Raw genomic sequence first — 288,358 nt, forward strand, 5'->3', positions numbered from 1 at the left:
CTTCTCACTTGAGAAAAGGGAACGGCTGCTAAACCAGTTTAAGACCCGAGGGCTGAACTGACATGCCCTCTGGGCCAGAGCTTCGAAAGTTTGAAGAACGACCAGAATAACACATTTGAAGCCATCCATAACTGGAGGAGGAGGGGGAGGCTCTGTTCATTTAGGGATGACTTCTTCACTGCCTGCCAGCATCCCTCCTCCTTTGAAGTAGCTTTGCAACTTCTCTGCCTCTGGGCATAAGGGTAGCTAGTAAACTCTTGTCAATAAGTCTTCATTGGAGCCAAGGGTCAGTCCTAGAGCACATGTCGTAACATTACAACATGCTTCTGAAGCCTTTCCCTCCAGTTTGGACTAACCAGAGACAGGGGATGTGGGTCAGGGAGGAGAGGAAACCCACATGGAATTTGCGAGAAAGAACTTTTTTGAAGAGAGGACTAAGGTTTTCCATTCCTCATTTTAGAAAACAACCACTGGATAGCTTTCCAAAACATACAAAAAGAGGACATAAGTGCATACAGACCTTCCCATAAGTGTGTCACAGGTACAATCTGTGTGCGTGTGCTTGGACATTGCAAAGAGCCATTGGTCCCGAATCCTGGCACTATGTGGAGCCATCCCAAAAGTACATGTACGGTGTGACATTTACCTGCCAATTTCCTACAGATACATGCTCAAGTACATGATATACAGCACCTATTTACATACTGAGGGAATATAAAGGTTGCACTTTTAAAAACAGGTTTTCGTTGTTGTGCAAGAAGTGGACGTAGAATCATAGAAATGTAGAGTTGGAAAAGACCAACCCCGCTCTGCCATGCAGGAAATCACAATCAAAGCACACCTGGCAGATGGCCACCCAGCCTCTGTTTAAAGACCTCCAAGGAGGGAGAGCCCCCACCACTCTTGGAGGAAGGGTGTCTTCCACTGTCGAAACACTTGCACACTGGCTTCTTAGAACTTCCTGTAACATCCAAAGCCAACTATAATTTCTTACTAGGTGGCATCAAACACATGATAATAAGATGAGGACAAGACCTTGCAGGAGTCTGCAGGAAATGGGCAATCAACCATATATCTACTGGGTTTTGTATGCCACAGGTTTGTGCAAAGAGTTGTGCAATGCCTCCTCTACCTCTGTACAACAAATGCAGCTTCATAGTCTGCAAAACAAACTCCAGCAGACCAAAATAAAAAGTACAGTTTTAGAACTAGGGACAGGGTAGAGAATTTGTTCTTTCTACCATTTTAGCACTTCATCTTTCCTGGCATGTGTTAATCCAGTCACCAAGGATCAAGTTCCCAATTAGCTGTCGGCAGGCACAATGGACATGGTGGATTTAGCGCTCAAATGATCTCCAAATGCTATTAGTACATTGACCTGTACCACAACCAATATGTCCAGTAGAACATGATAAATTTTTGTTTGCAGATTATATGGCAAATTAAGAAGATAGCTCAGTTTTTAGGGAGTTTGAACCTGAACTGAACCCAGAACAGCTGTATCAAACTACACTTTGCAGATTCAACAGCAGCAGGAAATGACATATTTTTTTTCAGTGCTGCCAGTGCATAGTCTTAAATCTTTTTCTTTCTTTTTTTAGAGTTCCACAATCTGTTGGCTTTGGCACAGGCAGAATGCCTTCTGTTCTCTGCTCTTCTGCCCTCCCACTTCATCTACCTTACAGTCTTCATAAATTTGTCCAAAGGTAACAGGAAAAAATGCAACTGTATTAGCAGTCATGGTCAAGATTATATTCTATAGGTCAACAACCATGATGATAACCTCTACTTTCTGAATAGTCAGATAGCGTAGTCCTGTAGGAATGAGTCATTTGTAAAATTTTGTCTGCGCTTAAAAAACAGTCACATCAAAAGAAAAATATTCTAGTCTAGTTTTCTTCCTAGCAGGCCAGAGTTTTGTGTGGGTTCAAAACTGAAAATAGCTGTATTAGCCATAACCATATCAATCCATAAAAACAAAACATAATACACTACAGTTCTGTGTTCAGTTTTGTAGTGTATTGTGTTTTGTTCTTATGGCTCAATATAGATAAGATATAAAATAATTTTATGGATTAATATAGATACTTTTGGGTTATACACTGCTCTCCATCAAGACAGATGGTGGTGGGGGGGATAGAAATGGGAGCATGAAAAAAAAAGTTGCTAGATGTTTAAAGCAAAGAGCTCTCCGGTTAAATTCATTCCCAAAACGGAGGGCAGTGTAGTAGATGTTCATGTAATACATAGCAAACCTAGCAAAGTGGCATATTCCTGGCTCCCTACCAAGGTGCCATGTGTATTTTTTTAAAGGACATATTCAAACATACACATACACTTACTGCCTGAGACATCCCAATGACAGGAAAGCTATACTCTGATGATTGCGACTATACAGTTTGCTTCTTGAGTGAACACTGAAATATGCTGACATCAAGTGAAATGTGGAGTTTATTCAATTGCGTGATTCCTTGAGAAAATACTTCCATGCAGAGCTAAGGCAGTGTCCCAACGCCCTGGAGTTGACGGTGCTGGGCTTCATCTGTACTGCAGAAATAATCCAGTTTGACACCACTTGAACTGCTGTGGCTCAGTACTATGGAGTTCTGAGAATGGTAGTTTGTTGTGGCACCAGAGCAGAGCAGGGGTTCCCTCGGGAGATGCAAAATGGAATTTCAGAGGGTGTGACAGAAAGTGGTTTGTGTACTTGAGTGACAAGTCACCAGTAATCACTCAGCCAGCTCCCAGCGTGCCCTGAGAAGTGGTAGTAACCGTGCAAAGAATGCTGTTACCTTCCTACCAAAGTAGAACCTGTTTATCTAGTTGCACTTTTACATGCTTTCGCACTGCTAGATTGGCAGAAGCTGGGACTAGTGATGGGAGCTTACCCCACTGTGCAGTGCTTGGGCCTCAACCTGCCGACCTGCCAATCTTGCAGTCATCAGTCAGTGTCTTAACTGCTGAGCCACCATGTCCCACAACTGTCCTGTTTAGATTGGCAATTTATGTACTGAGTTAAAAGCTTTTTTTTTAAAAAAAAAAAAAAAGTTTAATTTGTTCACTTACAAAATTGTATGTGGTTCAATTTGTGGTTTAAAAATTAGAAATTAGACTTTTTAATCTTCAAATGTGGTTTTATTTTTGTAGGGGATGCAAACATTAATCAAACATTTCCTATGAGTATGGGGCATAGAAAGGGTTTGGAAGCATTAGAGAGACATCAGAGAACATGGTTTTTGCCTCTTCTCTATAAAAATATTTCAGAATTCAGCTTCTTGGATGGCTCCTCCACCCAGAGTGGATTTTCATACACACACAATATGGGAGCCAGGAATATGACAGGATGTACATTAATAATAGCTTAGTATACTTACATCCCATTTCAGGCTTTACAAGGCTGCAATACCATTAATGCATTTGTGTGGGGGTGGTTCACCTAGTGTTGCATTATTCTGCAAGCACAGGCCAGCATCCTGTCAGTGATATACACAGGTGTAAATCCGACTTACAACTGCATATGTTTTTCAAAAGTTATCATAGATAGTGTAATTCAGACAACCACACTGCCTCCATGAGCCCATAGTTCCCCATTTGGTGCAAAGAGGCAATGGGTGGCAGCAAGGCAGTGGCTGGCTGTGCCTCACCAGTTGGCCAGAGGACAAGAAAGGTCCTCTTGGCATCAGGGAAGATGGCATCATCTTCCCAAGATTGTCTGCTGAGACACAGCCAGGCTCTGTGGGGCCACCCCTTGACCTTACAGGAGATTGTTGGGCTGGTGAGCAGGGAGAAATGTCAGGTATTGAGAGGGGGACATAGGCTGGGTGACATATTGCACTCCATCAGCATGATGCAGGATATCAGTCATGGGTTATGTCCATACTAGAAGTAGAACCAATATTAAGAAATCAAAATGCAAGGAAAATTAAATCTCCATCTCAGCAGAGTTCTGCACCAGGGTGTCACCCAGTGCAGGAGGTGGGACTTTTGGGGGTGGTGCTTTGGGGCGGAGCCAAAAGAGACCCTTCCCCCTTGCCCAGCATGACTTTATTTTAAAGTAAAGCCATGCGGGTCAGGAACTGGGGATGCTAGGCCCCTTCCCTCCCTGCCTTGTGAGGTTTGATTTCCAAGTCTCACAGGGCAGGATCTGGGGATGCCAGGCTCTTTACCTTCCTGCCCTGAGAGGCTTGACTTCCAAGCTTCGCAGGGTAGGGACTGAAGATGCCAGGTCCTCTACCTTCCTGCATTGTGAGGCTTGGGAATTAAGACTTGCATGTCAGGGACCAGGAACACTGTGTGCGGTTCACACCCGCTGTGGTCCACACACCCCGCACCCCCTAGTGACGCTACTGCTCCATCTAACACACACATATACACATGACTGCACATAATTACACATCTGGTGAAATGAGCACCACAAAAACTTACGCCGAATAAAATATGTTGGTCCTTAAGGTGTCAAGGTATTTCAGGACCCTTTACTGTTTTTGTGCTTAGAATTCAGCTCTTGGGGCTGCAGCACTGTCTGAAGCTCCATCAATAGTGAAGCAGTCAGGATAGAGCCCAGAAAGATCTACTCTAGATAAATGGCCTACCAACTAATTCCAAGATCAGGCTGAAGATGCAATACAGGATAGGCCAGTCGATTAACTCCCATCTCCAGACTATATTTCTGTGTACAGTTGTTCCAAAATTAGAAACTTACCATGACAAATCATGCCAGTTAAATGACTATGGGAAGCTGTCAGGCACCACTGAGGTTGAATCAGGGAATCCAACAGCTCATAGGGTCCTTGCCCTCTCCTCACTAATGGAAGCTTTGCTATTTCAGAGCACCCTTCTGAGCAGAAAAGGAAAAGAAATTACAGCCTGTACATTCATTTTATTTATGTATTTATTTCCAGGATTTATGTTCATATAGAATTAAGTAACTTGGACAGCTGTAGAGTGTGTGTGTGTGCGTGCGTGCGTGCGTGCGTGTGCACACACATGCCTTCAAGTCACCACTTATAGCAAACTACTGAATTTTATAGGGTTTTCTAAGGCAAGGAATATTCAGAGGTGGTTTTCATTGGCAGTTTCCCATCCAAGTACTAGCCAGTGCTGGCCCTGCTTTGCTTCCAAGATCAGATGGAATCTGGTGTCTTCATGGGGTTTATTCCAGATGGATAGTTCTGTTAGCCTTCTACAAAACTCTTCCAGTTTTGGCTCCTCATTTGCAACAAATAAGCATCTGCCACAGAAAGTGATAAACAGTTGCCTTCTTTCCTTCCTCCTATGCCCCACAGCCTGACCTATTTTAGAAAGCATGCCATCTTCCTGTGCCTGTTTGGATTCTCACCAGGCTACTTTCAAATCTGATCACTTATTTGAGCCATATATTTGTCCTTGAACCCCCATACCCAGGCCCTGACCATAGTTCACCAATGAACCATTTCTGAAGACATTCTTCAGCCAGCATTAAACAATCTATATTGCAGCAGTCTGCAATCTGCAATGGATGATAATAGGAGCAACCTGTTAAACTGGCACTACAGCAGATATATTCAAGAGGGATCCACTTTGTACATATTAACAGAGCACACCTGTTAGCAAAACATATTCTGTGCATTGTTTTATGGCTCCCATACATTATCCCAAAGCCTAGAAGAGCTACTCTTTGGGGACCATAACTTCCAACAAATATGGGCACTGGATATGCTATCTCAAGGATTCCTGAACTTTAAGTTTTTTTAAAAAAACTTTTCCAACACACAAAAATGTCTGAAAATGGCCAGTCAAATACCAATTCAGGTATATTTATTTTTGGGTTCTCTGCGTCAGCTTGTAGTGTTCATGCAAAGCACTAAACTACATAAAAGAGAAGGACTGAGAAATATTTGGATGGACATCAGGGAATCTAGCAGCTCATAAGGACCATATTAGTGTCACTTCACATCATCTTAGCCACTACATCTGCAAGAGGGAATAGGCCACTTAAAATAGGCTTTTATTTCTCAACAGTGATCAGAATTAACAGCAGTAAAAGCTTACTGGGTGGAACAGGGAATACCTCAGGTCACATCCAGCCTATGAGGTAGAGATTCCCCCTTCCTGAAGCAGAGGATGCCTTCAAGAAAAAGACAGCCAACATGGTACAGTGGTTTGAATGTTGGACTGTGCCTGGAGACCAGAGCTGGAATCCCCATTCAGCCTTGAAAGTCCACTGGATGATCAAGTCACACACTCTCAGCCCCCAGAAAACCCCATGATTGGTTCACCTTGGGGTTGCCATTAATCAGCATAATGACCCTCAAGCAGAGGATTGCCCTTTGTAATACAGGACACATGCCTTCTGTAAAAGCAGAATTGATTTGGACAAAGAATGCAAGCCAATGGAGCCCTGGTGGCGCAGTGGGGAAATGCCTGTACTGCAGCCATTCACTCAAAACCACAAGGTTGCGAGTTCAAGACCAGCAAAAGGGCCCAAGCTCGACTCAGGCTTGCATCCTTCCGAGGTCGCTAAAATGAGTACCCAGACTGTTGGGGACAAATTAGCTTACTTGCTAATTAGCTTACTTGCTGTTCACCGCTATGATCTTTGGAATAGCGGTATATAAATAAAACAAATTATTATTATTATTAAATCCATCCCAGTCAAATCGTTCCCATCACCAGCACAGTATAAAACTGAACCACTACAGGAAAAAAAGTGTCCTGTTACAAGTTTCCTGTTCATATATAGCATCAAAGCAATTACTTATGCTGCCAAATGTCTTCCCAACTATGTAGTCCTATTTGCTCGCTTTCCCCCTAGAAATCTGATATATGAGACATTGACAGCATACTGTGCCCCTTATTACCACAACCCCAATATTTTTTCTGGTACTATCATTACTCCTTGTTTCTCCTTTCTGACAGTCTCCAGCCCAATGTATTTGCCATTTCATCCCCTTGTGAGAATTAGAAAAGACTATGTTCAAATAAAATTCTTTTGCTAACCATTAAAAAATTATAGATTTGCCTAATCAAGTGTTGCAATATTTTGTTCATATCTCTCACTGAAATCATTGGAGTTTATATATGCTTATGGGCATCCCATAAATCTTTAATGGAAAATTATTAAAGAAAGGCAGTCTTTATATGTCCCAGCTGCAGGTCATTGGAGGTTTTAAAGATTAAAAACATTACATTAAATTGAGCCTAGAAACAAACTGGAGTAATATGTTCACAGTGGCAGTCAGTACTATATGATGTTCAGGACACTGTGTTCTGCATGAGGTGAAATTTCTCAACACTTCTCAAAAGCAGGCCCATATTCAACACATTCTAGTAATCTAGTGCTGAAATTATTAACACTTATATAACTGTAATCAAGTTGTCTTTCTTCCAAAAGGGAGTTGACAGCATACTGGCTGCAGATGATGAAAGATACTACAAACTATAGACAATAATTATGCCCCTACTACCAGCACTAGATTGGTAGCAGTTTTCCTCTAGACAAGTGATTTCCAAAGTGGGTGGTACATCCCCCCTGGGGCTGGTGAAAGGTTCCAGGGGGTGGTGAGGGAAAAGTGGGGCAGTAGGGAGATGATGAAGGAAAAAGGGGGGTGGCGGGGGGCCTTTCGTCAAAGTATTGGTGTGCAAGAAAAACAAGAGGAACCAGCAGCATTTATGACCATGGTGGGAATGAGGATTGCATGAAACTTCTTTTCAGGGTCCTTAAAAAACCACCGCACAGCCTTGCTGATCATTTTGTTTGGTGCCATCCTCTGCTTGTTGCCTGCCCGTGTGAATTCACTCCCTTACTGATGTCTATCACTAGCAGAGGTGATTGGGGAACTCTCATGAGGCTTAGGCACAAGGCATTGCTTCTGTGGTTCAGAGTAGCATCTTTTTCGGACAGACTGGAGCAAAGCGTTGGAGCACATGGAATTGGGGGAAGAAATGGCAAGGTTGGAATTGCACTGCTGCTCCTGCTTTCTTTCATCAGACAGGCTGAGAGAAGAGGCAAATGCTCTGAGAGCATTTCTAAAGAGCAGGGAATAATAATAATAATAATAATAATAATAATAATAATAATAATATCATCATCTCTGGAGAGAAGCTTCTCCCTTGTACCTGGTCACCCCAAGAGCAGCAACTGACCAGCTGGCTGAGCAGAAACCAAGAAGCCTCTTGTCCACACTGATCTTTGCTGCAAAGCTGACATGGGTGAGGCCTCTTGGTAGCTGCTTAGCCAGCTGCTCAGTTGCTGCTCTCAGGGTGACCAGGTACAAGGGAGAAGCTTCTGTCCAGAGAGGAGGGACTCTTAATCCTTCATCAGGGCAGAGAAAGGTGCAGCCGGTGTGTATGTAGGGGGTTTACAGAGGGCACATGCTCTGCACTGGATACTGGTGTGGAACGGGAAAAGGAGAGATTTTAACTATGGGAGCCACTCCAAGATGAAGTACTTTTTCCAATAATTGAGCACAGATACTCCTTCCCCAGAGATGATGATATCATCATCATCATCATCATCATCATCATCATCATCATCATCATCATCATCCCCTGCTCTTTAGAAATGCTCTCAGAGCAGATGACATGTCCTCCCTACACAGCTTCAAGTGTCCACTCCCCCCCGCCGCTGCCAAAATTCTTTCCTTTGTTGCCTCTTCTCTCAGCCTGTCTGATGAAAGAAAGCAGAAGCAACCGTGCAATTCCAACCTGCCAGCCAAGTCCCGGCAAAGCTCACAAAGCTTAAGCAGTCCTAAATTTGAAAGCTCCTTTTTGTTGCCACTTCTTCCCCCAACTCCATGTGCTCCAATGCTTTGCTCCAGTCTGTCCGAAAATGATGCTACTCTGAACCACAGAAGCAATGCCTTGTGCCTAAGCCTCATGAGAGTTCCCCAATCACCACTGCTAGTGATAGACATCAGTAAGGGAGTGAACTCACATGGGCAGGCAACAAGCAGAGGATAGCACCAAACAAAATGATCAGCAAGGCTGTGTGGTGGTTTTTTAAGGACCCTGAAAAGAAGTTTCATGCAATCCAAGATGACAGGGTGCAAAGGGAGCAGCGACTGAGCAGCCAGTCAAACAGTAACCAAAAAGACTTTCACCTGTGTCAACCTTTGCTGCAAGACCAGCACAAGCAAGCTGCTCAATTGCTGCTCTCAAGGGAGTTTTTCAGACAAGGGGAATTGGAAGTATAATCCAATGGCAATCTGAACGCAATCATGGGGTTTAATGTTATTGCGTGATAACCCACTATACGCAAATTCGGGCAATGGGAAGTCAGTCCGAACGCAATCATGTGGTCACATTATTGCATGATAGACTGTCACACGCAAATTCGGGCAATGGCATGCTATTTTTGGGCAATGGGAAGCCAGTTTGAACGCAATGCGTATTTACATAATTGCGCAAAACCTGCGACTTTAAGTGAATGCATTCTGGCCCCACTTTCTTTTCATTCGAATTTAAGAGAAATCCTTCCCATTTGATAAACTCCCTAGTGACTGGGTGCAAGAGGAGCAGTGACTGAGATTGACTGTTTTGAATTTGCAGTAGAACAGTAGAGCTAATATAAAAAAAATATGCCAAGCCCGCTATGGCTGTCACCCAAGAGGAAGGGGGTGGTAGCCTGAAAAAGTCTGAGGACCACTGCTCTAGACATAGAGAGTACACACCACTCAGACTGTGTTGCCAGCTGAAGTCTTTAAAAATGGGTGTGCTTCTTTGCATCTCCAAGGAGGAGTAAACCGCCACAAAGAAGAAAGCCAGACTTATCTGTTCCTTCATTTATGTATGTGAAGTGCCTTTAGAGCAATCTCCACCCACTCCCAAAAGTGACATGAATCTCAGCATGAAGGTATTTGTATTTTTGCTGCATTTGTGCAGTTCTGGTATACCCAAAAAACAGTGATAAATGAAGTGAAAAGAGAGAGAGAGTTCACACACATGGACTGATCGTGCCATTAGGAGCCAGTCTGAAAGTAAAGAAACATCATTGTTACTCTTGATCTTTTGTCTTGATGTAAAAGCCCTGGTATCAATAGCAGTGAAGAGCCTGGGGAAAACTTTCCTCATCTCACTTCTTGGTCCTGAGGCTGGCTCTACACTGCAGAATTAATGCAGTTTGACACTGCTTCAACTGCCATGGTTCAGTGTTATGGAATTCTGAGATTTGTAATTTTCTGAGATATTTAGCCTTCTCTATCAGAATGTTCTGGTGCCACAACAAACTATAAATCCCAGGATTCCATAAGACAGTGCCAAGTGGTGTCAAACTGCATTAATTTTGCAGTGTGGCAGCAGCCTGAGGCTCAGGATACTAGGTAAGAACATTCCTGTCTCTCTGCAGCAAGAGGAGATCAGCAATAGGAAACTTGTGACACCATCCTCACACAACTAAGGAGATTATCACACAGCCTTTCCTCCCAGCCTCGGCACAGGCTGAAACTATAAAAAAAACTTTTTAAAAACAGACATTATTGCACTCCTCCATGCCCCATCTGGAGGCATCCCGTACCAAACTTGACATCCCGTACCCAATCTGGACTTCTCCAGCAAGAAGGAAACGTAGTGCAATAATCTCCTTGGCTGAGTGCTGCCTAGTGACTTAACTACAGTATAAACCTACAGTAGCTTTATAGTAGTATGCCTTAAACAGCACCTAATCATTAAGAAGGAGTGTAATTCCATATGGAACAAGCTTGAGTATCCATTGACCCAACAGTACGTTTCAATCACACAGAAAAGATGGCACACCTCATTTTGGGTTTGTTTGATTTTAATATGGTGAGTCTGTCTATAATTATTACAAGGGATGAGTGCCTGTTTCCAGTCCATTTTAGCAACAAGCCTGGAATCCATGCTTAAGTCGGTGTCATTGGAGACTGGATCACAGCTCTAGTAAATATTCACAATCCAGCAACTATTTATGCACAAGTAGCTCATTACAGCTCTTGAATAGATGGTTTCAGGTTGCACCCTCCAATAAATGCTTCATTTTGTAAAGTGTCATCCACCTTGATGAGTACTAAATCAATAGAAATAAGTGAAGCAAACTAAATCAACTATTCTGATTGTATTTCCGGCACATGAAGTAGGTTGCCAATCCAATAATTAAAAATGCAAGAGGCTATAATATTGGAGAGGCTTTAAACAGATATGCCAGGAGATTTTTGTTTTGTTTTGGGGTGGGTTTTTCATGCATATGGGTCTGCAGAAGAGCAATAGTCACAACATGAAGTCTCACTGCTCCACCTTGTGAAACAATATTGTGGTTACAGGCAGAGTTTTCTGGTTGCATTTAGGCATTCTTATTTATAGAGGCAGGGAACCAACTGAACAGAATAAAGACATTTCATGATTTTATCCCTACGTTTCATAAGGTTACTCAGTGGAAATTTCCTCAGAATGTTTGAAAGCATTCACTTCTGTTTTTTGCCTTCTTTCAGAAATCATAATTTGACCAGGGTAAACTGAAGAGAAATATTTAAAAGCTCTCAGAAATGGGGATTTCTTTGAACAGAGCCTTTTCCCTGTGGAAAAATATAAAAACCTTCACTTTACAGTTTCTTGCCAAAAATATTTTGAATGCTGAAATGGCACTGCACAGAAATGGGAATGCCTCCAGAGAGAAACAGAGGGCGACTGGATTTATGCTTTTCAAATGTTTTCTGAAATTAATACATCAGGGATTATGCATTACTTGCCCCTTCTCATATCTGAGACTTGGATCTCTTCCCTTCCCCCCCCCTTGTGGTGGTTACTTGTTGTGCTTTTACATAAGGAAATGTAGTCTTAAAACAATTTTACTCTTAGATTCTTGAAAACAAAATTCAGAGGGAGTCCTATTCCTGAATACAGGCAGGAGGCTTCTCTCTCCTGCACCCTTGTCTTGCCCTTCCAAATTTGTTGCTATTCCTTCCAAAATAGAATCTCTTTTCTGTCCAGGTCTGAGTCTTTAAGAGAGCCAGATCTGAATTCCAGCCAAGAAGGTAGCTATGAAATCATGTTTCGTGCCAGGGCTCAGATCTGGAATATGTGACGAATAGATTTCTTGACACTGAAGGCTTTAATCAAAGAAACTGATACCGTATATATAGGCTATTGTTCTAAAAATTCAGCTGCCATCGTTAGCTGCAGTGCATGCTAGGGAATCTGGGTGTAGGGAGACCATGAATGTGCCACAATCCAAGGGTGGAGTGTGTGTGTGTGTGTGTGGTGTGGATAGATATAGAGAGGGATGCACCATATTGGCTGTTTATAATTCAAATAACATTCTCCAAAATGTCATTTATTATTGGAGGGGCATAAGAAAAAGAAAAAGGTATTTTCTAATAAGTCTATAATTTATTTTTAGAAAATATATTTTTCTTTTTCTTATTTAAATACTGTCAGCATTTTTGTGTGTGGCTGCTACTGTTGTATCTCTCCCTACCCCCCATGCCCCATAATGGTACTAGAGCATTATGGAAGATCCAACCTGGTGGCCAGGCTGCCAACACTATTACTTCTTCTACCCTTGAAGGAAGCAGCAGCAGGAGCAAAAACAAACCTTATGTAGAAAGGAAATAAGCTGGCTAATACCACGGCTAATGGAGACCCCTAAAATACCCCAAATATGGTTGGAGAATGTCTGGAGCAATCCAGTGAAACTCTCCAACCAATTGGCATCTTCCTTAATAGAGTGGAGAATTTAGGGAAGCCATTTGTACACTTCTGTAGCTGGAATAGAGATACATGTTGTTGTTGTTGTGTCTTATAGTAATTTTAGACTTATGGCGGCCCTAATGTGAACCTATCACAGGGTTTTCTTGTTGAATTTATTCAGAGGGACCCTTATTATCTTCTGAGTCTGAGAGAGTGTGGCTTGCCTAAGGTGATCTGGTATGTTTCCAAGATTGAGTGAGGATTTGAACCCTGGTCTCCCGGAGTCCTAGTCCAACACTCAAACCACTGAACCATTCTGGCTCTATAGATATACCCATTCTTCACAAGAACAACTGTTCATTTGATTCCTTGACTTTTAACTATATAAAGATTCCTCTTGTTATTCTGGAAGGGGGGGACATACAATTCCATATCTCAGAGCTTGTGGAAGATGTCTGCTTTTCTTCTTTCCATCTCTCTGATATCAGTTTTCTCGAGAGGTAGTGGTAGGGACTGATCTGTAGACCTCATGCTGTGGAGGAGGAGGTAGGGAGAATGAGATGCAAAGGGGAAAGGGAAGCTGTTACTTAACCTGAAGGCACCTTTTAATGCTACAATCCTGTCAAGCTTCGTATCCTATTAATGTGTATGTGTGTGCGCGCATGTATGCACATCTACACACACACATTGCACTGTGCATTTCTGCTGGGAGGGATGAGTACCTTAGAAAATTATTCCTAGAGGCATCATCAGATTATTGTTGGAAGGGAGGGTATGGAATTCTACATTTTAGCAAGAACCCCTTTCATCCAGTTCACTTTTGGATGTAAAATTGGTAAGCCAAAGAATAAACTGTCAACAGGGGTATATTTTGCAAATGTTTCCCATTATACGGTAAGAAAAGCAGGTAGAACTAGAAGAGATTAAAGGGCAGGACTATCCTAAGACTTTCTGCTGCCTGTGGCAAAGAGTAAACCCCATCAAAGTGCACAGTAACCATAGGCGAGACAAATTATTGAGTTACTTGAGACAGGCAATATCACCAATACTACTTCATGGAACTGCAAATAAAATTAAAATAAATTAAAGAATTAACTGTTTGTTGTCCCTTCCTGACACTCATAATCTGCTGCCTATGGAGTGTGCATTTCACTGCTAAATGTTATGTTAGGGTTGTTCTGGTTACCTCCCACCCTTGCTACTGTATCTTAGTTTGGACACAAAGTGAAGATCTTTTTATTCACTCTGCCTTTTTAATAAATAAATAAATAAATAATAAACAATCAGATTTTAATTGAAGGGCTTATCTCATTCTGCTTTTATTTAGGGATGTACACATCTTTCAATCTCAATTTTGTGGAGTTTCTCCCAAATCCCACCTGCATTTTTGTCCTGTACTTTTTTTGTGAGACTGCATTTTCTTCCTATGCTGCAATTCGGAGAATTTATTTTAGGAATGTTCCTAATTAGCATTTTTTTGGTCAAAATTTGCCTCTTTTTGGTCACATTTGCAACTTTACTCAATGGGCTAAAGCCTTTTTCTACCCCTCTGGGTGTTTATACCACAGTTTTAAAAAACCCATTGATAAAAAAGGTCCTTTATAGTTATTTTCTCATACACTCCTCGGGCTTGTCTTTCCCCCTGTTTGTTAGCTAAAAGGTTTTTTTAGAAGAATCAGTACTGGGAGGATGGATAAGGAGGGTGGGAGACATTCAGTACTGGACTGAAGCACTTTGTTTACAGTAGACGATACAGTAAAGCTTGGCCTGGGAAAGAATGAGATTTAACCCTAGTCGCTCCTACTACAGCTATATGTGCTTGCCTACAGCAGGCAAGGGATTCTGGAGCACTTGCCTCCAGAATCCCTTATTGAACATGCATGGCCAGCAAAACAGAGAGAAAAGGGGAAAGGAGATGAACCTTTGTCACCAGCTCCTCCCTGCATGTTAAAGCAACATAGATTTATGAGTTTGACCATCGAAATAGAAACCAGAAGGGGGAGCCTGGTGAAATTGCAGATCCAGGGATTCCACAGGAAGCAGCCATAGCAATTAAAGTGGAATAATGGCGGTATAACAGCGTAGTGTGATACTGTCCACTGTTGATGCTGGGAGGCAGAGTCAAGCTCATTTCCTAATTCCACACAATGCTATAACAGTGTAGGGTAATACTGTAGTGTGTGGGCTTGCATTGTACTGATTCAGTACTCCCTGACTCCACATCTGCCTCCATTTTTGCAGCCATTATGGTGGAAGGCCCACATCAAACTTGAGTATTAGCCAAAGGTTCTCACTTGCAAACAACTTCACTGGCCACCACTTTATTTGCCATTGTCATTGATTACAGATGTGCTGTGTGATAGAGCTGAAAGCAGGGAGTATTTTTAATGTGAGGGAGGCTCAACATTGCCAGGCAGTTTGTGATTAATCTTTTCAGCTTGCAGGTACTTGCAGGGGGAAGGCGAAATACTTTTCCCATCCAGTATCATTCAAACTTCCTTAAAGCAGAAGACTCTTACAAGCACAATGTATACTTAGAAATGCCCTCCATGTATCCAGTGTACCTTATTGCTAAGTAAGGGTGCATAGGCTAGATTGCAGGCCGCCTTTATTATTCACCAGAGGGTTCAAAGACAGTCACTCTCTCAATACAGGTATATCTCAGTTAACAAAGTAGATGTGTTCCTGGCCATCACATTTTTAACAGCGTCTTTGGTACCAGAAGCAGCAATGATAGGGCAGGAATAGGGATAGGTTCCTGCACCACAAAAAGGAAGAGCAGTTCAACATTTTTCAGCATTTTTTTCATTTGAAAATAACAACATACACATGTGAAATTAAACTCTCAAACATAGGCCTTATGCAATAGTAAACAAAAACATTTTTTAATCTTATTGAGACCACTTGAACACTTCTTCCAAAATGCATCCAGGAATGACTTTTGCCTTCACCAGCTCCACTATATTTTTATTATTTCTGATTTGCTGGCAAAACATACAGGTCTATGCTTTTTAAAAAGATGAGTGGGGTACCTTGAGGTAGGCTGGTCTTCCATTTTCTTTGTGTTTACACATGCTCAGTGAGAGATTCTGGAGGCTGAAGCTTTTTACTTTACCTCTTGTAGGCAGGTACACAGTTGAACACAGCTACAGTAAGACTGACTAGAGCAAAAGCTTTATTGCAGAGACAGTGCTGTAACCTGCCACCATTTGTCCAGTCCTTCTTCATCTGCCCCTTGCTCCTGCTGCTGCTAAAAAACTTTCCCACTAAACAAAGGACCAGGAGGAAAAGGAGGGCTGGACAAGTATAACAATGCTTTGTAGAAAGGAGATTCTGTTAGAGGCTTTAGTTCTTGATCATACAGTACATTCTGATTAAGGAGGAGGTTGTTGAGGAGGTCCATCTACATAGTTGTTGAGGAGGGTCATCTATACATAGCTTGGGTTGTTATATCGTTTTAAGTGTTTTAAACGATTTTATCTTTTAAGTTATTTTTATTCTTTAATAAGCAATCTATTTTAGTATTGTAATAATTTAATTCTGTTTTAATGTATCACTTTTCTATTTTTTAATTGTATTGTTCTTTTAAAGTTGTGAACTGCTCTGGGTCCCAGTTCTGGAAAAGGGTGGGATATAAATCATCATACATACATACATACATAGGAGATTTGATGCAATGTTGCCAGGTCATTTCAGGATGGCTCATCCCCTCAGTCTAGACTCATGAGATTCAGGCCCCCCTGCTCCACCTGTTGTGGGGTCAATGGCTAAAAGTTATACATCATTTAGCCAATCCTATAATACTTCTGTATGGGTAAATCAGTTGCACTTAAGGTTCATGGGAACCAGCATGGCATAGTGATTTGAGTGTTGGACAACAGCTCTGAAGACCAGAGTTCGAATCCCAGCTTGGCCATGTAAACCACTTAGTTACCCTGGACAATTCACACTCTCTGAGCCTCAGAGGATGGCCATGGCAAAGCCCCTCTGAAGAAACTAGCCAAGAAAACCCCATGATAGGGTCACATTAGAGTCACCATAAGTCAGAAATGACTTGAAAGCACACAGCAACAAAGACTTATGTAGGGTTGTGCTGTAAGACATTTTTTTCTCTTGCAAGATGGTGGTGTAGGCAATATAAGAATCTACTGGATATTCTTTGGATTGATCACTTACGAATATATGTAAGAATTTGAGAAAGTTTTCTTTTGGGCTGCAGGATTAAGCAAGTCGCTAGGTGGCAGGAGTGTAATATAAATTAAACCATGTTGCAACCCTCAAAGTCTTGTTTTAATCTTTTCCCAGTTTCCATTAGATGGCAGCAATGCAAACCACTTCAGATCTGCCAATAATGGCCTTAAAGTCAAAAAGGATTTTATCCCTACTGTCAAACACATAGAAAGAAGCTCTGTTAAGAAACGTTCATTATTGGCTTCTTTCCTGGAAACTACAGAACTTTTGCTTTTGGGTCTCCACCCACCAACCTCAGTAATGTATACAAATACATTTCTTTTTTTATGTTGCCTGCAGTCCATTTTAAAGTAAATGTACTAAAGCTGAAGGAGAAAATCAGTTAAGCAGTTATTTTTAGTAGTATTAATACTCTATAGTGTGAAATATATACTGCTTAAAATTCCATGAGATATTTTATAGATGAAAAAAGAAAAGCTTTCAAGGATTGTGACCTGATTTCTACACTGCTGCATAATATAGTGGCACCATTAGTTGCTTAGCTCTAAAAGTATTATTTAATTGTAAATTTTTCTTACTGTCTTTCAGTCTGGATCTGCTCCAATTTCTGCAGTGGAATTCCAATTTCTGTTCCACGTTTGTTCCTCTGCTTTATTTAATATGTCAGGATAGAGTGGCAAACAAAACACTACACTTTGCTGGTAAATACCTCAAGAAGTCTTGATGACACAACCAGAGATAATGGATTTGTAGTATAGGGATTTGGAAACCGTGACTCTATCAACATTCTCCTTAAAGAATGATCCCTTTGTAATTACAATCAAATTCCCTAAGACTATTGGGTGTTTCCCATAACAAGAAATGTACCAGAGGTCAGTCCCACAAGGAATATCCAGAGTCAAAGTGTTGTTGTGTCTGTATGCATGCTGAACACACATAACAAAACTTAGTGGAAGCCAAATGAGTTGCAATTTTCATTGCTCAGGCATGGAGCAAATATTGTGTCCACCCATAAGCAATGCCCATCTTCTCTCAAGTGCTCACCCCAACTTTATTAAATAGCATTCTCTGAAGATGCCAGCCACAGATGCTGGTGAAAATTCAGGAATAAACTCCTCTAGAACATGGCCACATAGCCTGAAAAACTCACAAAAACTAGTTTCCTCTTGCATCTTTTACTCTTCTAATCTTTCTGACGGAGACAGGGGGAAAAATGTGGTTTTATAAGATTTTGCCTATATTTTTGTCAGAGAAACACACATACGTGTGCACATGTCTGCATACACACACACACACACACACACACACACACACACACACACACAATGTCTTGAATCCTATGCTGAGACAAAGATGAGATATTAAATAAAATGACATGACAAAAATACCTATTTGGCTTTAGAAATTCCCCTGTGGTATTGATCTCTGACCCATTTCAATAACATCTAGTTCACCTTATTGGAGTGATTGCAGTTGTGCATATCACAGCATCCAAGTGTGTAGCCTTCCCATCTGAGCTGGCCTGGAGCTCTTCACAGATTGTAGAGTTTGAATTTTCTTGGATTACATGAGTGGTGTTGTAGTTGTGACCATACAAATCAGATTAATGTGCTCTAAAGTAGAGGATCTAAATCACAGGCAATAATCTATCAATTGCTGTTAGCCAATATAGCAAGGGAAAACCTCCATAAGGGCGTAATATGGCACTGAATACCTGTTGCAGGGGAACAAACTATGGGTTGACTATTGTTCTCATGTTCTTATTGTGGACTTGGCCACCATGGCAAATAGGATAGTGAGCTAGATGGTTCTGGTTCAGCACAGCTCATCTGTTGTTCTTAATATAAGAATTCTCAAATTTCTGGATTTTTTTTTTTGGGGGGGGGACAAATGTATTTTAGAATTTCTTCAGGGGAATAGTTTTCAAATTTAGGTTCTCAACTGTTGGGTTTCAGCTTTCAGAATCCCTGAGCATTGGCTATGTGGGCTGGGGCTTCTGGGAACTGAAGTCCAACTTCTGATTAATCAAACAATTGCAGAGACACATGATGCCTTGTTGTTATTACTGCAGTACAGATTCTGCTGCAGGCTATCATTGAGGAGAATAAATTGTTGAATAACCTGCATTATAAAGTTTCTGAGTAACTTGCCATCTTCCATTGAGGTGTAATTTTAAGGTCATTATTGTCCTGGAATGTCTTGCTACTGATTTCAATTATGAGGTACAGAACTGAAATAAATATACTTGAACAAATGAGTGTGTGGTGTGTGTGATTTTCTTAGACAGCTGAAGAGCAAACAATAGAGCTGAGCAAGTTTCCACTGAAATCAAGAGGACTAAATCAAGACTGACATATCCTGTTGATCTGAATGGATGCTGAGTTCAACTAACAAAGGGCCTGAACAGACAAGCCAAAATAATGATGCTTCGGGTCACTTTGGAGGTATGCTGTTTAAATGACACATACATCTTAAGAGGCCAGAAGCTGCACCAAAACTGCACTCCAGTCCTTAGGACTGGAGCATGGCTTTGGCACAGCTTCAGGCCTCTTAGGACACATGCATCATTTAAATAGCATACCTCCCAAATGACCCGAAACAACTTTATTTTGGCCTGTCTGTTCAGGCCCTTTGTTAGTTGAATTCAGCTCCCACTCAGACCAACAGGATATGTCAGTCTTGTTAATAGGCTAGAATCCTGGTGTTTTGCTCGTGTGCAAGTTCCCTTAAGGAGACAATGGGAATTTTTGTCCAATATAAGATGTTTGTATTCAGTTCAAAGTTGCAGAAGCAGAGGTAAACATGTGCTGCCATTGATCATGAAGATGTACTTAGCGATGTAGGTGCACATTTGGTTACATGTATGCAAATTCAGTTGCAAAACATTACCATTCTGCACAAAATTTGATGCCTAACTCTACATGGGGAGCTTTATGTTACCCAAATTTGATGCAGGAACTTGGCCATTTTATTTCAACCTTACTGTACCATATCCCGAAACATTTATTGGCTGAATTTGGCTGTATCAGGTAAACAGAATGCAAACAGTTGCTGTAACTATTGTGATGCAAACCAACAATACCAGAAAAAGCATGATTAGACAACACCTGGAGCGTTTTCTTTCTCGCTCTTTCTTTTTCAGCAAGGTATCATATCCTGGAGTGTAGATGTCTTCCATCCAGTAGTGGATATCATTTGGATTTTCCTATAAGAAAATTAATGTAGTTTACTGACGTTTACTGATAAATGAATTACAACCACCTTGGACTCATCTCAGATGCATAGATGTGCCCAATAACACAAACCAGGCCCTCCACTGCCTTCTACCTCTGCTTATTAGCATGAGTAAAGCAGACTTGTTTTGTACTGAAAGAGACCCAGAGACCATGGCTGCTGTATTAAGGCCAGAGTCATCCTTTATCAGAAATGACAAAAAACTGGTAATTCCCAACATCCCCAGACCCAGAACCATTTCACCCCCTTATGCTCTCCTTTCTTCTGAACCTCTTGCTTATATTTGAGTTTGTACAAGTACTCAACTGAACCAACAATACAACAATAATGTCCCGAATTCATATGTTTAGCTGATAGTCCAGTGGGACTTCCTTCCCCTTTTCTCTGTATTCTTCAAAACTTGCTTCAGTGAATTTCCCATTACAGTAGAGCAGCTTTTAAGGCTACACTAAGAGCCCAAGGAAAGAGGAACCATCACTCTTCCCTCCCAGTTCAATTGACAGAAGCAAATCCACCAGCAAAATAACCCCATTGGATCCTGGCCATTCTTTCTGGTGGAAAATATTCTTCTCTAATGGTAAATTTAGGCTGAGGTTTATGGAACTGTACCTTTAGATAGTGAGCCAGGGTAGAGTTTAGGGAATGCCTGTCATAGTCTTGAACAGTCCAAGATGGATTATTTTTCCTTTCCTGCCAGGTATCATCAGTAAAGACATCATTGTACAGAGGATTACTCTTGATGGTTGTTTTCAAGGTGACAGGTGTAATGTGTTTTCCAAGGGCTCTGTCAATCATTGCTGGATGGAGCTCACTGAGATGCACAACGGGCTGTTCATGTACATTTTTCTTTTCTTTCTGTGGGTTATATGATATAAAGAAAGCTGTCATCTACATTCATCTCAAAAAAGATTTCCTCTCCCACAGCCTTGAAACCCTTCACATTAATGATAAGCCAATTCTTGGAGCATTGAAAAATGCCTCCTGGGGGAAGCAGCATCATTGCTTCATGTAATATGGTCACATTATTGTAAAAAATATGACTGGTTCTTTAACAAGCTTGTCACAGGAAAGCCTTGACTGTGATGCAATGACTGCTCATAGCATTCTGATTAGAATTTGGCTGAAGACAAAGTAACTTGATGCCAAAACAAATGTTTTAAAGCAATAATTTACCTGTATTGGAAAGCCCCAAATCTCTAAACAGGCAGTAATATTTCCTTGTTCATCACCACATTAACTATATAGAATGGGTCACTATTACTTCCATTTTTCACTCATCAAAATAGAAGCTAAATATAGCTGTCTCAGCAGTATTCCGTGTCACATTGACTGAGGACCCTTTCATACTATACAATTATAGCACTATGATTCCACTTTAACTGCTGTGGCTGCATCCTATGGAATTCTGGGGTTTGCAGTTTGATGTGAAGCAATGGTTGCTCATGGAATTCAGATTAGAATTAGAGTTCTGTGACTAACAATTCTAAATACCACCTCCTAAAATGCAAACCCCAGGATTCCATAGGAGGTATCCACAGCAATTAAAGTGGAATCATACTGCTATAATAGTGCAGTGTGAAAGGGCCGTGGGTCAGGTTCCCATTTCTTAATTTCCAGATTCAGCTAACACAGTATGCTGCATTTCACAACAGACAGTAAGTATCCTAGCAATAGCAGCTTCTTTTGTATACTGCTTCGTACCACCTAAGCAGTCTCTAAGCGGTTTACAACTGTAATCTAATTGCCCCCAACAAGCTGAGTACTCATTTTAACGAGCTCAGAAGAATGCAAGCCCAAGTCGAGCCTGAGCCCTTGGCTGGTACTGAACTCGCAACTTTATGGTTTGTGAGTGAATGGCTGCAATACAGGCATTTAACCACTGTGCCACAAGGGCTCCTCTGTGAAGAAGCCCTAAGTAAAGAAGTAACAAATATAGGCTAAGAGAAAACAAGGTGGGTCTTTTGCAAAGCAGAAAAGAATGAAGAAAGATAAACCTGCCAAAAACAGTACAGGGAGAATGAGTGATAAAGCTGTACCTCATGATGGATTCATTTCCCAAACTGTTGTCTGCACCTTGTCTCTCATACAGTGGAGGCTGTTGGCTCTGACTAAATGAGTGAATCCACACTGGGATTTAGTCAAAATGTTAATGGAGCTGTTCAGTGTGCTGAGATGGTTTGGAAGATGGGGTCTTGGATACCTCCTTTAAATTTTTGACTAAAACCAAGAGCAGATTCCTCTTCTTCCCCAACACCAGAGCCACTGACATCCATTGATCCCAACCTGAAGAATTACGGAGCACAGAAAGCATGGAGAGAGAAATGCCAATTGATGTCACTAATGTCAAAGAAACCTAGGTCATTGCTGACACCAGTAGAGCCCGCTGTTACTGCTGTCCATACATTGTTATGAAAGCATGGCTTACTGTGACTCTCTGTACAAATGGGGATGAGTGAAGGCATATCCAGCCCACTCCCCCACCTACCCCGATACAGCTGGGTTCCTTAGAGAGACAGGATTTGCTTTCTGGGACAAACCTGCATGGCCCAGGCACTGGACTTACTCTTGGCACTGGGCTCATTGTCTGATTGCCATCCCAGTGACTAGAGTCCAGGGATAACAGAAGAATCAGCACCTGGGAAAGTCCATTCTAAGACAGGGTTTCTAAACCAGGGATTCTGCAAGAGATCCCTAGGCATTCCATGAGAAAATGTAACTGAAAAAAAAAAGATAAATGTTTTTGAATAGCAGATATGATCATTTTTATGCCGGGGTTTCCGAAGACCTGAAAAAATATTTCAAGATTTCCTCCAGGGTGAAAAGGTCAAGAAAAAACTGTTCTATGTACTAGAATCCTCAGAACCTCCAAGTCAGCACAGCCCTTCTAGTTAGGGGATTCTGGGGGTTGTTGTCCCAAAAAGTAAGTATTTCATGTTCTGCAAATAATCTAGAATTGTTGTTGATGATGATATTATGGTAACCATTTGTCACACCTAGTCAGAGATTAATTCATACTTTCTGGAAGGGGGGACAGGAGGTGTTTGACTTAATTATTTTTTATCATGCAAACAATGTATCAGTGGGTGGTGGCAAGAACGAAGGAAGGAAGGAAGGAAGGAAGGAAGGAAGGAAGGAAGGAAGGAAGAGAATATCTCCTCTTGCCAACTATTCTTGTACTGCAAATGAAGAAAGATTTAGTTTTTCATTAGGATGGTTTTGGTCTTAGTCGTGCTTTATGGTACATCCATTAAACTCAATAAGATGTCTGTTATTATCAATGCCTCATTGATTTCAATGGGACCATTCTGAGTGTGGCAAGAGAACTGTATCATTTGATCCATGTCTAGTCTAAGCATCTAAAGGGCACATTCAGCAGAAAACATATATTTCGCATATTTGCATGTAAACATGTATTCTGTTAAAATGCAGTCGCCCCGTTCGCGGGGCAGACTGCTTTGCTGCTGTAGAAGCGGCAAAACTACAAGCCCCAGAGTGCTCTGGGGCTTGCCCGGCTCCCGATTGGCTATTGGGGCTGGAAGGGGCGGCCCTTCTGGCCCGGGGACGCTCTGGGAGCCGGGCTTGTTGGTGCAGGGCTTCCGGTCCTCCAAGGCTGCCCATTGGTGGGCTCGGCCTTGGGGGCGGGGCCCCGCAAATGACACAGAGGGGAGGGGCCGAACAGTATATATTGCTGCTCGGAGGCCTCTCCGCCTCAGTCGGCGCTTGGCTTCGAGCAGTGCGGAGCCAAGCCTGGAGGGGAGATAGCCTTGAGCTTCTCCCGCCCGCCCACCGCTGTTTCAGGTGGTTTTTTGTCACAACTGTTCGGCAGCATAGGCCAGGATCTGAACGTTGGTGGTACCAGGGGTATGGAGTTCTGGTTTGGGAGTCACAAGGTACCCGGGGGCGATGAGTGAAGGCGTTTGGCCATTGTGGGGGCCAGAACGCAGGTGCGCCTCCCGGTGACTAGGGGCTTTGGGAATTGGTGAACGCAAGACATGGTTTGTGCTCAAGTGATGTTCCTTAGCCCCTAGGTCATCCCATGCACCGGGTGGGTGCCCGGTTTTGGATAATCAAACAACATCGGGTTGTTTGATTGCACAGATCCTGACCTTATGCTTTGTGCCAACCCTACCAATGGTTTAATAAAGTTGTGGCCTTTCTCCCATGTCGGTGTTCTGTGGTTATTTTGACAAGCACATACAAGGCAATTGCCTTCAAGTCGATCTCAGCCCATGGTGACCCTGTGGATGAGGCGTCTCCAAGACTCCCTGTCCTCCACTGTTCTGCTGAGTTCCTGCAAAATCATACCCGTGACCTCCCTAATAGAGTCCATCCATCTAGCATGCAGCCTTCCTCTCTTTCTACTTCTCTCCATATTTCTTAGAATTGTTTTGTGTCTGAAGTATGTCAGCCTCAGTTTTATCATCCTGGATTCCAAACAGATTTCTGGCTTGATCTGCCCTAGGACTAGTGTCAGTTTCATAACCAGATCAACCTCATGGCCACAAACAGTTTTTTGTAGTCATGTTACATATGACAATAGACCCTTCATTCTCTTCTCCCTCCTTTTGCCTGTAGTAGGAAATGAAATCTCAGAGAGAAAATATTTACAAAGATTTTTCAATGCTTAGTTCATGGTTCAAAAGCAGTGTGGGCACACACAGTGAGGTCAGAGAGAGAGGATGCATTTGCTAATGAACAGCACTTCTCGGGGCAAGTCAGATGAAGGAGTAAGTGAGCCATAAATAAGACAAGGCAAATGCACAGACTCCAAAGGCATATAGGCATGCATCTATCTATAATTACCCTCAATGAGTGCTGGAGAGGGAATCGATTTGCAGTGCCCGCCAGCTCCAATTTTAGCTCCTGTCAGTTTCCATATGTCATTCCTGTGACATGACATATCCGTTGGTTATACTGTCTTGCATGTCATATTTGTGGCTAGAATTAGGTCCCTTTTGCTCAACCCCCCCTTTTTTTTTTCTATTACAACTACACCAGCATTTTGAATGGTCTCTTCATGGGGTCTTCATTCCATTTTACTATGAAATTAAAATTCTTCAGTGATGGTAATGATGTTTCAAGCTTGATGGTTGGCTGGGGAAAAGAAAAAACTACGTTACCAGCAATGTTCTTTTTGAATGTGTGTAGAGATGGTAAAAAGGGAGGAGGGGGATTGGATCCTGTCTAAGGGGCTACAGATACAGTCCCGAAGGGGTGGCCTGGAGCCTCCCCTGTTACAGCCAGATTGGGGCCAGGGCAATCCCATGCTGTGGCCCCAATCTGGCCTTTGCAGGGTGCAAAAAGGAGCTGCAAAAGCGGCTTCTTTTTGTGCCCTGCAAAGGGTGTGATAGCCACGTTGCTGCTGCTTGGTGGCGATCCTTTGGCCCTGCATTGTCTGTATGCAGTGCTGGAGGAGTGCCTTGGTGCTGTGGGCCATGCGGTGCGGTGCACGGCATCATGCCGCCCTGGGAGTGGAGCCAGGACATGCGTCGTGGAGGCGCCACAACCCAAGCCAGCCAAAAATCCGAGCCTGCACAGCCCCTAATTTAGCAATGTCTTGGTCCCATTGGAATCAATGGGATTTATATTATGCCATGAATATTTTTCCATTAATGTCGGTGGGTCTAAAGCATGATTAACTTGGGGACTCTCCAGACTGCCCCAAAAGGGTGGGCTGGAGGTGCCTAGTTTTCCTCCAGAGGGATGCCACAGCAGTCAAACTGTGCAGCATCCCTCCGGACCAAAGAGAACCTGGAAAAAAAGGGTTCTTATTGGCATGTGCGGACAACATCATCAGTGCGCCATTGGTGCACTGTGACACGTTCATGACGCAAGCACGGCACGTGGAGGTGCAGATGCGGTGGTCCGCGGAGGTGCGGATGCGGTGCCCTGCTTGCATCATGGACATGTGGCCCGTATGGATGGGATGCTGGCATGATGGTGGCGGCGGCACATGCAGTTGCTGTGCACTCCAGAACCCTAGAATCAGCGCGGCCATGCTGCTTCTCGGCTGTCTGTCTCGGGCCTTAGTTTGGATTCAACCTGGTGTGATTTGAATGTGATCAGTGTATACAGTGTAAGGTAGTGGTGGCAGTGGTGGAGGAAGATGCAAAGCTTATTGAAATTTATTCTGTGTGATGACATGAAAGTATTTTTAGGTAACCTATGTTCTTCCAATAAGGAGTAACCTTAGCTTAATGAGAGAGAACATGCCTTGTATCCAGATGGTCACAGGTTCAATCCCTACCATCTTCATTTAGCAGGGGATGGAATGAAAAATATCAGTAGTGGGTGCAAGAAAAGAACTGTCTTTCACCAGGATTGTAGAGAACTTACTGTTGGGAGTCACAGTAGAGAATTTTGCCCTAACTGGACAAATAGTCTGGATTGGTATAAAGAAATATCAGGCTTGTGATCTTCGTGAGACAACTTGCCTGGCTGTATTTAGAAATGGAATGCTGGACTAGATGGATCAACAAGGCTATTCTTCTCTTAATGAATTTAAAGCTAGGGCCAGTCCAATCACTTTGTGGGTTTATTTGCCCAAAATGTTCATTGTAATCATCACTTAACATGGTTAAGTTGTAGTATCCCATATGTTTAAATCCCTATTTATCTCAATATCACAAAACAACATTTTTGAAGCATATCCATGGACCAGTGCAGCTGTGCACCCAATCTAATATAGCCAAAATTAAAGTGAGTTCACAAGGAATATAATGATCCTCACCCGCAATGGTGATGTGAATTGAACTATAAACTCTACAAGGTTTGGGGACCTACCTACAAAACAAGTTTATGCATACTCTGTGCCACTTTTTCCTTTTTTTAAAAAAAATCAAGTTGGTAGACTGGAAACATAAATGGAAAACTGGTGAAAGGATTTATATTACATTTAGTCTGCACTGGGACTATTAGATAGACAAAGCAAGCAAGTAACTATTTATGGAAGCCAGATGTTAAAACTGGGTGTTCAAGCAAGGAAGGGAGAGAGGAAGTTTGTTTCTATCACAAAATTCTCCACCTGGACTTCTGGCTATTTACCATTAAAGGAAAAGCCTGCAGGCAATTATTTGTTTGAATATGAGGATCAGATATCCTATCTGCCAGTGCAATGTCTGGATCTGCTTTGTGCAGTGCATCTGTATGTTCATCCAGACTGCTCTCACAAACCAAGCCTACACATTCTCCTGGAAGGAAGTGCCTATATGTAATTGAACTGTTCAGTATTTAGGAATACAACCTTATTTGTTTGTACAGTCAGCCTCCCATATCCATGGATTCTTTATCCATTGATTCAACCACCCACAGTTTGATATAAATGCCAAAAAGCAAACCTTGATTTTGCCATTTTATATAATGGACACTATTTTACTGTGCTATTGTATGTAATGGCATTGGAGCATCCACAGATTTTGATATCCTACAGCGATCTACTGTCTTTTCTAGTGAGTCATGTCTTTTCATGATGTGTCTGAAGTACGACAGTCTCAGTTTAGTCATCTTGCTTCTAGGGAGAATTCAGGCTTGATTTGCTCTAACTCATTTATTTGTATTTTTGCAGTCTGGGGTATTCATGTTTGAAGATCTAAGTCCCCAAGAGGATTCTGGCAGTTATTGTTATGCTGCTAAACTTGCTTTGCCATCTCTCTCATGTCCTTGACACTGTTCATTTGTCTGTATATTGATTCAGTAAACTAAAATAATCTTTTAATATTGTACTCATAACAGGAATGATTCACATCTGTGTTTGGTTATTGGTTGTTGCTGTTTTTAGGGATTAGAGGAAATTGGGAAGGACTAGGCTTTCAGTGAAAAAAATTACCAGATTTTATCCCTGACATCTCCAGGCAGAGTTGAAAATGGCTCCTGTCTGAAGTCCCAGAGACTGAATTCTTGTCACTTTAAGCAATGCTGAACCTGGAGGCCAAATGCTTTAAACTTGATCTATGCCTGCTTGATCTATGCCTAAACAAACCACAGACTCCAGGATTTATATGCTAGAACTCAGGCTATTAAAGTGGAATAATAACATGATAACTGTGTACTGTGAATAGGCTCTGGGTTGTTCTGCCCATGTGTATCAAAGTGATAAGGCAGATTTGACAACTGTACCTGGGAGTGGGGAGCTGTGTGTTAAGAGGAAAGCTCTTCCTCCATGAATTAATGAGAAAGAAGGAAAGAGGGAACAGTAATATTGGCAGTTGGGACTGGTCAGTGGGGAGAGGCATTCAGCCTGCAAGAGAAGGTAGTAGATGCTGCCTTAAGTCTATCCTTGCTATATATTCATCCAAGTGATGTACTACTCTGTAAGTGACCACAGTGTTAGTATAGTATGGGTACAGGTTGGAACAAGTTTCTTTTCTTCCTGAATATATATATAATATTGATCCTTGTATTTACAACTTGAAAACCTACCTTTGTATCTAAGTGTAAACAAGCCTCATTCTGAATGTTCAGATAATCCTGTGATGTAATTTTAGGTATTGCTGTCTTGCAGACCTTTCCCATGGTGTTTGATATTATTTACCTTACTTGCTTTGTCTGGACATTAAACATTAGGGGCAGTATCAATTCCACTAATTGAACAGACCTTGAGTGCATTGGGCATGCCGCATCAGCAGACTATCTATCTCTGGATTGGAGCATCCATGGCTTCCTATGATGATTATTTAATAGTGTGTGCTTGCAGATGTGCTGATATGGACCCACACATGTTGCTGCCCAATAATAATATGGGGCTGGAGCATCTGTGTTTTTCCCAATCTGCTGAGATTCAGTTTCACCACCCGTGTATGGGGAAAAACAGGTGGCAACAAAGATACATCCAAGTCAGCATGTCCACAAAGCACACACCACCACTGAATAATATGGGGTGTAGTAAGCCATGAACTTCCCAATTTATAGATAGATAGCCTGCCAATATGGCCATTGTATGAGTTGTCATGGGGAAGTGGTACACGGCTTGAGTCCAAGTTATTTGAAGGACTGTATCTCTCTTTATGAGCCCCTTAGAGCTCTAATATCATCTGGAGAGGCCTTTGATGTGGTTTGATAATGTAGAAGGAGGATATTAAGGAAAGTTTAAAAGGTCCATCGTGTTAATGTTAATCAGATCCTGGCACTGTTGAGTCTTCATGAAGAATGTCTTTCCAGAATGCTTGATGTTGTGGTGGAGGTTAAATCTGATGCCAGGTATTGTTGATGTCATCAACTGCATTATTTCTACAGTGTAGATGCACCCTTAATGCAGTTTGAAACCACTTTAACTGTCATGACTCCATCCTAGGGAATCTTGGGATTTGTAATTCATTGTGGCACTAGAGCTCTGACAGAGAAGGCTCAATGTTTTATAAAACTACAAATCCCATAATTCCATAGCATTGTGCCAAGGCAATTAAAGTGGTGTCAAACTGCATTATTTCTGCAGAGCAGACTAGATCTGTGTTCTCCAGATGACCTTCAATAATCTCTCAATATCCCTCCTGCTAAATCAACCAATGAACCAACAGCTAGACAGAGACCAAAAAGGATAAAGGGATCTAGGTTGCATGAAAAAGACTTATTGAAAAGGAGCTTCTTTGTCACAGGTTTTGGTAACTGAAATATGGCTGCAGTGACAAATCCGTTTCTGCAGGCTGCATGAAAAATGCTGTGGGATAATGACAGATTAAACTACCTCAGGGCTTATATAGTAAACTAGAAGGAGAAAAGGCAAGGGGGGATGGTATTTTTAAAAGGCCTCTGTTCCATTAAAGAACCTGAACATTAAACTTTATCCCTGTTAAGCTAATATCACTGTCAGGCTATCTGACCTCAAGTGTGGTGTAGACCTGAGAAAAATGGTTGCAAATTTAACCTGTGCTATAAAGTCTGTGGACCATCTGCAATGTTAAGAGGAGAACTGCTTACTTCTTAGAAGTTTCATGAATATGAACTAGGTTAATCAAAATTACCCTGGGCCAACTAGTGGCAATATGCTGTTGAACAAGAAGTTGTCAGGATTATATCATTTGCAGCAGGGCTCAGTGGCTCTTAACTGCTGCTCACATATCTATATAACTGAATCAGGATCAAAATGTCTAAGAGTGTGTTTTAGCAAAGAGATCAAAGAAAAGGCTCTCAAGTGGGACAAGGATTTGGCATGTTTTAATAGATTTTTTTGTCTGATATTTGGTAGAATGAGATATAGATAAAGTGAGGAAGTCTACCCAAAAGTAGATAAGCATAATTAATCTAAAAACAACAGTTGGTCTGAGATGCAAGTTACTTCTCATGTTAGCCTCTGAATATTGGAAATAAATGCAAACACTGCTAGGTTGAGGAAAGACCTCTGTAAGCAAAGAAGGAAGGGCACATTAATATGAATGATTTCTCTGTCATGTTCTTGACAGGCTCACATGCACAGGAGTGAGATACCATGGCCTAAGAGGCAACTGTTTGTTAAAATAAAATGAATTCCAGGGCAGAGAATTTAGGTTAGTCTCAAGGGTTAATGACTTCAGGAACCTGGAGGTCACTCACATCTCTTTTGAAATGGAACACCCCTCTCCTATTCTGGCATTAACTAACCCTTCACCTCATTAGCCCTTGCCGTGCTTAAACAAAACATGCTATTCAGCTATGATTGGCTCTGTACAATGCGCACATCCTGTCTGGTTCAGTTCTTGTAATCTATTCCATTTGAGATTTTAAAATGAAAGTAGGATAATTTTCAATACGAAATCCCATGCATATTTATTTTAATTTTACAGAAATTAATCAGACTTACTCCTTAGCAAATATGACTAGCATCAAGGCATAACATTTTTTGTACTCTTTCAGAAATCCTTACATTCACTGAGGAATGTGTTTCTGTTTTATTTTACATTTTAATAGTACATTCTCCCAGAAGTCTCTTTGGACTTTAAAGCACAAGATAAATTTGTTGCTTCTTAATGGATCTCTTGCCATTTAAAACTGTTTGGCTGGGTTGGACAAAGTAGAAAACCTCTGAATTCTTTTTTTTTTTTTTTTTGGGGGGGGGGGGCAGACAGACAGACATCCCCATCCCCCCCCCCCCGAATGAAACCTGCCAAGAAAACCCTGTGATAGCCATACGTCAGAAACAATTTGAAGTCACACAACAACAACAACAACAACAACAACAACAACAACAACAAGCATACCCAGCTTACTGTAACCATCATGAATTGTGAGAGAAATCTTAATTTCTGAATGCTGGGAACAAAGGATCCTGGCACATGGGCTTGAAGTGTTTGTACATTTCAAAGGAGATGAATAAGTGTACAATTCAAGGAAATGATTCTTTAGTTATTTCTCTCCTCCTCAGTTCATTATTATAATCACCTCTTCATTAATTTGATAATGCCCATTAAACTATCTTTCCATCTCAGACAATAACCCCCTAAATAGCAATATTTATAATGACTGCTGATTATTATTTTGAAATGGTAGCACAGGATTAACAGTAGCAACCCATCAGTCTTCAGCTGCATATTTTCATGTCTTTCAATTTGCTTCCTTTGGATTGATTGTAAGTTTGTTGGGCAGACATTCAAATTACAATGCCATACATAAAGGCTGGCAATCCTCTGACCCACCAGGTGTTGTCGGACTGTATATGCCATAACCCATAGCCACCATAGGCAATGGTAAGGAATGCTGGGATGTGCTGTCTCACAACAGTTGGAAGGCTGCATGGCTTCCACCACTGCCATTTACTAATAGGTACCCAAAACATTTTATACATCATGCCAGCTACAAAAATACAGCTATTGAACATGTTAGTCAAAAGTGCACCCTCTTGGAAATTGCTAAAATATAAAGCTTCAGAACTTGGGGGAAAATTCTGTAATAACTATAACAGCAACATATTCTATGGAATTAGTGGTGAGCCAAACTGCTTACCTGTGAATAGACTCTATTATGCCATTGCTGTTCTCCAGGAAAATGTGTTTCTGGAAAATTTGCCAGCCAGGTTTGTAAAAAGATTGAGGTTTTTGCTAAGGACTTTACATCTAGCTGGAGGAATTTATCAGGGTGGTTATTATTTGGCAACGCAGAGAGATCCATGTTTCCCTCCTACATTCTCTGCTGTTCCTGAGAGCAGCTACTCTTTTCTTGTATAATTAATTAAGTGAACGATACTGATACTGCCTTTCTCTTACCTGAAACCATAGCTGATGCTGTTTGATGTCAGACAGGCTCATTTCCTATTGTCTGCATATACTGTAAAAAGGATCAGCTTAGTTGCTTCCTTTAAAGCATTAACTTCTGTTTTCAAAAGCAGGTTTGAAGTGCAGGAAAAGCTATGTGTGTGCCCATTAATTGTGAGTGGGAATCCTGAGGCATTTGAAAGCACAACAACAGACCTCTATACTGGCATTTGGTGTTTCAAAGGAGGCAACTTTGAGGACAATCAAAAGCTGTACATTTCATTAGGAACTACAGAATGAGTTTTTTTGTAGCAGACAGACACAAAAATATTAATATGGTTTACAATAAATATATAGACTATGTGTGTGTGTGTGTGTGTGTGTGTGTATTATATTGCTACAGAAAACTTCTCATTCTGGAGTCTCTAATCTGAAAATAAAGCTGGAAAAGGAAAGGAAAAAGAAAGGAACAAGGAGAATTGGAGTGTATGGAAAATATTGGAAATAGAAGGTAATATAGTAATCAAGTGATAAGGTAAGGGGAGAAGAAGGGTAAAATAGCTAAAAAAACCAAAAGCAAATAACAACCTGACACCTAAGGTGGGAAGTCAGGGGAGGGTAAGAAAGAAAGAGGGAAGGAAGGGAGGAAAGAGAGAAGAAAAAGGTGGAGAAGGAAGGGGGAGCACCTATGGCATTGATGTTTCTTCTCTCTCTCTCTCTCTCTCTCTCTCTCTTTTTCTTTTTTAGATATTTTAGTTTTAGTTATTATAGATATTTTAATTTATTTTACATAACGGTTTAAGTTCAAGGGACATATCTGGGGGTAAAAAGATTATTGAGGAAGAGGGAAAAGAATAGGGACAGAAAAGAGAATGGGGAAAGAGAAGTAGTGGAATAAGAGGACAGAAAGAGGGAGAAAAAAGTCAGAGGGAGAGAAAAGCAGGATATAGAGAGAAGGATAAAGCAAGTGAAAGAGGGTTAAGATAAAATGAGAACGTAAGAGGAAGTAGAAGAGAGGACAGAAGAAGGGAAACAAAAGCGGGAGAAAAGATACTGGTGGGAGGGGAGTCATTCACACTAGTGTTTTTGTAGCGAGGAGATCCAAGGAGATTCGATTATGCTATTCCGAACCGAAGTTCACACTATGTTTGCATGATCTCTTTGTGGCAATTTAACCCTGTTGATGTTCACATTGTATTGATTTAAAATGGAGCCGCCATATCGAATGCATCCAATCCTTGTTTTTTTAAATAAAACTGTCAATAAAATGATATGCATCTGCGTCATTCTACTTCTACTGTCATTGTTGGTAACGTGACTCTATATCAGGACATGGGGAGATCCTGAAGTCCTGGCAATGGGGGGGGGGAGTTTCCAGGAAAAGGATGGAGGGATGGAAAGAAGGGGGCCTAGTCAGGAGAAAGAGAAGGGGGGATGAGATGGCTACAGGAGGATTTTTGGCCAAGAAACCCCCTGCTCCATCCCTCTGGTGCCTGGCTGCAGCTTCCAGGAATTCAGTTGCAGAGAGGAGCCCAGCTAAGAGGCTGTTGCTTCTCCCTAGCCTGTCTCAGCTTCAGAGGATGGCGATGGCAAGCCCCCCTGAACAATGCTTGCCAAAAAACCACTGCAATAGGTTCGCCTTGGGAGGGGAGTCACACTGTCTCAGCTTCAGAAGATGGCAATGGCAAGCCCCTCTGAAGAACCCTTGCCAAGAACCGCCCGGCAGACCCTCCTTGAAGCCATGCAAATGTCAAACTTAAAAAAAAAAACCCACAAGCTGCACCATGTTCCCAAACTTTGTCGACGTCTGGTCATCAGGCATTGGTGCAAGTAAAGGGGACTAATTCACTGGCAGAAGGGGAAAACAGCTGCACGGTGGTTTAAAGGGACCACTTGACAGCTTTGGAAATTTAAATCCTCTGGATTTAAAGAGCCGGTATTTTCACCTACCAACCAAGAGCACAGAGAGGAGAAAAGCAATGGCAGTTTACCACCAAGCCAAGACCGTGGGATGAGATGGATATGTTCTGCCACTCTATCCACCCCTCTGCCCATTACCTATCCTGGGTTCCCCGAATGGAATCAGAAGTGTGTTCTCATTGGCGGCTCCTTAAAAAAAAACCTGGTGCTTTTGACAAGACACAGAAAATGCCTTGGTATAAAAAACACTGGGTTAAGGGGGATTTGTGACCCCCTGAAATTCGGGTCAGGAAAACCTGGCACAAGTATGAATGATCCCCTTTTAAAACAGTTTGCAAACCGGTTTATAATGTGGTGTGAATGGGTCCAAAGAGAAAAATAAAGTAAGTGAAAGAAGGTACAGAGAAAGTGAGAAAGTAAGAAGAAGTAGAAGAGAGTAGAAGGAAGTGCGTAAAGAAAGGCAAATAGGAATAGACGAGAAGGGAATAAAGGGAGAGGGTAGGAAGGAGTAAAATGATAGAATTGCTGCCTGCTTTTTTATCAAATTCTATCATATATTATTTTATATGTATTTTGCTATTATTCTGTAGAATGTATGCCATTGGCAGGTTTATTTTTATCTATTTTATTGATTGTGTGTACAGTGCTGTGCAAATCTACAGTGCTATATAAATAAAGTATAATAATAATAATAATAATAATAATAATAGAAGAGTAAAAGAGATGTAGAAAAAAAGAGGGAAAAATAAAATTTTAAAAGAAAGTTTGAAAAGAATTAAGGTTTAAGATGGGGATATATTAGAAAGGGAAATTAAGAAGGTAGTAATAAAGGAGGGAGAGGGAAAAGAATTATTATAAGGAATCAAAGACAGAAATAAAAAGAATGGATAGTAAAAATTATTAAGAATTAAAAATAGATTAGTAAATGAAACAAGGGTATAAGAGATGAAATAAGGTTGGTTTGAATAAATGTAAAAAGTTTACCACTAATCTGCTAAAGGATACAAGGAAAGAAGAAGATAAAGAACAATTGGAAGAACTGGAAAGCATGTAAGAGACAAGCATAGCAACACTATACAGAAAAGAAGAAATGAACTGGATACGGCTATGTAATAGAGAACATAATGAGCTGATATGTGATATGTAGAAATGTAAATAATGGTGGGAAAAAGTGTTGAATAAAAATAATAATTCTGTAGTCTCTAATGGAATTTACAGCTTTTGATTGTCCTCAAATGCACTTCCATCTTTATTACAGTGAGAAAATTCTGTCTAGCAATATACCTACTGTGTTAATATGGCTCATGGTACATATTGTGTTAACATGCCTCATGAACAACATAGAACTAAAGATAATAGTGCCTTATTTGAAATGAGATGGAGACTTCTGAATTAAAAGTATAGGTAGAAGCTAATATGCTGCACCACCTGATCAAATGCATGGGGTGCTGCTATGAGATTCAAGCTGGAATAGTGCAACTGTGGCATTAATCACACAGTGGAGCTTTTAGCAGATGCCTTTTATTAGTTAGTCACCACTCCTGTTTCACCACTACTTTACAGTAACTTTTTTCCTGAGCACTGCACATTTCTGATCACCTTGCTACACTGTCATAACAGCTATATGCCAAAGCACAAACAGTACTTCCATACAGACTTAGCACTAATAAATAATTGCTTTTCCACTGTAAACAACTATCAGATTTGCAACTGACTTTCTGCACTATTGTAGACTTTCTGTCTATTCATCCCAATACATTAGTGCATTTAGCGGTACTCTGCCATATTTTGAAAGGACTTTTAGTTGTTTTCTCAGGCATGGGCCAGCATGCTATGGTCCAAGGGCCCTTTCACACTACACAATTACAGAGTTATTATTCTACTTCGATTGCCATAGCTACACTGACAAGATCCTGAATCACAAGTTACAGTGTGTAACTTTCTGATTTATGTTGCTGACATGATATACATTATATTAGAGAGTTGTGGTGATGTGCAATGGGGCATCACCCAAGATATTCTGTTGGGCATTGGGGGCTCCCATTGCACAGTGGGACACCATGAAACATGGAGCCATTTTTCTGGATGGATGCAGGGCACTATCATTTTCCATTGCCATCTGTTCTGGATTACCAGTTCCCCACAGCTCTGTTGTGGGGAGCAATGTCCTCTCTTCCTCTGGTATCATTATGCATGGCATCCTGTGTTGCAACATGACTTACTTTTGTGCATCACAACCACTGCACAATAACCATGCTACTCACTCTGATTGTAAAATAGTGACACAGCTACAACCATGCTCCACTCCTGGGAGTAAGGCCATTGCACAATCCCACAGCTCTAGAGTGTGCAATCCTGAGTAGGTTTATTATATTGTAAATTCCCAATAGGATGACACTCCACCAACACAAGAAAACAGAAACACACATATAAGCAGAGGAGTTTATAGAATATAGATATATTTATTAAAGGTGTAAAAATCAAATGATGTACAATATTTTCTCATAAGGAAAATGTTGTCTTGTTCACGTTTCACAAACCTGTAAAACTGTATTTTTATAAAGATCTTTTTAAAAAAACAACCAAGGAATTTAACACACAATTATTTTCTAAAATCTTTTTTTATTATTATTTAAAAAAAACTGAAAATTTAGTTCAATTCGTGGTACACATTAGGTCTCTCCTCTCTGGTAAATCTCCTCTCTGATAAACCAAGAGAATACACATGAGCACAGACAGCTAGACTTGTATCTCTTGCTTAAAATACTTAAACACAAATGACATATTAAAACAGTACTGAGTTCTTTCATAGGATGTTACAAGTTCTAGAACGGTGTTTCTCTACACTACATTAAACAGTGCAACAGAGATTCAGTGTAAATCTTTACAGTGTTTAATTGATTCAATACTTGTGTTCAAGTATATGTTCATGCACATGATTAAAATCCCTACTTTGCCATTTTGTCTATTTTTGTTCATAAAAGTTTCTAAGTTACAGTAGATCATTTCCTACAGTATGTTTCCAAGGGCACAGAGAAACCCTATAAACATGAGGTGTCTCAGCAGCCCCAAGACGAATTCATATGGAGAATATGATGTAGCCTCTCTGTGGAGACGGCTTCCCAGAACATAAGAAAAGCCACAATGGATAAGATCAAAAGTCTATAAAATCATTTGATTCACACAGCAGCTGACCAGTTGCCTATGGGAAGCTCACAAGCCAGACAAGACTGCAACACTTCCTTGTGAACTGAGATCCCCAGAATCTATATACAAAACTGAATGAAGTCTACAGTATTGTATATGTATGGTGACTAGTAGCCACCTTTGCACATTTGTCCAAAAACCTTTAAAACATGTTCAGTGTGGCAGTGATAATAACCACTTTGGGGGGCAGCAAACAGTTTCCTAAGATGAAACTCATTGAGTGAAAAATGTGCTGCTGTGGTTATGAAAATTGATACTGGGAAGCTGTGGCAACATCCAGATATGTTCTATGTCAAATTTTATATTTATCATGCAAGTACATCTCAGGGGTAAGTTTGGAATGTCCAATAAAGTCCTTAGTAAAATAAGAATTGATTTCCTAATACATTCTGTAATATAACCTGTTCAATGTTGTTAGCTTAACTCACCCCAAAACTTGTTGTAAAGATATCTGAAGTCTGACTTTGAGCACCAAATATATGACTTTGAGCACCAAAAAATCACAATAAAATAAAGTGAATTTTATTTTTGGATACAGAAAAATTAGTCACCTAAACAAAAAATAAATTCAGGGTAGCTTGATGGCTTCTTATCAGGAACAATGCAGGGAACATTTATGGGAGATGAAGTAACATTCATTTTAAGTGATCCCATCTAGCACAACTAACCATGAACAGTATGTTGCTACTTCTTTCTCTTTGGGGCTTGGAAGTGGGAAAAGAATTTACTGTACTGAATATAAACATTTAAAATAGTAATTTAAAAAACTTCTGTTAAATGTATCCAAAATAATTCATATAAAAATTAACCATGGAAACTCTGAGCATAAAATGAAATAAAAAGTCTTGGCAGGCAAAAATAAATTAATTTGATTAAATTATATGTAATCTGATAATATTTGGTCTGAAGAAGCGTGCTTGGGTGTGTGTTTATAAATAATGTGACTGTGAAGAGCTGAGAGCTAACCAGAATGCCTGCCAGGCGTCAACTCTTTTGCTGCATTTTTTGCGCATAAAAGTCCCTGCATGTCTCACAGCAACGTTGATACCATCTCATGTCCTGACAGAGGTTCTTCTCCCGTATCACTCGGCAGTATACAGGCCACTGGTCTCCCAGACATTTGAACGTTAAGGCAGCTGCAACATAATACAAAATCAAAGAGACATTAAAGACCACTTAATGGTCTTAAAAAGCATTTAACATGGTCAGATTCATACCATGGATGTCTCCATTGAGGTACAGCACATAAATTAGCCATCAAATGTGCAATGAAAATGAAACCAAACCCAGGAATGAAATGCTGCTTAAGATGTACCAGAGTCTATTGCAGGAAAGCACAATCTGAATGTGCTAGGGAGCAAACAGTACTGAATGCAATAAAATTTACTACTCACTTATAAGGTATAAGATTTCATGTAACTGATTCATAATAGCGTGAGCCTTATGCAAGAATCTATGAAAGGTGTAGACAAAATGCATTCCTGAGAATAAGAATCCTTATGTTCAAGCGGGATTCAGGAAAGGAAGCAGCACTAAGGACTACATTGCAAACATATGATGGCTAATGGAGCACACCAGGGAATTCCAAAAGAACATCAGCATGTGCTTTTTAGACTATAACAAAGCCTTTGACTGCATAGATTATGAAAAGCTATCAAATGCCCTTAAAGACATGGAAGTGCCAACATGTCTGACAGTCCTGATGAGCAATCTTTACTCAGGACCAGAAGCTATTGTCAGAACAAAACACAGAGAAACAGTATGGTTCCTAATGGGCAAAGCGGTCAGACAAGGCTATATCCTTTCACCCTATCTATTCAACTTGTATGCAGAACATATTACAAGAAAAGCAGGCTTGGACACAGAAGAAGAAGGAGTGAAAATAGGAGGAAGGAATATCAACAATCTAAAATATGCAGATGACACCATAGTACTTGCAGAAAACCTCACAGACCTGGAACATCTACTAAGGAAGAGCAAAGAAGAAAGTGCAAAGGCAGGCTCAGTGTTGAACATAAACAAAAATAATGACCACTGAGGACCTTCACAAGTTCAACCTAGACAATGAAGAAATAAAAACAGTAAAAGAATTCCCACACCTGGGATTAAACATTGATAGAAATGGGGACTGCAGTCAGGAAGAAGATGAAGAATGGGGAGGGTGGTTATGAAAGAACTAGAAAATGCAAAGATATACAACTGAGCACAACGGTTAGAATCATACAAGCCATTGTATTTCCTGTTACCATGTATGGATGTGAGAGCTGGACCGTTAAGAAAGATGACAGAAAGAAAATCAATTCATTTGAGATGTGGTGCTGGAGAAGACTAGTGAGGATCCCATGGACAACCAAAAGGGCAAACAAATGAGTCCTAGAGCAGATCAAGCTAGAAAGCTCCCTGGAAGCCAATATCACAAAACTGAGGCTGTCATACTTCAAACACATCATGGGAAGGTTGGAAAAGGCAATAATGCTGGGAAAGGTGGAGGGAAGTAGGAAAAGAGAAAGGCCTTCTTGCTGTAAAATACCCCACTCGTCATTCACATTGACTAATGAATTGATTCAAAATTGACCTTTTTCAGCGGGTTGCTGATCACATCATAGGAAATTGATTCCAGTCCGCCTCATGTTCACACTTGCGCTGAATCAATTTATTGCAAAAGACGCAGAAAAAAAGAAGCATCAAAAAGACGGATGTTAAATGGGTCTAGCATTGGGGGCCCCCTCACCAAACTGCTTCAGTGATTCAGCTCAAGTGCAAACAAGGGTCATTTAAACCAGTTTATAATGCAGTGGGAATGAGGCCTATGAGGCAAACTTTATTTGTATTCCATGTAACTATCAAAGATCTGGGACACTGCTTGCAGATGAGGTTGCATATGGTGTAGGAAGCTGTGCAAGGTTAGATGGTTCTGAAGTATAAGCCTAACATTTCTTACCCACAGCATGAGCTAAAGTGAAAGAAATTCATTGTGGCTCCATAACTCTGGTCATAGGATAGCTAGAAAACATAGCTGTTACATGAGGAATGGCAAGACATGATTGGAATGACAATTTATTGTGTAATGCTTACCTAATCTAGGAGATGTAATAGTGTTCACATTAATTTTTTCATTGCAGGGTTGCAGGTGGCAGGGTCTGTAGGCTGCAGGCTTTTCAGAAGAGAAACATTCATTACCATGCCTTCCTGTGATCTTGTGCATGCACTGGATTACTCGTGACTGCATACCTTTGCCACAGGTGATAGAACACTGCAAAGAATGTAAGAGAGACACAAAAGTAAATCTTTTTATGCCCTTAAAACCAGATTTCTTTCCAATTGGATATTATGAAATTGGGAAATAAACACTCACTAATTGTTGTTGCTGCTTGTGACAGATTCCCTATTTGAGGTTCTAACCCTTTGGCACCTACCACTCACTCTGTCCTATTACCCTTAAAAAACCCTTTCTGGGTCTGGTACTTGGGCCCCAAGCTGACATTTATAACACATAAACTGATTGTTGAGTTCAGTGTGGCAGTGTGTGTCTGGTCCTCCTTATTAATGGTTAAATCAAAATAACAATGTACAATGTACAGATTCCTTTCCCTATAGCGCCCCCCCCCCCCCACACACACCACATTCCAAAAATGGCTTTGCTCAGGCTGGCCAAGCTCCTATCATCACACAGATGCTGTTGTTAATATAGTGTGATCAATGTACAGAGCACTATACAAAAATCAACTAAAAATACCAATCTCTACCAAAGACACATGTCTAATAAAATCAGAAAGTGATATAAGGACAAAGATGAGTGCACTAATCTCAAATCAAATTATAGCATTCCAAATATGACAGATTATACCATACCACCTACACCATTCTTGATATGTCTGTGATTCTATATCCCTCTCCCTCCCTCTTGAATGAAGTTCTAGATTAATAGCTAAAGAAAGAAAAATTCTTAAAGCTTTCACATACTTTTTGAATGGCCCAGGTATAACCCTCAGTCAAAAACTGATCTGAAGGTTTATGTAAAAATGACTTGTGAAGAACTATACACATGTATGTCTTTGGGAGAAAGCCTGCAAACCCTGGAATGGTTTCCAGAGTGTTGCTATTGGCATTCCTCCATTCAGACAAACATTGCTCCCTCCAATAGCAAATTCAGATGGTGAATGCCAATAAGACTTTAGCCAAAAAAGGGGCCACTGTAAAGCAAGAGGGAATTATCAACGGGCTGAGGGAAATCCTAAGGTTTGCAGGAGTATCTAAAGATCTTCAGTAAAAATCCTGAAGCAGCAATAAAACTACAGTACATCCCAAGAAGAACTGATCATACTTGGAAGTCAAAGTATACCATGTAGAACCTCATATACCTAAGTATTTTAAAATGTTGATCCATTGATAAATGGCACGAATTTAGTGATTTTATGGAAAAAAAACATATGATGCTTTTGAACCATTGCATATGATCAGCTATATTACAATATGTTCACAATAATTTGTATATTACTCCAAAAATAATATAATTCTAGTGCTTTTAAGAAAAAAGTACATAATTTGTCATCTATGCTACTGCACTTTTTAGTGTACTTTTTCAATGATCTAAGAATTTATTCTGGTTTGTGATTAGCATTCATCCCATGGAAACCTTGTAAGTCACAGACCAACAGCCACAGTCACTGACAGTCTCAGTCAGGTTTTGTACGCTCAGGGCCACAACTCCTTTGATTGAATCAATCCATCTGTAATTATTATTATCTGTAATGTGCTCCTCTTCTTTTCCTACTGCCTTCCACTTTGTTAAACATTGTTATTTTCTAATGAGTCATGGTGTCTCACGATCTGTCCTAAGTACAATAGCCTCAGTGTTGCCATTCTAGTGAGAGATCAGACTTGATTTGTTGTAGGATCCATTTATTTATCTTTTTGGTAGCCCATGGTATTCAACACCACATTTCAGCATTCTTCATTGTCCAGCTTTTCCAACCATAGATTAAAATTGAAAATAATATGGCCTGAAAAATCCTGGCTTTAGTATCCAATGATGTATTTTTACACTTGAAGCTATTGCCCAATTCCTTCCAAGTCCTAGATTTCTTCTGATTTTTTTGACTACAGTCTCCATTTTGATTAATGACTGAGCTATGGTATAGAAAATGTTTAATTACATTAGTGTCTTCACCATCCACTTTAGAATTATGTAAATCATCTGTGGTCATTTTTTGTTTTCTTATGTGCTTTTGCACATTCTTCCTTAACTGTCATCAGAAATCATTGCTTTGTTCTGCAAGTAAAATAGCTTTATTAGCACTATGTATGGTTTATTTCGTAGCAACAGCTGGATTAAGATTTTTGATTTTTATAAGAATGCCAAGAACCATTCCTACATTTCTAATTATTACTACCTACACAGAAAGAAAAGACGAAGATTGATAACACCCATCCAGCCTTCATCTTCAGAAAGTGCCACTTCAAGGCTCTCCAGCAGTTTTGAGGCATTGGCTCTCATTAACACCAGCTTTCCCTCTCTGCATCAGGAAATGTTGTGGTCTTCACATCAACAAGCTAGAGTTGAAGATTTATGTGACTAGGGCACTCCTGGATACTAATTTTGTGGCTGCAGATTCCCCAGTCACCCCTAAATCTCCCAAGTCTCCCTAAAGTAAAATAATCTTTTTGGTTAATTTTGGGATGATTTTTACCACCTCAAGCAATTCAAAATAGCACCAACTGTCAGGGATGATGGGAGTTGTTGCACTTCACCTCAGGCTGTAACTCACCACCAAGTTAATGAAGCTGAGCTGACCAGTTTTGGCCAGTGGTTATTGCTTTCTTCCAAACCAGCAGAGTTTCTGAGAATAAGCTGAAGACCCTGACAAACCTCTTCAGGCTTTCTCACTCTTCTTCCTCTGATGTCTTCAACACCATCAGGATTTGCTGACTCTTGTTGTTTTCACTCAAGACACCAAACGACTTTGTAGTCTTAAACAAAAGTACTATTTTATTCTACTATACACTATAAACAGTTACAATTCTTGCTCTCAAAATATGCCCAACTATCCTACCACAATTCTACCAATCAACCACAACAATCCACAACAACCAGCATCACATTAACAAAACTGGCAATTATTATAGCTATTGTTAGGTGCCACCCACTGGGTGTGTACATTCACATGATTGGTTGACTTTGTTCACCCCAGACTCAAGTCCAACCCATGAATATGATCTGATTATCTTGTCCATGAAACAAGTCTCAGGTGTTGCCAATATACATTCCAAAATTTGTCCTTGGCTCCCAAGACTTCCAAATTAGATCACCTTTTACACCTGTGTGATTTCTCTGTCTATACATGCTTAGTCATTCTGCTTCTCACATACATATTTTATTTCTATAACTGCATGTCCCATGTTGCATTTCTTGACACCAACTCCCCCCCCCCCACTTTAGTCACCCATCCACTCCCAGAAACCTCCCAAAAAAGCAACCCCACACAGCATGAAAGCATGCCCAGAACTGATGTTACAATTGTAGCACCTGAATGCAACAGTTCAGCCCTCATTGCCTATTCTTTGGTTAGAGCCTCTCCTTACTCTGTCCTCTACTAACATTTTCTAACATTAGAAAGGAGACAATATGTTTAAAAAAAAAAAAAACCTAAAATAACTATCTCTGATGAACTATGTAGAAGATGAAAATGTAGTAATCTCTGTACTTTTGCAGAACGTTCTCTATATGCTCCACTGCACAACAACTGATGTAATGAATCCAGAAATGACTTCCCTCCAGAGGTCCAAGCAAGCAGTATACATGCAGTGTATATACTGTTGTTGTTACAAAATTATACATGAGTCACATTTTGACACATCTGGCAATTCCAAAAAGTGTGAGAATTAATTCATGTCTAAGTTTGAACTTATATGGGGACATGTACGACATTTCAATATATCTGCTTCTCAGGTATTCTTGTGAAACATTCAGTTATGGTAATGTACCTATGTTCAATTCGACTGAAATGTAATCAATAACATTTTTAATGTAAAACAATTTAAGGACTTTGCTCCAAACATGACTTTACAACAAGCAGATGAAACATGAACCAATTTCAGTAAATTATATTTAGGCACAGAGTTAACCACGGGCAAAGCAGAATCAATTGTGCACATAGCATATTTCATTGTGTACTCCCCTTCTGAAGCATTTCACTTCTGAAGGACTTCAGCAAAATGTCTGTACAAAATACACTGATTTTGATTAAACATAAAATATTATAAATAGCCTGAGTCTTTTTCTGAAAAAGAAGGGCCAGCATTTGCTCAAATTTCTGCAAGTGGAATGTAATCCTTTAAAGTAATGTATTTAAAAAATATCCAACACAGTCAAAATACAACAGTTAAGTCCATCCATTCAGATTCCATATCAGGTAGTATCTTGGCTACATATTAGAGAACTTAACCAGAGTCTTGGGTAGGGTGTTGAAAATTTTGATAACTAAAAAAAGAATGCAATCCTAGGGTTGCTGTAAAATTGTTCAAACACCAAGTCATGTAGAGCATTCTGGATGCTACAAAACTGAATCCTGGATAAAGATATTTGAAAGCCATTAAAAAGAATAAGAGGTGGGTTTGTTTGTTTGTTTTTAAAAAAATCTACATAATTCAAGTCAATGAACTGTAGGAATTATATCAAACAAACAAGACTTCAACTTGGCACCCCAACATTTATCCAAGATTCTCTTTCCTCTACTTGCCAGACCCATATATTTTAAAGCCAATATACAGTCCTTAGACCAACAGCTGAGGAAGGTGCTGTAATGCCATAGCCACTTCCAGCTGGCCTCAGTAAGAAGTAAGTTAAGGAAAAAATTGTCACTGGCAAAGAGCAACATTTAAACTGTGTACCCCAGCCAAGACAATAGGCAATCACTGCCAAGTTTGATAAAAATCTGCAGATGGAAGTACCAATCTGTAACAGTGTTAACAATATACACTTGGACAACTTCTTCCAAGATCAAATGATCAGTTTGGTTGCAGTCCGCAAACCACTTGTTCCAGAATTATTACAGAGAGAACATAAGAGCACAAGAAGTGCCTTGCTGGATCTCACCAAAGGCCTTCTGAAACCAAACCAGAACAGAGTGTTAGAAGACTAGAGGTTACAAGTTTGCAAGAAAGGATCTGACTTAGAAAAAATAGAGAAGATCTGACAAGGTAGTATGCCTCCAGGTCCAAACTAGAAAAAATATAAATACAAGAAAAAAGAAAACTGAGGATTTTAAAATAGATTTTGAGATTTTTTTAATTCTTCTGTTTCCTGCTATATTCAAAGCTAAATAGCTACAAGCAGAATTAAGCTCTACTGCTGTAATCCACTATCAAAGCGTGTGAAAATATGGGAAGGAAAGAATTTCTAGGCACTGGAAAGGATCTCCCACACAGGTTATTTTTTAGGCTCTTAGGATACTAAAGTTGTTGCTGAAATCATTTTTTCCTGAGTTTCAACTCTCATAGGGTGTTTCTGGCAAGATTTATTCAGTGGAGGTTTGCCCTTGCTTTCCTCTTAGGCTGAGAAAGTGTGACTTGACCCATGTCACCTGGGGATTTCCATGGCAGAGTGTGGATTCAGACCCTTGTATCCCACAGTTCTAGTCCAACACTGAAACCAAGATCCCAAATAACAAGATACTTAGTTCAGATTTAATTCAGTTTAGCAATTATGAAGACACAATTATGTTACATTACAATTATAATGAATGTTGAATAATACCATTCCTTTTGTGGTATAATTAGTTTTAGTTATCTTCATTGTTACATAGGTTGTGTGGACTCATTCCTTGTGTATTTGGTACCATGGCCCAATGGCAGTATTCATCTGACATTTCTACAATTAACTAATTACTCAAGTATTATTTAAGAAAACGAAAAATGTTTTCTTTAAAAAACATAAAGGTATAACAATACCTAATTAACAGTGACTTGAATGGTAATAGAGGGACAAAGCAGATGGCCGAGAAAGCATGGTCTGATGTCACTTCGGCTGCAAGCAAATTGAGTCCATGGCGATTGCATGGCCCATTCCGAAAGTGGGCCACTGCAGCTGTACCTAAGCCACATGGCCAGGAACCGGATTATCCTTTTATCCTTTTTGCTTCAGTCTAAAGGACTGGAGAACAACCTCAGCACAGCTTCTGGCCATGTTGGAAATGTGTGTTATATAAACGACACAGCCGGAAGCAACTTCTTTTGGCCCATGTGTTTAGGGCCTAAAGTAATTAGGTTTTTAAAGATCTTTTTCTAAGTTCTGTTTCTGCTCAAAATCTTTTCACAGATTAAAAAAGGCTGAACATCATCCTTTCCACAAATAATCAGGGAGAAACATGGGGAATTTCTCTTTCACATCCTCTGTTTCATTTTTTAAAAAAATCCTTCTGAAGAAGTACATCATAGTTAAAATTAAAAACACACCCATGAACCACATTTCCTTATTTTATACTCTGTAGAGGATCATTTCAAGAAGCACTATGAGCTGTCTAGGTTTCAGAAAAATCAGATAAAATGTTAAAAAATTGGAAGCAGCAGAGGTTTTTCTTCCCCTTTCTCCACTGCTTTTTCAGGCATTTCCAACCCATTTTTGATGATGAGATAAAGAAATGTCAAAAAAACTAAACCTATTCCGTTCGTTTCTAGTAATCTGTTACCAAATATGGATGGCAACATTACAATCTGCTCTCAGTGTTAAGGTTAGCATAGAATCATAGAATCATAGAGTTGGAAGAGACCACAAGGGCCATCCAGTCCAACCCCCTGCCATGCAGGAAATCCAAATCAAAGCAGCCCCAACAGGGCCATCTAGCCTCTGTTTGAAGACCTCCAAGGAGGGAGACTCCACTACACTCCGAGGGAGTGTGTTCCACTGTCGAACAGCCCTTACTGTCAGGAAGTTCCACCTAATGTTGAGGTGGAATCTCTTTTCCTGCAGCTTGCATCCAGCATGATTTTTAAATTCTGGAGCCATCATGCACATCATGAAATGATAGTCTGTCACTGGGACAGCAATGACAGCATCTTCCTTCCAGCTCCTGCTACCTTTCCTGAGTCCTTCAGCATTCATATGATCAATATTTACTTTTACTCAATATTTATTATGACATAATTGGAATTAACAAAGGCATATTGGACTTGCTTACCTGCTGCCAGGTACTTCTTTATAGCTGGCTAGTTTCCTTTTTTAATCAAAAATTTTAAATGGGTTACATGGCATTTAAAAAGTTCAAGCTATAGCACTAGTATAATGAGATGTGAAGATATGAGATATTTGCAGTGAAAATATGAGATCTTTGTGGGACCTGTCTATATAATTAATTTAAGCATCTAATAAATAGGTCTCATGTTCACAGCTGGAAAATTAACCTTCTGATCATACAAAAAAGAAGATGGATTGTCTTTCCATTCTAAAAATGTCTATTTCTCAAGCTCACCAACTTCCCCACATTTGGGCCAAATATTGAATAAAAAACTGTACATGTAAAATGGAAGTAGCCTTCTGATCTCTTCTGTGTCTGAAATTCAGGCGGGATACAGACGGGCAAAAAGGGGTGTATTCATGACGTCATGAAGGTAGAGCCTGCTGGTGACATTGGCAACGTGCAAGCGGACAAGGATGCCAACACCAGCTGATCACCAGCTGGCAGGAGACCACCATTGTTCTTGGGCAGAGCGGGGGAAAAAGTTTTAAAGGGGCTTGGGCACTTTAAATGTGCCCATAGGCTTTCTGCCGCCGCTGCTTAGCGCTGCAGCTGCGCAGCTGCGCATCCGCCAGCCGGCAAAAGAACAAAAAAGCCCCGTTTTTGGCCGCCCGTGAGGAAGCTGCCTCTCTCTTTGCAGCGTCCTCCGAGGCGGCGGTTTGGAAACTCCGGGTCTGAAACGGCCCCAGGTGAGGCGTCTTCACTGCCCCCCATGTGGAAGCCCCATCTCCTGAGCCACGCCCCCGGGGTGGGCGGTCTGGAGGCTCCGTATTCAGCAGAATACACCTCCAAGACGTCTTCCCCTGCCCGTCTGTATCCCGCCTTAGTCAACAATCAGAAGGCCTGGCCTGCTACAGGAACACCAATTGGGCTCCATTGCAGTTGCCCATTCAGTAATATTTTAAATTTGCTTTGTAGTTAAATGGAATGTTTTATACTGTTGTTTCAGCTATGTGTATTTTTAAAGTTTTTATCTTTTAAACTGTTGTGAGGTGTAGGATAGGAGTTAGGAGGGCTTTGAACATTGCTTGAAAAGTAATGATCATATATTTTTAAGAATACTTACATATATAGTTTTCAGGCTTTTTGGGATATAAGTATCTCCCCATACGAACCTGCTAGAGCCCTAAGATATTCTGGGGAAGGCTTTATCTCAGTCCTCCCACCATCACAAGCTCACCTGGTGAGGACACGAGAGAGAGCCTTCTTGGTAGCTGCTCCTGCCCTCTGGAATGCCCTTCCACAAGAAGCAAGGCTGGCCTCCTCCCTGCTTGCCTTTTGTTGGCAAGCAAAAATAACTTTATTCAGGCAGGCTTTAGATTTATAATCATGGGGTAAGTTGAGAGTTTGTTACAAAGGGTGAGTATCATGATTTTAGTGGGGTTTTAATGTCCGTAATTTTATGTTGTTTTTAGATTATATTTTAAATTGTTTTATTGTAATATGTTTTTAGAATTTTTATTTGTGAGCCACCTTGGGTCCCTTTCAGGGAGAAAGGAGGGATGGAAATCAAATAAATAAATAAAATTTAGGGGCCTTCTCTTCTACTGAAGATTTTTTGACCTTAAAGTATTAATTTCATTTCAATACATGTATCATCTTCCAGTTTTCTCTTAGCCTTCATAAATTACAATACACTTATTGTACTAATGTTTACTTTCAGTATCATCTAATGAATTAGCTAACCATTTTGGGGGCAAAATCAGCTTTCAGTTAAACAATTCTTCACACTTACATAAACTTCCATTTGCATTTAAAGGTTAAATATTTCTTGTAGCAACCATATGTTTCTTGTATTTGTTTTACACTCTTCTCCTTCATATGTTTATCCAGAAATCCCCTTGGTTTCAATTAGGCTCCAAAACTAAATCTAATGCTTTTTTTTTCAAGCTGTTTCTTATTCTTTCAAAGTCTATTTAGAATTGTAGATTCTCAAAAATTCCCCACAAGCCCAAAGAGTATGCTTTTAGTGCAAATATATCATTCCTATCTATACTTTGTCATTAAAATTGGCTCTGAAAATTCAGGATATATCCTTTTAGCAGCTGGATGCCTCTTTGAACTTGTTCTGCCATCTGTTTCATTGCCACAAGATGTGATACTTTATCTTGCTTTGATCAGCCTCTTCAGAAACCTCCTTATTGCTGTAGTTAAATCAAGGCCTTGTTATAACTCCAGGTATATGGCTACATACAACGTGCTGATATAGATTACACAAAGTTGTGTTTTTAAAGCATCAGTATCCTATGTTCAAAACTGCTGAATAACTGGGCAAATAAAGAACTGCTCAAGTCTAAACATATGTCTTTTATATGCTCATCCTATTAGGATGCTTATTTTTAACTCTATTCCTGCATGGTAAAACATCTTTCTATCTCTATATTTCCTTTTAAAACTTACAATATTCTGTTCTCTTTTTAAAGTGTTGCTGTTGTGTTGTGTGCCTTTCAGTCATTTCCGACTTATGGAGGCCCTTAGGTGAACTTATCACAGGGGTTTCAAGGCTTAAAGGGTTTGGGGTTTTGTTTTGTTTTGTTTGTTTTTTTGGCAATACTTGTTCAGAGGGGGTTTGCCCTTGCTTCCCTCTAAGGCTGAGAAAGTGTGTCTTGTCCAAGGTCACCCAGTGGGTTTCCATGGCTGATCAGGAATTTGAACCCTGGTCTCCAAGTGTCCTAGTCAAACCACCACACCACACTGGATCCACACTTTCTTAAGTACTTTGATTTAAGAAAATTATGCTATTGCAGCACACAAATTTTATTGCACTGGTTTCTCTTCATAGCATGTTCTACAGTATTTCATATCAAGAACATCAATACATGAGGTGTATCTATGGGATATGTTGCTGTGTGCATTGAAGTCCTTTCTGACGCATAGCAACCCTAAGGTGACCTTACCATGGGTTTTCTTTGCAGAATTTATTCAGAGGGGGTTTGCATCCCTTTCCCAGAGGCTGAGAGAATGCGACTTGCCCAGGGTCAGCCAGTGAGTTCCCCGTGGCTGAACAGGGATTCAAACCCTGTTTTCGATAGTCAAATTCTTAAACAACTATAACACACTAGTTATCTATCTATAAGAGGTGCTCATAAATAAGAGTTTCTAAATGCTCAACTGATATTTTAGGTTACTGTAATATTAGAAATTTTGGGAGTGAAGGAAAGTTTCATTGGATAGCAAAATTCTGATTTGGGTGGACAATGCCTTCCAACTCCCCACACACACACATACACACACACACACACACACACACACACAAACATAGCAGTATTCCTGATAATATTCTCTTCTGGTCCTCACAAGGAACTTGTGCACAACTATTGTACAGTATCAGGCAATAGCCTATGTCATGAACTGGCCCTCTGGATTAGGGGTATGGCTCCATCATAGCATCTTTTCTTCTGTTGCTTCACAATATCCAGCATGTGGAGAAATTACATTTTTGACTGGCTATGCTGACTAAGGGGTTCTGGAAATTGTAGTAAATAAATACCAGAATTTTGGCTAGTTCTGACAACAGGAAAAAAAATATGCTTGAATTTTGTAGCCTAATCTGTGGTCTGAGAAACTGGACTTCCTTCTTGTCAGTTCTGCCCCTCCCCAAGTAAATGAATAAAGCTTATCTGTTGTGCCCCAGGAAGAAAGTTCAACTCAGTGTTGTCTAGGCAACATTGGGATGCTTTTCTCTCTTTCCACACTGCATCCCATCCCGGCCACAGAGAACTAGAAAATAACTAAAAGTCCCTGTATTACTGAGCAATCATCAAGTAAATCCCTGTCTTCTTTTGATACACTGCAACGAACCACAGCACACTACCTTATCTCCTTATCTTCCAGAATTGTTCTGAGATACACTAGACAGCACTAAAAGATGGGAAACATTGCCTTCCCAATACCCTGAGAATATATATAGTTGACAGTTCCTGTCTTTATGCACTGTGACTATGGAATATGGAACAGCCATGGAGTATTTTTGAGAGATGGGGGGTATTTTAAAACCGAACTGAAGTCTAGAAACGGTATGTTTCTTAAGTACTACTACACAGAAAAAAAATGACAAAAGAACTGACAGAAAAAAGTTTTGTTCATCAACTGGATAGAAACTTACATGGCTACTTGGAACACAATGTAATGCATAGCCTATAATAAGGGTGGGTAACTGTGGAAGACTAACGGGATGCATGAAGACCTTGGAGGGCCACACCTGCTCTTGCAATATATTCCTCAAACATCCCCTATGGGACATGAGGGCACTTCCTGACCACCTAGAGGACATTTTAAAATAAAACAAATTTATTTTGAAAAAATTCACAAAATGTCATTTTTACACTTGGGAGTTTCTGAAGGGCCCCAAACATGTGTAAATGCCCTCTACACCACCTAGACATCATTTGGGAGCATTTTTGCAAAAGGGAAAAAAAGTGACCCAGGGAGATCATGAGAGGTTACACTTTACCCACCCCTGGCCTAGATGTTGTTTCACTATAACATGTCTTCTGTTACCTTACCCACCCAGTACTTGCTGTGCTTCCATCTGGGTAGGAGCAGCAATAGTCTTGAAAACAGGGCTGACATGCACTTCAGAAAGGGGGGGGGGGAGTACACAAGCTAATTGGTTCTGGAAATTGTATCAACTAGAGATCTTTCCACTTCCCGTTAGCACAAATGACATGCTTCCACTTCCATTTATAGGCTTAGGTGGGAATTTCAACTCTCACTGTTCTGTTTTCTGTCAAAAGCAAAATACCATCTTCCTTCCTTGAGGGGATTGTGTTAGGAAATGTGTTCCTGCTAGATAAATTGAGACTCACAATGCATAGGCATCGTTCTGGTTTTACCTTGTAGAATATTGCATCCCAACTGCAACAGATACTAATTCAGTTTTCCTGAGGTAACATCCCTCAAGCTTTATTGTAGACATTTTAAGATAATATTATCATATGGTGCACAATATAAATGTTTGTGTCTCTAAGCAAAGTACACCACTACAATACATATTTTTTCTACTGAAAAATATAAAAGTTCACTCAATAGGTCTCTGTAAAAAGAGGGAGTAGTTACATCTCCAAGGACAGATGATTACAAAATAAAAAAAAATCTGAGTTTTACCTGCAAAATAGCAAATTTAGGGCAAAGTTTTGAACTATATAGTGTTCAAATTGCCATGAGCAGTATTCACTAATAAGAGACCGTTCTGTCCAACTGAAAACCAGTCTACACTGATTACACAATCATTTCTACTGAAATTACTGCTTTAAGCATTGAAAGGTCCAGGGTTGAAAAACTAGTGTTACATTGTCAATTAAAAAAAAAAAAGAGAATGACAGACTTGTTTGAGAAATGAAAGGCATAATATATTGGTAAGCTACAAGGGTGCTGGTCAGAAGAGCCCAGAACTTGAAACCTAAGTGCTAGAGTCTACTAAATACAAAGGGTGCTCTAAAATATGCGTAAATATTCAGAACCCATTTGTGGGCTGCACATTTGAAAGACATTTCTCCAAACTGGGTGGGAATTTGCACTGCTGAAATGCACCTCTCACATCTTGCCATGATGGCCAGAGCTGCTTCTGTAATTTAACTAATTATCTCACTGCTGACATATTCCCAGCCCCATCTGCAGACTGCTTCCAGGTCACTTACTTCTGCTGTCCCTCCATCCCCTTTTTCCTACAACTGAAGCAAATGATAGTAAGCTTATCTGGAGTGGAGCCATGTAGAGCAACTGCCGCCACTACCATATATAGTATAAAGATGAAACTTTAAAAACACAAACTAAATGTTTGAGAAATAATAAGATACATCTTCTTGAAACACAGAATTTACCCCATTTTGAACCTGAATTCACTCCCCTTGAGCTGTGTCCATTTGGTAAGCTGTACTCAATAAAAATGGTAGCCAGTATGATCAGAAACCATTTCCCAGAAGGCATTGTGGGTACAATGTGTCTGATTTGAAAATATGCTTGCTGTGATAAAACAATGTATTGTCTTTGTTATCTGCATAAGATACTATAAAGAACAAATTACAGAAATTATTTTCTGATTTTGCCTTCTCACTTATGGAAGCCTTCATTTCATTTAGAAATGATTACTAGAAATCACTATACACTATATACTCCACTATAGATATAGTACTGTGTGGTTGTCTCTGCCTCTTATGACACAACACTTGTTGCTTTCCTCAGACATTTTTAGTTAATGCATATGTTGTATCTTTTATTCTGAAATGCTTTCTTTTACACTGAAATCATACATATTTAAGGAAGATAATGAGTTTTATCCAAATCACACTAAGAAATCTTTGGCCAGAACAAGTTATGCTTTTCTAACATGAACAAGAGAGTCAGTGTGGTGTAATGGTCTGAACGTTGGACTAAGGGTCGGAATCTCCGCTCAGCCATGAAAATCTACTTGGTGAGCTTGGACAAGTCACATGCTCTCAGCCTCAGTGGATGTTAAAGGCAAGCTGCCTCTGGACATATGTTGCCAAGAAAACCACCTTAGGGATTTCATAAGTCAGAGACAACTTTAAAGTATACAGTGACAACAACAGCAATAACTAGATGAACAACGCACATTCATCCGATTACACCACCAGGTCACACACAATTCACTCATTCATCTTCTCCAGAAACAGTGACCTAACTCATTGCTAAAACCAGGTTGTGTTACCAGATTAAAAACTATTAAAATGGTGGCAATGTCATAAGTTTCAATTAGATTCAGTGAGATAATGCCAGTTAGATTTGTGGAATTCTGTTCCCAGAATTTAAAAGGGCTAGTTGTTTTTTTATTAGAAACTAAAGAACTAAACCAAGGCTAGTTACCTTGTCAATACAGCAAATTTCAAATTTCTCTTCTGAGGGTTTGTTATGGAGTTCTGAACACAGAAGCCACCATGTTATGGATCTCTGGGTCCCCCTCCACTCCTGCTGAGCTGGATGGGACCCCTTGAAACCACCCTTTTTATCTAAATAAACCTTGCTGATGGCATCACCAGATGAATTAGCTTCTCTGCCCTTAGCAACATATCAGGACTTTGCTGGGGAATTCCACAGATGTTTTCCTTTGCCAGCTTAGGAAAGAACTAGGCAAGCTAAAGGCACGTGAAAAGGAGTGCAAGAGGCAGAGTACTGTAAAAAAAAAAAAAAAACCACCTTATTCTAACTAATGAGTTCTAGAGCAAAAAGCATATTACTAAATTCTCTCAGCCTCAGGGAAAGGCAATGGCAAATCTCCTTTAAACAAATCTTGCCAAGATAACTCCATGATAAATTCACTTTAGGGTCATTGTAAGTCAGACATGAATTTGAGGCACACAACAACAACAACAACAACAATGTGACTTCAGGTTGCCTTTTGCTTTACAGTGACCCCATGAATCTTATATGAAAATCTTAGGGAAGAAATACTCAGAGGTCATTTGCCATTGCTTTCTTTTGCCCATATATTTATATTCAGAAGCTTTCACTGATAATTTGAATAATGAATGTGGAATCATTCCTATCTTTCCTATTTTTTCCTATAATGGCTCTAGCTTGTGTTAGGTAATTATGCTGCAACAGAATAAGAGTTTTCAGATTCAAAATGTAAGAAATGCATCTTCTTATTCTCATGGCATATCTTTAATGGTGTGTGTGTGTGTGTGTGTGTGCTGGCCACAGAATTTCTGTTGAGGATGGCTAAATAGATACAGTTAAAAAACTGATAAATATTTTACTTTATTTTACAATATTTTCCTTTGCAGGAAAGGTCATTTGGTGACCCTCTTTCTCTTTTATTGCACTTGGGAAACAAGGAAGCAATTTAATCCTCAGCAATCCTCTTGTACTGACAGCTTTGTTTTCAAAGTTCTCCACTCTAATGGCTCTCTCTAGACCACACTTCTTGTTCAGTGACTCCCCAGGTGACTGTCAATTGTCAGGATGCATTTAGGCTCATATATTCAATGTTCTCCTTTGACACTAGCCTTAGGGATCTGGCATGCACAGAAAGTATGGTGCTGTGAAGCTGCTGGAATTGTGAAGAGAATATTACACTTTACAATTCTCTCAAAAGCATGGAAATGCAAGTAAGCTGCTTAAAAAGTCCACCAACTGATAAGCAATTTACTGTTGTCTTCTATGTTCTTAGCGCTTCTAAGTGATTTTCCTAAACTACAAAGCCATGCATACTTCCTATTTCTACTGAAATCAGTTGTATCTGATTCTGAAGAAACTTATTAGGATCTGGATGTAAGACTTGTATATACACACAGAAAACCACATATACAGTCCTTAGCACTACAAAGGAGTATAGAAAGGTAAGTATTGCTATATCTATAAAAAGTACCACCTATTAGGCTAGAAAGAATTTCATATTGCCTTAGCTTTCAACAGCTTCTAGCTGGTGAAATTATGTTCTCCCTGCTATTTATTACCTATAGGGTGTGCACAGGTCTTTGGATAAGAATCAGTAATTTCTTGGGAGTTTCTTTAATAGAATCTCATACCTTTAGGCTCATGGTACGAGTAATCTTCTCCTGACCCTTGGTCTCCAGACCCTTCATTTAAAAGTGTGTTGAATATTGTAATAACAATTCTCCAATGAGATAGCCACCTCTGTTGTCTCTTTTGTTTAGGGGAGGGCCACTTCATGGAATAATGCAAACATTAACAGCATTTTATGAAGTGAGGACTTTGTAACTGTTTGTGTAGAATGGTGCTCTCTGATGTGAAGGGGTCTACTTTCTGAAGGGATCTGGCTTCTGTCATCCACTGAAGAAACAAAGTTTCTGTCAATATCTTTCACTGTATTTCTCTGACACTACGATGACTTTATCCACCTTGACTTTGACATTGGCACAGAGACCAGGCTTCAGCCACAGCTGTTCCCTTGACACTAAAACAGAGATTAGACCCTAAGTAAAGAAGGTCTAAATCTCCACATTGCACTAAGAGGAGGAGGAGGAGGAGGAGGAGGAGGAGGAAAGACATGGACAGGGAAGCTGAATCCAGATTGGTCCAACCACACTCTTCAGGCAAACTCCCACTACCACCTCAGCGTTGACTTCATGCCCAACTGCCAAACCAGTACAACAGTGAACAGTATTGACTATGCTTGACATCAGACAGATACATTAGTGATTCAAGATTCCAGCTCAGACATTGTCCTCACCAGTTCTGATTTTTCAGTATCTGCAACATATACTTGAACGGCTTTCTGATGGTGTATGACTTGTTGCTTTCTTTTCAGATGACAAGCTACTGACTTCTTCATTCCACTGGTGTGGTTGCAGCTCTTTCTCAATGGTTAGGTTTAATCAAACCCGTAGAGGACAGCAGTTTGTGTGATTTGACTGAAGATCGTTCAAAATATCAGATACAGGTAAGCCAGAGTGACATAGTGGTTCGAGTACTGGACTATGACTCTGGACACCATGGTTTGATTCCCCACTCAGGCATGAAACCTACTAGGTGACCTTGGGCAAGTCACATGCTCTCAACCTCAGGAAATAGCAAACTTCATCTGAACAAATCTTGCAAAGAAAACCCCATGATAGGTTCACCTTAGAGTTGTCATAAGTAGGAAATGACTTGAAGGCAACAAACAACAACAAACCTGTTCTTACACTATAGTTGCAATTTAAAAGTGGTATAACTACAACTTTTAAGTTGCCCTTTTATGTTTTATGTTTATTTTTACAAATTAGGGGTTGGGATGTACTCATGATTTTAAAAAAAATACTTCCTTTCTACATGCAATATGAATTGTTGCTGTAACAGGAGAGTGTGGACTAAATCATTTATTAGTCCTACATGAAATAAACCAATTGATATGAGTGGGATTTGAATTAGTTGTGATTAACAAGTTTGGGGTTTTTTTTGGAATAGGTCTATTCTAGATGGAAGTAACATTATAGCCTTTTGGCTGAAGAGCAGATATAAGTAAATAAATAAATAAATTAGATTTATCTCTATAGTGTCAAATAATGATCTTTGTGTGTCCCCCATTTACCCACCTATCCATTTTTGAACTGACAATCTTAGCAATTAGTAGAGCATCACCATCACCATCACCACTATAGAAAACATTTACTTCTGAGAAAAAATGAGGGGCTTTGAACTACAACTATAACCAAATACTTTTACAAGCAACATTGCACATTATGGATTTGTCTACTATTATCCCCACATATTTCCCTCCTGCTGTCTGTCACCAATGCAATTGCCATTCTTAATTTCATGCACATAAATCCACATACAAATGGGCTTAAAATTGCTACTATGTGTAAACTGACACGGTAGCATCATTTATAGGAAGTGACAACAGCAGGGACCACACAAGTCCAGAGGGAACGGATGCCTCCAGTTTATTCACTTATTGTTCACCCCTTGATACAGCCTCTTTACTGAATAATCTGTTTCATGTTGATTCCTGTCCTTTCCACTCAGATCAGATTTGTATGTCCCCTTTTAAAAGAAAATCTCAAATTCTTATTATTCTGAATATGATAAAGCATTCAACTTTGAGCTCTTTGCCATTCTTTCTATTCTTAACTTCCTTTTGTTTAAGTAAATCTATTTTCTATCCTGCTTGTATGTAAATTGTACCCCACTGTGTAATGAATGATCAATCAGAGCAACTACCAAATGCTTTCCCACATATTCCTCACTGCAACCATTATGACAGGAGAAAAGCAGGGATGAAAATCAGAGTTTGAAACTATTCAAGACCAGCAAATATAATGTCAGTGTTTTAATGAAACTGACAGGACCATGGAACGTAAGAAACTTGAGATTCTTCTTTTGTAACCTTTTATCCTTTTCCATCTATACAGAAATAACAAACAATGGAAAACATTATCTAGGTTATACTTACCTGGAGCATTTTAATCAAAAGTGACCCTCGTTTTGTTAAAATTATTTATACTATGTTTTACTAATCCCTTAGTACCAATTTAAAATGATGGCTTAGAAGCTCCTTATAAACATGGTAAGCCTCTTGTTTCAGTAAGTACAAAAAAATGACATTTGCATTTCTTAAACTATGCTTTGGCACAAGTTTGAAAATAACTTGGCTTGTCTCAAAGAAACAGCCTCCTATCAATGTCAAGAATAATCCTCAAGAGCAAAAACAATGGACACCAGATTGAGGGAAGTCAGTAATCAGTGAGCAAAGTTTTGCAATTCTCACTTTTTACCTAACTTTAATTATATTACAATATAATCCATGGCATAAGTTTGTTATGTACTAGTTTGGACGTAGAACCACATATCCAGCTAGGAAATCCAAGTGCAGACAAAGCTGAATTTATTTTTCTACAATACATATTATTTTGGTATAAATCTGGGAAAATCTCAACTGTATGAGCCACAATTTTATGAGATATCAGTACAGGTTTACCCAGTGTTTAGTTAATAATTCATCAAACTGCAACTGTGAAAGTGATACACAGTATTAGAAAATGCTTCAGATAACTTTTTATTAATTATTTTTGTTAATTATAAACTTTCATTTAATGCTTTCATTTAATTAAAACAAAACATGAAGAGGTCAAACAGAAAGCAGGGTAGGAATATGGACATTACCACTCCCTTTCTGAACCACTCAGATCTGGATCAGCTGAAATACATGCACTAGAATCAAATGCTCCCATGATTTGGCACAACTAATTCTAACATGATCCGGTCAATAATAAACACATTAAAAAAAATGCTGGGCCTCTTCCTGAGCTAGCACCAGTCATTCAAAAACCAAAGCCCTTTGAACATTGCACAATCCCCCAATCAACTTTAAAACAGCCATATCCAAGAATGGCACCCAATTACACATATACAGCTCACAGCCCACCACCCTCCCAGGAGTACCTGAACACATGATGTAAGGCATGGGACTATTCCTGCTGTTTTTAGAGCTGACATCCTTGCTCTCACACACTAGTATATAGTCCACCTTTTTGCTATCATAAGGAGAGGGCATTCTGGCATTACACACACACTCAACTATCTGACACCTACTTTCTTCTGGACCACACCTGCTCCAACAACTATCACAGTTTTATTCCACTGTTCTGTTTAAACTGCATTGGCCTTGACCTTTAATGGAAACTTCTATTCAGTAACTGACAACATTTTGTAAGTTTAACTTAACTGTCAGTATAAAATATAATTTTTCAAGCATGTTGCACCTTAGACCAGTCGCCCATTCTCCAAACATAGCATTTAGAATAGTCTTCACAGTCTTCTGCTTCTCTGGGCCTTGTAGACAAAACACATTTCTTCCGAGGATTGGTACACCTCACAGTCCGGTGTCGTACACCTTTTCCACATTTTACAGAACACTGTTGAGAGATACTAGAAATGAAACAAGGTATGTACACACTACCTATATTGATGTTTCCTACAGGCAATACTAATTTTTATTATCTTGAAAGCACAATGAAATGGACAAAATACACATATACAGGGTTTACCAAATAATATTCAATGTAGCAACTCTGCCAAACAAAGTTTACAATGCCCGGATCAAAGAAACCTGCATTGTGATGTCTGAAAAACACTTCTGGAAACAGGAAGTCTTATCTAATCAGAGGCTGGTTTACTTAAAGTCAGACCTTTCTGATCTCTCCTATAAATGACACAGTCCATGTAACTGCAAGAGAAATAAAATGGCACATTTATATGGCAGCTTGTCTAGTAGATTTATGGCAGACATATTTCATTCTTATGATGCTTATGCAAAATCCTGTACTTTACCAGTATCTTTTATAGACAAGCCACAAATTGAAACAACTGTCTCTGGGTTTTTGCGTAAGTGGGGGAAGAAGATATAACAAACTAGAATATGAAGCTATGGCTAAAAACTGGTTTCTGAGTCATGAATTATTTTGCTAGTCATTAAGTATAGGTCCCAATTCAGAATTAATGAGAAACCATGACTAACTGCTGCTTTCTACCTTATTTTGCTTCTCATATTAGTGATAAACAAAGTGGCCACATGCTGGTGAATTAAGCACAGGGATATCCTGGTAACTCTCTGAACACAATATTTGTTTCTGTTTATAAGACATATAAATGGAAAAGAAAAACATGTCTTCTTCTGTGATTGTGGGTCTTCCCAAAGAGATACAACCATCACCAACATTACTATCCTTCCAGTGACAGATGAAAACATTTTCAATTTGTCATCTGTGATCATTATAAAGGATACATTTTTATTTTATTTTGTATAAATTGTTTTTTATATACAGTGAGCCCGCGCCATACGCAGGCTCATTATAGGTGGCTTTCAGCATACGCTAAAACTGCCCGGCAGTAAAAACAATGGTGTGTTAGCCCGCAGTGCGCACATACAGCTGTGCGGTGAGCCCAAGCCTCATTCTATCCAATGGGGCTTTACACGGGGGTGGTGGGGGGTCCAGAATGGATCCCCATGTAAAGCAAGAGAGGACTGTACTGTACACTGGAAACCTTGAATCCACTGGAAGAAAAATTCTAAATGAAATATGAAAAGAAATAAATGGCATGCCAAACAATGCATATACTGCACCTCTGACCACACTCCAGCCTCCCACACTGTCATGCAGTCCTGGCCTTCACAGCGCTGTGCTGAAGTGGGTTTGGGGACAACACAGTCTCTCTCCCGGGCTCTGATCAAGGTTCCATTTCTTAGTTGCTGAGTGCAAGCTACTTGTCTATTCTGGGTTCCCTTCCCGCATGTCCTTGAGCATGGTGTCCATTCTGTCATCATCCATCTACATAAAAACCAGGGGGGAAAAAACCTAATCAAGGGCTGGCATCTTGTTGATGCTTTACCATGTGTAAGCTCCTTTTATACATGTGGATGTACTTTTTCAACTGACATGTTATCTCTGCACTTAGTTGAAGGTTATGAAAGCAGTGTTTCATATGGAGTGCCATTGTACATCATAATGCAGTGCATATAGCACATCAAATAGTGTGCATCAATTGCATCGTCATACATTGTGCATTCATGTGCAATGCACATTTGGTTGTTCAATATCACAATTCTGTAACATGGTGGAGCACAGCAACTGATTAATACTTTGATGAGTGTAACGTTACACTATTTCTCTAAAGTTTCTTCCCAATCACAGTTAATTCAATATTAACTCCTCAAAATAATTTCTAGTCTAGTTTGATTTTAAAATAAATTTTAACCCGTTGCAGAGATGGCAGTCTTCTTTACTACCTCCTGAATGTTACCAAAGCAGAGCCTCTATGACCTCAGTCTAGCACTAGAAATTTGACTTGATGATCTAATATTAACAGAATTGATTGGAACTGCTGGTTAGTTTTCACTTGTGACAATTTGCTTCTAAAAGCAAAATTTCCACATACATGAATATAAGACCTCTGACAGTGGCTCGAAACATCTAAAACAATATCTATGACTGCTGTTGATATACATAGCAAAATGTAATGATAACAACACTAAGAAATTACTTATCAGCATTCATATTATTTTTCTATTTTAATGACTATATTATTTTTAAATCAAAGACATCATTATTTTTATTCCATAGCATTAAACAACAAACAAATTATTTATGTCAATTCTATAAATGACAGTAGCAAATAACAGAGAGAACTGATGACCAATTAAAGACTCACAGGCCACAATTACCCACATCCTATATCCTCACATAATCTTCTGGGTTGTGGTGCCTAGTACTTCCTCCCAATGCCAAAGGACAGGACATGCCAGAGACTTCTGTGTTATTTCAAAAGCCTCTGTGGCATCCTGTCATTTCATTTGGTGAGTCCACCAGATCAGAAATTGCCACTTCATATCTGTCTGAATCTCCATTATTTGACTTATATCACCTTGTCTGGCATGGCTGTTCATTGCACTTTCGAATTTGTGGTTCAGGTTTTGTTAAATATTTGCATTTCTTGTTGTCCACAAAGCTGATATTCTTATTCATAATCTTTGTGCAAGACACTGTTGTCTTTCTTTCTCCTGGTAAGACACAAAACAAAGGTTTATCGAAATAAAGGAAACGTCTGATTCTTAGGCAACTGTTTTCATTAAAATAATGGCCAGGAGCCAAAGAACTACTTCATGCATGGTTAGCTCTTCTTCCTTTGAACAGCAGACCCTCTTGTGATATCACAAACTTCCTTTGAAAGTTGCTTCAGTTTCAAGAGTGATTTGCCATGGAACATAGGGGACTGTCTTTAAAGAAACACAAATCCCCTTGGCACAGGGAACTAGCTCTGTAATTCTTTGATTCCAGTCACTGCCTTCAATGTTTTTGAATTGACAGAAGAAAATAAAGATCTAACTGAAAAATTAGACTGCAGCACATAAATTTACCCTCCCCAAAAATATTTAAAAGAAATACGTATTCTAAAATAAGCTCAGAAATGGACTTCACTATTTCTCTCCAAATAGAATTTCAAAACAAGGAATCAATTTAGAATGAAATAAACTCAACATAAACACCGTTACTCTCTCATACTACTTAGTGATGTATAATAAATTCTGCAAAAGTTGTCTTTTGTTTTTTCCCCTAGAAACTGCTAAAAGGTGTGTTTTTTTAAAACAATCATCTCTTTAAGACTAGCTTTGTTAAAACATTTGAAGCACAGTTTGGGATAAAAATGCACGATTTCTAAACTCTTTGGAAAAAGCATCAACCATTACATTAATTACCACAGAGAAAAATGCTAAATTCTCAAGGCAATCAAAACCATTACCTATACAACCATGTAAAAGCAGCTATTCTGGAATAAATGTGTTATACTGTTGTTGACTTAGGAAAAGCAGGCATAATTCTGCAATACCATGCTAAATGGGGCTCTGGAAATATAAGATACAAAATGTTTGGGAAACCTACTGAAAAATGATAATGTGCTAAAATGATCTTAAGCAGCTATATCGCAAAAGATCAGATTAAACACAATTGTATGACAACTAAAGAAGAGCACTGTTTTATATATGCACATGGATCACTGCAAAAGGAAAAGGGAAGACAGTATGTTTATGATTCATTATCTTGTGTGTCCCCAAACAGAAAAGAGATAACACATTATACCTAAATAGACAAATTATAGAAGAACAAGGACAAGTTGAAATGCTTTCCTCTGTTTTGTCAATCTATTTGCAGGGAGTGAGGGCTAGTGGTCAACAGTTGTGGGAGAATTTCAATGTTGGGGGCAAACTTCCACTGGGAACTTTCTGCTCCTCTCAGTAAATGATAACCGCAGATGTCTCTAGACAATGCAGCTTCAGGGCTCTTCTAGGAGAAAATGGCATCCACTGAGAAGAGCTCCAGTGCGGTTGCTACTGTTATAAAGGGAACAGTGACCACATACATATGCATGTGAGGGTACACACAACTGACCTTGCTTAAGTTGGATAAATTCACAATGCTATGGTATCCCAGAACCATGCCTCTAATATATCAGAACCAAAGGACTTAGGTATGGGCTGTATGTAAAATAAAGCACTATATTCATAAAACCCCACACATATTTAAGGGATATTGAATCTCAGCTAAACGTTTTGGTTGAGAGATATTTCTTTATTTATTTTATATGCCACTTTTCTCCCTGAGTGGGACCCAAGGTGGTTTACAGCAGGAAACAAAACAAAATCCACAATGCAGTCTTTAAAAACAATGAAAACAGTCCCAACTGAAACAATATAAAATCATTTAAAACATATAAAAATAAAAAATAAAAACTTCCTAATAACAAAGCCTCCCTGGAGTGGTTATATATTAAAAGCCTGCTGAAACAAAACAAAGTTTTGTTTTGTTTTCTGCTGGTGAAAGCAAAACAGCCCAGCCTAGCCTTTCACAGGAAGGAGTTCCGGAGGGTGTGAGCAGACACTGAGAAGGCTGTCTCTTGTGTCTTCACCAAGCGAACCTGGGATGGTGACAGGACCAAGAGAAAGCCTTCCCCTTTCAGATAGTATGGGCCAGATCTGTATAGCACTTTATAGGTCATGACCAGAACTTTAAATTGTACCTGGAAAGGAACTGGTAGTCAGTGACATTGTTTCAACAAGGGATTCGTATGCTCTCTTTAATCACTTATCTTTCGACAAATCAAATTTCTTCTTTATAAGACCTGTATTGTCACTGCCAGACAATGCATCTGCCTGTATTGCCTAGCAGTGAAAAAATACAAGGTGAATTAACTAACTGAATAAAATGTTTAAGGTAATAAAATGTTTTCTATGACAACGGTATTGGCACTACAGTGACATTAACTACAGCAACAGTAGAAGTGCAGAAGCAACAACAACAAACATTCAAATATTAAAGCAAGAAATAATTTATGTATGCCTCAGATTGTAAAGCACTATTACCTCCTCCACATACAGCATCACAGTCTTCCCAACCTGAGTGTGTCCACATAAAAAGTGGTTCAGATACTTTTGAGCTCTGATTCTCAGGGATGGGGTCCAAGGGAATAGTGTATTCATAGTGTAGCCCATAATTTTGATCTTGAAAAAGGAGGACCTGTAATATATAAAGAAATAAAAGCTAGGGATCACGATGCGTGGACACAAACAAGGAAAAATATGGCAGGAGGGCAGTATAGCTTTGCAACAGAGCACATACTTGACATGCATAACATCTCAGTTTCAATCAGAGTCAAAAGGATTTCTGGGAGCAGATCTAAGGGCCCATTCACATTACAAAAAAAATCGGTTCTGAAACCGATTCAATCACGTGAAGTTCCTACTCACCCCGAATCTCACACAAGCGAATCCGGGGCTTGCACACCCGTTCCGTGTTAAATGGCCCCTAGCGCGGTGTTTTTGAAATCGGCGCAAATACCGTTTCTTTTGGAAAACCCCGGGTCCTGGGAATGAGAACTTGGCCTCGATCACGATCGAGGCAAATTGAGGGAGGGATTTAGGTCAGAGGGTGGGCAAAGGGCAAGGCATTTCCTCCCCTCATCGGAGGGGAGGGGGAGGAGGAAAGAGCCCTGGGAAGAAGGGAGCAAGGGAAGGCATTCTTTAGGAGCCTCTTTTCCCTGCATCCCCTGCCCAAAGCCCTCTGTCACTGGGCATTCCTTCCCTTGCAGGAGCTAAAAATTCAGGTCACGAATGGAGCTCACGTCAGGCAACCCCCCCCCCCCTTTTCAAATTAAAACAATTTTTATTGAATACATTGTGTTTGTATTCCAGAGGCAGATGGAGCTGGGCTTGCACTTTATATCCTTGGATCTCCTTGCCTTCTGCAGAGGGGGAAGCTACAAATGTTGCAAACAATCAATGTTACATTTTAAACAATTTTTTTGGAGCAAATATGCGCATGGTTTGTCTTCTTGAGCAGATACAGCAAGGGAAGCAAAGGGAAAGCTAATGTTGCTTTTAAAAGCATAAAAAAAATGCATGGCAATCCCATCCTTTGCCTGGGACAGGGGCAGATCTGACCCCAAAGCCCACAGGTTTATAAAAAAAGAGAGAGAGAGAGAGGCATCTCTCTCCCTGCTTCAGCCGCTGAAACCCCTGTGCCTGGCTCTTTAAAAAGGGAGGACACTTTCCCCGATGCCCTGCAAACGTCACCATGACGATAGCTTGATTGGCGGCAGCCACCTCGCCAGCAGACACAGAATGCATTCGATTTCTAATTTGCAGGTCAAAATGCATTCGATTTCAAATTTGTAGTGGGCACTTGCTAACGGAGCGATTCGGGGGAGGGGCATCCGGATCAGCCCAGTTCCTTCCAGGTCTTTTAGACCAGTATGAATGGGGCCTAAAATTACTAATGTCCCCAAGAGCCACTCTCAGCAACAGTAAAAAGTATTAGGTCACTTCATCTGTTTACATCAGCACAAGAGAAAAATACTTGTGCTGCTCACCATTTGATCCAAGGTGGAGAGAAGCTATTCCACCTCCAACAAAAAAAATTTAAAAGATGTATTCAGTACCTCATATATAAAAACAAAGGGCTAATACTTCTGTGTATATGTATATTTAACAGAGCTAGTACTACATATAGACAAAAGTTCAATATTTGAGAAGGGCTACTATTATACATCATTCTATATAAACCATACAGTAGTCAGCTTCTTGTTTATTGTAACAACATCTGAAAGGAGAAAGAAATTCATTGATATTTCTTTAATTAATTTTCAGGAAAAGTGAGAAAACCATTTGTATTGTATGGGCACTCCAAAAGCACTTAGCCATTCCATAGTAATGTAGAGCTTTAGTCATGTGGCTACATCCTGGTATAATCATTAAATTGCAAGAATACATCTTAGGTATATTGTAGTTTATTCAACAATTTAAACATCCAATGATCTACAGTTTTAGAAATGTATTTTAAAAATACATTTGAATTATATACTAAATTTCATTTATGACTGAAGTCTTGCTACACTCCAATCTAAACTGTGGGTCAGCACTTGGTATTTCACAGGAAGGTTCCTACTAATTAATTACCTTTTCCAAATTTCATTTTTTTCCAGCTGTTTTGTACTCTGCTACTATGCTGTTATTTGCACAGATGTATCATCTCTCTGCATGGAGTTATATTAATTTACATGTAAGAAAATGAAGGAAGAAGCTTTTGAAAGGGGGTTTCTCCAAAGATGTTCTGTAATTTCACATTAACATGATAGTATTGAGACCTTTTCATTCTTCCAAGCTAGAATTTAAGCTTATCTGGAGTTGTGAAGGAAACATTTCATAAACTACTATATGTGAACATAGATCAAGGTGCTGTTTCATCAGTATATTTATTATACTTCATAGTATAAAATAGTTTCAAATTATTATCCATGTTACCATACCAATAAATGTAAAGGTGATGTGGTTGGACCTTTAGCAGAAATTTTCTCCCACAGACCTCTCCTCACATAATGGACAGTGGTACCAGCAATGTTGAATGTTCCAGAATGTTCTATCTTCCAGTCACTATTAATAGACTGTTTGCTGGCATCTCGAAGAGCTGCAGATAGATAGATAGATAGATAGATAGATAGATAGATAGATAGATAGATGAAAAGAACTGGATCCAATAATAATAATAATAATAATAATAATAATAATAATAATAATAATACAGTTGTCCCTCCATATTCACTAGGATTAGGGGAATAAGACCCCCGTGAATATGGAAAAATCGCAAATAACAAAAACACTGTTTTTACCTGAGAGGACACCTCTCTACGAATCTCTAGGTCCTCCAGTGCAACTCTGTGGTCCATGTCCAACATACACTGACCATAGAATGGCACTGGAGTAGCTACAAATGGTCTTTCAGTGCAACTTTTAGTTAAAGTTGACCACAGAGTTGCACTGGAGGACTTAGACAGTCCTAGAGAAAACATATTAATGAAATCTGCGAATAATCAAATCCGCAAATATCAAAGCCGCAAATATAGAGGGATGACTGTAATTTTTATTTATATTTTCCGCCTCTCCCTGAGGATGGAGGCAGGATTACAGCAATAAAGAGCTGGGAGGAGCTGTATTCGGGTGGCAGATTCAGCAGCAAAAAAAAAACTTCTGATAATATCAGGATGCTGCCTGAATTCAGCTTTAAACAGGATAGAGGTAAATCAATTTAACAACCAATGCGATAAGCCTCCAGGATTCTATTGCACTGAGCCATCCCAGTTAAAGCAGTGTCAAACTGCATTATTTCCATAGTGCAGATGCAGCCAATGTATGAATATACAATATAGACAGTACAAGATACACAATGGATTTATTGCTTGTTTTACATAAAATTTCCTGAGCATACACTCTCCTTTTCTTTAGGTCTCCACTCCATTTACCCTTCAGTTAGAAGCCTGATTCCCAGGTCATTTCCTGTTTTGCAGCTTTTGTTCAACTAGTCTGCTCCCAAGAACAATGCCCCATTTTTTCCTTTGATTTCAGCCGGCCAGACAAAGTTACCCCTGTCCTGAGGACCTTGTTAAGTATTATTCCCAGCAAATTTACAGTTTTACAAACCGTCTGGCAATTCCCAAGTAGTGGGAATGTTTGTGAATTCTGGTGTTAGACAATTCATTGCCAAGACTTTGATATAATACAGATGAGACAAAGTGATTATTAGACAAAACCAGGCTTTTAACAGCCATGATAATCTGTTCAGAACTCTACAAAGTGAAAAGGACAGGTAAAGGAGATCATTATTATGGGACTGGGAACCGTCACTTTCTGGCTGTCAGCTTCCCACAGTCACTTTGATGGTTATGGCTGAAAACAAAACCCTTTCATATTTATTTATTTACATCTGAAGAGTTCGAGATGTCTTATAATAAATCAATTTAAAACAATAAACAATAAAAATAAAATATTAAAACAGATTAAATGTATTATGGAGTTGTAGTGTGTGTGTAATGTGCTGTGCTGTATTTTTCAAATGTTCAATCTTTAATGAAACTATGTTGTAAATGTGGTTTAAGTGTTTTTAACAGTTGTAATAATACTGATATCTAATTCTCTTGGGAATCAATGTTTTAGCTTTTTTTTTTTTTTGTTTTTTAAACTATTGTAAGCTGCCATGGACCCCATTTTGGGGGGAAAACAGGATATAAGTTTAACAATAAATAAATATCAATTAAAAACCAGACAGTTTAAAAACCTGTTTAAACAATTTTCAGTAATGTAACCATAGGGCATGCATACCCTGGATAAAATCGAGTTACACCATAAGGCTTTAATAAAAAGCCAAGTTTTCACTTGGCACCAAAATGATCCCAAAATTGGTGCCAATTGGGCCTCCAGGGGAGGGAATTCCACAACTGGGGTATCACAGTACAGAAGGTCCTCTCCTATAGAGTGGAGACATATGTCCTCACACAGTATTTCCCTTGCTGGTGAGATACAGAGGGCCCTTCCAGAAGATCTCAATACTTTGGCAGGCATATACAGACATATATGCTCCCTCAAGTAGTGAGGTCCCAAGCCCTTTAGGTTTTAAATGTTGTCACCACCACCATGAATTCAGGCCAGAGGCATATTGGCAACCAGTGCAATTCCTTCAGAACTGTTGTTACACGATTTCGGTATGGCACTGCAATGAGCAGTCTATATGTTGCATTTTGTGCCAGCTACAATTTCTGGGTCATCTTCAAGGGCAACCTCATACAGAGTGCATTGCACTAAATTGTGGAATTACCAGTGCATGGATAACTGTGACTAAGTTAGCCCTGCACAGGAAAGGATGTAGCACACTGAGTTATGAAGTCTATCTGGGCATCCAGTGACTAGGATGGATCTAGTACTCCCAGACTATGCACATGCTCCTTCGGGGGAGTGCAACCCAGTACAGGGCAGGTAACCTACCCAATTCCCCAATCCGACAGCCTCTATCTCATTAGGATTCAGCTTCAGTTTATTGGCCCTCATCCTCATCTCGGCACTGCTCCAGGACCGTCACAGCCCCAGCTGACTCAGATGATAAGGAGAAATAGAGCTACGAATCATCCAGATATTGATGGCATCCAACTCTTAGATGAAAGTTGGTTTCTACTAAAATAGCTCTTAAGCTTCTAAGTATCGATCATTTCAGCTCTCTTCAATTACCAATCCTGGGAGCTAACAACCCAAGTTTCCAACCATCAGTCTAAACCTCTAATAAACACATTTTAACACCGTCTGAACAAACTGCAGCATGTGACTGCTTACAAAAATTATTCAGAATATATTTGGCCATCTGCAGTTAAATTGGCTTGATGTATAAGCCTGCAAATATATGATTTACCTTTGCTTCAAATGTGTTTTGCATATACATATATTTCTCAACATTCCTAACTATGTTCTCCTCCCAAATAGACATTACTTTGAGCTTTCAGGCCTGAAATATTTTTTTCCAGATGACTCTCCTCATCTAGGCCTAATCAAACCTCACAAGCATTTAATGAGGTCAGATTAGATATACTACAAGGAACTGATATGATGTGATTTTTCATGTACTTTTCAGGATTTTTCATATTTTTTTCATTTGTCTCGTGATTTTAGAATACCTCAGGCCCTTAATCAGGTATATGAAATCATATAGTCTTAAAGCCATCTTCTGGACAGGGTTGTCCTAAACATTCTTTCTAACTAAAATTCCATGCTTGGCATCCATGATGTGAAAGTGCTTCAACTGCTCAGTCCTTGCCCAAATTTCTTCATAAAGTTGTATGTTAATATGAGTCATTCCTGGCAATCAACTGCTGTCCTATCCATATTTGTACTGTTTTGTTATGTTTCTATGGGAAACAATGGCAACAGCACCATCAGCTGGCAGCAATACAACTACTTTATCCAACAATCACGCATGCTATTAAGGCACAGTACAATGAACAGTGCAAAATGCTCTATAACAACCTTGCAGCATCCAATAATGTTACAGTTCTGACAGCTGTATTTTGCTGTTGCAATATCTCAGCACTTTAAATACTCTGTTTGTTGAATATAAATGCATGGTTCTCCACCCAATGTGCAAGCATACAAAAGCATACTTGATTTGCTGTAACAGTATTTTCTATTGCCTTTAGTTGTCAAAGTGAGACCCAGGCAGAACAATTTCCAGCAATCAAGTTACCAGCTGAGGTTCTGAACTTTAAAGAGTTAAAGCTAGCACATCAGATAATTCTAAGAAAGGTTTCTCTTGGCTATAGCTTAAATATGCAGACACATAAGCAAAACTATGCCTAGTAGTACCCAAAGTGGTAAGTCTGATTTTTCAGGGAACATGCTATGCATACTAAGGATGATCAAAGAAGAAAATGAAAAGGCAGGCTTAATGCTGAACATAAAACAAAAATAATGACCATGAGGACCTTCACAAGTTCAATCTATACAATAAAGAAATAGAAATCGTAAAAGAATTCCCATACCTGGGATCAAACATTGATAGAAATGGGGACTGCAATCAGGAAATCAGAAGAAGATTAAGAATGGGGAGGATGGCTGTGAAAGAACTAGAAAAGATTCTAAAATGCAGAGCTATACAACTGAGCACAAAATTTAGAATCATGCAAGTCATCGTATTCTCTATTACCATGTATGATTGTGAGAGCTGGACAATTAAGAAAGATGATAGGGAGAAAATCAATTCATTTGAGATGTGGTGCTGGATAAGAGTAGTGAGGATCCCATGGACAACTAAAAGGACAAACAAATGAGTCCTAGAGCAGATCAAGCTGGAAAGCTCCCTGGAAGCCAAGATGACAAAACTGAGGTTGTCACACTTCGAACACATCATGAGAAGGAAGGATTCGTTGGAAAGTCAATAAATGCTGGGAAAGTGGAGGAAGTAGGAAGGCGACATGCTAGATGGACAGACTCTATTAAGGAGATCACGAGTTTTATGGAGTTGCAGGAATTAAGCAGAGCAGTGGAGGATGGAGGCTCTTGGAGATGTCTCATCCATAGGGTCACCATGAGTCAAGATCGATTTGAGGACAGTTAACAACAATAACAATGCTATGCCACCTTCGATAACATGCTATGCCACCACTTCTGCATACACCCTAAAAATCAACAAGTCTCTTATTCTGTTTCAACTTGTACAGCCGGCCCTTCTTATACATGGATTTTTTTATACACAGATTCAAGCACCCATGGTTTGAAAATGTTCAAAAAGAGTATAAATTTCAAATATCAAATCTTGATTTTCCATTTTTTATAAGGGACACCAATTTGCTATGTCATTATATCTAATGGGACATGAGCATCTACGGATTTTGTTATCCACGAAGGATCTTGGAACCAAACCCCAGCATATAACAAGAGTCCACTGTATCTTTTCAGCTATATCTAGTTTACTCCTCTTGGACTGGAGGAAAAATAAATAAATTCCTTGCCACTATATGCCAACACTGCAGACTCAAATAGCTGTTCAAGACAGAATTTCACATGATTTACAAAAATATGAACATTTCTTTATATCAGCCATACACACAGAGCTTTGAGTGCTTAACTCTTAAAATTCTGAGTTTCAATCCTGTTCATAGTACTGATTTGGTTTCTCACATGAGTCATGAGGTTTCTCACATTTTTATAGCTTTATTTACCCACAGACAGTCAAAATTAAAACCTATGTCCCCACGACAATATTTGTCATATGAAAGGATGCAAGCATTTTTTAAAAAATAACATTTTTTATTTTTATTTATTAAAATAAATCTCTCCTGCCCTATATACAAAAAGATTTCAGGGCAGTGTACAAGTAAAATCAATGCAAACAATGTAAAGCAAATAAAAATAATTTGAATAGAATAAAAAAATATAAAATACAAGTTTATAAAATGCAAGTTTAAAATGTAAAGTCGAAGGCTTTCATGGCCGGCATCCATAGTTTTTTGTGGGTTTTTCGGGCTATGTGGCCATGTTCTAGCAGAGTTTCTTTCTGGCGTTTCGCCAGCATCTGTGGCTGGCATCTTCAGAGAAGTTTAAAAATATATTTAAAATATTAAAAAATACTTTTAAAATCATGTGCATTAGCATTTTGAGATAAATCAATGTGACCGAAAAACTTTAATAAATATTTGCATCAGTAGTTATTTTAAGAGTGACTTGTTAGTAACATGGTGCTAACACATTCATTTTTACAAGTATTTTTCTACACTTATATTTTAGATATAAGAAGTAAATGTTACTGCAACACAAAAAGTAACAATACTACAGGCTGTAACTATTGGTGTAATACATCTTTAAACAACAGTTTGTGTGTGTGTGTGTCTGTGTTTATACTCTGCATGTATATTGTTTTTGGTTGTTGAGTGATTTTTTCCCCCGACTGTGCTGGAAGTTGGCCTTCCCCAAATATAATTACTGGCTAATAGTAACATAATTTCACAAAAATGACACCGTTATGTTCTCAGTTACCCCAAAGGTAATATGCTACAATATCGGTACCGGAAATGTTTAACTTCCTAGGAGTGTTTTTTTCTTTACCATCTAGATGGCAGGCATATACAACATGGTCCTTTCCACTGAATTTGGCAGGCGGAGAGAATGTTTGTTCTTTTTTGGAGCATTTACAAAAATATGGAAATTTCTGCATGTTCAAAACTGGAAAAAACCCCAATGTTTACAGACATTCAAGTGGAAGGGAAAGCAGAATTGACAAATTTCTTCGAAGCCAAGACAATAATGAGGTAACTAAAGCATGTGGCATTGTGATCATGTGAAGAACTGCATTTTCTAGTGTCTTATTTAAAGCCCCCCCCCTTTTTTTTTTACTATTTATATCTCACTTTATATCCAAGGTTTTCTAGATGTTTGAAAACCAACCAAATTGCAGAGCACAAGCCTCAACTTTACACTCCTGGTCCAAAATCCAATTCAATTCTGGAAAAACAGAAGGATTTTGTGGTGATATTACACTGGATCACCCAGCATGCGCCCTATGAAGAATTGCCCTGTTTTATTTTGTTTTGTAATGCTTGGCTCTATTCAGCCTTTACACCATGGGGCAGGGAGGGGGCTTGTGAAATTACCTCTCTAAAAGGCATAAGAGATGTATCAAACCACTTCCTCCATAGTGCCTTGGCTCCAATGATTGAACAGAACCAGGCATTAAAGAACCAGGTGGTTCTCAACAGAGATGGCTTCTGCCAGGATGCATGTGCCAGATGGCTACCTCCTACTCTGGCAGAAGCTTGCAAGTACAGTGAATGGCTGGAGCGATCTGCTGCCATACACCATCACTGCTGCTACTCATGGACAGAGGTGTTGGAGACTTCTCTGCACAAGTTACCTGACTATCAAATCATTTGCAAAATGATCCATTAAGCAATTTGACAGCATAGGGATCCAGACCCTAGCTATCATACCCATTTGGAATTCAAACTCAGAAGCAAATCTAGGAGTACAGCCAATTAGCCCATCTAGTATACTCTATCCCAATGGTTCCTAAAGATTATTGAATCATTACTCTCAGAAGTGCTAGCCAGCATGACAAGCAATCAAGGCTTCTGGGAGTTGTACTCCAACAACATCTAGGGACCCAGACATTCGCATGACAAACAGGGCTTCTGGAAGTTGCAGTTCAACAACATCTAGGGATCCACATTTAGGTACCACAGTGATTGGAGAGGAAATGTGCTAAGAGCTATCTGATGATACATCTGGCCACTTTCACCTGATCTCTGTTAAATCTGTGTCCTCCTTTAATAATAGATTTAATGCTAAGTTAACAAAGCATAATATGCCTCCCAGTTTTTATACTTTCATTCTGAGCATGTATATATTTCCTTGGAAGTAAGCCCCACCAATTTCAAGGAGACTTACACCCAAGTTAATCATTCAAAGGTTGGGAGACTTTATGACTAAAAAGGACTAACTGCCTTGTATCACCTTTCAGATTTCTGTCTACTACTTTGGCAAGCCTAGATCCTTCTAAATATTTCCACAAGGCATAAGCAAATATCAATTGAGCATGACAAGCCTTCAAACTCATAATTTTGGATATTTTCCAAAATGTGCTTTCAGTTGCTGTCAGTTGTGCCTATTTTGTCAGTGCTCAGAACTAAACTGGGAGCTTAGACTTTGCCTGCCAGTTTTTCCCCTCCAATATTTAGTTGATCCTGTAACAGATTATAAGAGACAGCAAACCCCATAGAGACTCCCTTGTTTCCATGTTTTACAAAACAATTTGAAACCCTCATAAAAAGATCCTATAAGACTACATATAGTTGTATGACTTTTGAATCAATTACTACAACATTTTCAGAATAACTGCTAATAAATTGCAAAGAATGGGCTGAAGCAGGCTGGCCAAAAGGAGCGGCTACAGGCTGCTCTGGCCTGGGACAACAGCAACCTGTTTGCAAAGTGGGCAGCCACCATGGCCCCAAACAGTCTGCTGGCAGGAGCTGATTTAATTCGCTCCTTTTGCTGGGGCTTCAGGTCCCAGTGCCTCTGGGGGAAGATATAATAGATTGTGTAATTGTTAATGGTTTGTTGTCCAGGTATTATTATTTTATTATTATTTGGGTTTAAAATCTTGAGTTAAGTCTTTTTTTTGGGGGGGGGGGGTCTGCAGCAACAAAATATATTTAAAGGGAGTCCCTGCTAAATAAAAGGTTTAAGAATCACTGTACTGAAGGATTGTGTGACATTATTTAATCATTTATCTCCAATATCTCTTCAGTCACTTGTGAGAATACCAAGATTTTGTTTTGCTGTTCATTTTAATCTGTTCTTGATATAATATTTTATTGTTACTAGTATAGTTTCCATTGTTACTTTTAAAAGATAAGCCATTTTGATAATAAAAATCAATACTTGTTTAAAATCAGTAATTGTTTAAAACCTTATTTTTTTTATGCTAAGATCACTGCACTGAGTACAAATGCCCCAGTTAACTCTGAATAGGTTAGTGTTAATTAACATCAGTGCTGAGGAGGGAGTGCCAGACTCTTTCCATGCTTGCTAGTCTGTCTGTCTGTCCGTCCGTCCTTCCTTCCTTGGAGCCCTGGTGGTGCAGAGGTTAAATGTCTGTACTGCAGCCACTCACTCACAAGCCACAAGATTGTGAGTTCAATACCAGCCAGGGGCTCCAGGTCAACTCAACCTGGCATCCTTCTGTAGGTCACTAAAGCGAATACCCAGCTTGTTGGGGGCAATTAGCTTACACTTTGTAAACTGTTTAGTACGTTGGTAAGCAGTATAGAAATATACTTGTTACTTGCTGTCCTTTCCTTCCCCATCTCAGTCTCTTTCCCTCCTGATCAAGAAGGAGAAAAAGAGGAGTTGAAGCGTTAAGTATGTGTGAGGAGGGGAGGGATAGAGAAAGAAAGAGAGAGAGAAGGGCAAAGTCTGTCTGGATGTCAGCTCTACTGTTTGCTCAGTCCACCTTCCTGCTATGGAGTGGCCACATTACAGGCAACACTCAAGCCTAGCCACCCAGAGCCTGTCATGTGGTCTCTCTGCTGGGGGGGGGGGGGTTGGAGGTGGTCTCAGCAGCTTCGAAGCCTTCACAGATCCCCTGTGATGACACTGTGGTCTCCTGGTGGTCCCTGGGCAAAAAGTTAAGAACCACTTCTTTAAGACACTGCAACTGAGAGAGCACTGGTGAGATTTATGCCTCAGACTGCATGTTAGATTTGTCAATGAGCAAAGCCCAATTTTCCTTATACATATCAGATACATGACATCTGGCTTTCTTCTGCTTATTTTTAATATTCAGATTCAGCCAAATCACTTTAGACTATGTGACCCAATTGGATCAATCTGATCCAATCCAGAGTTGGTTCAAATCTGAATTGGTCCTGTTTAGTTCTGAAGTTGAAATTTGGCTGAGAAAGTCAGCAAGGACCAATCTCTCAGATCTGTTGCTTTGAACTCGGTAAGAGAAAGCCAAGTTGAAGCAAATTAAATATGGATTTTAACATCACACGCTATCTTTTTAAAACAGTAGTTGTTGAGGGACCTCAACAATATTGGGGCTACAGTAGGCAAAAAGTTTAGTAAGGAGAGCCTTTGGGAGGGGGGGTTCTTGAGTAATTTTCATGTTATTTGTTCTGATTAATCTAAATCTGTCTTGACTGGAGTTATTTATTATCAACAGGATTTGTATACAACCCATTTTGGTGTTTATAAATCTAGTTATGAGTGTTGTCTAAGCACTGTAGTATTTTTCTAACACCAGGCGTGGAAGCCCAAATGGCAAATGTCAGTTCCTTAACACTTCCTTGCTTTTCAAGCCCACCTAAGTCTAAGCAAATCCGTTTCCCTTCACAGGTATTGCACTAACCTCCCATAAATCCCAGTCACAATGAGCAATGGTCAGGGATTAGGAAATAAAAATGTAAGTACAAGCTACAATTAGTGCTAATATTTATCTAAAGATTATTAGTAACCTAAACAGAAAAATTACAGTGTGGTAGCCAAATGAAATTTATGTCCAGCAATAACACAATATCTGCAAGAATATGTTAAGAAACCAAATGTTTCTAACCAGCATTCTCTCCCACCCCATTTTTTTGGCCACAGTTGTGACAGAAATAGCAGCCATGTAGGTAGTATTTAAATCAGAAGAAAAATTTGCACTGACTTCACAATGTAATCACACATGCTTAACTCCAATTTCTGTTGGAATGATAAAGAGGAAAATCATTATCTATGCTGGACCTCAGCAATTTGAAAAAAAATACACATGACATTTAACAACATCTTAAAGACATTAGGGTGCTGCATGGGTCCCTTGATTTGGTCTGTTGCCTTGTTCAGTGATTCTGGTCTTTACTCAATTTAGGGCCAAAATAGATGGCCATAAAGGGGAAGCTTGACACCACCTCTTTGATCACCAGATCGGGCCATGGCAACCACACGCTGCAGCCCTGATCCAGCATTTTTCCAGCCCAAAAGAAGTGGCAAAATGCCACTCTCCTTTTTGCGGTGGAAAAAAAGCTGCCCTTTCTGCCTCCGCTGTGGCTTTTTGGCACTCCTGCAACATGCAGTGTCTAAACACCATGTGGGCAGCAGGGCAGCATGACACTGGCTTGAGGACGGCATCGGGGCATGTGTCATCCGTACACCATGCCCCCATGCTACCGGGAAGCTGTTGTATTGTGCCGGTCTGTACCGGCCCTTAGTCCACATTGATCCAGAACCCAAATTCAAACTGAGATTTGGGAATCCAGTTCACCAATCCTCTTTCATTGACTTGCATTGAGAAATGAAATATGTAATTTTTAAAAAAAATTCACACATTCACATAATATTTACAGACACCGTCGTTCCTTAAATGGGCATTACCCAGCCCTCAACAGAAAGTCCAGGGATTTTGGGGCTGGGCAGCTGTAAAATGTGATTTTTTAAAAAAGTATTTTAAAAACTGCTTCTGACTGCTTAATCTCAGTCATTCTTTTTCTACTGAATTTGCTCTGGCACTGTTACCCTAGATCTGTTAACCTAGCATCAGTCAACTAAATATGTTAAAGCGTAACTAAGACAGATAATGATAATGAAACTATTATGTACATGACGTGAGGGAGTGGTGATGACATCATGGTTTATTTATTACCAGCAGTCCAACCAGTGAAATCTCCTGCTCTCCCTCTCTCCAGGAATTTGGTGATATGGGCTTCAAGTGGGAACTTTCCTACAATGCCCTGCTCTCCTCCTCTGCCTCTGTGCACACAATACTCTTATGTTCCTGTATTATCAGGCTGAACACAATGACTGGGCTTCTCACACTTATTTTTGACACCTGGATATCTGGATCAGTATGAAATTTTGGCCTATGGCTGAAATGAACTACACCATTCCATTTCATTCTGAAACTCACAGAAAGTTATTCAAATAAACATAATTCTACTTTGTTATTTGGCCAAATCAACTAAACAGTTTTGCTTATGCCCCATTCTAGATTTTGAGAGTGACTAGCCTGATGGATTATGGGACTTTCCTCCAGGTATTTTTGTCTGAGGTTCACAAGGAAATGGAATAATGTATTTGCTTGTATCCCGGTCCAAAGTAATAAAGGTACTTATTGTCCTTAAATTACTCAGCAAAAGGTGAATTTTAACAGAAGAATGCCCACTAATTCCTTCCTGTCAGACATCAGAATTTAAATGGATTGACATAAAGTGAAAGACTAACCAGGCAGATCTCACTTATTCCCCTTAGAAGCATGCAAAGCAATAGAACAGAAATCATGTGCTGGATCCAGACTTAGCCATGCTTAAAGAAGACCACACTGAAATCAATGGAACTGAAGTCGTTATTGAATTAACACTAATTTCAATTGATGCATTCTAAGTTTGGGTCCCATACCATATTTTGAAAAACTCAGTTTATATGAGAAGTCGAAGGCTTTCATGGCCAGCATCCATGGTTTTTTGTGGGTTTTTCGGGCTATGTGGCACCGAACAGCACCGAAAAATCCCACAACTTGGTTCCGATACGTGGATGACACTTTCACCATTTGAAGCCTTGGATAAAAAGAAAAAGAAAAAAGACCTGGTTGTGTTCCTGAAGCATCTGAACAACATCCACTCCAACATCCAATTCACTAAGGAAAAAGAAAAGCAAGGAACACTGCCATTTTTGGATGTCCTAGTCATCCACAAACCAAACCAACATTTGGGTCACACAGTACGTATACAGAAAACCCACACATTCAGACTGATACCTGCACAAGGACTCCAACCATCACCCAGGACAAAAAAGAAGCACAATCAAAACACTGGTAGACCGAGCAAAACGCATCTGCGACCCCACTTCTTGGAAGATGAACTGAAGCATCTGGGCCAATGGTTATTCCAGCTCAGACATCAGAAGGGCTGCCAGGCCCAGGAAAACCCAGAGGAGTGAAAACAAACAGCCACCCAAAGGGAAGGTATTTGTACCATACATCAAAGGAGTCACAGACAGAATAGGCAAAGTGGTGAGGAAGCACAACCTTCAAATGGTTTACAAACCGACGAAGAAAATCCAGCAAATGCTTCACTCAGCCAAGGGCCAGAGAGACCCTCTCACAACCACAGGGGTTTACCGAATACCATACAGCTGCGGACAAGTCTACATAGGGACCACCAAACGCAGTGTGCAAACAAGAATCAAGGGACACGAGAGACACTGCAGACTGGGCCAGCCAAAAAAATCAGCAATAGCAGAACATGCCACAATCCATCCTGGGCATAAAATACTGTTTGAAAACACTGAAATTCTGGACCATGTCAACCACTACCATGTCAGGATGCACAGGGAGGCCATGGAAATCCGCAAACATCTAGATAATTTCAGCCGGAAAGAAGAAACCTTTAAAGTGAACAAAATTTGGCTACCAGTCCTGAGGAATAGCAAAATAAGGACTCAGCAAATGCAAATGGGAAACTATTCAGAGTCAGGGGCTTTCCCAGCAGATAATGATCACCAATTAACAGACACTAATCCTCTTTTGCATTAGCCTCCCAGCCTGAGGCCAGCCATCAGCACAGAACAATACACATGCAAATCACTCCTGCATTCCCAGGCTCACACAGTATACATACACCCAACTTTTTCCAGGCAAAGCATTTTCTTAAGATGCCAGCAACAGATGTAGGCAAAATGTGAGGAAGAAAATCTTCTAGAACATGGCCACATAGCCCGAAAAACCCACAAAAACCCATCAGTTTATATGTTTGAGACTCAAAATAGAACAGATAATCACAAATCAGTGTTAAATCCTCTGGTGTTGGTATGTCTTCGGGTGTCTTTGGGTATAGATTGTGAGGGAAAAGTCACATATAATCCACTCAAGTATTGCAGACACACACACACACACACACACACACACACACACACACCTCCAACCTCTAAAATTTACTTATTTTAGGGTGACGATCATGGCAGGTATCCTGTTAGTTATAATGGTGTATGTTAGATGTACAGCTGTGTAATTGTTTCCTATTCACATTTAGAACTGTGGTACTATAGTCACAACTGTAAATGACCCCCAAACCAACCTTAGAATCCAGCTAGCTGTACTGAGTAGTGCAGTTCTATGGTGAGTGGAGCAATAAAGAATTATGTGACCAGCCCCTTCCCACCAGGAAACCAATGGTGTGAGTATACAAATTCTTCATACCAATATGTACAGGGCTGAACAAGAAGTAAAAGTAGTTTGCATGAGACTGCTGAGTGACACTGAGATGATAAGTGAACTGCAGTTTATTCCAGAATCTGCTTTTGATCTACTGAGAATAAAATAAAGCCTTATTGACTATCCCTCTGTCCATCTAGTTTTTATTTTGTCAACAGCATATTAAAATTATAGCAAGAATACAGCTTACCTAAGTAGCTGTGAGCTGGCTTTTCTTCCACAACTTTGATTCTTCTTGCTCCTGCAGGTATCACCAAAGCTTCTACATAACCTAATTATAAGAAGAAATATTATAGAAATACATGACCAATAAACACAGGACATTTTTAAAATGGAATTACATTAAGATTCATGTACTGTTTCATTAACAAGTAGATTTAATGAAGTCCTGAAATGCTTGACCCTTAGTGGCTAACCATCTTTGGATTGACCTTCTGGTACATAGTTGTACAATGTTCTCCCCTTGGGCACCTGATTGGTACCAATCTTGGTATCATTTCAGAGCCAAGTCAAGGTGGCTTTTTATTAAGGCCTTCAGGCCTCACTAATTTTATCCAGGCTGCAAATGTGCTACAGTTTCAACTATTTTAAATTGTTTTAACTTGATTTTAAATTATCTGTTTTGTAACTGATGAATGGTTTATTATATTTTTAATCTTTTAAAACTATTGTTTTTGTATATTGTTTTAAATTGATTTTATTATAAGCTTCCCTAAGATTTTCAAATATGAATATTTTAATAAAAAACACACAAACTAGAACCACCCAATAGTATCTAACTGAAAGTCACAGCTTCAGTTAGCTGTTCCAAGGAAGGGAAATATTAATTTTTATTGATTTTAAAAATGAATCTGTACTGCCATTCTTCTTTATCTAGTTTAATTATGTTTCTTTGTTACATTAATAGTCTACCTTTTCTTCAATGGGTTCAAGGAAGAGTACATGGTTCTCTTTCTTCTCCTTCTATTCACATACTAACTTCACAAAACAGGTCAGGCCGAGACTTGCCTAACATGGCTCAATGGGTACTGGAACATAAAAACTTTGAAGTCTCCATCCAACACTTTGACCAATGTCCACACAGGGGACCTAGTCATACTATATAATTATAGCACTATATTTTAAATGTCAAGGCAACATCCTAATGAATGCTGGAGTTTTTAGTGTGGGGAGGCACTTAAGCTCTCTGGCTGAGGATTCTCATTAGCCTTCCCTATACTGCAAATCCCAGGATTCCATAGGATGTTGCCATGGCAGTCAAAGTGGAATCATAATGGTATAACTATGTAATATGAAAGGGCTTTGGGTCTCACCAATTAAGTTATTCATTTCCTCAAAGGATTTCCATGCACTTTCTTTCCCATACTTAGACAGGGATCTCTTTTTGCCAGTGCTTGAGAGAAAGGAGAGGAGAATTGCTGAAATAGTACATCTGGGCAGCTGCTTGGGCTGCAGCCTGTGCCAGCTATGCTACCAGCTGAGAATACCCTACTGTCTAGCTACGCATCCTGACAGCCAATATAAGGTGGACTGGCATGTATATGTCTCTGTGGTCTATGCCTGAAAATAAGCCAAACTCTGGATATGAGTGAAAACTGTTAGTATTACAAAGATCTGTGCTCAGTCACCAAGACTGGAGGAGTCACCATATGGAGTGGTGGTTGACTAATAAGCCTAGCCTGAATCAGTGGGCAGCTCCAAGAGTTTTAAATGCTATTTTGTCTAAAACAGTTGTTCTTCCTGGATTCCACTGTAGATATCAAACACAAGCCATTAAGTAAAAACGAAGAACATTTTACATCTCTTCTGTGTGTGTTCCAACAAAATTGTTGAACACTGATCATTTACTTATAATGTCCTTCTGATTTCAACTAAACATTATTTTTGCCACATTATAGTTTAAGAGGCTTATGGTATCTAATTTGAGTAACAAGGGACTTTTTTCCTATGCTAAATATTACATACTTTATTCTAACCAAACAAGTAAAGTATTCTGCACATTTAAATAATGTAATTCTGCAAATTTAAATAAGTGACATCCAAGGGATGCATAAATTGTGTTCTCACTGATCTCATTCATAAATTTCACATGGTTTACTTAAGCTAATACATATATTTTGATTCTCTCGAAGAGTAGGCCACACACATCCAATGTGTCAATGAGAGAACATAATACCCACGTGCATTTGATATTGAGAATGGATCAGGCTAACATTCCAACACCAACAAAAGATTTTAGAGATAAACTTCTTATGTTTACTTTTCTCAAGAGTGGGCAGGGGGCAAGGAAATGGGACGCCGAGGTTTCCTTCCTGACTCATCAGAAATGACTTGGCAAATTCTGAGCAGCCATATCCAAAATAAACAAATACATAGGCATGCATTTTATATGTATAATATACAGTGGTCTACAGATAAATGAACATAACAGAGTAAGACATGCCTTCAAACATTTCTTTAAGCAGAAACCACAGCAGTGACACAGATTCGGTAAAAAAAAAGTGCTTTATCATTAGGACTTTAGATAAGCACTGTGTTGCAAATGTTCATAGAGTTATGCATGCATAATTCCTAAAGAAATGAATGGGATTTATATCTGTGTAACTATGTATATATAATAGCCAAAATATTTTATAGACCTTTTGAGTTAATTCCACTGAGTAATATGTACAGGGAACTGCTCAACAAGCTATTTCTGAAATTTGGTGGTGGTGTTATAAGCACATTGGCTACTGTGCTAAAACAGACCACAAAAGACTGGATATTCAAATATATACAGTCTTTTCTGTGCTGGTAAATGAGTTTGCTAGATCACAGTTAGCTTGTTTAATATAGGATGTACACTGGGAAACACAAATGTAGTGGTTTGCATTTCAGGTATTATAACAAAGAAATATTTCCTTGCATTATTTTATGTAAAGGCTAATACCCACTTTGAAAGACTTTGAGTGGAAACATGGCTGCCCTTTTTAGTTACAGAGTGACAGATAAATAATCTTTGAGAATGGTGAAAGGATGCTATTGGTTGAACACAGAAAACAAGAGCTCAACAAACATCCAATGAATGGAAAGCCCTCTCTAGACCAAAAGAAGGATCTGGAAAAAGACAGTCAATATGATATCTTGGTTGAGATGGAAATGTGAAGCAACCTTTGGTAAAAAGGTTATATCAGGACATAAGATAATTTTGTTTTATATGAAAACAGAGGAATGGTTTATTACAACAAAGCATAGACATATCACTTGCTCTTCTTGCTGAAGTGATGGCAACTCTGTGAGCCATCAAGCATTCATCAATGGAAGCCAAAGGTTTGAATGGCTTTGATGTCATTTAGAACAGAACTAAAGACAGCAACCAAGGTGTGACTAGTGGCTGAGTCGGTGGGTACAGTGAGCATGTCCCTTAAGAAACCTCTTAACAGTAGGGTTGGTAAACATTTTTTTAATAAGGAAGAGACAGTTGGATAAGCCACAATTGCAAATGTGATATGGCAACAAAAGGTGCACCTGCTCATGGCTGAAAGGTGGCTTGAAGTGATAAAGAAACCTGTGCTGTAGTGGGTGGAACAGGTAAGTTACAGATGTGGTTACTGCCATAAGGCAATTCATCTTCCCCTGAATTGTTAATGCTGTATGAAATTGATGGGGCAGTGAGTGAGAAACTCTGCATCCAAATTGTCCAATGGAAGGAATGCTCTGGCACTTATGTAATTGAGAACTGCCCCTATAAACGGGATTCTCCTAGTTGGAATGGGCTTCTTCAGATCACCTGGAGACTCAAGTTGTGCAACAATGTGAGAGTGAACTGGAGATTGTGACACAGTTTGTCCCAGGAGGATGATACCAATAAGCAAATATACAAAAAGAGGGAAGGGAGACTCCTCAAGTTCAGAGGAAGGAGACCTTTACTGCTACACACTTCATGAAGACCCTGGGTGCCATCGAGAGACAAAGGGAAGAACTTTGAACTGGTGTAGTACTTGCCAATGGAAAACCAGATAAATTTGTGATGCTGTGGGCATGTTGCAAGGTGGAAATAAGCATCCTTCTGGTCTACTGAGCCAAACAAGTCCCTGCAGTGCAGGAACTGTAAGATGGATAATAGCATGATCTTAAATCTTGAATTTGTAGAGGTGAAACTCTCCAAAGATCCAAGACTGGATTCAGACTCCCATCCCTCCTCAGAACCATGAAGTACCTAGTGAAATAACCTGTGTCTGTGCAACAGTTTGAAACTTTCTCTACATCATCCTTGATTATTAAGATTGTAAACTGTTCTCATATAATGCAGGAAAGAGGAGCAGGGTAGAAAATGCCAAAGGGAAGATGTGTTGAAAATTCTATAGCATTACCTAAAAGTACAATAGTCAATATCCAGGTGTCATGGATGAAATTCTGCCAGATATTGTAATGGCAGTAAACCTTGGGTGCCTGAACTATTTGTGTGAGGCATATCACTGCCCCTTTCCACCCATCTGTCCAGCCCCTATAAAATACAAAACTAAAAACATAAAATTAAACTACAGTCTTAAACGAAATGAAAAAGCAGTACAATTAAAACAAAACAACACACACTTAAAAGCTTCTCCTATAAAAACTTTATTTTAAAATCTTTGTAAGAATAAAAAAAGTCTTTGCTGGTGAAGGAGGGAATCATTTTAGCCTCCCAACGATGGGAGTTCCAGAACCTCAGGGCAGCTGTAGAGAAGGCCCCGTCATGTGGCTCCTCTAGCTGTGCTTGTGAAGCTGGTGATAGTGAAAGAAGGACCTTTCCTGAAGAGCCCAGGCCTACGTTTGAGAGCCTAAAGGGCCTAACATTTCCTTCAGTGTTTCCTCCCCCCAACAATACACTCAGCCCTCTGCATCCACAGATTCAATATTGAACATATTCCCTCAAAAATGGGACCTGAGCATCCATTGATTCTGGTATCCACAGGAGGCCTTGGAACCAAACCTCAGTGGATACCAAGAGCCCATTGTATTCATTTATTTATTTTTAAAAAATCATTCCATGGATGTAGCAGAAAATATCAAATCCACCTGTTGTAGTTTATAGGCCCAATCCATAAGCATCTTGGGGAAACAAGGAAACCTTTTGATTCTGTAGACCAAAGATCCCATATTGCCCATTTCAACCTTAGAACCAGATGAAACACTTCCACCATTACCTCTATGCCTGCAGAGCTTTCTACAGGCATACAGGACAGTTACCACTGTGGTAGTGCCTCCCTGCCAACAGAGAAGCAAAATGAGTGTCCCAGAAAATACTGAACTGTTATATAAAATGATATTTGACTATGAAATATAATATTTATTTATTGATCAAAGATACATGTTTTGGAACAGTCTGTATATGTTTAGACTTCTTTTTAGTGTGTTTTTAAAAAAGTTTTCACTTCTATTAACTGACAGGTATCAGAATTTCTACAACTGTTCAACTCAGCTAGATTATTTAAATGTCAAATTCATGCTAAATGCAAGTATTTATCAATATATGTTTAATAATTTCTTTTTGGATATAGGATCTTCTTTCTTACCTTTCACTGAGATCCTAATGTTAGCAAATTGCTAATCTAGACAAATATTTATGTTCAAGTATAGTAAATAAACCCAGATATTATATGTCAAAAAGTATACACTGAGGTTTACTACATACTTACTCTCATCTGTTCTTAATTACCCAGATCTCAGCCCTAAGAACTTTGAAAATGGGTAAAAGTACAGTGATTTTCCCTATAATCATTACATTTTATGAATGTTATGCTATAATTTAATCAACATAAGAAATAGAAGATTGTTAAACAATTTAACTGCAGCAAAAATATTCAAATCACAAACAGACTTCGCAAAGACTAATTCAATTAAAAGGTGGTTTACCTGCTCCTCGTGTATGATTAAAATCTCCTTTAACAACTCTACATGATTTCCCATCTCCATTGCAGACACCGCAGTGATCTTCCCATGCCAAAGAACCCAATATGCCATCACATCCAAACTTCTAAGGTAAAAAGGAAACATCACATTCTTCTGAAAGTTCTGCTATTTTAATCCAACTTGCAATGAAACAGAGATTATCATTACAGTAACTTGGCTTCCAGAGAAAATCACCACCAGGTGTTGTTCATGAGAAAGTACAATGAACTGTGGATGTATAGTAGTTATCTCTCCTAATTTTAGTAGAGTGTTATTTTATTTTATTTCATACCCAAGGGAACAGTGGCCTGGGTTGTTGCCATATTACAGAATTAATGCAGTTTGACACTGCTTTGATTGACATGACTCAGTACTATGGAATCCTATAACTATAATAACTGTAATTCTCTCTTTACTGAAAGAAAAGTTACTATTTTCTTATCTTCTTCTCCAGTACATCTATAAACCCATAGTTTAGCATTTCAATATAGACATGATTTCACTGGCAGGCCCCAAGTATTTCAAAATCATTGTCATAGCTATTTCTTCATACATTTCACAGTAGAAATGCTACTAAGTGGAATACTTTTAAGAGACTGTCTGCACCACTTGTTTTTAATATGATATGCCATTTAACATACTAGAAACAGCTGGTGCAGCACACACTTTATCCTTGTCCCTTGGAGAAATCCAGTGATGCACCACTTTTCTTCCTGTCAAGTAAATTGAGTGGAATGACACAGCACAATGTTATAATTAAACCCTTCAGGTGGTGTGCTGCCATATATTATCTAGGATAAATTTATTCAAGAGTAAGTACAGCAATAAATACAACAATAAGCTCTACTGCACAGACGGACTGAAAGAATATTTTAAAATATTCCAAAAATGTATATCTTGAGTGTCAGCAATTACGCTCAAGGTGAAATCTAGAAAGAAACTTTGCAGTTCAGGACTTGTGCAGAAAGTGCTGTAATTCAGGACTTATTCTGCAGAAAATTCATAAATGGCTTTTTGTGTGGAAAACAGAATTTGCTGTGCAGGAAACAAAATTTTCCATGTAGAAAATAGTATTTGTGCACAGAAACACTTGCATATTTTGTGCAGAATAAATGCCAAATTACCCATGTAGAGTCACTAAAAATTGCTCAGGTTTTAAAGCCTTCCTTACAGTGTGAAGAGAATTGCTAACATAATTCCTTCCTTCCTTTGAGAATGAAATTCATGAAAAAGTGCATCCCTAGAAGCAGATACCCAAAGTTTTTTTTTTAAAAAAGGAAAAGGTTAATTACAACATTACAGTTACAAGGTATGGTGGTTCAGTCTTAAGCAAAATTTAAATGAAAGTGCATGTCATGGTTAAGTCACTTCTGCACTATGGCAAAGGCAAGCTAGTAAAACATGGTGTAGATAAAGTTCAGTTCCTTCTTACTATGGTATAAAAGACTGAGAATCTACTTGATCTGTGTTGTTTCTTCTTTCCTGCCCATGCACAGAATCAGTTATTTCTTTTCCAGTTTGTGTACAGCTATCCAAAAAAGAAAACTATGGTTCTACATTTCCTCTAAACAAAAATTTGAAGCTTGTTCCAAATCCTGATTTGGAGGGTTAGTACAAATCATAATTTACCAGTATAACACTAAACTACAATTTGCAGCAATGCTGAAAATTCTGAGGGATCAAACTAAAAAGGACATGTGATTGGCCCTTGTGTGCTTATTTTCTTTCATTAAATAACAACCACAAAGGAGGGCTGTAGTGGGGGTTCCCCTCCTGCTGTGGCTTTTTATTGCCAGTGGTCATGTTCTCCCAAGGCACAAAGCAGCCAAAATGACTCCAATCCAGAGGGGAACTAGTATGGAGGCAAAAGGACAACACCTTGGTCAGAAACTGATTACCACTTTCTCTTGTAGCATGCTGTGCCAACGTAGCTTCTCAGAGAAGAACCTTCCTGTTTCTGGAGAATATTGCTTGGGGAACTGAGCTCTGGTGTGCTTCTATGTTTTCTTCAGTCCTGGCTCCTCACCTGCCCTCTGATCCTGATTACTTTGGATCTAAACTACAGATCTATCCTTTGATCCTGACTGAACCTTCATCTATATTCCTAGTTCTTGACTTCTGTCTCATTTCAGTCTGTTCCCTGTGGCTCCTTCTGGAAAATTCTGTCATATCATAGTTCCATGGTCACCACCTCCATATACAGAGAGAGCTGTGGGAGGGGGGACCCAAACGAACAATCACATGATTAACATTATCTCTAAATTTTGCTATGAGAATCCAAGAGAAGAAAGACATGAGCAAAAGCCTAAGCCTGTATGATATGATATTTCTCATTGGATTCTCATGAGCTTTATTAAATGTTAGGGCACATACTACTGGGATGTTCTCCTCTTTAAATGCAGAGAAATAGTATGATAGCATTTTTGTTTAGCTCCCATTAATTTTTGTATCTGTACAGAGGATAATTTTCTAGTGGTTTGTCACTAAAGTCATATAATGTTTATGGTGAATGTCATAAAATGTTGCTGACCATTTTAAATAACATTTTTAAATGCATGTGTTGAGAAAAATGTATTTCCATATTATGTTGGGGGAGTTCTAGGCTGAGAAACTGACAAGAAAATTCTGAAACACTAAAATTCACAAAACAGTCTCAAAATCTATAAGGCCTGCTCCCAAACAGAAGTCTTTTACTTGTTTGCCTCATACATTTTTGAAACATAGACATAAATTTTGTGTTCCATACTAAAACGACAGCAAAAACTGCCAGTGGCCAACTGTATTGTTAAAACATCTTAAATGGATAGGGAAGAGGAGGGGAGGGGAGAGTTTCTCAATAAAATAAATGTAATCTGAAACGAAATAACCAAACCAATAGAAAATAAATTAAAGGGAAAGAGTCCCAGATTGTAAGACAGAAATAGATTAAAGGGCCTATAAAAGTCAAGGGAAGAGTAAAAACTCCACAGACAAAACCTATTCATTGTGCTCTTGTTTGCCTGAGATCAAAAGACAATCAGGAAGGATGATGACAGGCTTCATCAATGCATGCAAATGTAGTGCAGATTCCCACTCAAGGGAATGTGATAAGATCATTAACTTTGTTCTTTGCTCTAGAATGTCCTAAAAGGGTTTGGGTTTTTTTTGCACAGGTGCAGAGCCGATGTGTGCTTGTTCATGGACCATAAAAGAGCATATAATTGGTATTGGTTTTCCTCCATCCCACCATGAAAGACAGAATAAGTTTAAAGAAGGGCCAAGCATATCTAAAGCAGGAATGAGAATTATGCAGCCCTCAAGATAATGTTGGATGACAGATATCAGAATTCATCCCCTTTGGCTATGCTGGTTAGGGCTGCTGGGACTTCAAGTCCAACAACATCTGGAGGGCCACATAAATCACACCTCTGATCAAAAGATTAGGAGAAGCACTGCACAATAAACAGATATTAAAAGTTGTCTTTGAAAAGGTTGATTTACCTGACATCTCCCATTTGCACATATATCCAGTTCCTGATGGCCACATGAAGTTCCGTCCATAACTTTCTCTGTTACTAGTATTGGCTGATCTTTTCCATTTGGAGAGCAAAACAATGCACAAGGTTTTTCTATACAAATAAGTGAAAAAACATGTCAGCTTGATAAAAGCCTTTTCACAGAAGCAAATTTCTCCCATAAAGAGCTGGTGTGGTGTAGTGGTTTGAGCACTGGACTACGACCCTGGAGACCAGGCTTTGATTTCTAGTTCAGTCATGAAACCCACAGGGTGACCATAGGCAAGTCACACTCTCTCAGCCCTAGACGGAGGCAAAGGCAACCCCTCTCTTAAGAAACTTGCCAAGAAAGCACAACGATAGATTTGTCTTAAGGTTGCAAAAAGTCAGAAATGGCTTGAAGGCACACAACAACAGCAACAACAACAAGCTGTTAAAAATAACATTGGTACTATATTCAAGATATGCATTATGAACACATTCCAGAAGGAATTTTGCAAATATAAGCCTCATTAAAATAAATGAGAGTTATACAAAGCTGCAAAGTGCTTGTCGTTATAGTAGGCTGTGCACAAGGAAAGCTCCCCCTTCAAGTGGGCATTATAATAAAACTTTTTCATGTTCCTGCTGAGAGTCCAGTGTTTGTGTATGTGTCTTCAAGTGGCCTGTCAATTTATGGTGACCTCATGAATTTCATAGGATTTTCCTAGGCAAGGAATACTCAAGAATGATTTTGTCAGTTCCTTCCTTTGAAATGCAGCCTTTGTAGTTGCTGTTGTGTGTTTTCAAGTCATTTGTGATTTATGGTGACCCTAAAACAATGTTAGGAGTGAATGTAGTGTAGTGATTTAAATGTTAGACTATGAACAACTCTAGGGAACAGAATTCGAATCCTCCCTCAGCCATAAAAACCCACTGCATGACCTTGGGCAAATCACACGTTCTATGCCTGTGGGGAAGGCAGCAACAAACCCCCTCTGAATAGATCTTGCCAAGAAAAACCCATGCTAGATTCCCATTAGAGTCACCATACATTGGAAATGATTAAAAGACACACAACAACAAGGTGACCCTATCATGGGATTTTTCTGGCAACATTTGTTCAGCGTTAATATATGCATACATACAATTCATACGTACATATATAGTTAGCATATATAGATGAACACAACACCTAGCGTGGACAATCAAGGGGTTTCAGGGGGTATTTTTGTTAGTTTTCTGAATGCACACTCTCTTGAAATCAGCCAGTGCCTGTACATATAGTGGAAATGAAAATATTTTGAAAAGGGTTGGGCATACTCAGAATGAGGGGGAAGAAACACTATTTAGAAACAAAAGAAGGATAGAACAGAGTGGCCACTGACATCAGCTAGCAGTCCCTTTTCCCAGCCTCTAACTTTGAAAGAGCAGGATGACTTCAGTCAGAGGTGTGCCAGAAGAAGGAACAGTTGAACCTTTACCATCCTCTGTGCTGTAGCCTCAATGAAAAGAGGCAAAAACCAGTCCCATGACACAGTCTTCCAGTCTTTCTCTGACCTGTTTAATGAGTCAGGAACCAGGGTTTTGAGCACATGCAATGGTTCTCAGCTCTCCAATGTAACCCTTAAGAATAAATTTTTAAACTGCTGATCCATCACAGTGACACCACAATTGCTAGAATATGCACTATTCTTACCTTCATCTATCACAGCCTGCCAGTGTTGCACATGTTTCTGATAGGATGGCCTCACACTGAAGACCTGACACTGCCAGTCCCTGAATCCAGGTACTCCAGGAGGACAAGAGGGATTCTCACATATTTTATATTGTATTCTAGAACCATGGCATTCTCCCCCATCATGAACTGGACTAGAGAAGACAAATATAAAAATAGTCACCTATTTGCAGAGGACTCAATTGAACTGACACATTTTATCCATACAATGTTTTATACATTGGTTGTTAGAACAAGAGGTAACTAATGATTGCCCCAGATATCCTGCTTTTAAGGAGAAAACAAAAACATTAAAAGAGATGCTTGCATAAAGTAGCTAGTGCAATAAGAGGAACAGATGGTCATCATCTCAAGATAATAATGCCATGGGAACATCACTGCCCTAAACCAGAGATGGGTAAAATGATATATAATTGTTGAGTCCCCTCTCACCTTTGCTTCTTCTAACACCAAACAAATTATTAATGAGGAAAACCTTAGACCTGAACTATTCTTCCAACATCTGAACATACAGTACAGTAGTGATCTGCACATGAACTATTACTGCACACTGATTGGCCAGTGCTGCATTATAGACTATGGATACCATCCTGATGGTAGATTATGAGGCATAGGCCCCATACAGACAGGCCAAAATAAAGCTGCTTTGGGTTACTTTGGAGGTATGCTGTTTAAATGATGCATGCGTCCTAAGAGTCTGAAAGACATGCCAAAACCACACGCCTTCAGATTTATGCTATCACAAGTCACAAGTTGTTTGTCATTGTGGACCAACACCCATCCCCCAAAACACCTTATAAGCAGTACAACTCCCCAAAATGGCCATTTCCAGGTTGTCAGAGAACTGTGTGTGTGTGTGTATGTTAATGGAAGCGTATCCAGCTATTTTCCTGTAGGCAGATACAGTCAAGGATGTAATCTTGCGGAGCTTGCCAAGGACCTCCAAGGTCCTTGAGAATGGCTGTCACAGCACAGATGGGTAGTGTGAAAAGTCCCCAAGATATGGACATCTAGTTAGGGATATGTTTAAGGGATGGGGATAAGCAAAATAGGGTTGCCCTGTTTCTGGCCTGGTCACAGTTGAAGAGCCAGCAGCAAAAACAATTATCTTTGTCATGAATCCAAACACAGAGTAAGACATTTCATAAGGGTTTTGTTGTACAAATGATTGGAACTTTCGTCATGCTAAAATGTGTAACACAGAGGTTAAGAGACTGAGCTATGAATCTGGTTTGAATCTTGCCTCCACCATTAATTGTCTAAGTGGCCTTTGGCAAATCATATTCTCTATACCTCAGTCCAGCCATCTGCAGTAATAATACTGACATCTTAAAATGTTCTAAAAATTTCAAGTATGGATTAAAAAGTGAAGTACTTTGTATATTCCAATACACTGAAAAATGTTGTAGGGTTCCCATTTCAATGGTCTATATGTGAATGGTAAAGCCATACATGTGGTATGTGTATGGCAGAGCCAGTGGATTTAGCAGGGAGGCACCCCATCCTGTACTGGGAGGAAATGGCAACCACTTCTCTGGAATCATGGGGCCCTCAGGGTTGTAAGACTTAATGATATGTATCTATGCAAACCTGGCTTGAAAATGCTGTATTAGTAAGTACGCTACAGGACAAATGGTATAAGCTTTTGTTGTTTTTACCCAGAGCATCTACGTTGTCGACTGCTGATTCCAGTGTTGCAGGTTCTGCTACAAGTACTCCATGTGCTCCACTCTGCCTCCATGTGTCCAGGGAAAGACGTCTTACTGGTACATTCTCCAGCCTTACACCACTATTGTAAAAGTTGGGTTTTAGGTTAACAGATTTGGGGCAAATTTGAGCAAAATTCATTTGCCCTCTGTATTTTCACAAATAAGCCTCTTCCTTAGAAGTATCATATAGATGATTATTTGAGCTCCAATTCAGCATGTATTCATATACACAGTTCATCTTGAACTCCAAATCAGCATGTACTCATATATACAGTTCACTGCTCAGCACTTAGAGGAGTGAATCCAAAAGAAAGGATACATTTTGGTTTGCTTCTCTTGACAGTCCCAAAGACACTAAACAGACTTAACAATCCACAGTTTCCACAACTATCTCTGCTCCCCTGGTGTTGATGGAAGTACAGATAGAAGTATGGACTATAACAACTGGGCTGGTTGTACATCTTGTTCCTTTCTTACTTCAAATCTCCTATTTTGAAACACCTGCTAATAATTTACAACATTGCTTATCCCTAAATTCTAGACCTTATAAAAGCCAGGGGGGTAGAATGTAGTCTGTACCAGTAGATCTCTGGGTGATGTAAAATAGATTAGCAAAGATGTCTGGCTCCCAACTTTTTAACAATGGCAACAATAAAATTACTCCCCCTACTTACCTTCACCACTAAATTTATAGCGTTGAAATGAAGATAGCTTGGAGAAATCTACATAAACCTCTATGTCGAAAGACTGTGAGTTCAGATCTGGTACCAAGAACAAATTCATGAGCTCTGAATGCATTAGCTCTACATATTTCCTTTGCACCTGACTCTGGCTGGCTGATCCAGAGTCATAGTTAAAAAAACAAGATAGACTCCACAGATCTGAAGGCTGCCCAAAGGGACTCTCCCATTTCAGGACCATCTTGTATTCTTTTGTTGCCTTGTCATGGATACAGCACAAGTATCACAAGAGGGCAATGGATATATTTTTTTTTCTTGTTTGCAGGATATATCCTTTAAATTTTTACTAACCTTTATTAAATATTCAATATTAGTTTTTTTACTGATTGTAATTGTATTTGTATTAGTTGTATTATCTTGTAGTATTTTATTGTTGTGATCCCGCCTCGATCTTTGGAAAGGCGGGAAATATAAATAAACTATTATTATTATTATTATTACATCTTTTATTAATGGCATCAAGCCTTCAAAGGAGAAGTTTTAGAGCAAAAACAATGGGTCCAGAAATGATAGGTTATTGCTGCAGGGAGCACAGCCCTCTTACTGGTGGTAGACAAGTGCTCCTGCATAGAACTGGAACAATGGGAATGTACTGAGTATTTACTATAGGGCCTGAACAGACAGGCCAAAATAAAGCTGCTTCAGGTAACTTTGGAGGTATACTGTTTAAATGATACCTGCATCCTAAGAGGCCAGAAGCCATGCCAAAGCCATGCTCCAGTTCTAAGCAGCTTTGGAGCAGCTTCATGTGTCATTTAAACAGCATATCTCCAAAGTGATCCAAAGCAGCGTTATTTTCGTCTGTCTGTTCAGGCCCATAGTCATTTGAAAATGGATTCTCAACATTTTCCAGACTGTTTGTGAATAAGGAAACGGTGGGGGACAACAATTTTACTGAACATCTCCAAAAAATTAAAGAAAAGAAAAGAAAAATTATCCAGCCTTTTCTTGATCTTTTGCCATTTACATAAGTTGTAGCAGCTGAACCTGTTTCCTCCCAAAATTTGATTATTCTTTGTGCTGCTACTGCAAGTGGCAACAGAAGCAACTGTGCCAGAAGCCCAACCACCTGTTTATATCCTCCACAATATTCCACATCTAGCATTGATACAAGGTATTGTGAGAGAGGCAAAGCAACCCTCACCCATAAAATCATGGTGGGGGGGAATGGAAAACATTCTGCAAAAAGTGTCCTTTTTCTGGGAATAAGGACAAAAGATGTCAGAATTTGGACCCTTTCACACTACAAAACTATAATGTTTGGTTCCACTTTAATTGTCTTGGTTCTATACTATGGAATCCTGCAACTGTTAGTTTAGAGACAGGCATTCAGAATTCTCAGTCAAAGAGCTCTAGTGCCTCACCAAATTACAAACCCCAGGATATAGTTGTGAAGTGTGAAAGTGACCATTTTCTTAGGGGAAAAAAGAATTCTGAAAAATGATGGACCAGTTCTATCTGTCATTATTCAGCACCCAACTCCTTACACATATTTTGAGGCATGAGTGCTGGGAGAAAGTGAGCTGTAAAGTGAATGAATTAATATAAAAGATTGTGGATATATATAGTTTCTAATACAGATATTTCTCTTGTACAAATCTTACAGCAGGTCTATGGGGGCAGAGCAATCTTCTGTCCTATTTTGAGGGAAATGTGGGGCCAAATATGTGTTTAAGCCCAGACATAAAACTTTAATGGACCATGTTTGTTTGTTTGTTTTTTAAAGAACGTGTTGAAGTGAGTTACATATAATGCATATAGGCTCCAACTGTCATTATGTTGCAACATTACACATGGGTCTATTTCTCAAGGTATTAGGTTCACTACTTACATATCTTAAGTAGTGTAAACATCTGAGTTTACAACAGCAACTGTGTTGGCCATACAAGAATGCAAGATACCATATATTGTTGTGTATAAATCGACCTCATATATAAATCAAGGGCACATTTGAGGGCCAAAGTTATGAATTGTGCTTTGGACTTCAGCTCCCAGAAGTTCCAGCCAGCTTGGCCAATAGTCAGGAATTCTGGGAGCTGAAATCCAAAACACCTTCAGGACCAAAGTTTGGAAACCACTGCTCTGCAAAGAAGCTTATGCAGTAATCCCCTATTAAAAATGGTTGCCACTACTCCACACCACCTCAAGAGCCCAAAATAGCAGGAGTGCCACATTGTTCAGGCTTCCTCATACTGCTGCTGAATGCTGCTTGGGCAGGAAAAAAAAGTGAGGAAAGAGGGAGGGAGGGCTGCCTGTCTTTCCCTGGTTTGGGTAAGAGGTGTAATGTGGTGGCAGCACAAGTTCCATACTCTGCCACACCAAGAGAGGTTTCTCGCCTCTGCCTCTTGTCACTGCCTTCGTGCTGGGTCCCTATTTCATCACTAACCCATATATAAATTGACTCAGGTCTTGGAGGCTGATTTTTATCAAAAAGTTTTGATTCATACATAGATACATTAACTAAACTGTAGAGACTCAGACATTTCAATCACCCTACCTTGGAAAGCCACAAAGATAAAACTAGGTACACTACTTACTTCCATTTGGATCTATGTGCTGTCTGCCCTTTTGTTTGCACTGAAAACATATCTGGATTTTCTACTTATCATCCCTTTTACTTTATGACTGCACATAAGCACATGCACAGCTTGGGCAAAATTCACAAATATTTTTTGTTGAAAGATTTTTTTATGCAATTTTTTAAAAGTAAGTTTTAATAAAACTGGCCAATAATTCAGTAAGAATAATATGATGTTTTGAGTATTCCTAATGGGCACTGGAGAATCATTTGTTAACCTAAGTTTTTAAACATATTTGTACTAAAAGATATACAAGCGCAAAATCCATCAGAAAGAGACATTACATGAATTTATAACATTCTCAGAGAAGCTTTGTGATGAGAATGCAATGAACTGATTACTATAATCCAGAAACACAGTATTTTTTTAATTGACAGATACAAAAAAAAACCTATTGATTTTAATAGTTTTGGATTTCATACAATATTATTTACTTCACTTAGTTCCTTTTTCTTTCTGAAAGTAAGAATTTCACCTCTTGGCTGTGCTTTACAAGGGAATGGGAAAATAAAGTACTAGTTTTCATCCTGCACCATGACTATAAATCAAAATTTTATACTGTTATAAAATAGAGTTATATCCCACATGAATAAAGAAAGTGGAATGAAATGTATGCACAGAAAAGGGACAACCATTTTCTTATAATCTAATATGGAGTTCTTAAACTGTTCATTTCATTATAGTCTCCTCTCTCTAAGGGTGAAGCCACACTGCAGAATTAAAGCAGTTTGACACCATGTAATTGCTATGACTCTATCCTACAGAATCCTGGAATTTATAGTTTTACAAGGTATTTTGCCTGGTCTGTCAGAGAGCTCTGATGCCTCCCAAACTACAAATCCCAAGATTCTGCAGAACAGAGTAATGGAAGTTAAAATGATGTCAAACTGCTTTAATTCTGCAGAGTGGATTCAGTCTAAGAACACAATTCTTAAAAAAATATTAACAAATGCTCACAGAGATACAAGAACCCCTGAATCTGTGCATATTAATCATGGATGCAATATTTAAAGAACCTAACTTTGCATTAGGATTACTACATTAAAAAAGCAAACAAACCATGATATATATTGAAGGGTAGAATTAAGATCACAACAAAACCAGAAAAATAAAGAAAACCTGATTCACAATGTCCACGTGTTAAGACTACATTGTGTTAACAGTATACCTTTCCAGTGTCACAATCAGTTCCATCCATTGGTGGATCCAGCTTAGTTTTACATTCCTTCTCCCCTTCCACCTTACACCACAGGCCAGTGCAAATAACATGCTGGAAAGAAACAGATGCTAATAATGAAAAAGCTAATATATAAATATTCTTTATCCGTTTCACAAGGAATTTACTGGTTTTAAAATATGCCACATAGATAGTGATATATAGATAGAGACAGTGATATACATAATTACTACATTGTATATGTTGTTGTATGCCTTTAAGTCATTTCTGACTTATGGTGACCCTAAGAATTGTGAAATTCTTGTCAAAACTTGTTCAGAGGGGGTTTGTCTTTGCCTTCCTCTGAAGCTGAGTGTGATGTAAATCAAAGTCACCCAGTGGGTTTCCATGGCTGACCAGGGAATCAAACATGGTATCCAGAGTCTCAGGTTAACAGTCAAAATACTACAGCATGCTGGCATTGTATACAGAATTCTAAAAATACCTTGCTGAGGCAAAATAAAATATACAACATTTTATGTCCTAAAGTTATATGGCTTCCTGAGGATTCCTGATGCTTTGCCTGATCAACAGGCTTTTTAGATAATACTAATTCCCTGGAACGTATCTACATAAATATGAGGTACAAGTCTTTATTTATTTTGTAGAAATGCCCAGGTCCATGCATCAGCTTCTTTGGGGGCAAAGAAAGAACTTCTAATAATCCATTTACAAACAGTGCTGTACAATTCCCCCCCCCCCCCAAATCTATCTCCTTGAAAGTGAAAAAAGTATGTGTGAAGGGTTTCATTTCATGCATTGTTTCCTCAAATCATGTTTGATTGCATTGTGAATGGGGGGGGGGGGGGACTAGGTATCTGAAATCACCTGAAGGTGACATTTTACATATTTATCTGATTTACAGGCTACCTTTCTCCTTAAACTGGTAGTGAAGGTGGCTTTCAACAAGTTAAAAAGGAACAGATGAAAGCATACAAATATATTAAAATATCATTTAAAAGTTATAAATTTAAACAGTTAAATTAAAAGGAATTTAAAATGCAGCAATAAGGAAAGTACAGTAACAATTTCCCTCATCAGAAATTAATCAATTGCCCAAAATCTGCCAGGACAGAAAGGCCTTTGCCATATGGGCAAAGGACAACAGTCTTAATTAGTGGAGACCCACTAAGTGAATGAGACTTGGGACAATACTTAATTGCAGCTATTAGATTTAGCTCAGATTGTCTAGTCAGTCACAACTACTAATATTCAACTAATTGTATAATCTCATTTAGGAAAACTTATTCAATTCTGGGTCCACTATGAAAAGCAAGAGAATGTTTTATTTAAGTCTTACATTTGAATACAACAAATTTATGGGACTATCTGATAAATTAAAATATTTCTTTGTAGAAGATTTAGAATTATCCATGGATCTCTGTCTTGTCAGAAATATATTCATACATACTATGTGTCCACATGCTATATACCCAATGCAGCTAGGATTATACACAAAGATAAAGGCTAGAGGATGTTCTGGTGCTAACTTTCCTCTTCCCATTTGTTTCAGTGCACTCATCCCTCCACATTTGCAGCTTTGACTTTTTCAGATTTGATTATTCACAGATTTTATTAACATGTTCTCTCTAGGAATATCTAGAGCCTCTCCAGTGAAACGCTATGATTGACTTTAACCAAAAGTTTCACTGAAGGACCTAGGAATTCCTACAGAGAACACTCCACTAGGCATTTGTACCTCCTCCAGCACAGTTCTATGGTCAATGTCTGGCAGATGTTGACCACAGTTTTGCACTGGAGAACCTAGAGATTCCTAGAGAAATGTTCTCTCAGGTAAAAACATAGTGTTTTTGTTATTTGTGGGTTTTCCACATTCACGGGAGTCCTGTGCCCCTAACTCCAGCAAATGTGGAGGGACAAGTGTACTATTAATCTTAACCTTCTGATCTAAAGTTGTGATACTAGATAAAACATTTGATACATTTCCTGATAGTTTTACCCTCAGTCTTGTCCTCACAAATCAGAAATATTTCCCCTGTGACAGAAATTCATTTTTTTTCTCTCTTAAAAATAAGAAAAGAATGGGGCTGAGGCATTAGAGGTGGAGGAAGAAATGTCAAATCTTCATTCAGGAAATATGAAACCATCTTCTTGTCATATAACACCTGACCTTTATAAACTGAAAAATGTAAGACAGGATGGAAACAATCTGTGATAGCTTTAGAATCAACCAGTATTTCCTTAATTCTTTAATCCCTCACTCTTCATGCTCTATTATAGAATACGAAAGGTTTAAATTAGGTTTATTACGCGATAAATTGAGATAAATCATTCTTTTCACCTGCATTTCTTGGCAAAATGAAGCTGTTGGTCCGAAGAGGATTTGACACTGCTCATCTGCAGTGTATGTCATCCCTGGCAGTTTTGAAGGAATAATCACAGAATTGAGGCTCTGGGGATTTGTCTGAAGCAAGCAGTTACTGGCCTTTGACCTGGAAATATACAAAGGTTTAGAAGATAGTGAATGGTAATAAAGATGGTAGTATGATGTAGATTAGTATGTAAATTAGTATGATGTAGAATACAATTTTAAATTAGTTTAAAGGTTGTTCTGACAAACTGAGAATATGAACTTTTGTAATACACAAGTCATTTCAAAATAAGCAGCTTAATTAAGGGGTAGAAAATAAAAATGGGACTAAACAAAGAACATGTAAAGGAAGTCCCCCCTCCCCAATTAAAGATAATTAACATTTGTCCATGTTCACACCTGCATTTAATTTCCATTTTATTGCACACAGTCAGCCCAAGCCAGTTTTGGAAGATGTATGAACAACCCTGAATACTGGATCCATAATTCTGCCAAAGGGTTTGTGCATACAATATTGTGAGGATCTTCCTTAATAGGTAAATTTGATAGCCCAAGCTCTGACATTCTAAAAACAATCTCGTTGTCTTCTCAGTTTCACTGTTTGCATTTTCAGTAGAAGACCAAAGAAAGTATATATTTTGAAATACACAAAGGATGTTTATGTTGGTTAGTTGTTCTGTGTAGCCAGGGAAAGATTTATTATTATTATTATTAAACACTACCAATCAGCATTACCTTGACATTATTAACCCCAAATTTACCAGTTTCCTACACTTATTTCATCCAGATTCTGGTAGGATGTACTTCAAAGAAGAAGAATAAAACCTTTTATTAAAGTCTTTTGCTGTAGATCCCCAGCAGACCTAGACAATCTTTATTTTGTGTCTCTGATCCTTTGAGACTGAGTGCTCTGATTTCATGCAGGGCAGAAGAAAATTTATCCTATTTTTTTTAAAAAAACGTTTCCCCTTACTCCATTTTGTTAAGCTACTAAAAAGGATCCAAAAAGTTACACAGTCATCTAATTTTAAGTGCATATACAAATCATTCCTTATACGCTACTGCATATCTGTTTATGATTTGTAATACATCCAGGAGGTATATATAAAAATATTATTAAAATGTGTTTTCTTTTGAAAATTATTAAACCAAAAGTTTTCTATTTTTGAAATACAAAATATAAATATTAAAAATACAGATGCTGAAAACAGGCATTTGAAATATAATGTACAGTCAACCCTCCTCATTTGCAGCTTTGACTTTTGCAGATTTGATTATTATACTAATGCTTCTCGGGGCCCATTGGCCCAGCGAGAAGGTTTTGCTGGCCTCTCACCTTAAGTCACCTGTTGACTTAAAGTAACTCTATTAATTTCATAGGGTTTTCTTAGGCAAGGAATATTCAAGAGGTGGTTCTGCCAGTTTCTTCCACCAAAATAAAGCCTACAGCACCAATGTTCATTGGCATGCTCTCATCCAAGTACTAACCAGGGCTGCGACCTAGTGCCTTTAGGATTTGTGTGTGATTGTGTGTGTATGGGCATACACACACATATACATACATAGTTGTTGGGTCTTCTAGGGTTCTCATGGTTTCCATGGTTGAGTGAGGAATCAAACCCTTATCTCCATAGTCCAATGCTCAAACCACTGTACCACGCTGTCTCAGATACATATACACACATATATAGTTGTGTGTTAAGTTAACACATGGTGTTCCACTTCACTACCACTTCTTGTTTGCTTAGGGGCAAAAGTTTACCCTATACTGAATCAGATAATTTGCCCATCTAGATCAATATAGTCTACACTGATTTGAAGCAGTTGTCCAGGGCTTCAGACTAGTATCACCCAACTCCATCTGTGTTATGTAATCTACAGTTTGGCCAACAGAATAGGTCTTAACAAACTGAATGTACAACATTTTAAAGTGTTGCATGTATGAGAAAAGGAAATACTGGATTTACCACATGTCCAGAAACGACCAAGAAATTACATTGATCTGGAAGTGAAATTGCTTTTGTTGTTTTGTACTCAAGCCTTCAAATATTATCTTCAGTACATGAAGATTTTAAGGTTATAATAACAACTCACAGAGATCTGCTGAAGTTTACAGATGGCATTAGAATCATTCAAGGTATGGTCTTTTGTACCTTTGTTTCTTCCCTACTTTGTCACTTTATTAAATATTTCTGTCATCCTTCCCTTGTCATAGAGGATGCTAGAGAACTGTGAAAAGAAGATGAAATACAATTCTTATAGCAGGCAACCTAGGAATTTATCATGGATAGTCCCATAATTGAGAGCCCTCTTGGTGTAGTGGTTTTAGTATTCGACTATGGAGACCAGGGTTTTGAATCCCCGCTCAGTCATGGAAACCCTCTGGGTGACAAGTCACATTCGCTTAGCCTCCGAGCAAGGCAAAGGCAAACCCCTTTTGAAAAATCGTGCCAAGAAACTCCAACTTGAATTTACTCAATAATAACAAACTCGCATGACTAAGTCATAGTCAAACATCTGCTTTTCAAAATGTCTCTGAACTATTTAAATCAATTAACTATTTGAAAAATATTACCAGCAATATGGAAATCTGTGAAAATATAGGTTATAGAAGATACAATGGGCCCTTGGTATTTGCTGGGGTTTGGCTCCAGGTCCCCCGAGTGGACTCCAAACTCTGCAGATGCCCAAGTTCCATTATATACAACGGCAGAGTAAGATGGTATCTCTTATATAAAATAGAAAAAAATCTAGGTTTCCTTTTTGGACTTTATATATCCTTCAAATAGTTTCAAGCCATAGATTACTGAATCTATGTGGATAAAGAATCCATGGATATGGAGGGCCAACTGTACCAGCAATATAGAAAGCTGAGAAGATACAGATTTTAAAACTTCTATGTTGCCTTAATGAACATTGGCTGCTAATGTTGCCCCGGTGAGTTGTGGGTAACTTTTAATACAGGTTTTCAAATTGTGACACAGAAGTTGCTACAAAGTGTTGAAAACCAGGCATATTTAACATTTATAGTCTTCAGAGAAAATAACTGAACAGATGAAATGGATGACATTAGGCAATTCCACTTCTTGAATGAATTACCTGAGAAATCTTTCCAGATCTTCCCTGCTGCACCGGGACCATGAAACATCTCCAAGATTCTGCCCTTTGATCCATTCTCCAGACATGATATGGAGACCATCTGCACAAGATGGGTGGTCATTGTCATGATTTATTCCCATGCTAAAAATGTGAAAGTATTAAAAATAGAGCTTATTTCAAGTGGAAAAAAAAAGCAGGGAGACTTTTTAAAGAGTTCACTGAAAGGCAGTATTTTCTTTGTTTTTCATTTTATAGAAATTCTTCCAACTAACAATTAAAATATAGACTTTGGCTTCAAACCGACGTGTCAAAAGGACATCAGCGGGACAGTGTCAACACCGTTCATACAGAGGCTGTGGCAATAGCATGCACCTAGCCCCAATCCGGGCCACCGCCATGGTCTTGAATCAGGCTGTAGGAAGGAGTGGATTCTTCCCACTCCTTTATGTCCTGGTTCTTTGGCGATGGCTCTTTGGTGTTTTCCCCGTTTCCTACCATGTTCGGGTCATGTGTCATCTAAATGCTAAGCTCCAAATGCAACTGGAAACCATGTCATTTGGCCCATCTGTTTCGAGCCTATGACAAACAGGAGTTACATGGTTGGTGATTACAGTTTGTTAATGAAGCTAATAACCTAACTAACCTATTGACTATAGTCCTGCTCACAAAACAGATTTCTTAAATTTCAGCAGTAGGAACAATTCAATGAGATTCAGGATAGCAGACAATATTTTAGAATTTAACATATGGGCTGTAATCCTGCACTGAGAGCTGTAACTACATATCTGTAGCTGCATCTCCCAATGCTATCCTCCAAACCCGCCTTTCAGGCAGTGCAACCCCCACCTCCACTAGTCATTTTCATGTTGCTGGAGAGTGGGAGAATGAGATGTGTCCAACTCTAGGATGTAACACTCATCTGTAAAAATGAATTGCAATGACAGGAATCGAACATACGTCATTGTAATTCATTCACACATTCTCTCCTTTCTTGCCTTAGCTCCTTTTATGTTTGGCTCTCCCCCAACTGACTCTTCACCCCCGCCTCCTTCTCACCTTCTGTGAGAAAACAAGCCGGCTGCTACAGACAACTGTGGATGGGCCAGCAGTAAAAAGCTTCCATTCTGAGGAGAATCTACGGTAAAAGCAGGTTTCTTGGTGGGATTGAAGGGGCAGAGGGCACCTGTGACTATAACCCCACTCCAAGGAAAAAATGCCTGCAACCATAGCTCTTTGGTTCATCCTCACTGTGGCAGAAAAACAGCCTCTTTCCACTGCCAGGAAAATGCTGAAGAGCCACCATGGACCTGAGAAGCCTCAAAGTTTTACCCTTGATTTATCCACGGGTCATACTAAAATCCATAACTTTTGACTCAAAATTTGCCCTCTACTTATATTTGAGATCCACTTATAGTCGAGTATATACAGTAAACAGACTAAAACATATTAGATAATTTAATAAGTTAAAACAGGCTAAAATAATTAAACAATTTTAAAAATATGTGTAGTACATTTTAGAGAAATCAGTTCCACCATAAAAGGTTTAATTAAAAAAAAAAACCTTTTGACTTGGTGCTGTAATGAAGCCAGAGTTGACACTCTTCAAACCTCTGGGAAAGACATTACACAACTAATGTGCCAGAACAGTGAAGACCCTCTCCCACATGCTCCCACAGAGTATTTCCCCCATTAACCTGAAACTGAGGAAGGACCTCCAGCAGACCTCAATCCTCTGACATTTAGGGCTTTGCATATTATCACAAGAAACTTTAATCCAGTCCAGGCCAGAACTATATTGGCAACAAGTGCAATTCCTTAAAGACCAGAGTTACAAGACTTCTATAAAGTATCATCTATCCTGATATTATGTTTTGCCCTAGGTGTAGTGTCCAAGTCTATCTTCAAGGACAGACCCACATACAGCATATTACACCAGTCTAATAAGCAATTTACCAGTGCATGAACTGCTATAGCCCAGTTATCCTTGTCTAGAAAATGGCACAGCTGCCAGACCAGTCAAAGCTAGAACCAAGCCACAGATTTTGCTTCTAACATGATTCTGCTTGTTGTTATTATTTTTGTTTTCATTTTTATTATTATTCCTTACTTGTCTCTTCCCATGGTGTGAGGCGGGGAACAACAATAGACCAACAAACACACAACATCAGCTAAAAACACACATCAATTGAAAAGAACAAACAAGATGCAATTACAATTTTAAAATAATTTGGATAGGCTTGCTGGAAAAGACTGGTCTATAATGCTGTTTTAAATTCAAACAACATATTCAGCTGTCAACACACTTCTGGCAGGTTGTTCCACAGTCTAAGGGTGGCTGAAGAAAAGGTCCTCTGGGTGAAAGTTGCCAACATAGTACTGGCTGACTGGAATAAATGTCACCTCAAGGACCTGAGTGTACAGGATGGATAACACGGAAGGAGGTGATCCCATAAGTAACCTGGACTCAAATTATGTAGGGCTTTGAAGGTAATAACCAATACTTTATACCTTGCCCAGAAACTACTTGGCAACCAGTGGAGTGATTTTAATATTGGTATATGATCACGCCTATATGTCCCAGTAACCAACTTAGCTGCTGTGTTTTGAGCTGAAGTTTATGAACTTGATACAGAGGTAGCCCAATGTACAGCACATTGCAAAAGTCCAGCACTGACTCCAACTCATGGCAACCCTGCAGATGAGACACCTCCAAGTCCCTCTATCTTCCACTGATCTGCTTAGGTCCTGTAAATTCAGACTCATATGGGAGGCGTAATTAAGTCTATCCATTTGGCATGTGGTCTTCCTTTCTTTCTACCGCCATCTACCTTTCTTAGCATTATTGTCTTTTCTAATGAGTTGTGCCTTTTCTTGATGTGGCCAAAGTATGACAGCCTCAATTTGATCACATTGGCTTCAAGGGACAGTTCAGGCTTGATCTGTTCTAGGACCCTGATGGATGACAGATGCTGGTACAGGCTCGATGGCCCCTTTTTCTAGTAAGGTGGAGACTTCATCAAGTAGGTTGTTTGAAGGGGGGGAGATGATGTGAAACACTCCAGTTGGGGGGTATTCCCCAAATTCAATGTCATATCCCCTCTGGATGATATTGGGGACTCAGATGTTGGTGGTTATAGCAGACCAGGCAGAATATAAGTAAGCCAGTCTGTTGCCAAAAGGTGCAAGGGGCTTGAGAAATAGCAGGATCGAGGAACTAAAGACACCTCATCCCCTAGTCCCCACATCTTCTTAATGGAAGATCAGTATTTTGAGGAGGAAGGCTACAGTTTACCTGAAGAAGTCGATGACTGGGAAGTATATTTGGAGCTCCTAGCATGGGAAGGGCTGAAACGCCCTGTCCATATGAATAGCAATAGCAAAGCACATTTCTATACCACTTCATAGTGAACTAAGCACTCTCTAAGTGATTTACAATGTGTAAGCCAAGCCAAGGTCTCTGCAAACCATATTAAGGTCTCTGCAAACCATAACAGAGTTTAGAAGAACCTTGATATGTTGAGGGCATACCGTATTTCCTCACAGTCATCCTCCTCTTTAGTGAAAATTCTAACTTCACATCCATCTCATTAAAGAGGTCAAATGGCATGTCTTCTATAGTAAGTCTAGCTTCAGTCTTCAGATCCAAGGTATGTAGGTCCGTAGCCATGCACGTCTCCTTAGGGCGATGGAACCAACCGTAATCTTCACTGCACAATTGACCACATGGCAGGCAGAATGGATTTGTTGGCCTGCCAGAGAATGTGCTTCATCCTGCAAAGACCTGGCCAAACATTTTTTCCTCATCAGGGAGTTTTTCCAGCAGAGCCAAAAGCCTTTCTCATAAATTTTGCTGGTATGCCCCCATGCAGGCTACATAGTTGGCTATGTGGAGACTTAAAGTGGAGGCAGAATAAAAATGTTTTTGCCATAAGATTGTTTACAATCTTTGTCTGCAGGTGTTGAGGACAAATAATGAACAGACTTCATCTGAGACATCTCAACAACAACTGAATTCAGTCTTGGGTGTTTGAAAAGCCAGTTCAAGTCTGTACAAGAACAAACACCAAGTCCAGCAGTGCTGTTTTATGGTGCTTCACTTGAATGTCAAGTGCATTTGCCATTTGTAGGACTTGTTCAGAGAATGCCTGTACATCATCAGTTGGTGATGACTATTTGTGCTCTATCAGACAATGGGATGGGAGACTGGCCTCCAAGTCCCATTCAGATGAAGTCAATTCAGACTCTACCAAACCTGCTTCTGAACAAGGAGGGGACAAAAAAGATGAAGTGGCTCAGGAAATGGTTTCTCCTTTAGAGACTGGTGGTGAGGTGGAACCAGTGAAGGCTATTCTTGTGAAGTGCTTGAACTCTGTACTTGAAGAATAGGAGTGGCCTGCATCGATACTGATGGCTGTTGGTTTAATGAAACAGGCATGGATTGTACCACAGTGAATCTTGTAATTAACACATGTAGTGATGGTAAGGGACATTGTAGTTACAGGTAGCCAGTACAAGGTAGTGTCCACTGTCATCGTCATACAAAATCTCCACAGGATCATGCCTTTATTGCGGAAACCATTGAGTGAGGTGTCTTGTACAGGAATCATGTTGACAATGGTCATAGGAATTATCCTGGAATCTCTTGTCAGACTTGGAACCATGGCTCAAAGGAGATCTAGCATGGTACTATGGAGTGGGAGATTTGGAACAGGATGTAGCAGAGTAATGATACAGGACATGGCAAGGATAAGAAGGGGGTCCTCAGCATGAAAAGCTGTGGCAACCCTGCACGCCTCTGAGGAAAGTTAGTGATTTCATCCTCTGAAGCAGAGCCCACTTGAAGCTCAACATCCTGCAAGGATACAGCAGAGGAGGGAAGTTTTGTGACTGATGCAGACTGCTGGTCGGTAGGGACCTGCTCGGCCAGAGCTGAAGCTGTTTGATGCACCTTGGGATGAGTGTCCTTCTCCATCAGTGTGATTCTTTTTCTTTTTCCTCTTTTTATCAGCATGACATGAGGCAGAAGACTCTGTCCAGTTCCCTGCATAGGTCATCAACCAAGGGAACCAGATCATTCTCTCTCCCATAACCAGATCTGAAGCCAGATTGGAATGGATCGAGATAATCTGTTTCATCCAGAAACCCCTGGAGCTGGGAGGCCACCACTCGGTCCAGAACCTTGCCAAAGAATGGAATATTGGAGACTGGCTGATAGTTATCCAGAATGATGAGATCCAGGGAGGTCTTTTTCAGTAATGGTCTCACCACAGCCTCTTTTAGGCAGCATGGAAATCTGCCTTGCTGCAGTGAAGCATTCATCACCCCCTTACCCAGTTGGCCAGCCCCCCTCTTGCTGCTTTCAAAAGCCAGGAAGGGCAAGTATCCAGTATGCATGTGGTGGCTCTCACTTCTCCAAGGATCCTGTCCACATCCTATGCTGCACAAATTGAAACTTACCCAACAATTCAGGACAAACAGGCACCAAGATTACATCCATTGGACCTGTATCAACTACAATATCCAAGTCAGAGTGAATCCAAGTGATTTTGTCTGCAAAGTCTCTTGCAAATTCTTCACAGTGTTGAGTGGTCTTTGTTTCCTTCTTGGGAGCCAGAATGGAAAAGACCCCTGAACACTCAAAACAGCTCTGCTAGATGACACAATGGAGACACAATGGTGGAGAAGTATAATTTCTTCACTGCCACCATCATTCCTTTCTTTGTGCTATCTGTTCTTCTTTTTCCAAGTGATTTTAGTGATTGATATTGCCAGTTTGGTTTTTTTTTAAAGTGAAATGTTGTGTTATTCATACTACTCATATAAACTATGTATGTGCCTTCAGGTAACCTGTTAACCTATGGCAACCCTATGAATTTTGTAGGGCTTTCTTTCCTCTCAAATACAGCTTACAGCACCTGGTATTCATTGGTAGTCTCTCATCCAAGTACTAACCAGAGCAGACCCTGCTTAGCTTCTAAGATGAGATGTGATCTGGTGCCTTTAGGTTATTTATGTGGGTTCTGAAATGAATTATTGGGGTTATATGATGTTTTGAAATTATTTGGTGATAAAGGATCTATTTTCCTGATATGTATTTTTATTTTTGTATTGCTGTTCTCATGTTTTGAGTACTTTTACATATATTTATGCAGAAAAGCATTATTCCAATAAAAGGGATGGAAGGGTGGATGGTTGTTGCTGCTGTGTGTAAGCTGAGGAGTAGTGATAAATATAGGGTACTGTGTGTGGGCAGTAGGGGGAGGGCTGTAAGGAAGTAATCCAACTTTAAACAGAGGCTGAATGGCCATCTGTCGGGAATGCTTTGATTGTGAGCTCCTGCATGGCAGGGGGTTGGACTGGATGGCCCTTGCGGTCTCTTCCAACTCTATTATTCTATGATTCTAACTTCCAAATGCTTCTAGTGAAAGTTCTGAAAGGGAGCTGGTAGAGGCAGAAATATGTTTTCTGGACTGAAACGATACCATATGACAGTTGCAAGATGATAATGTTATTTGTTATCCCGCCTCTCCAACAGGATCGAAGCAGCTTACAATCACAATACAATTCATACAATATAAATAAATCCCACGAGTCCCTCCTTCCTTACATATACCAACATAATAATAATACCAACATAATGATAATAAAATATAAGTTAAATCATTAAAACACTTAATTAAAAACTACTTAATTAAAATTAATGATGTAGGAATTATAGCTATTTACTCCCTCATTTCCAGGGAGTAAGTTCTGTCAGACAAATTCACAAAAAGGCAGAGAGAGGAAAGGTGATGAATTACTGATGGGAATTAATTGTCTTAGCATTGTTAGACTGCTGCCCAGCAGATTGTCGTCTTTTAAAACTGAGCGATTCCCCCCCCAGAAACATCCATCCCAAAAACATTGCTTAAGCCAGACCTTAGAGAAGGATATTCTAGAAATAATTGCAGATACAACAAAGAAAAGATTAACAATGGCTCCATACAGACTGGCCAAAATAAAGCTGCTTCGGGTCACTTTGGAGGTATGATGTTTAAATGATGCAAGCGTACTAAGAGTCCGGAAGCTGCACCAAAGCCACAATCCAGTTCTAAGGACTGGAGCGCAGCTTTAGCGCAACTTCTGAACTCTTAGTACACATGTATCAATAAAACAGCACACCTCCAAAGTGACCCGAAGCAGCTTTATTTTGGCCTGTCTGTATGGAGCCAATATAACCAAGATGTTACCATTAGGGGAAACAGTATGCAAAGGGATCTTGTAGCACCTTCAAGACTAACTTAACAGTTAATTTATATGTTCTAGACAAAGTAGAAAAAGTTGTAGCATAAGCTATTGTAGACTTGGTTCTGCATCCACAAAGGAAAAAGTTAGGGCAAAATTTTATACTCACTGATGATGGTAATCACCACCAAAGCAGAAACAAAGGCTAAAATCATATATTTACCCAGCTAAGAATGGACTTGTTGGTCTACTTCTAGACTGTTACATATTGATGTTTCATTCTTCAGTCCCATTTTGTTTATGTTTTCACAGTCATCTGCTATTTTTAAAAAAATAATCCACACAAAATTTTGCTTTTAATTATGCATTAGTATGTATAGTATTTATTAGTATTTATTTATGTATTTACTTTGAATGCATTTATTTATGTACCTATTTTTGAATGCATATTTTTCTGAAATATAGATTTCTAAAATTATCTCAGAAGGTACATTTTAACTCTATATGTTTTGTGAGCCAAAAGTCCAGGAAAGGTTTGAATATTAATCAAAAATGTGAGATAAGTCAGCTTTTATCAAAATTTGCAAATTCATATCAATCATCCATATACTTGCCTCAGAAAGCCACTGAATAAAATTTACTTTGGTGTACACATGTATAAGATTGCCGTACATCCTCACATAGGTATCAAAAGAGAGAAACAGGTTTGGACAGAAATGCAACTATTACCTGTACTAAGTAGTAATTATTTGGGGGCTGGGATGAAACAGGAGGTGAAATGTCAGAACCTCATTTTAAACAGCAATTTAGTTGTTAAATAAAGAAGACTGAAACTGGCCCAGAGTTAAAAACATCTGTTCAAAAGGTCAACGAAAGTGGAAAATGCTATTGAATCCCAGTTGTCTTGTATTTCTTTGTGTCATCTGTCAGAATCAAATGTGTGAATATTTGTGGCTGACTGGAGAGAACTATATAACTAACTGAAGATTTATAGAGGAATTGTACAAATGATGACCCCATAACTACTCGCTGTATAATTCCAAGCAATATAATTGTTTTTGCCTTGTATTTACTCTCCAGCAGTTTACATGTTCTAAACAAAGTTAAATACACCTGAAAAACCAGATGTTGAATATGCATTGGGAATGTGCAGCTAGATCATGAGTTATTCTAAGTTGCAACATTCACATTTTATAAATCAGCTATACCCTACTTCGAATATAGCGACTCAGCCATCAACATTTATTCCTTGGTAATCTCAGAGTCTGGCCGTGGCTTGGGGTTGTCCTTTAAGACTGTGGGAAATTGATCTGTCCAGATTTGCTGCCTGATTATTAGCATTAAAGTTTTAGGAGTCATTCTAATCCTCATCAGTGGATCAAGCTTCCAAGATGCTTCCAGGCTTATTTTAAGATGAAGTCTCAAACAATCTGAGGTCACTATTCCCACATCAATCCTTCTAAACATAAAGATTTTTTCAGGGCTCCTTGTTGAAGAGTTCACATGTAAATGTGATTCAGGTTGTAACTAGCTGATGCAGGGCTTTCTCTCTTGTGCACCTCAATTGCAGGTATCACGGCTCAATCTGGCCAGCAATTGGACACATTTCTTAGGAGCATTAACAAATGGTTAGAAGATTTCAAAACAAACCAATAGTCCACCACGGTTTTACAGTGGGTTGCTGGCAATTAACGCTTCTTGTTTTCTTGATTTCACTGCTTATAATGCTTTATGTACTGTTTTTTATTTTTTTTTAAAATAAAATCTCAGTCTGAAAAGCTGGCTACTGGAATCTTTTCATACTTGATTTTTCCAACTGATAGATGGTAAGTTACAATTAATTTATTATATTAGTGATAGGGACCTACATAAATTTTGCTATGGATTTCAACAAATATCACCAAATTATTTTGCTGTAAATTGTGCAATTCTGCATGTTATAGAAAACATTCAGAGGTAGCTATGTTAACCATTTAACAAATACAAACAAAAATCCATCAGTGATACCTTTATTGGCCAATGAAAATGCACAATATCCAACATAGTCAATGGTAAAAAAAATGCTGGAAACTGCTGTCTGGTGACACAAAACCATAGAATTCAAAGGCACCCCAAGGGCCATCATCCATCTCCCTCCCAGTATAGGAATCAATCACCACAGCACCCCAAGAAACCAATTTCTAACTTCATTTAAAAATTTCCAACAACACAGAATCCAACATCTTCCAGGGTAGTCTCTTCCATTGTTGAATAGCTCTTACCAGCAGGCAGTACTTCCTACTGGTTAGTAGGAAACTCCTTTCTTGCAAATTGAAATTTTGGTTCAGGTCTTATACTCTAGAGTAGCAGAAAACAAGTTCACCTCATCTATGTATTTCCACATTTCCTTCATAACACAAAAGCAGGGACAGAGGGCACTTTCAGGTAAGAATTAATAGACAATATTGATAGCTTATCTCTCTATCCTGGCATAAAACCTGGGTTTACAACTAGAACTAGAAAATATAAAACTAGAACTAGAAAACAGAACTACAGTGTGCCCGTGCCATAAGCAAGTACACTATATGTGGCTTTAAGCTTACGCTGAAGCCGCGCATCAGTAAAACATATGACACGTGCGCCTGTGGTGTGCGCACAATATGACATGTGCCCCATTGTTTTCAATGGGGCGCGAGTATACATGGAATTCCCTTGATGCAGGAAGATCCAGAACGGATCCACCATGTAAGGGAAGGGCCCACTGTACAATTAGAAAATCTGATCCTTCTTTCCCCCCTTTCTAACTAGATGTGTGAGTTCTACTGACAATTAAATATTTCAAGCATTCCTGAGCCAGATAACTGACTTTTTTTCTTTCGCTTTCTATTTACTGTATATACTCGTGTATAAGTCAACTTCAAGTACAAATAAGGGAAAAATTTTAGGGCCAAAATCATGGATTTTAATATGACCTGTGGATAAGCTGAGGATAAAACTTAGAGGCATGTAACAAATGATGTAAAGGACAAAACACAGGAAAACACCACTTCCCTCCCTCCTCCTCCTTCTCTGGACCTCTCCCAACCACCTAGCACCACTTCCCTCTAGTTTCATCCTTTCTAAATTTGATGTTAAAACTTTCTCCCCTGCATCCTTTTTTTCTCTCTCTGGATCTCTTCTGATCACCTAAAACCATTTCCCTCCAGTTCCTTCCTTTCTGTATCTAATGTTAAAATCTTCTCTTCTCTCCCCCCCTCCATCCTCCTTTCCCCCCTCTGGACCTCTCCCTACACCTAACACCACTTCTCTCTAGTTCCTTTCTTTCTGAATACATACACACACAGTTTTATTCTAATAGCCTATAGTACAAATTTCAGTGAGTTTATGGTTCATCTTTTTAGAACAAAAACTAAGTGTTTTATATATAATTGAGTAATTATTTTAAACAGAAATCAGATATTAGACTATTCACTGCTATCACAAATAAACTGAGCAGAATGTGTGAAGAAACAGTTTTTTAAGTATTTGCACATTAATAGTCAATCTCTTATGTGAAACAAACAGAACTTAATTTGAATTTATTCTCAGGATTACTGTATACCAATATCAAGTTTACACAGAGAGAGAGAATGACATTCTTTTGGTTACATCTGACTAGTCTTGGCCCATTCAATTGTTAAAGACATAAATAAAACCAACTGATTCAGTAAGCCTACTCTAGTTAGGACAAACAATAGATCTTAGGCCATACACATAGAAAATTTCATCTACTTACTTGTGTCCCATTTCATGAGCAATAGTAAATGCAAGATTCAGGCCATTGTCCTCTGCAATAATACATTTTCGTTTGTCACTGCACATCCCATTCAGATAAGCTATACCTAAAAAAAAATAACCAAGCACAATTAAACACTATGTTTCCCACATTCTAGGGCTTAGCTTTGGCACTCAAATGGACTAAAAAGACCTGAAATGAGCAGAACAGTCTTTGACTTAGAAGCAAGAGACCAGTCGGGAAATCTATTCATACTAGCCAATGATGCCTGTTGACAGTCTTGCTCCTTCACCTACATACTACCAAACAAACAAACAAACAAACAAACAAACCAAAAACCAAAAACACCCTAATTCCTTACAAGGATAAGGACAGGAACATATTTAGTTGTATTCTACCAGCACCTGAAAAAGTCCTACAGAAGATAACTGAATCTTATTTCAGCCTCTGAATTTAACAATGGTTCATAAATAAACTGGAAGGTTTACATACAAGATCAAAAATAGGAGGTCAACCTTTAAGTGTTTGCCCAGCAAACAGATGCATTATTATTTAGCATGTTATAATGGACAGGATGAAAGAGAACAAAATGAAACTTAATCCAGAGAAGACAAAGGTGCTTTTAGTCAGTTGAAAGACAGATCAAGGAACAGAAATTCAGCCTGTGCTGGATGAGGTAACACTACCCCTAAAGACATATGTCTGCAGCTTTGGTGCATTTCTGGATTCATTCCTGAGCCTGGAAGCTCAGGTCTCAGCAATAGCCAGGAGTAGATTTGCACAGTTCATAGAATCATAGAATTGTAGAATTGGAAGAGACCACAAGGGCCATCCAGTCAAAGCATCCAGCCTCTGTTTAAAGACCTCCAAGGAAGGAGACTCCACTGCACTCTGAGGGAATTTGTTCGAACAGCCCTTACTGTCAGGATGTTCCTCCTAATGTTGAGATTGCATCTCTTTTCCTGTAGCTTGCATCCATTGTTGCGGGTCTTGTTCTCTGGAGCAGCAGAAAACAAGTTTGTTCCCTCCTCAATATGACACTTCTTCAAGTATTTAGACAGGGCTATCATATCACCTCTTAACCTTCTCTTCTCCAGGCTAAACATCCCCATCTCCAACGCTTGTGAGCCAGCTGCACCCATTCCTTCAGACATCAAACCTGGGTATGGTGACACATGCTTAGGAGTTTAGCTCACAGCTAATAAACCTGATTTACCTCTTCTGAGTTACATTCGAATTCAGGATACATTAAGATATTATCATACTCTTTTTGCTGCCAATGCAACCAGCCGGGTGAATCCCGGGTAACTTGCAGCTAGAATCCGAGCTCAGCCAGTTGATTTGCAAAGTTGAGAGTTTCCCAATATTGAATAGAGGCCACCTGAGCTCAGATTCTAGCTGGATGTTACCTGGGATTCACCCAGCTGGCTGCGTCAGCAGCAAAGTGAGTGTGATAATATCTGGATGTATTCCGAATTTGAATGTAACTCAGAAGAGGTAAATCAGGTTTGTTAGTTGTGCACTCAACTCTTTTGTTACATGCTCTGTGCAGGGCTTCCTTTGAAGAGTGTTCAGAACTTTAGCTGCCCAAAAGAGATGCAGCCAGATTGTTAGCTGGGTTTGGCCACACCTCCACTGACTGCCCAGCTATCTCTGGGCAGAATGCAAGGTGCTGAACTCAAAGAGTTAAAAAAGGACAGTCTGTCCCAAAGCATTAGTTTAGCATGATTATATGGATTAAATTGTAGCTAACAAAATACTGTATGGTAAGTCATCTTAGCAGCAGAAATCTCAGGGAATATCGTCTCTTTCATCCCTGCATGAACAGAACCTAAAGAAGTTTAATTTCTAAACGAAATTCAAAGAATTCTAAAAGAATTTTTAAGTATGTTAACTCCAAATTTCCCAAGGAGTCTTTTAGTTCACCATGCATATCCTGCACTGACTGTATTTGGGTTATCCATATTTTCCTATTTCTTATTTGGAGCCAGCATGTTCTTAAAAGGTCATAATGTCCTTTTGGAACACTAGGTGAAGTTCCCACAAGAAAAGAAACAAAGACCCAAAGGCATGTGGAAAATCCAGGTAAGGACCCAAACAAGGCTAAGTGGGTGTAATAATCACGCCTTCTTTCCCTCAAGTCCTCCGTCAACTTCTCTTACAACAAGAGACAAAGGAGACCTCATTGCATCAAGATAGTAAGCCAGTTCTCTATGCCAACCCCCTGCTGTACTTCCAGCCAGCCTCCCTGTCCACTCACTCTGAGGTAGGCTAATTTTCAGGTATAAATATCAGTTCCAAGAACCTAGCCTCTGAGCACACAGTATACATACAGTTGTGCCTGGGTGCATTCCATGTATGATCTGTGTCATCCTCAGACCTCAGTCTGAACCACACCCACTTTTTGCAGTCTATTTTTTGGACAGGTAAATATCACCCTTTTGAACCCCTCAAATTCCACTATCCCATTTCTATATTTCTGTTTTGGTTAGTTCTGAATGCTGTGTATGTTTGAATTACAAATGCGGGTGTGTGATTGCATTTTCCATTCTTATAAATAAAACCCTCTTAATTCACCCAAACCTGGTGCCAATGGTACCAAAGGTTGCCCAGCCCCTTGCAAAGCTAATTTCCCCAATGTTTAAGGTAATATTGACATACTTAGCAGGGAGACACCCCCACACACAAACACACACACATACACCTTTCTTTGGGTAACAAGTAGTATTTGTATTAGGTTATATTTGCCAGTTAGGATATATGGCTGATGATACAAACTCATGTCCGGAAAATACACATGACATCTGCATCCTTTAGAATTGTAATCAGGATGGCTGAGGCCACCATATACATCTCCAAACAGCAGAATTATTTTTCTGAAAGTACATTTGAACTACATTGTAGTGCATATAGTATCTGTGGCATAACAGTAATCTTACGTATATTAACTTTACATATTATAGCACTCCAATTACTTAAGTTGAACTATGTCTGCCTATCCAAATCCAGACATATTTCAGGAAGCAATGTCGCCTGGTTCTGGCATTGTCCTGTTCATACAGTGGAAATCCTAATCCCTGGTTCTGGAGTGAGCAGTACACACAAAATCCATCATGTTCTGCAACAGTTCAGTGGTATAACACCCTTAAAATGATTTTAAGAACATTACCTGTTACTCCAGATCTTTCAAGATCTGGAACTTTTTGGACTTGCACCATGGCAGCTGTCTGTACAGATGTCTCACTGAGATACTCAGCATGTCTGACACTGCCATAGGTCACTCACTCTGAGTTTAGAATAAGGCACCCAGCCATGTGATCACTGCTGGATATTTGTTTTAACCTTAGAAGCAAGCCATCCATGTGGTGGCAGACATGCAGGATGCCTGAGCAAAGAGGCACTGCAGCACGGGAACAGAGCACCAGGTAATGGGGGAGACTGGGGAAAATGTGGGACCAGGACACTCAAAAATGCCCCCCAAAGTATCCTGGCCCATACAGACAGAGCCGGAGATAAATAAAACCTACTTTGGTCAAGTTAATAATTAAAATCAATATTTTGGAGCTTATTTAACATCAACATTGAATAATGAAATTTCTGTATCATTCATATGCTTAATATGATCTTTCCTGGATTGGGAATAACTGGAAGTCTTCATAAAAGAAAATTTTGAAAAGAGCATGACTCAAAAATCTTTTAACAAAAACTATGAAAGTATAGGAATCAATATGTCTGAGTATATTTTATACCAATTATCCTTAACTATCTGTTTTTGTTGTAGAGGAGGCAAGGAGGCATTAATTATCTGTAGACAAGTTGATCTGAACCTTACAACCAGGTAAGTGACAAGATGGGGAAAGAGAAAGGTTTAATAATTGATACTTGAATCTTGATAGAAACTAATACAGCAAAATCCCTTTTAGGATGGCCTCGTTTACTACAAAGTGCTAAAAAGGCAGAATAGAAGGCAATAACAAAAGTTGATGTGGCCAAGGACACAACAGGACTCAACCAAAATGGAAGTCGAGCAGTAGACATGCTCAAAAATGAAAAGAATGTCCAAAGCTGTACTACGCATATTATAGAAACACTGAATGTGAGAATCATGAGTCAAATGAAGCTATTTTGTAGAGACTGCTCTTCAGATGTGATAAGTAAAACCATATGATCACCCACTTGCTCCTTCCTAAATGTGTCTGACCCCTGTATAAATGAGGGGAAGTAAAAGCTGGAGATCATCCAGTAAAATCATGAAGAAAAGTAAAGGAGATGCAAAAAAGATGGTCTTTATTTGCTAAAAAGTCTGTTTGGGCCTACAAATGGTCTTTAGGCCTTCTTCAGGGGGCTATATAAAAATCACCAAAAATTACACATAAATATGTATTATCCATTTACATAAGAACATTAATATATTGTTGTACATTCCTTTACAGCCCATACATATCCACTTCAAATCAAAGTCATAGAAATTTTTGAGCCAGGAAATCCAAAACCACTTAGTGAGAAAATGAAAGCACATGTATAAAAGCCGAAGGTTTTCTTGTAAGTAGATGCTAGAAAAAACAGAGATAACATTCAAAGGCAGGTGGGTAAAAGAGAAAGGGGCTGTGAAAACTCTGAAAGGTTATGTTAAGAATGTGAGGATTTTGTTAGAGTGCGAGATAGTCAACTTCCTTATTTAAGTTCTGAAGGATTTTTAAAATACAGATTTTAAGATTTCCAACTCCAGAAGATGTTTACAATAGTGGGAGATAGTTCACATTCATTCACACCTGAAGGCGATAAACAATTTTCTGCCTCCTTTTTCAGCAGAACATCAATAGAGTTCATTTTCTCTATTGCCCAAAATCTGAAGTCTGCTGTAGAATGATTTTGTTCCAAGAGGGACTTAACAGGAGAGCACTTGTTTTTCTGTTTTTTGTTTTTTTTTATATTACAGAGATGTACCTAAGATACACATTTCTTAGGAGGCCTGGTTAGTTTTCCTACATTTGCACTGCACAATATGAACAAAATAATTGTTGTGTGGTAAAATAGTGCCAAGTATGTCTTTTCTTTGGTTTATCTGCTACATGAATTCTGTTATCTTGGACTGGTGTTCTGTGGGTCTGGTTAAACCCATCAGAGTATTATGTGATGTCTGTTTGTATTCCTTGAATGAACTTTGCACTAGATGTCAAAACATCCCTTTAGCAAATAAGGACTGTTTAGCATCCTGTGACATGTCTCCCTTTTCTTCAGGTAAGTTTTAGTGAGCATACTTTTGTTGACATAGGGGTGAAACAGACTGCCCCAAAAGGGCAGATTGGGGCTGCCTGGCACCACTCACCCCGGCACCTTGAATATTTTTTAAAAAATCTAAAAGGCAAACCTTGATTTTGTCATTTTGTATAAGGGGCACTATTTTACATAATGGGACTTCAACATCCACAGATTTTGCTATCTGCAGGGGAAGGGTGTCCTGGAACCAAATCCCAACAGATACCAAGGGCCTACTGTACTTCTGGTTTCCTTTCAAAAGATTTCTTTGAAACACATACTTCTGGATCTATTTACATTTCCCCCTCCCCTGAGGGCTGATTTGATTGTGAGATAGCATTTCATTGTAGGAGCTGCACGCTGAAAGACTGAGACCATTTCATTATTGGCATGTAGACTCTCAGTATGATTGCCCAGACTCACATTCACACAAACAATTTCTCCCCAGCATTCAGTTTTAATGAACAAATACTTCCCTCTTCCCCACTGCTTCAGAATTTCTGGCAATTTTACCTTTCTAGCTATATGCAATATAGACACCATGATCAAACAAAAATGTATAAATAGCTAAATGTCAAAAGCATACCTATGACCCCATATTTCAAAACTCTGGATAATGAGCTTCTGTTAGTTTTGTACAGAAATTAAACAAGTTTAAGGACAACATTTCTTACCACAGCTATTCCCATGGGACAGACCAATAATCTTCCCTCAATATAACATAACAATAAATGCACAGGGCAAAACACAGATAGAGAAAGTTTCTAGTTCATTGGAGATGGGGGCAGGGAGACACAATAATTTACAGAGCAACATCTGTACTGTCTACAACCACTTCCCCCACGTTCCTGGTAAGACATTTCACTTTAATATTTAGTGCCTGATATTTTTCATTGTTTTAAAAACTGCCGTCATTTAGGTACTATGCTCTCTGCTCTTATAGGGGAATTAAGAAAAATGAAATGGACTGCTACTTATTACTAAACACCAAAGAGTTCAGTAAGAAATCAGAAAGATGGTTCTGTCATTTCAAAATTTCCTGATTTACTGTTTTGGAAGAGGTTACATTTCTGGAATCTAAATGAATGCAAAATATCAAAGAAAATCAATGTAGTGTTACTTTATTTCCTATTAAGCAAAGTTGACCTTGTGCTCGAAAGCCACATCAAACGCTAGCTACTGAATGTAGATCAGCCAACTACCACTTGTGAACTAGTTTCAAGTCTTGTCCTTTGTTATTAATTTCATGTGTTAAGAAACAGAAACTGGCTTCAAGTGAGCAGCTGTTCCTATTTAGCCATCACAGCATTAGGTAAAAGAAAGGTTTTCTTTAAATATACATATATGTTCTCTGCTTCTTCCTGTGGCTTATTAACACAGCTGGAATGGTTCCAAGGTTAAATCCACTAAAAGGGGAGGGGGCAGGGTTGAACAATTGATCTTTTGTAATTATCTTTCCCCAGTCAAGCCCATGGATTTTCTACAAAATCCGCTCTACAAAACTGAAAATTAACACTTTCCCCCTGGAATATCTGCTTGAAACCAGTGGCAGGATTCCACTGACAGTTTTTACAAAAATTGTGAGGGGAGGAGAAAGCTGAAAGTACTCATGGTTTCTGAAGCCAGAATACAGAACAGGACTAAAGATACAACCAGGTATCTACATTTACTCAAAAGTAGCCTTTAATGAGTTCAGTGGAAATTGAACCCAGATGTGTGATACGACTACACCCTTAATATATGAAATTTCACTAAATATATTAACTGAAAGTTGTATCTAAGTACAAGAATAAACCATTTGGTCAGCCTACAAAATTCAGATCCTATTGCTACAAAATACATCTTTTGGTTTTGAGCATTAGTAAAGGCATAGCCCCTATAGTGTAAAAACTGACACATACAGCATTACGTATCCCTGCTAGCTGAGATCTTTTTTGTTAAGATACTGTCCCCTCTAACATTCTGTTTAATGCAAGGATAGGGAAAGTGTGACAGGTGGGCCTACATGGACCTAACATTTTTATTTTTTGGCTGCCCAAGCCCTCTAGGAAGTCCCAAAGCTACATGTCAATTTTTTTAAAAAGTTTTTTTTTCCAAAAAAAGTTCCAAAATATGCCACCAAATTGCCTCAGAATGTGGTTGACCTTATATCAAACCCCACCACATCTACTCAAACCCCTTTTTATAAATCTCACTAAACGTCACACTGGAAATGACATCACTTCTCAACAAGGTCACCACAAATGCAGTGTAGTAGCCCAGCAGGGATCTTAAGAGGCAAAAATTGGCTGCTGCAACTGAAACAGGCATCCACTCCCTAAGTTTAACAACATTTGCTTCTGGTAACTCAGGCAAGCTGCTGTCTACATAACCAGACTCGGTGTGAAAAAATAGATTTAGTTGGCCCAGCAGTCATTATGACTGGAAATAAATTAATCTCAAAAATCAGTGAGTGGGAGAATCCACTCCAGCTTTTAGCTAAGACTTTAAACCATATATGAACCCTATCCCTAAAATAGGTTCACCACATTGGATAGCTCCTTTCAAATCTCAACTAAAGCCAAGAACTGATCTCTGCTCCTGAGAGCTGGAACCCATACAAAAGAGGATGCTTTGTGTTAAAAACCAAAAATCTTGTAATAAATTCACCCTATTGGGTCTGGAAAAATTGAAACAGTAAACAAGACTGAAGAAGATAGTGCTCTGAATGTCAAAGAAAAGCGGAAAGTGTATACTGTAAACAAAAAGCAGACAGGTCTATGAGAATAAAGATTAGGAACATCCTGTAAAACTTGCTGGTGAAAGCACTCTCATTTGGTGAATTGAAGCAAGTTACGTTTGAGTGAGTAATGAAGTATGATGGATGGTGAAGCAGAATATATTTGCAGCATATATTAGGAAGAGACCCCATGTTCAAAATTTTGGGGCAAACAAAACAAAAGAGAGAGGTAGATCTTGTTAATATGAAGAATTTGGGCTAAATTTCAAGGCTGGACTGCTTATCCAAAAACAGAATCCACTTTAAGTGGTGGTGAAGGACAATCACCTCACCCTCACAACCCAAAAACCCTGCTTCAAGGGGCTGCAGAACCTTGCACAGCTAGATTTTAGGCAGACCTGAGGGCTGTGGGGTAGAAGGGAAAGGTCAAAAACTGTGATGATAATGTGAACATCACAGTGGAGCATTCAGAGCACCTGAAAATGGAAAGGATGTTTGTTGGGAAGAAGGAGGAGATAGAAAAGACTCTGTAAGAGCTGGGGGAAAGAATATGGGAGGATATATATATATATATTTTCATGCCAAAAGCAGAAGCTGTCACAACACTCTGAGAACTTGTTCAGAACCAACAGAGAAGTCACTAGAATCAAAAACAGTTTTTCAGATGGCATTAATTTTTGGCTAATTAAATGCACACAGAATGCAGCATTAACTGTCTTGGACTGATTTTTATGAAGTCTGAAAATACATTTTTATTGATTCATAAAAACTATAAACACATGCCATATTTAAAACAAAATTTTCTTTTCTTGGGATCATGAGCTCATAAGTTAATCATAGTAACTATTACTGTTAAATATTATTTGAATTTAACATGTTTATTTCACATTTAATGGAATAATACAAGGCCTTTGACAGTAAACTGTGATATGCTGAACCATCAGACCTCACATCAGTTTAGAATCTTCAATTTTCATACTTTCCCTCTGAATACATTTGAAATACTTTAAATCACTGAAACAGTAAATGTGATACATATTATAATCATATGTTTCTGTTTTCTTTTCCCTTTTTTAGCGAAACAAAGTGTTTCTGAGATGCACATACTTCAGAACATGACATGGGGGAAATTAACTTTGACTTGCAGCTCCATTTCTAAGAAACTAATATTCATTTTCTTTCAGAACACCAAGTGTTTCCCATTAGGAAAAGAGGGGAAGAAGGGCAGGGCAAAAAGCTTTCTACATTGTTATTATTTAAGAGGTATAAAAATAATATATGCTACTTGGAATGTGTTCCATACTACGACGTTGACTGGAGGGGGAAAAAAGATGAGTCATTTGTCACTTACAGCACAATCCTAGCATATCTAGTCTAAAGTTCCATTGAGTTGAATAAGATTTACTCCAAAATATACTGGTATAGACTGCAAATTAAAAACATGTTGATGTAGAGCAGGGGTAGGCAATCTTTTTGAGCCGGGGGCCGGGTTGCTGTCCCTCAGACAACTGGGGGGCCGAAGCCAAAAAATAAATAATTAAATAATTTAAAAAAAAATTAAATATATAAATAAACCAGGACAAATGTAGGACAAAATTTTCAAATGGAAGACACTTTTTTTTAAAAAATGGAGGACACGCGGAAAAAATTTGCTGATTTTTAAAAAAATGTTAATATAAATACATGTTTCTGAGGCTTCTATAGACAATTGCCCCCCAAAGGCCCCGGTGGCAATCGGCGGCAGGACTGGGCTGGGGCCGGTCCCAAGGCCTCGCCGGGCCGCATCCGGCCCGCGGGCCGCAGGTTGCCTACCCCTGATGTAGAGCCATCATAAGAATGAATAGCCAAATTCTCAAAAAGGAACATAGGATAAGTTACAGAGTAAACGTATACACAAAGCATCTCTAGTGATATAATGACATTTTCATTGCAATGTTCGACTGCTATGTCTAAATAAATAAGACCACTGATTTTATGGGATTTATATTAGTGCTGAATTATCATTCACTTATGGATTCAGTAAGTCGACTTTAGTTGGGACTAACAATTTATACCATTGCCTGAAGTTCATGCATCTGAGGGTGCATCCACCTTGTAGAAATAATGCAGCTTGACACAATTTTAATCCTACAGAATCCTGGAATTTGTAGTTTTGTGAGGCACTAGACTCTTTGTCAGAGAAGGCTAAAGAGCTTGTAAAACTACAAATCCCAGGAAGAGAAGTAAAAGATTCTCAATACCTAATTGTTTTTTTCCCCTGAGGCATGGTTATGTGAGAGAACGTCATGTTCTATTTTTCAGGTTCACATGCTTGTTCCCATTTTTTTCCTCATCTATGGCGATGGCAAAAGAAACACACATAACTTGCTGAGCCACATTCATACAGCTCTCAGTGATGGTCCTTCTCTCCCTCAACAGCCACCAATAGAGTTGCTCTGAGGAACCAACTTCCTCACCTTGAGAAAATGGATGAAGAAACAGGCACAACTTGTTCAGCTGCCATCATCCATTTCCCTGGGTGTGGACAGGGGAGGTATCGCCTAGTGGTGGGTTACAGCCAGAGGGACTGGCATCACAACTGGGAAAGAGAAAAGGGGCGGTTTCCTGCTCACCCAGCAGCCACACCTGACCCTAAGTGGGTTCTCCAGAGGCTGCAGCTCCCCTTCGTAGTGACAGCTGATGGGAGGGTGGTGTCTTCAGGGTTCAGCATGGCTGCAGCCATATCAAACCCTTAAGACCTTTCCAGGTGGGGGGAGCAGCCACACTGGAACCTGAATGGGCACTCCAGAGACTGTAGAGTGCCACCTTCATCAACAGTCTGGGTAGAAGGTCAGCCAGGGCAGACGGCAAGACCATGTTAGTCTGAAAATCAGTATGCAAAGGAATCTTGTAGCACCTTTAAGCACCTTTGAGACCAATCTTTCTTCTGAAAGAATGCATGAGCTTTCATAAACTTGAGCCTACCTCCTCAGATGCATAAGGTGGATGGAGAGTCTAGAGACAGACCTATATAAGCCAATTGTGTGTGAGACATTTATCTTACCAAAATGTATGCTTTTATTTCAAGTTATTCTCCCTTGCTCTGCAATATAATTGGTGAATTTTATAAGAAACTTGGAGAAATTCTATCAGACTTTCCAATTAATTCAATTCCTGAAATTTTTGCTTTTTGTTTCAGGGGCTGGTCCTTTCCCTTCTTCTTCTTCTTCCTCTCTGTCAAAAGTGAAGGGGATGGGTGTTTTTTGTTTTGCAGTTGTTTCTATAGGGACTTACCCAGCATAAGCAGAATGTCTCTAGATTTTGAATCCTGAAAGAGGTCTTAGGAGCCTCCTTCAGTGTCTGAACTGATGGCCTGGATTTGTCTTCCAAGCAAGCTTGAAGAGCAACAGAAGGAGTCAGGCTCCTTCTGGGTGTCCCACTGTTGCTCCATGGCTAAAGAAGGGCATGAGCAGATAGTCAGCAAAGCCATATGAAATGGCTTATTCTTCTCTGCCAGGGCGGCAGTCTGGAGGTCTCCTTTCTGCCCAGGAGCTTTAAGATGGGAAGCTCTGTTATGCCTTGCTTACTGTGTAGAGATCTGGTAATCAGAAATTGAGTCAACCATGTGCCCCTTGCCAAGGGAGAGGGCACAATATGCATAAGCATCAGAAAATGGAATCTTAACCCCACATTCAAAACACTTCTTGAATTCCTTGGGGAATGAAAGGATGAACTGATGAACTAAGAAAAGCCAAAACTCTGAGACTACTTCATGATCCTACCATGGCAGCAATGTCACTATATGAAAAGTAACTGTATGTTGGCAGGAAAATGGCTTATGTGTGTGCAGGAAAGAGGATGGGGCTATCATCAAAATGCAACTCGAGAACCTCCTGAAGATGTCCATGAAGGCACAAAATGACCCATATGTATGAATCAGAGACCATGGAGAATACATATTGGTTCTGATTTTTTTCCCCATCACTCAATTTTTCTTCCATCATTTAGAAGGTAATTGGGGAGAAGCAATGACTCTTTTTTGAAAGAGGATTTTGTGTAATTATATTAGGATGCAGTAGTCTGTAAAATTTGGGGGATTTCAAGCATATTCTTTATCCTGCCTGATATCCTGTGGTGTGGGCAGGATTTCTTTCCCTCCTCATTCTCTCCCATGCAGAACATCATTTATGGGAGTCATCCAACTGTCCAGAGGTTTGAGGAAACCAAGACAATAGAAATTGATATGGGAAATTAACTCTTGCCTGTTTTAGTAATTCATGGGAACAGAAAAACAACAACACTCTGCCCTGTGCCTGAAAAGTCATGGCTAGTATTCGAAATTCATGGAAAATAAACCACAACAGCAGATACACTGTTAGGATATTTTAAAAAGAACACCTGATCAGAACATGTACAATGCCCACCAAACCACAAGGCTTTTCACCAATCCAGATGGGACCTGAGTTTGATCACTTCCATGACCAAAAGAACTTCTATTTTTCATGGAAGGAAATGCAGTGGAAAGTCCCCATGGATTTCACCAATTCCTTCTTTAATCCACTATACCACCTCTCTTAGGTCTCCCGAAGACACCTACTATCTCAAATAGAAAGAGATTTTGAGAGAATATAGGTGAGAAGGAAGAAATTGTTTTTTAAAAAAATCTCTCTCTCTCTCTCTCTCTCTCTCTGTCTCCAACATCAACAGAACTCCACTGAGTGCAATTTTGATCCAACCCAATGCCTTTAGTGAATCTGAATCCAGTATCAAACGTTGCATATAATTAATTGGTACCCATCTGAAAGAATGTAAAACAACACAGTATTTAAGAAACAAGTTGTGTAGTTTTTTTAAAAAAAAATCCAGGGCTATCTATATAAATTAGAACATTGCACCTGAGGCTATTGAAACACTAAAAAATGAAGTGTTTAAACACCAGAGCAAAACATCTTACTTCATAAATCTCAGAGCCAGAAAACAAAGGTAAACATTCTGAAGCAGTACCATATGAGTGGCAAATTCAATAAAGTAATTGACAGCAGCATTAAATATCTATTTTATATATATTCTATATATACCCACTTGGAAGGCAGTCCCTTTATGTGGTTTACTCCCAGGTAAATGGGTATATGACTGTGTGCAGCCTCAAAGACCTAACTGTTAACACACACACACTAACTGTTATACATAAATCACTCTCATGTAGAAACAATTATTTTTCATGCATCACAGAAAGCTGGCTTTTAGGCCCTCCTCCATCATGAAAACTCCTGCACTTTCTTTGGGAATCACTTCTGACAAGTGTTTTCTGACATGAAGTACAGCACAATTCTTACATAAGGATTTGTTTTTTAAAAACCTAAAAGGGCACATCTGAATGAGTGTGATTTTGTACACTCAGACATATACATTAATTTGTGAAAGGGGGCACACAAATATAGAAGACAGATAGATGGCGGAAAACTCGACTTCTATGAAACAAGACACTATATAGATAACATCTTCCTATAAAGTGGCAATACATGCAGCAAAGAAAGCTTTCTTTTCTGCACATATTGCGTCTGTGAATTCACATTGAGCTGATATGTTCAGGGTGGTGAAAGGTCTAACTCAGGCACACTAACTCAGGCACGACCTTCAGTAGCTCACTGTGATGCTTTTAATAACCATTTTGGAGATAAAATCTCTTACATAAGCGCCAACTTAAATGCCATCATTAGAGCAGAAGTCAATAATGAAATGGCCACAGACTCTGTGAGTGAGATTACACTGGATCAGTTTGAACTGGTGAGTACTGCTGATATGGACAACCTGCTGGGGCAAGTAAAGAGGACAACTTGCTTTCTTGATCCCAGTCCCTCTTGGTTGGTAATCCAGGGAGGAGATGCAATTAAGCTTCAAATACAAAATATCATAATGGATTTCCCAGGGAGGGGAACTTTCCTTCTTGTTTAAATGAGGCAGAGGTTAGGCCACTGCTGAAAAAGCCCTCCCTGGATCATCTAGACCTTAATAATTACAGACCAGTATAAAATCTTCCTTTTTGGTCAAGGTGATTGAGAAGGCAGTTGCTTTCCAACTACAAGTGGTCTTGAATGACACACACTTCCTCAATCCATGTCAAAGTAGCCTCAGAGCAGGTTATGGGGTTCAGACTGCTATGGTTGCCTTAGTGCAGGGGTTCCCAACCTGGGGGTCGCCAGGTTGGGAATCCCCCCCACCTCCCACCTCCCCTTCTCCCCGCAGGTGCCGGCGCTGGAGCAGGCATCACGCGGGGGGAAGGGGAAGGGGGCGGGGCTCCCTCCTTTCCCTTCTCCCTGCGAGTGCCCACGCTGGTGCAGGCATGCACAAGGAGGCAGGGAATGGAGGTGGGGGTCCCTCCTCCTCTTTCCCTGCCTTCCCCCGGGTGCAGGCACCCACGGGGAGGCAGGGAGTGGGGGTGGGGGTCCCTCCTCCTCTTTCTGTGCCTTCCCACGGCTGCCAGACAGATGGAGAGGAAGGGACGGTGGGGGATGCCTCCTCCTCTTCTCCCCGTGGTTGCCAGGCAACCATGGGGAGAAGGAGATGGGACTACAAGCCCCAGAGGCCTTTGCCGCCGGAAGTCCCACCCCTTCTCCCCTGGTGGCCTCCCTAATTGGTTGGGAGGCTGGGAAGGGACGGGACTTCCAGCCACAAAGGCCTCTGGGGCTTGTAGTCCCGTCTACTTCTTTCATCCCCAATGGGGGTCGCGGCCCAACAAAGGTTGGGAACCGCTGCCTTAGTGGATGATCTTTGCCTAAGCATTGACAGGGGGAGTGTGCCCTTGCTGGTGCTCTTGGACTTCTCAGCAGTGTTCAGTACCCTCAATCATGGTATCCTTCTGAGGGGGTTGAAAATCAGAGGCATTGTGTTGCAGTGGTTCTAATCCTACCTCTCAGGCAGGTTCTAGATGGAGGTGCCTGGGGATAGCTGCTCCTCAAAAAAGGAGCTATTATACAGCATACCATAAGGTGCCATTTTATCCCCAATGATATTCAACATCTACATGAAACAACTGGGAGAGGTCATCCAGAGGCATGGTGTGGGACACCTAGGCTTGCCATATCCCGCCTGGGGGCTGGACTTTCTCGGTTTGGGGTGGGTCTGCATGGTCCCGCCCCGATTTGGCCCCACCCCCGGGATTCCCCCCCAGCGAGGCCCTGGAGGCGGCTCCGCAATCGCGGAGTCCTCCAAGGCCTTGCTGGGGCATGGGAGATGCTGTCTCCGAGGCTCCAGGGAAGGCTTGGAAGCAGCGTCCTCCAAGCCTTCCCTGGGGCTTGGGAGACGCTGTCTCCGAGGCTCCAGGGAAGGCTTGGAAGCGGCGTCCTCCAAGCCTTCCCTGGGGCTTGGGGGACGCTGTCTCCGAGGCTCCAGGGAAGGCTTGGAAGCGACGTCCTCCAAGCCTTCCCTGGGGCTTGGGGGATGCTGTCTCTGAGGCTCCAGGGAAGGCTTGGAAGCGGCGTCCTCCAAGCCTTCCCTTGTACATGGTTTTAAAATGTAGGACCTTTTTTTTTTAATTTCCTGGCAAGGAATTTTTTTAATAAAGTCCTACATTTTAAAACCATGTCCTACATTTTTCCCGGTTTGGAGGTCCTCGGGGATGGCAACCCTAGGGACACCCAAATATACTTCTCCATGCCTTCAAAAACAGGTTCATCTAAAGATAGTGTGTCTCCTCTGAATGAATGCTTAGAAAAGGTAATGGGCTGAATGAAGAAAAACAAACTGAAACTGAATCCAGACAAGACAGAGCATCTTACTATCAAGGGTGCTAATTTGGGGCTGGAGGTGTGCCAACCAGTTCTGGATGGGGTCACACTGCACTGAAAGACCATGTTAGCAGTTTGGGAGTGCTCCTGAATCCATCTCTCCAAATGTCAGGTCAGATACATACGATGGTCTAGAGTGCTTGTTATCAGCTTCGGCTGATATGCCAACACCCTTTCCTAAAATTGGAAGACCTAAAATAGTAGTTTATGTATTGGTAACTTCAAGGCTGGACTTCTGCACTGGGATATCTTTGTACCAAGACTAGAAACTCCAACTGGTTCAGAATATGGCAGCCAGACTTATTACAGGTACATCCAGGAATGCTCACATTACACCAATCTTAAAATAACTCCGCTGGCTGCCAGTTAGTTTCTGGGTAAAGTACAAAGTGTTAGTACTGTAATCACCTGTAAAGCCCTACATGGTTTGGGTCCGTGATGGCATTTAAAGCAGCATTAGAGACACATCTCCTCTGGCAGGCCTGCCCAGTCAATTTTAAATCATGACTTTTCATTTGTATATTTTAAAGAATGTGCACAGATGACTGTATTTTAATGTTTTTACAGTACTGTATTTTAACTTGCTTTTATGTTCTCTCTCTCTCTCTCTCTCTCTCGCTCTTTATTATGTTTGTATTTTAACATGTTATACCTATTGGCCCATGGGGGGGGGGGGCAAAATATGCCATTAGGTCACATGTTGTTAGGCAATCATGACACCAGAAAATGTAGGTTCATTTGATTTTTGCCAAATTCTTATTCAGGCTAGATGGTACCAAAACAAATTGAAAGATGGGGGAGAAATGGATAGGTCAAAAAATTAGGTGGCATAGTGGAGCCAGTATGGCATAGCAGATTGAGTGCTGGACTATGACTCTGGAGTCCAAGATTCGATTCCCTGATCAGCCATGAAATCCACTGGGTGACCTTGGGCAAGTCACATGCTCTCAGCCTCAGGGGATGAGAATGGCAAACCTCTGGACAAAACCTGCCAAGAAAACCCCATGATAGGTCCACTTTAGGGTAACCATAAGTTGTAAATGACTTGAAGGCACACAACACATATATCTTGCAGCTATAAAGTCTGCAGTTAGACTCATTCTCAAGATGAAGACTGCAAACAAAATTAATCACTGGTATGTTTGTACATATCAAATAACGGCTAGGAATGTATACTGGAATAAAGAAACAGTGAAAATCCACTGAATGTTGTTTTTCATTCAGTGTAGGTCCCTGAAATACTTAAATAAAGGCAAACTCAGGGAGCATTTCTTCTACAAGTAGAGCAGTATTTTGTAGGGGCAGGTCCTCATACACAATTTATTGTCTTCTCCCTAAAATTCATTTCTGCAGAATATATTCATACACTTAAAGAACATACAACATGCTTTGCCCTACCATAAATAATGGTAGGCTAAGGGCAGCAGTTTTCTTTTATGATTATTGGTCCTTCTGTTCTGTTACTTGGTTCTGTCATGATGCGATTACTAGTGCTATGAAATATTAACTGTTATGAAATATAAATTGACATGACCGCATAACAGCCCACTTGACAAACACAGCAAGTAGAATGAGTCGCCTTTCATGATGCAACTGTATTCTTCAAGAATATGTATATGAATAACAAAACCACATGAATACCCTAACTGTACAAATCTTTCTCGGATGATTGTTAGAGGAATATGGAGAAATCCCAAAACTGCTGAGATTTTAATTAAGACTGTTTTCTTGGTGTGGTAAACTGCACCTCAAAGATTCTCCTACTTCCTCAAGAAAAACTGTTTTTGTGCAAAGTGAATATATTTTACCTCCCTTTCTGAAGCTAAGCACTCCCATACAGCAAATAGAACAGGGTAAGATGATTGGTTGCAATGACAAAGGGGCTTAACAGACGGCCCCTTTGGAGCAGCCTGCAGCTGTCCCTTTCCTCACCAGATTGGGGCCACAGCAACTACACGCCACGGCCCTGATCTGGCCTTTCCACAGCGCAAAAAGAAGCTGCAAAATGCAGCTCCTTTTGGTGCTGCAGAAAGGGCACCCTAGCCAACGCGTCGTCATCTTTTCAGTGCTCCTTTGGCTCAGCATGTTAAACGCTGCACCAATGGAGTACTGTGATACCCCTGCCATGCAGTTAGGTGCACAATGTGATGCCAGTGTGAGGGTGACCAGCATGCGTATGCCACAACCCCATGCTGCCTCCCGCCAGCGTATAACGCTGGTCTAAAGAGGCTCAAAACAATCCACCCAATTCCATTACTTCTACTACAAAGCAGCAAATACTGCATTTTTATATACTGCATATTTTAAATTAAGGGATACAACCCCCGATTGACCTCAAGGGGCGGGATATAAATAAACTTATTATTATTATTATTATTATTATTATTATTATTATTATTATTAACCCATGCAAGAAGTTGAACCACTTTTCCCCCCAAGGAAATGGAGAAAAATGAGAAAAATATTTCTTTTTTGATTAACCATGTAAGAATGAATGAAGTCAGTACTTGAATTCCTAACTGGTAGCCACCAGTAGAACACCAGCTGTATCAGTTGAGGGAGCCCCAAAAGAACACCCATGCATTCCAATCCAGAATGCAAGTATTATTTCAAAAATAATCTGATCTCACATTTTGCTAACTTGGGAAAACATGGTGCTTGCTCCTTCCTCCCCTCCTCCACCATGGCTATTGAGCCCTTGTTTTCTTACTGGGGCCAGGATGATATATTCCACAGCCCCTGAGGGGGGCTATGCAGTACCCATACAGCTCTGCCCTCCCCCCCCCCCGAGAGTTTGTAAAAAATACTTACTTAGTTTTGATGCTTTCCTAACACCCCTCTGCTGCCCTCTTTTCCGTCACTGCCCCTTGGATGTTTCCACCCCCCGAAGGGGGGTGGTACCACTCACTTTGGGAATCCCAGTTCTAAATGATCCTCCCTGCATGCATCATGTGAAATGCTACTTCAAATCTATCAGCCTCATAAGGCTAGGCAGACAGAGATAAGGTCAAAAGAATTCTATTCAGTTGCATCTACCTTGGTCAAGAAAGACACATCAAGTTCCAGAACTGAACTATTTTATGTATCATCCAGCAGAGCTGGCTCCAGGAGAGCTGTTTCGAGTTGTCAGGGGCCTCTTACATTCTAACCCCCAAGAAGGAAACAAAGGTGGGTTACAAACCGCCATTAGGGACGCCCCGAGGACGTCCCAGTTTGAAAAAAGGGCGTCTCTTCTATATGTCCCTTGCCCTATCATGGACTCAGTCCGTACAAAATGGCGGCGCCGCCATTTTGACGTAACAGACTGGATGAGGGCAAACAAATTGAAGCTTAATCCAGACAAGACAGAGATGTTCCTGGTCAGTTGTAAGGCAGATCAGGAAATTGGGGCTGTGCCTGACCTGGATGGGGTTATATCCTCCTGAAATCTTAGGCTCACAGCTTGGGTGTGCTCTTGGACTCAACTCTGACCCTGGATGCCCAGGTTTCAGCAGTGGCTAGGAGCGCATTTGTACAATTAACTTTTTACTGTTTTAATTGGACTGTTTTAATTATATATATTGAGCCTCCTTGTATCCCAATTTGGAAGAAAGGTGGGATAAAAATAAAATAATATAAAATAAATAAATAAATTTAAAACTTAGTTTTTTAAAAAGGCTGTTATCAAGTATTCTTGTAATTGATTGGGACAGAATGGAAAGCTGTCAGTTTTCCAATTGGGGTCAAATTTGGAGTTCCCAACCCATCATGAAACTTGTGTGGGAAAAGAAACAGCTTAACTAAAGTTTTCTGTTCCCAGCACAATATAAACTGTGCACTTTTTCAGAACTGTGCAAGAATTTAAGAAACTACTCAGCTTTGCAGTAAAAGCATATGCAATCTTTTCACTATGCACAAAAAACTGCACAGTGCCACCCATTTACATTTATTTATATAGACCTTTGTGCATTTTGCACAAAATACAAACTAAATTGTTGTATCTCTATTCAAACAACATGGTGAAGGGTTCAATATCATGGTTGCAGCTTTTCCCAATTTAAATGTTGCATAACCTAAATGTTGTGCAGAAGGAAAACAAACTTGGGCTAATGTTCACTACAGTCACATGTGTGGTACTTTTGATTTTGTTTTTTGATGTAAAAATACAGTAAAAATGTAGAATAAAAACAAAAACGGCACAACAAAAATCTTACACAAAAAGGAGCAATCTTGCACAATAACAAGGATAATCAACCTTGTATGTCTTTTTGTATTTTTTATGGATCAAGAATTAAAGCAGTTCATCAGTTTTGCTTTTAAACTAGTTAAAAATATTCATCAGATATATTAAGATTAACTTTGCAAATCTATTTACAGTGCTACATTTTAAAGGCTTTTAGAGTTAATATAATTTTTCTGGCCACTTACCAACAGTATCACATGGTTCATCTTTATGCACACAGAAATCCTTCCTAAAATTGGGAGGGGAAAAACGACAAACACTTCAGAAAAAAATCTTGCTGTCAAAGCGCTAACAATTGCACATAATTTAATAGTGTAATAGTTTATAAATTTCTTCTGTTTTTTTAATGACAGTGAATTTAAATCCTGTAGCTTGAATCAATGTATGTTCAGCATGTAAAAAAATCACACTTTTGCTTCTAAATCTGCTGTGTATCCAATGTCAGCATTATAATTCTCTCATGTCATCTGAAATTCACTGTTTTGTCTGTTTCCCCATTGAAGCCTCAGAACATGGAACTGAACACCTTCTCCTTTTTTTTTTTAAGTATCACCATCTTCCTTTCTCTCTTTGTCATTTTCTGTATATAAAATTTTACATATATACATAGACCCTGTCTTTGTATGATTAAAAATTAAAACTCAAGGAATGTAGATGTAGATGCAAGAAAATGAAAAATAATCCAAGCAATAAAAAGGACTAAACAAACAGAAAATCCCACAGAGTATCACAAAACACCATAAAATTCTGTACAAATTCTGCAGTTCCTTGCTTAGAGCATCATTCACACTTACAGATTCATATAAATAAGTTAATAATAATAACTTCTCATTTTTGTTTTATAAAGAGAAGGCAATGCTTAATAGGTATAGTCATTCCTTGGATACTGAATGAACAATATATTTAGGTATAATGCCAGATGGACAGACTCAATCACAGAGGCCATGAGCATGTATCTGCAAGACTTAAGTAGAGAAGTGGGGGATAGGGGATCTTGGACATTTCTCATCCACAGGATTGCCATGAGTGAAGATCAACTCAAGGGCAGTTATAAACAATCATATATCGCACACAGTAAAAGAATAAGTTTAAAACATATATTTTGAACCAAGTACACTGATTCTTCTACAAAATATTGGTTTTGGCATAGAAAATGCATGCAGAAAAACTACACATTTTTCTGCACAAAAATCCATGTATTTATCCAAATGCAAGGCTGGTATCATGTTCAGCAGTTACAATATCATAAGCTAGGATCAGTGTTACTGGGCGTATGATGTTGTAACTGCAGTGGATTTATATTTGCATTTTTACAATTGTGTCAGCACTGTCTGCCTGTTCTGATGGCACTCCATGCCCAGAAGCATGTTGCAGACATCATTTCTCCAAAGCCTTGAAAATGTTTTAGTTGGAGGGCTACTAGGCTGTGAAGATAGGTTGTGGGGGGCATCATCAGTCATAACTATGACAATGGAGCACCATGATGTTGATGCCGGATGTTGGCCATATATATTTCTGCTGTTTGTGTAAAAGTTACACAGTCTGCCTCAGCACACAGACTTTTCTACAGAAAACCACATCTAGAATCACAGAATCATGGAGTTGGAAAAGACCACAAGGGCCACCCAGTCCATGGAATATACAGTCACAGCACTGCCAACAGATGGCCATTGAGCTTTGGTTTAAAATACTCCAAAGAAGGAGACTCCACCACACTCTGAGGCATCATCTTCCTGTTAAACAGCTTTTTCTGCATGTATTTGCTGCACAAAACCCAAACTATTTGCATGGGAAGCAGTGTGTTTTTCTACAGAAATCAGTGTACTTTGCACCACACATGTTTTCTGTCCCCAAATATGTTTTCTGAGCTGGGAAACTATGTTTATATTTGCACAAATGATTTTTCTCCAGTCTGAAGTGTGAAGAATCTTGAGGCTGTTCACCTTCTCCTAGGTGAGGTTTAACCAGTGTTATGGCATCATTATTTCATTAAAGATGGCAATATTTACAAATATTCTTCACATTCCTTAGCAATATTGTCCATCCAAGTCTGGAAAAAGCCTGGAGTCTCAGGAACACATACCTATTACTGATATTAATATCAACACATATTTCAAGAATAAGATAACAAATATTCAATATAAAACCACAAAAATGTAGTTTGTAAAAACTTCAAGATTTATATTTATAAAACCCAGTATGTTAGATTACATGCAGATTTTTGTTTTGGCTGAATTTTATCTTGGTTGAGATATACTTCCAAATGTTTAATTATGAGAGTTTGGGGAAATAGAACTGTTATGTTTTGGCAAGAGTGAAATGTACTTGCATCCTGTTTGCATTGAAAGAAATGTAAAACACTCCCTAATTTCCAAGAATAAAGATATATTCCTTTGAGAATAGACTACCCAATAAAAGTTTGTGATACTCTAGATAAACCTATAAATGTTTCATTATTTATTTGTTTGCTCATTTCAACAGAGGTATGTAGGAGGATTGTAGCCTTTGAATCTTAAATATACATTGCATCACTACTGAAATAACTGTTCTTCAAATCCTTTGGTATTATGAGAAAATGTTGGAATCACTTTCAACTTTCTTAAAACCTCGGTAGACCAAGAGTACCAAACATAGTAGAAACCCTAAAAATATATTTAAATGTGTGTGCTAACATGCATTTCAAATTTCATTTCCAAAATCTAATCATTACATTGACAGGATACAAGTGTATGTAACTAAATAGATAACTGCAATTGGAAGATATGATACAAAAAGGAATGAAATGCCTCAAAAGCACGTCAGGCTTAACCATCCCTAGCTCTTCCCCCCTTGCCCTCATTTTTCACTTCATCTATCCAGCCCTAACCATTTCACTCTGTCATCCAAAGCTCACCTCCATCATGAGCAACCTTTTAGTTTCTTGACTCCTAACATTTCTACAAAAGAGGTTCAAGATATTGCTCTTTGAGATAGGTTGACTGATTTTCTTATAAATACATTTTCTAGTACAGAAGGTACACAAGTGCTGTAATGGAGCTCCATCTGATAGAAATCTGAGTAGCCTTGAGCATTCTTCCTCCACCTCCTCTTTCAAAGACAGCATCACTGGTTTTGTTATTTCCTGTCCCTAAATTTACAGCATATGGAGGATGCCAAATTCGGCAATGGATTTTTCTTAACTCCTAAGTGGGCATTTTCTGTCTCATAACTATCTCGAACCACTAGGTATTTATCATCAGCACATATGCCAGTAGTTTGACACTGCTTTAACAGCCCAAGCTCCATTCTATGGAATCCTGGATTTGCCATTTGTTGGGGCATCAGAAATCTCTGACAGAGAAGTCTAAACAGCTCAAAAACTACAAATCCCAGAATTTCCTAGCATTGAGCCATTATGACAGACATAAAGATAGTAATGCTAAACAATAAAATTTCTTAAATAATAAATTAAAAATTATAGTCCTTTTTCAGTAAAATGCTAGACTCCTTTTTATAATCTATTTCATAAAATATTTGGAAATCTGAAGGCTACATGTCTAGGCATGAGAGAGATATTAAACCTTAAATTTAGGATGATTCATAATTGCACATTACAGTTGCTACAGAAGCTATGCAACCCTGTGCATATTGCCTAATGGAAGACACTAGTCTTATATTAAGCATGTCTGGCTTGAAGCACAATAGTCATCATCAACTCTTCTTGTCCTAGATCCCACTTTATTCAGAAATTTGGATAATATAAAACAGAAAAGACACTGTCCAAGATTTTTATTGAAAACAACAAAACATGATTAAATAGAAAACATCTAATCACTTATCTGGGAATAAGCTCCACAAAAACTCAATCAGACCTACTTCTAAAACTGACTTATATAAGACTGCACTGTTAGCCTCACTGATTTAACATTATTTCACATTCACGTTCTTGAAATACTGAGATAAATTCAATGCATATCTTATCTAGAAGAAGCCCACTAAATTGTGTTCAAGGAAATGTGTTAGTTGTGACTAAAGCTACATCTCCACTGCAGAAATAAAACAGTTTGACACTGCTTTAACAGTCCAAGTTCCATTCTGTGGAATCCTGGGATTTGTCATTTTTGGGGCATCAAAGCACTCTGATAGGGAAAGCTAAATAACTCAAAAATTACAAATCTAAGAATTCCATAATATGGAGCCATGGCTAATAAAGCAGGGTCAAATTGCACTATTTTTGAAGTATAGTCACATACCAACACATCCTTTTCATTTCAGTGCTGTTCCTCTAAGTATGACTAATGTTTGCTTTGGTCAGGGATTGTGATCATGGATCCCTTAACCCTAACCAACACAGTCAATGATGAAGCATGCTAGGACTTGAAGTCCAACAACTTCTGGAGAATTGCATGACTCCTGCCCCTGGTTTAGGTTATGGTCTCAGCAATCCTTCTTTCTTTCTCTCATGAATACATAGTCATACACCAAGTTCCATTAATTTTTTTTCAAAATTGAAACTATTGCTAGAGGGGAATTTGGGAGATTTTAATATCTATTTAAATTTTGTAAAGTTTTACCTTAATTTATAGATTATTCTGCTGTTTTGCTTCATTTAATAGTGTATCGAGTATTTCTCTAAAATAATCTCACCTGTGAAATCTGGAGCCTACAATAGGACTACACCTAAGTCTTCTCTACTATATATCTTTCACAAGAGATTTACCAAGTTTAAAGAGGGAATAAGAGACCTTTATTCAAGCAGGAGTGCACTATAATTTTTAAGAGATTTATGACAGATTTCTAAAGCTTAAATGAGGTGACTAATGGCAGAAAAGAATCTGAGGCAAGAATGGGCAACTATGACTCTGTCATTTCCATAAATTATACTTTACTCATAAATTTTTAAACCTATTAAATACAGCACTAGAAGAGGTCCTTGGGGCAATGCAAAACTTAAATATCCAGCTACTCAAGATAAAGCTTACTATTATACAGGAACCTCTTTTAAAAATACAAATAAAATACAGTAGGCAGTTAATGTAAAGAGGGACAACACAGCAAATGACAAAGAAATAACAGCAGAGGGAAATTATATAAGAAACTTTGTACACTTATTTCATTTAGAAAATTTTTATAGAACTCAAGCTAGCTATTCAAACTGTATTTTATACTTTTACTTCTATTAACATTTATTCATAAAGCAAGCAGCAATTACAAGTTAACATAATAAGAAATATTAACAAGCCAAAAATTAGAGTAACTTATTACAGCATTTTAAATCAATCTGAAATTATCTCTAGGCTACTGTATGGGTCCACCTGTGTAAGTCGCTGCAGGATGGGCTTTCTGGCTGCTAGAGTCCTGTTGCCAAAGTCTTTGCAGGACTAGGTCCAAGCTGCCAGAGTCCTGTAAGGGCCAGGGCTAGCCAACAAGCACAGCCTTTACACAAACTCCCATTAGGTGGTCTTGCATAAGATATTACAAATGTATTACAAAATGACAAGGATCTGAGCCAGTTCTTTTTTTAAAAAAATAAATAAATAAATGTTGTACAGTGGACCCATGTTATACGCTGGGGTTTGCTTCCAAGATCCCCTTTGGATAACAAAATCCGTGGATGTTCAAGTCCCATTAAATATAATGACATAGCAAAATGGTGTCCCTTATAAAAATTGGAAAATCAAGGTTTGATATTTGAAATTTATACTTTTTTTGAACATTTTCAAACCGTGGATGCTTGAAACCGTGTATAAAACATCCGTGTATAAGAAGGGCCGACTGTACAAGATACTTTGGAAGACCTGTTACAATTCACCTCTGAGGAAAAGTTACAGTATATTAAATTGTCTTCCATCTAAGTTTTTCAGTTATGTTCCCTTTCATATCTGCTTTCTTTCTTTATTTTTGCTTCAGAAATTTCCATTACTGATTGACAACAAGACAGTCTGCATCAAGCTCACTATCCTTAGTATAAGAAAATTAATACTTGTACTTTACCTGGTGATTAATATGGCTGCATCGACTGGTGACACATCTTCACCCCAGCTTGTTGACATCTCTAAATGGATGTCATTTTTCTTACCAAATTCTTCATGTTGCCATTTGCAAAAACTCTCCAGCATTTTTTCACCATGATGTCCAATATACATATCTGTCTGAAAAAATGCAATATTTAGTTTAGATGGAGGTATCTGCATAGCATATAAGAAAATGTTCCCAAAAATATAGTAACAGAGAACTTATCTCTATATAGTATTTTTAAAAAATCCAGTTGCTATATACCTCTATATTATGTACGTGCGCCCTTGCTTTATGCGGGGGATCCATTCCGGACTCCCCTGCGTAAAGCAAATACTGAGCATGCTGAAGCCCTATTTAAATGAATGGGGCTCATGTATGTGGTGGCGTGGTGGTGTGGCAGTGCATGGGTGCACACCTCATTAATCCAAATGGGACGTGTCACCCCTTGCACCCCGCACGTTCCCGCATGGCTTTCAGTGTAAGCTGAAAGCCACATATGACGTGGGCGCACTGTACCTTCAAGTCATTTCTGACTTATGACAACCTAAAGGCAAAGCTATCATGGAGTTTTCTTGGAAAGCTTTGTTCGATTGCCTTCTCCTGAGGTTGAAAGCATGTGACTTGCTCAAGGTCACCCAACAGATTTCATAGCCAAGATGGGAATCAAACCCTGGTCTCCAGAGTCGTAGTCCAATATTCAAATCACAGTGCCACACTGGCTCACACCACTATACATCAATATCTTGGTATATTTTTTCAAAAAAATATTTTCCATGACAATGCTTTCCTTCATACCTCACAGTAAAAATAAAATGTTTGATTGTCGACATATTTTTCATTACTTCAGGCAATTTCCACAAATAGGTCTGAATTGTTTTTGAGGTAAATTACATATTTCAAACAAGTGGAGAGATTAATGTGCATGTCCATTACCATTAACTTTAAAATAATATGATTGGAAATCCATTGTACATTTATGCAATAATGCTGTTTGTTTCAAAAATAAACATATTCATTATCTTACTAGCATTGCCTTACTAATCCCACACCTGATACTGAACTATCACACAAAGCCTACTCAGAACTGAAAACATAATTTATGTTCTCAAAGGTATGCACAGTTCAGAACGGAATGGTGGTCTGTAAAATAATTTACACAAAGAAGAACAAAATTTGGGCATGAGGCAGAATTAGAATATTATAGCAAGGCAATTTAAGTAGGGCTATACCAAAAGTTCATAGCCATAATTATTATTATTATTATTATTATTATTATTATTATTATTATTTTATTTGTATCCCGCCTCTCCCTATTTGAGGATCAAAGTGGGGAACAGCAAATCAGTAACAGTAACATAAACAATAAATAAACAATAAAAAAGCATAGCCATCTTTACCATTGTCATAGTCAAGCCCTCACACATGACTTTACTTATTACCACCACTAGCCCATGATCTGAGCAGGGTTAAGCACCTTGGCACAGCACACCTCAGACAATGTGCTGACAGTGCTTGTCACAATGCTTTGGAATATTTTCATGATTATAACTCACACAATTTCTTTATTTCAAATCCAGAGAGCCAGAACAGACTAGCTCTAAAAGCTGATTTCCTAATGTTTTGGGGGTGTGGCATTTATATGCCACAAACCCCCAAGACATCTTGAAGCCACCCAGCTATTTACATATGGGCAGCTTCAAGACCCTCTGGCGCCCCAGCGTTTATATGCTATACGCTGCTGGAGTGCCTTGCAGCCAGCTTCAAGCTGCTGTAGGGTGTAAAAGCTGGTTTTCCTGCTCATTTTTCAGGCAGCTTCAAGGTGGATTGGGGCCGTGGCATGCGGTTGCTGGGGCCACAATCCACCTTAAGAAGGGGGGTCCAAGCTGCCCTTTCTGGCCATCTATTTCGGCCCATAGTCTTTCTAAGAAAAAGTCTAATTTCTCTCCATTGTGACACCAATGGGAAAAAAATGAAGTTAATTTAGAAATGAAGCACTATCGACACCAGGAGCCATGGTGGCACAGTGGTTAAATGCTAGTACTGCAACCACAAGATTTTGAGTTCATTCCCAGGGCTCCAAGATTCAGCCTTCATAGGTTGGTAAAATTAGTACCCAGCTTGTTGGGGGCAATTGGCTTACAGATTGTAAACCACTTCAAGAGTGCTGAGTTCACTATGAAATGGTATAGAAATGTAAATACTAAATGCTGTTGACAACCCTGGTACCAAGAAGAAAGTGTACTGGGAACAGCACTTGGCAAGAACTTTTTGCCTAAATCACTGAATTATTAACTCATTAGGTGTCATTCCTTTTTAATTTCTAAGTATTGATGGCTCTGCCTCTGACAGATTCTAGAAGACAGAAAGACCTAGAAAGAAGGAGGAGGAGGATTGAAAGAAATCCATCACATGGTTCCATTACTAGGCAGCAAAACCCAGCAGTAGAATAGCTGGGAAGCAACTGAAAAAATGGAGAGCAATTGAAAAATAATGTATGGGCATAAAAAGTTCTGGTATGGAAAACAAAAAGGTGGGAAATTGATTTATTCCAAAGCAAGCATTTCAAGTACTTGTTGGGAACCAAAGAGAGTGCAGCCACACTTTTTCTTGTTTAGAGGCACGAACCAATCACTAAAAGTAGAGGGGTGCTTTCTGCTGCTTAATGTACTTATTTATTATTATTATTATTATTATTATTATTATTATTATTAAGCTTTATTTATATAGTGCTGTAAATTTACACAGCACTGTACGTACATACTTCCCCTTTTGTCTCTGCCCTAAATTATATCAGCAAGTGCTGCATATTCCTTGTAAGTATTGTTTACTGCACATCCTTTATATGTACTGTTTACTCTAAAATCTTTACATGGAAAAGATAAATGCAGTACTTTCTTACTGGAGTCTCATGAAGCAGAACAAGCTTAGTCACTCGAAGGTTCACTTGAACTCCAAGGCTCTTGTGTTGGAAAAGGTTAAACACCTAAAAACAAGAAGGAAAGAATAAAAGACTTAAAATACTTCTACAAAATTTAAAATCATAGGTTGATAAGAACAGAAACATATAATTTTGTGATCTGATAAGTTACAATGTGATCCTGCAGGAGCTCACATAAATACTGAATTTCTGTATGCTTGGAACAGTTTCCTCATTTATTTGGTAGCTATCTAATTTGTATATGCACATTATGGGCCCGAACCAGGCTGAAATAAAGCTGCTTTGGACCACTTTGGAAGTATTCTTTTTAAATGGCGCATGTGTCCTAAGAGGCCAGAAGCCACACCAAAGCCACACTCCAATCCTAAGGACTGAAGTGCAGGTTTGGCACAACTTCTGGCCTCTTAAGATGCATGTGTCATTTAAACAGCATACCTCCAAATTCACCCGAAGCAGCTTTATTTTGGCCTGTCTGTTCAGGCCTATATTTCTTTGTCAAAATTACATCATGTTCACATTACACCACACAAAGTTCTAGTTTTTTGATGTGGGGAAGGGATGTTTCCAACTATACAAGGACTATCAAAACAAACTAACATTATGAAGCAGCAGTGGGGAAAAGACAAGCTGATATAGCTTAAAATCTACCTGTGTCAAATGTCGCTGACAAGGGTTGAAAAGGATATCCCTGTGAGAATGACACACTGAGATATCAATTCTATCATAAGAGTAAAAGTTAGTGGTAGTTAGTGTCAATTTATTCTCTTACTGGTAAGTTCCAAATTTCCTTACCATGTTTAGAATTGTTAGAATAAATCTTCTTGCTGCATCTGCTCCATGATATGAAACCATAGCTGGATCTGCAACGACTACAGTCTCCACATTATATTCTTGAGGTAATTTATAGGAATATCTCTTTCCTCGTACACTCTCTGGTCCCCTTTGACCTTTGGCTCTTCTTTTCTCTGCAATAGAAACAGGAAACAAACATATGAACATACAAAGCTGCCATATACAAACCACTGTTTCATCTAGATCAGTATTATCTAAACAGATGGACACCTCTCCAAAGTTTTAGGATGGAGCCTCTTCTTGAAACCCCACACCCTACTGGGTACTGAATCTAGAATCTTCTGCATACAGAGCAGAACAGACACTTAACTTAATGTATACTCTAGAATTCAAAAATATAGCCATGTTAATCTGTAGAATCAGTATATAGAGACATCTTGTAGCACCTTCGAGACTAATTGAAAGAAAGAAGTTGGCAGCATGAGCTTTCGTAGACTTCAGTCTACAGTCACCCTTCTTATACACAGATTTTTTATACGCGTATTCAAGCATCCATGGTTTGAAAATGTTCAAAAAAAAGTATACATTTCAAATATCAAACCTTGACTTTCCATTTTTTTATAAGGGACATCATTTTGCTATGTCATTATATTTAATGGGACTTGAGCATCCAGGGATTTTGTTATCCACAGGGGATCGTGGAACCAAACCCCAAGAGTACTTTCTCAGATGCATTTAGTGGAGTGGAAACCAGGGGCAGACATATATGTGCCATTGGTATGTGAGAATGTCAATTCAAATTCACAATCATTTGTGTATGAAATGAAGTAGCAAATCCAGTTTTAATTATGTTCATTAGTGAACAAAGACATTGGGAACTGGCCAATGTGTATAGAAATGAAGAGGCAAGACTAGTTTGGCTTTGGAAACTAACCTGTAGATGGGAAGAATAGATGAGTGTAGAATGCCCCCCACCCCGAGGATGGGGTCACAGTGTTGAAATGTGTGTAGTGAGTCAGGAAACCATTATCCCTGTTCAGTCCATTGCTAAGGGACTGTTGTTTATAGATGAATTCCAATTCTGCTGTTTCTCTTTCCAATGAGGAGGTAGACTGAACTCTACAAAAGCTCATACTGCCAACTTCTTTTCTTTCAGTTAGTCTCAAAGGTGCTACAAGACCTCTCTACATACTGATTCTACAGATTAACACCGCTGTATCTTTGAATTCTAATCCTTACTAGTGGTTGTAGGAGTACAGATATCTACACACAGAATCTTAAGTCACCTAATTTAAGATTAAACAGCATGTCATTTGACAGAAGCACTAGCAATTTATGTGCATCTTTCTTAGAAAACCCTTCTCTTCTGAAATCTAATTCCTCCCTCCAACAATCTGAATCTCCTTTGCTGGTTCCCCAGATAAGACGACTTCAGTGAGGCCTTCTGTGATTAAGTAAGGGAGAGAGACATTCTCCAAACTTCCCTTCTCACATGCTGAGGATGCCAAAACAATGAGGTCAGATGAAGATGTAAAGGAGTAGCAGACACTACATTTAGCTTCCCTTTCATGCCTTCCCTTCTGCTTGGAATGGTAGTATGGTCTACTTCTTCAGATGCATAGAGTGAACTGGTGCCCAGGAAGGTCTATAAAGGTCCTTCCTGGGCACCAGTTCATTTCATGCCTCTGAAAAAGTAGATCTAGTCTATGAAAACTCATGCTACAAATTCTTTCACACAGTCTCAAAGGTGCTGCAAGTTCCCTTTGCATAAGCACATGCAAATTTCACACAGAATAAGTCCTGATTTATGAATATGCACTGAAAACTATACTTTTTGAAAACTTTCTTACAGCAGGAAAAAAATTGTTACAATTACCTGTTGCTTCCTTTGAGAAGAAATTTTGTGAAGTATTAACATTAATTGTGAGCAGCTCAACCCAAAACTTACTTTGCAGCCAAGACTGAGATAAATTGCTACTCCTGAACTGGTGCCCTTAATCAACGTCCACCTCCTACCCACAAAGTGGAACTGTCAAAAGAGTTGCTTTCATCATGATGTCCTGTCTTTGGCTGAACTGGAAGCCTGTGATATGCACCATTCTTACTTTCCTAGAGCTCTATGATATTGGAGAATATTGTCTGCACCATAGTCATCACTGAATTTCAGAAGAAATTACAGTTGAGGATAAGTTCAAGGAGAGCCACTGCAGACACACACCTTCCCATCGCTAAGAGGTTGCTTTTATATTATAGAAAAAAATCCAGTACATCTTTACACTAGAATTGGCTTCCCTGCTCATTCTAATCAACATTTGTTTTTAAAAAGACACAATTTAATACAGCTTATGTGTTACTTTACATATTTAGAAGCATACATATGTTAGAGATGTAACATACACACATACTACAGCAATGGTTCCCAGACTTGAGTCCCCAGATGTTTATGAACCTCAGCTCTCAGTAGTCTTGGCCACTGCCTCTGCAGACAAGAGCTTTTGAGAGCTGTAGTCCAACAACAGAACCATTACAGCACAGGACCATAACTGCTTGATGCAATCACAACTCTGCATTTCCATATCCTCAATGTATGACATCAAATAAAATTACATGGAAAGCCGCTTCGCATATTGCAGATACATAGCACCTATAGTTGGTATACTCTACATTTGTTTGTGGATTCTGAAGCAGTCACCTTTATTTTCCTTTTGTATGTAAAAAACAATCAGACAACAACAATTTCTTTCAAAAAAACAGTTAAATGTATTTATATACATGAATATGAACAGGATTTTTTTCAGAATGGAGAAAAAGTTATTAATGAAATATAATGCAATCCTTTCTCAGTTTTCCTTCTCTGAATTCTGAAGGCGTAAAAGAATGAGAATTAGTTTTTTGTGGGTTTTTCGGGTTATGTGGCCATGTTCTAGAAGAGTTTATTCAGAGAGATTATCTGAAGATGCCAGCCACAGATGCCGGCGAAATGTCAGGAATAAACTCTTCTAGAACATGGCCACATAGCCTGAAAAAACCACAAAAAACTATGGATGCCGGCCATGAAAGCCTTTGAGAATCAGAATTGTTTTTTAATTTACTAAAAAAGAGAGGTGAGGAGAGAGAATGCTGGTTAAACCTAATAAATATATTTTTATGATAAAAGAAAATACTTTTGCTACATTCTTTCTTCGACTCCACTGATGGTGGTGTATCTGGTATACTTGCACTGTTGTTGCTGTTTTCAAAAATATTTTTCAACAAAAAGGTTATTATGTACACAACTGTCACATTTAATAGTTTTCTTTCATTTCAGGAGATTATTCATTCCAGCAACATTCTCTGTTCAAAATTGCTCTATTTCCCCGTGGTCTCTCAGTGGGAATTCCTGCAAACTGAATAACCTCTTTAAGTGCAACCAAAGCATATAGAGTAAGTGCAATGCCAGACCACACAGACGAGAGAGAAAAACAAGGAAGGTTGTGTTTGTGCAGGAGGAGGGGGGAGGCATACAGAACAAAACAATAAAAAACAATAAAAGTTCCTAATGATACCTTACTGCAGTGTTTCACATGTTATTATGAGTCAAACAAATGAAGAAATGTAAAATGACTATTTACTTTTGGTAAAAAGAATGAAAGGGCAAACATTTTTAAATTTCCTAAGGCGAGGTTTCAGAGACAAGTCAATGTAATTTGTTTATAGCTATCCCTATCAATTTGAAAACCTAGGAGAGGAAGAGAAAATTGGATTTCATCTTTTTATCCCCAGAATTTCATCCACAATGAAGGTAGTGCTAAGGAAGATAAAGTACATAGCTTGCTATCAGCTTCATTTAGATCACATTTCAAAACCAACAATAATAGCACTTAAAATGACTGCATTTTCCATGGTTGAGACTGACTTGTAAACTTTATATTTTACTTATAAGTCTAATCACCTTTATTCTGTTTAGCCTGCAGAGGCTGTCAACAAGATAAGTATCAGCAACCCAGCTATCCAACTAGCACAATCTTCTTAATTAACTTTAAAAAAAGAAGTAAGCACAGCTCAGTTTGTCTTTACTGGCAAACACAGCATTCAAGCTTCAAAAAGGAAAAGCAGACAAGAACAAAGAAAACCAAAAAGACATTAGTTGTCATAGCAGAAGAGACAGAAATTTCATCCAAAAGGGACTTGGGAGCATTATTTGTGGCTTGCCTTTTAAGAATCCAAGCACATCACATCTAAACATATTTGCTCCTTTCTGTGTAGCAGGGTTCCTGTCCACTGGTTTTAAATGGAGGCAGCAGTCCCATACACTTGGAAGCAATCCTCACTCATTTCACTGAAAATTAATTTCAAGTGAAGTATGCCTGGTGTGACACCCCTATCTACTATCTATCTCTCCTAATGACAATTACTTCAATCGAAAGTCTACAGGATCGAGGTATTTGCCACTTTAACTACTTGGACTCAGGCAATTTAACAGTCACCAAAGGTGAAGATTTACAAAGAGTGCCTATTGCATCAAAAATATTTTAATGGAGTTTACATTACCAGTAAGAACACCACAGTACTGACTATGAGAAGTGGGCTTTTCAGTGGCTCTCTCATGTATGGACCTTTTACGTCTGTATACCCGATGTGCATGACCTGTCACAGCCAATGTGTGATTGAGTGGTTCAATAAATATGAAGTCGTCATTCATCTGCAAAAAACCCATCTGCAGGGGAAAACAAAAGCAACAGATATGGTATATTACTTAATGCATGGCTCCATCATGCCATGTACAGAATGAATTGAAATAAAGCCTTAATATATTCTAAGAATTGCTGCAACAGCAGGTTAATATTAATGATAATGCTGCACCTACCCTTTTGGGAAAGTTGCTTCTCCTGCTTACCCTGGTGTTTTTCTTTCAAAACACTAAAATGTCATTTATAGTGCTCCCTCCACATTTGCTGGGGTGAGAGGTGAAGGGGCCCCATGAATGTGGAAAAACCACAAATAAAAAAACATTCTCTTTACCTGAGAGAGTATCTCTCTAGGAATCTCCAGGTCCTCCAGTACAACTCTATAGCCAATATCTGCCAGAAGTAGATCATAGAATCATGCTGTGGGACCAAGCCAAAGCCAGTTTGATGGCACATAACAAAAACATCAAGGGGTGATGTAGTACAAACAATGGCATCACTGGAGAGGTGCAGGAGATGAGTAACACACCAGGTAACACCTCAGAAGAGTGCAACCCCACCTCCCTGCCATATGCTCATGGGTAGAGCAGCATGTGGCAGTGAAGCCCTGTCCCCACACCAGGTGACATCCTGTGTAGTTAAACCACTGAGCACGGGTGCTTTTTTTCCTCCAAGAAGGTTGGTAACGTAAATGTGAGTAATGTGTTCTGAAATTCACATAGTGCTAGCAGAAAGAGATGTCAGATGTTTCAGTTTGAAATGCACTTGGTTTTCATACAAATAAATTATGTCTGTATAGGAGGAAAGGTAAAGTATATTTGATACTGAAAAAGAAATTAACCCCCTAGTTGAATATCCAACTGATCAAGTAGGTTATGACTCGTTTTGTTTTGCTTTGTTAGTTGCCAGAGGACTCTCTGTCTTCCCTCTCCAACTGACATAGCTACTTCTCTGGAATATGCAATTTTAAATTAACTAAAATAATGAAAGTAATTTTTAGCCAAGATAGTCCCTAACCAATTCTTAGATAAGATTAATATACCAAGCTATATTATACTAGAGCTAAAGAAGTTACTTGGACAACAACTCCCAGAATTCTCCAGCCAGTGTGGCCTGCAGTCCTCATGTTGGCTGGAGGGTTTGGGCAGTTATAGTCAAGAATTCAACTTCCAAGATCAGCACTGCACTTCTGGTAATTCCCTAATACAAAATGTACATTTGTAAAATACAGTTTAAAACAACAACCAGAAGTTTTATCAAAAAAGTTATTTACATACACTCTCATCATTAATTATAATACAAATGTAATAAGATATTTGCTGGATTACACCAAAGACCTGTCTAAGCCAGAATCTGGCTACCAATAGTGGCCAGATATTTCTAGAGAACTATAAACAGAATAGGAAGCACTAATCCTTTCCTATTGTTTGCCCCAGCTACCTTCCTTCCCCTCACCCATCTGAAACCTGATATTCAGAGACATACTGTATCTTGATACAAAGACACTATTGTGCTATTATGGCTAATATCCATTATAAGTCTGTTGTCCATGAATTTGTTTAACGAACTTGAACAATAATGCAACCAATATATTTGCTAAGTTGACAACTAACAAATGCCAAAATCCTGTCAAATTCTGGCTTTTTGTTTTATGGAAGTGTGATCGTTTTGTGGCAGCAAGTCCTATACTTTGTGTTAACAAGCACATTCTTTTGTCTACTTTGTATCTACAACTGTTCTTAATTGGACTGACCTACCCTTTCACAACTTCCAGTTTAAAGAAAGAAAGAGGGCAATGTCCTCTTGATCCATTTTCTCTACAACATACATAAGTTCATAAACCCCTGTCATATCCCCACCATCATTTTTCTTCTTACTTAAAAAAACAACAGCTAGTGCTTCATCTTTCCACAGAAGGAAGATTCTCAACTCTTAGGGGGAGGGGGTACCTTGTTTATTTCTACTGCTTTTCACCTTTATTTGTTTGTTACTATTTGCCCTTCATCAAAAAGGCTTCCAGAGTGGCTTACAAATTGTTAATTTGACAGTTCCTTACCCTCAGACTGCATCTATACAGCAAAATTAATGCAGTTTGACACTACTTTAAATGCCATGGTTCAATGCTATAGAGTTCTGGGATTTGTAAATATTGAGATGTTTACTTTTCTCTGTCTGAGCTGTGGTGTCACAACAAATGACAAGTCCCAGGATTCCATAAGTTGGAGCCGTGACAGTTAAAGTAGCGTTAAACTGCATTAATTGTGCAGCCTGGGAGCAGCCTCTGACTTACATTCCAAATAAGACCAACACACAATGAAAAAGGAATGGCAGTGGGGGAAGGAAATACATCCAGCAGATATTGCCTCTTCTTTCCCTCAAAGGCCACAGTAGTGGTGGTTAGGATGGAGGGAGGCCTTTTCAAATCTTCTGGGCCGAGGCAGGAGAAGGGCCTGCCAACTCATCTGTATTGCACAGTGCTGAGCTTTCACATGGAAAGTTCAGTTTGAAATCCCTGCTCAACCAGGAACCTCACTGGGTGGCCTTGAACAAATCACTATAACTCAGCCTCAGAGTGTAACTTCAGAAAAATAATTGCAAAGCCTTGAGTGCTTTAAAATGATAAACAATAATGGAGATAAAAAGAAACTCTTCATTTTGAGTAAGGAGCATGTATCCAAGTGTTAACATAAATGTGTTTAATGGACAACGAGAAATAAATTTGCTGCCTTAAGAAATTACTACATCTAGTGACATCTCAACAAGCAGGGGAAACAGGTTTCCTTTAAAATGATTCAGCCCATTCAAGGTCAAAGGTGGGATACAGATTGAATAAATAAATAAATAAATTGAAATGATAAGGGGAGGGGGTCATGTCTCTTTGTCATTTAAATTTTGTCCTGATAATCATTTCTACCAACCCCAAATAAGTGGCAAGTACTTGGGTCGGTAACAATCAGGACCAGTGATAAAGAAATGGTACTCTGGAAATGTTCGGGGTCTTTTGTTCTTTTTCACTAGTTCTCATGGTTTATGCACCTTAACAAAATTGAGATACAGAACTCAAACTCACCAAACCCTACCACAAAATAAGTACAGTACCCATTTTAATAACTTTAGGAAGGGAGGAAACATATCATCTTCCTCCCTCAATCATTTTCCTCTCTCACATAACTTTTTGTATATTATTCTTTTTGGCATACAGCAAGCAAAGAGATTCCGTTGCTGAAGCATGCGTGGCGAAGCCATTTTCTGAATAATGGGATATCCCGTTATTCAAAAAATGGCTTCTCCTGGCGTCTCCGCACATGCTTCAGCAATGGAAAGAAAGCAGGAAACCTCAATTATGTTTTAGAACTGTGGTGGATGATCCCACCTTCAGCATCTCTGCAACAGTTCGGCAACATTTTGGCAACATATGTCCCTCCGTGTGATAAGAGCCTTAGTGACAGTAAACAAATACATGAATTTAAGACTGTTTTTAAACAAACATATAGCCTATTTAGAAAAAATATATATACAAAACATCATAATAAAAACTAAAACCAGACAGAAAAAAATTAAATAGCAGAGGCCAGTGATATTTTAAGCAGTACTTAGCTTAATGAGAGCCAGAGTAGCATCATGGTTTGAATGTTGGACTATCACTCTGGAGACCAATTCCTAGCTTTGCCATTAAATACACTGGGTGATCTTGGGCAAGTCACACTCTCTCAGCTTCAGGGGAAGGCAATGGCAAACCTCTGCATAAAATTTGCCAAGAAAGCCCCATCATCGGTACACCTTAGGGTCACCATAATTTGTAAATTACTTGAAAACATACAAGAACAAACTCAGCCTAATAAAATGAGAAATCATTAAATAAACCAGCATTAGAAAAGCATCAATCAAGTTAAAGCTGTGAAAGAACAACAGTTAACAAAAATTGTGAACATTTTCAGTGTCCATTTAAACATCTGTAATGATGCAGCTGGTGAAATTCCAATTAGAAGACAGTGCTACAAATGTAAGGTTACTTAAGCCTCTTTCCCTTGTGGCCACTATCCTTACTGCTTTCACACAACAGCATGCAAGCCAGATTTCAGAAATGACTATTAATACACAGAAAAGCTGATGTAAGTATAAGCAATTCTTCAAATAATTCATCCCAATCCATTTAAAGGCAGAGGTGGGCAACAACCAGGGACCAGGGGCAAGAATTTCTGCACTTCAGGGGTTGTACAAATTGCCCCCCCCAAAAAAAAAGTGTTCCAAAGCCAAAACCAGAACTCCCTTTCTAGTTTTGAAAAATAGGTGGAGGTTTTAACATTAAATAGTATTGGAGGGCCCTGTAACATATTCAAAAGGTGAATAACATTTCCAAGAGGGGGAATTGACCCTTTTTGAAAGAAAAGGCCCTTTTTGATGGGGGTAGTCCAGGGACATAAAAACAGACTTCAAGCAACAGTATTTAATTTAGCCTACTTTCATTTCCAAACAAGGGCTGAAAATGTATCGCTATAGATATGACTAATGAGACAACTTATTTGTTTGACATCATCTAGCTAGCTAAGGGACTTAAAGCAAGAATCAGTGGTGTTTTGCACATTGTTATCATGTGCCATTTTGTTAATATCAGTAATACAACACAACATTTTATTTTATTTTTATTTATAAAATTTAAGAATTTGTGATTTAGAATATTTTTAGTGGATCCATTTGTCCCTTCAGAGGCTGCAATATCATAACAATAGCAAGTACATTTCTATACTGCTTATCGGTGAGCTAGCACTCCCTAAGCGGTTTATAGTGTCTAAGACAACAGCCCTCAACAAGTTGGGTACTCATTTTACTGGCCCAAGAAAGGATGGAATGCTGAGTTGACCCTGGAGTCCTGCAGGATCAAACTCACAACCTTGTGGCAGCAGTACTGGCTTTTAACCACTGTGCCACTAGGGCTCCTTAGAAGTCAACATGTAGTAGAAACAAGTAACTTCCTGTTTGAAGCATGACCTATTTCTTTCTAAAATTCTAAAGAATTCAGCCAACCATACAAAGTCTTTGATGACTCTCACTACAGCAGGGGGTGGCCCTTGGTTCAACCCACGGGAGCCACTCAGTAGCCCCTCAAAGACCCCAGACCTTCCCATTTTAGAAAAACCAGGCTTGTTTGGGGATGTTTAGCTAGCTGGCAATGTGGCCCACCAAGTGGGCACAGGAAGTGAAAATAGTCCTTGTCCTGTTTGCAGTTGCCCATTCCTGCACTAGAGGATGATCAACAATACCAAAGAATTAGATCAAGACAGCCATTGTGTATGAAACTGGGTATTGCAACTTTCAATATATTGCTTTGATTGTACTTGTCTGAACATTGTCGTTTGCAATTATTCTGAAATTTGCAGATATTTTTCACTGGACAATTAGTCTATTAACCTGGAAGATGGCCAGTCACAATAGAAGATGAGGCAGGATGAATAAAGAAAAGAATAAGTACTCCCACTCATTCTAAGAAAAGCAGTGGTTCCTTTATATTAAAAAATATTTATCTACAAGCCCATTCCCCCTTTTCCTCCTTTTGCTTGGTCTAGTTGGATTTCTTATAGCAGCATCTGCACTGGGCAGATGGTGAAGAGGCCCTGGAGTAACACAAACTTTTGAGGCCAGATTACAACAGCATGTCTGCAGTGAATTATGCAATAAATGAGGTAAAAAAGGAATGGAATGGTTTTCTAGCAAATGTTACTGTAGTTGTGTCTGCCTGGCTACAACAGGCAAGATAAACAGTAGCTACTTTCAGAATCCCTTACTAAGCATGTGTGAGTAGCAAAACATTAAAAAGGGGAGCAGATAATCCTGGCTCACCACTTCCACCTGCATATTAAAAAACATAGATCTGTTATATTGGCCACCAAAATGAAAATAATAAGAAAAGTGGAGGCTGGTGAAAGGGGAAATAAAACATCCCTGGTTACATTTTGGGAGAAGTTTTCAGGTGGTCTCTAAAATATTTTCACTTATGCATGCAAGGCTCACCCGACTTCACATGTGCATATTACTAGTTTTGACCAAAGCATTTGCTGAAACATGTTGAACTATTTCCCGTTTTTATAGTCTTCTAGGAATCTATTTCTTCTTGCCTTTTTATGGCAATCTGAACGCAATCATGGGGTTTAACGTTATTGCGTGATAACCCACTACACACAAATTCGGGCAATGGGAAGTCAGTCTGAACGTAATCATGTGGTTTCACATTATTGCATGATAGACTGCCACATGCAAATTTGGACAATGGCATGCTATTTTCGGGCAATGAGAAGCCAGTTCAAACACAATGTACATTCATGTAACTGCGCGAAACTAGCAACTTTAAGTGAATGCATTCTGGCCTCACTTTCTTTTCATTCGAATTTAAGAGAAATTCCTCCCATTTGATAAACTCCTCTTACTGCCCCACTGCTATTTTTCTTCATTTATTTAATCCTGAAACTTTGGACATAGCTTTGAGCCCCTCAATTTATATTAATAAATTATTAGTAGTAATAGTATTAATGTTCCTGCTGAAAGATTTTCTAATAAGCTAACATGGTTCCCTACATTCCCTACAGCTGCTTTGGTTGTTTTATTATGGAAAAGCAGGATATAAATAAAAGTTTTATTCTATTTATTTTATTTATTTTTCTTTCACCAGTGGACTCTCTGTTACCTACCCCACTGACAAACAGCTTAACAGGCATAATAGTTAACTGTATTTTTCTCTCACATTGAGGAAATTTTGCATTACAAATTCTGGGAATTGAGTTTCCCCTAGGCTACAAAAGCTTCTCTGAAAATTTTATGATGCTCTGAGCTCAACTGGACTTGGAATGAGAAGAATGGAAATGTACTGAAATGCTTTCATTAAACATCTGATCAACAACCTCAGTTACCTCACTATTGAAAGATGAGGCACAGATTTAAACAATAAGTACTAAATACAAAACTAAAATGCACATTTTTAAACATAAAAACTTTTATAATAAGGCATTATGTTACACTGATCATTACAAGGTTAAACTATCCAGTTTTTTGTACACATGTATATATTCTAACTTGTCTTGGTTTTCATTCTGTTCAAGAGATACTGTATACTAGAAACCAACAGAACTTTTTAAATTAAGTGTTGTTGGTTTCTAGTATAGATCTTGAACAGAATAAAAACCAAGACAAATTAGAATATAACCCCACATGCCTCTAGTACAAGTCTTTGGCCAAAATGTAATTCCAAGAATTCCATACATCTGCTGCTTTGGAAAGAAAATGAAATTGTTGGACATTAGCTAATCTCAAAATTGATAAAAATTTGCCAGTCTATATACATACTCTTCAGGGATGCAGTGACTCAGTGGTTAATATGATGACTCTGATGAATGCAAGATCAACAGGTCGACAAATCGAGGCCCAGGTGCCACATGATTAAGTGAGCATCCTTCACTAGTCCCAGCTTCTGCCAACCTGGCAGTTCGAAAGCATGTAAAAGTGCAAATAAACAAATAGGTAGCACTTTGGTGGGAGGGTAACAGGGTTCTGTGCAGTTGTCCTTGACAATGGTGGCTCTTCAGCTTAGTAATGGAGATGAGTGCCACCCCCATAGTCAGACACAACCACAACCTTATCCAAGGGGAAACCTTTACCTTTATATATGCTCACTCTACTGTCTGTCTGTCTGTCTGTCTGTCTTTGTTGAGAAAAGCTACAAGTGTCCCTCATGAAACTTTTATCAGTGGTGACTGCCCTGAGGTCAACTTCAACCTCTGGTGACCTTGTGAATGAATTGTCTCCAAGACACTATCCTCAATAACCCCTGCCCAGTTCCTGCAGATTTAGGGCCATGTCCTCTCTGATTGAATCTGTCTACCTGGTGCATGGTCTTCTGCTCTCTATCTCCCATTTTAAGAACTTGCTCTGCAAAACTCATTTTAATGTACAAACCATTTAAAAATTGTTTTGCAAAGTAATTGTACTAATAATATGCATTTGATACATAATAATGCTTTCTGAAGTTTTAATTTATAGTTGTTAGAGTAAAGACAAAGTATAGGCAAAGTATTAGTAAAATATATATACTGAATATGTGTTCCAAACCCATATAATGCCATTTTTATTTATACCAAGTTATTAATACAATATACATTTAATTTTCTTCTTAATATATAGAAATGCTATAAAATGCAGAATTTATATAACATTGTGGATTTTCATCTATTAAACTTACTCCAGAACAGAAAATAACAAAGTTTTAGCTCTGTGTATTATTTTATGTTTCTTCTGCCATATAGAACTGAATAGTGCCAAATAAGAAAGACTGTGACGTTGTCTTTTCTGAACCAAATAACAGTGATTTATATGGATCAACAGTGCAATATCATGATGGAGTCATTGTTTGAAATCAAAGTATAATCTATTTACCTAGTGCTTTAAAAATGCAAATAAACTGTGCAATGGCAAGGATCCAGAAAAGGCCCAGACTTAATCACATAGTGGGGAAAGAGTGGATTTTAGTTATTTCCTTCACCAGGAGTGGTGCCCACTTTGTGGCGATAGCTGGGCTCACCACATTCTGTAGCCACAAAAGGTGGTTGAAAAATGCACAGCTTTGGAATTGAACACAAGATACCCATTAACTGGTACAAGAAATATGTGGGGAATATAGGTCACACTCTAGCCAAAGCTAAGTTTTTTTAAAAAAAATCCTATTAATTTCAAAAGGGAGGGAGTTTGGTGTGGATTTAAATCTTTTTCAGCGAAATTGTAAGACCTTAAAACTGCTTTCTTTGGCTAGAATTGTGGTCACAGTCAGAAGGGTGGAGTAGCATCAGGCAACAACAAGATCAAGAGAGTAGTGGAAGACATGATCCATCTGAAATAATTTTATTTAAAATATTGGCATCAGTGTTACATTTAGCTCTTATGAATTCAGTCTGAAGGCTACATTGCAGTTAATGATTTGAACACAAAAATTAAATTATTAACCTAGAACTCGCTTCACTGATATCTTCAACAGAATTGTACAACTGAAACAGCCTGAGTCATGAAGTCATGGATCCATGAGTAGAGAAGCATACAAAGTTTCAAATAGTTTTTTTATAATATTGTTGCTCAGTATGTCGTATGCATTTCCTTAGACTTCTTTAAATAATTAAAATATTTTAAAAAACAGCTAAAAGGTTTATACCAAGGCCTTGCTTGTTTCTACACTGATGCTATGTTTATTCTTTCCACAGATACTCCTTTTAAAACAATTCATTCTTTTAAAAATGTTTAACTTTAATTTAACATATGTTAAGGCTGGTTTACAGAAAAAGTTATTCTTTTCACAGGACTATTTCTTAAACAGTTTATTTTTAAGTAGGCTCAACTGTATACTTTCTTGCCAGGGGTTACTCAAGGGTGTCATTTAAATTTTGCTATAACAAAATCATGTTGAGAGACTGGAAAAAATCCAACATATAAAAATCACAAAGATCACCTTGAACCCATGATAGGTTGTCCACCAAAAATAATAAAATAAAATAACACATTTAAATCATCTACCATGTTGAGATAGTAATTACTACTGCATTCTATGGCACATTCCAAAATACTAAAGGCTACACAGATATAATTACATATGGTGCAAGCCAAACTTCATAGTTAATAACTTGGCTGGGTTTTGCAAAATAACATTCAGAAACAATTATTACCCCACATATAGAATTCCAGCCTGCAGAAAGCATGACAGATTTATATTCTGCTTTTTTTCCTTTTCCTTAATTCAGAGACGTGTATTTGGGTGCGTTCCAGTCTGAGGTAACTGAATGCAATATAATGAGAACATTGAATCCACTTAGGGAGGATTTGCAAGACATGATTACAATGAGTACCATTTCCAGCATTTCAGAAGGTAATACTACTAATCTGGATATTAATTTTCTTTGTGAAACAATACATGTATTGCATAATCTAAGATCCACAACAGTGAAATATTTGACCCTCTATCAAGGCAGGAGTCCTGAAAAATTCTGGTGGCACAAGAAAAACCAAAGATTTACTGTGGTACAGGTTAAATCTCTCTTAGGACTGGAAGTGTTTTGGATTTCAGATTTTAGAATATTTGCATATACATAATAAGATATCTTGGAGATGAGACTCAAGTCTAAACATGAATTTCATTTATGTTTTGTATAAGCCTTATGCACATAACCTGAAGATAATTTTATATACAATATTTTTAATAGTTTGGAGTATGAACCAAAGTTTATGTACACTGAACCATCAGAAAGCAAAGATGCCACTATCTCAGCCACCCATATGGGCAATTTTGGGTTTTGAAATGTTGCGGATTTTGGAATTCCAGATAAGGGAGATTCAACCTGTAAAAGATTTCACAAACCAGAGTCAACTTAGCTGGATGTAGAAAATGGTTCTAGAAAACAAATCATTTACCACAATGAATATGTTAACTCCTTAACATTTTTATTGTGATTTAACATGCTAGAAGAATAAACTGTGTCAGACTGGACATGTTGAAAATGTGTCTGCTGGCCAAAGTGTCTGGAATGGGGTATTCTACAGGCAGGGGAGGGTCTGGCTTGTGATCCACTGAATACAAAGCCGCTTTGGTCCCACATGATACCCTATAAACCTGTCAGCTATGCCAGCCTGGAGCTGCCATACTGAAAAATAGAAACACACAGCTGCCTCATCACTACACCTTCCACCTTGGCCAGCAATTGTTATGTGGCTGTAAACCCAGAATTCCACCCTTTCTGGAAATATTCATCCACAGTTGTCAGAGGGAAATAGAACTGGTGAATTGTTGCATTTCAGGGTGTTGTTTTAGCATTGACATTCCCATTTTCCTATTTAGATTCCCCAACATGCACACCTTGTTCCACTCATCCATGCTACATTCCCGATGTCAACAGAAATATTTTCATTCCACAAGACCAACAATTAAAATTAGAATGGTTTCTTTTTTCCATGCATTTCCTCAGTGGCTATATCATCTGTGGTAGCATTGATGGCAGCAATGTAAATTTGGATGTCTTCTCTTTCTCCAAATCTTCCCTCCCCTACTTTCCCCAATTTCTCACATTAAGTTACAGTAGATTGATTTCCAGTATCTATTGACAGGGGTTGTGTGAACAATGGCATAGATCACATACTTATTAATCCATTTCAATTTTTTATAGAAACTTCCACCATATGTGTGAGAGAGGGGAGTATATCTTTGTTAAAAACCCCAATTTTGTGCTTCCTATAGCTTATTGTTATTGCTGGGTGCCTTCAAATACTGTTTGCACAATCTCTATAAAGTAGCCACTTTCATCATTTTAAAATTCATATTAGTGTACAGTATTAATAACCATTTAATGGTTTAATCTTGTGTAGGGTGATAGTACCCTCATCCAAAAAAGTTTTGCCAATACTGTGAAAGCAGTGGTGCTTGACAGGGACAACAGTGAAAGATGTGCCCTCTTCCACACCATGGACCAAAAGTACCTGATACCAGGTGACAGGTGGTAGAGGAGGCTGAGTAGGACATGGTTTAAGGGGTGGAGGATCATCAAGAGAGTCAGGGGGCAGGGGGAGCCAAGGTAGGTCCAACACCACATTTTAAAAAACCTGAAAAGCAACTATTGTTGATATCGGTGCATCAAGAAAACAAGGAAATATCCTGAGTAGATTGTCCCATAGTAACCTAGAGAGGAGAGAGCCAGTGTGGCATAGTGGTTTGAGTGTTGTACTGTGACTCTGGAGACCAGGGTTAGAATCCCCATTCAGCCATGGAAACCCACTGGGTAACCTTGGGCAAGTCACACTTTTTCAGCCTCAGAGGATGGCAATGACAAACACCCAAGAAAACCTTGTGATAGGGTCGCCATACGTTGGAACCAACTTCACAGCAAACAACACACACGACCTATAGAGAAAACAGCTAATGAAAAGGAAGGAAGCCATATGAGAAACATATATATTGGAAAAAACACCGGTCTGAGTGACCTGTCATTTTTACTTATAAGAAAAGAAACTGCAAAAACCTTTTCCTCACTAGTAAGATAGTAAGATATGTTCAGTCAGTCTCATGTTTACAAGAATTTTTGTACAATTTGCATAAACTACACAAACTGCATAGCTAAATTACAATAGCTGCTATTTTATTGAATGATCTTTTGAAAATCAGAAGCATCTGTCTTTTAAATTAATTAACCAGCTGCTGTGTGTTTCCTGTGTATGCAAGCATTGCTTCAAAGGAACAGTAGCCAGTTTTGCACATAGACATTTTGTGCAAAATTCAGAAACTTGGACCAAAAAGCACCCATCTTTTTCTCACACTGGAAATGACAAGCCTTGCAGGGAATAATAAACCCGATAGCCTGTCCCAGGGGTGAAGCAGACAGAGCAAAAGGAACAGCCAGAGGTTGCTCTGGCCCTGATTGCTCTGGGACCATGGTGACCAGTTGCCATGGTCCTGAGCTGGCCACTGCTGAATTCCCAAACAGGCTGCCAGTGGGAGAGACATTTTCCTGCTGCTTTTTTGGGCCACTTTGGGACTCCTTAAACAGCCTCAGAGCAACTTCCAGATGGTTTGGGGTATGTATTGTTTGAAAGCCATACCCCCAAAGTGCCTGGGAGGCATTTTATTTGGCCCACATGTTTTGTGGCCTCAGTGTACTGTTTATCTTGCTCTATTGGGACCAGATAATTTAGCAAGTTTTCTTCACAACAGTAGCAACTTCTACTTTGGATTGCTCTGAAAGGCTGTAAACCTATGTTCACCTACTTGAGTGAGTCTCTAACACTTGTAATATATATAAGTAAACATGCAGAAGATAGCAATGAAAATGCAACATTCAAGAAAATGTCTACAAATGTTCAAATATCACAGACAGCAGTAGAGGTTTTAGCTGTGAATTCCATTAGCATTATCCAAAGAAATGAAATGAAATGACATAAAAAGGAACATAATATATCTTTCTGAAAAGAGTTATCTATAGATAATACATGCATAAGTAATCAGTTTGGTACTTCTGAAACTAAAACTTTTACATTTCAAGAGAGTTCCTACCAACAAAAAATCAAGTCTTACTTCTAGCTGAATGGAAAAACTGCATCCGTTTCCTCTTCCTATGGGGTCTGTTCTCAGGAGACCTGAGATCAGATTTTTCATTGTAATTGGCATTACAAATGGTTGAAACCACTTGTAATAAACTGATCTCATACAATATTAACAACTTTAAAGTAAATAAAATTCAAGTTTCAACTTTAAGTACTTTAATTACAAGGCAATCTTTTAGAATTCTAGATCCATGACTGTAGGGGAAAACTTCTCATTTAGTAACTCTTTCTAAATAATTGTTCCCAAAGTATACAAATTATAATTACAGCATACCTGAAGTAGATACATTAATAAAAAGATTTTCAAGATTTCTCTTTTAGAAGAATAAAGTAACATTTCTATAGGGAATGAGAATTTGAATTAATTAGTAGTATAAATTTTAGTCTGCCTTTTAGTTTAGGATTATTACATGACTGGTGAGAATATTATTATAAAAAGTATTTGATCTCCTGAGTATTGCTGGGATATACAGCCAGCCCTCTGTATACATGGATTCTTTAGCCACAGATTCAACCATCTATGGTGTGTGTGTGTGTGTGTGTGTGTGTGTATTTCAAAAAGCAACCCTCGCTTTTGCCATGTTATAAAAGGGACACCATTTTACTACACCACTGTATTTTATGGGACTTGACACAGCGGGTCTTGGAACCAAACACCAGTGCATACCAGGGGCCCACTGTACGCAGGCCTAAATCCATTCATTAGTCTCAGCTGCAGAACAGTAAGTCAACAATTCTGTAAATCCAACTGATTAAATGGGTCTACTCTAACTGACACTAGCAGTTGGATTTATTTGTGGAAATGGCTTTTAATGATGTACTGCTTTTATTTGTCTTTTTAAATATGTTTTTAATTTTTTTATATTTATTGTTATAGGTATTCTTTTTCATTTTCATCAATTTCCATGAGACCCAGGGCTGTGGAAAAGAAAGGATATACATAAATAAAATCATAACAATAATCAAGTATAAAAAATGGACATCACCTATTCCATTGAAAAGCTTCAACAATGACCACAAAGCTAACAACATGCTGAGGGTCCTGCCATCTTATTCCACCAAACATTTCCAGTGTTTTTCAATACCAGCTAGGCTATCTAAATCAAGTGATCAGTCCCTCTTCCATTATCTCATACTTACACACCCCTTTCCCCCTACACCTTATGCTATAGACTTCCATAATGTGTGAGTTAATAGTCATTACACCAATCCAGCTGAAGCAAGGAATAAGTGATACTTGGGGGGAAACTCCAGTGCAACACTGTCTAATAATGTTTCTTAAACAAATACTTCAAAACTTTAGTACTGATTTTGTTACCCAAAAAGCAGAGGGACTTGGTGACAGCATCTCCTTAGTATTTGGAGGAATTTATTAGCACAAAGGAGGCCTGAAAGAAATGTGTAACTTAAGGGGATCTTTCTGAAAAATGAATACCAGTACTAACTGCAGAGAGTCGAATGTTGATGAATAAAAGAGTTTTATTTAGAAATGTGCAAAGGTGCATGCAAACACACAAATCCAATACAACTTAATAACAATTCAGAACTAACAGGAAAAAAAAGCTGTGAAAGGTTAGATAGCAAAAAATCAAGAGTTAAAGTCCTGTTCTGAAGAGGGGGTTCCATGGAAAATGGATTGGGACTCAGACAGTATCTGAGGGAGACACAGTCAATGACAGAGGATCACACAGGATCCATGGGCAAACTAGAGCACAAACTTTGTTTGAAATAATTGTCCAAAACAGACTGCAGAAATAATCCAGTTTGAGACTGCTTTAACTGCCCTGTCTCAGTGCTAGTGAATCCTGGGAACTGTAGTTTATTGTGGCACCAGAGTTCTCTGCTAGAAAAGGCTAGGTGTCTCACAAAACTACAGTTCCTAGAATTCCCTAGCAATGAGCCAGGGCAGTCAAAGTGGTCTCGAACTGAATTATTTCTGCAGTCTGTTTTGGATTTCCTAGCCTTGTGGGGTGCTCTCCTGCATTGTAACAAAGACCTGATGGTCTTCCTAGGGAGTCACCAATAGAACTTCAGAGTCACATACCACTGATTGGATTTGACACAATCCCTGAATGGTTGGATAGGAATGGATAAATAGAGACACAGCCTGGATGAGAAGGAAATATGGTCTTTAACTGCTTTGTGATGGGACTCAATTTATATTGCAAGAGTATATGTGGAAAGTTTGGGAAAAGATGGGGTGATCATCAAACCCATTTAACCTTTATTTAGTAGTATCTAGGTCTTCCATATGTCTTTGGATCAGCGCATCTTCCTAACAGTGGCCATCATGACCTCTCAAAAACATTATTAACTCTAGATATCAAAATATGAAAATATGAAACTTCATATTCCAGCTAGTGCAGTGATGGTGAACCTTTTTGGGCTCGAGTGCCCCAACTAAAAAATTTTCTGGCACAGGGTCTTACCAGGTGCCCTGGGCAGGACTTTTGCCCTCTGGGGGCAGGACATCCAAGGTGGGACCTCTCCCCTCATGTTTTTTCTGGCCTCTGGCTGCCTCTGGAAAGGCAGCCGGAGGCCGGGAAAGCTCCGGGAAGAGGAGGAACAGGTGCACGTCTGTTGGTCCTTCTCTCCACCGGGTGCCAGGCCAAATGGCATCACGTGCCATCGGTTTGCCATCATGGAACTAGTGGGATTCAGGATATGCTAACAATCTCCAAACAATTATTTCGATATCCAGTGTTTACTGCATAGAAAGATGCTCTGTTGTTTTGCCACAGTATTATCTCAAGATAACATTTTGCGTATCTCAGTTCAATAGCAACCGTATGTTATGCTAAAAGAGTCAGGGCATAGTGTCCTCACAACGCATGCACGAATCTGCCCCCCAGGACACCCTGACACCTCTCACCACTCCACAAGGCACATGGCATCATGGTACACTTCCGGCACTGCGTCGAGCCCTGTAGATTACTTTGGATACAGTGGGCCCTACGTATCTGAGGGGGTTTGGTTCCAAGACCCCCCAAGAATACCAAAATCCATGGACGCTCAAATCCCATTATATACAATAACATAGCAAAATGGTTTCTTTATATAAAATGGCAAAATCAAGGTTTGCTTTTTGGAATTTGTATATATTTTATACCACATTTTCAAACTGTGGATGCTTGAATCCATTGATAAAAAGTCTGTGGATATGGAGGACTGACTGTACTATGCTTGACTATTCATGCAAGCAATACCTTGGAATGGTAAATTCAGGTGCAAAGTTTATACCCTGAACCACAATAAGAGTAAACAGGCAAAGAACATTATGCCTCAGTTTCTGCTGCACTGCAGTCTCACCAGCTAGTGACATGCAATGCTAAGCCAAAAAAATTGGCTTAATAAGCCTGGATAGTAATTAATTAATTAATTGGTTTATTTTAGTTAGAGACAAAAAAGAAATGGGAGAAAACAGACATTTGTAGAGAGAGCAAAATTATGCCAAGAAAACACAAGAGAATATTTAGTGTGAATATTTGGTGTGGTTTGACTGTTTTACCAGAGAAAATATAATTTTAATAGCTCCATTTCATACTGTGATGAGCACAACGCAGGCCCATAATGAATGACTTCACAGAATGTGTTGGAAATATGCAAAAAACAAACAACCTATTACAGACTTCAGTAAACAGATAAAATAACTTTAATCCACTAATAAAATGGGAAATCTTTTTCCAGTAATGAAAACTGGATAAAAGATCCACATGCCACATCTGAATACAAGGCTAGTCAGATAACTTGTTATGTGGAAACATTTCTGAGTATGGTAAATGCTGCTCAGTGCCAGCTTTAAGCCGCCCTGGCCCTTAGTAAGCCAAGGGTGGTTTGTTTGTTTTTTTTGGGGGGGGGGGGGGGTGGGGGTTTGGCTTTTTGTTTTTAACTGGCTTAACTTTGTGTGCAAACTTGGCTGACAGAATTGTCTGGACTGTGTATCACTATCTGACCACTTGCAAGACCACTTGACTCTTCTAATTGCTAGTACATTCTATAATCATTTAAATGCAATGCAAGATCCTTATTTGTCTTTCTATAGTCCCTGTCTCGTAGGGTATATTTTGCTAAACTTTTTATTATTATTATTTTATTCCCCCCTCCCTTACTAGGATGTTCAAAGCCAGGCACATGGCTATGGCTATGAAAAGGGCAAGAGAAGGTGTGACATCAGCATGCACAGTACAAGAAGCTTAGAGGTGGGAGTTCAGATCGATATAAGCCTTTTCTGCCTCTCTGTCAGCCTCTTTTGCAAATCTGCCCTCCATTTACATATCATCAGTTTTGTCCACAGCACAGAGCTTACACAAAAAACTTGAGAGACTTAACTACATGAACTTTAAATTACCCCAGCTTCAATGTCACTATGGACCAATTCAAACATTTGTATTCATCACCTGAAAACCTCATCATTGTCATCATGGTCATCACCATCATCATAACCATCACTATCATCAATTGATAACATGAATATACCATTTGGTTTAAACACATAAGCAGAACCTTCGTATCATTTAATGTCACAATATATCTCAATAGAATCTGTTCATGTATTCGGCTCCAAACTTCAAATAGAAAAATACAACTCTAAGTAGAGAAAATGAGGAAACAAAGGAGGATATTCACATGCCTAGAATAACCAAATGATCAGTCACTAACCTGCCAGTTGTCAGGAATATCATACATATGAAATACTTATCGCTTTTTGCTATCACAGAAGTGCATTTGTATGCGTATGTCTTCTTCCATCCCTAATCACATCTGAGATGGAAGTTGAAGAAAATAATGATGAAGCACCACTTAATCTCAGTTCAAAGCATGTCCATGCAACAAAAATATCTCTAACTACCTTAAGATGAAGTCAATCCAAAAGGTAAGTCATATATTACCCCACAAAGATTTAAATAATTTCACATATACATACTGGGAAGCCAGTCCCATCAACTTTTGACAAGTAATTTAACACTCAGAGGAAAGTAATATTTTTGAACACACTCTTAACAGTACTTGAAGTAACTCTGTTGTTCATGCTAGTTACACTGAATATTCCTTATCTAAGAAAAGTTGACAGGCAACTTAAAGGCATATATACACACAATAAGCTATTTATTTAATTCATCACTGACTGCTACGCCACATTGAATATAGAGAATAGCATTCCTTTCAAAGTTTCATATCAGGCTAGGTATTAAATTCTATTGTGGAAAATACTTTGTACAATGTAAATTATCAAACTGCTGTTGTAGCAGTAAAAAAGAGCCAAAACCTGCTCTAGTCAGTATATATAGTCACAGTTGCATGATTCAGTATATCATGCCCTTGTTCCTAGATTTATGATGCAGAAATCCATGAACTCTCATTTTAGCAATGTTTATGTCAATGTCTTACAGCTCTTGCATTAAACAGCACTGCATGCCTATTTTACAAGATCCACATTTCATTCTTACTCCCTTAGAGAAAATATCTAAGTCTTAAACTTTACAGTCTTTGCACTATGTGTACTAGAATACTAAATATAATATAGCAGATACCATGGAATTCCAGTTTTCAAAAGTTAAAAAAACATCAGAATTTTTAATATTTAAATCAGACTTTAAAAATTATTAACATGATCATATGGGATACCTTTTTAAAAAAAAAAACAGTTTAAAATTAAACCTTTCTTAATACCATTATATTAATACAAAAAACTCATCCCTTAATAATAATATATATAGTAAATTTTTATTTGTAGTTTCCCGCTTCTCCCAATGGATCGAAGTGGGATTACAACCAAAAAATCTCCCTGCAATAACAATTATATCTAAAATACATATTAAAAAACACTATGTTATCTAAAAATTATATCACCACAAATAGTAAAACATCAATTAAAATATGCTATTATGACCAGAAGTGGAGTTTTCTTCAGTTCTTTATAGAAGGTCAGTCTCGACTCCATATCCCGCCCTGAAGCCAGTTTGAAATGGGTCCAGATGATCAGTTTCATCCAAGACAGCTTGGAGTTGGAAGGCGACTGCCCTCTCGATCATTTTGCCCAAGAATGGTAAGAGGGAGATCGGTCTATAGTTGTTTTTCAACAGAGGATCTAGGGAAGGTTTTTTTCAGAAGCGGTTTCACTACCACTTGTTTTAATATAGATGGAAATACCCCCTCCCAAAAGAATGCATTTATTATGAGTTGTAGTGATGTTTTATTGCATCTCCTCCCTGAACGGTCAGCCAGGATGGGCAAGGATCGAGAAGGCATGTCATCTTCCTTACACTTCCAAGGAGCTCATCCACTACATCGGTATTTACAAACTCAAAATGATCCAGTTTAATACAGTCGACGGAGTCACTGGATACCTCTCTTATTGATTCTGTTATAATGCCGGCATCAAGATCAGCCCTTATCTGAGAGTTTTTATCTACAAAGAAGTCATTGAAAGTGTCACAGCAGGCCTTAGTTGGTTCTAGTAAAGGGTTCAGGGTGGGAGGCAGCTGGGTTAACTCTTTAACCACCCTTAACAGCTCTGCTAGACGAGACTCCACCAATGCAATACATGCAGCATAGAACAAATTCTTTGCTGCATTGATTGCCACACCATAAGAATCCAATGAATTCTTATGGAGTGTCTTGTCAGATAAATGCTGATGTTTCTGCCAGCGGCGCTCTAGTTGTTGCACAGCTCGCTTCATTTGCTGAAGTTCTTCCGTATACCAAGATTTTTTATTAGGAGTGGGCTGGAAAGGACGCTTGGGAGCAATAGTGTCTATAGCCCTGGTGCGATTGTTGTTCCAGGTATTAACCAGGGCTTCGACAGAATCGCCATTGTTCCCAACCATAAAACCCTCTAGGGCTTCTTGGAACCTTTTGGGTTCCATCAGCCTTCGAGGGCGGACCATTTTAATGGGTCCTCCACCCCCAAGGGGGATTTGGGTTGTGGCTTTCAGGCCCACTTTGACCAGAAAATGATCAATCCATGACAGGGTGGAGGTATAATTTACCTCTGCCCAAGGATGTTCCAGGTCTGTGCTAAAGACCACATTGAGTGTATTACCGAGACTAATTGGGACAGGCCCATGGTAGTCATGGAATCTGTGAACTCCTGAGCTGCACCTGTCAGATCTGATAAAACTGAACCCACTGGATTGAAAAATAGACTATGCACAACAGCATTTTACTTTCATGGCTTAGCATTAGAAAAGCAGGTCATTATATTTTATTTAGCATTGTGTCAAGTACCAGGTACTGTAGGCTATACTTCAGAGGAAGGAACTGGCAAAATCACCTCTGAATATTCCTTGCCCAAGAAAACTCTATTGAGATTATCACACATGAGCTTACTATGGTTAAAACACCGGTAAAACACTCCAGAAGTGTGAAGGTGTGATAGCTGGTCATGTTTTTGAAGTGTCCCGCTCACCTTGCCTGTCCTCAAACCATTTTCTTCATATCAGCTGTTGCCGTTATTGAAATAGTTAATTAATTGTGCCTTCTCATGAGGTGGGCAAAGTATGACAGCCTCAATGTGATCATCTTGGCTTCTAGGGAGATTTCAGGCTTGATCTATTCTAGCAGCCATTTGTTTGTCCTCTGAGACATCCATGCTACCCTCAGCACTCTTCTCCAGCACCACATCTCAAGCTGATTTTCTTTCTGTCAGCTTTCTTCACTGTCCTGCTCTCATATCCTGGTAATGGGGGATACAGTGGGCCCTCCCCTTATGCAGGTGATCCGTTCTGGACCCACCCCCCGTGTAAAGGCAAATCCGCATATGCTTGCACCCCATAGGAAACAATGAGGTGCATGCACACAGCAGTGCAGCAGTGCATGCGCCACAGGCACATGCACCATTGTTTATATTGTTTTGCAGCTTCCGTATGGTGTGGGCACACTGGATAATGGCATGTACAACTTTCACTTTAGTGATGTTGCATGTCTCTACACTTTGTCTAGTTCTTTCATGGCTGCCCTTCCCATTCCTAGTCTTCTTCTTATTTCTTGACTGCAATCTGATCAGTGTTTGATCCAAGATATGGGAAATCTTTAACTATTTCAATTTATTTAACTAGTTAAAAGTTAATAGTGGGTGAAATCAAAAGTCTCCCTGAATGCATGTTGGAAGTTGTTTAAAATGTCTTTGTTTACTGATACAAGGGTTATCTGACCCAGTTGTTTCACTTCACATGTGCATATGGTTAGTTTTGAAGAGCACGTTTGCCAAAGTATGTTGAATTGCTCTTCTTTCTTATGGTTTAAGAACCTGTCCCTATTATATTCATGTTACTTCAGCCTCTGGCCACAAAATTTCTTTAACAGAATATGTTGACAGCTGAACATATTACAGTAACATTAACTGAAGTCTACATGACCTTTAGTAAAACCTTGATTTGCCCTATGTTTGCTCCCCAGGAATGGGACTTGTTCTGGCTGAACCAAATATAATTAATTTCAAGCATATTTAACTGAGGTACTAGGAGATGGACTTTAGCCTCTCTGGAGGGCAAGAGGAGTGTGCATATTTGCCAGGGAACTGCAATTCAATCACAGTCATCTCAAGGAATGGATTAGTAAATTTAAGGATAAACCACAATTTTCAACAACATGCAGAGGTACACGTTTGGCTGCTGGTTATGCTGTGTAATAGTTCTCAAAGAAGGATGTCATTGTTGACTAGCCATAGTTCCAGTATCTGTCTTCTCCCAAGAGGTGCCCCAGTCAAGTAGTACTAGCCTGACTTGACCCAGCTCTGCTTTGAAGATCTGGTGAAATTCCAAGATAGCTCAGCTGAGGTAATTAAATAAGCACATGCAGTTGCTGGAAAACAGTTACATTTTAAAAAGCAATGAAGTCACTTAACAAATTGGATTTGGGCACATTTCTACATTTTTTGATATTAAACTCATTCAGAAAATAAAATTTGACTTAAGTATTGGTGGACCCAAGAAAAACTACATAATAGACAGAATGCATCCAAACATTCTTTTTTTTTTAATTCAACTACATGCAAATAAATGAGGCATTAGCACCTTAAAGGCTGTGAAATATAAATAATGCCATAAATGTAGAACTCTATAAATACTTTGTGAAACAATTTTAATGTTCTTTCCTCTCTTTTCTAGCACTTTTGTAAATGTAAAACAGACCCGCTAGTCTTATTCTTTAAGCAAAGTTATAAGACAGTTTGCATTTTTATTTCATTCTTTAAAGATTTTCTTCTAATTTCATATTTATAAATTGCAATTTTAAAAGTCTAACATGGTAGCTGAGAATTAAACACCTAAAAACCTTGTCATCTCTCTGTGTGGGAACTTCACAATAGAAAACTATCAAAAGAAGTCCTAGTGTGAATGTAACATTTTTAGGCATGCATCTCTGAATGGCATTCTTATTAGTCAGAAAAATTTGTAAGAATATTTTCAATGGCTTGCAAAGCATTCAGATAAACTAATAAATTATGTTCATTACTTATTAAAAAACAAAACAAGGACGCCTTTTATTACCAACTTCAGATGTCAAGGAGATTTTCATGTAATAATTTATATTCCACATTTATTAGTGAATAATACTTTCGGAATATATTGGCTACTTTGCAGAATAATTTAATTTTTTTTTAAAAAAAATCTCTTTTCAGAGGAACCTAGCAATGTAATTATTCCATCTCCAGTTATCTGTAGCCTGGATACACACAAGACCGGCTTCTGATATTAATGAAGACTTTGAGTACAACAGCAAAATAATGTTGTTCTTCAGAGTCCCCCCAAAAATGGCCACTGGAAAGTGATGTTGCATCATTTCCTGTCACCGTTTTGCAAAGGACTCTGACAAAAAGGCAGGTATGTGTTCTGGAGGTTATTTTTGCATAATCATTGGTTGGGTTTTCTGTGTGGTTTTTGCCAGATTTTCTCTGTAGTGATAATTGCCTGAAAATTGTGACAAAAATATTTTAAAATTTGGAGAATTGGGAGTCTTTGGGGGACCAGGTTCAGCAGTGACAAAAGTAGGTTCCAGAGGACAAATGCAGCCCACAGGCTGCAAATTACCCATCTCTGATCAGGGTGGACTGCACACTGAAGGACTATGGGCACTGTGTTTCAAAAAGGAGCCTTTCTAAGTTCTGGTGTGTGTGTGTAGGTCTGGAGCCTATATGTGTAAAAACTGAGACTTTCACCTGAGTCTCTTCTACAAAAAGAAACAAAACTTTCCAGTTTGTTTGCAAAAATATCAGGGGGACCTTGTCTATGGCTTTACTGAAATCAAGATATGCTACATAAACAACTACTAAGCTTGTAATTCTGTTGAATAAAGAGATAAGAATAATCACGAAACTACATTGGCTTTTAATGATCACAACATTCTTTTCTAAGTGCTTACAGAGTCTGATTAATGATATACTTTAGAATTATTCTTGGTACTGATGTCAGGCTGACTGGGTCCTCTTTTTTTCCTCCCTTTTTGAAGGCGGAGACTCTACTCTCCACCAGTCTGCTGAGACTTCTGTTCTCCAGGAATTCTCAAAGATTCTGCTGTATAACTCCAGGAGAACACAGCCTTCCCCACCCAAGGAATCCACCACTTCCATTCCATTAACCAGGTCATTATTGTTGGTTAGGATCAGATATAAAATAGGTGATCCCCTAGCTGACTCTTTCACCCTTTGGACAACAAAATTATCTGCAAGATAAGGAAGAAATTTGTTGGAACTTATATTCTTGATAGATATTGATATATATTAAGACAGTTGAAATCTCCCATTAATATTAATATAGTTAAGAAATATTAAGATAGTTGAAATCTCCCATTACTACTGCATCTCTCCTTTCTGAATGTTTGGTCCTATGTTCCAGGAAAGCATCATCCAAGTCCTCAGACTGTCTTCAGGGTCTGTAGTAGACTCACAAAGTGACATCCCTGTTGTTTCTGTCCCCTTTATTATTCCCCAGATGTTTTCAACCTAACTTCCATAATATAAACCACAGATCTCTTCACAGGTGTAAAACATATTTGACATATAATGCTGTTCCTCCTCTTTTCCTGCTTGGTCTACTGCTCTGAAATAGGTTACACCTTTCTATTACTACATTCCAATCATGAAACTCATCCCACCAAGTTTCAGTGGTGCCTATTATATCATATTTGCCTTGCTGTGTTAAAGAGTTCAAGTTCATCTTGTTTATTTACCATGCTCTATGTCAGTGATGGCAAATCTATGGCATGCATATCATGGGTGGCAAGTGACATCAGTTTGCCTGGCATGGATCAGGGAGGAGGAGGAACAGGTGCACTAACACCTGTTGCTCCTCCTCCCTGCCTTCTCCCCACTTCCAACTGCCTCTTGGAGAGAGCTGGAAGCTGGAAAATGGCACTGGGGAGAAGGAGCCACAGGCGTGCACCTCTATGAAAAAAATCCTGTTTGCCCACACAAAATAGTTCCTGCTCTCCAATAAATGAAACATAAGCAGATGAGAAGTTTGTGCACTGTTTAGCCACTCCAACGTACAGCTGGAAGAATCAGGCAGCATAAACTAGCATGCTGTTCAAAAATGATAAGCCAGGAAACCTTGCCTAATTGTTGCATCTGAACCAAGCATCATTATCATTATTATTATTAAAATATATATAGATTCCAAAATCTTTAAAATATATCCAAAACACTTCTGGTCCCAAGCATTTTGGATAAGGGATACTTAACCTGTACTGTGCTTTCACTTTACAGAAAGGATAACTAAATTTCAGGTCTCCATCAGACTATATCTTCAGAGTTGTTCCCTGAGTTCTGTTTTCTGTTTCCATCTGACATTTCCATTGATGTCCTCCTACCTAGATATTTTCTTCTGACAGTAAATCTGATAGTGCCTGTCTAAACATCTCTATCTACAGTTTAAACAAATGATAAATTAAAGAAAACAGAGAAAAGCCTTTTGAACTCTGTGACCTTTTAGTGACAGAGATATTCCCACTCATCACCATGCCCATATGAACATGCCCTTGGAGATTTAGTTTAATCACAAAAACACACACACAAAGAAAGCTATATGCCAATGTTGTATAACAGTTACATTGCTTCTGAGAAACATAATAGAAATGTAATTCCTCTCAATCTCGGGTGGGAAGTTCCAGCAGCCCTAGAAGATATAGCAAATATGGTAAATAATGCTAGGAGCTGCAGTTCAAACACGATTCTCATCCTATATTAAATTATCACCAATTAAAGAAACAACTTTAATTTAAAAGAAAAGAGGGAAATCTGTATTAATACAATAGGGTTTATGTGTGCCTATCTGAATTAGCAGTACTTCCAACAGGATGAAACCAAGAAAGTAACTAGCACATATACTAGTGATGTATTATTATTATTATTATTATTATTATTATTATTATTATTATTATTAAGCATTATTTATATAGTGCTGTAAATTTACACAGCACTGTACATAAAATCTTTTAATTAGACAGTTCCCTGCCTTCAGCTTACACTCTAAGAAGACACGACACAAAAGGAGAATGGAATGGTGTGGGGGGAGAAGAGGATCAGGTCCAGCATTCTTCTCTCCCTCTGAGGTCTGGACCAAGGCAGATGGACAGATGGAGGGCTTTGTATCTTAAGGATAGGCCTGATGGCATTGGCCCACCCTCCCTCCCCCTTGGAGGCCAAGATGGAGTCAGATGCCTTGTGGGAAGGGCTCAGTTCCTTTAGGGAGGCCCGATGGCAAGGCCTACCTTTCTCTCCCCTCAGAGGCCAAGATGGAGTCAGATGCCTTTTGGGGATGGTTCAGTTTCTTTAGGGAGGCCCGATGGTAAGGCCTATCTTTCTCTCCCCTCAGAGGCCAGGATGGAGTCAGATGCCTTGTGGGAAGGGTTCAGTCCCTAGGCTTCTACGGAATATGATACTTACTTCTAAGGAGTAAGAAGACTCCTTGGAAATAAGTGGTGCCTCACAAGTATGTGTCCCCTCAAGTACAAGAAGTCTTGAGGTCTGGTCCTAATAAGTGCACCTGATTTAAAAGAGATAACTGGGGAAGACTATTAAAACTTTCACAACGCATGTTCTCCTTCTCCTTGGAAACCCTCTGGGTGACCTTGGGCAAGTCACACCTCTCAGTCTTAGAGACAGGCAAGGCAAAGCCACACTGAACAAATTCTGCCAACAAAACACTGTGACATGTTCACCTTAGGATTGTGGTAAGTCAGAAATGACTTGAACGTGTGCTACAACAATCTTCACTATTCCTGTCATGCATGTCCTTCCTCACCACCAGAAAAATGTTTAGAGTTGAGAATATTGGGAGCTTATTCATCCAGTTTGGAGAAGGGGAAAAACAGAAGTGAAGAAAGTGACATTTTCTCACTTTAAGTGAGATTAGTTGCCAGTTAAAACCACATGGATGAATTTTGTTGGTAACATACTTTGGCATAACCTGGGGCTTCACTACTTTTGAAGATGTTGCAGAAGGAGGTATTCAAGACTTGCTCACACTAGTCTTACAAAAACCTTTTTCCAAGCACTGGAGTGCACCTACATGGGCATTTAGTGCCTGCCAAGAGCATCTGCCAAGAGGACAGCAGCTGTCACCTCCTGGAACTCCAGCAAACATGGAGTTCCAGGAAGGTGATGTCTGCTATTTTCCTGGCTGCTGAAGTACAACCAGATGCTTCCCAGAGGACTTTGGCCCTCCCCCAGCTCCTTATGTTTGAAGAATCTTCACTATGATCCCGTAAGCAGCATACAAAGGAAAGATATTTGACAGCATAGAAGAAGTTGTGAGTACATACCAAATATAGCAATATAACTGACAATTAGAAACTACTCTGAGCCTTTCCTACAGAAAAAGCAACAAATGTTTAAATTAGTTGTAGGTTATTCTTGACATGTAAAAATGCATGGAAGCACTAGCCACTACTCCTATACAGCTATAAAGAAATGTAGCAATCTCACCATTTCACATAGTTGTTTTTTGTTGTTTTAAAGGAGAAAGAGAGATGCAAATCCTATTAGGAGATATCTAGGCTGGCAGGGGTGGATGAAAAAAAGAGACGTGATGAAAATAATGCAGATATGATTTATTTGAATATATTTAAGTATTCTCACAGGACATCAGTCCAGAATAACAACAAAGAATATTAGTCACTCCTAATGAGATTCACACAGTATGTTATGATTTAATTATGTCCACATTGTATCCACAATCTGGAAAATATGGACAGCTATACCTAACATATACTTTTGTAAACCTGGCAGTCACACTTGAGAAACTTAAACAAGGATCTGTTAATGCATCTTCCTCCAACCCCAAAGAATTTTGAATGTAAACAAGAAAACTGAACTCAGCTTTAAACTCAACATATCTATCCAATTTTACTTTATAAGTCCTATCAAAGCTGGCAAGACAAGAAGATTTAACAGGAATAAACTAATCCAAGCCCCACAAATGCTGGCAAGCAGTTTTCAGTGTTCTTCAGCTGAAATATTTTTTTTTTAATGAAAGCCAACTGTGTCTTCATAGCTGCAGCACTGTTCCACAGATTATAGCTAGCCAACCTCAAAGAGCAGGATGTGCTCATTTGAGATGTCACTGGATCTCTTCAGCATCATAGCCACTGTTAACAGCATCCCTGTTCATATTTTATAGGGTTCTGCAAGCATGCACATTAATAAAAGGTTAGGGGGAGAAAGAATAATTCCTTTGTTTTACATAATTCCAGAATTTTACATCATCCCAGCTACCAGTACTGCATCCACTCATCCCAAAATATCCTGGGATTTCGATTCATTACAGAAACCACTGCTGCTATCACTGCGTCAAATTCTGACTTTCATTTGGTATCATCCAGGATTAAATCTGCTGAAGTTATCCCAGTAGTTAAATGCCAGTATCAAGCATGTGTTTACATGATCAAAGCTTCAGAGGTTATTTCAAGCCTCACATGGCACAGACAGTTAGACAAAATGAATTACTATGCTAGTCTCCTCACCACAGAATTCTGAGACCACTCTGGCCCTATACAGAATGGCCTTAAAGGCCAGACTGTGGGTGGAGTCGGGGCACAGCGTCCTGACGCCGCATGCCCTGATTCTGCCCCCAGGGCACCATGATGCCGTACCTGCTCCAGATAGTAAGTAGCATCATGGTGTGCCTCCGGCACTGCATCCAGATCACGCAGCACCAAAGGGGCACCATACAGCGATGCCACCATGGCTATGACACCCTTTGGATGGCGCAAAAAGGAGCCACTTTTGTGGCTCCTTTTTGCGCCCTGGATCAGAGCTGTGGTGTGAGGTTACTGTGCCCCCAATCCAGTCAGGAAAGGTCTGTAGAGCCCCTCTGAGAACTAGTTTGAACATAATGGTAAAGAATGGTTAAATATTACATGTACCATCATTTAGGTTGTGTGCTCCTAGTCATCTCTCCTCTTTCACTGGAAGTACAAGAAGAATGGAAACTTTTTCTACTTTCAACTAAGCAGGACTTCTCATTATAGCCATATGATGTGCTCTGGTTAGTAATATCTATGTTTTATTGAAACAAACCAGAATCATTAACCACAGCTTGAAGTCTGCTTCTTTCAAACTCCATAGTTACCACAAATCATGTCTATCCAAGTTTTGAATGTCATTTGAAAAAGGAAAGAAGAGTGCTAATCTCTTCCCTACTAGAAGAAGAGAAGCAGATGCAGCAGTCTCATGAATATCATGGTTAGCATTGTATTGAAAAACATGAGGTCTAACCAGGTTCTCCAGAAGCCAGTCTCCAGTACAGTACTCATCTCCTGGACTACCATCAATGTGGTTCCAGAAGAGAGGAACTTGAGCTTCTGAGCCTTATTTGATTTGGCCCCAACCAAATCAACACATATGAGATCTTTAACACCCTTGATGTCAATCCAGTTTATGCAGGCTGAATGTTGGCATCCTGCCTGCAGTTCTTCTTCTTCTTCCTGACTTCTGCCTAGAGGTGCAACCACTTCCTGCCTCTTATTCTAATCTCCCTTTAGTTCCTGCATCTCTTCCTTGTCGCTGTCTTGGAAGTCAGTGTCCCTCCTGGCTCTGACTTTGAATTTGTCTCCAGTCTCATCTGTCTATCCTACAGCAGGCCATAAGGCCATCTACAACAATATCTATTACCCTTCTGATCCTTCTTAGTCTGCATTTAACCTTGACCTCTGCTGCACTCCATTTTACAGTTAATCCAAGGCACACCATTTGACACATTGTCATCTTCCAGCTTCTTTTACTTTAAAAAAACAACCTGAGAAACAGACTTGTCAAGCTGCAGTTGGAGCATTTGGAGGGAATACGCCTGTATAACACCTTTCCCTAACAGTTCTTCCCATTACAGAGTGCATCGTAGCTGCTTTTTGAGTAGTATGAGGAGGATAGGTTTGATGAGATAAGCATTCAGTGGTGGAAGGGTTAGTCATCCCCATTTTCAGTTCTACAGTACTTGTAATCTCCCAAAAGTATGATGTATTAACCAATAGCAACAATAATAGTAGTAGTAGAAATAGAAATAAAACACAAGTTACATTTCACATCTATTTTGAAACTAAGGTTGAAAACAGATGGCCCTAAAGGGGTGGAAATACAGTAGATTTCCCAGAAAGACAAGCAATTTGCTATTTTTCTATTTAATTAATTTTATTAATTTAGTCCTCCTCAGCGTCACACCTTTGTGCACTTGACTGGGACCACAGTAACCACATGCTGGAGCCCCGATCTGCATTTTTCAGCCCCAATCCAACGTTTTCTGCTCCTTTTTGGACCAGAAAAGAGGCACTCTTTTTGCTGCCACCGCTGTGACTCTTCTATACTCAAGCAGCATGTGGTGTCTTGTCACTGCACCGCAGGAATGCCCCAATGCTGCCTGCCATCTGGCTGGGCAGGCAGCATGACGCCAAATTGGGCACAGAGTCAGGATGTGCGGCATGTAGTCACCATGCCCCCACACTGCTGGGGAGCCGGCTCAAATTGTCAGTCTGTTCAGCCCCTGTGCCTCCAAAAGATGGGAGTTTTAATGTAAAGACACATTTCTGACATGTACTCCAAACTAATGCGAAACTGGACTTGGAGAAACAGAGTCCACTGGGGAATCATTGGTCTAAGAGGGTGTAAACAAGTAGCCAGTAACTCTGGGGAAATGAACAGAATTAAAAATGCAGTGGAAACTAATAAAAGGCATGCAGCTAAAACACTATGTTGCCCTGATGGCTCATAACCCTAAATGGCCAATTCCTTGTACATGTAAATGACTTATTACAATGTTCCACATTAGCAAGCCATTTGTGGTAAATTAGCACATTAGCAAACTGTTTGGGTCCATTAATTCAGTAATCCCCTCAAGTGATGAAATCAAGGCTACCTATGATGGCACTCTGTAGAGGACTTCATGCTGGAACTTTGTGATAGGTAATACACACAGACAACAGACCTGGGAAGTTTCCATGTTTGTGTGTTTCTTTCATGCCACCATTTGTATATGTGGAACAAGGCTGGGAGAAGAACTAGAAATTAAAGCAACATAAATACTTATGAACTCACTCACTTAGCTTCATCTTTCACTAATAGTGGCAACTGAGAAATTCTCTTGAGGCTTGGATGCAGAGCATTGCTTCTGTGGCCTGAAGTAGCACCATTTTGGGACAATCATTCCAGATTGGAGTAAGGCATTAGTTCACATGGCAGTGGGGGCAAAACAGTAGCAAAAAGGGAGCTTTCAAATTTGGGACCCTGCTTAAGCTTTGTGCGCTTTGCGAGACTTAGCTGGCAAGTTGGGGTTGCACTGCTGTTTCTGCTTTCATTAGTCAGACAGGCTGAGAGAAGATGTAGCAGAACAAACAATGTTTTGGGGGGAACTGTGTGGGGAAGGCACTTTTCTAGGGAAGGAAGGGGAGGACAGTCTTGGAAAGAGTACTTTGCCTTGGAGTAGCTTCAGTAGTTAAAATCTGTCCCCATCCATGCCAGTCTCCAGTTCAGAGCATGTGCCCCTCTCCACAGCAGTGAAGGACTCAGAGTCTTTCTTAACTGCGGAGAAACGTGGGAAGCCCAGCTGCACCCTTCTTTGTCTGCTGAAAAAAGACTGAGATTCTTTCTTCACCAAAGAGAAAAGTGGAAAGCCAGTTACACCCCTCTATGAACTGAGAGTCATTTTTCACTGGGGAGAAAAGTGAGAAGCTGACTGTACCCCACTCTACCCCAGTAAAGAAGGGTTGAGAGTTCCTTCTCACCAGGGAGAAGCTTCTCCCTTTGCACCTGATCACTTTGGAAGTAGCGAATGTGCAGCTGGCTAAGCAGTGATCAAGAGTCCTCTTGCCTGCACTGACCTTAGGGCAGTGACATCACAAGGATTGATGTCAACTAGTATGTTAACTCATGGTGTCACTTCTACCATTGACCTCCTCTCCTATCTGGCGATAGAGTGCTACAGTGGAAGTGTTAGAGTGGTGGTCATATTGTCACCCCACTTACTGTGTCACCCGATGAGTCCTTCAGCTCTCATACTCCCGTAGTAATGCCACTGGAACAAGACTGGCAAGGGTGAGAAGATTCTCAACCAGATACTCAGTGGCTGCTCCCAGGGTGACCAGTTAGCAAAGGGACCAAGATGGATTGTTCTGAATATGCAGTAAAACAGTAGACCTAATGTCAAGAAATATTGGAGGGGGGGGGGGGCGGTGCCAGGATTGTTAGCAAGGTGGAAGGGAGGCTGTAACCCAAAAACATTTGGAGACCACTGGTCTAAAGATTGAACACCAGAAGCTAAGGACAAGCATGAAAGACTGCCTGTCACCTTCACCTGTGAGATTCCAGAGCAGGGCTTGCACAAGATATATTGCTGCTCTATGCAGAATTCATGATAGCAGCCCACATTCCATGTAAAAGAAGCCAACTACACTGGCAACTGAGTCTTAGGGCTCAAACAGACAGGCCAAAATAAAGCTGTTTCAGGTCACTTTGGAGGTATGTGCCGCGGTTAAACGACACACACATCTTAAGAGGTCAGAAGCTGCACCAAAGCTGTGCTCCAGTCCTTAGGACTGGAGTGTGGCTTTGGTGTGGCTTCCGACCTCTTAATATGTGTGTGTCATTTAAACAGCATACCTCCAAAGTGACCCGAAGCAGCTTTATTTTGGCCTGTCTGTTTGGGCCTTTAGTTTAATAACAGTGATAAAAAGATATCATCTAGAGCACTTTAAGGTGCTAACTTAAGGCCACGTGCTAGAAGTATGGCACACTCACTTTTATAGCAATAGCAAGTACATTTCTAAACCACTTATCAGTGCACTTAAGCACTCCCTAAGGGGTTTACAAAGTGTAAGCTAATTGCCCCCAACAATCTGGGTACTCATTTTAGCAACCTCGGAAGGATGCAAGCCTGAGTCGAGCTTCAGCCCTTTTACTGGTATTGAACTCACAAACGTATGGTTTGTGAGTGGCTGCAATACAGACATTTAACGATTGTGCCACCAGGGCACTTTTCTGTTGTCTAACATCTTTTCCACTGTTTCCTTACCTCTAACACCTAGCATCTCCTGCTTGTGGTGGCTGTCTCAATTTGCCTAATAGCAAGGCCAGCCCTGTTCAAATTACATGTGGCTGGCCCCAGGAAACAGGAGACTACAAAGATGTTTGATCATCATATTGTTCCTAACAACAGGATCAAGCTGAAATCCTAGTCAATGCCTCTTGGAGTGTTGTTGTCTATTACAGATGGGAACACTGATAAGTAAAGGACAGGAGACTTCTGATATATTCAGAATGCCCTGAGAGCTTCCACTGTAGGACAAACTCACAAATGAAGTACATAAATAAATAACATCACATGATGTCACTACAGAAATGTATTCCTAGGCAGGAGACGTCTATGAACAGTACACCAAAATCACCACCACTATCATCATATATTTTGAATAACGACTTTAGGCATGCTTGATACTGTTTCCCTATGTTCAGATAGATGCAGCCTATGTCAAAACTGTCTTGATTGCCTATGATTGTGTAATTGTGAAACTAGCAATTACAGAAAGCACAGTTTAAATTTAAAAAAATGAGGATATGGATTACATTATTGTAATTAAAGAGTACAGATGGTTCTGAAAACAGATGGAGAAAATAACAAAGTTGAGTTAAACTAGAGAAAGAATGGGATTTTAAAAAGCAAGACAGATAAGGGAACAGCCAGGAACAAAAGAGGTAAGGCAAAATCAATGAGATTCAAAAGATTCATGGGAAGAAATCTCTCTCTTTTTTGTTTTTGTTTTTTGTAGAAGGAAAGTAAAATACAAGTGGAGAGTGGGGTGGAAACATGGTAGAGAATATACCAGTGCTATAATCCTTACCAAACCACCACAAGTGCTGAAGGAAGCGAAGGAGCCAGGGTAATGTAGCACAGACCCACTGTAGTAACACGATCTCTCTGTGTGGGTCTTGGAAGAGTATGGAAGACTCCTCCTCTCACTCTTTAGTCTTTCTTCCACAGCAAAGCCTGGTGCCAGGAAGCGACTGTCCCTCTTGAGCAGCAGATAGAGCTCCTGAGCAAAAGCTGGTATCCTCAGCAGCACTTCATCCACATCCTCTGGAGAAGAAGATAGAGGTGGGGAAGGTGGTAGCTGAGAAGTAGCATTAGATCCCTGAGGAAGAGGAGACCAGTGATAGAACTCCTGAGATTCATATTCATCCTCGGAAACCTCATCTTCTGAGGTCTCCCCAACTGGCTGCAGCTGCCTATCAGATGAGGAAGAAACTGAGCGGACCTCACGAGAGCTGCCCACCACCTGAGTGGATGCAGAGGTAGCACTAATATTGCTGCTAATGTTTCCACAGTTTCCATCAGTGCTGCAGCTGCCTCCTTCACCACTGCCTCCAGCGGGTTCCTGCTGGTCCCTCCTCCATAATGCTGGGTAGACAATCTCCCACTCCTCAGTGTCTCCCAGAGGTTGCAGGCCTACAAGTAAAACAAAACAAAGCAAACAGATTGGAGCTTAAACATAAGGTATGCAGTGATTGATCTGATACATTGATTGCTGTAAATGACATATCAGCAAGGATACGAGACTTAAGATATATCAATCTAATATTAATTGCTCATTTATTTATATCACTGCTGCCAAGCTACAATCAAAGCCTCCTTGAATCCCATTTTGGGAGAAAGCTGGGATATCAATCCACTAAATAAATAAATCTGCCTAATCCATGCCACAGTTTACAAATCCATCTAAAACTAAAAACAGTTTCTGTTTAAACTGTGGGTTTTTAAAACAAAATAGTTTTAATTTTAAATTAGACCTTAGCTACTTCTGTTCCCTCAGAAGTAGCTAAATTCTAATTTAAAAGAAAAATACATTTCTGCATATTTTTCTATAGATCATAATGTCTCATTTTGCAATACAACATCCTCACTGCACAGGAAAGCTGTAATTCATTCTGCAGTAAGCATGCAATCTGCTATACAGAGATACAAAAGATAGAGAAAGAATTTCTATATATTCCATTGTCTGATGTCCATAAAAAAAACAACAGTGATAAACAAGTGATACAATTTATCAAATATCAGGTTTGAATGGTTGGCGTTGATCCATATGAAAAAAAAATTCTCAAGCGTTCTGCCTCTTGAACATGGGACAGTAAGAAAGCATCTGGCTGAGGAAGGGAAGTTGACTTGACCAATTACTTCTGTAAAAAAATAATAATAAAAACCTTGTTGTATGCAAAATGTAAAAGATACATTACATATCTTCAGCCTCCTCTTTTCAGTTTTTCATGTTGCTGTTGCTGTGTGCCTTCAAGCCATTTCTGATTTATGGCAACCCTAAGGTGAACTTATCACAGGGTTTTCTTGGCAAGATTTTTTCAGAGGGAGGTTTGCTATGCCTTCCTCTGAGGCTGAGAAAGTGTGACTTCTGCAAACTCACTCAGTGGATTTCTCTGGACCAAGAGGATTTGAACTTTAACTCAAAATGTTGGCCTTAGGGTCACCATAAGTCAAAAATAATTTGGAGGTACAAAACAACAACAACAACAAACACCCAGAGACCTAGTACAACACTCAAAAGACTATACCACATGTGCTCCTTTTAGAAAAGAATTTATGGAGACATATATTTCTCAACTCTCACATATACAGATAAAGGACACAAAGTACCTTGGTAGTAGTGGCATGTGCAACCTATGCTAATGCGATTTTAGGCTGCATCGATAGAAGTATAGTGTCTAGATCAAGAGAAGTTATAGTGCCAATCTGTTCTGCTCTGGTCAGGCCCCATCTGGAATATTACGTCCAGTTCTGGGTCCCACAATTTAAAAAGTAGGTTGAGAAACTGGAGCGTGTCCAAAGGAGGGCGACCAAAATGGTGAAGGGTCTGGAAACCATGCCCTATTAGTAACGACTGAGGGAGCTGGGGATGTTCAGCCTGGGGAAAAGAAGGTTAAGAGGTGATGTGATAGCCCTGTTTAAATACTTGAAGGGATGTCATATTGAGGAGGGAGCTGACTTGTTTTCTGCTGCTCCAGAGACTAGGACCCGGAGCAATGGATGCAAGCTACAGGAAAAGAGATTCCACCTCAACATTAAGAGGAACTTCCTGACAGTAAGGACTGTTCGACAGTGGAACCAACTCCCTCGAAGTGTAGTGGAGTCTCCTTCCTTAGAGGTCTTCAAACAGAGGCTGGATGGCCATCTGTTGGGGATGGTGTGATTGAGAGTTCCTGCATGGCAGAATGGGGTTAGACTGGATGGCCCTTGTGGTCTCTTCCAACTCTATGATTTTATGATATTGCCCTATAGCATTTCATTACAGAAAGCAATGAAACAGCAAAAGCTTTCACTGTACCAAAAAGAAGACCCACTGGACATTGGCAGGTGAGAAAGAGCATAACTTTCAAGGATAGGATGCCCACAGTAGACTGCAGTTCCATGGTTATTTCCTCAGTGACTGGAGAAATAATTGAACACGTGCAAAGTGTTATTACAGCCTTTCTTTGGTAAACACTGATTCCTTATTCATGAATTCAATCATCCACTGCTTGTAAATGTTCAAAAATATATACACATTTGAAAAAGCAAACCTGAAAAAAACTTGATTTTTGCCATTTTATGTGAGGAACATTTTTACTACCCCATTGTATTTAACTGGACTTGAGCATCCGTGGATTTTGGTATCCATAGGAGTCTTGGAACCAAACCCCACCGGATACCAATCCTTCCGTTAGGACAGGGGTTCCCAACCTGTGCTCCAAGGACACCTGAGGGCTTTGTGGCCACTCCAGGAAAATGAAAGAAATAAAAATGGAATGAAATTAAAGAATAAGAATATATTCTTCTTATACATACATTACCTTGTAAGATATAAGGTAGGCCTCTTAGGGGCTCTGGCATAGAAATAAGGGCTCCATGAGTCAAAAACCTCGGGAACCCCTGCGCTAGAGTATACCTGTGGTTACATGGACCAGGGATTCCGAAAAGCCCCAACATTGGTATCCTTGTATAGCACCTGTCTTGAAAGGAGTCTGTTTTGAAATCCTTTGAGTGAGCTGAACCGACCTACCTATTCTACACAATTTTTGTTCACACATTGTCCACTCCTCAGGTTGAGCAAGGCTCCCCACAAACCACAGGGAAATTGGACGTATAATCCAATGGCAATCCGAACACAATCATGGGCTTTCATGTTATTGTGTGATATACTACCACATGCAAATTCAGGCAATGGCATGCTATTTTCAGGCAAATGCAATTCGCATTCATGTAAGTTCGCTGAAGTAGCGAATTCACATAAATGCATTCTGGCCCCACTTTCTTTTCATTCGAAATTAAGAGAAATTCCTCACGTGTGCTAAAGTCCAAGGGATGCATCCTCACTGGAGAAATAACCCAGTCTGACACTTCTTTAACTTCCCTGGCTCAGTGCTGTAGGATTCTGGGAACTGCAGTTGGCTGTGGCACCGGAGCTTTGGTGGGGTCAAACTGGGTTATTTCTCCAGTGAGGATGAGGTGACCATCTGAAAATCTGGGGGGAGCTAAGATTTTACACACACACACACACACACACACAATATCAATGTGTGCGTGTACAGTCAACCCTTCATTTTCGTGGACTTGGAATCTGCATCCCTCACCTGTTTGCAGGTGGCCATTAGAGGGGGACAAAGGAGGGGCTGCACTGCCATTCAAGCCAATGGGGCTTGAATATTGGAAAGTTTCTGTTTTTGCAGGGGGTCTGGAATGGATCCCCAGTGAAAATGGAGGGGTGACTATTCTGTATATGCTATATATAGATGTGTCTACATATATATGTGTGTGTGTGTGTGTGTGTGTGTTTCTGTTTCTGTATTTATTCAATATGTATATATATATATATATATATACACACACACACACACACACATATACATACATACAGTATATATTGTACTGTCTATTCTCCTCTATGGGTCTGAAACATAGGTCACCTATCGCCAACACCTACGACTCCTTGAACGCTTTCAACAGTGCTGTTTACGCACAATTCTAAATATACACTGGACTGACTATGTGACGAATGTTGCTGTCCTTGAGCAAGCAGGGATCACCAGCATTGAGGCCATGCTATTGAGGACGCAGCTGCGCTGGGCAGGACACATTTCTAGGATGAAGGACCATTGCCTCCCAAAAATAGCATTCTACGGTGAACTCGCCATGGGTCAGCGTAAGAGGGGCACCCCAAAGAAGAGATACAAGGACTCCCTGAAACAACACCTCAGGCTTGGCCAAATTGATCACCAACAATGGTCCGCCCTGAGCTTTCGGCAACTAGACCTGTTTGTCCCGGATTGGCCTCTTTAGTCATCAGTGCGCTTGTAGAAAGCGCGGGATGAGTCCTTCCTGAATCTTCGTTCGCAAAATAAAGCCAGAGAGAGAGAGAGAGAGAGTTGCGTGCACACACACACATATATATAATATGGATCCATATATAATATCTCTGGAAGCAATATGAATTAAACTATATATATATCCCTTCCTTCTTTCCCACTTAGTGTTTGGTTTAATGCAATATATTGTGTGTATGTAACAGGAAGGAAGGAAGGAAGGTACGTACATATATATATCTAGCCTTGAAGGCAAGGCCAAGAGGGCCGGGGGAGGGTCGGGGGCGTGGAGCTCTCCTTACCTGAGGCGACCCCATTTGACAGGCAGCCCAGCTGGCAGAGGAGGAGGAGGAGGAGGCGGAGGAGGAGGCGGAGGCGCATCCCGGCGCTGAGGAGGGGACCCAGGGCCAGTCCTGCTGCCCTCCCGCTCCCTGCTCCCGGGGGCCTTTGGGCCGGGCTTCTTCCAGACGACTCGTTTGCCCAGGCGCCTTGGGCTTTGGCTTCCTTTCCCCTGGCAGCCGAGGGAGGGAAGGCAGGGGGCAGGGGCTCCGAGGCTTTGAGCCGCAAGAGCTGTGGCTGGAGGCTGGGCGAAGGGGCTCCCGGGAGGCGCAGGATGAAGAAGAGCCCGAGGCCGGAGGAGGGAATGGGAAGGGAGGCCAAGGGCCCCTGTTTCCCGCCCTCCGACCTGGATGCGGGAGACGCGCGACTGATAGTCCGGAGCAAGAAGCCCTGGCGCCCAAAGCGAAGGCGAAGCGAAAGAGAGAAGGGAGGGAGGGAGGAAAGAAAGAAAGAAAGAAAGAAAGAAAGAAAGAAAGAAAGAAAGAAAGGGAGACGGAGAGTGGGGGCAGCAGGAGCCCGTCTCAGGGAGGCCAGGGCAGCGCTGGTGGCCCCTCCGCCCCCTCCTTCCCTCTCTCCCTCCAGGCAGCAGCAGCAGCAGCAGCAGCAGCAGCAGCGGAGGGTCCCTGCCGGCAGCAGCGCTCTCTGTGTCCCTCTGCTGCCCTTCTCTCCCTGGGTGGGAAAGGGGCGGAGGAGGAGGGCTACCAGGGAACGAGCGGGCTCCCCAAACTCCGGACGACGGCCCCTGATTGGCTGCTTGTGACGTTTGGGTTGGACTCGGCTTCGCCTTCTCTCCCTCCCCTCAGAGAGAGAGAGAGAGAGAGAGAGAGGCTTCTGACAGGCAGCTGGAGGGACCCACAGGTAGGGCTCCGCAGAAGTTCCCGCCAGAAGTGCCCTGGCCTTTCCCTCCAGAGAAGGGGGACCAGGCGCCCCCCCTTTTCCAGGGCATGCCCTGCATTTCATGGGATCCCAGAGATGGAAGAGACCCCCCCCCAGGGCCACCCAATCCAGCCCCATTCTGCCATGCAGGAACTCTCAGTCAAAGCATCCCCAACAGATGGCCATCCAGCCTCTGTTTGAAGACCTCCAAGGAAGGAGACTCCACTACACTCCAAGGGAGTTTGTTCCACTGTTGAACAGCCCTTACTGTCAGGAAGTTCCTCCTAATGTTGAGGCGGAATCTCTTTTCCTGCAGTTTGCATCCATTGCTCTGGGTCCTGTTCTCTGGAGCAGCAGAAAACAAGCTTGCTCCCTCCTCAATATGACATCCCTTCAAATATTTGAACAGGGCTATCATATCACCTCTTAACCTTCTCTTCTCCAGGCTAACCATCCCCAGCTCCCTAAGTCGTTCCTCATAGGACATGGTTTCCAGACCCTTCACCATTTTAGTTGCCCTTCTTTGGACACGATCCAGTTTCTCAATGTCCTTTTTGAATTGTGGTGCCCAGAACTGGATAAAGTATTCCAGTGGGGCCTGACTAGAGCAGAATAGAGTGGCACTATTACTTCCATTGATCTAGACACTGTACTTCTATTGAAACAACCTAAAATTGCATTGGCCTTGTTAGCTGCCTCATCACACTGCTGACTCATGTTCAACTTGTGGTCTACTTGGACTCCTAGATCCCTTTCACACGTAGTTTCATTCAGCCAGGTGTCCCCCATCCTATATCTGTGCATTTCATTTTTCTGCCCTAAGTGCAGTACCTTACATTTCTCGATGTTGCAATTCATTTTGTTAGCTTTGGCCCAGCTTTCTAGTCTATTCAGATCATTTTAAATTTTGATCCTGTCCTTTGGAGTTAGCTATTCCTCCTAATTTGGTGTCATCTGCAAATTTGATAAGTATGCTCCCAATTCTGTCATCCAGGTCATTGATGAAGAAGTTGAATAGCACTGGGCCCAGGACAGAGCCCTGTGGGACCCCACTGGTCACTTCTCTCCAGGATGAAAAGGAGCCATTGTTGAGCACCCTTTGGGTTCAGCCGGTCAACCAATTACAGATCCATTTAACAGTTCCTTTGTCTAGCCCACATTTTACAAGCTTGTTTGCAAGAATATCATGGGGAACCTTGTCAAAGCCCTTACTGAATTCAATTTCAACCTTCTGTCCAAGAGGAATTCCACAGTGTTCTCCATTTTGAGCTTGACTAAGAAGCATGAATTTACATTTCTATGAGTGTTTTGAGCTTTGGTCATGTCCTCTATTTTCCTTGAATTTTGCGGTGCCTTGTCCTCCTTTGCAGTTAGGACGCCTGGTCACCCTGGGCATAGGAGCACCACTCACTGTGTTTTTTGGCAATTGCTTTTGGAGATAAACATTTCTTTCTGCACAATGGGAAAACAAAACAGGTTTTCCCACCAAGAAGACCCAAAGTCACTGGTAAACAGAGACCCACTGTATATAAACACATGCACATCTCCCTCTTGTTCCTTGTGAATAGAAAAGACGATGACAACAAATTCATAAGTAATTAGTTAGGATACAAAGAATGGGGGGGGGGGAGAATAAGTAACTTAAAGATCCCTCTGCTAGTAGAGTTATTATACCTTAGTATTGTAATATAAGGTGTTAAGGTTTTGAAAGCTTTTCTCATAATCCATTTGCTCCTAAGATAACATATCCACAAAACCCTGTATATGTGCCTTTTGGCATTCATTTCATACTTCGACACACTAATGTTTACAGGTTGTTCATTAACATAAATATGCATGATAAAATACACTCTGCATGCAAATTTAATAAAACACACAAGAGAAACTATAAGAAAAGAGATTCCATCTCAACGTTAGGAAGAACTTCCTGACAGTAAGAGCTGTTCATCAGTGGAACTCCCTTGGAAAGTGTGGAGTCTCCTTCTTTCGAGGTCCTTAAACTGGATGGCCATTTGTTGGAGGTGCATTGATTGTGAGTCCCTGCATGGCGGGGGTTGGACTATATGACCCTTGTGGTCTCTTCCAACTCTATGTTTCTATTCTATTCTATGCAGAATTGCAAATAATGATCTTAAGTTCCAGGGCTAGGGAATGTTTGGCTCTGTTGTTGAATTCTGCTCCCTCAGTTCAAAGAACTCTGGCCAATGGAATAGTGATGGGAGTTGTACTTCAACCATATCTGTGAAGCTGAAAGTTCTCCATTCATGTGATCTCCAAAGTTTACATTAATACAAGACCTATCTTATTGAAGAGGTGGGAGAGAAATAATATTATTACAAAATAGCATAGCAAGTGCAGGGATGATTCTGGTTGTGTGAGCCAGTAGGTGGCAGGCTGCAGAAGTAGCCCCTCATCACATTTGCCTGGAATTCATTTTTTATATAAGCCTTCATGCATATATTTGAGCAGGATACTGTATTCAGTCCATTTAATGCACAATACAGGTAAGAGAAATGGGGACTATGCCAAGCGGACAAGGTGGGGAAGGCAGTAGAAATAGCTCAGGATCTGATGGCCTGAAAGTGAGCCCAGGGCCAGCCAGTGTTACCAATGTTTTTATATTTTTCAGAGTATCTTTAATTGTCAATTGTTTTTGATACCCACTGTTAAATTGATTAATTCTACTAAAGTAATAATCATAGACTATTAAGAGCTGGAAGAAGTGACAAGGGTCAATTAGTTCAACCCTCTGCCATTCAGCAATACACAGCTCTCCTGGAAGGTGCCCATCTATTCCACGACTGAAGTGTTCTTACACTAAATAAGTTCTTCCTAATGTTTAGGTTTCATTTAAATTCTAGTTCTAGATGGTTTAAGTTCTAAGTGTAGCAGCACAAAACAAGCTCATTCCATCTTCTTTATGACATCCTTTCAAATATTTAAAAGTGATTATTGTGTCACCTCTCAGTCTGCTGTGAATACTTGATTCACGACCCTGGACTGTTTCTTAGCTCTGCTACCATGCTACTCCTGCTCAGACTCTCTTCTAATCTCTAGCCTATGCCTTCTTTGTACCCAGATACCTCCTGTTCCTTTGGCTTCTGAACTTCTGGCACTGTGCCTGCTGGTGCAGTGTGAGAGCAGGACATAGGCAGGGTGTGAGTGGTTATGCAGGATTTTTCATCAACTTTCAATACCAGGAATCCTGGTATCTTTCTGGGTTGCCTCTCGGGGATGGCACTTGGGACCACTGTTTTATAGCGGTTCTGGTCAATCTTGGAGGGGTGGACTCAGAGGGTGGTACTGTGGGATGCCTGTCCAACACCCTGGCCATTGTTCCGTAGGGTACCTCAGGGCTTGGTTCTATACACCACGTTTTAATATGTACATGAAACCCCTGAAAGAAATAATCCAGAGTTTTTGAGTCTGGTGTCACCAGTGCACTGATGACACCCAATTCTATCTCTCTTTTCCACCTAATTTCAAGGAAGCTGTTTCTGTACTAAGCAAGTGTCTACTCTTGGTCAGTCGTAAAGCAGATCAGGGAATAGGGATTCACCTTGTGCTAGATAGGGCTAAACTTGCCCTGAAATCTCAGGTTCACAGCTTGGGCACACTTTTGGATCTGAGCCTGGATGTCCAGATTTTGGTGGTGACTGTAGGAAAACTTGGTATCTCTTAAAGAGAACCATTCTCTATTAAAGATACCCCACAGGCCATGCCTTGATTTTTATCCCAGTTGGATTACTGTGACACATGTGTGAATGCCTTTGAAAACTTCAGAAACTTCGGTGGGTGCAAAATGCAGCAGTCAGGCTGCTGCCTAGAGCTGGTTACAGAGAACATTTAACTGCCAGGCTGAAACAGCTTGACTGACTATTGGTTTGTTTCTGGACACAATTTAAAATACTGTTTTTGACTTTTAAATCCCTGCATGCCTTGCGTCTAGACTATCTATAAGGCCATATCTCTCAATAGGAGCTGACTCAAGTTTTAAGATCTTCAAGAAAGTGCTTTCTCTCAGTCCACTATCACAAGTATCAAGGACACAGTGAAGATGTGAGAGGGAGCTGTATCAGTGGCTGGTTCAAGGCTATGGAACAGAACTCCCTCTCCATATGAGGTTCAGATCCCCCCCCCCCTGATTTCCAAGGGCACGCAAAGACCTCATTAATTAGGCAAGCCTTTGGTTCTTAATTCTTGTGGCAATCATGTTTGAAAGTGATGTGCTGTGTTTTTTTAATCTCTTTATCTTTTTAATTGTGTTTTAAAGTGATTTTAACCATGTGCTTTTAAAATAAATTACTTGTGTAATTTTTTTTGAACTTCTATATATATATATATTTTAAAAAGATGATTTTGTTTTAAATTATTGTAAGCAGTTTTAGGTTCTATGCCAGTTGAAGGGAATTAAATGAATGAATAAAAAAACAAACTCCTTTACCTCCAAGAGCAACTCCAGGACATATCCTGTCAAAGAGTGAATTCGGGCAAGTTGCTAGAGGAGGCAAGAGTTCTAGTTGTGGGGTGAAAATGACTGTGTAACGGACCCCCTCTTAAAGATGGCAGGCGCTTGGGCTTTACTTATCCCCCAGCTGCCACCAATTATGTAACGGTTATCCTCCTTTTCTTATTGCTGCCACCAATTTCGTAATGACTACCCTCTTTTTAAGGGCTGGCGGTAGGGTCTTTTCTTTATATAGTAGCGTGGAGCTGAGATGTATGACCGACAAGCTTTTAGGTAAACCAAAATATAAACTTTATTAAACAAAAAGGTTGAACAACTCTCCCTTGAACTGAATGATATGATATCACAGCTAGTTCAGGCTTACGTTTATATTCATTGACTCGACTCTAGTCACTTCACTTTTCCCAAGTATTTCTCAATTACATAGGGACTTTTCTGTCTCTCTTTAAGCAAGTCCTTCTCTTAACTCAGCCACCAAGGCTAACCATACCCCACAGGATCTCACACTCCAGCCTCTCCCTTTTCTAGAGGTCTGGCAGTGAAATGGTAGGGAGCCCTTTTCTCACTCGGACGCTACCCCTAACCGTCCTTCTCGAGCCCTGGAACCCCCCTCTCAGGATTCCATCCCCTAACTAACACATTCCCTCAGGAACTCCTGGACCTCAGTCCTCTCTCCCCAAGATTCTAAACCCTAACTGCTGTTCTAAACTGTCCCGGTTCCAACTGACTCCCCAACTGTCAGTTCGGAATCTTCAAAAGTTCTAGCCTACAGGCTATTGGCTGGCCCTCAGCTGCCTTCTGATTGGACAGCTGGGAGTGCTCTCCGTTACAGATTGTGTTTCCCCCCTTCCCACAAAGACTTACTTGAAGGACACTGAGGGAAGCAGTGAACCTTCAGAGCCTGAAAGGGGAAAAATATCACTAGGGCACAAACCCAATGTTGGGAACCCTGCACCAGCTTAAATACAAATGTGCATGTATATATTTGGTTCACATTAATTCTGCTCCTATGTACTAATTTTGCCCATAGTTACATATTTGGTTCACACTAATTCTGTGCATACAGAAATAAATGGGAGTTACTTCTCAAAAAGTAACACATAGAGGATTTCACTCCAGAAATTATATTCAAAATACAGAGATGAGAAATGATGTTACATTTCAAGACAAAGTGAACTGGCACACTAAAATAGGAACTCTACCATGTATGCCAAAAAGCATGCATGTCCTTGGTACATCTGAGAAAGTACATTGTTACCATGCATATACTCCCTGTTTGTACAGTAGTAGTTAATAATCTACCCAAACTTTGGATAAAATAAATCTCTTCATCTTAAAGATAGCACATGACGTTTTTGTACTATGTAGCAAAAAGGAGTAATTAAATGGGTAGTAAAACTTTTCATTAAACTGTGAACATCAGAGAGATAAATACTCCCACCTAGACGTCAGGTTTTGTTTTTGTTTTTAAGAAAACCAACCTTTCTTGTTTTAACTGTTTGATATATTAAAGGGGATTATTACATTTTAAAGGGGAGACAGAGCTAGCTAGTTTTTAAAAAAGAAGGCATTTCCTCAGTAATTAATGGTTACAAAAATATATTTTAAAAGCTATTAAAGCACTGACAATTTAAATAAAAGCCCATCCACCAAACCTTGCTCTTAATTTAACAACAACAACAAAAAGCATGTTTAAACAACAGAGAAGTGAAATGTTGCTTGAGGCTTTGGTCTCTGATCTCTGTTGCAGTAAACCTTTAAAATATATAAGGGTGTGTTATATCAAGTGCAGTAACTCTTTAAAAATGTTAATGAAAAAATTTGCCATAATGCATTTTCCTAGTGGATTCAATATTACCAGTTCTCAATGCAAGTACACTGTAAATTATGCTTTTGCAAATAAGAGGAGAATTTAAAATAAGGAGACACTTTTTGTACATCTCGTACAGACATAGAATAATGATTATTAATTTTATTATTCATTTATTACATTTGTATCCCTGTCTTAGATAAGACTCCACATAGTCCACATTTTCTCTGCACAAACCGTGTGAAGCAGATTATGATAATAAATAATCTTGTCCAAAGTGACCAAGTAAGCTTCTCAGAGATTTGAATCCAGGTTCTAGTTCATATTCTAATGATTAATGTCTAAACAATATCCATAGAAACCATATAGAGCAATTATATGTACATTTATTCAAAATTAAGTTTCAGCATGTTCTGTGGTACATAGCCCCAGGTGTAGATAGAATTTCACCATTAATGGTAAAGGAGTGAAATTCAAACTACTACAGAAGTAGTGAGAAAATAGTATCAAATCTTTACAGTTTGCAGTGAGAGAAAATTGAGTTTATAAAATGAACTGGGAAATGGCTATAAAATGTGAGGCATTGTTATATGTTTGCATCATTATAATATATTTATTCAAACAACAAAAAAATGATTTATCATGACAAAGATGACAATCAGCAGAAAGATTAAAGAAAATATCGTGTAAAAGGAGACAGAAACATGTTGGTCCAAAGTTCACTGAAGAGGTACAGTCAATTGTATTTTTGAAAGATTTTCAATGATTATTTCCTGTCGCATGCTGTCCTGTGAGAAAGGCTACTAGGGAAAAACAAACATATCCATCTTTGACAGGCTGTGAGACAAATGTCACCCAAACCTAAATGATTTGTCCTAAGAAAATACTGGTGCTTTTGGCCTTAAAAAAAGTTTAATAGTGCTGCAGTTATCCACTCCATGCTCTCCTTAGATTGCCTACTTGGATTTCCAAACAGCTTTTTATAAGGTCCTATACCAAAAACCTCACTGATGGATTTTTGTTTATAAATGTCCTTTGGTGAGTCTCCCATAGACAACAAGCTTGGCACTGTGTGAACAGAATGTTGGACAACATAGATATTTTATTTGATATAACATGGCTATTCTTATGTTCCTAATAAGGACTGTAGAAAAAAAATCATTAGGACAGTGTTTGTAATGCTCCTCTCTGTCCCTTCTTGATAAATTTTACCCACTTTTGTAAAGAAAAGAGCTGCACCCTGCTCTTTCACAGTAAGCCCGGTTAAACCAAGAATCTCAACTTTGGCCTGTTACAGACTGCCAAAATAATGCTGCTTCGGGTCTCTTTGGAGGTATGCTGTTTAAATGATGCATGCATCCTAAGAATCCAGAAGCTGCACCAAAGCTGCACTCCAGTGCTTAGGAATAGAGTGTGGCTTTGGCGCGACCTCCGGACTCTTAGCACCCATGCATCATTTAAATAGCATACCTCCAAAGAGACCCGAAGCAGCTTTATTTTGGCAGTCTGTAACAGGCCATTGTGTGCAAGTGCAGACATTTCTCCCTATATACAGATGCTTGTGCATTTTTTATTTATTCTGTATGTTTCATTGGTTCTCCATGATGTGAATGAGCATGCATATGTGAAGCAGCTCTCTGGTCTATCAAGGTTAGTCTCTCATGAGGCATTACTAAACCTAAGAGAATTTTTACTGAGACTAAGGTAAGCTCAGAATGACAAAAAACTGGTTCATCTACTTCCAAAACAAAGCCAGTTAAGCTTTAAAAGAAACAAAGAAACCTTGCATTAATTTACTGACATTATTTGATGTTTTCGGGGGGGGGGGGGTTGTTTTAATAGCAGATATAAAACTATAAAGGAAGTGCTCTTTAAGACTCTTTAAGTTTATTTTTGGGAAACAAATGTTATTAAACAGAACTCCTACTGATTTCATTAGTTCTAACAAAGAGGTTGGTCATAGGTTACTACCAGTGGATGGCTTACCACCTGGTGACAGTTGCCAGTATGAGATTAGTATGTTTTAGGTAAATCCCCTCTGAACAAACCTTGCCAAGAAAATCCCATCATAGATTCACCTTAGGGTAGCCATAAGTCAGAAATTACTTCAAGATATACAACAACAACAAGCGTGTAGGGGGAAGGCAGAGAGGGAGGGGCACAGGAAGGGATCCACAACAGTTCTTTATTATGATTATCTCACACAAACAAGAAGATTTTCCCAAGTAAAATACAGTAGCATCAGACTGCAACATAAAATAATCATGTCACCTGGCTCAGGAACCAATTTAAATTGCTTGGGCAAACAAATACATTTTGACTGGGCACCAAATGAATATGAAGTTGGTGCAAGTCACATGTCCAGATGGAGGGTGTTCCACAATTAGGGTACCACTGCAAGGCACTATTTGTTCCTTTGTTGTCACAGTGTATTTTAGGCACTTAAAGTAAACCCTTTGATAAGAACGAGGGGGAGGGGTCTTGCTTACTAATGCATAGGTTCACCAAAACAGACTGTAACTAACCCTATAGAAGATATTACAGTGATTCTGAAAAAGCTGCACTGGCTTTTTCAGTCCTAATTCATGGTGCTAGTGTCTTTAAGTCCCCAAACACCATGAAATCAAGTGTCTTCAGGATGCATCTCCCTGTGTCAACCAGTCTATGACTTAGGATTGATGGGGGGGGGGGGGGCTATCTTCTAGTATGACATATTTTGTATCAGTCAAGAAGAGAGCAGCAACCACTAGCATCTGGTGGCTTGCGTGTTGATGGGAATGGCAAGTCTAGTCTTGGGTTCATCCCAGTTGTTATAGGAACTATCCAAGGTGCTAAACAGTATCCACAAAAATCTATCTAGCACCTTGGTTGTCTCCTTTAAATGTTGGGGTAAAGCCAGGAGCTGATCTTCCATACTGACTAATATGCGAATCACCAACTATTACAAGCCACCATCTACAGATAGCACTCTCCATGGAGGCAAAACTAGTTCAAACACTGAAATGATATCAGCATCACCTTAAAATGTCTTCCCTACCTCCCAGTTAGACTATTGAAATGCACTGTACATGGTTCTCCCTTTGAAAATCAGTACCATTTTTGTGGAGCATTCATTCCAGAGCCCCCTCTATGAAAATGGAGGCTCATACATATTCAAGCCCCATAAATTTGAATGGGGCACACACCCATGGGAAAGAACAGAGGTCGCCCCTCCATGAGTACTCAAGGTCGCAGATCGCAAATCCATGAGTTAGGAGGGGCGACTGTACACCACCTGTCTAACAGGATGCATTATTGGTTACTGATTTTTTACATACCCAAAAGACTGAATTAAGACTGAACCACATTTAGTGTAGAACTCCAATCAGTGCAGTGTAAATTATTCATAACTACCTTAATGCAAAAGAACTTTGCATCACCTTTGAGACTTATTGTGAAATAAATTGTAGCATGAGTTTTCATAAATCAATCTGCATCTTCAGACATCTGAGGAAGTAGACTGAGTCTAGGAAAACTCATGCTACAACTTCTTTTGCACAGTAAGTCTCAAAGGTGCTGCAAGATCTCTTTGCATAGTGATATTCCAGACTAACACAGCTATGTCTTTGATGACTACTTAAGTCTCATTTAATTCATTGTGTCTACTCTAAGTCTGGCAAAGCCTGGATCCCACCCACTGTCTTTTGAATGTGTTTTTCCAACAGAGAGTTGAAGCATTTGTCATGTTAAATCCAGCTCACCGACCACTCTGCTTCCATTACTTGCTATTGTGGCAAGATAGTTTGGAGACCATTATGCTAAGAACCACTGACAGCTTTTTTGGCAACCCATTATGTGTTATTTTATTGCCATTGATAGCAAATCTACCACTGAAAGCAAGGCTTTAGTTCCACTTTATCACAAGGCTGGCCTCAGCCAGGAAGTCTGGTGACCCTTTAATGAGGTACTAAGAGTCATACACTATGTGAAATACTAATCAGGGACAGGACACATGGCAAGATACAGATCATCAGCTCACTTTTTTTTTACCATGTAAAAATATGACTTGATGCAGATGCAGAACAAGCTTAACTTCATTTATCTGACTATCCTTTGGCACAGCTAATATGAATAATTTTGCCCTGCAATCAGTTTCCTAAAAATGATGATCTAATATCACCACCAGTCTTGTTTACAAAATATACATTTCTTTAAAAATCTTTACATTTCCCCTTCTCATTCAAGTTGTTTATTACTTTATCATATTCTGAATTAAGTTAATGGATTATTCTCTTGAAGAGTAGAAGCATGGAAGGTACATTTCTTTCACATTGCCAAAACTCTAGTGAAATTATTATCAGATCAGTTGAAGAAATTTCTGCCAGTTAGAATTATGCTTGCTAATTTAGGACAACATATCATGTGTCTGCACAGATTATAAACAGAGGCACTTGTCTTTTGATTCCTAGAAAGCCTTGGAAATAAATAGGCCATGCAAAATTCAAGTTGAACTTTATGCTGTTTAAGAATTCAGTCAAATATGAATAGAAGCATTTGTTTTTCCTGTTGAAGGCAGAAATGTTTCATCATACCATAGAAATTTTTGCTCTCTTTCTGTAGATCTGAACAGTTAATCTACAATGGGAGTTAATGCAGTTAGACTGTAGTACTATACAGCTGCTAACATGCTCAACCTAGAGGGCTTGTACAAAGTACTATGAATTCAGAAAGTTTATTTAGTAAAACTTGATTTATAGCAAATCAGACAATAATGCCTAAATTCAGCAGTGGATTCCTAAAACCTATTGGGCAAGGTAGCTGTCAAAACTATCATGTCTTTAATGTTTCATTTTTAAAGTGCTTGCATTTCTGATTCATGATGAAGTAATTGTAAATATGCAGTGTTAAATCTCACGATAGTGTGACCCTGTTACAAGGCTCTCAGACTTGTGCAGTGAAGTTTAAATAACACAGTGGGATTTTCTCTTTGTAAATAACCTATAAGCCAATTCCCAAAGTCATACTGTGAAGTTAATCTAGGTCTTTGTGGGTGGTAGATGTGAGATTTTTCAAAACCTTGACAGCCCACTATTTTTGTACTATATCTGGAGAGCCGAACTGAAAATACTGTTTCAAATAACTATAGCCAAATATCTGTGAATGACAAGATTTTCTCTATTTACATCAATGAGCCCCAAGTTATTCCCATTAAAAAAGTACAATTTTTTTCAACTCATATCAACTGTACTGTTGGGTTGAATTTTTTTCTAGCCATTAATGTATTTCTTGTTGTTTATTTAATTAATTAACTGAATAGACCAATTAATTAATTCCTCTATTAAAACCCATACTGGTTCTGCAGAGGTTGGCAATGATCCAGAAAGGGTTGCCATAATTGTCCACTATTACCAGGGACAAAATGTAGGACAAATTTGAGACCAAACTGTAGGACAACTGCAGAACAAAACTCAGCCCAAAATGTAGGACATTTAAGGCCCTCCATTTTTCATAAAAGTCCTACATTTTGGGCTGAGTTTTGTCCTGCAGTTGTCCTACAGTTTGGTCTACAATTTGTTCCACATTTTGTCCCTGGTAATAGTGGACAATTATGGCAACCTATAGTTGACAAAGAGATATTGATACTGATGATGCTTGCTGCATTGCAATCAAACTGCTCACCATTATGGAAATATTCTTAAATTCAATATTTATGGTGGAATAATTCTGTTGGAGTGATTGCCACTAGAAAAGAAACAAACTTTTTCATTAAGACTATGGAAGAAAACCTTAACCTTCTTTCACTGACATCTGTAAAACTGAGTTCAAAGGTTCCCCCATGCTGGGTGGGATTGCAAGAGTTCTGCACATTGTACAATGATGTTTTGCATATCAGGACCATTTCTATGAAATATTTCTATGAAAACCATTAATCTTTTGCACGGATTATATTGGCTGCTATTCAGTATTCTAGTTTAAAATTCAGAATCTGAATTTTGGATCTGTAAGTGATCTATATTCAGCAAGACTGTAGACTTCTTGCTGTTAACTTGCATAAATTCTGTCCCAGTCCACCTTCAGAGCCAACTGCTGGGTTAAGCAAAGGAGATCCATTCCACAGGCAATTGGGGTGCAAGAAGGATGACATTTTCTTCCCTCCTGTCAACAAATGAGGTTGTGATAAGGACTCAACTCAGGGGTCCCGTTTCTGACAGGCTCACTCATTGGTGGGATGGGGTGGTGGGATGGTGACACCACAGTACTGCCAAACTCTCTCAAAACCTTTCACTCCTTTTTACTGTGTGCCACTGCTGCCACCATTTATGCAAGAGTGAGGCTCACTTAGCCAACTACAGTGTGCCCTTGCTATCCATGGGGAATCTGTTCCAAATCCCCCCATGGACAGTAAAAAAATGTGAGGCCTTAAGTCCAGTTCTTCTCAATGGACGCGTGCTCCCACTCACGCCACTGCATGCACAAGCACCCATTCAGAAAGCTGAGGCTTGCCATCCACAGGAACTCAAACTGCAGATGACAAGCCCGCGTTTGGGTGCACTATATTTTTCTTGGATGGCAACACAATGGGTCTTTTTATCCCACTGCTGCCACTAATATGTGACAACCACCTCCCTAGCTGCCACCAAATTGCATGACAAGACCCTTAAACTCGGACCCCTCGCTTGAGTGACTCCCACACTTTTCTTTTACCTCTGGGCCACTCTTTGGGAAGACAGGGCACTCATTATTTTGAGTGTTCTGAGCAATAAAAGTATTACTAATCCCTGGTAGCATTTGGCTTATAGTTTTTTACAATACCTCAAGTGACCACACTTTGTACCAAAACAAAGGAAATCTTTATTTACAAGATAGGTGGTTACAGTATCTCTCTTCTGGTGGATATTCAGAGTTGATACGGTGTTTTTGTGCTTAAACAATTACAAAGTATAATCATTTCTTTTACTGTATTTTCCAAGTGGTTCTTTTATTCCTGGCTCACACAGAACCTTTAGCCTTTCTCTGTCCTATTTAACCTTTCCAGTAAATTGTGACTCCCCTAGTCACTCTTAATCTTACAGTTTGAACTCTCTTAGTTCCAGCCTGCCCCCTTCAGCAGTGTATCTTAGCCACTTTGGCTGTCAAAACCCCTCAGAGTATAATAGACCTCTAACAGAGAGCTCTGCCTCTATCTGGTCCCTATCTAATTCTCTGCCTAATTCACCAAACTCCTATCTTCATGTTTATACTTGCTCCTGGGAGTAGCCCTTACCTTTTCTTGGATAAGCTCCTATTTGCTTTTGCCAGGCTCACTCTGATTGGATGTTGCCAACATGTCAGTCTGCCTTTTCTCCACAGGTGGAAACATCATAATTTCACAAAAATATCTTACATTCCATGTCAGTTGACCATTTTCTCACCTGGTTTCCTCCACATATCAAAACATCGTTTCTAGCTGAGAACAAGCAAATATGCAAATATTCTTTTACGCACACAATGAAGACCTAACATTGAGAGACTGTAACATTTATGGAAATACTACATCAATGTAGTATTTCCATAAATACTCTTCCCTTACTTTCTTTTTTTTTAAGGTTGCAGTGCTCAAATGTTCATGGGTGAGAAATAACAAAATACATTCAAGCAAAGTTCTTAAAGAAGTAAGTTCTTCCTTTATTGTTTTACTCCATCCACTTTCACTAACTTGCACTTCCTGTATCCTGCAAGCCCCAACAATAGATGAAAATCAGCTAAGTGAAAAACTAAAAATGTCATGGTGTTACTTCCAGAAAACTGGACATGTGTTAACTAGTGTAGGTGTAGTTTTGCATTTCAGAACTCTGGAGACTAGAGTTTGAATCTCTGCTTGGCTATGGAAACCCACTGGGTGAGCTTCAGTAAGTCACACATTCTCAGCCTCAGAGGTTTGCAATGGCAAACCTCTAAACAAAGCTTTCCATGAAAACTCTGATTCACCTTAGGGTCTCCATAAGTCAGATATAACATCAAGGCACACAACAACCACTGAAAATGCTCCAATTCTGCTCATTGGTGGTACACAGGGTACAAAAATTAAGTTGCCCACCACAGCCCTACACGAGCACACATGCGCACACACACAGTATTCAATTTTAACTTTGCTTGAAGTTAAATGTGGTAAAAACTCTAAAGACAAGATGATATGAAGCTCTTCACAAAATGAGACTGGGTATTTTATGAATACATTTAATCTACAATCTAACATATTTGCATATGCCTTCATGTGGCTCAGATGCAGGTTCTATCATTATCATTTATCAGTTTTCATTATCTAAAGCTTCCTTAAATGTTCCTTTCACATAGAGGATTTGATGGTTTTGCCCACTCTCTGGTTGCTTTCTTGCTTCAGAAATGGTTATGTTCATAAAGATATAAATCATCTTATTCATAATTGGTGTAAAATGATATAATTGAAAGTCTGGAGAACTTTTCTTTAAAAAAACACCCTGGTGAACTGAGATTAACTGTTTTAATTCATTTTTTTTGTAAAATGGCTGGTACAATGAGTGCTTGTTTGTATGCACATACACATAGACATAGACACAAATTATAATTTTTGAAGACTACAAATACAATAGATATCATGTCTGCAGACATGTTCTGCTCATTTTCAAGTTTGTGTTGTTTTAAATGAAAATGGAATCAAGCCATTAATTTGCTTTTCATATCTATCTAGTTTTTCCTTATGCTTTAGGACACAACTGGAAATTAGGCAAACATTCAAGCCTTGTTAAAACTTGTTAAAACAACTCACCCCAGTAAAGTCATTGTGCTGGGATGGAATTTCATCAGCATAGTCTTTGCCCGTTTATTTAATATCTTATTAAGCTGATCTTAGTCTTAGTCAACAAAACATATTGAATATATTATTATTATTATTATTATTATTATTATTATTAATCTTTATTTATAAAGCACTGTAAATTTACACACCGCTGTATATAAAAACTTTTAGTTAGACAGTTCCCTGCCCTCAGGCTTACAATCTAAAAAGACACGACACAAAAGGAGAAGGGAGTGGTGGCGGAGAAGGGGATGAGGTCCAGCAGTTCTTCTCTACCTCCAGGCCTGGACCAAGGCAGATGGATTGGAGGGAGGGCTTGGCTTCTTCAACATTATTCAACAGTAATACATATTCCATCTAAATGCTGGGTTATAAGAAGCATTTATTTCACAGGTAAGTTCTTTTACAGATAAGGAATTTTTTTTAAAAAAGAGTGTTAATGAAAATACTTTCTGGATTGTTTTTAATGTAGTTTCACCTAATACTAGTTAGTAATTTCTGGGTCAGCCAGAAAAATAAGCAAATAACAGGCTCTTCCTCACCTCCTCTGACATGTCCGGAACATAAATCCTCTTGGCAACTCCTAAGCTAGCCGATGTGACCTGCCCACTTCCAGATAATGGCATCCACATTAGGATCATAGAGGCTGAGTTGATAAACATTCTGATATCAAAGAGGAGGGATCAGTTTAGGTATGCTCAGGGCTAACAGTGGACTAGTTAACAGAGGGCTAGCAAACAGAGGGCTAGAAGAACAGAGTTTGCAAGTCTGGTGGTAGAAACATTTTCACCACACTATGATGTTTTTCTTCATCCACCAAAATGTCATCCATAAAAAGCCACCATTTTTACTACTTTGGGTCTAGGATAAGTAGGGAATAACATGCCCTACATATTTAGTTGTCACAGTATACAGTATTTTGGGGGGCAAAGAAAGCTGCTACATATTGCCTGTTTGCAAAATATGGGCTATTTTGAACTGAAACAAAGTATGCACAGATGATTACTTGTTAGAGAAAACTGGTTAAGTCAATTTTCTTACAAGTGAATTTTCTGATTATAGACTTAATGTGGAACACATTTCATCTTCAAAAGCTCCTTGCTAACATTGAATAATTAATCTAGGGCACTAAATGCCTGTCATCAGGCTGTTAACTGATGTTTCCTAGCTTTGGTTCTCCATAATTACAGCATACCTTTCCCTGCCAATCTTCTTTCTGTTGCTAGACTTCAATTAAATGGAAGATCATCTCTCTCCTGTGCTTTCATTCTTGCCTAGCCCATAGAGCTAGAGGGCATGGACTGAGAGGCAGACACAAGAACATCCTGGTAGGAAGCCAGCAAATGAAGTTATTTCCATTTAGCCTCAAGTAAAAAAATAAAAATAAAAATCTGGGACTTACAAAAAGACTTCAGAGGGAATACCTTCACTTCCACAGAGTGATGGCAAAACCTTATGGCAGACAGTGTGGCACTTTAGTTGGTTAGCTGTATTACCTATTTATTTATTTTAGGATCACTTGCTCCAGAAGAAGTATTGCTAGTGCTGGGCTTCTCCTCATAGTATGGCTATACTCAGTTCACATTTACAAGTAGAAAATACACAGTGGTGAGGCCAAATATTAATGATGCACTCATGTATATCTGCAGCTTTCCCTTTCCTTATACAGAAGTAATGATAGTGAAGAGGCATGATCAGCATCTTACTTGCAGGCATTTAGAAGAGAAAAGTGCGACAAATATTGTATGCCTTTACCATTCACATTTAATATTATCAGTGTATATTTTGGACTCAGCTGGAGTGTGTTCTTGAGCAAAATTGTAATACAGAGCACATTTTCAACAATGGGTGGGTATTGGCATTTGTTCAAGGAAGAAAGAAATTATTACTTGAGTTTCAACCAGTTTAAACCTATGCATTTTTCCCCTGCAAGGCAATCTAGTTTTAATTGACCAGACATTAATGACCCAGTAAGGAGATTTCTGTTATAGATTTTAAAATGCTTTCAGAAGCTCTAACAATGTAAAGCTGGATATAAGGCCAGAATGCACAGGGAAGCCATTGAAATCCACAAACACTTGGACAACTTCAACAGGAAAGAAGAAACCCTTAAAGCAAATAAAGTTTGGCTACCAGTCCTGAAGAACACGAAAACCAGGACTCAGCAAATACAAATGAGAAACCACTCAGGGTCAGAGGCTTTCGCAGCAAACAATGATCACCAATTTTAGAGATGTCTCATCCAAAGGGTTGCCATGAGTCAGGATCAACTCAAAGATGATTAACAACAACAACAAACAAATAACTGAAGGTTGGGATAAAGCAGACCAGCACAGAATGACTAAATCCTCTGTTTTTGTAGAAAATGTACCTATGTCAGGATATCAACCCAACTTGAGTAAGCACACTGAGAGACTTCATCTATTCCTAGACAGGGAGTTCATAAAACTACTTTTACTGTTCCTGGTGATCTGCCACCATTAAAAAAAAAAAGACCACCAGCTTTCCAGCTATCTTTGTCATCTTTCTTAGCCCCTTCAAAGCAGGATTTCACAAAATTAAGATTTCAGCAAATGCAAACTGACTTCCTGGAGGTTAGATAATATCTTCACAGTCCTGTAATTAACAGACTGCAGGTATGCATTTGTGATAATTGCTACAGAGAGGACTTAGTGCCTTATCTGTTGTACTGTCTTTTATATACTGCTCCTAGAGGATATCTATTGTCACACTTACTGCTGGTACAGGCCAACAAAAAGAGCTGGTTTCAGGGTGGCATGGGGGCACGGCATCCACACGCTGCATGCCCTGACTCTGCCCCCAAGCTGGCATCATGCCCCTGCCCAACCAGATGGCAGGCAGCATTGGGACACTCCTGTGGTGTGGTGATTAGACACCGCACACCACAGAAACGCAGAACCGCTGGTGCAGTGAAAGGGGTGGCTTTTTTCCATCCCCAAAAAGGAGCAGCATTTTGCAGCTTCTTTTTTGACAGGAAAAATGCCAGATCAGGGCCACAGCATGCCGCAATCTGGCGTTCAAAGGACCATCTAGAAGCACTCCTTTTGGGCAGTCTGCTTCCCCCCTTAGTTTCACAATGCTGCTACTGGCCAACTCAGAATATAGTAACATTATCTGATGAGAAACAGTATATTTCTTATTGTGTTGTATTTTTTGCAATTACAGAAAGGAAAATCGGAACGAAAACTCTCAATCAGTTGGTATCTGATAATGAAATGTCATTTTGAAAGGTTCATATGGAAAATCATGTTTCCTTCTAGAAATTCTAAATTGTTCTTAAACTTTTAATTCTTCCTAAACCTGTTATATGATCTATATTAGGATTTAACCTCTGCTATGTAATATAATATATTGTGTATTTGCCTACATTAATAGTTACTTCTCTGTATTGTATTTCACTTTGCATGTTTACAGTGGCCTATAGCTATAAGGAATAAAACTTTGGACTTCTACTTGTACATAGCACAGTTGTTGTTGTTGTTGATCACGCAACCCATTTTGCTATGGTGCTGTGAATTGGGAGCTGTGACATTTATCTAGGTTCCTTGAAATTTTACCTTTCAATTCCTGAAAAACTCTGCTGACTTATCTTTGCGAACCATTGTAATAGAGAGACTGGGGGGGGGGGGGGGGGCACTCTCTATTCCTGCATGACAAATGTAATTTAGAGATAAGATTACACTGAAAGGTGATGAGTGACAAGCTTCTGCATTTGACATGGCATTAAACTCCATTTACTTTACTTGTCATCTTGGGTAGTCTGATCAAGCTTTTCAATCCTACTTCACGTTCTGCTAATACTGTATACTTAATAATTTGTACATCATATCAAATGTTCTCCAGAAGTACCAACTTAAATCTAAAGTTTCACAGACATACATATCACCTATAGACTAGTGAGAGTGGTGGATCAGTTTGTTGATAGATGAGACTAATGTTTTTCATCAAACCTTCAATACTTCCCGCTGTTTATATTAATTTTAAATGTTTAAATGTTATATACACTGTCTAATTAATTTGAGATATTCCTATTCTTGATTGTGAAATTAGGGCTATTGTGGTGAGGAAATAGTGTATAAATGTACATTTGATTAAGGAACTAACAAACAGCAATAGTTTTCTAAAACCTCAGCATCTTAATAGATTATGAGCTTTAAGCTACATATCTTCCTGAAGAACTGCTTCAATATCTACAAAAGGTTTTAGAGAGGGAAAAAAGGAAGACATATTTGCACAATTTTAGATGTTTAAGAAAAATAATATTATGTCAAAAATCAGCCAAAAGCATTCCTATAGATCTAATCCCTACATATTTGATCCTCTTTTTTCAGTTTCTAATGCAGATCAGGCTACCTTTTCTTTTCCGCTACTGTAGAAACTGATAGAACCATTTTCTTGAATATGATGGTTATTTTAGATGTTTGTGATATTTATATAGCTAAAAGTGGACCTAATTCCTGTAGAATTGGAACTGACATCAAAACAATTTCATTTTGAATGTCATTCCATATTCCCAAATTCCCTAGCTCAACTGGCTGTGCTCCAGTCAGTTCTAATTTCTAGCAGTACAGATGCTATCCCTGTCTGGAATCAGGTTACATATATAGGATGCAAATGCTCTGTCCTTACATGCAGGAATACATGATTGCTTATGAACACTCTTTATAATCCAAATAAATCAGACGGAATTCTGATCTAGCTCAGATCTAGACCATTCACAAAATTTACTGGACTGACTTCACTGATTTACCTCACCTGCTACAGTTCTTCCAGTGTCTAGTGATTTGTCTATGGAGATTATCAGATGGGGGGAAAGCATACTTCAAGCAGAATCGTGTGATTGTGATAAAGATTTTCAGACACATCACATTCATCGAGGACTTATCCCATGAAGATTGGGGAATATTCCAGCAACAAACCATTCCCGATGAAGTCCCGGGAATGGTTTGTTGCTGGAGCATTCCTGGATCTTCATGGGATAAGTCCTGGATGAGCATGATGTCGTCTGAAATTTTTCAGCATGATCATGTGATTATGTCGGGAGTATGCCTTTTACTCCTGACTTTTCCCCCCATCTGATAATTTCCTATATTTAGAAATTAAGTTAATTTCCTCATTGTACTGTAAGATAAACCAATGACATACTCACATACTGTTTTATGTAAGTACAAGTTTGGCCATTTGGAGGCTTAACAGAGCAAACAAAGCTGGCCTGTCCACTTAGAAGGGAGTCCCATTCCTGCCACAGAGAGGAGGAGAGAAGTAGCTGGGCAGCCATTTTGAGTGGAGAGTGTGCTTGTTGCTGAGGGGGTGGAGCTTCTGTGAGTCACTAGGGGGTGGTGCTAGCAGACTACCTCTATATAACTCCTCCCAGAGTCTTTCCAGAGCAGTTCCTGCCACAGAGAGGAGAAGGAGAGAAGTAGCTGGGTGGCCATTTTGATTTGCCTAAAGTCACCCAGTGAATTTCTATGGTGAAGTGGGAGGCTAGAGTGCTAATCCCAGCTCAGCCATCCTGTCTCAAAAGTCTTTTCAGCTATTAGCTAATCCCTCATATGTATACATTTTACTCCTTCCCTCCCCTTTACCCACCGGCCCCAGGAATGGTGTTTTCTTTTTAATTGCTTTTCCCAGGGCTGAAGAATCCTGTTATGTGCTTGGACACAGCTTTGACATATAAGGGGACTGGACTGCATGACCCTTGGGGATCCCTTTATTTCTCCATAGACAAGCATGCAAAATATGACTTTAGCACTCTTATTATTATAATTTATAACCCACTCTTCAGCCAAAAGGCTACCATAGCAGCTTACAAATTGTTAATTAGACATTTCCCTACCCTCAGGCTTACAATCTAAAGAGACAAGAGACAAAAGGAGAAGGGAATGGAAGTGGGGAAGGGGGAAAGTTCAGCAGATCTTCATTCTCCCACTTCACCATAGAAATTCACTGGGTGACCTTGGCCAAATCACATGCTCTCAGCTTCAACTCCAACTCCTAGGTATTCCTTCATAGTAGAAGAGGGGGGGTTGGATGACCCTTGGGAATCCCTTCGAATGCTAGGTTTTATCCATGGCAGAATTCCTGCCATTGCACACACACCCGCCCCTTCTTCTCTTTTGTGAGGGTCACAGTCTCAGAGGCAGGGCATGGCCAACTCTCTCTCTGTACCTCTTCCATGGTGATGCTAAGGTCACATAATAATAATAATAATAATAATAATAATAATAATAATTGGCAAGGAGAGTGCAGAATATCCATGAATGAGAGAGTATGACTTACCCAATGTCATCCTGTGGAGTTACATGGCTGAGCTAGGATTAGCACTCTAGCCTCCCAATTCACCATAGAAATTCACTGGGTGACTTTAGGCAAGTCACATGCTCTCAGCTTCAACTGCAACTTCTAGGTATTCCTTTATGGTAGAAGGGGGGTTGGATGACCCCTGGGAATCCCTTCAAATACTAGGTTTTATCCATAGCAGAATTCCTGCCATTGCACCCCACCCTGCCCCCTTCTTCTCTTCTGTGAGGGTCATAGCCTCAGAGGCAGGGCATGGCCAACTCTCTCTCCCCAGCTCTCTCAAGCTGATGCTAAGGCAAACCTACTTTTATTTTGCGCTATATATATGTATATATATATATATATATATATATATATAGGCAAGTTCAGAATATCCATGAATGAGAGAGTGTGATGTATCCAAAAAGGGGGTTGGATGAGATGACCCTTGGGAATCCCTTCCAATGCTAGGATTTCACCACCACCCCCTTCTTCTTCTCTTCTGTGAGAATTTGAATGGCATAGCATTACATAAAGGGGAGAAGGTCTTATCCACCACCACCTACACACAAAATGCTCTCCCCTTTTGTTCTCTTTTGTTTTTCAAAGCAAAGCTGTGGTCAAAGGGGGGGGGGGGAGACATCACCCTGACAAAGGAATAGCCTCTGGTAAAACCCAGTATGAATGGTAGCTTTTCTTAAGCAAAATACACAAATCCTGGCCATCGAATTGTCAGCTGAAAGGTACCGTCTCTTCACTTCATTTGGAAATGATTAAAAATCAAAATTCTTACTCATTGACCAAGAAGTGCTCAGAATTTCTTCTCTTTAAAATGCTTTCAAAATTTTCGAATAATAGGTATTTCTACCAGTTTTCGAATTTTGAAGAATATTCGTTATATCACTAGTTAGTAGCACTCTTGGAGGAGAAAGTCCAGGAGCTGGAGTCCAGAGAAGCTACAGTTCAGCATATTAGGGAGCAAGAGGATTTCCTGGACAGAACGGAACAAACGGTTTTGGATGGGGACCACACAGAGGAAGTTGCTGGGGCAGAGGAGGTCACTTCACATACACAGGAGGCAGACAGCTGGAGAAATGTCAGACAGAGAACTAGGCCACAAGGGATTGTTCTGGGAGCTTCAGCTAGAGAATTGATTTGAAGCTCTTACCCTTATCAAGGAGGATGAGGAAGAGCAGCATGGACAGACTTCAGGGACAGAGCAGAGGGAACCACCAGAGGGAACAATCACTGCCAAGCCTCGGAGCAGACAAGTGGTCATAGTGGGGGACTCCTTGCTGAGGGGTACAGGAGCAGTGATTTGTAGGCCTGACAAGATGTCTCAGGAGGTGTGCTGTCTCCCTGGGGCAAGGATTTGTGATGTGACAGACAGACTGACAAGACTGGTCAAGCCTACTGACCAATACCCTTTCAATTTGGTCCATGTTGGAACCAATGATACTGCAGGACACAGCCTTCAAAACATCAGAAGGGATTACGAGGCTCTTGGTAGGAAGCTGAAAGAAATTGGTGAACAAGTTGTCATCTCATCTCTTCTGCCAGTTGAAGGGCATGGTCCAGGAAGGGAGAGGTAAATAGTAGATGTAAACAACTGGCTCCGTGGATGGTGCCACCGAGAATGATTTGGATTCTTTGATCATGGGCTTCTGGCAATGGATGGGCTGCATCTCATGCCAACTGGAATAAATGTTTTTGCCAACAGTCTCAAGAATTTGATGAGGAGGGCTTTAAACTGAGTTTCGTGGGGGAGGGAGACAATATTATAGAAGGCGAAAGGGATAGAGAAAATAGTCAAACTGACATAGAAGAAACAAGACAAATAGTGCAAGGACCCAACAGTGGGAGGCAAAACAGAACAGAACAGAACAGATGACTACACACTCAGAAAGGAGATATGTAGTAGTGATGGGTGACTTCAACTATCCTGATGTTTGCTGGAATTCAAACTCAGCCAAATCCTCAAGGTCTAGCAAATTCCTCACTTGCCTCAAAGACAATTTCATTTTCCAAAAGGTGGAAGAGGCAAAAAAAGGGGGTCAGCTATTTTAGATCTGATCCTAACCAACAAGGATGACTTGGTGAATGGGGTGCAAGTGGTGGGATCATTAGGTGGAAGTGACCATGTTCTCCTGGAGTTTGTTATACAGTGGAAAGGATAAGCCAGGCATAGTCAGACATGCATTCTAGACCTTAAGAGAGCTGATTTCAGTAAACTTAGAGAAATGCTGGGGGTGATCCCATGGTCAGGAATTCTAAAAGATAAGGGAGCTCAGGTTGGATGGGAGATACTGAAGGCACAATTTCAAACAGTTCCAGTGAGGAAGAAAAATGGGAGGTGTCTCAAGAAACCAGGATGGATGACTAAAGAACATGTACTGTATAAGAAATGGAAAAATGGAGAAATCACCAAAAAGGGGGAATTCAAACAAATAGTTAGCCTGTGTAGGTATAAAGTCAGAAAAGCTAATGTGCAGAATGAACTAAGGCTTGTTAGAGAGCTTAAGAACAATAAAAAGGGCTTTTTTGGATATGTCCACAGCAAAAGGAAGAAGGAAACAGTAGGGCGACTGCATGGAGAAGAAGGCAAAATGCTAACAGAAGATAGCGAAAAGGCAGAATTACTCAACACCTTCTTTGCCTCTGTGTTCTCAGAAAAGGGTGCTCAACCTGAGGATAATGGAGCAGAGGACAGAACAGCGGAATTTCAGCACAGAATAAGCAAAGAGATAGTACAGGAATACCTTGCTAATCTAAATGAATATAAGTGTCCAGGACCAGATGAACTACATTCAAGAGTATTAAAAGGACTGGCAAATCTAATATCGGAGCCATTGGCAATAATATTTGAGAACTCCTGGAGAACAGGAAAAGTCCCAGCAGACTGGAGGAGGGCAAACGTTGTCCCCATCTTCAAAAGGGGGGGGGGGGGGGGAGAGGATCCCAACAATTATTGTCTAGTTAGTCTGACATCAATACCAGGAAAGATTCTAGAGCAGATGATTAAATAGAGAGTCTGTGAACATTAAGAAGGCATTTCTATAACCACTAAGAGTCAACATGGCTTTCAGAAAAACAAGTCATGCCAGACAAATCTGATCTCTTTCTTTGATAAAATTACCAGCTTGGTAGATGAAGGGAATGCTGTGGATATAGTATATCTTGATTTCAGTAAGGCCTTTAACAAACTTTCCCATGACATTCTTGCAAACAAGCTTGTAAAATGTGGGCTAAACAAGGTAACTGTTACATGGATTTGTAATTGGTTGACTGGCCGAACCCAACAATGGCTCCTTTTCATCCTGGAGGGAAGTGACCAGTGGGGTCCCACAGGGCTCTGTCCTGGGCCCAGTGCTATTCAACATCTTCATCAATGACCTGGATGACAGAATCGGGAGTATACTTATCAAATTTGCAGATGACCCCAGATTAGGAGGAGTAGCTAATATTGTAGAAGACAGGCTCAAAATTCAAAACAACCTGAATAGACTAGAAAGCTGGGCCAAAGCCAAGAAAATGAACATCAACAGGGAGAAATGTAAGGTACTGCACTTAGGGCATAAAAATGAAATGCACAGATATAGGATGGGGGACACCTGGCTGAAAGAGACTACATGTGATGTGAAAGGGATCTAGGAGTCCAAGTAGACCACAAATTGAACATGAATCAACAGTGCGATGCGGCAGCTAACAAGGCCAATGCCATTTTAGGCTGCATCAATAGAAGTATAGTGTCTAGATCAAGGGTGCCACTGTATTCTGCTCTGGTCAGGCCCCACCTGGAATATTGTGTCCAGTTCTGGGCGCCACAATTTAAAAAGGATGTTGAGAAATGAGCATGTCCAAAGGAGGGTGACTAAAATGGTGAAGGGTCTGGAAACCATGTCTTATGAGGAATGACTTAGGGAGCTGGGGATGTTTAGCCTGGAGATGAGAACGTTAAGAGGTGATATGATAGCCCTGTTTAAATACTGAAGGGATGCCTGGGAAGAGTGAAAGGACAGGCCCAATGCTATCGGGCCTGGCCTTGATTAAGAAAAAGAATCCTCCCTCCGGTCCATCTGCCTTGGTCCAGGCCTCAGAGGGAGAGAAGAACTGCTGGACCTGATCCCCTCCCCCCCTCACCATTCCCTTCTCCTTTTGTGTCGTGTCTTTTTAGATTGTAAGCCTGAGGGCAGGGAACCGTCTATTATCCCCTCTGTTGTAAGCCGCCCAGATTCCCAGTGATTGGGCGGCATATAAATAAATCCTATTATTATTATTATTATTATTATTATTATTATTATTATTATTATTATATTGAGTAGGGAACAAACTTGTTTTCTGCTGTTCCAGAGACTAGGACCCAGAACAATGGATGCAAGCTCCAGGAAAAGAGATTCCACCTCAACATTAGGAGGAACTTGCTGACAGTAAGGGCTGTTCGACAGTGGAACACACTCCTTCCTCGGAGAGTGGTGGAGTCTCCCTCCTTGGAGATCTTTAAGCAGAGGCTAGATGGCCATTTGTTGGGGATGCTTTGATTGAGAGTTCCTTCATGGCAGGGCTCTTCCAGCTCTACGACTCTATGATTGTATGATTCAGTTCAAGAGGACTTACTCCCAGGTAAGTGTGTTTTATGTTGCCTAAACCATTCTTGCCTGTCACTTAACTAAACATTTCATAGCCTTTGGTACGTTGAGCAATGTCACACAGGGAAAATTGTTGGTTCATATTACTGCAGACCACTGCCTTAAATTCTGATTTTCTAGGATGTAATATCAAATTCAACACACCCTCTGGCAGTTTTGGGTCAGAGTGTACATGTGTGCTTACACATTTCTGGACAACTAAAGCATAACCTCCAAAATTTTACAGGTGAAAACTGGAACGTGTGGTCAAGGAACATCAGAGTGTGGTTGAGATAGCAAAAGTTATAAATGAGGGACAACCTAGGAGAGGCTGCAGCAGTTTTCTTTTTCCTGATAATACTGGGAGCCTCTCTTCCCCCTCCCTGATGGACTAATTGAGTGCAGACTACTTGAGCACTTTGAACTCTTTTTGAAGCAACTTAAGTAAGCTGTGGACAAAAAGGAAAAGTGAGAGGGGGAAAGAAAAACTGGAATGTACCTGAAAAAGTGGGGATTAATTTAATCTTGTCCTTGCCTGTCCTAAACTCAATAGTCTTGTGGATTTAAATAGATCAGAACTTCCAGAATGCACCAGGCTCATCACCCATGCTGTGAGACCAAAAATGTAACATTGGGCTCACTGGATTCTTGGGTCATAAGGGTTCAGAGTTGAGCCTGATGCCATTCAAGCCTTACATGGTGAATGTATAGTGCTCCATTCATTCTAATCACAATGTAGTGGGATACTTTTAAAGAAAATTTTGAACATATAGTGATAGGTGATTGTAATCTGTGTGTAAAGCACATGGATTCCAAGGCACATGTGGATTACTTTACTCCTAAATCTCACAAACCAGGACATTTTGAAGAAGATGCAATGTCCTCAGAACTGGGAATATGAGAGCACTGATGCCAACAATGATTAAATTCAAGTTTTATAAAAGAAGACATTGTGATAGCTGTACAAGCACAGTACAGCTTGCCACGTTGGATATATTCTTGCATTGCTACCCTTTATCATAACACTGACACCTTCACATGACTTTTTAGGAAAGGCCTGCCTGTTACTAGGAAGATTTCTCTTGGAAACATTTTAAATTCAATTGTCACTTGCGAATCAAGTAAACCCACTGAATTGATGGAATTTTCATAATTTACAGAACCCATGAATTAACTCATCATTCATCTACTCTACCTGCACCTGAGTTAAATGCAATATGACACAAATAGAAATCCTTTAAGGCAACAGAACTTTCCCTGCTCCTCCCCTCCTTTCATGCCAACACCTCATGCCCTACAGTTTCCCAGCTCCACAGAATAGATTTTCAGAGAGTGAAGGGCCTGCAGGAGAATGAGGATAATCCAGCTGTTTGCTTAATATTCAGAAGAGTTAGCAGTGCAATTTGCAGTGGTAAGTGTTTGGGTTGTAGAGATGATTGCACTACTGAGTTGCACATTTTTAAGAGTACTGGCCAGAGCTTGGACATGTTACTTGTGTGGACTACAGCTCACAGAATCCCACTGCCAGCATGGATAAGGGATTTGGGCAGATGTAGTGCAAGCAAGCTGTATTTTCAAACTCTAATCCTAGAACAGAGTTTAAAGAAAGCTTTCTACAGTGAATGTAGTTACATCTGTTAGTATGTCTTGTTCTACATGACTAATTATCATGTGAGAACACTGTCTTCTTTTGCATCTGGTCACCCAAAATGTAACACTCCAGAATGTCAAAAGCTTAAAGCAAGTTCAGTATGTAATGCAAGAAAAGAGAGGTCAGAACAATTATTAAATATATGGACAGAGTTCCAAATCACACAAGCCTCTGGATCACAAAGTAAGCTAATCCCCAAATTAGGGCAGTCAATTCTGTTCCCACCTGTCCTCATTTTTGGTTGGGAAACCAGCCTAAACTATTATTCAAACATCTTTAAACCTTTTTAACCCAATACGTGAAATGCATCCATCTGCTTATTTAAACATATTTAAAATGAAATAGTAATCATACATATATCTGCTCAATTTAGTGGAACATACTGCCAAGTTAAATCTGTGCATATATTCCAACATTTCAGAAATAAAAACCAGGTCTCATATAGCCAAACAACATCAGTGTTGTGGTCAAAAGGGTATTGCTGAGCTAATCACTTGGGCAAATAAGCCGGTTTACCCCCTCCAGCTTCAATTCTGGATCTGAGATAACCCCGGATGTTATCATACCTAAATCGCCACAGATCTAGCTGCAATGCTGCCACTCGGATGCATCCCGGGTCGCAGCCTTGCTCAGCCAGCCAATTTTTGAAGTTGGAAACTGCCTGACTTTGAAAAAGTGCTGGCTGAGCAAGGCTTCGACCCAAGATGCATCTGAGAGGTGGCATCTTGGCTAGATCAGTGGCGATTTAGGTATGATGACATCTGGGGGCATCCCAGATCCAGAACTGAAGCCAGACGAGGTAAACCGGTTTATTTGCCCAAGCAATAAGCTCCAACAAGAGGGCAAATGTTGTTAGTAAGGGTGAACACACAAAACTACTATTTTAAAGAACACACAAAACTACTGTTTGAGAAAGCCTGAAAATAGAAAGAAAAACCAACAAGTCAATGCATACAATTATCTTTGTGTAGTGTATAGGCTTGCACACAGCATGATTTTAAAAGAAATGTGGATCTCGGTAAATGAGGCTTTTCACAGAAATGATGATATATGTAGTAACCGTTGGGTGACATATAAGGATTTCGTGATAACAGATAAAAGAACCAATATATTGACGATAAAAACACAGGACATGTTAGAAAAGGAGGGTTTATGTTTAAATTGGTTTTTGTATCGCCAAATTAAAGAAAGGTTTATGTTAGATGTCAAAACTTGTGGTATAGATCCTTTGCCCTCAGTTTTTGATAAAATCATTTTTGGGAAAAATGTGAAGAAGATCTCTAAATTTTATAGTTTTTTGTTGAAAATAGATATGCATGAAGAACTGGTGAAACCATCTATGATTAAATGGGCACAAGATTTAGGTGAATCCTTGCCGTTAGCCCAATGAGAAAAAACGTGGGTTGTTAGAATCAGATATACTGCCTGTATAGCACTAAAGGAGAATTATTACAAGATGCAGAATAGATGGCATCTTACCCCCCCTGAAGCTTTCAAAGATTTACAAAAACTAGAGTCCCAACTGTTGGAAATGTGGGAAAGAGCCAGGCTCTTTTATGCATATGTGGTGGTATTGTAAACAAGTAAAAAAATATTGGGTACAAATATATAATAAAATGCAACAAATTGTAAAAGTGAACTTTAAATTTGAAGCCAAACTCTTTCTGTTAAATATGATTTCAGATGATAAATTGGAAGATAAGCACGGAAAATTATTTTTTTACATGATCTCAGCGGCTAGAATGATACTTGCATCTCATTGGAAGGGAGATGCTGAACCTACATGGAATGAATGGATCCTGAAACTTATAGATTTTATGGAATTGGACAAAATTACTTGTTATGTTATGAACTTGAACTGGAACAAGGAGAAATTAATTTGGCATCCTTTGATTACGTTTATAAAATCAGAAAATATGATCCGCAACTTTATTGGGTAACTTCTTAATGTGTTATAAAGATTCTTGAAAGGAATATAGCAAAGTGCGCAGAGATATAAACATGAGACAAATTCATAAGTTGTAAAGATTTTCATAAATTGGTGAATGAAGGATAATGGATGTCTTTAAAACATGAGTAAAAGTTTTAATTTTAAAAATAATCATTAATTACGCAAGAGTGGAGAATTTGATTTCATTTTTGTATTAAGGAAAATAGTTGGACTAAATCATGTCTCAACCCCTCCGTAGGAAGTCACTATGTTCTTGTAGTAATGTGGTCTTTGTACTTGGGGTTGTGGGGTTGTTTAGAGGGGAGTTAGTGTTGAGTGTTTGTATTGTATGTTATTGTTATTGTTATGGATTTGCATGTAGACATGTATGTTTTTATATATATGTATGGTAAACTTTAGTAAAGATTATAAAAAAAATGTAATCTTGTATAATGCGTGAATCAAAATCATAACACAATTTTTCAGACCAGCTCACAATTACACCCTTTTCTCTGATCCAATGTGTGAACTGTACATTAATAGCCACTCCCTCCAGTGTAGATTAAGTAGAATCTCATAGCATAACACTATGTGGACACTTTGAGGCAATCATGGCTTCTCAGTCTAGTCTACTTCAAAGGGCCATTTTCAGAATAAAAATAGTGAGAAAAGTAATGTGCAACATGTTTAGCTCCAGGAGTAAATTTAATGTAATTCATTAAGAAAGATATACAGTCAGCCCTCCACATCCATGGATTCCTTAGCCACAGATTCAACCATCCACAGTTAGAATATATTCAAAATATTCAAAAATATAAATAAATAAATATATAAATATAAATATATACATTCCAAAAAGCAAACCTTAATCTTTCCATTTTATACACATTATTGTGCCATTGTATTTAATGAGACTTGAGCACCCACAGATTTTGGTATCCACAGGGAGTCTTGGAACCAAACTCCATGCATTGCCATACAGAAATACATGCATTCAAAGTGGCTTTTCAAAGCACCTCAGGCTACAGTCATCTACATATTTACCTAGGAGTCAGTCCCATCAAACTCATTTGGACTTATACCTGAGTAGATACAGTATATGATTGCATTATCAATACAAATAATATGGAAGTATGATACCATTGCCTAGTCAGCCATGGAGCTCAGTCTTTTAATTGTTGATAAACAAACATTATCAATCATGGCTTGAGACACCTGACCTTTTTCAGTCCTGGGCAGGGATTTCTTCCAACAGGAGGACCTCTAATACTTGATCTTATAATTCCCATGAGCTGCTCTAGCCATCAGCATTCAACACTTCTAAGATTGGATATCAGAGTGAATACTGAAAGACACTCTAGCCTCAACACTCAGTGAACAATTCTTCTGAGACCAGTTCCTAGATTGCTGGTGTGGAACAGATGTGAATAGGTACAAAGGTCTCCATGTTCACTTGGCCCTCTTTATGCATGGATCCAACAATCCATGGCTTGAAAAAAATCCCCAAAATAAGCCTTGATTTTGCCATTTTCTATAAGGCGCATCATTTTACTATGCCATTGCTGTTACCAGTTATGCTCCATAAATATGAATATTAGAGACATAAGATAGGAAAGCTGTCTTCTGCCAGAGTCTGCACAAAATTGTTAAGAAAGCATAGTGGACAGGTAGGGCTGATAATGGCCTGGATCTTTGTCCATCTTGGGGGGAAAGTCATGCTTTTTTCTAAAGTGCAAACTGGAAATTCCCTCATTTTGCCCTTCTGCTGACAAGGAAATGGTTTCTTGATGAAAGCAATCTGTGTTTAACTGTCTTGTCTTCTTCCACTGAAAGGGGGGGGGGGCAGCGCTCAGACTGGTACACCTCCCCATAGTGAGGTATTGTGCGCCTTGTAAAGAAATTGAGCAATCTATCTGGATTAGAAAGAGAATAAATATTTATATTTGATTGGATTTGTCTTGTCCAGATGGATAGATTCAGTCAAAGAGGACACAGCCCTAATGCTGCAGGAATTGAGCAGGCCTGTTAAGGGTGTCTTGGAGAGGCCTCATTCACAGGGTCACCAGAGGCTGATGTCAACTTCAGGTCAATTAACAACACCAACAACTAACTGAGTCACATTTTGCCCCACCCAGAGGTACTCCTTTAATTTTTAGAAGAAAGTGCCCAAAATAGGAAGAGGCTAAATACAGAGACACACAGAGAGAGTCTGGAGATTATCGCACAACTAAATAAAGTGTCTTACCGCTGCCGAATTCAATCTTCATTCAGGCTGCACGCTGGTGTTATCACATGGCTTTTCTCCTCAAAACTGCTGCCCCAGTACAGCCCAGCTCCAATGCAGGTATCTGAACTTGCTTCGGTGGTCATTTTTCAAAGTCAGAAATATCCAACATGCATTGGAGCTGGGCTGTACTTGGATGGCGATTTTGAGGAGAAAAGCTTTGTGATAATATCAGCGCGCAGCCTGATTGAAGATTGAATTCGGCAGCAGTAAGACACTTTATTTAGCTGTGTGATAATCTCCTCTCTCTCTTAGACCTGCTTTCCTGCATCTCTCTTTGGTACCTGCTTCCCTAATGGAGCCCTGGTGCACAGTGGTTAAATACTGGCACAGCAGCCAAAATGTTGTGAGTTTGATCCTGCAGGTCTCCAGATTGACCCAGCCTTCCATCCTTTCATAGCTCAGTAAAATGAGCACCCAGCTTGTTGGGGACAATTGACTAACACACTGTAAACTGCTTAGAGAGTGTTTTGCACTATAAATCAGTATAGAAATGTTAGTGCTATTGCTATTCCTCTGCTCTTCAACGACCTGTGACTCCACAAAAGAGGATGAGAAAATCCATATGTGTACTTTAGTCTATAGTCCCTTAAAGAGTCCTCTACCCTCCTTAGTTTGGTTAGGAGAAGGGTTTTTAGCTTGCATGCTGTTTTCCCCTCTTTTACTTTGAGAAACAACTTGAATTGAATATAGATTGTTCTGTTGCTTTCTGCTGCTATCTGGTTCTGTCTTTTTCATAAAGAAATTATTATTTTTGCTGCAAAATCAGCTTGTCCTGTCTAATTCTCACATGGAGTCACTCTGGTCAATTGTCTGGTTTTAAAACCTTCAGCCAGAGAGTTAGTGCTTGGAAGAGCTACCCTGGGACCAAACCAGTAAAACCAATTCATAGCCTGTAACATTGTATATAATGGGACTTAAGCATCCTCAGATTTTGTTATCTATGGGGGGTCCTGGGACCAAACTCCAGCAGTTAGCAAGGGCCCACTTTACAGTAAAATGTGCAGTAAAATGAATATTAGAATTCATGAGGATTGAAGGATACTACTAACCATTAAGAGGGCAAAAATTTTAAAAAACCCCTCCCAGTTTTTAGGGGTGTGGAAGGCAAAAATGGGGGGGGGGGAGCTCCAGAGTCTTTCAAAGAGCTAATGTGGCCTTCTGAGCTTTGCCAGTGGCCCAGTTATGCCCAGTTATATTCTGAGTAAATGTCCATAGGATTGGACATTTAGCTATGAGAAAATGATTATTCCAATTTATCTGATATACCTATTTAAAATAAAGATATGTGGTTGTCCCTCTGTATCCACAGATTCCGTATCCAAACATTCCATATTTAACCATCCATGGCTTGAAAAACACACACACACACACACACATACACACACACTCCGAAAAAGCAAACCTTGATTTTTACCATTTTATACAAGGGACATCATTTTACTATGCCATTGTATTTAATGGGAAATGAGCATCCATCAATTGTGCTATCAATGGGAGATCATGGAACCAAACCCTAACAGCAAGAGCCCACTATAGATTTCTAAAGCACTTCGTAGAATAAACCCAAAATAGTAAGTAATAAAGAAAATCCCTTATATTTTCATTAGGATGATCTCACCTATCGTAAATCTAAAATTCCATAGGTAAATATTTAAAAGACCACCATGTTCAGTCTGCACTCAGTTTGTTCCTCCACAAAATTATTCGTGTAACTGAAATAGTCCTCATAGGCATAGCTAATTCCAAGATTTCCCATGTTTCTAAAAACCATTTTCGATGTCTGTTGCCTGAAGAGAGAAAGCCCTAGCCTTTCATTTCTATTTTCAAAATTATTGCTTGCTTAAATTAAAAACGATGTTATTTCTCCTCAGAGAAAGACCCATATTCATCTCCCCCTCCCCATTAAAGCTACTTTCCAAAAATATTTCCCTGGTGCTTTATTTTTCTATCTTGATGGTAATTAATCCTGACATTTATCACATTTAGGTAAATTGGTGAAACAGTATCCATGTAAACCCTCAACAGCAGCACCGTATGTAATATATTTTGTAGATTTCCAGTGAGAGTTACAGTCAGATGTTTGGATTTCTATATTTGAAAGTTTGAACAGAGGATTCCAGCTGTGAGATACCAGGAACAATCCAGCTGCACAGCTTTAATAGGGAGAAGGATGTTTGTAAGAGCTGCCCATTCTTTCTTTCTATCAATTACCATAGCAAATTACTGGATCTCTGCCAGAAAAAGACACAAAAGCTCAATGTGCTGCATTGTTTTGGATTTCGTAAACTGTTATATTTGAAGCCTGCCCTAGATAAACCCCAGATGGGGAGAAAAGAAAGTACAGGCGGCTGTCACCACTTTTGTTTTGCCCAAATAATAGCAACAAGAAAATGTTTTAACGACTGTAATGTTTTTTGAATGATACTTGAGGACTGAAGGTCCAAGCATCTTTGATATCAATGGCAGTGCTACCATTGACTTCAAAGGACTTTAGACTTTTCTCTCTTATAACAGGTAGAGCATGAGCACAGTGGCTAATATATGTCAGATGTGACCCAGAGAAGAAACAATATCAAGCAAACGTACAGGAAACATATCCATTCTTTCTCCAGCATTTCTATAGAAACCCAGCCAGCAAGGATATCAGTCATTGCCAGCTGAGTTAGTGGTTTTACGGTGTGAACATCTGTCTACTATGAAATTAAAATCGCCCACTTCTTTCACATAAACCAGTGAGCAGTTCCTATCAGAAAAATACTGGCCCATACATTCTAAGATGCATCTAGATGCATCTAATAAACATTTTCTTTCTTTCTCTTTTAGTGACAATTTGCCTGAAGCAGAGCTTGGAAAAGAATCCCTTTCCGGGATTCTGAGAGTTGTTGTCCATAAAATGTTTCCATACTGTAGGTACTGCTGCTGTAATTATGTTGTCTATCGTGGTATGCTATAACTGTTGGCTTTTAAAAAAACAAGGACAAGATCCTATACTGGGAGATGTACACTTATCAAATAGGTAAATCTGCATAGTTACACCTCCCAGTTTGTCACTGTAATGTGCCATCAAGTCAGTTTCGACTTAAAGAAATCCTATGAATGAGAGACCACTGGTCATCAACTTTCTTCCTCTGGTTTTGCATACTCTGGGCTTTGACTGAATCAATCTACCTGCAGTATGGTCTCCCTCTTTTCCTACTGTCTTCCACTTTACTAAACAATATTACCATTAGTTTTTTGTGGGTTTTTCAGGCTATGTGGCCATGTTCTAGAAGAGTTTATTCCTGACGTTTCACCAGCATCTGTGGCTGGCATTTTCAGAGAATGCTGGCATATTTGGGTATGTATGTATATGTATGTGTGTATGTGTATACACACACAAACACACACACACACACTGTGCGATCCTGGGTAGGGAAGAGTGATTTCCATGTTAATCTGTGTATTGTTCTGTTATTGATAGTGAGTGCCATTGGATCCCCCACATATGACATGGCCAAGTTTCTCGTCACACAATTACAACGCCATATAGGCTAACCCCCCCCCCCCCCCCAACTACATCAAGGATTCAGCTCACTTCATAGGAAAAATCAACAACCTCAAACTTAAATCCAGAGACATACTAATCAGCTTTGATGTGGTCTCCTTGTTCACCAAAGTCCCCGTAATTGACACCTTGGCACTCATCCGACAAGTTTTTCCGGAAGACATCACAGTCCTCACCACAAGCTATTTCCAGTGGGACAATGGACTCTATGAGCAGAGAGATGGGGTAGCAATGGGAAGCCCTCTGAGCCCTGTGATAGCAAACTTTTACATGAAACACTTTGAAAAGCAAACCCTGGAAATAGCACCAAAAAGCCTACAACATGGTGCTGATATGTGGATGACACTTTTACCATTTGGAGCCAGAAGATCTGGCTGCATTTCTGAACCATCTGAACAATATCCACCTAACATCCAATTCACAATGGAAAAAGAAAAGGAAGGAACACTGTCATTCTTGGATGTCCTAGTCATCCACAAACCAAACCAACGTTTCAGCCACACAGTATACAGAAAACTTACACACAGAGATACCTGCACAAGAACTCCAACCATCATCCTGGACAAAAAAGAAGCACAATAAAAACACTGGTAGACCGGGCAAAATGGATCTGTGAAGCCCACCTTCTTGGAAGATGAACTGAAGCACCTAGACCGGGCTCTACAGTTTAATATTTATTCCAGCTCAGACATCAGAAGGGCTGCCAGACCCAAAAAAACCCAGAGGAGTGAAGGCAAGCAACCACCAAAGGGAAGGTATTTTTGCCATACATTAAAGAAGTTACAGACAGAATAGAGAAACTGGTGAGAAAACACAACTTTCAAATGGTTTACAAACCAATGAAGAAAATCCAGCAAATGCTTCATTCAGCCAAGGACCAGAGAGACCCTCTCACAGCTGCAGGAGATTACCGCATACCATGCAGCTGCAGACAAGTCTACATAGGGACCACCAAACACAGTGTTCAAACACAAATCAAGGAACATGAGAGACACTGCAGACTGAGTCAGCCAGAAAAATCAGCAGTAGCAGAACATGTTATAAACCATCCTGAGAACAAACTGCTGTTTGAAAATACTAAAATTCTGGACCATTGCAACAACTATCAGGTCAGAATGCACAGGGAAGCCATTGAAATCCACAAACACCTGGACAACTTCAACAGGAAAGAAAAACTCTTAAAGTGGATGTTTGGTTACCAGTCCTGAAAAACAGCAAAATGAGGACTCAGTAAATGCAAATGAAAAACCACCCAGGGTCAGGGGTTTTCCCAGCAGACACTAATCCTCTTTGCATATCCTCCATCCTGAGGCCTTGCCATCAACGACAGAACAATACACAGATTAACATGGAAATCATCCCTCCCTACCCAGGTCACACAGTACACACACACACACACACACACACACACTCTTCCATGCCAGCATTCACTGAAGATGCCAGCCACAGATGCTGGTGAAACGTCAGGAAGAAACTCTTCTAGAACATGGCCACATAGCCCAAAAAAAAAAAAACAACACAAAAAACTATGGATGCCGACCATGAAAACCTTCAACTTCACATTATTACCTTTCCCAGTAAGTCACATAATCTCATGGTATGTCTAAAGAACAACTCAGTTTAGTTATCTTTGCTTTTAATGGAGAGTTCAGGCTTGATTTCCTCTAAGACCTATTTATTTGTCTTTTTAGAAGTCCATCATATCTATAAAACTCTTCTACAGCACATTTCAAAAGAGGTGATTTCATTCCTGTCAGCTTTCTTCACTCTCCACCTCTCATAACCATCCATAGAATCTGACTTTGGTATTGATATGTCTCTACACTTGATAATCTTATGGAGTTCCTCCATTACTGCCTTCCCAAGTCTTGATCTTCTTCTGATTTCTTTACTACAGTCTGCATTTTGATTACCGACTGAGCCAAAGTATAGGAATTCTTTGTCTATTTCAATGTCTTTGTTACCCATTGAAAGTAGTGTTATTTTTGTCTTCTTAATATTCAACTGTAACCCTGAGTTGCCCTTTCTTTTTTAACTTTCGTCAGTAGTCATTCCAAGGACTTCATCACACCAGCCTACTGTCCCACTAATAATAATAATAATAATAAATTTGTATTTATATACCGCCCTGTGGCGAACCAATCCGGGCGGTTTACAGCATTAAAATAACATACAGCATAAAAACAATATAAAAACAATATATGATTACACTAGTTTAAAAATGGAAGCATACTGGTTTTGCATAATTTCTTACTTTCCCCCACGTTATTGCTTTGGGGATTCACAGTAGTGGGACCTGTTTTCCACACTGCTAAAGATCACCTTCTGGGAGGAAGGGTGGGAATGTACACTCACGATTGCCAAATGCCTCCTGTTCCAGGTTACTCTGTAAATGTGCACATAGCAACTGGCTTCAGAAACATGTTGGTGGAAACAATCATTAATTCTCCCCCTCCTGAAGAGCAGTGCTGCTGTATGCACATTTACACAACAGCCCTGTACATCAGCAGGGAGGGGGACAAACAATTATGGCTGCCAAACACCTCCCGAAGCAGGCTGCTGTGTGGATGTACACACAGCAGCCAGCTTCAAGAAGCTGTTCATGGCTGTGATCACTGCTTGGGGGAGGGGGAAGAGAGGGAGAGAAGTAGAATCTCACCCACTCACACCATGTGATTGCCTGAGAAGCAGAACTGCAGCAGAAGGGACCTATCACATGAAGGCAGTAATAGAATAGCAGTGAGATTGAGAGCCTATTAATGGGTTTTGCCTGTCAATTAAAAGGTGTGCTACAGCATGGAATGCAAGGCAGCAGCTAGATGTACATGATATTATGTGATAAATACCATCTAAAGATACTTTTATCCTGTTAAAATTCCACTTTTATAGCCTTGTGTGATGAAGCCCCAAGTCTAAGATTATTTTCTGTGAGTAATATCATGGTATCTGCATATTTTCACTTGTTGATGTTCCTTTCCCCAGTTCTCAGACCTAATTCTAATCCTCCATGGTACTCTGAATCTAATCCTGCTTTCTACATATATTCTGCATAAAAATTAAATAGGGAAGGTTATCGCATCAGTGCCTGAAACGTTTCTATTCTGTTCCGAAAACGTTTCAAGATGTAACGTTATGGGAACGGATATTATCGCATTCGAAAATGTAAAGCGTTCCGAGAACGTAACGGGAACACAATTTACCGCATTTGTCCTTATAGGAAGCGTGATAAGTATGAGAACGTTTCAATATTTGCACATGCGTATTTGTAACTGTGTATTCTTGCTCATGAGTACCACATACACAGAACAAAAGGCTTTTACAGGGAGATATTTGTGCAAACACAACCTAATCTTTTTATATACAAGATACATATAGACACACACACACACACACACACACACACACATGTATACACACATATAGTCCGCAATCTATATATACAAAAATTTATATATATATATATATATATATATATATATATATATTATGCATATATATGTATATATTGTGTGTAATATATTTATATTATATATAATATATATTTTGTATATATTACATATTTAAAATATGTATATTGTATATATATTGTATGTATACTTTTAGACACACACACACACACACACACACACATATATATATATATATATATAAATGTTATACATATACATAAATATAGGGTTGCCATCCCTGGGGACCTCCAAACTAGGAAAAATGTAGGACAATGTTTTAAAATGTAGGACTTTTTAAAAAAAATTTCCTGGTCAGGAAATTTTAAAAAGAAGGTCCTACATTTTTAAACCTTGTCCAGGGCCAGGCTAGAGCTGGGGAGACAGCCTCTCTCAAGCTCCAGCCAAGCTTTGGAGGACTCTGCAGTCGAGGAGCCCCATCCAGGGCCAGTCTAGAGCTTGGGAAACAGAATGCAGGGAGGGAAGTCCTTTCAGCCAATCACAACAAGGCAGAACATGGGAACGGAAGTAAGAACGGATTACATTACCGCTCTGACATTTCTTGGACCGTTTTAAAAACGTTTCCACAAGCTTGGATCACTTTCTAATCCGTTCCCTCCGAGGAACACATATGGAACACTTTGAGGGGTATGTAGAACCCGATGGGAACCCAATGGGGACAAAACCGTGCGGTAAAGTTGAAAGTGTTCCGTTCCAATCGGGTTCCAAAAATGTTCTTGGAACGCGATGCGATAAACTCCAGGGTGATAGAATGCAGCCTTGTCTGACCCCTTCATCAATAAGAAACTACTCTGTTTCTCCATATTGTGTCCTGACAGTGGCCTCTTATCCAGAGCACAGGTTACAGTAAAATCACATATTGTGGCACTTCCATTTCTTCAAAGGTGAACCTTAATTTCTTATGAGCTACACAATGAAAGGTTTTGCTCTAATCTATAATGTGCAGGTTGGTTTTCTTAAATTCTTTGATGTGTTCTATTATCCAATATCTGATTGTGATATAATCCATATTTGACATCTGGCATTACTCACTTCATACACGGTAAAAGCCTTTTTTGTAAAATCTTGGGCATCACTTTGCTTGAATGGGAGATCTGTGCAATAGTCCAATGGTTGCTACATTCCCTGGTACATTTCCTGGTAAATGAAATGTGTATTGAGCATTTCCAATCTGTAGGCTATTATTTTGTTTCTCCTATTTGTTGGTACATTTTTGTTAGAATTGGAATAAAGTCTGTCTCTGTAGCCTGAAACAGCTCTATTGGTATGCCATCTTCACCTGGTGATTTATTTCAAGTGTTTTGAAAACCTTTTCCACTTCACTTTCTAAGATCATGGGTTCATCATCAAATGGTTCTTCCTTGAAGAAATCTGTTATTGTTTTGTCTCTTTCATAAATTTCCTCAGTCTATTGCTTCCACCATCTTTTTATTTTGCCCTGCTCATGTAATGTGATTCCCTCTTGGTCACAGAACATTGCTATTCTTGTTTTGAATTTCCTTTTATTTTCATGGATCCTGTGGATCTCTTGTTCTAAGGTTTAAAGTCTCTTGTTCTATGCTTTTTTGTTGTTGTCTTCTATTTCTTTGCATTGATTTTTATGATAGTTCTCTTTGTCCCTCTGCACAAGTTGCTGAACAATTGCATTCAGGATTCTGACCTTGTTTCTATCACCATTTACTTTTGCTTCTGATCTCTTCATAACCATCTAAAGAGTTTCATTTTTCTTTCTTTTTTGAAAGGTATTTCTTATACTGTCTTTTTCAGTCTCCCTGGCAATGTCCCTGGTTTCAGTCCAGAGTTTTTCTGATTTCCTATCAGCTCTGCTTCGTTGTGCTAATCTGTTTATACATGAACTTTAAATTATACAGGAATGTTTTTCAGGTTGTATTTTGGAATAATGATTGATTTAGTGTTCTTCTTTACCTTGACCCAAAAAGGGCAAGCAATCAAGAAGGAGGCCCACCAAGAAAAAAGGGGGTCAATGGAAGACATCTTGTACAAGGATCCCTCCCAAATGAAGAAGTGGCACCGATGACCTGACCCAATCTAGATTATTAATGCTGAGAGGCATTTATGTTTTCCTTGTTCATTCCCTTGTATTTCCTGCATTTCAACAGAAATCCTTATGAACCATGATTTAGGAAATATAAAGTTTCATTGTTGTTAAAGAAACTTACTATATAAGAACATGTTTTTAAAAACTACATACAAAGTTCTATATCATGCTCAGTATCTCATATCGAGTATCAATATTTTGATACATGAGATCTATGAAGAAGCATAATTCAAAATGCTTACACTTCTTTCTTTCTTTCTCTTGATTTCTAATGCCTTTACATTTGTCTAAGCATCTTTTAAAAAACTTTTCTATATAAACAGCAAATACTTCAAGGAACACATGCTGTCTTTTTGCTATGTTTTTCTCTGTACCAACTGTGGCATATTTATTCCATGGCATGTGATATGATCTTGATCATAAGAGTCTGGACTTGGCTTGACTCCCACTTTGAACCAACGTATGTTAAGTGAATTACTTTACTAACTTACAATTCATGGTGACAGTGAAACATAAAACTGGTTTAAAAACAACAGCCTCTTTCTACTGCCTATGTTCATCAGCCTTCAGATACTTGATTTACAGTGTCTTCCATCCTCATATCCATGGGCCATTCTTGTTTAAATTGCAGAAGTATTTTAAAAACAGAACCCAAGGGTAGCAAAAAACAAAACAAAAAAAATCATATTCCTTTCTGTTTTGATCTTCTGAAGACATGTGGATAAAAAGGCCTACACTGTCTTTAAGTTCCCATCTCTTTCTGTTCCAGTTGCATAGCTTGCTCTATACAGTTCAAATTATTAATAGTGCCTTCTCTTGAATCACTAGCTCATTTTTTTCCACATAAAGGATCAATGCAATTTAAACATTGCATGTTAAGATCTCTCTTCTCATCACTACAGTCCCAATTGCCATCTAAATTTTGAGGCGTTGACAGACTTTATGGAATAATATCCAGAACAATCTTGCTTCCCAATTCAAAAAAGAAATGGAATTACTGAGATGAGGACAAATTGTGAGGAATTTGACAGTTTAGCATAGCTGGATGGGAGTTTCTGGAGGTTGTACTCCTACACACTGCAAGAGCAACAGTTCAGGGAAAGTTGGCTCAGCATACCCAGGTGGATACAGCTTCATTACTTGTTATACTATGCTAATAGATGCATCAATAATATTGGTTATACATTCTTCTTGTGCCCATCTGATAGACTATTTTATTTATGACGATACCCAGCAGATACAGTACTTTCAGCCTTTTAACAGCTTCTGGTGAAAACTGAAGAAGGCAGGTTTGTTGTTGTTTTCCCCCACAGCTAGGATACCATGAATAAGAATTTCTCATTTGTTTTACTGTTGTGTTGCCTTGTGTATGTGACTTCAAGTCACCTGTCGACTTATGGTCACCCCATGAATTTCATAGAGTTTTTATAGGCAAGGGATACCCAAGAGGCAGTTGCCATTGGGTCACTGGCATATTTTGTCACTGACATTTTTATTTCATATAATAATAATAATAATAATAATAATAATAATAATAATAACAATAACAACAACAACAACAATAATAAAATTTATTTGTATCCCACCCCTCTGAGAACAATTGGGGCGGCTAACAAAGTTAAAAATACAAAACATATAAAATCCCTGGTACCCTCCCCTCCTTAAAAAAGTATTAAATTCAATGCAATATTTAAAAAACAGAACAAAAAACAACAACAAACAAACAAACATACAAGTTAAAAACTGACCAGAAGGTCAGCAACATCATACCAACAAGCAACCAGTCCCAGACGTTATTCTAAGGCCGGGTTCTCTATTCCGGGAAGGCCTGCTGGAAGAGATCCGTCTTAACAGCCTTATTAAAGCTGTCTAAGGATGTAAGTAGATGGATCTCATCTGGCAGACCGTTCCACAGTCTGGGGGCGACAATGGAAAATGCCCTCTGGGAGGTAGTCGAAAGCCTAGATTTTTGTGGCTGAAGTAGGCCTCTCCCAGACGAGCGGAGTGCCGGGGAGGATTGTAGGGGAGAAGGCGGTCCCAGAGATAGCTTGGACCCAAGCCATTTAGGGCTTTTAATTGATAAAGATTATGTTGCAACAGAGGAAATACAGGTAGATAGGGAAATGGACATATTGAGAGAGAGAGAGAGAGAGAGAGAGAGAGAGAGAGATTGAGCTGAACATTAAAACAGCACAGAGATCATGTTTACCCAGCAAACAATCCCACTGTTTTAGATTGGGTTGACTTGTCCATAATAATACACTTAAATGTACACAAGACTGCAGTCTGATCCAATGATTTTCCCTGAGTTTAATTATGCTTGTTCCCAGGTATATGTGTACAAAGTATAGCCCTCTGACTAATTGTATTAGAGTCCATTTAAACATCTCATTACAATGAGGGCTTATGCCCCACTGAAAAGCAAATGGTCTTGCCTGTCATCTCAGGCAACAAGTATATTAGAAATGTGCCTAAGGCCTAAATAACACATACTTAGCATGCATGACATCAGTGGGCTCTTACAGTAATGTTAGCTGTGTGATGCAGCAGTTAGATTTACCCCCATGTTCATGTGAGAAATGGAAAGAGAGGATATGGACCCAGTGATTTTACTGAAATGTATTTTTAGCTGTCATTCCAGTGGTGCTAACAGAATGCCTATTAAAATGTCCGTAGTTCATGAAAATTTGCACAAAGACACCACAGAGGAATAATCAAACACAATCTGGCTTTGTTTATATGAGAGATATTAAGCTGTATTTTCCAAGAAGGAATGGCATTCCCTCTGGATATACATTGTGATCACAGAGTCATGATTAATGGCTGTGGAGGATATGAGTGGAGATTAGCTTCAAGGGAGGGTCATAAAGAGTACTCATGTTAAAGATGACTATGCTGAGGGCTGACTTTTCTAACTCTGTTTTTAAAACCAGTCTGATGAACTGAGAACTGATGTAAGTGGATAGTTACAGAAATTCCACCCTTGATGATTGTGTATTACTCCTCTCTCTCTCTCTCTCTCTCTCTCTCTCTCTCTGGAATAGGTGCAGCTTACAGTTCGCATTATTTCATTTTGTTTCAAAATTTCATAACTGATTAATGCCCCCCCCACACACACACACACACAAAATTAAGATGAACATCAAAATCTATTTCATTCCATTTGCTTTAAAAAGAAAACCTAGAATTATTCAGATAACATTATCCTGTTGGGTGACGCTAGGTTACAGGATAAAGATCAAATGTAGCCTTTGCATTCTTCGAGAGCTTCATAAAGACAGATTCAGGCCAATGCATATGATAAGTGCAATCGAATTGACTGGCATACTAGCATTCAAGTGGCTGGCCAATGGAAATCTGACAAGATCAAAGAAGGGAACGCATATATTCTGTGGAATGTATGTAGCCACCTAATGTATACTGCCATCCAATCCTACCACTAAGTAAAATAAGGCAACTAGTTCCTGGAAATTATCATATCTAAATTGCTGCCTAACTAGCCGGGATGCTGCCACCCAGATGCATCTTGGGTTGAAGCCTCGCTCAGCCAGCACTTTTTTAAAGTTGGGGAGCTTCTGACTTGGCTGGCTGAGTGAGGCTTAGACCCAAGATGTATCAGGGCAGTGGCATCCTGGTTAGATAGATGGCAATTTAGGTATGATAATGTCCAGGGGCATCCTAGATCCAGAATTCAAACTGGAAGAGGAAACCCATCTTATTTGTTAATGGGATAAGGTCCTTAGTATCTCTCCAAAAAACTTCCTCAAAACCTTCCAAACATCTAACAGGTGAGGCATCCGAGTGAAATTCCATCTCCAGTGCAAGAAGCCATATCCAGCTTGGCATCAACCACTGTAACATTTTAGCTGCTCCTGAGAAGCTTCTGCCATATGTACCAAGCAATTTTAAAAAAAACTTTTTAGAGAGAAATCTGGAAGATAAAAACCACAATCCCCTTCCGCTCCTCCTTCCCACCTTTCTGCAAAAGTAAATTCATAGATACTTACAAAACATTCAGATATAGGGTACAGATAAACATATTCACTGTGCAATGCTATAGCAAATGCCCCCAGAGCACCAAAGAATATGAAGGAAGGCCAGTAACCAAAAGCGAACAAAAATTCTAGGCTGTGCACATATTTGCCAGTTAATATCTGCAACATGATCCTAAGCATGATTATCAAGAATAAAGTCTCAGTGAATTCAATATGCACCTTTCCCCATAGAATGTTCAGATTACTGCTATAGGACTATTTCCTCTATATACTATTAAACAACATTTTTCTGTTAAAATGAAGCTTACAAGGCAAATGTACTAAAAATAGTACGATCTACTGACTGCATTTTGTCTGTAACTGAGAGGTAAGGAATCATCTTCATCTACTGCTGTGAAAGTGAAATCATAACTTATAGTTACTTCGAACAAAGTCCTATTGAAGGCAATGTCTCACTGCCTAAATATGCATAAAACTGCAGTGTTCATTGAAATCATATTGTCTGTAATCATTAATGACCTTTTAAATTTATTGTAAGTGGGATTGCTGTCATATTCTACCACCTCCAAATTTTTGTATGTGTCTACTTTTGATGTGTATTGCTGCGATGTTTACATGTCTGGAAATCTGAATGAATTTAGCAGCCTTTCCAAGCTTATGAGTACTATATTTAGGGGGGAAATCTTTGCTTTTAAACTTAACTGCTTGAGCCTGTGAATGCAGTTCGTTCTGTTTCTTTAATACTATACCAAGAATTCAAGTGGAATGGTATTTCTCTCTCTCTCCCTCTCCCTCTCCCCCCCCCCCCCCCCGTTTCTTTCTTCTTTTTTAAATCAAATGATCATCCATATATATGATACAATGGAAGGAACTTTTATATTTTTGATACATGTACATTAATATCTAGGCTAAATTTCTAGATATTATATTCATTCACAGACACACACACACACACTGTTGCCATGAGCTGAAGTCAACTTGAAAGCAGTTAACAACAACAATATTCACTGTATAGAATCTGTAAGCTTTCTTGCTTGCTTGGTGATTTGAATCATGCCTTTCCAAACTGAAGTGTACTGAAATAACCTCAGAACAAAAAACTGTAAACTATAAATTCATAAACTCTTCCCACTTGATTTATGGTCTATATGATGAAATAAAGCAGCCACAAGAGCCAAGAGGGAGGGACAACGTCTGCTATTTAAAAGACATCTGCCCTTACTTGAGGGAAGCAGGTTTTGCTGCCACTTCATATCTTTTGGTTGCTCAGCTTTACTTTTCTCCATATTAGTATGGCTGAGACTCCAAGGGGGAAAAGTAAATCAAGGAAGTTCAAAACCTCCCTCTATACATACTTCTTGCCCTCTACCTCACTTCTTGAAGGATATGGATGCTGCCTTCCTCATATCGATGGTGCACGCCCTCATCCTGAATTTACAGACTGGAATACAAGCAAAGGAATTCATCTCAACCAAACAAGGTGCTTTCTTTGTTAAAAGTAACGGACAATACAAAATGGAAAGGGAGTGCAGCGGATGATCTAATGCAGAGTTCATCAAGTTGAATTTCATGTATTTGCTTTCCAGGCCAACACCCCTCTGTAGCTTGGACACAGACCCTAATGGATGCACTTCAGATTAACAGTAAGCATCTAAAGCTGTGTGGGCTAAATAATATCTCACAGGACTTTGTCATAGCCAAGGTTTTTAAGGCTCCCAAAAATGTTAAATGGAATCATTGCTTTCAAGTTTCAGAAGATTGTCAAGGTTAAAAAGATTCTATTTACTTTAGCGTTCTGTCTTCCAAGGAGCTAATGAGTGCTTCAGATAGACAAAATCTGTTTATTCCCACCTGGCAACTAATAAACAATACAAGTGAAACAGATATATGTTTTCCACTGAGTTTCATACCATTTGCTCTTGCAATTATATTACTGGCTTGTTCAAAGGAAAAAAATAGTAGCTTGAGCTCATAATATATTAGGCAAAATGTCAAGAAGATTAGGGCACATGGTGGAGCAACTTGGATGGAAAACAAACATTGATGGCAAAGAATCATTCATGCCAGAAATCTAAGAAATCATACTGGAAACCATGCCTGTCTTCTATCATCCGTCTCAGCCATAGATTCTCCTAGCAGATTTGCTTTCTAGAGATGCTTAATGCCATTTTTAAAAAAGACACAAATTATCTCAGTCCTATCAACCTAGAAAATGAATATCCCCGTTGTATCCAAAGTACACTCCCCAGAATTCCATAGCATTGAGCAATGGCACTAAAAGTGGTGTCAAACCAGATTATTTCTGCAGGGCCAATGGAGCCTTAGTTAAGTATACATAAGATACTTAAACTAAGTAAAAGTATATTTAACTAAGGCCCAGAACAGACGGGCTGAATGCACCATGCTGGTGCCAATTTTAGGTTTAGGGACTGTGCACCAACCACACAGTCCCTAACACTAGCACAGCGCAGCGGCAGACTAATGGCGGTGTACCATGTACACGGGTGCCACCATTTTGAAGTAAGTGACGCACAGCATATACACATAGCTGTGTGTCGCTTACATTACGAATGTGCTATTGGTGCACTCATGATGCACTCGGCGCTATAAAAAGAACCCGGTTTTTCTGGGTTCTTTTTACTCTGGAAGGAAGCCGTGGCTTCCCTCTGGAGAGAAATAGGCCGCTGGTAGGCCACTCTTTTGGGGCAGTCTGTCCTGGGCCTAAGTATACAGCTACTAAGTAGCTGATGTAGATTAATGGCTGCAGTTCTCTTGGAGAAAACAGTATCCAACAGCAAGGCAGTAGGCTACTCCTTCATCCACCCCGACACAACACTGGGAGGGTGGCAGGGAGAGGTGAATGAGGCTTCTTCCTGGCTCCCCTACTTCTGATGTAATGCAATGGGCGGGGGGGGGGGAGCTTGGTGAGTATCAGGAAGGCTGTTGATAGCCTTTCATGATCCTCTCTTGGCTACTCCCCCACCTGCCCCCATTTGACATCAGGAGACTGGGTGGAGGAAACTAAGTGAGTATTTGTGTGAGGATATAGCCTTCCACGTTCCTCTCTTGGCTCCTCTCCTTCGTTACATGGAGGGGGGAGCCAGGCAAGGATCAGAGATGCTATAGCCTCACCACCTATATTCTGATAACTGATTCATGGTGATACAGATGTGGAAATTGTGTGCCAGCTATTCAGACACATCCTGAAATGACTATCCTCTTTGCTGAGGTGCTTTCCCCTACCCACATAGCCTGAGGAAATAGGAAATAGTTAAATATGGGGGGGCATGTTGGACATAAGAGATTATCAGATGGGGGGTGGGACATCTTTGTCCCATCCTTTTCTCATCCTTATGATGTGAATAGAAAAAGATTTTCAGACAACATTGCACTTATCCTGTCAGTGTCCTGTCATTAAACTGCAATTGACTGCAATCGCATGAAAAACTTTCACAGGACATCATGTTTATCCTGTCATTGTCCTATCATTGAAGTAGAATTCTCCATCCTTTCCCTTCATTTTGTATTAACAGAAGAATGTGTTAATGCATTTCCACTTCACTGACAGTTTAATGATAGGATCAGCACAAATGTATGAATGTCTTTCACACAATTGCTGTCACAGACGGGATAAGGACGGCTTTGCTCCCATCCTCTATCTGATAATCTCCATAATCCCCGTGATCATTCAAAGTGGGAGGGCAAATGAAAAAGGAAGTTCAGGTAGATTCTTCTTATCAACAGCTTTGGACACTCTAAAAGCTCCTTTCTCATTTTCCCCCTCTAGTATTAAGATATTCTTTCTGTTCCTGCACAATACAGAAAATACAAAAAGTTTGAAATACTTAAAACACAGACACACCAAGAATCACCATTACCACCACAGTATTACAATGGTAGCTGCTATCTAATGCTGCTGAGAAAAAGACAAGAACAACAGCCTAGATTGTGAGTGAGTATTCAGGAAAATTATAGGAACAGCTGAGTTATGGAACAAGTTGTCTAGGAAGATCTCTGGAGGCTTTTAGGGAGAGGCTGGATAAACACTGTCAGAAATAATTTAAGACAAAGGAATCCTACTACATTGCAGGTGGGTTGGCTACTTCATGACCCTGGATGCATCTTCTAGACTTATAGTTCTGGAATTTCAAAATCAAGGCAAACTCAAAACATTATATAAAAATGTAACAACCATGTGGCATTCAGATGCTCTGTAAGTAATGTAATTATGAACCAATAAAAGCCTTGTATCTAACAAATGGAACCAGTATTATCCAGCAGTATTCTTGAATGAAAGTATGCATCTATATACTCCTCTGTGACTATAATTCCCAAACATTGAGGAAATCTCTGGTGTGCTAATTTTTTCTAGGCATGGAGATTTTTTAATGAGAACATTCTAACAAGCACTAATCCATCTAGAGTTTGAAGTGGTATAACCCAGGCAAGAGATTATATTTCTTCATCTTTTTAAAAATAATTGCCCATGTTATTTCTGTACTTCAAAGTTCCCCTCCCCAATCTTTTGTCTTCATATAACTGTTAATCTATTTTTCATCTTACTCTCCCCCTTATTTTTTTTCTCATTTTCAGCATATTATTAACCCTTAGTGTCTTAACATGCTTGCAATCCTTTCCAAATTGGTTTGCACTGTTTTCATTCAATTGAAACCACAGTTACTAATATTGCCATCAATTCTATCTTGCAGTCAAGCCTGAAGGTGCATCTACACTGTAGAAATAATGCAGTTTGACACCAGTTTGAGTGCTATAGCTCCATCTTATGAAATATTGGGATTTGTAGTTTTACAAGGTCTTTTGCTTTCTCTGTCCAAGAGTGCTGGTGCCACACAAAACTACAAATCTCAGGATTCTGTAGGATGCAGTCCTCATGACAGTTAAAGTGGTATCAAACTGTATTACTTCTACAGTGTAGATGCACAGTGCAGAGTCTAGTATTTAGATCTTTCTTTGACCTTTGAAGAAAACTAGCCTCCCTCCCTCCCTTCCTTCTTAGAGTTTTTGGTTTTTCAGATACTGTTGTCTCAGTCCCAGTGGATACACCGAATCAACACATTGGTGAATTCTTCTAGTCCATCCTGTCAGTATCCTTTCTGTTTCTGACTGTTCCTTTCCCTTTCCCTTTTCCAATCACTGCAAAGTACTTCCATCCTCACATTCTAGTAGCAATGGACAGAACATTCAAAAATATTTCAAAAAGTGTTGAAAAACATGTTTTTGAAATGTCAAGAAACACTGACAAGAAGAATTCAGGACTGTCAAGAATCTTTGCATTTCAGGGCTGATCCTGTGTAAAATTCTCACATGGTTGTTATGCATAGAAAACAGCATTCTATTTTGTCACAGAAATATCCCATGCACAGGAAAATGGTGTCAAACTGTTATTTCTACAGTGCAGATGAGGCTCCAGACACAAACAAACCCATGCCCGCTTTATGGAGCTCATACACTTTATTTATTTATTTTTCACCTGAAGTTTGTATGCTAACAGAAAATCAATGATTGGCAAGTACACAAGTTACAAAGCTTAGAATACATCAGTAAATGATCCAGCAAAGCAGAGAGTAAGTGCCTCCTTTGCAAAAGAAAAACCACATGCAGATGCAATTACTTTGCACCCGTAACCAAGAAGGGGATGAGGAAATGTAAAACATTTGCTAACAGCACAAGATGCTACATTATATATTAGCTAGGCTTTCTATAATCTGTGGCTTGGAGGCAATTAAATGAGCCAGACAAACATTCGGTCATAATATTCCAGTCTAAGGCAATGTGGGCACATGGTTTTACTTTGTGAGACTGTGAATAGAGAAAATTAAATTAAAATTAAATTAGATCTGACAGTAGCCTCATTTGGGGGGGAATCGGACCCCTAGCAAGGCCTGTGTGGTCCAGAAAGAGGAGGTTTTAAGCATTTTCCAGAATTCCCTAATCCTGATTAGACGCTTTGTGTCCTTAAAGCTACTTTTATTTCCTGTAATTTGCCCCCTCTCCTTTTTTTTGCTTTTCAAGACTTCTTCCTGTTTGAAAGGTTTCACCATGTGAAAAAAATAAAAGCAATTTCATGGGGCCTGTGAAGCCAATCATAACAGATCCTGACCATTCTAGTGCTTTATGCTTCAAACATAAAAGAGTACAAATGAAATCTATGCAAAATACTAAAACCAAAACAAAGAAATCGTAGGTGCTACAGAAATATTTTGACAACCAACGTGGTACAGTGGAAGTGTTGTCAGGGCCAGCTCAAGATATGGGACCCTTTCACTCTACATTACGATTCCATTTTAACTGCCATGACAACGTTCTATGAAAACCTGGGGGTTGTAGTTTGGTCAAGCACTACAGGTCTCTGGCTGAGAATTCTAAACATCTGTCATTAAACTGCAAATCCCAAGTTTCCATAGAATGGAACTATGGCAGTTAAAGTAGAATCATAGTGTTGTAATTGATAGTGTGAAAGGGCCCAGATTGTTTCCTGAGGCAGAATCTCAAATCATTCTCCCACCCATCAAAGTCAAGATTCAAAGTATGACAAAACAGTAAAAGCCAGGAGCTTCTATGTCAGGGGTGTGATGAATCTACCCTTGGTTCTCTTCAAAAATTTAAATGAGCTATCTAGGTGGTTGATCTCTATCTATAAATAAGGTTCAGTGCTTTTGAACAGCTCCGTCAATACCTGCAATAGAACCGAAAGAGGATTCATTGCACCCCTAATATGGAAGGTGCAAACCAGCATGGACCCAAAGCCTGACAAGTTAGTTTTAGAGCAGGAACTGGAATTTTGCTCAAGTACATTTTCCCATCTCTAGCAGCTTACGCATCCTTTGCTTCATGACTTCATAACAAGAACATCATTAGAGGATGATGTATTCTCCCTCTGGTTCTTGAATGCTGCCAATTCTGATTTGTATCTAGTTATTATTATTATCCCTGTATCAGGAGAAAATCAGGATGATATTTATTATTGTTGTTGTTGTTATTGTTGTTGTTATTAAATTATTATTATGCTTAGAAACTGGCATATGTAACATGATAAAGCACATCAATGGTAAATGGGGACATCTATCAGACTGGACAATAAACGAGTGAACTGCTGCTCTCATAGGTCATATTATTAGATAGTACAGACATTAAATACTGTAATTGTCACCCTCTTCCCATAACTGAGCAATGTGGAGCTCTAGGGTAAGCATTTATGGAACAAGATTGGAGGCTTATGGTGTCCTTGCAGTTATTTTTTGTGAGAAAAAAGCTGAATAGAAATAAATCATCATCATCATCACCATCATCACCATCATCACCATCATCATTATAGCAGTTCCCTTTGTCCCTACAAACAAGTCACTGAACAGTTGTATTCAGTGTTATGATTCTATCTCTGTCATCTTTTACTTTTGCTTCTCATTTCTTTTTCAACTCCTTGGACAGTTTGATCTGTCATCCATTGAGTTTTCTCTTTCTTTTTGGTGGTAGAAAGTGCCTTTTTGCATTCCTCCTTGACAGTGTCCTTGGCTTCAGTCCAGAGTTCTTCTGCCTCCTGATCAATCAGGCTTAATAGTGCAAATCTATTTTTGACATCATCTTTGTATTCTACAGGGATATTCTTCAGACTGTATTTTGGTACAATAGTTGGTTTAATGTTCTTCTTTAGCTTTGCTCCAATTTTTGGTATTAGCAGTTCAGGATCTGTTTTTGCAGAGACAATGGAGCTTCTCCAACTTCTGCCTCCAATTATGTACTGTATTTGATGTGTATATTGGTGTTCAGGTGATGTCCATGTATACACTTGCCTCACTGGTTGTTAGAGAAATGTGTTGCATTCAGTCAGTAGCTCAGTTGCTCCATTTCTTAGGACATATTTTTCTACAATCTTTGAATCTTCTGTTTCCTACTTTTACTTTCCAATCACCTAGGATTAACAAAAAGTCCTGATTTGGTATGTGATCAATTTCCTCCTGGACTCCAAAGTAAAATCTTTCATATTCTTCTTTTTCTTCCTCTGTAGTGGTTTGAGTGCTGGACTATGTCTCTGGAAACCAGGGTTCAAATCCCTGCTTGAACCTGACAACCCACTGGGTGAACTTGGAAGTCACACTCTCTCAGCTTCAGAGGCTGGCAATGGTAAACTGTCTCTGAAGAAACATGCCTATGATAGGCCTATGATCGTCTTTAGGGTTGCCATAAGTCAAAAATGACTTGGAGGCACACAACAACAACAATGTTGGAGTAGAAACTTTAGTGGTTATTTTGATGGGTTTTCCTGAAATCTTATTGATACAATTCAATAAGACTTCACATTATATCCTTTGACTGCTTTTGCTACATCTCTCCTTAATGTTACCCCATTTCTTCTTAGATTTTCATTTCTCAAGTAAAAAAACCTGTGTAATTGTCTGGCTCAAAATGTCCCATTCCTGCCCACTTTAGCTCACTCATCCAAAGTATTGCAATGTTTATAGAGTGTGTTTCTTGTTTTAACAATGCCTACTTTCTCGTGATCCATGCTTCTCACATTCCACATTTCTATAATATGTGTTGTGCAGCTTCAGACTTTCCTTTCACTTCTATGTACAGTTTGCCCTTTCTTTACGCGGGGGATCCGTTCCGGACTCCCCCGCATAAAACAAATACTGCCTATGCTCGAGGTCCATTTAAATGAATGGGGATCATGCACGCAGAGGTGTGGTGGTGTGGCACTGCACGGGCACATGGGCACATGCCCCATTTGTCCCTATGGGACGCGCTTCCCCTTCTCCCTGCACAGCTTTCAGCATATGCTGAAAGCCACATAAAGCACACCCAGGTATGATGCAGGCACACTGTACATCAACAGCTGAAAATCCTTTCAGCTTGAGGCCATTTGTGCCATTAGCCACAGTGCCCTCTGTAGTTGTCTTCTGCTGTACCTCAGTAGTTCATTGAGTGCCATCTGACCTGGGAGTTTCATATTAATAATAAAAGACATTCAAATGGGAATTATTACTTCCTTCTGCACAGTACTAACACATGCTATGGTGTTAGCTATGGTGCCACTGCCATTTGTCTCTGAGAAATCTTCCACCAGTGTCACCCCGCACTACTACTGCTGCTGCCCAGTAGAAGTTTGGTACTTTTTATCTGTCTCCTCAGCAAAAGCCTGTCTGATATGGAAAACCTTACCAGCAGCACTGCTGCTGTCACAGGGGCACTCTTGCCTCACAGGGGCACTCAATCCTACCACCACAAAAAGGGAGTGTCTTTGATGGGTAGTGTCCACCAGTGGTAGTGCCATTAGTAAGGCCATTTTGCTGGTTATCAAATGCGGGGGGTTTGGTCTGACACATGTTCTTTCTGCTCCCACTGGATTAAAAAAATGTGATTTGGGAGAGCCAGAATGATGTAATTATTTGAGCTACAGCTGTGTAGACCAGGGTACAAATCCCCACTCAACCATGGAAACCCCCAGATGAACTTGAATACATGACACTCTCATAGGAGATTATCAGATGGGAGCAAACAAGTGGCTTGCTTCCATCCTTAAACCGTGCTGAGACCTCTCCTTTATCTTCCACTTTGCCACACTCACATCATCTCTTTCACTGAGCTCCAGCATTTTAAAGGAACACAGACAAACACCACAGACAAAAGGCAGACAGTCTGGTGCAGCATTTTGGACCTGTTGAAATTTCCAAACAGTTTCCAAATGATGTTTAACGTCAAATGTACCACAGTAATCTAGCTGGGAGAGCCAAAGTGGTGCAATGGTTTAAGTGCTGGACTGCCTTTTTGGAGCCTATGCTTTGAATTCCCTTTCAGCCGTGGAAACCTGCTGGGTGACCTTGAGCAAATCATACCCTCTCAGCCTCAGAGGAAGGCAAAGGCAACCCTGAACAAATCTTGCCAAGAAAACCTGGATATAGGTTCACCTTAGATTCTTAAGTCTGAAACGACTTAAAGACACACAACAACAACAACAACAACAACAACAACACAAATGGGATGCAATCAAGATGTGTATCAGCATAGCCACATCTGAAATTTCTACAAACAGATGCAGCTAATTCGCTAGTTTTTACTGCAAACATATTCCTTCCCCCTGTTGAATCCTAGGCCTCTGTATTCAGGGCTAAGTCTAATAGAACATCTAGCTGCAATTCTGAATGTTAAGGGGAACTATAGCCCTATCCAGCATAAGGTGAAACCCTCTTCCCTGATCTACCTTTTGACTCACTAGGACACTCTGTCTTATCTGGATTGAGCTTCAGTTTGTTCATCTTCATTCAACCCATTACTGACAGCAAACACTGGCTTAGCAGTGAAACAGCTTCCTTGGAATTAGATGGAAAGGAGTGATAGAGAGATTAAACTGAGTCCTGAGGAACCCAACAGACCAATACTCAGAATGTCAAACAGAAATCCTTCAACACCACCTTCTGAGTTTGTCCCTTCAAGAAAGATTGGAGCCACTGTAAAAACAATGCCCCCAAGTCTCATCCTAAATAGGATGTTATAAGCAAACAGTTTCCCATTCTGCTTAGGGCAGGAGTGATTGACACTGTTACTTTTAACCTTATGGTATGCATTTGGCTGCAAAATCAGACCACCCTTTGATTTTAACAAGTTGTATTTTGAAATGAAGTTAAAATACAGGCAATAACATGAGGGTACAACAATAGGAGAATGAGGAAACCCACAAGTTGAAATTTCCATGAGGCAAGTACAGCAGTCTGAGAAGATGTAAGTGTTAAAAGGTTGGCTATATAATCCATGTAGCTAAATGAGAGATAGAAAATGTATATAAACATATTAAAATTTGATCAGATGCTTGACTGGAATTAATAAAAAAAAATCAAGTGTCATAAAAACTTTTTAAAAATGTGGATTCCTTGGTCAGTTGTACTTTCTGAGCTGGTTTCTACCTAACTGAATTTTTTATCAGTTGGCTGCTGTTTTGACCACAGCATTTATTTGTTTGCTTGTTATATGATATATTTTTAAATTGTCTTTCAGGACTGATCATCCTGCCAGGACAGTTTACAATAGTTAGTAAACTACCGATGACACAAAAACATTAAAACGTAAGATTACACAGAAAAATAGCTGAGCAAAAATCAATAAATCAAATGCAACTGCCAGATAAAAATAAGAGCAGTGAAGGATAAAACAAAGAGCAGCAGATAAAACAAAGACAGCATCACAAATCAATCAACGTATGACTGGACTTAAAGCTGTACCAGTATCAAACAGAGCTCACAGTAATTTCCCCACAAAAACCACTCCTCTTTCTCCACAACTTTTTTATATCAGCAATTTAGTGTGTAAGGACTTTATCACACCAACCTTCTGTCCTACCACAACCTCACTAGTTGAAGAATGGGAGCATATCAGTTTGGCATAATTTCATATCATACTTTCCCCATGACAGCACTTTGGCAATCCATGTCTGTGTGACCTGTTTTATGCACTGCCAAATGCCACCTTCCAGGAGGAAGGATGGAAATGAATGATCACAGATGCCAACTACCACCCAATAGTAATAGCAATAGGAATAGCAAGTACATTTCTATACCACTTATCAGTGCACTTAAGCACTCCCTAAGTGGTTTACAAAGTGTACCCAACAATCTGGGTACTCATTTTAGCGACCTTGGAAAGATGCAAGCCTGAGTTGAGCTTGAACCCCCTTGGCTGGGATTGAATTTGCAACCTTATGGTTTGTGAGCGAGTGGCTACAGTACAGGCATTTAACTACTGCACCATCAGGGCTCCTGTTGTGTGAATGTGTACCTAGCTTTGGGAAGCTGTTGGCATCTGTGATCATTGAGAGGGGCAGAGAGGTAATGGGAAGAAGAGTTAAATCCTGCCCACTCACACTGTGTGACTGACTGACAAGTGGAACTGCAGCGAAAAGGACCTATTGCATGAAGTCAGTAATAGAATAGCAGCGAGGCTGACATCCTTTTGATGGGTTTCACCTGTTAGTTAAAAGACACACAACATTAACAAACTGAATGCAAGGCAGCAGCAAGACAGGCACGACATTGTGTGACATTTACCGGCCAAAGATGTGTTTATCTTGTTAAAATTTATAGCCTCATGTGATAAAATCCTTGGACAAAAATCTTTGATCTAGAGGATCTCATATTGGTCAGATCATCCAAAACTCTACCAATAAATTTGGATTGGGCTTCTGTCCACTGCATGTTAGATTAAGTAGTGATGAATAAACACAGTGCTTCATTGTATCAAAAGGCATCCAGAATCTAGAAGCACTGCTCTTTGAAGCCAGAAATACAGATTTTACTGTAGATGAATTTATCACTTAAAATAGCAGCTCTGCATTTTTCCCCCTTTCCTGGCTATGAGAAGTAAAATATAAGATGCAATATGGTACCTTTGAATTTCCCAGTTTTTATTCATAGCAATTTTACTGACTGCGACTTGTCACATCATGCAGAAAGGATGGAAGGAGAGAGGAAGAGATGTGGAGTTTTTGTTTTCAACAGTAGTGTCCACATTTCCAGGTAGATCTAGGGAACATCTACACCACGGGCCGGCAACCTGTGGCCCGTGGGCTGGATCCGGCCCACCAAGGCCTTCCTGCCGGCCCCTGCGCAGTCCTGCCGCCGATTGCCGCCGATTTCCCCCGTTTTCGCGCTGCTCTGGCCGCCATTTTGTTTTTCAAAATGGCGGCCGAAGTCTTGCGTGACCTCAGGATGGCAAAGGTCACACGAGACTTCAACCGCCATTTTGAAAAACAAAATGGCGGCGCCCATCTAGGAGGCCTGCTACAGCCCCTGGAGCACTCCAACAGGGCTCCAGGGGCTGCAGCAGGCCTGCAGCAGGCTCCACCTCGCCCTCCGCCCTCCTCCTCCCCTCCTCCCTAAGAGCAGGGAAAGGAGGAAGAGGCAGAAGGAAGGAGTACAGAGCGAGGGAGAAAGGGAGCCAGAGCAGCAGCTGCAGCCACAGCAAGGCGAGAGGTTGGTTCATTGGGGGAGGGGGTTAGCTGGGTGTTCTTTCTGCAAAATGCTCTCTCACCAATTTGTGGCTTTTCTGGGTTGAAACTGTGTGCATGCTTGCTGCAGTTTATTTTCAATTACATTTTAGTAATTTCCTTGCTTATAACTTTATTAGTATTATTATTATTATTACTACTACTACTTGCCCTGGGTGTTCTTTCTGCAAAATGCTCTCTCACCAACTTGTGGCTTTTCTGGATTGAAACTGTGTGCATGCTTGCTGCAGTTTATTTTCAATTGCATTTTAGTAATTTCCTTGCTTGTAACTTTATTAGTATTATTATTATTACTACTACTACTACTTGCCCTGGGGGTTCTTTCTGCAAAATGCTCTCTCACCAACTTGTGGCTTTTCTGGATTGAAACTGTGTGCATGCTTGCTGCAGTTTATTTTCAATTGCATTTTAGTAATTTCCTTGCTTGTAACTTTATTAGTATTATTATTATTACTACTACTACTACTACTTGCCCTGGGGGTTCTTTCTGCAAAATGCTCTCTCACCAACTTGTGGCTTTTCTGGATTGAAACTGTGTGCATGCTTGCTGCAGTTTATTTTCAATTGCATTTTAGTAATTTCCTTGCTTGTAACTTTATTAGTATTATTATTATTACTACTACTACTACTACTACTACTTGCCCTGGGTGTTCTTTCTGCAAAATGCTCTCTCACCAACTTGTGGCTTTTCTGGATTGAAACTGTGTGCATGCTTGCTGCAGTTTATTTTCAATTGCATTTTAGTAATTTCCTTGCTTGTAACTTTATTAGTATTATTATTATTACTACTACTACTACTACTTGCCCTGGGGGTTCTTTCTGCAAAATGCTCTCTCACCAACTTGTGGCTTTTCTGGGTTGAAACTGTGTGCATGCTTGCTGCAGTTTATTTTCAATTGCATTTTAGTAATTTCCTTGCTTGTAACTTTATTAGTATTATTATTACTACTACTTGCCCTGGGTGTTCTTTCTGCAAAACGCCCTCTCAATGAGAAAGAGGAGGAGGAGGAGGATGAGAAAGAGAAGGAGGAGGTGGAAAGGTGAGTCATTTCAGGTCTGCCTTGGGTTTTTTCCATTAATTTTTAAAAATATATAACACTTATTTTTGTTTTTTTATTTCATTATTTTTATTATTGCTTTTTATTTCATTTCATTATTTTTATTATTGCTTTTTATTTCATTTCATTATTTTTATTATTTATGAAGGTGAGACAGTGTGACTTTCCAAAGTGCTGTAACAAAGGTCTGCTGTAACAATGATAGTGATGGTGGTGATGATGATGATGATGCTTTGGTGGAAGCTCCACCCCCAGTGTGTGGCTCTGCCCCTGGAGGGTGGAAGCTCCACCCTGGCATGTGGCTCCGCCCCCAGAAGGTGGAAGCTCCACCCCTGGCATGTGGCTCCGCCCCTGGAGGGTGGAAGCTCCACCCCAGCTTCGGCCCCCCAGTTGTCTGAGGGACAGCAACCTGGCCCCCGACTCAAAAAGGTTGCCTACCCCTGATCTACACTGTAGAAATAATACTGTTGGACATCACTGTGAGTGCTGTAGCTCATCCTATGAAATTCTGAGATTTATAGTTTTACAAGTCTTCTCTGCCAAAGAGTGCTGGTGTTGCACAAAACTACAAATTCCAGGATTCTGTAAGATAGATCCATGGCAATTAAAGCGGTGTCAACCTGCATTATTTCTATAGTGGCAATGTGTTACCAAGTGTGGATTTATTTTGGGTGCCATACGGTCTGAAGCTATGACCCATGACTGACCCCACCGCGATCCGCCATTAACCTAAAGGCGAGGAGACCATGTAGACAGCTGCCCTGCCAAGGCATGGTCTCAGAAAAAGATAGATTTAAAATCTTCCAGAGGAAGTTTTGGGAGTTGCAAAACCAGATCTGCAGAGACCAGCACAAGGAAGACAATAGATGTGGCTTCCTTCTTAACGAGCCAGTGATTAACTTAATGGCTCGGCTATCAAGGTAGCTGCCTCCCTGAAAGGTGTCAGACCTCATGCATTGTGCAACTATTGTGTAACTTTTGGCTTAACAAAGCCCAAGCAATCAATGCCTTTGTTTAGCAAGTCCTATAGCCTGGGTATATGTTTAGCCCTATATATACCCTGAGTTTTCAGCCCCTCTTTGGGCTTTTGAGCATTAAGTTGTTTGAGCCTGAGATTCCTGAGCACCTTGCTTGCTCCGCTGAAATCACTGAGCGAAGCCAAGCTCACTGTCACTGGGCCGCTAAGTTAGCTTTTGCCCGCCGGAACTCAGCTCCTAAGCCACATCGGCTGCTCCTTCTTTCCCGTTCCCACAGCCGTGACCCACTATCCATCCAAGCATCATCCAGCTTCCTGGAGAAGACGTCTAATGTAATATTCCCAGCGGTGCCTCTTTATTCCATCCTTTGCTTCCCAAACTCACCTTTCCCCACTATAGCATTGAATGTGTGTGTGCATGTGTGATCCCTTTTGTTGTGTGACTTTAATAAATGTTCATAGTTTAATTGCATCTCATTGGTATCCGAGTCTCATTCTCTTGGGGGTGGACTAGGCGACCTCTGGTATATACATAGGGACACGATCCCGTGCGTGCATTGTTAGGACACGCCTCTTGCAAATATCTGAGCTAATTAAACATTCTCTTAATTCGATCCTTCCTAACAGATGCACCCCTAATTTTGGCCCAAGAATGAAAGATTTTTATCAATAGCAATAGCAAGTACATTTCTATACTGCTTACCAATATACTTAGTGGTTTACAAAGTTATTTGTAAGCTAATTGCCCCCAACAAGCTGGTTATTCATTTTGGCAATCTACTGAAGGATGCCAGGCTGAATCAACCCGGAGCTCCTGGCTGGTATTTGGACTCACAATCTTATGGTTTGTGAGTGAGTGGCTGCAGTACAGGCATTTAACCACTTCTAGAACATGGCCACATAGCCCAAAAAACCACAGAAAACTATGGATGCCGGCCATGAAAGCCTTCGACTTTACATTTAACCACTGCTCCACCAGGGCTCCATCTTACTTATTAAGATCAGTTAAATCACCCTCTGAATACTTTGCTGTTCACCTCTGGGCTATCACAATTCAAGATGGATGCCCACAAATTGGGAAATATGTAGGCAAGAAAAACAACATAATAAAAATACTGGTAGGCAGGACTATAAGACAGAACTTGGAAAGTCATTGCTGTTGTTGTTTTCTTTTTAAAAAATTACCATTGCAGTTCCAAATCCCTAAAGTAACATTACCATTATCATTATAAATAATAAATAATCATTATTTACCTCCCTGTTTCCAAAAAATAATAAGTGGTTACTTTTAGTTAGGTTTTAAAATATGATGCCATAATCTGTTGACCTGTGGTACAAGTAAGCTCTATTTCCATCTATCCACACCCATGGCCATATTGGCACTGTGGACAGAAACAGGAGACACCATATGAGCCAGCACTTCAATCATGTGATGTTCCTCCTCCACCTATTAGTGAGACCACATCCATGCAGCACTAACATTAAACATTACAGTTACACTGTGAAATGAGTTCAGTTATCTCTTGTTTAATTATAATAATTAATAAAAGTAGTTATCACTATGTTAATAGAAAAAGTGAACTATAAATAACAAATTGTTTGTAACTAGTTACATACACTGGTCAAAGGAACTGGTATGTTCAAACAAAGGCCGCATGTATTAAAAAAAAACCAGTGAAGAAGCTAAACAGAAAAATGTGGACTGTGTTGGGGGAAAAAGGTTAAATTAAAAACTTCCTGGTGTTGGCAATAACTGGGTAACATCCCTTTGTGGAACTCCAGAGAAGGGAGAGTTGCAGCAGTGATGATTACCAGTTTGGAGACAAGTTTCAACTGGTGGTTCTCACTTTGGATAAGGAGACAGCATGGAGATCACCAACAAGGGTCCAAGAGAACCTCACCAAGCTTGCAGGGACCATAGCAGTCAATTAGCAGTGAAGGGAGGGTGGGAGAACATGAGACAATTCTATCTGCTCCTTCCACTGCATGCAAGGCTTTATAGACACTAAGAGGCTGTGCAGACAGCCCTGAAGGGGTGGCCTCCAGCTGCCCCTTTTACAACCAGATCAGGGCTGTGACAACTGCACACCTTTACAGGCAATTGGTGGCAACCAATCTGGCCCCTGCAGGGTGCAAAAAGGAGCCACAAAAAGCAGCTGTGGCTTTACGACACTCCTTTGCTGCTGTGTCATGCGGACACAGCACCAGAGGAGTGCCGTGATGCTGTGCGCCATATAGAGTGGCACATAGCATCATGCCACCCTGGGGGCGGAGCCGGGGCATGCATCATATGGCCAGTATGCACAGCCTCTAAGTCAGGAACCACACTTTCTTTCTTTTAAAAAAAAAAAACTATTTCTGTAATTAGTATACAGTCCAATCAACTAGATTTATTGGACAAAAAAAAAATCTTCGACAGCAGTGTCATCAATGGCTAGGTGAGTTTCCTATATTAATGTGCGAAATCTTGAAGTTTATTTCCAAGAAATTATTTGATTGCAGATTGAAATCAGAAAGTCTAAAAAATTGGGTGAAGGGGAAAAAAAGATGATGTTCTTATGTGGACAAAGGATATCGTAACATGAAATGACAAAGTAACTTTTAAAGCTGGAAAACTTTGCAAGTAAAACTGGACTAGAGAAAGAAACTGTTTTGAGAAAATGGAATTGCTATGCCTGGGAGAAGTATCTAATTAAAAGCAATCTGAATAATAAGAGAGACTGGGCCCTGTCTTTGCTACATTGTATGAGGAGGTGCTCTTTATAGGCCAAAATTTGGTTTAATAGAAGAATGACAAAGATACAACCCCTGAAGAATGATAATGTCTGAATAGGTGTGGCAAGAGATACTGGAGGAATATAAATTGATGAAAAAAGGCCTTAAGAATTTATTGTTGCACTTAAGAATGAATGTTAGATTGATGGATGGATGACATGAGCAAAGTTGGGCAATTGGAGGATGCAGACAGGGAACTGGAGGAAGCAATGGGAGCTGGAATGAAAGATCAGGACAAAGGATTCAGCTTAGAATGTGAAGAGATAATTATGGGTAGATGTTTGCAGCCACACTGGGAGATCTGGAGGTGATCTTGGAAGAGCTGAGGAAGAATGTTGGTGACATCTGAAACAATGCAGATCGAAGGAGTGGCACTGAGTGTGGAGAGGGCAGAAACATGTTGGGAAAGGGGTTGGGATGAATAATGGTGACATTTGATTTTTAATTTATTTTTATTTATTTTTTAATGCTTCAAACATGCCTCAAAGATAGGACTTTGTCCTATATATCTTCCTACTGGAAAGTCATATGCAGTGGGCCCTTCCCTTATGCAAGGGATCCGTTCCAGACCCCCTGCAAACAATAGGGCATGTGCTCACGGTGCAGGGCAGTGCACACCATTTCTTTGTCACGCAGCTTCAGTGTAAGCTCAAAGCCGCGTATAGTGCACCCATGTATAGCGCAGACGCACTGTATTTACAAAACATACCATCCGATGGTGATCAAATCTGTTTGATTCTTAGTCACGTCCTCTCACACTCCATGAAGCCAGTGGGGAAAAGCCATTTGTTCTTTCGTATATGTGTCTTTAAAAATTCATGAAACATGAAAATTGCTGAATTACCTTTCAGTTCACAGATTACTCTGGGAGGTTGTGATCAGATCAGTCCATATAGGAATTTGCAAAGATCAGATTCCTCAAATGTTCCTCCAACAGACTCCTTAGTGGAAAAAGTAAGATCCAATAAATTGTAATGTGTAGTTGGAAGTATATTTTTTATGGATTGGGTATAAGGAATGAATAAGCTGGAAGCAAATAATGATGGCACACACAACTGCATTAGATGCATTAGTATCTGATGTGAACACTAAAGGTTACCATGACCTTGCTGTATTTTAAAGGAAATTGAACAATGGGCAATAGGAGTACTAATTACTAAAGCTGTCATCCAAAACAGATTTGAAGTTTGTCCTTTAGATACTCAGCACTTTCATTCTTCTTTTTTAAAAAGAAATAAAGAAAGAAAAAGAAAGAAAGAACTCTATGACTCTTTCTTACTACTCCTGCGTTCATCTGTCACTTGCCAAATCTTTGAAATATTCCAGACTTGTCCCTGTTTTCTGTTTTGGCTCCTCTCCATTACTTTCTACTAGCAGCTTTTAATAAATGATATACGATGTTTTGTACCTTGCTGGAAAACCTGGGTGTTTCATAAGCAGAGTTTCCTGAACTGTAGCATCCTTAATGCTTTAAATTAGGCATTACAATACAGCTCTTTAAATTAAATCATATGAGAATTTCTAACCAAATGTTATTAACATCCTTTGGCAGCACAGACTGCATTGTTTTTATGCACATAAGTAATAGGGCTCAATGGCATACAAGTAACGAGAAGCAATGGGTTATTTTCTATGACAGTTTGCAAGTTCAGATTTAATTTCATATATATCCCATGACTTGGTGCAGATGAATTAGTATAATTGTTACAGAATGGTCACAGTAAATAAAACAAAGTACATTTTCTTTATACTAGGCATGTTGGTGCCACCACATTTTGCATGACATCTGAGCTGGGGGGTAAACCAAGGCCTATCTACATGAAATTTTGGGGATGGTGGAAGTTTTATTTTGTCACGATTCTCTTCAGGAACAACAATAAATTCCAATAATTGTGGCCTTTTGTTTGAAAGTTTGTCTCTATTACTCCAACATTGACAATGAGTGCTGCTGTCACAGTCATAACCATATGTGTGAAAGTTCACCAAATCCTTTGATAACTGCTCTGCAAATCCCAATGCAAAATGGTGAAAGCCTTTTTGTATATGAATACAGTTGGCCCTTCTTATACACAGATTTTTTTACACACGGATTCAAGCATCCACGGTTTGAAAATGTTCAAAAAAAGTATAAATTTCAAATATCAAACCTTGATTTTCCATTTTTTATAAGGGACACCATTTTGCTATGTCATATTTAATGGGACTTGAGCATACATGGATTTTGTTATACACAGGGGATCTTGGAACCAAACCCTAGTGCAGGGGTTGGCAACCCCCAGCCCGCGGGCCATATGCGGCCCGCGGAGGCGGTGGGACCGGCCCCAGCCCGGTCCTGCTGCCGCCGCCACCACCACCATAGCCTCCTCCTCCTCCTCTGAGCCTCTAAGCTCCCCTTGGCCCTTTATGAGCGGCGGTGAGGAGGAGAACGAAGCCTGGCTTCATCCTCCTCCTTGCCGCCACCCTTAAAGGGCCAAGGGCAGCTTGGAGGCCTAGAGGCCTCCAGGATGCTCCCAGCCCTTTTTCCACGGCGGCGGGGGTGAGCAGGACGAGGGCAAGCCTCGTCCTCGCCCCCACTGCTCTTAAAGGGCCAGGGGCAGCCTGGAGGCCTCTTGGCTTCCAAGCTGCCCCTGACCCTTTAAGAGCAGTGGGCCCTGGGGGGAGCCCGCGGAGGCGGCACGCCACTTCCGCGGGCTCCATTTCGGCCCGTGCGGCCCCAGGCCTCTCCCTCCGGAGGGAGGCCTGGGACCGCACGGGCCAAGAAGGGGCCCGCAGAAGCAGCCTGCTGCCTCCCTGAGTTCCCCCCAGGGCCCATGCAAGGCCGCTGCCTTCTCCCCGGCCTGGCCGCCTCCGTGGCTGACGGAGGGGGCCAGGCCGGGGAGAAGGGAGCCTGCCCTCGCCAAGGCCGCTGCCTTCTCCCCGGCCTGGCTGCCTCTGTGGCTGATGGAGGGGGCCAGGCTGGGGAGAAGGGAGCCTGCCCTCCCCGAGGCCGCTGCCTTCTCCCCAGCCTGGCTGCCTCCATGGCTGACGGAGGAGCCCAGGCCGGGGAGAAGTGAGCCTGCCCTCGCCGAGGCCACTGCCTTCTCACCAGCCCTGACAGCCGCAGAGAGGAAGGGAAAGGGGAGGAGGTCCCCCCGCCCTTTCCCTCCCTTCCCACGGCTGCTTGACAGTGGCCGAGAGGAAGGGAAGGGGGCAGGGGAAGAGGACGAGGAAGAGGAGGAGGAGGGAGGGAGGAGCAGGAGGAGGAGGGAGGAAGAAAGGAGGTAGAAGGAGGAGGAGGTAGAAGAGGAGGAAGAGGAGGAAGAGGAGGAGGAGGAGGATTTCCATTCCATTTGGTGAATGTGACTTTCCAAAGTGCATTTCTATGTATTTTTGGTGCATTTAATGCTAAAAGATCTGCTGTAACAATGATAGTGGTGGTGGTGGTGGTGGTGGTGATGGTGATGATGATGATGATGATGATATTGATATTAGCTAGCTTCTGAGGCCCAAATGTCCTCCATTTTGATCATGCCTAACAAACATGCATTGATATTAACATTTTTTAAAAATCATCAAAAAAATTTGCATGTCCTCCATTTTTAAAAATGTGTCCTACATTTGAAAATGTCCTATATTATTTAATTATTATTTTTTTTGCTTCAGCCCCCCAGTTGTCTGAGGGACAGCAACCTGGCCCCGGCTCAAAAAGGTTGCCTACCCCTGCCCTAGTGTATAACAAGGGTCCACTGTATTACATATTCATAATAATAACCATAATATTGTATGAAACTCCCAGGAAAATGTGACCACATCCAACACATAAATGCACCAGAAAATCAGTGGATCATCAGTGAGTGGCTTCCCAATGAAATATAATGTGCTCTCACAGAGGTGTTCTCATGTGAAATGTGCATAATTTCTGCTATCAGGTTAATGGGTCACTTGCACAAATCTGTGGCTTAATCATTGGCTGGAATCTACACACTATGTTGCTATGCAGCCACAGAAGTTATGAAGCTGTGTAGTGAATCCTGGCCCAATCCTCCACCAGTGGTGCCATTAGGGGGATGCAGACTGTACCAGGTTACACCTTAAGAGTGGGTGACACTACTGCTTTCCAAACATCTGCCTTTGGGCAGAAACAGGCTGTGGCATTCACCTGTGTCCCAATAAATTACTGAAGAGATGGTGTGAGTGGGGTGAGGCTCAGTAAGGGGAAGAGAAAGGTGAGGCCCTAGACATTTAGTTTTTATTCAAATTTCAAAAATTAATTTCCCCACTTACATCCCCATTTCCCTGTCAGCAGCTACTGCAATTGATAAGAATGTCCAACATTCCCATTCCCTTATGCGAACTATCTCCATTGTGACAGATAGAAAGAAGAATCCCTGTTGCAACCCCCATCACCCTGACAGTGGAAACTGCTCACACAAAGAAAGGGAGGTGAGAATACCATTCAGATACTTATTGAATGACAGGGGAACAAATCCCTATAGTGACTGCTTACTGGTAAGGAGGGACTGGGACTTGGTTGCATATCCCCTAAATGAGGGGGTACATAGAAGCAGTTGCAAATGTATAATTTTCAGATATGCATTCCTAACTAGCCAATAGTATCCTGGCAATTCTTTCTTGCCAGCTCCTGTTTCTACATATTTCTTGTCCTTCTAATTTCTACATATTCTTGTCACAGGCTGCATCTAGACTGCAGAATTAATGCAGTTTGATGCTGCTTTTACTGCCATGGCTATATGCTATGGAATTCTGGAAACTGTAGCTCTGTGAGATATTTAGCCTTCTCTGTCAAAGAGCTCTGGTTCCACAACAAACTACAAATGTAGGATTCCTTAGCACTGAGCCATGGCAGTTAAAGCAGTGTCAAACTGCATTAATTCTGCAGTGTGACAGCAGCAATAGTGAGTAAAATTTACTTTGTAAAGGGAAGTGATTCAATCACTCCAGCATAATTGCAGCCTGTGGAGGAGCTGAATACGCCAAGATGTAAAAACTGCATGGAAAGCAGCTTCCTTAGCAGAATAAAAACCTTGCCTGAATCTTCCCTGACAATAATAGGATTTTGGCCATAGGCCTTTGCTTGATCAACAGAGCAGAACTTTCTGCTTGCTACACTTCTAGATAAGCCTCTGGCCTCAGCAACCCCTGAGGGTGCACAACATACATTTCTAGTCTTGATTTGAGTTTGACTGATCCAAGGACCCTAACCCTTGGTAGGATTCAGTGCATCTTGAACTGTGCAATTGTGATTTTTCAATGGCCCCTAACCAATTTCCGTTTTTGAAATACAGCTGTTGCAGATCAGCTGCTGGCAAAGTCACTTTCAATTCAACACTGAAATTGTCCCTGTGCAGGCAAGTCTCAATTGAGTGCAAGGCGTTTGAATGAAATTGTGGCCTTTTCAGTCTACTGCTTAAATCCCTACAGACTACTTCTTTATTTGTCTGCCAATATTATGCTTCAAATGGAGAGAGATTGGATGTTATCCATTCCCTGATGGCATGGTTAAGAGGTGTTTCACGTACACAATTAAACAGAGAACCTGAACAACAGACAAGTCTCAAGATAATGGCAAAAGTTGGGGATGGGGGTGGGGAAATGTTGTGAAGGCCAACTTAGCAGGTGCATTGATGACTCAATAGAGATAAGTTCAAAGCTGGAACTGGATTCAATCCATGGAACATTTTAAAGCCAGAAGGGCCATTTAGAGGTGGATCTGAAAGCTCATAATACAAGAAAGTAAGGGAATGTTCTGAAAGATCATCCTGATATGGCCATATTTGCTAAAAGGAAAATTGTCCAGCACACCCCTCTGGAGCCTCTGAAATTAAGATAACAAGGATTTATGAATGCTATAAAAGAAGTAACTGCAATCGGCAAGATAAGGAATGAATAATACAGTGGTGAGGATTTGTTGGATAGGGTCAACATGAGGGCAAATTCTGGCTATTGTATAAGCCAGAAAAACCTGGATCAAGCAGTCCATACTGATACATTTTATTTTAACCTTTGAATGAAGAATCTTAATAGAGATCAAAATTTATCATTCACTTTTTACACATACTCAAGAGAAAGGAATAGCGAAATAGTGCCTTATTGGTGACTATTTCTTTTTCAGCAAGTCTCCTCTATGATTCAGTGCTAATGTCTGAATGCATAAAAATACGACAGAAGACAGTAAATGAGGATTTTGTTTCATAGACCATTTTAGTTATTCTCACCAGGATAAACACAGATCACTTATCATGGTGTATCCCCAGCCAGATCTCAGTGTCCTGATGGATAACTACAATAGTCTCTATTCCTTACAATTTTTGAACTTGTTAATGGGAGATGCTGGGTGTGATGTTGGGTGCTTCATTCCAACAAGAAATAGAGGAAAATCCCTGAAATAATCTTTCAAGTAATTTAAAAAATAAGTGCTTGATAAACACTTGATAAAAACTTATCAAGTAATTTTTAAAATAATAGTTGTGTGTCCAGTCCACAAATATGTTTTATTTGTGGTACTGGATTTGAGGCATCATCTATATGGAAATAACTGTAAGAAAGCATGTATGTTTTTATGGAAATAATAAAGAAAAAAATAGTTGTGTGTCCAGTCCTAGCTTTTGTAATCCCATAGAAACAAATGGGCATACACAATTTAATCAATGAACCAAGAACACACATTCAGATTAGAAGATGGTGAAATATTGATAAGAGGAATTAAATTTCAGTGAATTCCAGTGTAACTGAATACAAATAATAGAACATAGAAGCATGTTACACAATAATGGTAAGGCCTGGTCTCCATGATATCATAATTTTTTCCTCCATCCATATCTCCTCTGTTCTGTATGGCTCCAATGGCTGCTCCCTGAATCTGTGCATCCCCTCCCTCTTCTCAAAAGCCCATCCTTCTTGTATTGGGCAGACATAGCAGTAGCTATTAAAAGCAACCAATATATAGACAGGTGAAAGCAGGTAGAAAAACCCTTGCCTCTGTTGGCCAAAAGGACAAGCCATCTATGATTCTATGATATTATCATCCTTGTGTACCCCCAAAGTGGCTCCTCTAAAGGGGTGACCCAGTTGGCAAGAAAGAGCAGAATCCCACTGGTGAAAGGTTCTTTTAAACATAATGGAAGAAATAGTCACTTTCCAAAGACACTGTGTCTCTGACCTCAAGATGGTTATCCCTGAACAATAGATCTTTAAAACAAAGGCCAAAATCAGGACAAAAACTCACCAAGATGTCCAACTCTGTCTCCTGTCACTTTACAGGAACAAAGACTGGTTTTAGTACACTACATGTGTCCAATCAATGTAACAGTCTCATTTGTTACCATCCAACTACTATTTCTTAGTAAAATCATTATTAACTGTGTGTATATTTTACATTCCAATGCCTCCTCAGATCCAACAGATTACAATACCCCATCTAATAATAATCTGCCAAACAAGACAACACTTCATTAATTTTATGAAGATAGATCTATAGATCACAAAAGGTTATGGCAAGTAAAAATGTTAATACTATATTTGAGGTGTCCCAAGACATTTTCCTCTATGAATTCTAATGTGATAGGTATATTCAGCACGCCCACTCCTTACGCGAGCACGCCATATGCAGTTTCCGGTTTATGTGGAAGCCACACTGTAATACCTTGAATGGTGCGTGTGGCCACCGTGCGCGCATGCCACACCACCACATGCACAAGCCCCATTCACAATAATGGTGCTCGAGCATAGGCGGAATTCCCCTTACGCGGGGGGAAGGTCCAGAACGGATCCCCCACATAAGGCGAGGTTCCACTGTATTGATTTATGTACACATGCAGCCACCTGAAAAATCTAGCCAATAAGATGAGAGCACTTTAAGATGTTAAAGATGATCATGCATCACTGAGCAACACTTGAATCATTACCTTCTAGTGAATACGTATGAGAGGTTTAATTTTTTTAAAAGTTTATGTAGCTAATATGGCATTACAGCGCCAACACTCAATGCATTAGGAGCCAAATCTAACCACATCGGTTTGGCCTAGTGTTGGATTCCACCCACTGGGAACACAGATAGAGCTTCAATCAGTCTGTCCTGAGTTGATGACATTTGGAAGTTCAAGCATGCCAATATTAATACTTCATGTTCTACGTCTTCCATTTTAATCATCAAGCCAGGAGTTTTCCTTCCAAAGGAAACAACAAACCCATGTCTTTATACTAATGAAACCTCTCTAATTGTATCTTGATAGCAACATGCAAAACTAGAATTTTGTTTCCCCTCACTTTAGATTTTTATTTTTGTTATTCTTACAGAATTATATAAATATTTCTCCAGATTCTTTCATCAGACTATCTGAGATGCTTAATTCTTCTGAGTAACATTTGTGGGCCCTGGGGGGAGTTGGATTTGCTGGCGTGTAGGTGTGACATCAGAGATTAGCTGAAGCATTTGGAAATTACTACACGTGGCTTTTAAACCATGATTACAACTGGAAAGAAAGTGGCTTTGACAATACTTATCACATGCTGCCATCTCCGACCCATAGCTGCTGTGTCCCCAAAGCATGGTTAGGTTGCCCTTTTTAATTGACAGGAGAACCCCATCAATTGGCTCACAATTGTCCTAGTCCCCAGATGTGAAATCCCACTGCTGGGGCATTTGTGATATTGGCAGTCATGTGTCAGTGTCCCCTATTCTCCTGCCTCCTCCCCTTATTCTCAAACAGGATGATAGCCTTTGGTTTTTTTTTTCTGTTTCTTTCCTTTCCTTTTTTTAAAAAAACTTGAATCACAGTAGCAAAGCTCCAGGATTACTGACTTTTACCTTGCCATGCATCATTGTCTTTTCTATTGAATCATGGAGGCCTGTTTAAATAGGAAGGTCTTGGCTTTCCCATGGATGGAGAGCAGGGAGCACCCATCCAAGCCTTCTTTTTCAAAGAGTTCCATAGCCTCAAAGCAGCCATTCAGAAGGCTGTCTCCAGATCGTCACTAAACATGCCTAGTGTCTTGGTATGGCCAAAACAAAGACCTCCCCCAAAGATCTTAAGACTTGGGCAGACATGTATAGGGAGATACCTTCTTTTAGATAACCTGGATCTACATCGATTCTGGGAGTTATTGTCAAAAAAGTAACTTTTCCAAATCCTCTGGAAAGTAATTCAGCGGAAATTGACCATGGCCTCTTGAAGTAAATATGCACTTTCTATTTTTATTTTAGTGTGTTCATTGCAGCCACCATCATTTTGCATGAGGCAAATAAAGCTATGTCTCTGGGGTTCTGCATCTGACATAAATTCTCACAACTGAGTCAAGACCATTCATTCCCTCCATAAATGTTTGTGTTACTATTTTACCACAGGTCAAAACCAAACAGTCAACTCCAGAGTGAGCTGAATGTAAATCCTGATGAGTAAATCTTAAGTGGAACAGCAAAAAAATAAAATAAAAATTAAACAAACACGCACACACACAAAAAAAACCCCTTGGTTCTCATTGATGCTCCTTCTGCCGATTTCTCCTCACTCCCACCTAGTATTATTCTAATCTTGTCTACAATCTGCCTTGCTGCTGCACATGCTATGTGATAAGTCTGACAACGGTCATGTCTTTTCTGGCTCAGCATCAAAGAGAAATTCTCTTGCCCCAGATTAGAATTACTGTTTTACAGATACACTGAAGAAAAACTAGGTCAACTGCCAGGAGCCACTAGCCACAGAAAACAAAGTGAAAACTGGGGGTGCATATTCGCTGTCACGGTGCTAACTAAAACAGTTGTTTCCTGCCTCCAATATGTGATCTGCCATTTTGTTTGTTTAAGTGTCCTTTGAAGCTGGCTTTGGGGTTATCACCTTTCTCTGGCAGCTCTCCTGTGTCTTTAACAACTGGCATGACAGGCAGAAATGAAGGAGATGAAGGCATCACATCACTGCTTATCTGTACTAGGAAAAACTTCACATGGTGACTTTTTCACTGTCACACAAATGTTAATGGGATAGGGGCCCTACAGAGGTATGTGGTAAAGCACAGGATAACCTTGCTCTATGCTTTCTTTGTATTTGCTAATCTTTCATTCTTTGGTGCAAATGGTTGAGTGTTGGATTGGGTGATCAGGGTTCGAATACCTGTTCAGCCATGAAAACTCACTAGCTGATCCGAGATGAGTCACACTGTCTCATCCCTGCAAATCTTAAATGAATAAATCTTGCCAAGGAAATGATAAGGTCACTGGAGTATACTTGAAGGCAAAAATATTTTTTTAAATGGCACAAAATGCTTATGTTTTTATGCAAAAGAATTTATGTGCAGAATAATTTCTTGAAGCACTTTCAGAAGTGCAAATACAAGGTGACAACTGTGTATAAAAATTGGTTTTCTCACAGCAAGGAGAAAAATGCAGACGTCAATCATCCTTCCTTAAAAAATAGTTGAATATTTTCATCCCAGCAGTTGTTGTTATTGTTGTGTGACTTCAAATCATTTCTGACTCATGGCGACTCTAAGGCGAACCTGTCACAGGGTTTTCTTGGCAGAATTTGTTCTGAGGAAGGTTTACCCTTGACCTCCTCTGAGAGTGAGAGAATGTAGCTTGCTTGCTGAATGTCACCACGTGGCTGAGTTGCGATTCAAACCCTGGTCTCTATAGTCCAATGCTGAAACCACTACTGCACACTGACTCTCTATGCATCCAAAGCCTGGATCAAAATCATAATAAATATATTTTTTTCCTATGAGCAAAGGGTATCTCAGTTTTGAAATCTTTGGTCAGGGGTGATAACATTTCCAGAAACAGAAGAGTTTTCTTCAGAAGTATACCTTCTGAAAAAAGGATACCTAAACATTACCATGACGCATGAATTATATGTCATTTGACTGTAACCAGTACTTATACAGATGTACACACGTTCTCTTAAATTACCTCTCACATAATGACAATTTCTGTTACCAATCTCTGTTTGATGTTTATGTGATTTCTTGGACCCACTGAAATTGTTCTTAAACTGAACATCAGTTTTAACTAGAAAGTCATAGTTAGATTCTTCAAAGTCTGACCTTAATAATTCATATTTTAATCATCAACCTTTATATGATGAAGACTATTGTAAGATTTTGTATTGGGTAGCATCTGGCATGTTTGTGTTACTGCTTTGGAAATTTATCCTGGACAGAGATTCATATCAGAAACCTTGGCTAGCATATATGCAAACATATGTAAACACATCTGTGAGTCTTAGAAAATAGCTAAGAACAAATAAGACCTGGGAATCTGAGAATTGTTTAAAAGCATGTACATGGACCACAAATTAAGCTTCCCTACTTTTGAATATTTGACATTAATTAAATCTCAAATTAATATGGCAGTATTATTATTATAAAACTCCTTTGCCTTAAAACAAGAGTTTGCAAAATGTACTTTCCAGATGTTGGTCTACAATACCCACAATTCCTTACTGTGGTGGGGAAAGCTGATGGAAGTTGCCATCTGAAAATATCTAGAAGACTGAACTTCTCTCATGTCCTTAAACTTTTGCTTGATACAGACATGTTCTCCTGATCTTTACACAGTGGCATCTACAATTTATGGTGCATTTTATTTTAAGATGTTGACTGCCATGGCTAAAAGGCCAGTTCAGAGGGATATACATACATACATACATACAACTAATGCTAAGTCTGTTGCAGAAAAAAATATTACAAAGGGCCTCATGATAAAGACTAATAGAATTTATGGAATGAGTTTATCTGGATTATAGTCCACTTCATCAGGTGCATGAATGTTACCCAGAATTTCAAGGATCTATATAGTATGCATGTTTGGATGGTGACAGTGCAGTTACAAGGAAATTAAATGCAAAAAATGGTGGCAGAGGGCTCCTCCAACTGTAGTAAATGTGTCGGGAGTTGTGGTATTTGTTGCTGTAGGGTTTTTTTTTTTGGGGGGGGGGGGGATGAGTTAACATCCAAATGAAGTTTTTGTTATCATTGACCATTTCTGGGAAATTCCTAGCATTAGCTGCAGCTTCTCATGCATTTAAAAAAAATGTCTGAGAGATGAAAACAAAGCGGTTATGGGTGCATCCCAGGTTTGTGTATGTGCATGTGTGTGTATGCATATTTGATTCCCCCTAATTATGTGTATGGTCAAGGCCTACATGGTTTGCATTCTTGTTGAAATTCTGCCTCAGTATCGGTATTGTTTCAAAGTGAATAGTGGGAAAATAAAAGTTAGGAGAGTTATCATTAATTTTGTTTTCTTACTCTTCTTCTCATGCTTTTCTTTTTTTAAAAAAAAATTATAACATCATAGTGCACGAGTGCATTAATGTAAAGGTACTTTTGCACTATAATAGCATAACTTCAAGAAAATTTGCATATCAGAGCATAGGACCACAACCCAACTACGGACCGAAAGAGCACCAGATCAGGGCCACAGCAACTGCATGCCACAGCCCCAATCCAGCATTTTTCTGGCAAAAAAAAGGAGCAGCAAAATGTCGCTCTTTTTCAGGCCGGAAAAGAGGCAATCTTTTTGCCACTGCCATGGCTCTTGTGCGCTCCTGCAGTGTGTGGCGTTTGGTCGCTGTGCCGCAGGAACGGCCAAATACTGCCCACTGTCTGGTCAGGCAAGCAGCGTGAGGCCAGATTGGGGGTGGAGTGAGGGCATGTGGTCACCACGTCCCCATGCTGCTGGGAAACCAGCTCAAATTGCCAGTCTGCTCAGCCCTTAAATTCAATACACCACACACTAGAAAGAGCCTTAGAATAGATGCAAAAAATCACAACATTTAGCAACATGTAAACCTCCCCCTCCCCCCAAAAAAAAGTCTGTAAAAGAGTTCACTGACACACACAAAATGGAGACAGAGACAAACAACAAGTGATAACTCATTGAAACTCAATGAGTTATATTGTGGGATCTCATACTTCAATTTGGAAGAGACCAGGGACTCTGTCCTGCAGAGCTGCAACATTAGATTGTTGCAACAAAAACAGTAGTCTTGTAGGAACTTAAAGACTAACAAGTTACAGTTAGCTTAGTTTTTCTTTTGACTGTAATCCATTAGCACTTATGTCCACTAGGACTTATTAGTCTTTAAATTCCTACAAGTTCCCCCTCCCCCATTTTTGTTTAATATATGTTTATAGGCAGCAATGTTGGCCTGCTCTTTGTAGTACAGTTATTACATGGAAACCATATGTGATAATCTACACCTCCCAATCAAGGGTTTATACAAAAAAAAACCTGCCCATTGTACTTTTGCTTTATATGCTCTATGCTTCTCATGGCTTTTCTGAGGATGCAACCATCATCATCATCTGTGGCTGAAGATGCCAGCCACAGATGCTGATGAAACGTCAGGAAGAAACTCTGCTAGAACATGGCCACTTAACCCGAAAACCCACACACAAAAAAAACATCATTATCATTATTATTGTTATTTTCTTATATCCTGCCTTTCTCCCAATACAGGAACTCAAGGCCTCACCTGGTACATGCAGCATGTTTACAATATCTCTGCATGTTGCAGAAATTCAACACGGTTTATCAGCTTTATGCACAGTGCCTGGCAGAAGTATTCACAGCCATACCCATTTTGACTTTTATACATCTTGTCCTACAACCTGGAAGTGAAATGAATTTAATTGGTGTTGATATACACAAAATCCTCAACATTGTGAAGGTGCAACATGTTTTTATAGTGGCACAAAATTAAGCAAACAAATGTAAACTAGCACTTGTTGGTTGCCTAAGTATTTACCCCCTTTGCCCTGGCAAACCTAAAGAAGCTTTGGCACAACTCACTGCTTCCAAAAATCACATAAATTGTTGAATGAAACTGACCCTTGCAGTTCCAGTGCCACATGATTTCAGATAAAATGCACCTGTTTCTGGAAGGCTCCAGAGTTTGGTGGAGGGAATGTTGAAATGAGCACTTTCATAAAAATCAAAGCATTATCAATACAAATCTGGGAGAAAGTACTATACAAAGCACAAGTACAGATTAAGATAGGGTTATTTTTTTTAAAAAAAAAATCCCAAACTATGAACAAACACACACACACACCACAGTACTGTTAAATCCATTATTACAAAATGGCAAGAACATGGTTGAACTGCAACTTTGTTTAGAGATGGCTGTCCACCAGGGAAACATTTGTCAAAGAAGCAACCAAATGGCTAATGGGAAGCTGGAGGGATCCATGGCTGAGATGGGAGAAAACATGCATCTATCACCAGGACTTTTCACAAAACTGGATTTTATGGAAGCCTGTGTAGAGGACAGCCTTTTCTGAAACAAGCCCAAAACAAAACCGGTTCGGAGATTACAAAAGGGCACGTGGGAGACACAGCAAATATCTGGAGAAGAGTGGCATCATTATGTTGTGAGAGTGCTTTTCTTCAGGAGGGACAAAGAAACTAGTTTGAATCAAGGGCAAGATTAATGGTACCAAATAGAGCATCATTTTCTAGAAGAAAACCTGTGTTAGTCTGCAAGAGTAGAGGTTGGTGGAGGTTATCCTTTCAGCAGAATAATCACAAAGCAACTTGGAAGTGGTTTAAAAACATGAACCTGAATGTCTTAAAATGGCCCAGTGAAAGTCCAGACTCCAGACCTACTGAGAATGTGTGGCAAAACTTAGAATGATAGAATCATTAGTTGGAAGAATGATAGAATCATATGGGCCATCCACTTCAACTCCCCGCCGTGAAGGAAGACAGAATTTAAGCACTACTGAAAGATGGCCATCCAGCCTCTCATTAAAACCTCAGAAGAAGGAGACTCCACCACACTCGAAGTTAAATTTTCCACTGCCAAACAGTTCTTACTGTCAAGGATATTCTTCCTAACGTTGAGGTGGAATCTTTTTTCTGTAGTTTGAGTCCATTGCTCCATATCCTAGTTTCTGGAGCAGCAGAAAACAAGTTTGCTCAATCCTCAATATGACATCCCTTCAAATATTTAAACATGGCTATCATGTCACCTCTTAACCTTCTCTTCCCTAGTCCAAACATATCCAGCTCCCTAAGCTTCTCTTTATAGGGCATGGTTTCCAAACCTTTCCAGGTGAAATCTGACCAAAGCAGAATAGAGTGGTACTTCCCTTGATCCAGACACTATATTCCTATTTATGCAGCTTCAAATCTCATTAGGTTTTTTAGTTTCCACATGACACGGTTGGCACACTGTTGACTTGTTAAAGGGCAGGTTCCCAACAGTGATATCGCTGGAGCAGTTTTCTCCAAGAGGAATGGACAGTAATGGTGGGCTCTACATGCAAAATGTTGGTAGAGAGTTACCCAATTCTAATTGCTGCCAAAGATTCATTCTCCAAATACTGACACAGAGTGCTAGTGAATACTTATGGAATAACTGTCAGTTTGGTTTTATTTATTTAACATTTCTGCCATTTAAAAAAAAAAATCAACAGTGTTGAGTATATTGTGTATATCAAGCGGTAACAATGCCAATTAAATCCATTTCAGCTACAGTCTGTAACACAACAAAATTTGGGAAAGTTAAAGGGGAATGAATATGTCTGGACCATACTAAGGCCACACATAGATGCAATTTCAAGTTGTTCCTGCATGAAAACCAAAGCATTTAAAGTGAATCCTTTTGTGTGTTGTGCTTGTGTGGAAGAATATTTTCTGACATGTTACTCTTAAGTTCCCCATACTTCTGCACTAGAAGTCAACAATTCAGTAGAAGCTGTTATTTAATCCCAACACAAATATCTGTGTATTTACTTGAAAGGTTTTTTTTAAAAAAAATTGAATTAATGGGGTACATATTGAGTCTCTGTGCATAGAATTGTGGCTTTATATATGTATTTATTCATTTATTTTTACTTTTCACAGTCTGGGGCCAACATGGCAACAAGTGTTTATTTTAACAGGCATCTTTAATCCTGCATGATTTTCAAAAGAGGAAAGCTTTCCAAGAAGAAAAGGAAACGTAAATGCTGAAAATTAGGATCATGTTAGTAACAGGAAAGCATAGCTATGTGAGTTACTTCCCACCCCCCATCCTATAGGAGGAATGCCAGCCATGTGATGAGTGCCTTTTTCAACCCACCCTAATTTAGAGTAGAAATGTGTCCAACCCACATGCATAACATTATTGTAATAACTGGGAATAGCAAAAGTATACTTGACACTGAGAGAAGTGTCTACCACAAATACTATCCCTTCAAGATGAAACAGTCACTCCATTGTAATCCTGCCATAATATTAGTGTAATGTGCATTTAATTGCACAGTATTACTTTCCTGCAAGAGAAATTAGCCAAATTACTAAGCCAAGCACACTAGACAAATAGGCAAATGTTCCACTTGGCAGTATCAAGGCCAGAATAATTGAGTAAAGTACTAATTGAGGGGAACTCAGTGTTCCATAGCTTTCCTTGTAGAATATATGTAAAATTTATCTGCAAAATCTCCACAGGAGATGGATAAGGTCTCTTACCATCAAGGACTTGGAATGTTCTAGCTGTAGTTGTAGTTGTTGTTGTTAAATTTATGTCATAATCCTGTGGCTTCTCACACAACAGCCCAGGGGGTATCTCCCCATCTGAGATAAAAGAGCTCCTACTTCAGAGAAGAGGATTTGAGTATGTATCCCACCCTACCATCCATGGAAGGTTTTTCAGCTGCCATATATCCACTGGCAGAGTTCTGAAAAATGAGATGAAGAATGGGAAGACTGGGAACATGACACTGCTGGGTGGGACAAAGTCCTCTTGGTCCCTGGTTGCTTTGCAGTTTAGGGATCCCACAGGCTACTGGGGTATGTGTGTGTCAGAATGAGGGCATTGCCCCCAAATAAGAATCCTGTCCTTAAATGATTTTTTTTCTTCATTCCGCAAGTTTCTAGCATTGCAGCAACTTAAAACTTCAGTTGTACAATTAGAGATACAGTTTAAGGTATCCAAAGAAAATAAGCAAATGAAGTTATCACAGGAATGTGAACACAGCAAATATAAGAGTTCCAGGTGAAGGATTTTCAATGTCTCACCCTCTGCAATGCTAGAAATTTTAGAATGGAAGGAAAATACTGCTATGGGTCAGAATTCGTATCTGGGAGGCAATGCCCTCATTTCATCCTCCTCCTTGGGCTACACCTCTGGGCTCTCAGCCCCATTGTGGGGCTTTTACTGTTCCCAATAGTCATCCATCTCACTTCTCAAAAAGAGGGCCAGATGTCAGGGAGGAAAATGATCCTCTTCCCTCACTTCTGTCCTGTTGGCAGTGGTCCAATGGGCCATTGGATACAAGAAAGCTTGACTGCAGGTGTTAAGAGCCATTTATAACAAGCTAAGGTGAGGGAAAGGGCAAAGAAAGAGGCTGCATCTACACTGCAAAATTAATGTAGTTTGACACCACTTCAACTATCATGGCTCAATATTATGGAATTCTGGAATCTGTAGTTCTGTGAGATATTTAGCATACTTTGTCAGAGAGCTCTGGTACCACAACAAATTACAAATCCAGCAGCCCTGACTGTTAAAACAGTGTAAAACTGCATTAATTCAACAGTGTGGTGGTTTAAACCCCCCCCCCCACACACACACACACAGGACCAATATTATGTTAAGGAAAATGCAACATGGGATATACAGTCAAAGAAATAAAACATGTATGTGAGAGTCAGGATGACTCAGCAAAAGCAATTAGAAGCCACACAGGTGTAAAAGGTAATGTAATTAGCAAGTCCTAAATGCCAAGGACAGAAATGCAAAGTGGATAATTGAACACACCTGAAAATTGTTAAAGTGGACAAGGTGAAATGATGAAATCATTAATTGTGGGTTGAACCAAGAGAACCAATGAGAATGGATGTACACGCCCACTGGGTGGAAACTGACAAGAGTGGGTGGTGTTTTCCAAGGGCTATAATAATGGCTATGAATCCCAATGTATTTTGTGGGTAGTAGTGGATAGTAGAGAGGAGTATTGGATAGTTTTGGAGCTGTATATAGTAGAATAAAGTAGATCTTTTATATAAGACTACTGAGTTGTCTGGTGTCTTGAGTGAAGATACAAGAGCCAGCTGGATCCTGAAGAAGTGGGAAGACTTCTGTGGAAGCAAGAGTGAGAAGGCTTGGAGAGTTTGTCAGGGTCTTCAGCCTATTCTCTGTAACTCTGCTGCTTTAGAGCAAAGCTTTAACCACTGACCAAAACTGGTCAGCGCCGGTGCGTAACAAGGTGGTGAGTTCGAGCCAGAGGTGAAGAGCTACAACTCCCATCATCCCTGACATATTAGTGGTCAGTAAATAAAATTAAGCAATAAAAGAGTTTCTTTTTTAAAAAAAACCTGTCCAAAGAGGAATGCCTGGAAGAACATACAAAAAAATGACCTGAAACTGAAGAAGTGGAAGAAATGGCAGAAAGTATCATCTGGATTTCATGGGATGACAACATACAGTTGGTCTAGAAACTGGATTTCCTTTTCCAACATGTTTCCAAGGTCATGCTTCTTATTGTTACTACAAAAAGTAAAAGTAGACTTGTAGGGCATCAGGAAGAAAAATCAAGACCCTTTATTGGGACAATAATATTAGTGGACCAAAATTACAGAGTAGGCTAGCTCTCCAAAATTCTTTACCAATAAGAGGGTAACTGTGTCTGTGGGATGGGTTTCTGTCCCAGAGTAAAGAAGAACCATGTGGGCTAAGTGAAAGGGCATGATTTTTTTCCATGCTAGCACAGCAGATCATTAGGAAGGAGTGAGATTAACATGGAAAGGGATCCTGTCGTCAGCAGTTCTTGTTTACAGATATTACCAGAACAGTATGGGATGCACAGAGGGGTTTTTTTTCACTATCCATCCCTTTATTGTGCCATAAGTTCCCTCTGCCTTCTTTTCCAGAAGTCTAATTCGGCTATGAGAATATCTACAATAAACTACAGCAATAGAGGATATTCCTGTTTTTCTATTAACTTTCTCCCTACAACCCCATTCAAGAGGCCAACACAGGGCAATGGTTTTGGAGTAAACAACACAGAGATCAACAGTGTGCCCATGCTTACAGGAAAAACATCTTACTTAATAGTCCTTTCAAATATACATGCCACTGCTCTTTCTCCAGTGTTCTCATAAAGTTAACTGAGATTTTGCTGACTCCTTTTTCTTGATACTCTTAAATAATCACACCACCTCTGCTATTTTAAATGCATCTACTTGAAAATAAATTTTACTCATTCCCAGTGCAGTTTCTGAACAGAATTCCCCATAAATTTATTTCCTTTATAGAAAGTGGGCAATGGCCAATTGAAAAAGAGCAAGGGCCTTATGACAAGCCCAACCTTAATCTGGAGAGTTTTGAACCTAGTCTTTTGCAAATAGGCTGACATCATCTTGTCATTGCCACATTTTTTTCCCAGTGCTTCTTTACAACAGACAAGGAATGAACTCCACTGTTCATTCTGGTAGTCAAAGAGGTGGTGGGAGTCATGCCCGACTTGTTCTATAAATTGCAGACATCACATGCGGTGCATTTCCAAATTAAGGAGGTTTGCATCCCTTAACTTTGTTACAAATTCAACCCATCATCAGTGGTGTCACAAGATGGTGGTGGTGGTGGCGGTGGTGGCTCACATTGGGTGACACCCCAGGAGAGAGGTGACACCTGGTCAAACCCTCCTCATGCTGGGGGTGGTGATTTTTTTATTAGTTTATAACATCGTTCCAGAATTATGGAAATGTGATTTAGTAAGTAGAAAAAAGTAACAAAAAAGAGGGGGGAAGGGGAGAAAAAGAAAACAAGCTGCCTGGAAATAGTGAGGGTGAGAAGGTGACAGATACCACATGATTGTTCAGTATCAGGACTATGGGCAGACTGTCACATCACACCAGTAGAGCAATGGGATGGCAGCACAATTGGCTGCTTATTGACAGGTTTCCCCATCCATGAAAGGGTGGCCAACAGCAATGGACTGGAAGTAATGTCGTGTAATAGGTACTGCCAAAGGCACTATTCTCTTGCTACAATAGCAATGTAAAACCCCATGTGATAAATCCTATGCTTTATGCTGTGCAACAATTACTGGATAGACACATGGGCCAAGTAAGATAAAGCTTCAGACCTCTTCTCCAGAGAAATGCTTTCCACAGAGCGAAAGCATGAACACCTGAAACAGTCTTCAAGTGAGTAGGAAGACTGCAACCATTGTCACATTTAATTATTTATTTTTGTCTCAGCAAATAAATGACAATGGTGCCATTATCCAGCCATTTACTTTGAACCACAGCATGTTTGCTTCTTTCCAGGATTGCAGATTGCACTGCATTATCTCCTCAAATCCTTGTCCCAGACCTTTGGAAGATTAGATCAATGTGCTCCATAATTAATTGCATACTCTCTTAAGGAATATACTTCTCCATTAGTACAACTTGTACAGAAAACAAAAGCATTCTTATCTTGGACAGACTCTTCCCTCCCTCCCTCCCCCACAGTTGTATTTTTTTTTTTTTTTGGTCTGTTCCTTCCATACACTCTTGTGTTTGTTTATTACTTCTTTATTGAGAGTTGGTGGTGTTCCTGATGTTGCACAGGCCTAAAGAAAGACAGTTATAGCTTTATAACATTCTTTTTGTTTTATTTGATCAATTCAGTTTTTTTTAAGGCAGCCATTACTTCAGCATCAAAACTGTTAGAGGGTTCACCCTCTTCTCTCTCTTTCTCTTTTACTAGTCTAACATTTTTTCCATGTCTACTTTGTCCTTTTATTAAACAACAGTTGCTTGGCCTTAGTTAGTCTCAAATGCTTCCATGACAGGCAGGGTTCTCTCTGTTTTTCTACATGTCCATTCCCTGCCCACACTGTTCTTGTACAGCTTTTCACTGATACCTTAGACTTCAGACTCACTCCAAATGACCTCATGCAACATCTGTAGCTGTGCCGGATTAAAGGACATGGGAAAAATTGTTTGAACTATGTTCTGGGGCTCAAAACCCTTTGGAACCATACAGCAATGTCCCTCAACTCTGCCTGAACAGACACAGCTACACAAAAGTGGATAGAGAGAGATAACCAGAGAGAGAAAGAGAGACAGGTGTTCAGACAATTCTCCCCATTCCACAGAATACTACAGAATGTCTGATTCTTCCACAGTTTGGTATGCTTCTGCATAAGATTCTTCAGGAACCCAAGAAAATGCAAAGAAGTTTAAACAAAATATGATCTTATTATAGCAGCTTTAGGATCAAAAACAAGGGTATCACTAGGGGGGTGTGAGGGTGTGGACAACATACAAGTGACACCCTAAGTGGATTGACACCACTGGTCCCAAATATCTTCCTTATAGCAGAAACAGGCTGTGGTGTTTGCCTGAAGCTTTTTAAAATGCTAAAGAAATAGTGTGAGTAGAGGGGGGGAGGCTCAGTGGGAAGAGAAAGGAGAGTCCCTAGGTTTTAATTTTAAAAAACAAATCAGTTTTAAAAAAATGTTTAAAAATTATTTTAAATTTTTCTTTAAAAACATCACATCTTACCAACATCACTTTAACTACATGAAACTATGCAAACTATGCAAACGTAAATGCATTTAGACTGTACATATGATATTGTAATTTAAAGATATGATTAATTGCTAGTTTTTTATGTCACAACTATTGCCTTTACATTCAGTGATATACGGGAATTACAATTTATGAATAACATTAGTACAAAAAACATTAGTAAGGATTGTGTACATTACTAAGGATTGTGTACTTTTGAAAATAATTGTGGCATGGAAGGAGATCAATGGCCGGGGGGGGAGGGGGAGAGGTGACACTACAAGTTACTCCACTGGGTGACATCAACCCTAGTGGTAACACTGATCAAACATGTGCATTGCTTATTTCCTACCAGAATCTCATTATGCTTTTCTGAACAGGTCTAGCTTTTGTGGAAAAGGAGAGCTTGAACTGTTCTAGTATACTTTTTTACAGTAAGAGTTGTATGGAATGGATTGCCTCACAGGGTGATGGACTTTGATGGGATTTAAACAGAGTTTGGATGGGCAACTTACAGGACTGCTTTAGTTCTGTGTTCCTGTATGGCAGATGTTGGATTAGATGGCCTTTGCAACACCTTCCAGCTCTAAGATCCTATTACTTCCAGAATTAGCAGCAGTAAAACATAGGTCGAGAGCATGAGCAAGCGAGAGCAGTTGCTTTCACTCAGGGATGTAGCTAAGGGGAGGGGGGGTTCTTGGGGTCTGGACCCCCCCCCTCCATTAGAAAAATGAATGGTGTGTGCTGCTGCACCGCCGCACCCAAGCCCCATTATAATGGTGGCACTTAGTCTGGACCCCCCCCCCTTCCTAAAATCCTAGCTACATCCCTGTTTCACAGCCCCCTTGTCAGCTTCCCAAATGTCCAGAATTTGAACACTATGATTCCACTGCAACTGCCATGGTTCCATCCAGTGGTATCCTAAGGCAGGGGTGCACTCCCCCAAGTACCTAGAGTAAGGGGTGCAATTGCAGCTCCTCTCTCCTCTCTCTCTTAGTGAGGCACCAGGAAAGAGTAGGAAGGCATGACTGGGAGGAACGTGAGCTCATCAGAAGACACAATCTGCATCAAGTCAAGCCTATGTCTTCCCTCCCTCCCCTTGGAATTTCCTTGAGTAAGACAGAAAAGGAGGGAGGAAATGGGAGTGGGGTGATGGTGGATGCTGCTCCCTTTTGAAAATGAAAGCATTCCCACTCACAGAAGAACTCTGCTAGACTGTTGTCCCAAAATGAAAAGGAGAACAAGAGGGGGGAGTTATTTATATTTTAGCTTGAACATATGTGCATAATATAATAATAATAATAATAATAATAATAATAATAATAATAATAAATTTTTATTTATATACCGCCCTGTGGCGAACCAATCCGGGCGGTTTACAACATTAAAATAACATACAGCATAAAAACAATATATTTCCCTCCCCCCTTAAAAAGTTATTAAACAACATAGCTAATTTAAAACCACAATAACAATAACTATCAACCCACTTCCTCAAATGCAATGATTTACAAAAGCTCATGGTTAAATACATATTAGTTAGTTTTCAAGGGGCTGTAAACCCCTTCCTTTCCTCCCTCTTTTCTCATTTCATTTGTCTTCAAATGCACGTTATGACTTTCCATCTTCAAGCCCTTTCCTTTTCTGCAAAATGGCAAGTCCAGTGGATATTTTAACAGGAGAGGGGCATTATCCAAGGCTTATCATGTAGGGTTCCCATATAACTGGATTACCTAGATCAAAGTCATAGTCTAGGCATGGTACCTGGTACCAGTTAGGACCATTAGCTGGCCTGGATCCTAAGCTTTCTTTTTTCAGTTCATCTTTATTATGGTCACAGACCAACACAAACTTTCCTTTTAAAAAAAAAAGAAGTAAGTCTCTAGCCCATCTGGAAGCAAAGATAGACTGTTGAAAAGTAGGACCCTCCAGTCTCAAGAGGATCGAGCTTGCTTTTGTTACTTAGTGCCAAAGGTTTCCCAGGTAAATGTTGAATTTGGTAGAGGGTCTGTGCTATAAGAGCTGTAAGCATACAGAACACAGTGCAAAGACTTGGCAACCATTACAGGGTTTCCAGAAAAATATACAATACACTTTATTGTATTTTCCCCAGGCTTTTTCAGAGTTGAACTGTATGTTCCCAGATGTAAAGGAGATGAGAGAACATCAGATGGAGGATAGATAGAGATAGAGAGAGAGAGAGCTCCCTGTGGAAGGATAGAGATGTAGTATGGGTTTCAGTTTTGTTATAAGTAATTTCAAATAATAAATGAAGTTTTTTGAGAAGGACTAATTCTACATTTCCTTGCCTTTGGCATACGGTATATTCTTTTGAGACCTTTTTTCAGATACATGAACCCATGTCAAATGGGTCTTTAAAGTAAATATGACTTGTATATTTGTATTTATCAGGATGCCATGCCATTCCCTAAGTATTGCACAGCAGGGAAACATCACCTGTGAGGAAGAAAGAGGTGTAGGATTGGAGAAATCTATTTTTGAAAGCGGAAATAAAATATGGGAGAGTAGTGTTAATGGGCAAACAGGTGTGCCGCACTGGAGTGTTACTTGCTTTAAACACGTGTGCTTTCTTACCCAAAAGAAAACAAACTTATCAGGGATTTAGTTGTTTAGCTTTTGCTGGAAAAATAACAAGAGTCTTGTGGTAGTTTAAAAATTAACCGATTTAATTTGATAATATCTTTCATTGATGGCACTGCCCCCAGCTGTCCTACTGATTAATGTGGGAATGAAGGTATAATGCCCAGCAGATTCACCAGCCACTCAAGAGTAGGTGAAAGAGGTGCCACAAGCTTCAAAAATCCCACAGAAACTACCTTTTTTCAACCAATTCCAGGTAAAGCATCCAGAAAAAATGGCCAGGGATGTCAACTTTTCAAGAAGCCAAGGGAATCAAATTTGATGCCACAAGTCACAGAAATTGCTCAGGAATCATTTTGTGCTACCCATTTCAGGCAAAAATCTGTGTTCTGCAAAATAACCCACAAACCAACATTTCAGACAGCCATGCTTATGAAATTAACTAGTGCAGAAAAATAAATGAGAGTGATGCAACAAGCAAGAAAAATAATAAGAATCAGATCCAAACTTCTGTATTCTAAAACTTGGCTCAAAATGCCAGCTTTCCAGGAAACTATGACCGGGCACAAGAAAGCGGTTCCTAGGGAATTTTTGTGACTTTTTGTATCATACCCATCTAAATTGGGGGGGGGGGGGGGGGGGGGGATAAATTCATAGTTGTGACTTGATACATCTCACTCATCTTTTATAGAATATACATGTTGTATATAAATTAAATCGATAAGGTAATAAAGTGCAAAGTTGCAAAAATTAAAAATAGACTACATAACTGGAAGCAGATTGAGAAGCTCCATTCTTTCTGCCAAAACAAGAACCAGAAGCAAATTGTGGCACAGATCATGAACTGTTGATATAAAAAAATTGAGTAAAACTAAAATTAAAACCTGTTTTGTTCAAGACTGTTTTAACTGATTAAACAGAAACTATTTAATATATTTTAATATTTTTAAAATTTTCTAATTGTATATTGATTTAAGTTGGGGTATTTTTTTGTTTTGTTTTATTTTTTGTAAGCTACCTTGAAGTCTTCAGATAAAAGGCAGGATGTAAATATTTTAATAAATAAGCATGTGGTGGCTCAAGTAGTTAAGATGCTGACTGTTGATTGCAAGATTGGCAGGTTGACAGTTCGAGGCCTGAGTGCAGCATGATGAGGTGAGCTCCCATCACTAGTCCCAGCTTCTGCCAACCTAGCAGTTCAAAAGCACGTAAAAGTGCAAGGAGATAAATAGGTTCTACTTCAGTGGGAAGATAACAGCGTTCTGTGCAGTCATGCTGGCCACATGACCGCGGAGTCATCTTTGACAACGCTGGTTCTTCGGCTTAGTAACAGAGCTGAGCACCGCCCCCTATGGTCGGACACGACTTGACAACTTTGTCAATGAGGAATACCTTTACCTTAAATAAACAAATAAACATGGCGGTTGTTGTGAAGGCTTGTTCCAACCATTTCAAAACACTTTAATACACTGACGTCAAATGAATGCAGAGACCAATAACAATTTTTTTCTATTCCTCATTATCACCAGGAACTTTTATTCATCTGCCAAGAAAGAAGAGATTCAGTGGGAGCCCTATCCCACGGAGTTAAAACAGCAATTTACCTTTCCTGAATTCAGTGCTAATTCAGGAGGCAGCCATGTCCTTTTCAAAAATGATAGCTTCCAAGTTCTAAAATTGGCCGCCAAAACAGCTTAGATAGTCCATGTTGCATCCAGGATGGACCCGGGCAGTGATTCAGCAGCAATGTCTGTGATAGGACATGGCTGCCTCCCGAATTAGCACTGAATTCGGGAAAGGTAAACCACTGTTTTAACCCCATACGATAGGGTCCTCAGTCTGTTCACATTTCTCCAAATGTATCCATACTACACAAATAAAGCAGTTTGACACATCTTTAACTGCCATGACTCAGTGCTATAAAATTCTGAGATTTGTAGTTTTGTGAGCTATTTTAGGAGGTGGCAAAGAAGCCGGAAGCCTTGCAATCTCCTTCCCGGCTTCCCCCCAGCTTCGTGACCTCTTTCTGGCCTCCCCAGTTGTGGGAAATTTTAAAAAAGGTTGGAGGGAAGCCGGTCAGTGGTCAAAGAAGCCGGTAGGGAGGCTGGGGATTTGGGGGCCAGGAGAGTTCAATGACAGGCCAGGCCAACAAGTCATCCCCCACCACTTCCTGAACCAATTCCTGAAACCAGCACAAACATTGTGGGAACTACGTTTTTTCTAAACTGGTTTCAGGAATCGGTTCAGGAAACAGATTTTCTGGTAAGTGGGGACAGGACCATTGTCCTTCCAGCAGCAGGTAAAGAACTTTTTATTTTAGAAGGCTTTTGGCATTTAAATCTGATGTGCATGGCCAAGCTTTTAGTGGGTGGTGCTGGTAGTAGTACTGTTTTTGCTGCACTGTTTCATATGTATTTTTAAAAACTCCTTTTAACCTGCACTTTTAACTATTGTAGTTTTTTAAAAAAATAGAAATTTGATTTAATTGTGTTTTAACTTTTCTACTGAAAGCTTTTTAATCATATTATGTTTTTAAAAGGTTATACATAGCCTTGGATCCAGGTGGAGCCCTGGTGGGGCAGTGGTTAAATGCAGGTAGTGCAGCCACTCACAGCCGCAAGGTTGTGAGTTCAATCCCAGGCAGGTCTCTAGGGTCCACCCAACCCTCCATCATTTCATAGGTTGGTAAAATGAGTACCCAGCTTGTTATTATTATTATTATTAACCTTTATTTATGAAGCGCTGTAAATTTACACAGCGCTGTACATACAATCTTTTAGTTAGACGATTCCCTGCCCTCGGCAATTGTAAACCACTTAGGGAGTGTTAGTTCGCTGATAAGTGGTATAGAAGTGTACTTTCTGCTGTTGCTAATGTTGGGAGAAAAACAGGGTATAAAATAAATAAATGAAATAAAATGCATATGTAAAGGCAGAATAAATAAAAATGGGCTGCATAATAAGGATCACAGCATTTCCAAAATGGAAATGCTTCAAGATGGAACTGAGTTATAGATAAATCCATCTTTGTCAGTAGCTCAGCTGTAGTACTATTTTTATTTGTGTATTATCTCAGTCCTCTCTGCAGCTTTAGTTAGTTTGAAAAAACTTTCTGTTGCCCTTCCCACAGACCAACATTTTTCACAGCAGTACCAGCAGCAAAAACAACAAAAACTCATACTTTTCCTCCACCTATTTGACAGATAGAGGACCTTCTTTTCTGTGTGTTTGATATTCTAGTGTTTGCCTCACCTGTAGTATAAGTTGCCTCATAGTACTAAATTTAGGACATTATTATACCAGCCTCTTGTCTTGTGGCAATCATGTTTTAAAAGGAAACAGAAACATACCACTTTGAAAATGTTTCTTATCATGCTTCCTCTTCTTTTGTGCAGCTAAACTGCTTTGAAAATTTATCTCCTGGATCAGATAAATCTCTTTGCTGAAGTTCTAGCATTACAATAGTCATTGTCATGGAGAAGCCTGATCCTCCTCCTCTCCTCCTTTCTCTTCCTCCAACTTGCTATTCCAAAGCAGGATAATTTGCAAAATTACAGCAAAAATGAATTGCATTATTCTTGTTTTATTGTTTTGTTGTAAATATGCAAACACAGCAAGGATTAAAAAAAAATTAAAACCCTGATAGGCATGGAGTTAGCCTGCTTTGGAATACTGAGAGGGAGAATCAGGGCTTCACCTGCCACATGGCTGCTGTCATGCCGGAATTGAAGTAAAGTGGCTTTTCACACCCATGCAACTGCACTGTAACAGCGACATTTAGAGCTGTTGATGAGTTTTGCCAGTCAATAAAAAGGTGCACTACAGTAACAAATGTAATGTAGGGTGGCAGCAAGAGAGACACAATGTTGTCGGATAAGTACTGACCAAAGTTTATCCTGATAAAATTCTGCTTTTTACCTTGTGCGGTAAAGTCCTAAAATTATAAGAATGCCTACAAGACTTCTTAAATCTTGGAAACACAAGATTTCCAAGAGATGTGGCTCATTCATCTCATCTGATTGCTATCACACTTTGTGTTGATTTAATATGACATATGGGTATTTACTGAAGGATTATGAAGGGAGTATGGCTGTGCTATTTGTTTTGTGAAATTGTGCTTTCAAATCCAGTTGTCAACACTAGACTTGATTGTGTTGATGATAAGCCTCTTACCTACTCCTTTCTACACATGAATTAGGAGACCAGAAGAGGCAAGTAGCTACATCTCAGCATGCACCACGTTTAGTAGATTCTTTAAACACAGATACACAACTGGAAGGGGGGGACATAAAGAGAAGAGGAAGAGTGATTTCAGATGAGGTTTTGTCATGACATTGCCCTGCCTTGGTCACTGAATTTTACAGGAGCATTATACACTGGCATCCTCAAGTCATAACACTCCTTTATTTTTCCACAGCTGTGTCTTTCTTTCTTTCTTTCTTTCTTTCTTTCTTTCTTTCTTTCTTTCTTTCATGTCTTACTGTAAAAATCTGTAAAGGAGATAAAGTCATAATATCTGAACAATGCTTTCAAATTGCTAGTGTGAAGGGTATCCTCACACCCTCACCATCTGGAAACTGCCACTACCAGAGTGACAAAAATGCACTAAGACATTTTCATCCCTCCCAGGAAAAGCTGCCTTCTTAAATAGCTGCTTAGGATGGAGAATAGCATCAGGTACCTGTTCTGAAGGGAGAGGCTGAAGGCTGCTGGAACAAAAAGGGGTAGTGAATGCCTGAACTCTCCAGCTCTTCCTCTCAGCAAGTGAATACAGTAGCTTGCCATTTTTTTCCAGGCCGTGAAAAGATTGCAAACCTGTAATGGAAATATGGCCGTATATCCAGCAATTAATGTGAAGCATGACAGTCATGGCTCAGCTACAAAATGAGGAAAAGAGGGGATGCAAGGAAGCAATGCCATGTAGTTCTCTATCTGCTCTCTAAAATAATGAACAGCACTTTTCTTAACCTTCAGGGATGTTGGCTTTTTTAAAGAGAGAGAGAGAATGAGAGAGAGAAAAAACACAGCCACAGTAGCAGGCATGGCCAAATGCATCAGGCAGATGTGGCTGGAGAACCTACCTGAAATGCCAGCTGGATTTGTACTAGCATTCTTGGAGAGTCTGAAGCACAAATGGCTGCTTTGTATTTAATATTTGTCATTTCCTGATTGTGCGGCATTACTTACAGGACCTTCACTGTCCATTCTGCCATGCCCTCTTGAAAGATGTCTCTCCTCAGCTCCTTTCAACTCCCCTCTCCTTTTACTTTCAAATGGATATTTCACTAAATAAAACCAAAATAATAAGTTGTATTCTTTAAAACATTTGGCTGCAATCCCCCAGTTCTTAACCAAAGGCAGACAGCAATTCAGTGTAAAGAGTGCAGGCAAATGGTTAACACATTTTAAGATACATTTTTGGCAAAAAACAAAAATTTGTGAAATAGTGTGTGTGAGTGTGTGTGTGTGTTTAAAAATATTTTTGTAGTTTCAATGAGGCTGTTTGGGAACGTAATACCCACTCATATGACCCATTCTACTAGCATAGTAAAATGTATTTACAATTTGTAGGGCAATTCTGTTTTTGAAAATGAAATGAGAAGACAATGTTGCCAATAGATTACACACACACACATCCCTAAAAAGACAACCAGGAAGTTTCCATTAATGGATGAGCCTTGCCTCCTGTGTGCCATTAATCACATACTTTGAGTTGTATTTATTTTGTAGCTAGCTCATTTGAGATTTCTGTTGCTAATATGCATGGGACCCAATACCTTTTGAAATCAGGGATTAAATTCTCAAATGCTGCAACAGGCCATTAGTACAAATGTATTCTACCTATTATTAAAGTGTATTGTGGCAGTGTGTTTGTGTGTGAGAGAAAGAGAAAGAAAGTGAGAGAGAGAGTAAAACTTGCTGCACGCAGCCCTGGCACAGTGGGTCTTTTTTTCTTTTCTTTTTTTGCACAGAGCCATTAGCAGCAATGGGGCTTGCTGTCCTCGGATGCTTAAATCTGCTGATGGCAAGCCTGTGGTTGGGAAGGGTGGGCTGAATACAAAAGTTAAAAAGGAATTAAATATTACTACTATTAAAAACATGCTAGAAAACAGTTAAAACACTTAAACATATTTAAAATGTGGTTTCAATAAAAATAAAATAAAATAAAAAGATTCGAAAACAGCACACCATTTACACACACACTAAAGTTTTGTAATAATCCCAGTTCAAAAGCCTACCTAAATAAAAATATCTTCACCTGCTGGCGGAAAGAGAGAAGGGAGGGGGCCAGCCATGGAGCCATGGGGAGCAGCCATGGAGAAAGCTCTCTTTGGGTTCCTTACCAACCATGCCTGTGGGATTGAGAGAAAGCCATCCCCTGCAGATCTTAAGGCTCATGCTGGTTTCTATACGGAGATACAGATAGCCTTTCAGATAGCCTGAACACGAGCCATTTAAGGCTATAACAGTCAAAACCAGCACTTTGAATTCTGCTGAAAAATGGACTGGTAGCCAGTGTGGATGTTTTAACTGGAGAATCACAGGATCCCTGTAGCCAGATCTGGTTAACAACCTGGTTGCAGCATTTTAAACCTGCTGAAGTCTCTGAACCATTTCTAAAGGCAGTCCCACGCAGCATATTACAGTAATCCAAACAGAATGTATTCAAGGCATGTATTACCTTAGCCAGATCTGGCTTCTCAAGAAACAGGCACAGCTGGCACACTAGTTTTAAGTGTGCAAATGCACTCCTAGCCACTGCTGAAACCTGGACCTCTTGGCTCAGATCTGTATCCAGATGCACAACCAAACTGAAAACCTACAGTGCAGAAGAATCCATGAGCTGGTATCTCAAACCAATTCCTGGGCTGAGATGTATGTCTTTTCGCCCTGTCTTCAGTTGGTGACTCTCAGGTGACTCTAAGTAGATTCCATAAATCTGTTTTAATGAACTGTGGACTATCTTTCCTGGCTAACACAGGGGTCTTGCAATTGGGGCAAAAATCACCGCAAGACTGCAGCAACCGGATGCTGTGGTCTCAAGGCCGGCTGCAGCCAGGATTGGGCCACCTTAGGTGGCCTTGGTGTGCCTTCCAGGTGGTTTGGGGACATGCATTGTTTAAATGCCATGCCCCCAAAGTGCCTGGAAGGTGCTTCATTTTGCCCATCAGTTTTGGGCCACTGTTAAAATATAAATTGATTAGATTTCCTTCAGATTTTATTTTTATAAAACCAGGAATGAGGAGAGACAGGTAATAAAATCATCATCATCATCATCATCATCATCATCATCATCATCTTATTATTATTATTATTATTATTATTGAGATGTTTTTTTAAATCGCTAACTGAAGGGGAGTTTAGGATCTTTATGCTCCATTTCAGCTATTCACATTGACGCTGATATCACCTTTCAGTCACCATAGTATTTACTGGTTGAAGTAGTAACAGATGGCTCACTTCAGTTAAGCATCCATAACAACAGGAGGCCCTAGTGATGAAAAGTCCATTGTGAAAGAGCTTGTCACAACACATCACTCCACATCCCTCTTCTTAACCCTCATGGTCGGAAATCTCTGAACTGAGCCAAGCTTCACACAAACAGTTCCCCACATTACTCTGCTTTTACTATTTTTCTTTACAAACAACAGTCTTGTCATAAACTTTTGTATGAATCTAGCTCTATTCTGTGGAAGATAAGAACAGAATCTTACAGAATATTGATTCTAGTGTGAATACTTCAAGTCCAAAGGACTCTGAATTATATCAGACTCTTATAGAGCTAAGTCTTACAGAATAAAGATTCTAGCCTAAATAGTTGAAGTCCCAAAGAAAGGATGAATTTTCTTCCCAATTGCATATCCTTTTAAATCTGTCACTTATATTTGTAATCCATCAGAGTATAATTTAATATGATTTTTAAAATTTTATGTAATATTCTATCTCATACTTTTGTGGGAAAAGAATTCAAGATGCATTTCTATTGCCTTATAAATTGTTATATGAACAGTTTACAGATACAGCCTCATGTGTCAATGTGACATGGCTTAATCTGAGAATTACTAGTCTAGGAGTCACAGTTTATCCCAGGCAAGTGGCTCTGTGTCTTTCATCAATGGTAACTATACAATGACTCAGTAGTGTACATGTTTCAGTTTGGCACATGTTCTGGATGTAAAATCCCATAAAAAGACATCAATGTTTACTTTCTGAGGGGAGAGGAATGTCATGTTAGTCTGTTGCTGCCAAAAACAAGGCAGCAATAGGTTTATTGTTTTGTGGACTACACTTCACTTAATCAGATGATACATTGCCTAAATTGTCAGATTGCTACACATGTACATGGGTGGAAGTTAGTTGGTAAGGGATATAATCTGTGGGATTAGAGGGAAATGAAATGCAAAAAAATGTAAACCATGTTAATAACATTAACAGTGGTAGTTAACAAATCAATATCTGAGTGGTAGCACAGTCATCTTTGTATTCATGAACTGATTAGCAAATGCAGAGAGATAAAGACTGGAATTCTTTTGGTGTCTTACATATACTTAAGTTTGCCTATAGAAATGGTTGACATTTTTGTCTGATGTCAAACATCAGCATTCATTTCAAGGTTGGGAAAGTGGGATTGTGAGTGCAGTGCTATTGTGCATGGAGATGTATATTGTTCATGGATGTGTGTATACCTTGTTCATGGAAATATACTGCATGTCAATATACATGCACATTCAGCTTCAGTTTCATATTTCTTGTCTTGGTTCATTGGCACAATATTGTCATTCAATGCCAGGGTTATGTACTTCTATTAATGCATAACTCTGCATGTGGAGATTTACACTATGAAGATTATCAGATGGGAGCAAACTCCTGTTCTTAAAGCATGCTAATAGCGCTATCAGGGGGAAGATTATCACACCCCACGTGCTTATCCTGTCCTCCTGCCATCCAGAAAGAGTAATGGAGCTGTAATTGGATATCAATGGGAGTTCCGTTAATGCTCAAGTGGTAAAGCATCCTTTCATGCTCACCCAGTGCCTGTTCCTCTGGGTGTACCACCAGTGCCAGTTCCTCCAGGTGTACCACCCCACCAGGTGGCACCCCCCCCCATGTCCTTGCACCCCTAGTGATGACACTGTTCAGAACTTTGTTTCTACTTAATTTTATTTATTTATTTTCCGAGTATTTATAACCAGCTTTTCAGCCACAAAGGCTCTCAGAGCATTTTACAGATTGCTAATTTGAAGTTCTCTGCCCTCAGGTTTACAATCTAAAAAGGAATGAGACAAAGGGAGAAGGGAATGGCAGTGGGCAAGGAGATCTGGGAATTCTAGTTTTGTGAGATGTTTAGCCTTCTCCATCAGTGAGATGATGCCACAACAAATTACAATACCCAGAATTCCATAGCATTGAACCATGGCAGTTAAAGTGATGTCAAACTGGATTATTTCTGCAGTGTGGATGCAGCCAGAGTCGCATTATAGGATTGTTAAGCAGTACATTTGATTGTGTTATAATCACTATGAACTGCAGATATTTAAACAGAAAGCTATATGTATCTGTCAGAATATGCAACAGCTTTCTAATGTTAAAATGTTTTTTTTAAAAAACAATTTGCACGCAATGGTGGTTATCAAAAGTAACCTGCTTCAAAGGCATTTATATAAAGATGTCAGCCAAGCGCTGTTTCGTTAATTTTGTCAGAGCCATGGGTTGGCTTCAGTTCAGTCATTACATAAACAGTTGGACAGTACAAGGTGACACTGACATTTTCTAATGGCAGGCCAAATAGATACTTCACAAACTAACATGAGAAATTTGCATGGAGTTCCATAAAAAGAAAACATGCACTTGAAATGTTTCCCACAAAATATAAGAAAGAGACGAAATATGCTCACTGTTCTTAAATCAGTGTGCTGCAACAAAAGGCAGTTAAAAATGACATATCAAAATTAACTTGTATCCTCATAATCTCTCAGAGTATTATGTTGCTGTGTAATTTAGCATTTCCAATCTTGGCAGAATGATATTCCTGCTGAACAATGAATACTAATGTTAATAAAATGCACTAAGCATCTGGGAATGTGCAAGCAAATTGCAGTGTATGGTTATTGTCACACAAACCAATATATAGAAAATATAATATACATTTAAAGAATTTATTTCCTTTCACAACAAGGATGGATGGATAGATAGATAGATAGATAGATAGATAGATAGATAGATAGATCTGAAAAATCTGAGCATAGGCAGGAATAACTTTGCTGACAGATTTGTACAGGAAACTTACATGTGACAGACCTGCTAAGGCAATAATAATAATAATAATAATAATAATAATAATAATAATAATAATTGTATTTATTTCAAGGATTTATATCCTGCCCTTCATCCACAATGGGAACATCATGTTTCCTGTCCCCTTTGCATTTGCCTGTGAGAAAGTACAAAAACTGACTTCTAGGCCACTTAAGACAGACCTTTGAAACCACTGGAACTACTGTATTTCAAGGACTGCCTTCTCTCAAATCAATTTGTCTATGTCTGCTGTTGAAGCATTTATTCAGGTCCTCTTGACTTCAGTGATAAAGTGAATGACACATTGGGGTAGACTTATGGGTCCCTTCTAAGTGCTTCTGCCTGAATAAGAGTGAGAGCCCTTGAGGGCACCTCTCTTAACAAGCTGCCATCACCCATAGATTTTTATTCCAATGTGAAGTCAAAGGCTTTTGTGGTCAGCATCCATAGTTTTTTGTGGGTTTTTTGGGCTATGTGGCCATGTTCTAGAAGGATTTTTATTCCCCTTGCATAGTCATGCAGTGGGACATTACTGGGATTCCACTTGCACTTTCCACCTCTATACATCAGAGGTTTTTCTCCCCCCAACCCTGGTGATGAGATGAAACCAAGCAAAAGCATGTGAAAGGAGTGTGTGAGAGAAGAAGTACTTTACAGGAAATGGCTTTATTCTAAGTAAGAAATCTACCATAGCAAAAGGATATCTCTGGCATGAAGGCAATTTCCTTCAGGCACACTTAGGAGTTCAAGTTACAGAATAAATTAGAATATTTTAGCCAAGATCACAAAAATAACTATAAGCCCTGATACAAGTTGATTAAATATTTCCTAGCTACTCACAATGCAGATGGGATTTGTTGTCCTTGATGTTCATGGGGATAGCTTGGGAGCTTGGATGCTTTTGTCCAGTCTCTATTGGATTTTGTCCAGTCTCTACCAACTGACCCGAAGTGGGTCAGGAGCCCCTGCCCCCAAATGTCCCTTTGTTCTTTTTTATGAAATGGGATCTTTTAGCACCTTTGACACTTACTGTGCGAAAGAAGGTGCATCATAAGCTTTCATAGACTTGGCCTACTTCCTCAGATGCACAACTTCTTTTGCACAGTTAGTCTCAAAGGTGCTACAAGATCCCTTTGCATACTGATATTCTAGACTAACACATGTTGACTCTTTGTTATTCTTTGTTAGAGTCCCCTGCCTCATGGAACTTCCCTTGGAGCATCTTGAGGTTTATCCCAGAATGGTCATCTCATTGGACAGTTGTCTCTCATGACATGTGACTCTTTGTGATTCAGACACTCAGTAACCTCTGTTACTTAAAAAGACGATGACTCCCTCAAGTGTACTGCCCAGATATTGGGAGAAGCCCAATTATTACACACATAGGGGGCTTCTTAGTGGTTATGTTCATTGTATCTGAAACATTGATACTATTCTCTGAGACCTTCCTCCAAATGTATTCAAAGCTTTTGTACAAAGGGAAATAAAGTAGCTTGGTAGAAGTCAGAAAGCTGTACATGGGGTTGGCAGTTGCCCTGTGATTGTACAGATGAAGCGTAGCATGTTGTCATCATATCATTTGTACTCTGACATTAGACTCTGTGGGCTGCATACCCTTCCTATGAAATGCCCCATGTGATATTAGCTAAACAGGACCCAAAGGACTTGATCTGTGAAATCATGGGAAGACGCCCACTGATTTCAGAAGACAGTTGGATCAGGCATATTAAGTGCCAAACTCCAGCTGTTACTCTATATGTGAAGACAAAAATCATAGTGGTAAATTAACAGCTGAACATGATTTGCAAATGTGATTTCCATTCTTAAGCCAAATCCTTGTAAAGTTTTAATGTATATCTACTACGTGAAAAGAAACATGTTTAACAATAAATCTGCTATTACTATAAATGGTTGATGACATATTTCATACTGATAGGACTTTGTTGTGGGGAGAGATTGAACACCACTTATTTCAGCCACATGTTCTCATTCAATTGTTGTTTAGAGAATCAAGCAATATTTATCCAATGGATTAGAGTAGTTTTCATAACGGATTCCTAAACATGCTATGATGACGTGGAATACTAGCGCTAAATTATATATTAAATCCCCATCTACCAAACATTGATCAAATCCTTTAAAATACTTAAAGAAAAACCCTGGGAAATTAACAACAACTGTTCACAAGCACCCTAAGATGGTAAAGTGGAGAATATGCCAATTTAGCAATCAAAAGGGCTCCTATTACCCCACTTCTGCACTGAATTGAGTCATCAAGATTGTGTTCAATTGTAAGTAGTTTAAACAACACTAAGGAGAGTAAGCTGCTTGTGACTAAAGGAGGTAACCCTCCTGTTTGTTAGGAATGCTTCCAGTATACTCACCTGTGAGAAGAGGTGTGACATAAGGGCCTTATCCTAATTATGTTTGCACAAGCAGAATTCTACAATACAGCCAAGGAGTTTGGTGAGTCCTTCCACTGGATGTTGTCTGTGGATCTGTTGACCACTGCACAATAGGAATGTACCTCAGTGTAATTCAGTGTTCAGGCAGCATAGCGCACCCACCATGTAACTATGCTGGAGTAACTTTAAGATGCACAGTCCTTGAATCTTAGCCATTTCTATCAGAAATGATTTACAAGGAACATTGTCTTGTTTGAAATTTGTAGGCATGTTACATCTGCCCTGGCAGTATCAAGGAACTTGGGAAAGAAAGTTGTATATATCTTCCAATAAAGATTGTTTTTAAAAAACAAAAGAATTCAGTGCTGGTGTAACAGAGAAGACAGAGGAATGAACAGGATTTTAATGAAGTCTGTGGAATAGACTCCCTTGGAAGGTGGTAGACTCTGCTTTGTT

At 39.6% G+C, this 288,358-nt stretch overlaps 2 protein-coding genes across 2 annotated transcripts; both read right to left on the reverse strand.

Annotated features, from left to right (window-relative positions):
- Window positions 1-19,837: 19,837 nt before the first annotated feature.
- Window positions 19,838-32,121, reverse strand: MINAR2 (membrane integral NOTCH2 associated receptor 2). The gene is made up of 3 exons (XM_089480678.1): window positions 31,957-32,121; window positions 20,656-20,901; window positions 19,838-20,017 (listed from the first exon to the last, which is right to left on the reverse strand). The coding sequence occupies exons 1-3, from the start codon at window positions 32,119-32,121 to the stop codon at window positions 19,838-19,840; spliced, it is 591 nt and encodes a 196-aa protein (XP_089336804.1).
- Window positions 32,122-37,807: 5,686 nt separating this feature from the next.
- Window positions 37,808-189,711, reverse strand: ADAMTS19 (ADAM metallopeptidase with thrombospondin type 1 motif 19). The gene is made up of 23 exons (XM_089512177.1): window positions 189,576-189,711; window positions 182,645-183,249; window positions 149,076-149,241; window positions 144,546-144,718; window positions 143,715-143,798; window positions 140,792-140,949; window positions 135,004-135,047; window positions 114,853-114,958; window positions 103,875-104,015; window positions 100,746-100,896; window positions 98,396-98,497; window positions 93,858-93,988; window positions 92,161-92,333; window positions 90,469-90,596; window positions 86,953-87,073; window positions 81,266-81,346; window positions 67,325-67,482; window positions 64,884-65,037; window positions 62,390-62,525; window positions 61,092-61,296; window positions 59,731-59,883; window positions 40,407-40,584; window positions 37,808-38,467 (listed from the first exon to the last, which is right to left on the reverse strand). Exons 1-23 carry the CDS (start codon window positions 189,646-189,648, stop codon window positions 38,316-38,318), a joined length of 3,573 nt encoding a protein of 1,190 aa, XP_089368303.1. The 5' UTR covers window positions 189,649-189,711; the 3' UTR covers window positions 37,808-38,315.
- Window positions 189,712-288,358: the final 98,647 nt, after the last annotated feature.

The sequence above is a fragment of the Sceloporus occidentalis genome, unplaced genomic scaffold (genome assembly GCF_023333645.1).
Source record: "Sceloporus occidentalis isolate IW3139 unplaced genomic scaffold, rSceOcc1.0.p SCAF_1, whole genome shotgun sequence".
NCBI classification, from domain to species: Eukaryota; Metazoa; Chordata; class Lepidosauria; order Squamata; family Phrynosomatidae; genus Sceloporus; species Sceloporus occidentalis.

What these genes read in the sequence shown, in the direction of transcription:
- MINAR2 (XM_089480678.1), bottom strand. Translation starts at nt 32,121, where the DNA reads ATGGATCTCTCTGCGTTGCCAAATAATAACCACCCTGATAAATTCCTC. An exon ending in ATAATAGAGTCTATTCACAG is followed by an intron (nt 20,902 to 31,956) that starts GTAAGCAGTTTG and finishes TATAACCCACAG; the next exon opens with AAAGAAAAGAAAAATGTACA. An exon ending in CCCTGGCTCACTATCTAAAG is followed by an intron (nt 20,018 to 20,655) that starts GTACAGTTCCAT and finishes ATTTTCTTATAG; the next exon opens with GAAAATCCAAATGATATCCA.
- ADAMTS19 (XM_089512177.1), bottom strand. Translation starts at nt 189,648, where the DNA reads ATGCTTCTTAGTCAAGCTCAAAATGGAGAACACTGTGGAATTCCTCTT. An exon ending in GCAGCCATATTAATCACCAG is followed by an intron (nt 135,048 to 140,791) that starts GTAAAGTACAAG and finishes TCCCAATTTTAG; the next exon opens with GAAGGATTTCTGTGTGCATA. An exon ending in CATTTTGCCAAGAAATGCAG is followed by an intron (nt 98,498 to 100,745) that starts GTGAAAAGAATG and finishes GTTTCTTTCCAG; the next exon opens with CATGTTATTTGCACTGGCCT.